Genomic DNA, 288,358 nt, shown 5'->3' with positions numbered 1-288,358 from the left:
AAATACAAGACTAACTTTTAAAATTTTGTTTAAAAAGTAAAAAATATCACTAAATTCAACATTCCAACTTAAAGAGCCTAAATAAAAAGGTATATAATAACATTAAATCACATAAATATATTGATTGTATAGTTAGATGTAAAGAATGTAGGCAACAAAGAATATAAAAGGCATCCGATATTTAGTAAAATAAAAGAATATAAATAAGCATGAATAAAAGTAAAAATGGGAAAAATTTAACAAGCATCATGATTAAGAGGAAGGAAAATATGGGAATTCTCATCTCTGTAATAGGTTTCCAAATGACATGAACAAATCAAAAGTATAAAACAGTAGATTACTCAAAGTCAAAATGGCAATTTTCCAACGAAGAAGAGGCGGGTTTCAAAGAAACATGTAGAAACAAAAAGTGAGGCATCCACAAAAGTGAACAATGCGTCAACAAAAAATATGGTCAGAAGACAACAAAATTACCAAACAATCAAGCAACTATAGCATGCAGCTTGAACGAAGGAAAAAAGGAATGGCATAACTGAAAAATAAGACAAACCTAAGGCTAAACTAATACTCAAGAATAGCTAAGATGGCCAGTCTCTGCGGATCAAAATAGGCAAAAATGATGCAAACAAAGAGGAACAAAGAACAAATAAATTACAAAGAGACCACACAACTATAACATGCGTCTTTCGGTCTCCTGAGTAAGGCAGAAACCGGAAATGGCATTAGCGAAAAATGAAGGACTACTAAGGCTAATTTTAATGACATAAGGAACTGCCAAAGACTGCTGCAAAAGGAGTTGCCGAAAAGCTGACAAAACCAACAAATACAAAAGCCATCAAAGTTGCTGAAAATTACGTGATAACCGCTCAACCAAAATGGCACTGTTCATTCTCCAACTCCCGCTTTTATATCTACCTATTATATAAGAAGAAAGAGGAGTTACTATAGCAACTCCAATAATTGCCAAGTGGATCCCTCTCATTTTGACATGTGGCACATTCTTTTTCTTTTCTTCATTTTGCTTTATTTTTTCTTTTGTTCACTTTATTTCCTTTCTCCTTTTTGATTAAAGATAATTAAACAAATCCTCATGTACACTGCAGGTTTGTTATTTAGTTTCCACTTTGTACTCCATTTTTTTCCCTATCATCCTAATTAATCATTTATTCTATTTTTTCTCTATTGGATTAGTTGATGCATTTTCTTTCATTTTTGTCCATAATTAACTAAATGAATGATTTCATTATCGGAGATCAAGAATGGGTTTGATATTTCCTTTCTTCCATAGTCCAATAATTATGATTCATGATCTTCTACTTTTAATAGCTCTTTTTGGTATATACTATTTGATATTTTTTTTGTCATTTTTTGCGTCTTGATCAGCAACCTTTGCTTATTGCTTTTCTCACCTATTTCTTCTTCATCTGACTTTCTTTTCTGCCCAAAACAGGTATGTGATGCTGTGAATATTTTTCCCCAAATCTAAAGAAACATTTTTTTTAGTTTTTTATATTTTATTTATTCTGAAACTACTTTTTGATCTTTTTATTTTTGGAAAAGACTGACAACAAGATGGGTGGTGATTACATGAAGAATTTTTAGGCTAACAATGAAAGAATTGTAACTACTTTTCCCTCATAAAATAAATAACACCATTATGTAGATTCATTCTAATTCTAATTTTTTATTTATTAAAATTTTTATTTGATAATAGGGTGATAGTACTACAGTAGAGGAGAAAAAAATCTAATAAATGAAAATCCAAGATAAACGATGATCAGGAAGAAAAAAATGATGCCTATTAAATTAAAAATTAACCAGAATCTCTTAATTTATGGATAGATAATTATATTTTAATTTATATAAAGTTTATTAATTGTGAAAAGTGCTTATAAACTGGATAAGGTGGATGACGGGTAAAATAATTGTTGGGGCTAGCAATTTAGAATGTGAAGATAATATTTTATATCTCTTCATTCAACACTTTGAATGACCAGCTTGTATCCATAATAGGTAGTTTATTTTCATGGTTTTAATTTTAGCAAATGATAGCTTGGAAATAAAAGAAGTGCAAAATTAGATTTCAGAATCTTTTACTTAAACTGGTTCTATAAGACCTTGTACTCTTATCCATTTTTATTGCCCACAATGATAGATAATATAATTAGAGTTTGAGATGATTGTTAGGCATAGAACTGGACATATCATTACTATTTGGCTAATGAAGTTAATAATATTTTGTCGATTTAACTTGCTAAAACAATTGCAGTTTTCAAAGGAATGCATTTGGTGGGAAGTTAGTATTGAGGCTTTTAGCTTAGAGTGTCACTCTACAAAATATTATTAGAAAATTCTATTTTGATTAAGAAGATATATCTGCAATCAAACAAATTGTTGGATTTGAATTTGCATATGTAGATTTACAAATATGGCAATTCCTGTTTTTATTTAAACTTGCTATACGTATTCTATAACTATTGGTTAGATAATGTTTTCATCTATTTGTAATGCTATTAGACATGATTTAAATGGATAAATTAACTCGCTCTTTCTCTCAAAAAAGAAAGAAAAATATGCAAGTTTGTATTTTTTTTTATTGATGTTGAAGATAGTGAAAGGTTTTTGTGGCTTTCTATATTTTTTATAATTATTAAAATGTTAGAAACATTATGACTACTTTTTATTTAATTACAACTAAAACTATGCTGCTATTAAATCGATAATGCACTCATAATGGATTTGCTTTCTTTTCTTTTTTGGTATCATTACGTACGCATAATATTGGTTAAAAATTCTTTTTCCAAATCACAATAACTTGGGGTTAACTTTATATATGAAATTTCTTTTCACAGCAAATTTTAATTGTTTTTATACTTAATTTTTTTCCTATATTTCTATTCATCATGTACTAAAACATTTGTTACTATGTATTTAACTAATGTTCTAGAGGGCCCTGGCTGTGTGTTGCACAGCCGAGGTACCTCTAGTAGTTAGATATATATCTACCTTGTATATAAGAAAAGAGCAAGATTTAGTGTTTACCTTTACTCTTGCCACGTGGCTTCTTCATTGTCTGACAAGTGGCAAGGTAAAATATTTCCCACAAGTTGTGAAGCCTTCTCTTAAGCATTCTCTTGATTTTGGCATTGGACCGTTTCTTTTCTTTCTCATTAGTACACTAGCCACTCAGAGCAGTAGCGTGACCCATGAAAACAATACCAGAAGCCGCAGCCCGCAGCCCGCATTTTACCATGAAAATAAATTTTTTTTTATCATAAATTTTTAAGTTTTCTGTGAACATGTTTTTTAATTATATTTTTATCATACGTACATCAAATTGTTACCGTACATTTTTCTACAAAAACTTCAAAAACTAACAATTCGAACGGGATGGGTATATAGGAATTGGTTTGATTTTTGGATTTGTTTCTTCATACATAAATCACTCAGCTATAAAAATGGTTTGACACTAAAATGGCTTATTAAAAAGCAATTGGTGTTTAGGAGTATTTGAATTTGGTGAATGTCTTGAATAGTCTTCTTCTGTGATGGATACAATCTGTCATATGAGCATGTAGAAACGTTAAAGTAAATAAAAAGTGCTTGGCCCAAAAAAAAAAACAGTAGAGATGCATCTCTGCAAATTATAACCACATTTTGAATGGATTTGTTCCAATTGGACAAAAACCACTTTTAAATTCTAGAATTTACAATCAGAAGATAAATGTGCGGCTACCTTACAGTAATCAAAGACTATTGACTTATCTTGTTTATTTGCTGCAACAAAGTCAATGATCGTTACGAAAAATCAGAAATTTTTTCTTCATTTTAGATACACCTATTCAGCAATGAACTCACAAATAGGATTTAGTGCCTCAACCATTTTAAAACATTTCAAAAAGTCCATCTCAGGAAAAAATTTTCAATCGAAATGCCGTCCTTCCTAAATTCTCTTTTCTCAAGACAAAGACCGGAAATTATGAATTATCCCTGTCGCGCCCCATTTTTATAAAATAAATGAATGGTTTAAAAAGTGAATTTTTGATTTGAAAAATGAATTTTTGATTTAAAAAGAAAATGGGCCTAAATGGGACTTGTAATGCGACGATTTGGGCCCAATTTATAGTTTAAAAAGGGTTTTTTGAAATAAAAATCGGAGTCGCCACTTGGTAAGAGTTAAGGTGTACCAAGTCACCTAAAATGAATTTTTCAAAGGAAAAAGTAAAAAAAAACCCCTTTTAAACGACTCCTAGTCTACGTAAATCAAAGAAAAAGGTTCGGGAGTCACATTTGAAAAAAAGGGAAGGCAAGGATAAAAATTCGAGGCACCATTTCGACCTAACCAAGGCTAGTTGCGTGATTTAGTCAAAGATTTTCTTATTTTTAACCTAGAGATTTATCACATTTGGATGTACTATATGAATGCAAACCCTAGACCCAGGTGGGTGTCGGGGGGTCGAAATGTATCTTCAAAGCTTATTTGGTACCAATCACATTAATTGTGACGCCCAATGAAGACTCTTTGAGGAGGTCATGAATAATGCAAAAATATGAGACTCTAAGAAAAGAAAAGGAATAAAATAAATACAAATATACATGACCCTAAAGGAATGCATCAAGTCGAGTGCGGGGAGACTAATATTCGGGACTCAATTTTCCCTTTTACAGAGGGAATACGAGTGTGCTAAGGTTAGAAAGCCAAACTCGTCCATATCCCATATCCGAGGGGTTATCCCTAATCTAATCAAACAAATGTACTATCCTAATTCTAACTCTTAAATGCAATGCAAATCTAATGTTATGTATCACACATAGGGGTAAGGAATATACATATAAGGGAAAATATGGGATAAGGGCTATACATATAAGGGGAACATGGGGTAAAGGATATATATATACAAGGGAAATGTCATGCAAAAATGATAAAAACCCTAAAAGTAGAAAAACATGCATGAGATGATGTGATTTTATCACACAATCATGATCTAACGCTCGAAGGGCTCCTAAGGGTCTAGTGTTGGACTAGACCACATCTACAAGTTCTCACTAGCGTTGGATTAGTGGAAAATCGGAACAAAGAGTCACAACTAGCATTGGACTAGTGTGGATTCGAGAAAGGGTGCCACAACTAGCATTGGACTAGTGTGGTGACGACATGCATTTGTTACAATCAAATAAATATCAAATAAATCATGTAAGACCTAATAAAAGCATGTAAACACATAATATCACATAAACACATAACACATAATCATGATATCTAGATGCAAGACCCTAAGAAAGCGGTAACACATAGCACATAGTCATGCAAATCACACAAGTAAGAAATAAAGCAAATAAAGACCCTAACTATTACATTAGGGAGGCCCTACTACAATCTAAGGGGGAAGATGAAAGATAAATAATTAAGCTAAATACCTAACTATTACAACTTTGGCATTTAAATGCCTTTCAAATAACCAAAACTAAATTAAAAATAAATATACTAAATTAAAACAAATAAAGTGACTAAATAAATAAATAAAATAAAAATATTCAAAAGCATGCAATTTCACACATAAGTTCATATAGGAGCACATAGGATCAAATAAAGTAAGAAATAAGGGATAGGGTGTACCTCTCTTGAGTTGGGGCTCTAATGGAGTGAAATTACTTATTTACCCTCCAAAATAATAAAAGGGTCAAGGCATCACTTTAATCAATAAATATGAAATTGAATCATTAAAAGCATTTAAATAACTAAACAGTCCATATTCACAAAATTAGGATCCAATTGAAAGGAAAAGAAAGTTCAAGGGGGGTCAATTTGATTGATTTTTCACTTGTTTGGGCCATAGTAGAACAAAAAGGGACTTGGAGGGTTAAGAGGCAATTTTTGAAAGTTATTTTTTCATGCAAGTTCATGCAACTACGTAGAAGCTTAAGCTTCTGCAACAAACTTGCTGCATTTTTCCCAACACAAACTTCGGACTTCAGCACATCGCCTTTGATCAAACTTTTCACAAAAAAAAAAATCATGACTCCAAGCTAAACCATGAAACACATAACTACCACAATCCGAACAAGCCAGAAACTTATAAGGAAACCAAGCATTCTTCCCCCCCTTTTGGAATACAAAATCCAGAAAAAGCAGGAACATTCAAATGCAAAAAAAAAATTCCAGCAACTTGGGTCTATTCTCCTGGTTCATGTTTTATGATATAACTAGGGAAAAAGATTGAAACCACATGCCATGTTGACTTCATGAATGAAGCGTCAAAACATGAATTTAGCTACCCAACTCTAGCCAACGAGACTTTTGAAAAAACAAAAACGTGAAGCAGGAGAGAATACAAGTCATGAAAAAGGAAACATTTTTTGATATTTTGCACAGAAAAAATTTCAATGTTTACTCATTACCTAAGTCCAAACCCAAAATGCGAAATCAGTGTTATACCTTGAGCTATTGCCTATGAACCTCAATTTCTGCAAACCAAATCTTGCAGCCAAAAGAAAATTTAAACAAAGCTGAAGTAGCTAAAGCTACAATACAATGCCATTATTGCGGCCTGGCATTATGCCACACATTTCTGCTTTTAAATGGCAGCAAGCATATATCATAACTCACCATTCAATCGCAAAAACAGATCTCAGAAAACCAATTCAGGCCAAAACAATCTCAAACAGGCTTTTGAGCAATCAACAAAACTCCACCGAAACACAAGAAAACGGCTACTTGAGCAAATAAACAAACAGGAGCAAGGGGAATGAAGACAGCATAACAAAAGGCAGCAGGCATAAAACGCAGCAGGCAACGTGAGGATTTGCAGCAATTCTTCATACCAGTAACCAGGAGATGATTCAATGCATTTAAAATGCAAGCACATGAAACCAGGGAGAGGGGAGACATCCAATGAGCTTTCGGACACCGATTCCCTACTCCTTATCATGTAAGCATCAGCTAACAGATTCCCCTTCCCATAGGAAACCCATGAAACTCGTGCTAATACCACCAAAACTCAGGTAATCACCATACATTTCCCACAGCAAGCATTTTGCCACTAAATTACAGTCTAGGAGCAGATTATAGAAATAGCACCGAATAAAACTTGGGCTGTAAACAGGCATTAACATTCTTTAGATGCAAACAAGTAGCAAAAGGACAGGCTTTGGATGGTAGAATACAGCAAAAAGGCAAGGAAACAGCGAGAGAGGAACATCAAAACAGAACCGCTCAAAGTTTCATGCCCTTTTTTCTAGGTCTGCTAGTCATACGCATAAAGATCAGCCATAAATACCAAACAAAAACCCCATTAAATTCATCATAGAACCCCAAACTCCTATCTCTGAAACCCAGGTCTAACCCCATGCATTCTCCAGCCGTAAAACCAGAAAAACGAACAGGAACAAACGAGAAATTCTGGACCGAAAATACCTCAGAGAAAATCTACCGGCGATGATGGCGGGCTAAAACGATGGCAGTCGTGAAGGTTAATGGCTCCAATGGCTCCCTTTGCTTCTTTCAGAAACAGCACCGGACCTCTTTTCCTCCTCACTCTCTCTACCTCTTCTCGGTTGCTCCACTCAGCCGTCACCCCATACTCTCTTTCTCTCCTTCGCAAACTTTCCTTTCCTCTCTTTTTCTCTGATTTTCTTTCTTTCTTACTCTCTGACTCCGCCGCCGCTCTATTTCTTTTCTTTCAGACTTCCTTCTAGCTCCCCCAAAAATTTCAGATCGATCCCTCTTCTCGGCTTTTTGTTCTTTTCTTCTCTGCCTCAGCTCACTCTCGGTTTTTCCCTCTCAAAACCTAGCCGCCTCTTATCTCTCAGCCGTCATCCTCTCTTCACTCTCTCTCTATCTCCCAAACTCAGCCGCCTTTCTTCTTTCTTTTGCCCCCTTTCCTTCCTCCAACCCTAGCATCCGTTCCTTTCTTTTTCCTTTTGATTTTCTTTTATTTCCCAATTGATCCTAATACTACAAGTGTCTAGACACCTCACCCTCTAGGTAATCTGTTGTCCAAGACAAAAAGGGACACTTGTCCCAATGCATGCCTCCCACTTGCCATTTTTATTGTTTTTTCCTTTTTCTTTTTTTCTTTTTCCTTTTTCCTTTTTCCTTTTATTTTCCCTAAAATTTAGTGTAAAATGCTCTTAAATCGATTAAAATAAAATGAGAGACACGAAACATAAATAAAAATAAAATAAAATAAAATAAAAACCTAAAATTGAATCAAATAAGTCTAAAAATAAAAAATTTGGTGTCTACAATCCCCTTTCAACTTTTACTCAATTCCTTTTCTTTTGCCATGTGCAAAGTCAAATATTTCTCATTGGACCGTTCCTTTTCTCATTAGACCATGCCTGGCAGCCTGGGACGAAACAGCACCTGACCCCATTTATGAAGCGGAAAAGCAAAAACCAGACTCCACTGAACAAAAACCCCATTTATCAAGTTCCTTTTCTTTTGAACCGTTTCTTTCTCATTGGACAGTCAAATATTTCTCATTGAACCCTTGTTCTTTCTTCTGCCGTTGAAGCCTTTTCTTCATTTCTCTATACCAGACGGCTGTTCTGAGCACAAATTCGGCGCGCCTATCCTGAGCAAATCCAACCAAAAAAATTGAGATTTTTACATGATTTGGGAGATTGGTTTTGTCAGTTCCTTCTTCGAGCCAGCAGTTCAACTGCTACTCCTGCAGACACTTGATTTCATGTTGCAGAGATTACGGGTCACTCGCATGATGTTTGTACTTCAAAGGAGGAAAATTAGGAGCAGGTGAACTGCTCTTGCTTACCTTTGCCGTGTTTTCCTCTTTCTCTAATATCAAATTAATCCATTTCTATATTGATTTCATGTTGCAAGAATTGCTCACGTGATAATTGTACTTCAAAGGCGGGAAATTGGGAACTTTTTGTTAGGTTAGGTATGACATTCTATTCTCATCGGCTTTGCCATTTAATTTTTCGCTCAAATCATGCTTTCTATTCAATTCTCATGAGCCGTATGAAATAGGCTTCCTATTCATTTAGCCTGTAACTTTTTCACTGAATCACGAAATAGGCTTCCTATTTATCAGTGCATGGTGCTGGCTCCTCTGTCCTATAAACTGCAAGAAGAAGCATCCTGATCTTTACATCTTCTACTTTGGAGTCTCTTCGGTGAGAAAACGTCTTCCCTTTTTTTGTCAATTTTTCCCCGTAGGTCAGCTTGTTGTCTTTCTTGAATCTATGAGCAGTTTTTCTTCATTTATGTGACTATATTTTCATAAGTGAAATTTCAGCTTGTTGTGGAATTCAAGAAAGACAATTTATGTGTGGAATTCATTTGTTTTTCCTTCAGCTTGTTATGGAATTCAAGAAAGACTAATATTTTCACAAATAGTCACACGAAAGGATTCCTTCAAGAAAGACATCTTCTACTTTTTGTCAATTAAAAGTGATTTGTAGCCCTTGTAGGCAAAGCTTGTTCACTTCTTTATATGATTATCAGTTAAGCAACTTAAGTTATTGTGCCTGTTTTACCTCAAGTTACATGTGATATGCTTGCTGTTTTGTTTAATCTAGACACAACCTTAGGATAATGAAAAGCCTGATGCTTACTTCTTAAGAACAGAGATTTGAATGGTGCTACTTGTTGTAATCTAGCCAAAAGCTAGGCTCCAAAGGCAATGTAATAAACATTTCTAAAGCAAAATGAAGGTTATTAACTGGCTTTAGGTGTCTGCTTAAAATTACTTTGTTTTGTTTATTAGTGCATCATTGCTGTTGCTGTATTTGCTTCTCAAGTTCGTTATGTATGCAGTTATTTAGCGTCTTTTACATTCTTTAGACAGCCATATACTTTGCTGTCAAGACTCAATGACTAGGACTTTTATGTGCTCACTGCTTACAACTTTATAGTGCAACATTTCATATAGCAAACTAATGCAGGAATTAACATTTGCTGTTTTTCTTTGCCCCTTTTTGTTCATGTTCTTTCCCTGATATTTCTTTTCCCTTGTGTTTTGTTGCTCAGATAATCTACGCTTCATCCTGTGCGCAGAGCTTTGTACGTTCTCCTCTCTGATTTATTGTTAATGTTGGCAGGTATGTCTAATGCTCCAGCTTGACTTTTACATTTTATAAATAAGTTTTACTTTCCTTTTTACAAAAAAAACTCTGTTGTTAGCTATATTGTCTCCTTAGTTCAAGATTTTTTATTCTTTTGTTATTAAGCTTTGGTGCCTCTATATGCTTAATTCCTTAAGCTTTAATTAGTCATGTGTCCAGTTGGTTTTGCCTTTGTTCTGTCGTTATTTTCTGTTCATTTGATTGTCTGATATTGTTTGCATAAGAGTTTATAAACAACCATATAATATAGAGCAATTATATGGTTCGCTAAATAGTGATCAAGATGTTTGATAATCAGCCATTATCTTAGATGAGTTCTTTTAGCTATTTTATCAGGTATAGCTCAATGGACTAGAATTCTTCTTTTCTGCTATATTTTGTCATAAGTAAGGATTCTGAGAATGCTACTGGTATTCCTCCATTTGAGGTGACTGGAAAATATGGATAAAGTTAGTTATAGAAAACAAGCTATTCAAAGATGGAGGCAAAAACGGTTAGATAGGCTGTCACGACTTCATGGTCCGGGACCCTCAAATATAATTAATGTGCCTCATTTGCTTTCTATAGGCCCAAATAATAGCCAACTATCTATGACCAGATCACTTCCATTTCTAGAAAATCAATTTCTTACTATAAGAAATAATAGAAGCCAAAAAATTATGAGATATAGAAGCAAAAAATCCTAAAGAGATGGCTTGCTTCACTCCATATCTCTGGAATCACATCAGCCATTTCTTCGTAGCCGTCCGAATGTCCATTCTATCCTGCCAGCCAATTCAAATGGCACAGAAGCATCCATGAATACGTCATTTGGATTTGCAGCACTTGAGTCTTCCATTATAGCCTATAACAAAGAGGATCATCTTATATTAGAAGCTCAAATATCTCAGATGCATTGTATGCATGAAACAGAGCAAATAGAAGCTGAAAATGCTAGCTGCTCTAGGTTTGTGACTCACTCTATTGAGTCTGGTATGCCTCATCCTATGAACCCAGCTACTTTGCTATTTGCAAGTTCAAATATGGTGCATTCATTTGTCAATGCACCATCTGAACTCTTGGCAACAAAAAATCCTGTTGCAGCAGATAATAGAAGTCAAAGATCTGTGATACTAAAACATAGAAGGTACAAAAAAAAGATATCTGAAAGTGCGCCTGCCAAACCTCAACTTCATTTTTCTTCAATTGTTGACATCCCTGCAGTGGATATTGTGCAACCAGAATCAATTCAATATGAATCTACAGGTTCTTTACTTAATCACCCCCTTTAATATGCTATTAAAGTCAAACCAGCTCATACAGTTTCATGCCAGCATTTTCCCCATATCATTATTTTCACTAATTTCTGCATATTTTTCAAGTTAACCATTTTAAATTTTTGTGACTTCTATTCAATGCCAACCAAAACAGGTCCATAACATAAAAAATATTATGTCATTATATTTTAAACTCATTTTGTCTTTTAAAGCCATTTTCATAAACTTCAGTTTCCTATGACTTCAATCTTAAAATTAAATCAATTACTCTAACTTATTATTTTATAAACTATACAATTAATTTTATACATTTTTCATGCCTTTTCACATTTAAAATAGTTCACTTGGCTACTGGAATGATTATCCTTTTACAAACAGTGTTTTCTAGCCCTTTAGTATGCCATGAAAAACTTTAACCTTAGATAAACCTTTCACATAAACATAAACCTTTAACCTCCTACACCTTAGCCTGTTTGTTTAACTTATACCAAATTCTATCCAGTTTCGGTAGCAAACACTGAAGGAATAGATAGAGGCATATCCCAATCAAGCCAAGTAAAGTCTAAGAGAAGGCGTATAGGTTTTGTAAACTTTTTAATGTCTTACTAGCTTCAGTTTTTTAATTTCTACTGCCCTGCGCTGCACAAAATGAATAAGTAAATATCTTTTTGTTGTCGATTATATCAAGAACGCCAAAAATAGGTCGGGAGGTCTTAAATCACATTTCTGCTGCTGCAGATCTGCTTGCTCGCCAACCAAACTGTCCCCATTGTGGTGCAAAAAAATTTGCTCATGAAACAGCAAATTTTTTGCTCATGAAACAGCAAATTTTTGTTGTTCTAATGGGGATGTTATTTTAGCTAGCAATTCAATCCCAACTATTCTAAAAGAACTTCTTACCTCATCATCTGAGGAAGCTCAACTGTTTAGGACCTGTATTAGAACAATTAATAACACATTTGCTTTTACTTCCTTTGGAGTAAAATGTGATAAAAATTTGGCTAAGAGGAATAAAGGCATTTATACTTTTAAAGTGCAAGGTCAGGTTTATCATTTCATCAATGATTTAGAGACCTCAAAAAATTTGCAGTTCTATTTTCATGACAGTGAAAATGAATTAGCAAATCGATTAGATGCCTACCCAAGATTAACTGAGAGTATTCTCCAAAAAACCATGAATCTCATGCCGCAAAATCCCTATGCTAAATTCTTTCGCGGCTTAAGGGAGGTTCATAACCTTGATACTTATCGCATTGTTTTACGAACACATCATGGTTTAGACCAAAGAGTATTCAATAAGCCTACAGTGTCCCAAGTTGCTGCTGTATGGGTAGAAGGAGAAGAAAATGGAGAAACAAGCCGTCGAGATATTCGAGTGCACACCCATGGTGGCTATTCACACAATATCCAATATTACTATGGCTGTTATGACCCTCTCCAGTACCCTCTTTTGCTTCCTTTTGGTGAATCTGGTTGGCATCAAGGGATTAAAAAACAAGGAAAAAAGGTGCACAAAAAAAAGATTAGGAAAAGGGATGCTCAAATTTCTATTTCTCCAATGAATGCTTCTACTGCCGAAGAGTTAATACAAATGGAACAAGACTGTAAGTAGAATAAATCTTTTCCACCTGTATTCTATTAATTTTAGCATGCCAGCCTCATTAACCTTTTTTCTAAATTCCTTCAACCAGTAATGGCAGGAATAGACAGCGATCCTGATTTCGTTTCCATCCGTGAATACTATGCCTATAAATTGCAAATGAGAAATGATGATGAATCTTTCTTATTGCACTTTGGTAGGCTATTTCAGCAATATGTTGTTGATATGTATGTTAAACTTGAATTACAAAGATTAGATTATTTGAGAACCCAACAAGAAGAATTTAGAAAAGAGTTCTTACAAGGTATAGTAGACTCAATAGGTACTGGTGAAGTCCGAGCAGCAAATGTTGGTCAAAGAGTATTTTTACCAGCTAGCTTTATTGGAGGACCAAGAAATATGAGAAGAAAATACATAGATGCCATGACTTTGGTCCAAAAATTTGGCAAGCCGGATATATTCTTGACCATGACTTGCAATCCCAATTGGCCGGAAATAAAAGAACATTTACTGCCAACAGAGGAAGCCCAAAATCGACTAGATTTGGTTGTAAGGGTCTTTCGTGCTAAACTAGAACAATTAAAGAATGAAATTTTGAAGAAAAATATTTTTGGAGAAGTGGCAGCCTATACATATGTGATAGAATTTCAAAAAAGAGGCCTGCCACATGTGTGAGAACCCGTAAAATCCTAATATTTTTTTCCGAGGGTTTATTTCCCCTAATTGCATGTTTTCTGCATTTTCTGGCTTAGGAATATTTTCTTGATGGATTTTATGAGCAATTAGAGTTGTAAGATGATTTTTCTAGTATTGGAGTAGTTTTAGAACAGTAAGAATATATATTGGACGTGGGACCCACGAGTGCGAAAAGTTCGGGAAAATTCGGCCAATACGGTTAAGTTTCGGATACTGTGGAAAATTTGTCGGGTGTTAAGAGATAAGTAGTGTGTGTGAAGTGATTGATGTGAGAGAGAAAAGAATGATAAGAATGCATTTAATGAGGTGCCATGTGTCATGTTCCCATTGGGTGGACTTTATGGTTTACTATTCTATTTTTTGACCTTTTGACCACTTGTTTAAATATCTTAAAAATTGAACAAAACTTACCATTTCTTGCTCCTTGATGGCCGAACCTCTCATCCAAGAAGAAAGAAAAACTCTTCCAAGTTTAAGCTTCCAACAAGCTCAAATCACCCAACTCAAGTGCTTAAACTAGAATCTACTCCATAAAATTCCTTCCTTTGGTGCTCTTGAGTGCTTAGTGAAGTTTTTTTTGGAGAGCTAAGGTGTCCACACTCCCTATCTCTCTTGATTACTTGGTAAGTGATGCTTGAACCTCTACTACACCTAATGATGGTTATCTTATGCTTAGAAGTGGCTTGAGTGTTGGAATATATGATTTATTTCTTGGTTTGGCTTGATTTGGTGAAGTTTTCCATTTTATGAGGAATTTTCTGGTTGCATATGATCTTGATGGTGTGGTTGTTTTTGATGGTTGGTAATAAGGGGCTTTGACTCTAGTAGGTGTGACTAGTTGATAATTGCAATCAATTTTGGATTTGGAAGAATTTCTGGAAAATTAGGGTTCTTGAAGCTACATTCTGTCCGAAATTTTAGGTCATAGCTAGAGGCCGAATTGGACTTTGATCAAAACATGAAAGTTGTAGGTATTGGTGAGTATGAAGTGCCTACAAAATTTCAGGGAATTTGGAGTAGTATAGAGAGAGTTATGCCGTTTTTACTGTTGCTGTTTTTGGTGAACAGAATGTGCGGAACTGCGATAGTAATTGCCTATTTTGACTGGATTTGGTTTGGATTTTGAAGTTGGTGTCTTCTGATGAAATGTTACTGGATGTCTTAGCTATCATATTCCTTTGGAATTTCGGCATTTGGACTTGTATAGACTGAGTTATAGTAATTACAGTTTTGTGTGATTTGCAAACCTGTTTTGGGAATTCTGGTATAGTATTTTGCATTTTTGACCTAGTTGTGCTAGGATTTGGATTGAGTGACCTTCTGTGATGTTGTAGCCCTATCTTTTAGCTTCGAAATGGTGGGTCTTACACCTTCGTCCGATAATCATAGGGCATTTGGTGCCATTACCGCAAAAAGGAAGTCAAAAACTGTTTTTTAGGGCCAAAGCTAATTGCATTTCCGAATTTTCTGGTTTTCTCTAATGATTGTATATGTTTATGGAACCCTATTGGGGTCATATTTGGCATTGGTTTACGACTCGTTATCGAGTCTCATTGTACTTGCTTGCATATTTTAGGGCTTGACTTTCCTTTCCGGTTAATTTCCTAGCTAAATGACTTGAATGACTTGAAGCCTAGTGAACGGCTTTTGGAAGTGAGATTATTTTTGTATGAGATGTTGGGACTGATTTGAGAAAATAATGAAGCCAAAATGGCTGGGAAATTAGGTAAACACAAAGGGTGTGCTGCCCAAATTTTCACTCAAGGACTAAGTTTTTATTGGAATTTGTATATTTTCGTTTGACAAATATTATGACTGTTTTATCATTCCCAAACATGATACCTCTTCGATTTAAAACGCCAAATGTTTACTTACTCCGTACCCAAAATATAGAAGTGTGAGTTAGGGTTTTATCGGTCACAAGTGAACTACTTTCAAGTACGATTTTAAGAGTCTTTTTGTTTTTCCATATGTTTTTCATCCTTGGTTCCCAACAACCCTCTTCTTACTTGGAAGTCATCTTTACACGTTTTACTCCTAATGAGTCGGGTTTCTTTGTTTTGCTCGATAAACTATAATGTGTTCTCTTGTTCAATCTTAGGTTTTTTCAGTGACTGAGGGTTATCCGGAGGGATATTTTACACATTATTTTGCGTGCCTAGGTGAGTGTTCCTTGTTTGCTATATCCCTTGACTTATTGGCCTGTTATTATGAATTGATAATGTGTTACGTGCTTTCAATGATTGTTAAACCGCGTTTTCTAGGCGAGTGTGTACTTTATCGCACTCGACCTAAATAAATATGAAATTTTCAATGATTAATGATTAAATGCTAGTTGTGCATGAATGTAAGCCGTTTGGCTGAACTGGCCACTGCCCTTCGTTACCGATCGAATCGGGCGATATGGTGACCCTGGGTGAATTTGGTATACTCGAGTATTACCTTGTAGTCCGGCTACGTCCGGATGGGAGGAGTCCGGTCAATGTCCGGATGGGTGGAGTCCGGCCAACGTCCGGAAGAAAAAAAAAAAAGAGATGAACGAGGGATTCTACTTACAAAAAAAATATATTGGAAACGATTGGAGGAATAAGGGGAAATGTCAAGAGAACGAACAAACAAATAGCTCCATGTGAGCCCGTATCCTTTTAATGAATGTTACTATCGCTTTCCATTGAAAATGTTTCTTGAATTATTGATACTCCATGTGCGATATATTGAATTGTTTGTTTGATTACCTGTTCGGAACCTCACTGAGCTTTTAGCTCACCCCTTTAGTTTTGTTTTCCTTAACAGGGGACGGCGAGCAGAATGAGAGCACAGACTAGCCAGTTTAGTTCTTTTGTTTCTTTTGTTTCTTTTGTAGTGGTTCTCGCCTTGTGCTTGGCACGGGCTGGACGTATGAAGGATTGAGAACCTTTGTATATTCAATCTTTACACTTCCGTTTGGGTTTGTCAATGTATATAAGTTTCGATGTTTGCTATATGAATTCTTGTGGTTTTATTTCGAATTTGATTAAGGAACGACTGAGTCCCGGCGAGAGCTGGGCAGGCGACCCGCCAAACCCTCTGGTTCGCCTTAGGGGAAGGTGGGGTCGTCACAGTTGGTATCAGAGCTTAGGCTTTAGATCTCTGTAGTGTATCCTAGGCTTGAAGTTTAGGATGCCGGACTGTGGGATTTGATTTGACTTGAAAGTTAAGTGATTGGGCAATAAAACCTATAGCTGCTTCGCGTGGTCTCTGCGTGGAGTGACCCTGGACTAAGTGGTGAATAAGTATGAGGGATTAAGTGAAGCCTTGAATTGCGAATGTTATAGGCCTTAAATCTTTCTCATGGTATCTGAGGACCACAGATAGGTATGTCAGGTAGGAATTCCGATCGTAGATAGTTTACTCTTGGGACTGCAGCTCGAGATGTGAATTATCTTATTTCGGATTCTCGTGCCTGAGTACTCTTGAGTTGCGGTGCTGTTAAGTACTTGAGACTTGCATTTTAGGAACATGAACAGGCTTTGTCTGACTAGAATGGGCACAAGAGGTTAGGGCCATCTGGTTTGGATAGTAAGTGACGTGAGAGACCGGACGGGCTGATACTGGGACGACTTCACCTTTTCCTTTTGATTTACCTATATATTGTTACTACATGACGTCAGTATACCTGTGTGTACATGATTATCTGTCCAACTTGATATGTAGATGTGTATTTGCTTATCTGTCTTCTTGATATGGCGTGTTATGTGCGTATATATTTAATTGTGTATTTGGAGTGCAAGAATTTGTTATTGTAGTCAATTTCCTTTGTTTATTTACTCAATTACCTTTTTGGGGAAAAGAAAAGAAAAGAGAGGGGAAAAAACATATATATGGACGGGAGACGTAGTCGTGGACGTGGAGCTAGTCGCGGCCGTGGAGCTAGGCAAGCTCAAGAACCGAGAGAAGAAAGGGAAACAGTGGCCGAGCAAGAACAGGGACCGAGGGTTGAGGCTGGAGATCAAATGGCGACGGCGATGCACCAAATGACAAATATCTTAGCACGACTGGTAGATCAACAAGGTCAAATGCCAGTGAATCAACCCCGGAATCCTGAGATCGGAGAGGATAAGGCTCTTGAGAGGTTCCAAAAGTTTCTACCTCCGAAATTTCAAGGAGGGCCTGATCCGGATATAGCTGAGCAGTGGTTGGAGGCGATGATTAATATCTTTGCGGCTTTGAATTATACGGAGCAAAGACAAGTAAATTTTGCTGTATTTCAATTCGAAGGACCAGCCCGCGCGTGGTGGAATGTAATTAAGGCCAAGTGGGAAAGAGAACAGACGATATGGACATGGGCGAACTTTGTAAGGGCATTTAATGAAAAGTATCTCCCACCTTTAGTCCAAGAAAGGAGAGAGGACGAATTTATTGGGTTGCGTCAGGGAACCCTAAGTGTGGCCGAATATGAGACCAAATTTACTAGACTGTCTAAATTCGCTTCCGAATTGGTGGTTACGGAGCGACGGAGAATACGACGATTTATACAAGGACTAAATTTGGAAATCCAGGAGGCATTAGCGGCAGTCCAAGTTAATACCTTTACAGAGGCTCTTGAGAAGGCCCAAAGAATTGAGGATGTGAAAGCCCAAGTAAAAGCCTGTCAAACGCGGAAAAGAGATACATCCAACAGCACACCTGAGGAATCCAGAGAAAAGACAATGCTCTCCAAAGTGCAAAAAGTGAACCATTCACCTCGCCCACCTTGGACATTAAGAGCATTAGATGAAAGGTCTATGAAAGGAAGTCAGATCGGATCGAAGGACATTTCTCGAGAAGATCCAACAGTAGCTCCTCGATTGGCCTGTGGATACTGTGGAAAGGCAAATCACACTGAGAATGATTGCTGGCGGAAAAGGGGAAAATGTTTGATTTGTGGGAGTAGCAGTCATCAACTTATCAATTGCCCGAAGAAACAGCCACGAGAGGGTAGTGCTCAACAAGTGGAAGGAACCAAACTGAAACAAACCCATGAAAGAAGGAACCGAATGAATGGGCCAGCAAAAAGTTATGCGTTAGGCAACCAAGCAGTTCCGGACTCGTCTGAGGCAAATGAAGGTAAAAATTTCGAGGACGAAATTTCTTAAGGGGGAGAGAGTGTGAGAACCCGTAAAACCCTAATATTTTTTTCCGAGGGTTTATTTCCCTTAATTGCATGTTTTCTGCATTTTCTGGCTTAGGAATATTTTCTTGATGGATTTTATGAGCAATTAGAGTTGTAAGATGATTTTTCTAGTATTGGAGTAGTTTTAGAACAGTAAGAATATATATTGGACGTGGGACCCACGAGTGCGAAAAGTTCGGGAAAATTCGGCCAATACGGTTAAGTTTCGGATACTGTGGAAAATTTGTCGGGTGTTAAGAGATAAGTAGTGTGTGTGAAGTGATTGATGTGAGAGAGAAAAGAATGATAAGAATGCATTTAATGAGGTGCCATGTGTCATGTTCCCATTGGGTGGACTTTATGGTTTACTATTCTATTTTTTGACCTTTTGACCACTTGTTTAAATATCTTAAAAATTGAACAAAACTTACCATTTCTTGCTCCTTGATGGCCGAACCTCTCATCCAAGAAGAAAGAAAAACTCTTCCAAGTTTAAGCTTCCAACAAGCTCAAATCACCCAACTCAAGTGCTTAAACTAGAATCTACTCCATAAAATTCCTTCCTTTGGTGCTCTTGAGTGCTTAGTGAAGTTTTTTTTGGAGAGCTAAGGTGTCCACACTCCCTATCTCTCTTGATTACTTGGTAAGTGATGCTTGAACCTCTACTACACCTAATGATGGTTATCTTATGCTTAGAAGTGGCTTGAGTGTTGGAATATATGATTTATTTCTTGGTTTGGCTTGATTTGGTGAAGTTTTCCATTTTATGAGGAATTTTCTGGTTGCATATGATCTTGATGGTGTGGTTGTTTTTGATGGTTGGTAATAAGGGGCTTTGACTCTAGTAGGTGTGACTAGTTGATAATTGCAATCAATTTTGGATTTGGAAGAATTTCTGGAAAATTAGGGTTCTTGAAGCTACATTCTGTCCGAAATTTTAGGTCATAGCTAGAGGCCGAATTGGACTTTGATCAAAACATGAAAGTTGTAGGTATTGGTGAGTATGAAGTGCCTACAAAATTTCAGGGAATTTGGAGTAGTATAGAGAGAGTTATGCCGTTTTTACTGTTGCTGTTTTTGGTGAACAGAATGTGCGGAACTGCGATAGTAATTGCCTATTTTGACTGGATTTGGTTTGGATTTTGAAGTTGGTGTCTTCTGATGAAATGTTACTGGATGTCTTAGCTATCATATTCCTTTGGAATTTCGGCATTTGGACTTGTATAGACTGAGTTATAGTAATTACAGTTTTGTGTGATTTGCAAACCTGTTTTGGGAATTCTGGTATAGTATTTTGCATTTTTGACCTAGTTGTGCTAGGATTTGGATTGAGTGACCTTCTGTGATGTTGTAGCCCTATCTTTTAGCTTCGAAATGGTGGGTCTTACACCTTCGTCCGATAATCATAGGGCATTTGGTGCCATTACCGCAAAAAGGAAGTCAAAAACTGTTTTTTAGGGCCAAAGCTAATTGCATTTCCGAATTTTCTGGTTTTCTCTAATGATTGTATATGTTTATGGAACCCTATTGGGGTCATATTTGGCATTGGTTTACGACTCGTTATCGAGTCTCATTGTACTTGCTTGCATATTTTAGGGCTTGACTTTCCTTTCCGGTTAATTTCCTAGCTAAATGACTTGAATGACTTGAAGCCTAGTGAACGGCTTTTGGAAGTGAGATTATTTTTGTATGAGATGTTGGGACTGATTTGAGAAAATAATGAAGCCAAAATGGCTGGGAAATTAGGTAAACACAAAGGGTGTGCTGCCCAAATTTTCACTCAAGGACTAAGTTTTTATTGGAATTTGTATATTTTCGTTTGACAAATATTATGACTGTTTTATCATTCCCAAACATGATACCTCTTCGATTTAAAACGCCAAATGTTTACTTACTCCGTACCCAAAATATAGAAGTGTGAGTTAGGGTTTTATCGGTCACAAGTGAACTACTTTCAAGTACGATTTTAAGAGTCTTTTTGTTTTTCCATATGTTTTTCATCCTTGGTTCCCAACAACCCTCTTCTTACTTGGAAGTCATCTTTACACGTTTTACTCCTAATGAGTCGGGTTTCTTTGTTTTGCTCGATAAACTATAATGTGTTCTCTTGTTCAATCTTAGGTTTTTTCAGTGACTGAGGGTTATCCGGAGGGATATTTTACACATTATTTTGCGTGCCTAGGTGAGTGTTCCTTGTTTGCTATATCCCTTGACTTATTGGCCTGTTATTATGAATTGATAATGTGTTACGTGCTTTCAATGATTGTTAAACCGCGTTTTCTAGGCGAGTGTGTACTTTATCGCACTCGACCTAAATAAATATGAAATTTTCAATGATTAATGATTAAATGCTAGTTGTGCATGAATGTAAGCCGTTTGGCTGAACTGGCCACTGCCCTTCGTTACCGATCGAATCGGGCGATATGGTGACCCTGGGTGAATTTGGTATACTCGAGTATTACCTTGTAGTCCGGCTACGTCCGGATGGGAGGAGTCCGGTCAATGTCCGGATGGGTGGAGTCCGGCCAACGTCCGGAAGAAAAAAAAAAAAGAGATGAACGAGGGATTCTACTTACAAAAAAAATATATTGGAAACGATTGGAGGAATAAGGGGAAATGTCAAGAGAACGAACAAACAAATAGCTCCATGTGAGCCCGTATCCTTTTAATGAATGTTACTATCGCTTTCCATTGAAAATGTTTCTTGAATTATTGATACTCCATGTGCGATATATTGAATTGTTTGTTTGATTACCTGTTCGGAACCTCACTGAGCTTTTAGCTCACCCCTTTAGTTTTGTTTTCCTTAACAGGGGACGGCGAGCAGAATGAGAGCACAGACTAGCCAGTTTAGTTCTTTTGTTTCTTTTGTTTCTTTTGTAGTGGTTCTCGCCTTGTGCTTGGCACGGGCTGGACGTATGAAGGATTGAGAACCTTTGTATATTCAATCTTTACACTTCCGTTTGGGTTTGTCAATGTATATAAGTTTCGATGTTTGCTATATGAATTCTTGTGGTTTTATTTCGAATTTGATTAAGGAACGACTGAGTCCCGGCGAGAGCTGGGCAGGCGACCCGCCAAACCCTCTGGTTCGCCTTAGGGGAAGGTGGGGTCGTCACAACATGTTCATTTTCTTTTAATCTTAAAGCCTCAGCACAAAATGTTCATCCCTGATGAATATGATAAAATTGTCAGTGCAGAAATTCCAGATAAAATAAAATATCCACACCTGTACAGAATGGTTAAAAAATACATGATGCACGGCCCTTGTGGTGTGTTGAACCCATCAAATGTTTGCATGACTAAGGATGGCTGCTGCAAAAATTCTTATCCAAAAGATATTTCTGAGTAAACAATTCAGACGCTAGATTCCTATCCAAAATATCGAAGAAGAAACAATGGTGTTAAAATTAAAGTCAGAAAACAAAAACTTGATAATAGATGGGTCGTTCCTCATAATGCATATTTACTTGCTAAATTCAATTGCCACATTAATGTTGAGATCTGCTCAACAATTCAAGCTATCAAATATATTTACAAGTATATCTGCAAAGGACATGATCGAATCAGTTTCCATATCAATTCTGATAATCCAACCAATCAGATTGATGAAATTCAGCAATATCAGGCAGCTCGGTGGGTTTCGCCGCCTAAGGTTGTTTGGAGACTATTTTGATTTTCCATGGGAGAAATTAAACCAGCTATCATTCACCTACAATTGCATCTTCCAAATTTTCAGCCAATTCACTTCAAGAAGCATGAAAATTTAAATAACATAGTCAAAACCCAAGAAATAGGAAGACAATGTTGACTGAATTTTTCTATATGAATAGAACAGATTCAGTTGCACAAGAACTAAATTGCACATATGCTCAATTTCCAGACCATTTTGTCTGGTTAGCTGATGAAAAACGCTGGAAAATTAGAGATAAGGGAGATTCTATAGGCCGAATAAATACAGCTCATCCATCTGAGGGAGAAAGATATTACCTTAGACTTCTTTTGTCTAAAGTCCGTGCTCCGAAGTCTTTTGAAGACTTAATGACTCACAATGGAGTGCAAGTTACCACCTTTCGTGAGGCAGCTCTTTTACGTGGCCTACTTGAGGATGATAACAGCCAGGAAATTTGTCTACAAGAAGCGTCTCTTTTTCATATGCCTTATGAAATGAGACGGCTTTTTGCTATGCTATTAGTTTATTCCTGTCCTAATGACCCCAAACATCTATGGACACAATTTGAGGCTGTCATGTCCGAAGATTTCATGAGAAATACTGATTTGTCTCCTAGAGAAATCAAACGAAAAGTTTTAGAGCAAATAAATGGTTTTCTGCAGTCAATGGGAAAAAATATAGCTTCATTTGGCTTACTTCCTAATAATTTCTCATTCTCAGATGTAGAGAACCAAACAAGAGATGTATTGGCTGAAAAAAACATAAAAGTCCTTGAAGAGGACTTAAATGCGATTTCTTTGCTTAATCAGAACCAAAGGCATGCATTTGAAGTTATATCTAAAAGAGTTTATGAAAATAAGAGTGGTGCATTTTTTGTTGATGGCCCTGGTGGAACTGGAAAATCTTTTCTTTATAGAGCGTTATTAGCTGATATTAGGTCAAAGGGCTATATAGCATTAGCGACAGCCACATCAAGTATTACTGCATCAATACTACCTGGAGGTAGAACCGCTCACTGTCAGTTTAAAATACCAATTGATACCTCAGAGGGTAGAGCATGCAAAATTAGTAAACAAAGCAGTTTAGCAAGTATGATTAAGGAATGCAAATTAGTTATTTGGGATGAGGCTCCAATGTGCAAGAGATATGCGATTGAAGCTTTAAATGATTTTCTTAGAGATCTTATGAATTCGGATAAGATCTTTGGTGGGAAAGTAATTGTTCTTGGGGGTGATTTCAGGCAAACCTTACCAGTGGTTCGTAAGGGAAACCAATCTGAAACCATTGCTACTTCTTTGATTAATTCCCCTATCTGGCCAGCTCTTGAAAAATTAGAGCTCACACAAAACATGAGGGCTCGATTTGATCCCTCATTCACTGATTACTTATTAAGGGTTGGTGATGGCACTGACCAAGCTGAAGATGACAGTCTCATACAACTGCCTTCTTCTATTTTGGTTAACAACGGTTCACAGAATGCATCACTTCATGATCTGATAGATGTGGTTTATCCCCACATTCAATATAGATCAGAAAATTCTGCCTTGCCATTAAATCGAGCAATCCTCACCACAAAGAATCATTTTGTGGATGAAGTGAATGATTTCTTAATTGAAAAATTTCCAGGTATAGCAGTAGAATATCTGAGTTTTGATCGAGCTTTGAATCCAAACAACCAAGTTCAATATGAAGATTTTTTAAACTCCTTATCTCCCAGTGGCCTTCCACTCTATAAACTAATCTTGAAACCTGGTGTTCCTGTGATATTGCTTAGAAACCTCGACCCTACTAAGGGTCTTTGCAATGGAACAAGATTAATTTGTAAAAGTTTGAGCAAACATGTCATTCATGCTCAAATAGCTGTAGGAGATTTTGCTGGAAAAGATGTCTTCATCCATAGAATTCCCTTACAACCTCCAACTGATGAACAATATCCTATTCCATATACAAGGACTCAGTTTCCAATTCGCTTGTGCTTTGCCATGACAATAAACAAAGCTCAAGGACAAACACTTGATTATGTTGGTATCTATTTGAAGGAACCAGTGTTTTCCCATGGGCAGCTCTATGTTGCATTATCGCGAGCGAGAACTGCTTCTCAAGTCAAAGTGCTCATTAAACCTCCATTTTTTGACAAGCCTAGAATAGACCAAACAAAAAATTGTATTTAGAGAAGTTCTTGAAACTTCTCGCATAGCTGCCAAGTAAATATGTTGTTTTAGGATTCAGTTCCAGTTTTCCTGAATGTTCCAGAATTTCTTCTGTTTTAACTTACAAACTGATTATGTGTCTTTCTTATTATTATAGTCTGTCGAGAAATGCATTAGAGTACTTGGATTTCTTAAGAACATTACCAGATCAAAGGATTAGGTGTGTTTCGGATTGGACTGACTGTATCAAACAAGTTCTTCGCACCAAGTCATTAGATTTTATCCCATTGTTAGGAACTCAAGACATCATGACTTATACTCCAAAAACATTTCTTAGGCAGTTAGGATGTGTTCAATGATCGCCACCTACACTCGATTTGATCGAATTTACCATCAATTTTGATAAGAAAATCTGTCTGAACGAAATCCCAATGAAGGTACCAATTATTGAGGCTTGGGGCATGTTGTCCAATGATGAGAATATTGCCTACATTTCAGACTCTACACAAATGGCTTTGGTCAATCCACAATACGAACATTGTCTCAGAGATTTTGGTACGCAAAAGCCGCAAAAAGAGAAATCCGAGAAAGTGAAAAGGCTGATGACTATCATTGAGGCAAAAGATAGAGAGAATGTACAATTGAAGCAATCTGTAGAAGTCAACAAAGATCTGACGGAGAAGAACAAAAAGTCATATGAGGAAATGCGAGAAAAACACCAAAAGTTGAAGAGAAAATTTGAAAAATTATATAATCAAGTTGAACACATGAGGAATCCCTATTCTAGAAAGTCAAAAGATGCTATAATAGATAGGTTGAAAAATTTAATGACTTTGTACGAAATCGTTTTCGAGAAATGATGTAGATGATGTACATGAGTTTCACAAATGTGGCAATGAAATGAGTTTCATCTTTTGCAAAATTAATATTGATAAACAAGTTTGATGAGCGAGCTCACTTCAAAAGTGTTGCATCATATTAGGCCAACCCTTGGCATAAAAAGGGCACTCTCATAGGATATACATCCGAATTTTTTAAACATTCACTAATTCGTGTCCTTTTCTTTTCTTTTTTTTGAATAAATTGAAGCAATTTAATTAAAGAAGGAACTTTTAAGTAGATATTTTTATCCATGTACTTTCAAACATAACTACACATAGAAGTTCCATCATTATAAGGTCACGCTGCAGAGACTTGAGAAACTATGTAAGCATGAGTTCACACTCGAAATCATTGGAAAGATCTGCAATGAGTACCTCATCAGATGTCGCATATTTAGGGGTCCAATTGAGTGAAGTATTAAACAAATTCAATGAATTAAGTGTAGAAATGCCAGCGCAAAGATGCATGATTGATCAATTGGTTTCAAACCGCCACAGTGGTGTCCAAACTAACCATATACCTGATGATGACAATCAACCTAAGCTAGAACCCCAACCAATTTATATGTCCACCATTTGAACCACATTCGTTTTACCTTTTACAAATCCCCAAGAGGGTGTCTTCATCTACTTCAATCCTAGTTTTTCACACATGCATCCAAACAATATATTGGTTAACCCAACTAATACCTAAATTCTTAAAAATTATCCACAGATCAATCCAACTATTTCACCTAATTCTCAAGGACCCCAATCCCCCACCACGGAACTGTTTATGTTGGACACCACTTTTCAAGGAAAGATAGGAATGGATGAACACACTACTCCTATTGACAAGAATTTTCTGAAGAAATTAGATCGATTTAACGAGTTCATGAAGAAAAATCAAAGATTGAACAAGTATGGAGGTTTGGCTTATGATGAGTTGTGTTTCTTTCCTGATATGCAACTGCTTTTGGTCTTTAAAACTCCAAAATTTAGTAAGTATGATGGAACCGAAAATCCCAAAATGCATCTTAAAATGTTTGCTAACAAACTTGGTAAACCTATGGATGATGAAAGCTTGTCAATACGATTATTTCCTGAAAGTTTGGAGGGTGACGCTCTGAATTGGTATTCTAATTTGAAACCTGAAAAAATCAAAATTTGGTTGGATCTATCTACAGTTTTTATAAGATAATATGAGTATAACTGTGAGCTTGCACCAACACGAATGATACTCAAAAGAACTAAGAGAAAACTCTCAGAGGATCACAAGACATATACAAAATGATGGAGAAAATTGGCTGCTAAGATGGAGCCCCCTATGATTAAAGAGGAGATTGTCTGCACGTTTGTTAAGACCTATAATCCGCTATATTTTGAAGAGATCTTTCGCATCACTAGGAGTTCATTTACGGGTATCATCAACAAACTTGAAAAATATGATGAGTTTGTAAAATTAGAAAAAAATTATCAATCTATTGGCTTCAAAAGTACATTTGGAGGCGCTGCAAAGTCGAAACAATAGCTGAAAGAACCCCCAATTTAAGAAAAAAGAAGAAAACATTGCTTTTGTGTGGGATCAAGGCCCCTCTTTCAAACCAAAATTTTAAAATCACCTTACATACTCATGTTTTTATCTACACTACTCAAATCCCTGACTTGTTTATCACACCACTATCAACTCTCCTTATCCTCAATCAAACTACACGAATACATCCATACCATTCCAAACTTTTCAACCTACCTTATAAAGTCGTCCTTGTCCTCTCTATAATACAAGACCTGCTTCCCGATATCAACCAAATCACCATTCTCCCCAAGTTAGTGGAATCCAAATTCAAAATCAATTTCGAACATTCACCAATTCAGGATGATCCATTGACCAACTGTACGAACAACTTAGAGCTGTTGTTAAGATTGAAGTTATGCCTCCCAAGATTTATCTTAGGGGCTTTTCTATTGATTACGATCCTTAGACTATTTACGCTTATCATTTTGGGAGTTTTGGTCACTCAATTATCAATTGATGTCTAAAGTATAAAATTCAAAACATGATTGATGCTAGTGATATAGTTTTAAAAAGAAGAGACGAACAAGGGCTGAATGTCAGTAAAAACCCCCTCCCGAAACATAAATGTACTGTTGAAACCATCACCGTTCATGAGGAGTTTGAGGAACTTGTTCAATATATTGTAGATAAGGCTGAAATAATTGGGATAACTAAGAAACTGTTCGTGTTAGAAGAGGAACCTTCTAAAATTGGGAATATCAAAGAACCTTTTATCATAGATTTGCCGCCTTTTGAGCCTGTTGTACTTGAATTTTCGGAACAATCGTCTGTTCATAATTTACAAGAAGTGCCGTGAAGCTATGATGAGCCTACCATGTTAATTGGAGATAAGGAGATATCGAAAGAGGAGGTAACTACTATCACTAGATTTGGGAGAGTTGTGACCGATTTTGAAGTTCATACTCAACTAAAAGCCAGGAAGGATATCCCGTCACAAAAAATATCTGTGACTGAAAAAGAAACACTGGATTTCTTGAAACGACTAAAGAGGAGTGAGTATAAGATTATAGAACAGTTGGATAAAATGTCCGATTAAATCTCTATTTTGGATTTTCTTTTTACTTCCGAGTCACATAGAGAGATATTGATTAAGATCTTGAGTGAAAACTCAAGTGTCGAAAAGTTTTCCTATTGAGAAATTCTCCCACATCACTGAAAATGTTCTGGTTGCCAACTACATCACTTTCTCTGATGACAATTTGACTCTGCAAGGAATCGGACATAATAGACCATTGTATATATCAGTGCATTGTAATGGAAAGTTACTACCCAAGATCTTGATAGATAATAGTTCAGTTTTAAACATTTGCCCATAGAATACGCTTACAAAGTTGGGATCATCCATCAACAACTATTGTAAGAGGATTCGATGGTGCAAAAAGGGAATCTATGGGTAACGTTGACTTAGTGCTGGAGATGGGGCCTACTCAATTTCAAATCACTTGTCAAGTTATGGACCTTTCAAGTGTATACAATCTTTTGTTTGGATGATCCTGGATTCACGCCTCTAGCTCAGTACCATCCTCTCTCCATCAGATATTGAGATTTGTTGTGAATAACCAACTGATCATTGTATTCGTTAAAGATGACTGTACTATGATTGTTAATTCTGGATCAAAAGGGGAAAGTAGCAGAAAGACTTTAGTTTAGCTTCATTATATTGCTGACATTGTTTTAGTAGGATGGATATCTAAAGAGAAGCTATTGATGAAACTGAATCTGCTAGGAGCTTGTGTTATGATGGCTAAAGAGATTATCTGAGAAAGATATGAGATAGGCAAAGGTCTTGGGCAGAATCTACAAGAAATCTTACAGCCGATAGAGCTTTCGATGCAAAAAAACACATTTGGGTTAGGATTTCAAACGACAGTTAAAGATAAAAGGGAAATGCAAGCTTACAAGAGAGTAGAAAAGGAAGGGAAGCAAATTGTCATGAGCATTCGACTATTGCACTACATTTTTTCTTGTTCGTCGAGGATAATTCTATTTGAATTAGATGAAGAGAACCCAATCATGAGGTTGAGGTGAGTTTATCCTAGTTGTTCATGGGAGCTACTTACGACGGTGAACTGTCAAAGAGTTTGGAGTTTCCAACAATTTTCGAAGAAGTTATGCAAAACTGGATCGCTGACTATCTTCCTTTCTGAAGAGAATTTTGATAAATTTAGATTGTTTTTGGCTGGAACCCATGTATAGATAAAACCTTAGATGAGAACTACTTTTGTCATTTATTTTCTTTCAATATCATATTAATATGTGTTTTTTGTTTAAGTTCCACCGCACAGTTTTAGTGAAGATGTGTTTTCAACAGACGTTTGCTTTGCGAATTAGTTGTCATTTGTTTAATGTCTATCTACACTTTTAAATTCAATGAAATGGAAGGTATCTGTTCATTTTTCTATTATATTCTATTTTTTCATTATACATGTTTGTTTTATTTTCAAATTACCAAAAATAAAATTTTTTGACCCTTCGAATATCATCATTCTGGAATTTAATGATTGCAATCTCAATATCTCCCACGAATTTGAAATTATGGAATCTGAAATTCAAAACGAGAATGATAGTGAGAAAAAATGTGAGTCTATTTTAAAGATTCTTGAACAATATGAGGAAAAATCCAAATCGAACTTAGAAGAGACAGAAATTATTAACGTTGGCACTAAGACAAAGCTTAGAGAAATCAAAATCAGTGTTCATTTGAATAAAAGGCAGAGAAAAGAGATGATTGAATTCTTAACTTTATTTCAAGATATATTTGCATGGTCGTATGATGATATGCCTGAAATTTCGATAGATATAGTGGTCCATAGATTGCCAACTGACTCAAATTTTTCACCAGTCAAGCAGAGGCCTTACAAGTTTAAACTGGGTATGAGCCTCAAAATAAAAGAACAAATTGGGAAACAGTTTAATGCTAATATTATCATGGTCTCTCATTAACTATTTAATTTTCAATTCTAGTACTTGTTCCGAAAAAGAGTGAGGAAGTGCGAGTATGTGTTGAATATAGGGATCTTAATAAGGCAAACCCGAAACACAATTTTCCTTTACCAAACATTTACATTCTTTTCAACAATATTGCTGGACATGAGATTGAATCCTTTGGTGACTGTTTCGTTGGATATCATTAGATTCTAATAGCAGAAGAATATAGAGAGAAAATTGCTTTTATCACTCCTTGGGAAACATTCTACTATCAAGTGACACCTTTTGATTTGAAAAATGTTGGAACCACTTACCAACGAACCATGACTACCTTATTCCATAATATGATTCATAAACAGATGAAAGTTTATGTGGACGATATTATAATTAAATTGAAGAAAGTTGAAGATCATTTCATTGATATAAAGAAGTTTTTAAAAGGTTGAGAAAATACAACTTGAAATTAAATCCTGCAAAATGTGTTTTTGGGGCTTTTATTGGTAAATTATTAGGTTCATTGGTAGCAAAAAGGCATAGAGATAGATCCAACCAAGATTAAAGCAATTCGAAATATGCATGTTCCTAGGATTCAAAGGAAAGTGAAAAGTTTTTTTTTTGAAAATCTCAATTTTATTTACATGTTCATTGCACAATTGATTTCCATATGTGACTCTTTGTTCAAATTAATGAAAAAAAATGCACTAATGCACTGGAATGAGGAATGTCAACTGACTTTTGATAAAATTAAGAATTATTTGTTGAACATTCCGATTTTAGTGCCGTGCAAGCCGGGACAACCTCTAATTATGTACCTGCCTGTAGTTGATGAGTCCATAGGATTTGTTCTGGGATAACATGATAATTTCGGAAAGAAGAAACAAGTCATTTATTATCTCAACAAGAAGTTTACACCTTATGAAGCTAATTATTCTTTTCTTGAGAAAAGTTGTTATACTTTAGTTTGGGCAACTCAAAAGTTGAAGCACTATTTGTTCAGTCACACTACTTACTTTATTTCCCATTCCGATCCTTTGAAATATTTATTAGGAAAATCGATTCCGACAAGACGTATGGCTAACTGGCAGATGATCCTCTCTGAATTTGATATTGTTTTCACAACCCAAAAGGCAATCAAATGACAAGTTATAGCAGATCACTTGGTAGAGAATCCAAGAGAAGATAATTATCAGTCATTACACACTTACTTTTTTGATGAGAAGATCTTATTCATTGGCACATTGGAAGACATTCTACGCAAATGGTATACAGGGAAACGGGTTTAATTTTCTGTGATCCGATAAATAATTTTTTTTTCGAAAATGGGTACTATGTTCTTATAATGGAGGAAAGCCATATAAAGCTGGTGTTTTATCAAAACACTATGCTGCTATATTTTTTGTTTTTTCCGATAAATTTATTTGTTTATGGAAAAATGGGAACTCTGTTCTTATAACGGAGGAAAGGCATAAAGAGTTGGTTTTATGGTAGTATTTTAGGATTTTTTAAGAATTTAAGAATTATTTGAGAAATTTTATAAAAATTTGAACCACCCACTGCCACCCCCTTTCTCTTCTCTCTCCCTCTCTTTCTGTTTACAGTGGTCTCTCTCTCTTTCTTTCTCTCTTTCTATTCTTTCTTCCTCTTTCACGCTTCTCTCTTCTCCCTATCCTTCCTCCCTTTTATTTTATCCCAACACATTTCTTCTGCCTACCACCACCTACTACCCACTGTCACTGCCACTCCCACAACAATTGGCGCCATTTCCCTCCCTCTCTCTCTCTCTCTTTCTCTCTCTCTCCCCATTATTTCTTCATCTTTCCCTCTCCTCTTTTTCCTACCATTTCTTCCCCCTCCCACCACCACTCGAGCCACCACCCACCGCCACCGCCACCCCCTCTCTTTCTCTCTCTCTCCCTTTCTTTCTTTCTCCTCCTATTTTCTTCAATTTTATCTCTCTTCGATCTTTTCTATCTCATTCCTCCCCTTTCTTCTCCATCCCACCACCATCCTACTCCCTTCTCTCTCTCTCTCTCTCTCTCTCTCTCTTTCTTCCCTCTAATTTGTTCCTCTTTCCCTCTCCTCTCTTCTTCCTCGTCTTCCTTTACTTTCTTCTCTTTCTCACCACCACCGTCGCCACTGCCACAGTCTCGTCCCTTCTCTTTTTCTCTCTCTCTCTCACTCTTTTTTCGTCTCCTTTCTTCCTCTCTCCCTCTTGTATCTATCCTCCTGTTGACGAAGTAAATATTCCATCACAACTTAACACTTGGATTTGGGCAACATCTCTACACTTGTACAAAGGAAGTACCAATTTCTTGGTACTCAACCCCCATTCATTGTCAACCACAGCTACAATTCACATGGCGACATTTGCAGCTGCAAGTGAAGACTCCACCGCGACATCGGAGCTGCGATGTCAGTGCGGATTGGTGGCCCGTATACAAACTTCTTTCACGCATGGCAACCCAAGCCGTAGATTTGCAGCATGCAGCAATTACCCGATTTGTTCCCTGTTTTCACATAAATTTTATAAATAGCTCATCTATGTTGCACATTATATTGGAGGGGCCAGAAATCCCCTTTCAATTCAGCCACACAGATACTCTATTTTCAGGTGGGTCGATGTTGATAGCTGCTGCAACAGGGGAATATCAGTCGCTAGGCTAGCGGCTAAGAAGAAATGTACACTAAAGGAATGAAATTTAGCTCTGCATTCGACTTATGTGCATGTCATAAACTCGAATCACTGTTTGACATCAGAGCTGCGATGTCAGTGCCGATTGGTGGCCCGTATACAAACTTCTTTCACGCGTGGCAACCCAGGCCGTAGATTTGCAGCATGCAGCAATTACCCGATTTGTTCCCTGTTTTCACATAAATTTTATAAATAGCTCATCTATGTTGCACATTTTATTGGAGGGGCCACAAATCCCCTTTCAATTCAGCCACATAGATACTCTATTTTCAGGTGGGTCGATGTTGATAACTGCTGCAACAGGGGAAGATTAGTCGCTAGGCTAGCAACTGAGAAGAAATGTACACTAAAGGAAGGAAATTCAGCTCTGCTGGCGACGAACGTGCATGTCATAAACTCGAATCACTGTTTGACGCGTAGGATGGCAGAATTGGAGAAGGAGAATGAAGGTCTGCGAATGGTTATGCAAGAATGCGGAGAGAAGCAGCAGTTGTTGTACAGGAAGCTACGGTGGTACAACAAGTGCTTCTTGGTAGTAACTGTGGTGTCTATGGGTGTCATTGTGTTGGCCAACTATTGGAATTCACACGATTTGGCAAAGGTTGGCAACTTGCATTATCTAATGCCATGACACACACAACCCCCACAATTGACCGTTTTGTTACCGAAAGGTCTGGACAATTGACTACCAGGTTTTAAATTTCGGTACTTGTCCCCTGCTTTGTAAATATTTCATTCCTCAAATTCGTCGAAATAACCTAAACATGTGTGTTGCCTTATTAAGGTGGAGTGGCACTTTTACGGTTATAGTCCAATTGCCATGCTACATTTGTGGGCTAGGACAATTATTTTTGTGAACTCAGGTTTATTTGAAATATGAAGTCAGTAAGTTAGTTAGTGTGGTGTACAATTTCTTGCCATACACAAATGCACATTAAACCCGATCTCATGGGTTCAGTCCGTATTTGCACAGCTCGTTAAACGTATTTGGGAGATTGGGAACACCAGGTGCAGCACTTGGCAATTGCAAGCGATTTTAGCCGTGCCTCTGTTTACGTCACTGTAGTTAACAGATGAGAATACGGTTCCACTGCCTCTCCTTCAAAATTCGTTAATTACCCCTTGTCAGTTAAACTTGGGCAACACAGGTCCCTTTTAAACAAACCAGTACTCACTTGTTTCGCTTATATGCAATTAATTCAGGTGTGAATAAAGATGGCAAGTGCATAATGACTGAGTTGTCAAAACAAATCAAACTAAAAAATCTTTAGTTCGCACGTGAATATTACACCTGAACATGTATCCCGTTCAACATTAATTTGATGAAGCCAGACTACAAACCACATGAATTGTCTTGACAACGAATTGTAAATGTAGGAACCATATAGTTGCACTTCGAACATTACATGTGACCCAGCAGAAACAGTAGTATACAAGTACAATCGAGTTCGCACATCAGTACACAACAACCGACCTATTTTTCCACCGCAAAGAAGTAGTTTACGGTGCACATTCAAATACAAAAGCAACTGCCAATCCAATGTACCCACAAGAACATGCTTCACCAATCAACAATGTCGGTCAATACTAGTACAAAGGCATCAGCAAGTACAGCTGGTGGTTGATCAACCTGCCCAACATGGCCACAAAATATGTAAATTACCCCGTATCGAACACAGTTACAGAATGCTTACATATTTGTCCAATGCATGCGCAAAAAAGCAAAAAACATAATAATGTGGACGAATACCTGATACGAGTAAGGGCATGGTGAATGCAGGATGTATCCGAAAAATCCATCCACACTGCCTGGTCCACCCTAATCCAATTCAAATAATGGTGGTCAGTTAAAAATTGCCATGAAATGCGACACGAACGACTCATTATGCAGTAAACAAACACGCCAATGCACGATACTATAGTAATTATCCATTCCTTTGACTTCCTTGCCGTACGCCAACTGCTTCTGCCACATCCATGTCCTGTAACCAGCTGTAGGGACCATGTAAGCACACGCACTCAAATAGGGGTACACAGGGTTATAGGCTAATATTTAAAGGACACAATGTCTTGTCCGTCAAATACTCTATCGGTGTCACTTAGTGTCACAAAACTATACAAATTATGCGTAACACCAATTTTCGTGATATTATGTTCATTTCAGCAGTTTACTTCAAAGATTAACAGAATAAGCCAACACCTTGTCAACTATATTAGCATTCGACGAAAAGATGTACGTATTAGTTAGGGGGACGTGAACATGGGTTTTGTATATAAAGAACTTAGTAGGAAAGGTAGCGAGGGATGTATTCAAACCATAATTGATATGTTGCAGATAGAATTCATTCCAACCTGAATCCGTACAACGGCTCCATTGTTTCCTGGTGCTCCAATTTTTTAGGCACAATTATTCGGCCAGCGGATGTCGTCCCCGTATTGCTTAGTTGTGATTGAGCGGTGCAACTAGTGTTTGCATGACGAATATTGTTGTCTGTGGCTCTGCGCTTTGATGACGTGTTTGACCCACTTCCTCTTCCCCTACATTAGTAACAAAACAAATCGGACTAAACTCCACACTCACCCTTTTCTATTCCATAGCAAGTAACATATGTTATACATGCCTATTTATGTATACACAGTTCGAGTATGTGCCGAAGTGCAGTATACATGAGATGTTCCAGTAATAAGCCACATATATTGTTGCCTGTCTCTGTTTCTCACGACGCAGGACTCGTGATGCAATCAATTTGGGGTCCTTAACCGAATCCCTTTGACCTACTATTTCATTGGTCCCCTAGACACCTGCACATCCCTCACCTCTGTACCTCTTGAATTCCAGCTCTGTAGCTCGAACTGACTCATTCTGGAATAGTTCCAATACATTTGTGAATCCGTCCGATGACTTGCACGCATGCCTACATACATCATTTGTGGCCGAAACCAGTGTAGAATACTTGGACATCTCTATGAGGTGCGTGCTGCTTGTTTGGACCGCCTCGTCACTTATTATCCCTTCCTTTATCTGCCGAGTCCACCTCTTCATGATGCAGTTTGGAGGGATCCTTTTGAGTTCCTCGAATAGCATTGCACCAAACATATGACAACAAGGCAGCCCATGTGTTTTCATTTTCAAGCAGGAGCACTTCATATGTCTCGTGGACCTGTTATAGACCATAGTATAATACGAGTAATTGTACGGATATTTCATGAAGTGGACAGCGGTGATTCCATCATCTGTTCCATTAATCCTACAAAATAGCCCCTGCTTCTTCATTTCCTCCCGTACCACAACGAATGTGGACCTCGCAAACACTTCACCAGCATGTTTTTTCGGCGCATGTAAATGTGTCGCTGGCACAAGGGTATTGTGCTCTGTCACAGCCCTTTGACGCCTCTCCTCATGTCGCAAACGGGCCACGACTAAGTCATATGTTTGAAGGCACTCAAAAAATATCAATTTCGGGGTGAGATGTAATTTTAAGATTTGATGCATTTCCTCACACCGTTAGCTACTCCGCACTCTGCTAAAAAAGTTGCCTCTGAGGAAAACCATAACCCACAACTCCCTCGTCCGGTACGTCTTGTTAACCCGTTCGTTATCTTCAAACCCAAAACGTCTCACAACCTCTGCCCACCTCGTTTCAAAATTTAATGCTATACAATTTATAAACATGCAGGTCTTGAATGCCTCCAGGAACTCTTTCTCCCTTACATTTGTGGCTGCATTCATTTCCAAATGGAAGCTGGAAAGTCTATGTTTAGTTGTCGGCATTAAATGTAAGGATCGAAATCAACCAAGTGGAAGAGATAAACAATGTAAAGATCACAAACGTTACAATAAGTAAATAAAAAAGAAAGAATAGCAAACCAATTAACTACCCAACTCCTCTTGAGCTTGTAGATTAATTCAAATAAGTTTCTTCAAGTTGATGAATTACAATCACTCTTGTGTACAAAGGAAGGTTTACCTCCTCCTTGCCCCGAACTCCACTCGGTCAAGTTAGGAAGTTTTACTATCCCTCAAGACAACCCTCACAGAACTACACTCATGAAAGATTCACTCACAAATGAAAAACTTACAATGAACCTCACACCACTAAGACTACAAATCTTCATTGAAGAGTATTTTCTCACTAAAATCACTCTGGATCTTTTGTATCTTCAGTGTGCAAAAGTTAGTTGAAGATTCTGACCATACTCTATTTATACAAGATCAAGAAAGTGCTTCATTAATACTTCCAACGGATAGAAAGTAGTTGAACAGTCAACTAACCGTTAGTGGTGTCGGACGTCCGGTACTTTGATTTTCTGCGTCCGAATGAAGACAGTGAGTTCAAGACATTTTCTTGAGATTCTTAGGACGTCCGGTTCTTCCACAATATACGTCCGAAGGTAAAATGTAAACTTGCAAATCCTTCTTCATTTTTTTCGGACGTCCGGTGCTCTCAGTGTATTATGTCCAAAGTACCGCAACATTTGTCGGACGTCTGGTACTGAGGTATTGTGTGTCCGATCGAGATCAGTGATAATAAAAGACTTGGCTTATTATCTTCGGACGTCCGAGTGTGAGTTCTTCATGCCTCCGAAGTTACTCAATGGTTGTCGGCCGTCCGATATGGTCCTTTTGTGCGTCCGACAGCAATTTCAGCAATTTGTCAATCTTTGATCCTGTTTTAGTTTCAAGTCTTTGACCTTGTTTTTGTTCCAATTCCTGAAACAATCTCTTCAAAGAATATTAGCAACATCCAATTATTTTGTAATCATCAAAAGTTATGGACTGAGATATACAATATCCCCCTTTTTGATGATGACAAAATAATGGATGGAGAAAAGAAAAAAATTGAGCATATGAGCAAAAAGCTCCCCCTCACTTATTGCATTCAAACTTATAATCTCAGAATAACTCCCCCTTACACAGCATCCATTTCTCCCCCTTTTTGTCATCATAAAATAAGAGTAAAAATCTCATATCAAAATTCAGCTACAATAGCAGAGAATCCAATATTCCAAACAAAAACAGAGAAATGTTACCAGAATTCAGCAATCACCAACGTACCAACATATCACAGAGACTTTAACAAAGTAAATCATCATTAGATCAGAATTGTTCTTTTCTCTCCTTTTTTGACATAATACAAATTCAGTAATATTCAAAAATATCAAGAAAAATTCAGTTCAAAGCATCAGAAACATCAAAAGAGAATTACAAAAAAAATATTATGAACAAGAATCTCATCAATCTTACAAATATCTCCTACTTGTTAGATTTAGTATCATGTCTAACTATTTACATGCATTTCATGCCTCTTCTCATGTTCTTTCTCACATAACAATCACTTTTCATGTGACCTTTTTGACAACAAAAATTACACATAATCAAAGGATTATTTACATGAACAGGTTTAACAAATCTAACTTACCTTCTTCTATGAATGGTAAATTCATTTGCACTAGAATTCAACCTTTTTCCATGTATGTCAAAATGAGGTTTTGTATCAATATTTTGAAAGCAGTTGTGTTTTTTATGTTGAAGCAGCAGATTAAGATCATCCATTCTTCTTTTCAAACTCCCTTGTTCATTTTTGAACATTTCACAAAATCTTATTTTTCTATCAAGTTCAAAGTGTAAAACAGTCTCACTCTTTTTTAAGAAATCACTTTCAGTTTTCAGTTTTTTGTTTTCTTGAAAAAGGCGTGCTTGTCTTGAAAAAGAAAGCCAATTTTATGTTTTAATTCCTTGTTTCTAGCATAAGATTCTTTCAAACTATCATGCAATTTTATAATGAAAGATTCAAGATCATCATCAATTTCATCATCACTTTCAAATTGAGAGTTAGAAGATGTTATCTCATCATCTCCAATAGCCATGAAAGTCAATTGAGCAGATTCTTCTTCCTCTTCAATTTCGCTATCGGAGTTGCACTCATTCCATGTGAATTGAAAGTTATTGAATCTTGATTTTCTTTCACCGTTCCTTTTCTTCATTGGACACTCACTCACGTAGTGTCCAGATTGGCCGCATTCAAAGCATTTATCAGTTTATTTTTTATTGAACTCTTGCTTCCCTTTGTTTCTTGTATTGCTGAACTGATTTGGGAATGAGTTGATGTTTCCTCCTTTTCTGAACCTTCGTTTGTTGAGGATTCTTTTGAAACTTTTTGTGATGAGAGATAGATCACTATCATCAGATTCCGCAACTTCTTCATCTAGGAAAGCAGAATCATCTTCATTTTGAGATGTCTTTAAAGCAATGCTCCTTCTTACCTTTGCATCTTCTTCCTCTTGTACCTTAGTCTTAAGTTTCAACTCATAAGAGATAAGAGAGTTAATAAGTGATTCAATAGGCATAATACTCAAATCTTTAGCCTTTTCAATAGCAGTCACTTTACTTTCCCAATCTTTGGATAAGGTATTCAGAATTTTTCTATTTTTCTCACCTAGAGAGTATTCTTTTTCCAACACTTCTAAATCCTTAATGAGATCAGTGAATCTACAATATATTTGATCAATATTTTCAGGAGGTTCCATTTTAAACGACTCATATTTAATAACTAAGATAGATTTCTTTTGTTCTCTAACATTCTCACTATCTTCATGAATTTCTTTCAATTTTCCCAAATTTATTTAGCTGACTTGCAACCCTTAACTCTAATAGATTTATTTGAGTCTAAAGCACAATATAACACATTCATGATTTTTGTATTTAAAGTGAGATGAGCTCTATCCACAGCAGTCAGTTCATTTCTAGTGTTTGGTTTAGATTTATGAGTATTTTCATCTATAAGAGAGGTATCATATGGACATTCACTAATAATAAATCACAATTCAATATCAATTGATTGTAAAAATATAATCATTCTTTCTTTCCAACTCATATAATTTGACCCATTAAACATAAGTGGTCTAATTACACAATGTCCTTCAAAAAACATGACATTATTGATTGTCATTTTTACTCCTAAGTCGCTTGAACTTAATCTCTAGGAGACCAAGCTCAGATACCAATTGTAAGGATCGAAGACAACCAAGTGGAAGAGATAAACAATGTAAAGATCACAAACGTTACAATAAGTAAATAAAAAAGAAAGAATAGCAGACAATTAACTACCCAACTCCTCTTGAGCTTGTAGATTAATTCAAATAAGTTTCTTCAAGTTGATGAATTACAATCACTCTTGTGTACAAAGGAAGGTTTACCTCCTCCTTGCTCCGAACTCCACTCGGTCAAGTTAGGAAGTTTTACTATCCCTCAAGACAACCCTCACAGAACTACACTCATGAAAGATTCACTTACAAATGAAAAACTTACAATGAACCTCACACCACTAAGACTACAAATCTTCCTTGAAGAGTATTTTCTCACTAAAATCACTCTGGATCTTTTGTATCTTTAGTATGCAAAAGTTATTTGAAGATTCTGACCATACTCTATTTATACAAGATCAAGAAAGTGCTTCATTAATACTTCCAACGGATAGAAAGTAGTTGAACAGTCAACTAGCCGTTTGTGGTGTCGGACGTCCGATACTCTGATTTTCTGCGTCCGAACGAAGACAGTGAGTTCAAGACATTTTCTTGAAATTCTTAGGACGTCTGGTCCTTCCACAATATACGTCCGAAGGTAAAATGTAAAATTGCAAATCTTTCTTCATTTCTTTTGGACGTCCGGTGCTCTCAGTGTATTGCGTCCGAAGTACCGCAACATTTTTCGGACGTCCAGTACTGAGGTATTGTGTGTCCGATCGAGGTCAGTGATCATAGAAGACTTGGCTTATTGTCTTCGGACGTCCGAGTGTGAGTTCTTCATGCGTCTGAAGTTACTTAATGGTTGTCGGCCGTCCGATATGATCCTTTTGTGCGTCCGATAGCAATTTCAGCAATTTGTCAATCTTTGATCCTGTTTTGGCTTCAAGTCTTTGACCTTATTTTTGTTCCAATTCCTGAAACAATCTTTTCAAAGAATATTAGTAACCTCCAATTGTTTTGTAATCATCAAAAGTTATGGATTGAGATATACATTAAATTTTAATGCACTTTCGCATTGACTTGTCCCCATCTGTTATAACTGCTATCGGTTCCTCCCATGCATCGCTTCTAAGAGTGTACTTATAATCCAATCGTATCCCTCATCTCTTTCACTAACGATCAAAGCACAGGCAAAGATACATGTGGAGTAGTGATTGTTAACCTCACACAACACAACCAATGGAAATTTGTATTGGTTCGTATTATACGTGCTGTCAAACACTAGCACATCACCAAAACATCTATAGTCGTCTCTACACATTGAATCAGCCTAAAACATGCGATTCAGACGGCCATGGCCATCTACAGAATATTTGAAAAATAAATTCGGATCACCCCGTTGCTTGCCTGACAATAATGCAATTGCCGAATCGCTGTCCCCATGACCAACTGCTACCTGTCTCTGTCGATTTAGTGCATTGTACATATCAGTTTCATGGAATCCCAAATTGTGGTATCCTCCAGCTTATATAGCTAGTAGTCTCATAATGTGACTTGTTTTTATGCCTGCTTGTTGCATAACTACTGCCTGTTGTAGGTCCGACTTCCCAACCTTTCTATGAGACCTCATGAAACTCACACTTTCAGGGTTGCACAAACGATGGCAATGTGCACTAACAAATTCTACAACAACATACTTCTCTTACGCTTTATCTAATCGAATCTTCAAACGTGCTTGACAGTTCACTCTTGTTACTGCCTTTGGTTCCCTTATTCGATCGCCTATGTTCAGGTGTTTTTCAAGTCTTTCGCCTTCCTTATTACAAAGCCAGACCTGACTCGGATAATCCCTTTCTTATCTTTTCTCTTGCACCTTTTTCGCACCCCAAAATCGGTTGTTCTTACATACATCATATAGAATGATTCTGCCTCTTTAGTACTTTCCAACTCCGTGCTACCTACATCTATATCATCAATACCTTCAAATGCAGCATTTAGATTTCCCCTATCTTCACCAACATGCTTCCCTATAGCCCCCTGCCCTGTTATCCTTTCTGTTCTGCAATACGTTGTTGAATTCCAATTTTTAATGTGTTAGCATTGTCTTCAACTTCGGCATGCACGGCAACATACCACCTGCTCGATGGTTCTCCTTCCACCATTTCTATTCGTAGCCCGGACGTTATCTACCATTCAAACATACTGTATACTATGTCGCAATTGTCTCCAAAATTTATTCGGAACATTCCATGACACTTTTCCCTATAACATTAAAAAACCAATCACCCCGAGACACGTAACGCGAACTGTCAAAGCGGTTGCCCAGCTGCCTATGCTCATACAGAACATGGTCTTAACAAGTTATAATGTGAAGACCCCACCTCCCCCTAAGGCGTACCAAAGGGTTCGGCGGACCGCCTGCCCAGTTCTCGTCAGGACTCACTCACTAGTATCACGTGCATACATCCATAGACCATAAATAACGACACAATTCAAACTTATAATTTACATCGATGCACAATCAATATACAAAGTCTCTATATACCCCAAACGGGTTCAAAGTGTATACAATCCAAGTACAATCATCCTAATCAAGTGATGGCGCGAGCACAAGTCAAAAGTCAAAAACAACTAGTTTACGCTAGTCTTTACATATCTCACACCTCGCTCGTACCCCTGTAAGGAAAACAAATGGAGTGGAATGAGCTAAAAGCCCAGTGAGGTTCCAAATAGTAAATTGACCATTATTTATAAGTACAAGTTTTTGATATAGCAAAGTAACGAGCATGAAGAGTTCATAAAAGTGAGCAATAACACGTCAAGTAGCAATTCTCAAAATAAGCGAGTGTAAAAGTTTTTCATAATAAACAATAATCTAATAAGCAATAATTATTCCAAAGTATAAGGATATGGAGGGCTCTCAGGAGCCAAATTCCCATTTCATCACCAGGAGCTTGATCACGTAATAGTTGACACTCCGTCAACTTTCAAGTAAAGGAACCAATCCAATAGAGCACCACTTACACTACTCTCCGTCCACCATTCACCCCCTACTGGGCCCAAAATCCTTAATAAACACGGGTGCTAATATTCGAGTATACCGATTAGTCGAGTAGATATCACTCCACTCGACACTCAAGAGACCCAGGGTTCGTTACCCAATCGACTAAGCCCTTGCCGGCTCGACTCGAGTAACTTGCCGCAGGGTTTCTGGAATTCCAGGAAATGCGCACCTCATAACAAGTATGTCAAGTCAATTGCAACAATAAACAAGTATATGTCACGTAAGGGCAAGTGCGATAAAGTACACTCTCGCCCTAACAATTCACGTATACAACATGTAATCACATTGGTCACGTATCAAATACAAGTATCAAGTTCAATTCGGTATTTAAAAGCACTCACCAAAAGATATAGTGCCTTTACTGGTCACTTTCAGGTGGTACTCCGGGTTCGGAGTCCAAATCTGCGATAAAACTCTGTTTCAGAACTTTAAAAGTCAACTAAGGTTCGAAACGTAGACGTTTCGTTCAATAAGAATCAAGACATGGAAATTCACTTAGAGGATATTCGTGAAACACTCGCTCGCTTTTCAAACTATATAACTTTATAACATTTATACTTGGAAATGCCATTTGAGTCGAAAATATAAGGAAAACTAATTTCTAGTAGTCATGGTTGTATTTCTCAAGGGTACAAGTTCGGCTGGGTTCTAACGTATAACCCTTGATAACAAAAGTAGCAAAAGTCTTAGATGGTTCAAGTGATATTCATTTATCAATTTTACCCAAATCGCAAGTGTATTTCTCTAGTTCTCGAGCGTAAATTTGGGCAGCATGCCCTTTGTATTTACCTAATTTTTCAGCCATTTACGGCTTCATTATTTTTCTCAATCAAATCCAAAGTCATACACAATATAAATTCATCACAATAGCCGTTCAATAGGCTCAAGGTAATACAAGTACAAAAATCAAGCTAACGACATGTGCGGAAATGAAGTTTAATAAAAGATAGATTTGACGTGTTTTTACGGAATGGACACATCCAAGGCTATGCTTATCAGATTGAGGTACAACTTATACCGTTTCGAAGCTAAGACAAGGGACTACAACTTTTATGAAGATCACTTAGTCAAATTTCTAGTGTAACCCAGTCAAATTCCCAATTCACAGAACCAAATTCCAACTAATGGACCAGTTAACCGTACTACCTTTAAATGGCCATATCTCAAGATACCAAAGTCCGTTTAAGGCGTTCTTGGGGGCGTTGAAAAGCTAAAACAAAGTACTAAAACTTTCATGTTTTGGAAAATGGCTAAATCAGTACGGATCATAGTGAATAGATACAGTCAATTGGATGAACTGTCCAAAATAGATCACTGGATGCATCCTAGGGCAGTGAGGGTATTTTGGTCTTTCCACAGGCTACGTTGCTCTGATTGGGCTGAAATTTTGTAGGCATCTATAAAAACATCATTCTCTACAACTTTCATGTTTTATGCTATGCCTAATTCGGCTTCTAACATAGGGCACTGAAACTGGACAGAACTGAAGCATACAATTCCAGAAATCTGGAATTTTGGGATTTCAAGGGCAATCTCTTCATTTTCTTGATTCAATCACTACCACAACCTCTTATACAAACCTATATACATCATATACCACTCCTACAACAAGTATAAGAAGGAAATCAGTCAAACCCTAGCTTACATACATCACCCCAAAATCATCACAACAACTTGTATAGCTACTAATCTAACCAAAACATGAGTTATATAACAACTTAAACAAAAATAAAAGAACCAAAGCCATGGGTCAGACCTTATACCTCAACAAAAGGGCTTGCAAGAGTAATACTTCACCTCCTCTTGAAATTTTTGGTTTCCTTAGCTTCCCAAGTTCACAACTCACAAGTTAATCGGTTTAGAATCTTGTTTCTTTCACTCAAATGGTGCAAATCAAGATGAAAGAAGGTTGTTTCTCTTGCTCTCTCTTTCTCTCTCTCTTGTCTCAGCCAAACCAGAAAAAAATGAGGAAGAATGAGCTAATTTGCAAGATAAGAAGGTAAGAAAATTAAGTTTAGTCAAAGCCACAAATTACCAACACTTGGCACTACCAAAACCATCCAAAATTTTTTTTCTTTCCTTGCATTTTGAGTCCAATATTTCGGCCAAGAGGATAGCTATGAGGGGGGGGGATATTTTACACCAATATCAAGGTTATGTGCTGGTAAGGAAATGGTAGTCAAGTGGGGTGTTCAATCGGTAGTGCACGGTACACGTCGGTTCGCACCGTTTTTCCTTAAATCACACGTACTAGGGTTTTTACTTTCTATTCACTAACTTTTTATCATTGCTTCTAATCACATATTATTTCTCACCTAAAAGTCACTCTTAAGTACCAAATTTGATCCTTACTCCATACCGAAAAATCACCCTACGGAAAAACGTGAAAACCCTAACTTGCTCCAACTTGAAAACGAAAAGTGAAAACCTTTACTTTCATGTTCATTTGCACTTATTGTGGGGTGATTGGGTGGTAGGGCTATTATAAAATCATAATTTCCAATTAAAAGGGCATTTTTAAGAAAACGTGAGGGATTTTACAATTCCATAAATTGAATTTACGGTTTCGGTTGAAATATGAGAAATTTGAGAAAACGGTCAGTCACAAATGAAACTAGGGTTTTGATTAGACTTTATTTCTAGAATTTAGGGTTTCTAGTCTGTAAAACAAAACAATAAAATAAATAAACCGTAATATTCTCATTGAGGCTAAACAACAATAGTATCCTAAAAGTTGGGGTATCACATATAATGCCACGCTTATGCAGCAGCCCTTAACTAACACAGTTTCAGATTTGAAGCATGGAAACTACAGGTACTATTCAATGTTTGGTACTAGAAAAACAAATCAGCCCTCGCTACTAGTATATCCTTCTGGGTGAAGCTAGCAAGGTCAAACACAGAATCGAGGCTGTCACGTAGCTGAATGTTTCTTTGAATAGGCAAACATTATTATGTCTTTGCCTACACAGCATATTAAGAAATCTACTACTATTTCCATAAAGTATACAAACTGATAATCGTCCCAAAGCACATGCTGTGTCAATTATCACAAGAATTTAATAGATAAATCATTTGGCGGTTGAATATGTTTATTCTACCTCGTTAGGTAACTAAGAAACCAATAAATAGAGCCATCATGTGAGGGGGTGCAGCCATGTTTTATTGCTAATTGTGGTATGCGGGTATAATGAATTTTGTTCCTTTCTAAATTGTCTCCACCAAACTTTGGAATTGAACACCACAAATGAAAGATGCAAAATGAGCTTAGAAACCTAAACTAAGCAATACAGGTAATCATTCAGTGCCATCATAGGTTACGAACATTATCTGAACCACACAATGTTATTGAATATAAATGTCATTACATGATAATCCCCTCAAAATCGTCCAAAAAATTCCCTTGCTGACAATCTATGTAGGTTAAAGAAAACAAAGGTTCATACTTACATTCTTGGTCTTCCATTTGCATGATGAGAAAATAAAGACTTACGAATACGATGTCTCAATTGACACTCTCCACTGCTGCCTTCCCTCCAAATAACCCGCGACGAAGAGGGGATTGAACCATACGATTGAATGATGGCAAATGAGCTTACAAACCTAAGATAAGGAATAAAGGTACTCATTCAATGCCATAATAGGTGACGAACAATTTTCTGATGTACACAATGTTATTGCAGATAAATGTGATCGCATGATAATCGCGTCACAATAGGGTAAAGATTCCCTCTCTGACAATCAATGTAGGTTACACAAAAGACGGGTTCATCCTTACAGTCTTCTTCTTGCATTTTCCATGATGAGATCTGACACAGAACATAAACAGAATCCCAACATAAAGACATACCAATACACTTTCTGAATTGATACTCTCAACTGCTGCCTTCCCTCCAAAGAACCCGTGACGGACAGGGGAATATGACACACTTCCAATAACACGTTCTCTACACAACGCTTACATTCACATTTCCGCAAAATTAATTACAAAGAAAATCTCCAGAACAAACGAGAAAGAACCAACGAACCTTAGTTGCACAGTTGAAGAAGACAATTGATTTTGAACACTGGAGTGTCACTGTACGTCGGCTGACTTTGTTAGAGATTCACAACAAATGACAGTGAAGCGATACACAATTTTTTTGTTCCGGTTCAGTCGTGTTTTGGGGTTAGACTGACACTAAACAAGTTAAAGAGCCCAGAGCCCTATAGCTTTATTTCGGCATTTGTTTTCCAAATCAGTTGTGGCGCTTCTTTTTTCTAATCTCCTTTCTTCGAAATTTGTTATTCACTAAATCACTCATGCGGTATCATTGTTAACAAATTCTTTCTTCTTTATTTCCTTTTTTTTTACAAGAAATTCATAAACAACACTTAAATTAACCCCACAAGATACAACCAAAAGGCAATTGCTGACTTTTGGTTACACCCATGGAACTTAAGTACTACTCACACACGCACTCAACAAACGATATAGGACACAGGGAGAGGGAATAGGGGAGCCTGTACTAAGCACTAACTAGCACTCACTCACTCTGATTTTAACCTCGCCAACAAGTCTTTTTTGTTTTTTACAAGAAGTTCATAAACAACACTTAAATTAACCCCACATGATACAACCAAAAGGCAATTGCTGACTTTTGGTTACACCTCTTCTTTATTTTATTTGAAGTATGTGAGAATCTCGAAAAAATGCCTACATACATACCTTCATCTATATGCATATTTCATTTGCATTTTGATTCTTAAATAAAGTCTAGTTTTATTTATACTTGTTCTTAATTGAGTACGTGAAAACAATTCTCATGTTACAAATTATATAATAGTGCAAAAATAATATATATATATATATATATAAAATATATGTATTGCACCTGCATTTTAGATTGTTACTAAACTTCATTTTTATTTTTACTTGTTCTTAAATAAGTACGTAAAAATAGTTTTTACGATACAAATAACGTAATTGTGTAAAATACTGAAATTACTTGATTCTTGCCAAGATAAATGGATATTTCTTGAGGTAAATTATTTTATCGCCTTAATATTAATCCTTTGAATTCTGTTGGCTAACTTTAAGTGTTAGTAATGTTAAGGGTCGACGGAAACCCTAGAAAATTTTTGTGTAAACCATGCATGTATTATTTCCATTTTCGCCATTAGAATTATTATATACCAATTCATAGATTAATTAAACGTTTAAATTTAAAACTTATAAAACAAACTGTACGAACCAAATAAAAACATGGTGTATACCATAATTGGTATGAATTAAACATATGTTAGTGCTAAGCAACTTGTTTAGTTAATTTCCTAAAAAAAAAATAAAATATGTGAGAACCTTGAATTATAGATATACATATATACATATGTATGTGTTGCATGTGCATTTTAGACTTTTAATAAATTCTATTATTAATTGATCTTAAATAAGTGTGTAAAATATTATACTAAAATATTTGTGCTAAAATATTTGTGCTAAAATACAAAGAATGTTTAGGTTACGAATAATATAATTGTGCTAAAATATTAAATTACTTGGTTTTCTTAAGTTAAATTAACATCTCGTGAGGTAGATTATTTCATAGTCTTAAAATAAATTCTTTGTATTCCGATAGCTAATCTTAAGCGTTTATAATAATTAAGTGTTAACAAGAACCTTAGCGTCTAGACAAAGTCAATATATTTTAGACAAAACCATCAGAGGTACACTTAGCATACCTAAGACGTAAAAGTCTCAAAAATTGAATTTTTGCAAGAATAGTATACTAGTAAGTAGTCAAATTTCATTTGGGGTAAATTGTGGAATTAGATTAAGAATGATGACTTAAGTGGAAATTCGGATAAGATGTGAAAGGACCAAATTAGCCCTCCACCACCTCGGATTTGCCATGCAACCACCAAAGCCCATTGGCCAACTCTAAAACATAAACACCTTCACCTCTGCCGGATTGCCTTCCATTCCTAGTACCGACTGAGCTCCATTTAAAACACCTCAATATATATATACATTCCACTACCCCACACTCCACTATATTATTTACAAATTACCACAACACCTCACTTCTATTACTCCTTGCTGCTGTGAGCTGAGCTGAGAGTATAGAGCAAGAGAGAAAGAGCCGAGCCTTTTATTTTTCTTTCTTTCTGTCCGTAAACTAGAGAGGGAAGAGAGAGACTAGCTGTTCATTTACCTTCTATCCGTGAGCTGGTGAAGAGATTGAGAGCCATATTATCTACATCCTAGTCGCAAGTTGAAGCAAGGGAGAGGAAGAGCTAGCCGGCTGCATTTCTGGATTGCCGAGAGGGAGGAAATTAATTTCTACTGCTAGCCGTGTGTGTGAACTCCAAGCTGAGGTAATTTCTGGAACTAGATTAGTTGTTTAAGGGTAGATGATGTTGATTATAGGCTTGCATGTGGTGGTTGTGTGGTTAGATGATAGATTAAGTCACAAAAAAATCTGATTGAGAAGGAATTGAAGTTGTCGAGAGCTTGAGCTGGAAATTTCAGTTTTAATTTGTTAATTTGTGATGATCTGAGCTTAGTTTTGGACCCAATCTGATAGATAGCCTTTATTTGGTGTTGCATGTGAACTTTATGGCCAGGAATTCGGTTGCATGGCTGGAAAATTTAATTGGAAGTTGCTGGACTGCTAAACTAATCTTCCAGCTTAGCCGATGGAGTTGTTTTGGGAATTGTATGGGTATTCTAGTATGAAATTTGCTAGAAAGTGTTTGATTCTCACTTGGTTGCGTGTTTAGCTAACTAAATACTGGATGATTAAGCCCTGCATGAGATTTATTAGTAGTGTGTAAACCAGAAATTTGAAGGAAAACAAAATCTGGATGCATGCATGTCAATCGAGTGGGTTGGAATGAAATTTCTGGTTGGATGATTTTTTTATGATGTCCGCACTTGGACTGGATCAAAGCTGATTGATAGTTAATTATTTTGATCATGCATGAAGCTGAGATGAGTCGTGTTTAATAAAAAAAAAAAAGAGAAAGAAAAGAAAGCTGAATTGCGGCTGAAAGAAGAGGTTGAGCCTTTAATTAGTTTTCCTTTGAATTTTAACTAAGATTTTCATATGGAATGTTTAAGATTTACTTGTAGCTTGCTAATCACCTTTTTGTATGTTGTTAAGTAAAAATTGAAGAAAAATCTGAATTTTAGAGTTATTTGGGAGTCAAGTTGGCTGTGGTTTTTCTTCTTGTTTTGGGTTGAACATTTAACTAGTTTCTCTCGAATTTTTAGCTAAGACTCTCGTATTGGACGTTAAGAGTAGTTCGTGGTTGGCTAATTTTCTTTTGCATGATAAGAGTTTAGTGCACTTAGCAAGTAAGAGATGGAGATTTAATAGACATCTTGAATTGACATTTGCTAGAATTTTTCTTGATTATCAAAGAAAGGAAAGTATGAACTTCTAGAGTTATTTGAATGTAAGCTAGCCGTGACTTATCTTTTATACTTGAGTTAGATTTCTGTTGTTTATGGCAAGGAATGTTTGTTTGATACCAAGAGCTAGTGATTGACGAAGCTCTTGGCCATTTGAGTAGTTTTTGCAAGAATTTAATTTTTGGTGAATTTGTTCAAGTGGTTGGTTGAAACGTACTTAGAAGGACCAGGGTTTGTGATTTGGAATTTTTCCTTGGAGTATAATGGTTTTGAAATGCATGAAAAATGTGTATTTTAAGCTGTGTAAGTTGTTTAGCTACGAAACATTTGATATTTTGGAGGATTTAATCAAAAATGTTGAAGTGTAGACCTGGAAAATTTTCAAGCGAGTTGATAGAGGTAGTAAAGGAATTTTCCAGACTTCTTTTGGCGAATTTTAGTTCTAAAAATGCTGTTTCGAGCTGTAAAATATCTTATGTTCATTGATTTCACTTTAAGCTATATTAAGAGGATCTTGCATGTGCATTTCGGAGTGACAATTTGATTTTATCATGACTGTAATGTTGCGATGAAATTATCGGTATTGGAATGGATAATTTTGGAATATAACTAATGTGAAATGTTTAATCTGCATTTGATTACGTGTAATGAGATTTTGTTGAAATCTTGGACAAAATATTGTTACCAATCTTGCCTTATGTTCATATAACTGTTAGTGATTTTAAACGCTTGAAATGTTAGCTTTATTGCTATAAGAACTAATTGTTGGATGCTAAGGGCTAATGATTGATGAAACCCTTGGCCATTTGAATGATTTTATATAAATGTTAAAGTTTGATGAAATTAAACTGCTGGAATTGCTTGGAGGCCTTATGTTTATTTTGATTAAGTTGAGATGTGACATGAGCTTGCCAAAACCAAGAGCTAATGATTGACGAAGCCTTAGTCACTTGTTTTACTTTTCTATCAGAAATGAATCTGTTGAAATCTAGGGCTAATGATTGACGGAGCCCTAGTGATTTGCTATTTGAAATGTGATTTTGCCATGTCGACAAATTTGAGCCATAATGTGATTTCGAAATGGAATCGAAATTGTGAAAGTCGTTTCGACCCTGTGAACTCAAGCAATTTTGATCAAGCTAATCAAAAATATTTTTACGCTAGTATTAAACGATAAAATTCAGTATTTAGTATTTTGCCCTAAATTTTGCCAACCTGACAAGTTTCCTTTAGCTTAAACTAGCCTTAATAGTTATAGAAAATAATTTTTCTAGCTTTTAAAACCCTAAGTCTTGTTTTAATTCTTTTCTTTCTTAAGATTTGTCCTTGGCTAGCTGTTTATAGGAAAAGTTACAAAATGTGAGTCTTTACTAACTTTAGCTAAAAGCGTAGAAAGCTTGCTCGGCAAGAAACATTACTTCACGTAAATTAGTTCTAGTAACACTTTTACAAGAAAAGTAATATTAAGGAAACCTTATAAAGTATTTTACTAGTTTTAATACTACATGGTTTGTCGACTTGTTTCAAGAAAATAAACCAGTCATACATGCGAATAATTTCCCTACGTGACCCTAGAGCTGGTATAGCCAACTTATAGTTTTAAAATTTGGTATTTTAGGGTTTAGCGAGGACGCGGATTTTGATTCCCAGCTTGACCTTTGAGCTTCACTCCTAGGTGAGTGTCCCTGCTTGTTCTATGCCTATTTGGTTAAAGTGCTTTCTTGACTCGATATGTGGTAATTGCCAAAAATGATTTCTGATCCATCGAAGTGAGCAGTGTGTACTTTATCACACTAGCCGTTCGAGTGGTGACTTGTGTGAAGTGTTTTCGTGAATACCTCAAATGTCGTGACGTCGTTGGGTGAATCCCTCGACTAGTTTATCCAGGGGGTATACTCGAGTACAACCGCTCTCATCTATCTTGTCGTCGTTGGGTGAATCCCTCGACTAATTATCCAAAGGGTATATTCGAATATTACTGCTTTCTTATTTCGTGACGTCGTTGGGTGAATCCCTCGACTAATTATCCAAAGGGTATATTCGAATATTACTGCTTTCTTATTTCGTGACGTCGTTGGGTGAATCTCTCGACTAGTTTATCCAGGGGGTATACTCGAGTACTACCGCTCTCATCTATCTTGTCGTGCGGGCCCGGAGCTGGGGTATGATCGGTGGCCGGAGTTAAGTAAAATAAGGAGTTCTACATGGACCGTAAGTAGTGAGAGTTGACGGAGGGTCAACTACGGATGACTTTTGATGAAGCGCGGAAAATGGCTCCTGAGAGCCCCCGTATCCTACTTTGTACTGTTATGCGCTTTCCTAGTTGTTTACTTCAGTTGAAATCAATACGTGTTAGTTGTTTTATTTAATTGCATGTTTTGGGGCACCACTGAGCTTTAGCTCACTTCACGTTTATTTGTTTTTCTTGACAGGTTCTGGCAATTGAAAGCCTTGAAACTTATCTATGTTTTTTTTTATGTAAATGAATATTATGGCTTCTCTTTTGGGTTGTATTGTGCTTTAATTTAAACAACGTACTTTTGGCATTGGATTGCCACTTGAAGCTGGAAAATGTGTAAACCCTAATTCGAATGTTTGGCTTGTATGTTTGTAATTATGGTGTATGAAGTTGTATATCCGGAATTGTACGACCTTATTCCTTGGATGTAACGCGTGAGATGTTTAGGGGCCGTCGACTGGCTATTTTAAAGTACTGTTATCTTTGAGGTAATGTGGGCTTAGTAATTGTCTATTTCGGGAGAATCGTTTTTGTAATAGATGCGGTTAATCTTCGGAAGGATTTGGGTTAGTGTGCTTGCGTGAGTCCTGGCGAGAGTTGGGCAAACGGCCCGCCAACCCTCTGGTTCGCCTTAGGGGGAAGTGGGGTCGCCACAAAGTATACATTTACTTGTTTTACTATTATTCACTACAAAACTTTTATCATAACTCCCACAATTTTCTAACCTGTTCACAAGTCAGATACAGGTTTTATTAAACTTGTAATTGTTATTATAAATCTACACAATTTAGGAACAATTTTATTCTACCCAAACATGGTATAATTGCACATGGTGTAATAGTATGGGTCCACAATTAAATCAAATATTCATTTTCATAAATTAATATCTCATATCCCATAAATAAATAAAGTAATTTTTAAAATTAATTTTGTTATATTTAAAAAAGAAAGTTGACGTGCGCGGGGTATACATATCAATTTAACTCATCCACAGTCAAGTTTTATATTTATAAATTCCTAAATACCCCACACGTGATTTATCGTAAGTATACGAATCGTGAGCGAGTATAGGGTATTAAGAGTCGATCCCACAGGGAAGAGTGCAATTACCGGTGTTTTTCAAACTCCTTTATTATTTAAACTACCACAAATATAAAATTTATGAAAATAATACTAGAAATCTCCTAGAGATACGAAATTTCTTACTACTCTTGCAAATGAGAATACCGGTTAAGTGAATGTTATTATCTTGACTAGTTATGGCGTAATTTTCTAATGTATGTCAAAACCTACTCTTGTAGTGAATCAACTATACTTGTAATTAAGTTATACCTACTCTCGCGGTTATGAAATTAACTACAAGTTTATTTCTTCTATGAAATTACATGAAACAAGTCACTTAACCCATATAGGTGCACCTCTACTTTCGTGAGTGAACTCCCTATGTTTATCACTTCTTTGAACTAGTGTTAAATTTCAATTCTTATTGCAAATTTAACACCTTTAGATAATCAAAATTAATGGCCAGTTAATTATGATTAAAAAATCAAAAGTGATAAATAACTTACTCAAAATAATATCACCAAATAACCAAAATAAACATCTCTAACAAAATATAGAAAGTTCATCCATACTCTAGGCATAAACTTTAGAAACACATAAATAACATAAAATCCAGACCTGTATATTAACCAACAATAGAATCAAGTACAAAAGATAAAGAGTTTGGAAGGAATGTAACCCTTATCACATGAGTTCATCTCCTTACCTTCTTCATCCTTCATCTTCTTTTTCATGTAGATAACATACAAGAAAGATGAACTAACTAGCTAAAGCTATCCTACACTAAGGAAATGGAAGAACTACATTTCTGCAAACTCCACACTTCTCCCGTATGATAATGTCAGACCTCCCAAATGTCTCTGTATATAAACTGATGAAAAGCTCCTCTTCTCACCAGTCCAAATTTTCTGCTATGATTCTCCAAATCTACTTTTATTAAGATAGTCAAAAACAAAGGTTTTTTACTTGAAAATAAACCATATTGTCTGCCCTTTTGTCTTCTGAAGCAGGTGCATCAAATTCCCTTGCAAATTATAGCTAAAAAGTAGTCTGAACACAAGAGAAATGGCTGAGCAAATTACAGAATTTTGGCTACAAAACGCGCCTACACAAAACGCGGCTTGTAGTCGCGTTTTGTCAACTCGCGTTTTCAATTCTGTGAAATTAGCCTCGCTTCAACTGCAATTTTCTCTATAATGGAGGCTGAACTATCTTTTGTGCAAAACACAAAAGTTGTAGCCCTTTGAATTATCTTTAAAATGCTTCAAGAATCATCCAAATCGGAGTTTTGTAGACTGTGATATGATCAAAATACTATCACCTTGTCAAACCCTTGTTTTCAACTTTGGACAGCAGTGTTGAAATTTGGTATTTCGACTTTTTGACTGAGAAAACGGCTAAATTGGATTCTGATGTCTTCATACCGAATTTAGATCTATCTCTTAGGTTCAAAATGGTATAAAGATCACCTCAATTCAATATGTGTAACTCCAGATACAGTCAAAATACGAACAGTTGCCAAAGCTGACTTTTCTTGATTCTTTTGTCCTCAAATTGCATTTCTCCTTTTACACTTCATATTTTATTTTCATCACTTTAATCCATCATCAATCATCCAAATATATTTTCAATGCACTTCATTTGATGATTGAATCATTAAACCTATAAAATATGAAGTTTTTACCATAAAAAATTCATAAAATGCAATTTTCACCACTTTAGCCACAAAATGTATATTTCCACTAGAACTTAGTTTATTAGCTATAAAATTAAATAAAACACACCAAAACTAATTAATAAAGCACACTAAAAAATATGTAAAATATATTCTTATCAAATACCCCCACACTTGAACCATTGCTTGTCCTCAAGCAATAAGAAATACTAACCAACAATGATTCAAAATATTTGAAGATAACTATATATGCTCAAGCCAACTTCATTTTCTCAAAACAAGGTAAATAACCGTTATGTAATCACTCCATTAAACTCAAGTACTCATAATATCAAGTAAAGGAAAGCTAATTATACCGCCATTATAACACATTCAAGTCAATTTTTTATCCTTATCCAATTTTACAAGCAAGTAACTCATATGGTCAATAAAATGCTTCCTAAATCCATGATCATCTTATTATTTAACTTAAAGAGGGATTTATTTATATAATATAGCTAAATATTACTTAAGTTGTGAAAATACCTTTTGACGCGAGGATCGACATTTTTAGATGAAGATCACTGGTTACTCAACACTTCACATACTCAAGTTGTTTTGCATACTCTTAATTCAAGTACCGTTTAACGCCAAAGTCGACATTTGTAGATGAAAACTCCCAGTTACTAAGTACAAGAATCATTGGAGTAGAACAAATCTTATTTTCTTTTTTTTCGTCTTTTTTTTCTTTCCACTTTTTTTTTTTACAGCAAAGATAATAATAATTTTCTCAAAAGAATAATCATGAGAAGAGTATTACACTTATTGACCATATTTATCACTTATCTTATAAAATCAAATAAAGAGAAGAAATTTCATTAAATTTACAAAAAAAAATAGGCATAATTTTCTTCACTTTACAAGATATACTTTCCTATAAGTACAAAAATTATAATCACATAATAGTCATTTCCAAGTTAAATGAGAAAAGAAGTTTCCAAATCACATATATTTATCTCAAATGCAGAAGGAATTTGAACTACTAATGGTAAGGACCTTGTTACCCCTTAGATAAATTGATAAAAAATTTGAAACATTTTTTTGGGCAACTTTGCAATTTTGGATTGAAATATTTTTGAATTTTAACACAAGTCCAATATTTGCAACTAATAAGTCACACTTAACATGCATATTGTCCTCAATGTGTAAAAAGAAAAATTAAGATAAAGAAAATAATACTCCTCTATTGTTGTGATTGAATATGAAGCTTCAAAATACGTTGTCCATTTTTTTCCCATGCTTCAAGAGTTTCATTTGATAACCATTAGTAATATTAATCTAAAGATGGAAAATGAGAAACAAAAGTGATAACAAAGGCTTAATAAAACAAAACGGCGATCTGTAACTTCAAGCCTTTGTTTGGTGACGTACCTATATAAAATACACAATAAGCAACTCAAGATACAAGAAAATATATGAGGAAAAGAAGAAAAAGCGAATCAAGGAAACTGCATTTTTTTTAAAAAAACGTGCTCCGAAAACGCGACTCATCAAAACGTGCCATCAAGCTGTGTTTTGTGAAGTCGCGTTTCTTCACAAAATTTGCAGCATTGAAAACGCGGCTTAGTGAGAAAACGCGGCTTGAAGTCACGTTTTCGTTGTGCGTTTTTGGTTTTGAACCAGGCTGGAAAACGCGACTTCCTCAAAAACGCGATTTCAAGTCGCGTTTTAGAGGCGCGTTTTCTTTGGTGCAGGTGCAGAATTGAAAACTTGTTTCTATGAAAACGAACTAAATGGCGCGTTTTCGAGAAAGGCGTTTTCTCTGCGAAATTATGCAGAAATGCAACTTTTGAATAATTACTAATGGTACCCCAATTTCCCAAAATGCATCCTAGATCATTCTTTTGCTAAATTACTCAATGCACGCACATGTAAAATGATCAAAACATGTATTTTAACCCCTTCTAACAAATCAAAAACAAAAATTACTCAAATCGAGGGGTTGAGTTCCTTGATCAAATTTCACATTTTCACCTCATTTGGTCACTTTTGCTTCCATTTCCAATACCTGCAAATAAAAAATAACAAAATAACTCAAACTCATACTTTAAATATAAAATCACCCCAAAATAGTATAACTAGCCAAAACATTGGGTTGTCTCCCAATAAGCGCTTTTGTTTATAGTCGTTGGCTCGACTAATTGGCCTCACTTTTTAAGGAGGCTTTGTTAATGAATAATCCACCATTTTAGGTCATGGTGGATCACTAAAAGGTGGCTTAACGAAAAAAGCCACACAATCGAATGATATGAGTGATAGAAGTGACTTACCTATCCCAAGTGTTTCATAGATATTACCTTGAATATGCACCACTTGAGAATTTACCAAAAGAGATGCCATGAGAGTATCTTGGGCAACAATACTTTTAGAACCTATACTGTCAATACACTCCTCAAGAGGGGTGAAAAATAAGTCATTAAAACTCACCTCTTGAGATTCAATGCTAGTTCCAAAGATATTATCATGTGAAATGGACATTTTCTCATTGAAACACAATTGAGATTCATTATTTTCCTCAAAATGCAATCCATTTTCACATATAAAATTCCCACCATTCATGCTAGGATCATTTTGTAAATTATTAAAAGAAATAACTTCACACAATGCATTAAATTGTTCATATATTTTACCAAAGTGAGAAGCTAATTCATCTATCCTTTCCTCAATCCTATCAAAACAGTCGGAAATCACATTAGCTAATTTTTCTATAGCTAACTCCCAAGTTGGCTTAGGATCATTAATTACTTTTTCTATTGCCAACTCCCAAGATAGTTTTAATTCATATTGTACACATTCAGGTTGGTAATCATAAAAATATGAAGAATCACTATAAGTACATTGATGATCCCAACTATAAGCATAAGAATTGCTTCTATTAGCTCCATATTGATCAAAACAAGAATTGTAATGCTCTAATTCATCATAATAATCCACATTTTGTACTTGTCTACATGTATTAGCAGCATGATAACCTTTACACAAGTCACAAATCATATGATAAGAGTTAAAAGCATTAGCATTCCTCCTTTGCTCAATTTCATGCATAATTGTATCCATTTGAACTTGTAACATAATTACATCAAATTTTGCCTTTAAGCACTTCAAACCATTTTCAAAAGACATACCTTCAGTAATTTCTTGGTTACCTCTATTGAAGGAGTTTTGCACTTTGTAACCATCCATTGTCAATCTTTCATTTCTCAAGTATTGTCCTCCAAATTGACCTACCGTCCTCATTACCTAAAATTACTTTTAAACAATCTCAAAAGCAAGATTAGTTAAGAAGGATAGATTCAAAGACACAAACTCAAACAAAAGCAAACAAAAAATAAAAATTGACTCAACAAAATACTAAAAATGACATAAAATATATAAGACACAACAAAAACAACAAAAATAAGAAAAATTGTCTAAATTAATAAAGTTGCTCTTAGCACCGATATTGATAAACCTTTCCCGGCAACGGCGCCAAAAACTTGACGTGCGCGGGGTATACATATCAATTTAACTCATCCACAATCAAGTTTTATATTTATAAATTTCTAAATACCCCACACGCGATTTATCGCAAGTATACGAATCGTGAGCGAGTATAGGGTATTAAGGGTCTATCCCACAGGGAAGAATGCAATTACCGGTGTTTTTCAAAAATCCTTTATTATTTAGACTACCACAAATATAAAATTTATAAAAATAACACTAGAAAACTCCTAGAGATATGAAATTTCTTACTACTCTTGCAAATGAGAATATCGGTTAAGTGAATGTTATTATCTTGACTAGTTATGGCGTAATTTCCTAATGTATGTGAAACCTACTCTCGTAGTGAATCAACTATATTTGTAATTAAGTCATACCTACTCTCGTGGTATAAAATTAACTACAAGTTCATTTCTTCTATGAAATTACATGAAACAAGTCACTTAACCCATATAGGTGCACCTTTACTTTCGTGAGTGAACTCTCTATGTTTATCACTTCTTTGAACTAGTGTTAAATTTCAATTCTCATTGCAAATTTTACACCTTTAGATAATCACAATTAATGGCTAGTTAATTATGATTAGAAAATCAAAAGTGATAAATAACTTACTCAAAATAATATCACCAAATAACCAAATAAACATCACTAACAAAATATAGAAAGTTCATCCATACTCTAGGCATAAACTTTAGAAACACATAAATAACATAAAATCCAGACCTGTATATTAACCAACAATAGAATCAAGTACAAAGGATAAAAAGTTTGGAAGGAATGTAACCCTTGTCACATGAGTTCATCTCCTTGCCTTCTTCATCCTTCGGCTTCTTCTTCATGTAGCTAACATATAAGAAAAATGAACTAACTAGCTAAAACAATCCTACACTAAGGAAATGGAAGAACTACATTTCTGCAAACTCCACACTTCTCCCGTATGATAATGTCAGACCTCCCAAATGTCTCTGCTTATAAACTGATGAAAAACTCCTCTCCTCACCAGTCCAAATTTTCTGCTATGATTCTCCAAATCTACTTTTATTAAGATAGTCAAAAATAAAGGTTTTTGACTTGAAAATAAGCCATATTGTCTGCCTTTTTCTCTTCTGAAGCATGTGCACTGAATTCCCTTGCAACTTATAGCTAAAAAGTAGTCTGAACACAGAGAAATGGCTGAGCAAATTACAGAATTTCGGCTACAAAATGCGCCTACACAAAACGCGGCTTGTAGTTGCGTTTTGTCAACTCGCGTTTTCAATTCTGTGAAATTGGCCTCTCTTCAACTGCATTTTATCTATGATGAAGGTCGAACTAGCTTTTGTGCTAAACACAAAAGTTGTAGCCCTTCGAATTAGCTTTAAAATACTTCAAGAATCATCCAAATCGGAGTTTTGTAGACTGTGATATGATCGAAATACTATCACCTGGTCAAACCCCTGTTTTCAACTTTGGACAGCAGTGTTGAAATTTGGTATTTCGACTTTTTGACTGAGAAAACAGCTAAATTGGATTCTGATGTTTTCATATTGAATTTAGATCTCTCTTAGCTTCAAAATGGTATAATGATCACCTCAATCCAATATGTGTAGCTCCAAATATAGTCAAAATACGAACAGTTGCCAAAGCTGACTTTTCTTGATTCTTTTGTCCTCAAATTGCATTTCTCCTTTTACACTTCAAATTTTATTTTCATCACTTTAATCCATCATTTGTGAGAACCCTGAAAATATATATATAAATATTAGTGCATATTTCACTTGCATTTATAATTCTTTAATAGATTTTAGCATTTAATCCAATTGTTTTTAGATAAGTGCGTAGAAATAAATTTTATGTGCAAAATAAAAGAATTGTGCTAAACTATTAAATTTTCTAGCCTTGTTACATTAAACTCATATTTCGAAGGTAAATTATTTCATTGATTTAACAAATAATTTCTTCGAATTCCGATAGCTAATCTTAAGCGTTAATAATGATTAAGTTAATAAGTTTTGATATAAATGGATAAACGAATATTAAGAATGTTAAATTTATATATTAAGGTCAAACTTGATTTTAATAGTTTAAATAATTAGGTAATAATGTTAGGAATTACTAGGAACCTTAATATTAAATTGTAATCGATAAACTTCGATAAAAATGGTTTAAGTATGCTAGGTACTCGTAGGACGTAAAAATTTCGATAATCGAAACCCTCGCGAGATTTGTACACTATTAGGAGTTTAAATCACGCATAGGGATAATTCGTGAGATTATGCTCGAATCAAGGGCTTAAGTGGTCATTAGAAGGAAAAGTGAAAAGTCCAAAATACCCTCCACTACCTCACAAATTACCATGCAAACCCATCAAAATTTCTGGACAACATTATAACTCCACCACCCTAACCGGCCAATGCAAAACTTTTACCACTCCTACACTCAACCCCTTCTCAAAACCGCGGCACCACCTTTCTCCCTCCTCATTTCTATATCACAAACCACTACCGCAACTCCATTCCACCTCCTCTGCAACAATTCACCTCAGACCACACTCCACCCCATATCCACTCCTCACCTCGTGATTAACGACAGAGAGAGAGAGTGAGCCGAGCCTCCCATCTTCTTCCCATTCTGCTGTGAGCCGCGACTGGAGACCAACCGAGAGAGGGAGAGCCGAGCTCCTCATCCGTTTCCTTTCTGTCCGCAAACTAGAGAGGAAGAGAGTGACTTGCGGTTCATTTCTCCTTCCATCCGTGAGTTGGTGAAGGCTGAGAACCAAATTTCTTTTATCCAGCCGCAAGCCAGAGCAAGGGAGAGAGGGGCAGCTAGCGGTCTGCATTTTCTGGACTAACGAGAGAGGAAAACATTTTTGCAGCTAGCCGAGGGTGTTGACCTCCAAACTAAGGTAAATTCTGGACCTGGACTAGATGTTTATAGGTTGATGAAGTTGCTTAGAGGCATGCATGTGAGAGGTGTACGGTTGGAGGAAGAATTAAGTTACCAGAAAATTTGGTTTCAAAAGAAATTGGAACTGCCGTGAGTTTGAGCTGGGAATTTCAGCTTTCGTTTGTTTGATTGTGATGATCTGAGCTTAGTCTTGAGCCAATTTGATAGATAGCCTTTTATTTGGTGTTGCATGTGAACTTTATGGCTAGGATTTCGGTTGCATGGCTGGAAATTTTTATTAGAAGTTGCTGGACTGCTTAATCAATTTTCCAGCTTAGCCGATGGAGTTGTTTTGGGAATTGTATGGATATTGTAGTATGAAATTTACTAGAAAAGTACTTGACTCTCTTGGTTGTGTGTTTAGCTAGCTAAATATTGGATGATTAAGCCCTGCATGAGATCAATTAGTTGTGTATAAGCCAGAAATTTGAAGGGAAAACAAAAATCTGCTGCATACATGTCATCTGCGAATAGTGAAATTAATTCTGGAATTTTGGATATATTTTGTTGGTGACCGACCCTGTTTTAAACTGGAATTGATGGTGACTTTATTTATTAGTCTTGCATGTTAGCTTTGGGTACATAATTTAGTGTTTCAGCCGGGGAAAATTCGGTTTAAAGATGGACTAAGCTGCTGGAATTTTTCCAATGTAGCCGAGTGAAGAAGAAAAGAATTTTTCAGTTTTCTTTTGCGATTTTTGGTTCTAAAATTCTGAACTAAGCTGTAAAATATTGTATAATGCCTTGATTTCTTCATGCATGAAAGACTTGTACTTAAAATGAAGGGAATTAAGGAAGTAATCGTACGTTGAATTGCCGATTGATGACTGTTATGCTTAGTTGATGACAGATTAGTATATATATGATTTCTTGGCTGAACCATTTACTGGAATTAAGCGTTATTTGCCTTGGTATATGCTGGTATGAATGTCATACTTAAAATGTACGGATGGTTTGAATAAAAGTCTTATGGTTTTAAAAGAGAAAAAGGAGTTTTTCACAAGTGAATAATGAGTTTCCAGATTTTCGGATTTCACTGACTAGTCTCAGTAAAATGCTTATATCTTGGTGTAGGAAAATCCGATTAAGGTGCCGTCAGTGGCATTTGAAACTAGAGTCATGGACCTTTGTTCTGTAGAAATTTCATATTTTTCCTCCATGTGTACTGCTGTCCGTGACTCCTCAAAGTAGCTGTCCTGCTTGAATGTCCTGTTTCTTTATGAAACTGAATTTTTGACTTGGATCGAACATTTAGCTTATTTGTGATTTGAATTCCTGATTGAAGTGTGGTTGGAAGTGATTGATGGTTGTCTAAGGCTAATGATTGATGAAGCCTTGGCCATTTGAATGATTTTATAAGCATTAAAGGGTGATGACATTTAATTGCTGAAATTTCTTGGAGGCCTTACCTTCATTTTTGATTTAGTTAAGATGTGATATGAACTTGCCAAAAACCAAGTGCTAATGATTGACGAAGCCTTGGTCATTTTATTTTATTCTTGATTTGAAATGAATCTATTGAAACCTAGGGCTAATGATTGACGAAGCCCTAGTGAGATTTCTGATGGAAATGTTAGTTTGTTATATTGACAAATCTGAAATATTACGTGCTTACAAATCGAAATCGTAAGGAATCCGTTTTGGTCTTGTGCACTTGAGGAAGTTTTAAGCAAGCTATTTAAATATATCTTCACTCTAGTAGGGTACGATAAAACTTAGCACTGTATGTTAAAGTTAGAAACTTCGTGTAGGGATTTTCTAAACCTTACCAACTCGATATTTCTTCCTTTAAGCTTAAACTAGCCTTATTGCCCTTAGAAAATGATTTCCCTAGTTTCTAAAACTCTAGGCTTTGTTTTACTTCTTTTCTTTTCTCTAAGAATTGTTCTTGGCTAGTTAACTATAGAAAAAGTTCCAAAATACGAGTTTTAATAATTTAGTTAAAAGCATAGAAACTTGCTCGGCAAGAAACTTTATTTAAGGTAAAATAGTTTTAATGACAAATTTTGCATGTACCGTAACTTTAACGAAATCTTTCAAAGTATCTTTCTAGCCCTGATATCAAGTGGTTTGTCGACTTATTTCAAGAAAATAATACAAGTTACCCTTTTATAAGGAAAAGTTTCTCCAGGAAAAAATATACGAAACATTTTTCTCTACTTTTGTCAAACTTCAACCCAAGTAGATTTTTGAAATTATTTTGAGAAGGTTAACTAGTAAAATATTAGATAATCCACAATACGTACAAGCTTAAAAATTGAATAGAAGACTTATAGTTTCAAATTTTGGTTTTTAGGATATTGCGAGGACGCGGAATTCGATTCCCAACTGGATATCTGAACTCCACTCTTGGTGAGTGTTCCTGCTTGTTCTATGCTTACTTGGTTAAAGTGCTTTCTTGACTCAATATGTGATAATTTGCAAAACTAGTTTTTGATCCATCGAAGTGAGCAGTGTGTACTTTATCGCACTAGCCGTTCGAGTGGTGACTTGCGTGAATCATTTTCTCGTGAATCCATGAATCTAAATGTAGTTGCGTCGTTGGGTGAATCCCTCGACTTCTGAATCCAACTACCATGAATCTAAATGTAGTTACGTCGTTGGGTGAATCCCTCGACGCATGAATCTAACTACAATAACGTCGTTGGGTGAATCCCTCGACCAATCATCTACGGGTATATCTCGAGTATACTGCGTCCTTAGTCGGTGTTCGGGCACGGGACAGGGGTAAGAACGGTGACGGGTTAGGATTAAAATGAGTGGATCTACATGGACTATAAGTAGTGAGAGTTGACGGAGGGTCAACTACGATGAATGGTGATCAAGCGAGGAAAATGGCTCCTGAGAGCCCCTGTATCCTACCTTGTGCTGTTATACGCTTTCCTAACTGTTCAATTTGGTTAAGTTATTTCTCGCTGTTTGATTTACATGACTGCATGTTTTGGGGCACCACTGAGTTTTAGCTCACCCCACGTTTATTTGTTTTCCTTGACAGGTTCTGGAAATTGAAAGCTTTGAAACTTATCCATGTTTCGTTTTGGGATGTATTTGTATACTATGACTATTTGTGTGGGCTGTAGTGTGCTAAATTTGGATAATGTACTTTTATTTTGGATTGCCACTTGAAGCTGGAAAATGTGTAAAACTTAATTTGGATGCTTGGCTTGATTGTTGTATTTTGTTGTATGATTTTTTTTTCTTAGTTGGGACGGTACGATTCTATTCCGTAGTTCGCAACGCGTGAAATGTTTAGGAGCCGTCGTTTGGCTATTTTAAATCACTGCTATCTCTGAAGTTAATGTGGTTTTAGTGACGGTCTTCTTCGGAGGAATTGTTTTGTAATAGATTAGGTTATTCTTCGAAAGGTTTTGGGTTAGAATGCTTGCGTGAGTCCTGGCGAGAGTTGGGCAGGCGGCCCGCCAACCCTTTGTTTCGCCTTAGGGGGGAAGTGGGGTCGTCACATCATCAATCATCCAAATATCTTCTCAATGCATTTCATTTGATGATTGAATCATTAAACCTACAAAATATGAAGTTTTTACCATAAAAAATCCATAAAATGCAATTTTCACCACTTTAGCCACAAAATGCATATTTTCACTAGAACTTAGTTTATTAGCTATAAAATTAAATAAAACACACCAAAACTAATTAATAAAGCACAGTAGAAAATATGTAAAATATATTCTTAGCAAAAGTACTAACTTTCATTAAATTTTTTACCTTTTGAATTTTTTTCCCAAAAAATGATATTATTAATTTTAAGTTTGAATAATATATCTTTTTCTTTCTCTCAAAAATAATATATTGTTATTTTTTCAAAAATAATTAGGCACAAAATTAAACAAATATTTCATACCTCAAATGCGAAGATATCATAATAATCCATACATAATTAATCTATTACATCAACAAATATACCAGGTTTTTATGGGCATTTTATTCTGAATCATTTAATTTATGTTAAATACATAAATATTTGCAAATATAATTGAAAAGCCGTTACACAAATATTTTTAGGAAAGAAAAACTAGAATGTTTTGTATTTAATATAAATGAAGTATTTGAAAGTAAAAAAAAATTGTCCATAACATAGGAGTTCTTTATGAGTTTCTTCCATTATATGAATAAAGTACTAGCTATTTATGAGCATTTTACAAGTGAATCATTTCATTTATATTAAATACATAAATGTTTATAAGTGAAATTGAAAAAGTGTTACACTAATATTATTACGAAAGGGATACTAGTAGGTTTTGTATTTAACATAAATTAAATACGTGAAAGTAAAAAAGAAATTACCCACTTTTTACTAGTTCTTTACGAGTTTCTTCTCTTATATGAATTAAGTACTAGCTATTTATAGGCATTTTACTATGAATCATAATATTTATGTTCAATACATAAATGTTTGGAAGTAAATTTTAAAAAGCGATATACTAATATTTTTATGAAAGGAAAACTAGTAAGTTTTGTATTTAACATAAATTAAATATGTCAAAAAAAAAAACAAATTGCCCATAATATATCAGCTCTTTATGGATTTGCTCTATTACACGAACCAAGCAATAGCTATTTATTAGCATTTTACACAAAAATGAACGTTGTTGGCTAGAAAATTGTGAGTCAGGCTCTTCAATTTCATAGTGGGGGCCACCCATTACACGCTTCATCACCGTGATGCGTGTAATGGGTATTACACGGCCGCAAATGGGTGGCCGTGTAATACCCCCCGTGTAGTACACGATATTACACTTGCGTTGGAATTGCTCTTACAAGTTCGCCTTTTCATTGCATGTTAACAATCACAATAAATTTTCATGCCCCTCAAATTTTGACCGATCTCGAAAACTATTTTTAGCAACTAGATTTAATTACGAATGGTTGTTAGTCGGTTTCGGTAAATTCAAACTATTTTGGAGAGTACGTTTACTTCAACTAACATTAAGTTTTTATTCATTGATACTAAATCTTAGTAGTAACATGGTAAATTTTATTGACGATTAACACTTACTGATTTTTGCAATACATGTACACTTTTACATTAAAAACTGTTGTCAAACTAATATTATGAAGTTTATATTAATTAATGATAAGAGGTTTTATTAGTCATTAAGGCTGCAAGTACCTTATGGGGGTAAGTACTCGTAATATACCTATATAATAACTGATTATAGATATTAATTAAATTTTTTTTGTATCTTTTTTAAATACTATGAAAACAAGTTTCACTTTGTTGCTAACCTTGGACAAAAATTATTAACATTTTGTCACGTTATAAGTTTTTAATAATTTCCGATTTTTTAAAATTTTGATGGTTTGATACCAATAACAACAAATCTTCATACTTATATATAGAATATTACTTCTTTATATATCACATTTTTTATACTTTAACACCTACAAATATAGTAAGATGATAAAATTTTAATAAATTTACATCTATGACACAAGAATTAATAAGAGTTCAAGCACAAACAATGTAAGAAATACTACAACAATAACAAAATGACAAAATTGGTACAATACTTAAAATAATAAAATCAGTATGATCTGCACTTTTTTCCTTGGCTGATTGTTCATAAAAAAAGATCCAACAATTAAATGAAAATTACTTGCACATACAAATCTTTTGTATAATTTAAATTCAATTCAGTTCACGTATACAACGGTCCAAAAGTAATTAGCGCACTATGATACAATGTTATTTTAACAACAACACTTTTTGTTATTCAAAATCTCAAATATCCATCACATACATATGAGGGATGTTTTACCATATTTGCACAAATTTCGTTGCCCAAAATAAAAGACATGAAACTTGCACAAATATCAAATTTATTACATATATTAATAATATAGTTACAGTGTCAACAAATTCTTTCTTCTTTTCATAATTACAATCTCATAAAAATTATTGAATCAAACAAATTAATCCCCTAATACTTCCATTCGAAAGCACTCGTAAATAAAGTATAGTTACTCAGCTTTTTTTGGAACTTTTTAATGTAGTAGTTATGTTTACTTAATAACTACTAAACCATTCCTACAATGCATTGCTTCTCCTAAAAGTATTAATATTTTGTAAATAAATTGATTCTACTTTTGTAAAAACATTTTATGCATTTTCACTAATATAATCAGGAGAATTTTGCAGCTTTATAACATATATGAAAAGAAAGGCAAATGGTATGAGCATTACAGTGACCAAATGTAATGTATATCACATCATGTGTTTAGATACGATTTGTTAAGTAATCAGTCATTTACTCCTGGTCAATATATGATGCATATTGATTGGTTATGAATACGAATATAATTTAGCAATTATGCATTAACATAAATCGTAGTTTGAATGCAATCAATTCGGCACCTATTTCCTTTTTTTTAAAATACCTATTATTTAGGTTATATTTTCACATGTAAAATAACAACAATAGCATGCCAACCCCCCAACCAACACAACTTCAATTTTTTGTTAACTAAGCTAATTCTACATTCATAAAAATTTGTTTATATTCTGAAATGTTAAACCTAAAAATTGGTAAAAAGAAAAATACCAATATTTTATTTTTGGAAAGATACAATATAACTTCCAAAATAATTCACAGATATTTTTCCCAAAAAAATCTCAACCTGTTAATTACATTCCAACTGATTTTATTATAAAAATATCTATCCTTATATTAACATCAATGATTACACATGAGATACAATATGGGAAAACAAGAGATTAAAATATGGTAAAATACCTCTCATACATATATCATGTATATTGCAGACTTTTGCCAAAAAGTATTTTTTGTTATTAAAATAATAGGGTATTGTAGTGTGCTACTTATTTTAGGATCATTTTGTACATGAACTAAATTTAATTTCTATGTAGTTATAGATTACATATGCATGACATTTTTGTTTAGTGGTTGACTCTTATATTCGTGAACACTAGAAAGATCAGAAAAAAATCCCCGACTATACTAATTTTGTTATACTAGCTCTGCTCCACTTTTCCTTCTTCTAAATTATTATCCCCCACACATGTGAGTTTTACATTTATTATTTGTTAAAATTTCGGTACCTTCTTTACGCACATTTTTTTGTCGAAGGCATTTGCAGCATTTTTCTATTGCGGGTTAATCACATTTATCCTCTTAAAGAATACCCCATTTCTCAGTTTATCCTCTAACCTTTAATTTTGCTCACTTAACCCCCTTTAGGACAAAATTGCCCTTGCATTATTTTGACTTTTCATTTACCTTGTTTTCTTTTCTTTTATTTCTTTTTCTCTTTCTTCTTTATTTAATTCTTCCTCTTTCCCACAAAAATTTTCACCTTAATGATTGAAATTAAAAAACAGGAATTGCAGAGATCTATCTTCTCCTTAAATAATTAAAAAAATATTCAAATCACTTTCCTAAAATACAATTTTTTTAGCCTTTCAATTCTTTTAATTTTGGGTTTTCCTCTTTCCTTTCTAGTTTCTCATTTTATTCCCAAGAAAATATCTTAAGATGAAATTGTGACCTGATTAATAATCATCAATTGAAATTTGTGACACGTGGCATCATACAAAAAATCAAAATTAGTTTTTGATGTCTTTTAAACCTTCACCCAGAAATATGCATTTACAAACTCAAAACAAAAATTTTCGTTGAAATGGAATTTCTATTGGGAAGGATGAAAGAGAGAAGAAAGAGAAAAAGAAATAAAAGAAAGGAAAACAACTTCATCTTATGATATTTTCTTGAGAATAAAATGAGAAACTGGAAAGGAAAGAGGAAAACCCAAAATTAAAAGAATTAAAAGGTTAAAAAAATTGTATTTTAGAAAAGTGATTTGAATAATTTTTTTAATCATTTAAGGAGAAGATAGATCTCTGCAATTCCTCTTTTTAAATTTCAATCATTAAGGTGAAGATTTTTGTGGGAAAAAGGAAGAATTAAATAAAGAAGAAAAAGAAATAAAAGAAAGGAAAACAAGGTAAATGAAAAGTCAAAATCATGCAAGGGCAATTTTGTCCTAAAGAGGGTTAAGTGAGCAAAATTAAAGGTTAGGGGATAAACTGAGAAATTAGGTATTCTTTAAGGGAATAAAATGTGATTAACCCTTCCATTGCTAATGGGTACATTTGCAAATGCATAAATGCCGATGGTTCTGACCTGCAATTACCCTCCCCTGGCCCAACCTATAACATTGTACGGAAGTCCGTATGCTTTTTTACTTGCATCGGTAGACGGTGCATGCATGTTTCCTCTCCACGCGCTCTGCCATAGCTTAACGTCTCCGTTTGAACTCCATTCAACTCCAACACGTGTCGATCTCTGCAGGCCTTCCTATCATAGGCACGGTCAAAGCGTTCCTACCATAAAGGTTTCCTCGGTTGACAGGCTCTCTCACAGTCACAGTCATAGGCCAGTTTGCAGTCCAATCCGCTTCTTCCGCTTTCCTTCCCCACTCCCAATACATATGATATCTCCCCGCTTTCGGTGGTAAAATTAAAACAAAAAAGCTACTAGTGGTGGTAGGGTAGGAGTATAATCATTTGAGCTCCAGTCGGCTTCAACAGAATTTGATTTCTTTCTGGATTCATAATCTTCCATATCTTCTTCACCACTCGAGTTGTATTTCTTGAATTTAATTTTTTTATTTTTTTTAAAATTTAAGTTGGGTAATGGGTGTCCAACACAAATATCCAAACCGTCCACAATATATCTAGATTTTTATTACTCAATCCAAAATTGATCTAACACCCAAATTACCCAACTCAACCTCTCAAATTAGTGGGTGAGTTGAATGGATTTTGAGTATAATTGCCAGGTCTAGCAATAACACCATGTGAGGCGGTCTTGCTTGCTCATCTTAGCCAGGATCAATGGAAGACCATCTCTGTTAGCAAGAGGAGGAAAGAAATTTTGTCATGGAGTGCAGAAGTCTTTCCAGTTCAGCTTGAAGAAAGGTGAAGGCGTGGTCTACGGCAAAAGGATGGCGCGATTGATCAAACCGAAGAAAGGGAAGGCGTGATTCAGGAAACGCGTTTTTCTTGGCTCCAAACAGAATTATGCTTCTGTTATGAACAAGTGGGACGGATCATTCTAGAATCCACCTGTCCTCAGCTCATTGGTTAGTTTAGAAGTTAGTTAGCCGGGAAAACCATAAAAACAGAAGAAATCTTAGTGATAGGTAGCATTTTTGTCATTTGTCCAATTACTTGTAAAGAAAGATTGGCTCTGCCAATCTCCCTCCCTCCCTCTCACGTTTTATTCCTTCACTCTCTTTCCCCTTCTATCTCTGAATCCATTGTTTCCAGTCTGTATTCATTCGTCGAGTTCATATTAAGAAATTGAATTACCAAATCATTTTCAATACCAATTCTACTCCATTTTTATTAAGCAATAGTTTACTGCTTTCTGCAACAAATATGTCACCATTGCCTCCAACTGGTTCTGTACCATTACAGTGGTATCAGAGCTCAGCTACGAGCCATTGGGATGGCTAAGTCACAAGATGAAGCATTGAAGAAGGATCTGTCTGAGCTAGGAAGTGTGGTCAAGGTACTAGAACACAGGCAAGAAGGTACGGAAAGGACCCTCAAAAATCTGGACCAAAAGTATGAGAGCATGATGTCTATGATGGCTCAGATGATGGCCAAGTTGAATGGCAAGGATAAGGATATAGAAAGTAGCAGTTCGATAGTAGGCCCCAGGAAAGGAGAAACACAAGGGGAAGGTCATTGCAGATCAGATTGGAAGGAGAGCAGATCTTACACCAGGGTGCCTAAGATGGAGCTGCCTAACTTTACAGGAGATAATCCAAGGGAATGGATCCGCAAGGCTAACAAGTATTTTAAGATCAATGGAGTGGAAGAAAACATGAAGTCTGAGATTGCTGAGCTGTACCTAAGAGACAGGGCTGATACCTGGTTCCATGGAGTATTCAGTGGCAGGGGAGTCATTCCATGGGCTGAACTTGCCACTGCATTATGTGCGAGATTTGGTGAAGGCACGCCAGAGGAGGCCATTGAAGAATTCAACAAACTCAATCAGGAGGGATCTGTTGCTGACTACCTGGAAAAGTTTGAGCTGCTCAAAGCACTGGTAATGCCTTCACTCCCTCATTTGGCTGACTCTTACTATAAAACATGTTTTCTAAGTGGCTTGAAGGAAGAAATAGTTAACATGGTAAAAATGGCCAAGCCCCTAACTCTGGCTGATGCAATAGAAGCAGCTAAGTTACAAGAAAAAAATTTAAAAGCCATGCAGAAAATACATAAAGGCCTACCCAGCACTATTCATACACACAAAGCCCCATTCCACACCCCAAGCCATAACCAGGGGAGCTCTGCTGCTCCCAGAACCTCAGACAAACACCCCATCAAAAACCATAAATATCCAAACAGCAACCAGAACCAATTCAGGAGGATCACCCCTAGTGAGTACAACCTCAGAAGAGAGAAGGGACTGTGCTATAAGTGTGCTGAACCCTACACACTTGGCCATGTGTGTAAGCAATCCCACATTCACTTTTTGCTAGTCACTGATGAAAAGGGAGACTCTGCATCCACTGAGGAGGAAAAGGAGACTGACCCTGAAGTATTCTGTGACTGCATTGAGGGTAGACTGGAGGATGAACACATAGAGGTTTCTGTGCATGCATTGGCTGGGGGTGGTGAGCATAGAACGATTAAACTGAGGGGGACCATAAAAGGGAGAACTGTCACTGCATTGATTGACAGTGGAAGTACTCACTGTTTTTTGGATGAACAACTGGCCAAAAGCCTAGGCCTAATCAGCAGTGGACCCTCCCTAATGGTCAGGGTAGCTAATGGAGAGAAGATTCAGTCCAGGGGCCTAGTTAAGCCAGTAGTCTGGAAAATGCAGGGATATGAGTTTCAACACCAGTTCAATACCTTGAAGTTGGGGGGTTGTGATATGGTATTAGGGGTAGACTGGCTGGCCAGGTTCAGTCCCATGGAATTTGACTTCCAAGGGCTGAGGGTGAGGTTCAAAAAAGGGAAACAACAAGTGGAGTTGAAGGGGGAGGGTCACCAGGTGCAATTAAAGCTGATAAAAGGTAGTAGACTGCACAAGTGGGCTAGGAAACAAACCTATGGGATCCTGGCTCAGTTAAAAGCAGTAACTGAGGAGGTACCAGAAACTGAAGCCATACCCCCAGAAATGGGGAGGGTACTGCAGGAGTTTGAGGATGTGTTCAGGGAACCTCAGGGACTACCCCCTGAAAGGAGTCATGACCATTCTATCACCTTGAAAGAGGGATCCAAGCCCTTCCAGATAAGACCTTACAGATGCCCCTACGTCCAGAAGTCTGAAATTGAGAAACTAGTGCAGGAGATGCTGGGAAATGGCATCATCCAGCTTAGTAACAGCCCCTTTGCATCCCCTGTACTACTAGTTAAAAAGAAGGATGGCACCTGGAGGTTTTGTGTAGACTATAGACAATTGAATGAGCTTACAGTGAAGAGCAAATACCCAATACCCCTTATTGATGAGCTCCTGGATGAGTTGAATGGATCCAGGTACTTCACCAAGATTGACCTGAGAGCAGGGTACTTCCAAATCAGGGTCAAGACTGAAGACATACCCAAGACTGCATTCAGAACCCATCAGGGACTCTATGAGTTCAAGGTGATGCCATTTGGGCTAACCAATGCCCCTGCTACTTTCCAAGGCTTAATGAATCATGTGTTCCAAAAACAGCTGAGGAAATCAGTACTGGTATTTTTTGATGACATCTTAATATATAGCTCAAGTTTATAGGAGCATCTGAAGCATGTGGCAGAGGTTCTGGATATCCTCAGGAGGCACCAGCTGTACGCCAAAAGGAGCAAATGTGCTTTTGCTCAGGCACAGGTGGAGTACTTGGGGCACATCATCACAGAGAAGGGGGTGAAGGCTGACCCTGGGAAGATAGAGGGAATGGTGAAATGGCCTAGACCAGAGAATGTTAAACAACTGAGGGGATTCCTAGGCCTAACTGGATATTATAGGAGGTTTGTCAGGGGGTATGGCAGCATAGCCAAGCCTTTGACTGCACTGCTCAAGAAGGACAGCTTCCAGTGGGGAGGAGAAGCTGAGGAAGCTTTTCAGAAGCTCAAAGGGGCCATGAGTGACACTCCTGTTCTGGCCTTACCTGATTTCAACCAACCTTTTGTGGTAAAGACTGATGCCTGCTACAATGGCATAGGGGCAGTCCTCATGCAGAACAAGAGACCAATAGCTTACATCAGTCAGGGGTTAGGACCAAAGAATATGGGGTTATCCATCTACGAGAAGGAGCTACTGGCTCTTGTCACAGCAGTCACCAAGTGGAGACACTATTTGGAGGGTCAACACTTCATCATCAACACAGATCATCAGAGTTTGAAGTACCTATTAGAGCAAAGAATTACCACCCCCCTGCAGCAAAAATGGCTAACTAAACTCATGGGGCTGAGCTATGAGATCCACTACAGGAAGGGTAAAGAGAATGTAGTAGCAGATGCTTTGTCTAGGAGAGGTGATCAAGGAATGGACTGTACTGCAATATCAACTGTAGTGCCAGAATGGATCAAAGAAGTGATTAGCAGCTACCAAGGGGATGATTGGGCACAAGATAGCATCAGGGAGGTGTTGCTGAAACCAGATCAAGTCCCTAACCTCAGCTACCATAATGATGTTCTGAAGTTCAAAGGAAGAATAGCTGTGGGATCTGGGGGAGAGATAAGAAAGAAACTGATCAGCACTCTACATGGCTCACAGTTAGGGGGACATTCTGGCATACAAGCTAGCTTTCTGAGGGCTAAACAGCTGTTCTACTGGCCAGGTATGCACAGGGACATTAAGACAGCTATTTTGGAATGTGATGTCTGCAAGAAATGTAAGGATGAGCATGTGTCATATCCAGGGTTACTGCAACCACTGCCAGTTCCACAGTCTCCCTGGAGCCATGTCACCATGGATTTCATTGAAGGGTTACCTAACTCAGAGGGAAAAGACACCATCATGGTAGTAGTAGATAGGTACACCAAGTATGCTCACTTCCTGAGTATATCGCACCCCTTTGATGCCCCAAAAATTGCTAGAATATTCTTGGATGGGATAGTCAGGTTACATGGAATACCCCAAAGCATGCTATCAGACAGGGATAGAATCTTCACCAGTCTGTTTTGGAGTGAGATATTTACACTACTGGGAGCTACACTGGACCTCAGCACAGCTTATCACCCACAATCTGATGGCCAGACAGAAAGAGTGAATCAGGTACTGGAAATGTACCTCAGATGTTTCTCCCATCTGGAACCAAAGAAGTGGAACCACTGGTTGGCCATGGCAGAATGGTGGTATAATACCAGTCACCACACAGCTATTCAAATGACACCCTTTGAAGCTCTGTATGGGCAGGCGCCTCCACAGATGGCCTTGGTACCCTACACTCAGGCCAAGGTGGCTGTAGTTGGAGACTATCTAAGGGAAAGGCATAAGGTCGACATTGCACTAAAACAGAATCTAGCACAGGCTCAGGAAAGGATGAAAAGGTATGCAGATGAAAGGAGGAGTGAAAGGAGATTTGAAATTGGAGACTGGGTATACTTAAGACTACAACCTTACAGGCAAAATTCTGTAGCTATGAGGAGCAACACCAAGCTATCAGCACGTTACTATGGGCCCTTTGAAGTAATAAAAAAGATTGGAGAGGTTGCTTACATGCTGAAGCTGCCAACAGGGTCCAAAATACATCCTGTTTTTCATGTCTCACTACTGAAGAAAAAAGTTGGAGAGCAGACTAAACCTATTTTACAGCTACCAGAAGTTGATGGAAAAGGGCACTTGAGGGTAGAGCCCGTAGCAGTGCTGGATAGGAGAATAGTCAAGAAAGGGAATGCTGCTGCAGTACAATGGCTGATTCACTGGTGGGGAACAGATCCAGCAGAGGCAACATGGGAATTCGCAGAGGATATTGAGAAGCAGTTTCCCCAGTTTCAATCTTGAGGACAAGATATTTGTGAAGGAGGGGGTACTGTCATGGAGTGCAGAAGTCTTTCCAGTTCAGCTTGAAGAAAGGTGAAGGCGTGGTCTACGGCAAAAGGATGGCGCGATTGATCAAACCGAAGAAAGGGAAGGCGTGATTCAGGAAACGCGTTTTTCTTGGCTCCAAACATAATTATGCTTCTGTTATGAACAAGTGGGACGGATCATTCTAGAATCCACCTGTCCTCAGCTCATTGGTTAGTTTAGAAGTTAGTTAGCCGGGAAAACCATAAAAACAGAAGAAATCTTAGTGATAGGTAGCATTTTTGTCATTTGTCCAATTACTTGTAAAGAAAGATTGGCTCTGCCAATCTCCCTCCCTCCCTCTCACGTTTTATTCCTTCACTCTCTTTCCCCTTCTATCTCTGAATCCATTGTTTCCAGTCTGTATTCATTCGCCGAGTTCATATTAAGAAATTGAATTACCAAATCATTTTCAATACCAATTCTACTCCATTTTTATTAAGCAATAGTTTACTGCTTTCTGCAACAAATCTGTCACCATTGCCTCCAACTGGTTCTGTACCATTACAAATTTATGTTCTGGTCAGGAATTTGAGGTCCACCGCATATAGACTTGCTCTTGCCACCATATTTCTTGAAGCACAGGAAGAAGATTTGGAATTCATGTGATCCCAAGTTTCAACTGTGAAACTATATTTTTGATGGTAGGATAGACTAACATTTTGTGGAGAGCCTTGATTTTCCTCTTATTTGATGTATTAATGGAGTAGTAAACTGGTAATGCCTGGTTACAGTAGTACCTCTTCCGTTTGGGTACTTGTGCCTGAAAATTTTGTGGAATTTTATTTCGAATCAAAGCATCATAATGCAAATGGGTCATTAGTGTCCTAGTGGCTATAGACTTTAAATCAATTGTGGGAGTCTTGTAAGGAAGAATAGCTAACAAAAAGTTGCCCCTTCAAACAAGATGGTCACTGGCCTTGTAGAGTTCTGCAACCAGATAAACAACGGATTCGGAATGATTACCAGAAAAGATGGTCACCGTCCTTTACGAGCCATAGCTCTCTGTTCACAAGTCTGGTCTTGCTTGGTTCCAGGAAGCCACTGAGGAAAGGAAAGTAAAAGAATGGAAAGTAGGTTCCTTGTAAACCATATTCTTTTCTATTGTTTGGTTGACAAAGGAAAGTACTAGCGAAATGAAAAAAGATCCAAAGAAGGTAAATCCTTTGTTTGGATTATGGATTTGGTAGGAGGACATAAATAGAAAAAAAATTCAAAAAAGAAAATACAATTGAATTAAACAATTACCAATTATATTGAAAATTCATGAATTCACTATTTTGAATGTTTGATAATTGGAGTTGAAAAAAAGTTCGAAATTTGGGTCATTGAGTAATAACTTCGAAACTTTTTACCATTTTTGATTGATTAACCACCCAAATGCACCAAGAAAAGAAAATTAGGGGGCAAAATAATAGGAGTGAAGATAACAAACATGTAAAGAAAAAGTAAGTTAAAAAATACCGTCTTGTAATTCAAGTGCCATGTGGTCTCTTTTATCCTTTTCTTTTCATAATTGCTAAAAATAAAATTTATTTACTTCCATTTGGTCATTTCACAAATTTTCATCAAACATTTTGACCTTGAATTCATGAACTACAAAACACGCAAAATTGTTTGGTCAAATAAGGTAAACTCATTAAGTTGCAAGCAAATAGAACAATAGCAAAGTGCCAATTTGGGTGATTAGAGCATTAAGTTGCAACCAAATAAAACAATTGCGAAGTGGCAATTTTGGTAATGCGAAAAAGTTCTGATAGAAATTTTACAATTAGTATATTACATCAACATTTATATCAATATGAATTGATAAGTTGGATCAACTCATTTATACTAGTACGAATAAATAATTCAAAAATTATCTGAATAACCCAAACACCCATCAAGCCTAATAAAATTTTTTTCTCCACTCTAAGATGTTGCAAAATCACTTACTATTGGATAAATTGAATGATAAAAATACATTAATTTGAACTAAATACTATGTCAAAAATTTCACAATTTTTGAATTTTTTTGGCAATTGCAAAGGATGATAATAATAGGACTTTGAGATTGCTTGGATTAATCCAAACACATATTAGAACAAAAAGAAACAAATGATCATGAATCTGATCACATAATTCATGCTGACAACCATATTTTCATAACAGCAAAATCTGACGATTTCTTTTCCTGGAAGAGAAATAGGTTAATATCATTTTTTCAGGCAAAATGTGAAAATTCATGGAATGATAAAGTGGACAATTTACCAGAAGAGAGCATAATATCTCAATAGTTTGGCGCGGACTAAAGGGTCATTTATCTTAAGTTTAATGAAGAAACTGATCAATAGTTTGCCACAAAACTTTTTTTAGATGTCTCAGTAAAGAACAAAATATAATATATGTTGTCTCGATGAAAAGTAAACATTAATCAATGTTGTCATGCCCTGAATTCTTTAAATTTTCAGAATTCAGGAATGATTATCTAAACCAATCATAATAGAATAGACTATACAATTATACAGGGAGTAAAAATATAGCCTTATAATTAAATATCAAATGCCACTTGATAAATAGGGTCAAAGCTAAAATCCGTTACATCATTTTTTAGAATAAAAAGATGTCACGGTCTTTGTTATTTTTCTTGAAACAAAGAAAGTAGCCCTTTGTTCACTTCAAATTGATTTGATTGAAGGAGTTAAAGGCTTGTTCTTCAATTGAAGGGTGTCTTCTTGTCTATACTCTTGTAGAACAGATTATTTCAAGTGCAACCTATCTATGAATTTGACATTATGGACGAGTAAAATCTTGTGAATTGTTTCAGTGAATATCGTTATTACCTGGATCATTCGTGCAATTTGGACATGTCAAGCTAGGTAGATAAAATGTTCTCTTTGACACAAAAAAATGACTCATATAGCTTTTTGCTGATCCAATGAACTGTTACTACCATAGCCTTGAGTTTTTAGTAAGATGCCATTTCAGAAGAGAGAATGAAATTAAAAAACTATGTCCAAATATAATATCATCTCTTATACTGTATTGAACTCTACAAATCGATACGATGTGGTAACAGATGTTCTGTCTATCATATATTCACTATTTGTGAATTGATATTAACATAAATCGTACCGTGGAATTGATGGACAATTCCGAGCTTGGATGGACATTACATTTGAATTACCTTCATTCGGGATGGACTAATTTTATTCTGCATGAGCAGGGAGGGTGATTGGCTACAATGTTATGGCATGCTTACCATTGATACTGAGCAAAATACCATTGCTGCCAGAGGAAATCAACATAGATTTAGCGCAGCTAGCCATTGTTAAATAGCCCTTTTCCCGGTCAAAAGTTCTAATAAAACTACCCCAAGACCACAGACATCAACAGTATTCACTGTCAATACATGTAGACCAAAGCATCCTGTACCAATGTAACCTACTGGCTTGGTCAGCCGTTATCGCACTTGGACTCTGGAATGTTTAGTAATAATCGAAAAATCAGAAACTTCAGCAGTTCAATTTGCATCAATCAGTATGTTGGAAGATTTAATCTCTGTAAATTATGGTGGAATTGCGTAGTTGTCAAGGTTATGCATAAATGCACTGTTGCTTTTATATGGTATTGATAACTCACTCTTGCCAAAATGATGTACTTTTGCAATTTCGGTCCAGAAGACAAAGTCAATGCTAGTCTGCACTCTGCATTATCCCTGACTATCTCTCAAGCTCATGTAAGCATAAATGTATATCTGTTAACATCCATTAGTCAGGCCTTAGCAGCTGTCTTGGCCAAACACTACTATAACACAAGGGTATACGGAAAATTAAATAGCAGCCAAAAGGGTTCAATCATGATTGCTATTCCAAAAAGTATATAAATATCCTCTCACTCACTTTATAATCACATAATCTAACTATATAAATTATTTCTTGCATTCATCTGCTGTTAGAACCTAATAATCTGGAGTTATTGGCCATCAAATTACTGCATTATAATGAAGGCAGTTAAGTTTAATATTCAAAATCTAAAAACAAAAAAAATATTCGTTATTGTTTCTGTGCCTACTTACAGTTGTAATTTGTGATCACCGACCAAGGAGGAAAGCCACAGGAAGTAAATCATGTTCTGAATATCAAGCATATTTTTATGTAGCGCGGGCAGTTTCAGGTCATTATCCCCAAAGATGTCCATTTGCCCGAACTGGTTTTATCCATTCGCAGTTCTTCATTACCCCCAAAGATGTCCATTGGCCTGAAATAGTTTTTATCCATTTGCATTACACACTCAAAGCAATTCAACAAACAAATCATCCTTTTTGGGTAAGGATTAAAGTTTCAGTTGGCTATAGCATGTTACCGCCAGAAATAATGAAACATTATGTCTGAAAACCAAAATAGAATAAAATACAAACACAAAAACAGATTAGCCTTTTATTTCTGTTTTTAGGACTAAGGTAACAATTTGCAATCAGTAAACTTCTGCATCTCCATTTTCTTTTAAATACTCAAAACATGCAATATATGTTATCCCTGCAACCAACTAATAAACAAAAAGAACACTCAGGCTGCTATTAGCATTGACCAACTAATCTCCAGGTGTAGGTAGGGAGGTATGGCTAAGGGCGCTTCACCAGTCATCGTGATTGTATTGGTTATGGTTGTATCTGTTTACATCATCATACATTTCCAGCTGCAAGGACACAAGAAATTGAGCAACATTCATGAAAACAGTATTATGTTTAATGCAACCGTATCGAAGACAAGACCTGGAACATATAGAAGGATAATGGATGCCATTGCATCACCACCCATTCAGAGTCAATCCAAGTACTTCATTCACGTGGAGGCAGGTATATATGTGGGATTGTGGAAGTGTGGGCAAATAAGACGAATATAGCTTTGATTGGAGATGGTGAAAATGTAACCAAAATCACAATGAACAGGAGATTCTCAGAGTTCCAAACAAATGAAACTGCCACTGTTTGTAAGGACTTCTGACTGCAATTTATAATTAACGTATATGCTTTAGTAGGATTACAACATTTCAGTTTTAATGAAAAGGTGTGTAGTAAAAAGCAGGGCATGAAAAACAGGGGACATCAAGTTTTCCTTTCTTCTTTCTTCACTACACTATAGCACTTTGCCGTATGTTGCAGTCCATTGAAGCGTTCCTTTTAATGCAGCAAAGAAGCCTTCTAGTAGGTTTCAACAAGTCTATTCCAATTATTTAGTTGATCAGGCTTTGTGTTTACGGAAAATTTCTATTATCTATGTTATGGAGTCCGTGTGCAATATGGTACTAAAGGCAGATATGGAACGGCTTTATCTTAGTTTTACATAAAGGCCTAGTTGCCTATATCCATTTCAAGCACAAGATTTCAACAATATCAAACATGCACACTTTGTATCTCTACTATTTCTAGCTCTACACAGTGGCTTTCGAATTTCAATACTTCAATTCTTCAAGCTCATTTGCTTCTTGCAGCAATCTATACTCTTTGGAGTACTACTACAATTTAACACATCGTCCTGCATTATTAAGATTATTTAATTCATACATTCCATTCAGTACAATAAAACTAAGATAAACCCATTCTTATCTAAGTGTAGTACCATGACACACACGCACTCAATAACATAGACAATATTGATATCAAATTCTAGCTAATAAAGTTTCTGAAACACAAAGCCATATCACCTAAATAATTGGAATAGACTTGTCTAAACCTACTAGAAGGCTTCTTTGCTGCATTAAAAGGAGAGTTTCAATGAACTGCAACAGACAAATGGTGAAGTTCTATAGTGTAGTGAAGAAAAAAGAAAGAAGTTAAAAGAAACAAAAGGAAGGCTTCTGATGTCCCCTGTTTTTTCCACTCTGCTTTTTACTAGTCACCTTTTCATTAAAATTCACCATTTACACGTTAAAAAAGCTGAAATGTTGTGATCCTACTAAAGCAAAAGTAGAAAGCATAAATCGCAGTCAGAAGTCCTTACAAACAGTGGCAGTTTCGTAAGTTTCGAACTCAGGGAATCTCCTGTTCATTGTGATTTTGGTTAAATTTTCACCGTCTCCAATCAAAGCTGTAGTTGTCTTATTTCCCCACACTTCCACAATCTCCTCATATAAATTTAAGAATGGGTGGCAAGAAGTTTGGGGTTCTGCTGTGTGCGGATGATTCCGAGAACGTGAAGAAGATTTATGGAGAGCACTTTGGAGCTTTCGTGAGAATGCTGGGGGAAGAAGGTGAAACCTGGAAGGTGTTTCGTGTGGCCAATGGTGAGTTCCCTGATGACGAAGAGATTAAAGAGTTTGATGGGTTTGTCATCACTGGAAGTTTCAGTGATGCTCATGGGACTGATGTCTGGATCTGCAGGCTTCTCAATCTGCTCAAACAATTGGATTCCATGAAGAAGAAAGTTCTGGGCATATGCTTCGGTCACCAGGTATATATATATATATAGGTTACGTCTAAGGTGGAAAGTTCACCTTTTCTGCCCATAGTAGGTAGAAGCAATGCAAGAAGGCCAACTGTGCTGTGTGGGGAGTGGGGACGCACAAAGAAGGATATCTGGGTACCACAGGAGATAGCCGGTTGTGCGTGGATAAAAAATATAATATATTTTAAAATTACAATAAATTTTTTTTTAAAAATTTGTTCATCACCTAATGCCCAATACTTATATTTGATAAATTAAAATAGTTAATTAAATATTCTATTATAATATAAACAACTATATGTCATTGAGTTGATTGAATAATATTTTCTTTTTCTTTGTTTTTTGTCATTTCAACTAGTTGTCAATTACGTTTCAATTGAAATAAAAAATTTATAATTATTTAAATTATTCAATAAAATTATCAATTTAAGATGAACATATAAATATAAATACATTAAATTGTATTATTGAAATATTTGATTTAATATAAAGGAAAGACAAGAAGAAATACCAATAAATTTTTAAAAAATTCATATGAATCCTTTATATTGGTAATTGTCTTTATTTGTTATTATAATCACAATGCCTAAACATAACCGATTGAAACTCATATCCACAAGTCGTACAACAATTTGTGTTATACTGTTTACAATTAAATTTACTATATACTCAAATTAAAATTCTCTTTTTTCCACTAAATTTTCTTTTATATATAATTTATGTGTTATCATTTATTTGTAATTAATTTAACGAAAAGATGTTTTTTAGGCTAAATGATATGTTTTGACAATGTGGATTACTTTTAAGGATTTTAATGAGATTTAGAACACATTTTTTTATGCATTTAATCTAATTCACATTTTATTTCATTTGAAATATAATTATTTAAAACATAAGGGACCATATTGATTAAATTTTCAAATATTAGAGACCAAAAAAATATAAAGTCAAACTTTTGACTAATTCTAACTTGATTTTGACCGTTAGATATTGTAGTTTTGTATTAGTTGCCCTAAATTTGCCTAAAATAAAAAATTTGGGACATATTTATTTTGGTCAAAATATCATAGACCAGTTTAACTTGTAGACCAAACCATGGGGGACCAAAATTGCACATCTTCCTTTATTTTAATCCTGTTTGATATCCCAACTCTTCCTTTTATATTTACGCATCAATTATTTTAAATATCAAACTAAATTAAAAAATAAAAACTACCACAATATTGTTTTAACATGTATAAAATTCATTAAATAATGTTGAAAATTTCACCTATTTTCCATTACAATAATTTCGTCTACCTTTCCGTACATTTGTTTTCCACGTTTCTTTGAGATTCACTTTTTCGCTCTTCACTTTTCATTGGACCCGCATCTCGATTGGAGTGTTCACAAAATATTTCTAAGTAATGGACATTAGATGATGAACATTTTTTTAAGAGACTTTTATTGTAATTTTAAAATGTATTGCATTATTTCATCCAAGCACAATCAGCTTTCTCCAGTGCCCGGTACATTATTTCTCTGTCCATCTTTGTGCGTCTCCAGAAAACACAGTTGGCCTCCTTGCATTGCTTCTGCCGACTATGGGCAGAAAAGTGAACTTTCCACCGTAGACGTAACCTATATATATATATATATATATATATATATATATATATATATATATATGTTAGCAAAACAATTACTGCAAAAATCAAATCTCGTTGCTTCCAAAGCTATTCATTCATTTATGGACTAACCTTGACGAGTAAGAAGCAGTAACCAGTAGTAAATTAATGAGCATCACGGGTTAAGTTATTCATACTAGCACAAGGCTTTTTAAATTAACAGTGGATGAAAAAGGTTAATCTTAGATTGTCCTCACCTCTATTAAAAGCTAAAAGCAATAGTAGTTTGTTATGCAATATGCAGGTGCAGTTAGGTGAGTCGATGAAAATTGTTGTTTTCCTGAGAAAATGTGCAGTACAGTTAGAAGTGTCAAAATGGGTGATTTGGGCGGGTTTGGGTTGGGTAAAATGGGTAATGGGTATAAGTGAGTCAACTCATTTATACCCATTTAATTAGATGGGTATAAATGGGTAAATCAAAAAATAAATTGGGTAACCCAATTACCCATTTATAACCCATTTATTTTAACTTTTTGTAAACTCATTTAAATTCATTTTTGCAAACTAAGTTATCAATTTATACCACTCTTTGTATCCATCATTAGTTTTAAATATTTATTTATAATGTTCAATAAACTTAATTACCAATTTTTTTTCATTTATACTCTATATCACAAAATTACCTATTATTTAATAATTGAATAATAAGAATATAAAAATTTGAACTAAGTACTATAAAAATTAATATAAAAACTTAATCCAAAAATTTTGAACCCTAAACATTTTTTTCATATATAAATTTAAAATTTCATTTTAGAAAGAGAAGAAAATAGGCTAAAATTTATCATAAATTAGTAATGCTGAAAAATAAGCAAGTTAACAAACTAAGATAAAATAAAATAATAAGATAAAACCAACAAACAATAATAATAATAATAATAATAATAATAATAATAATAATAATAATAATAATAATAATAATGAAACAAAAGTAGTTAACAACATGACAAAATGAAAATTTTGAAAAAAAAATGGGTGGGAGAAAAGAAGAGACTTGGGGGAAAGAGAATTTTAAATGGGTTAATTGGATTTGATGGGTTACCCAATAATACCCATTTATATTATTGGGTAACCCATTTATATCCATATATAAAAATTTAAGATACCCATACCCATCTATTCATGGACGGGTATGGGTAAATTTAATTAAGTGGGTTAATTTGCCACCTCTAAGTACAGTACAGTACTGAGCATGTTTCTCACAGCTGTCGGTGTTCTGGAGTTTGAGATTTTTGCTACTTGTGGTAAACTGGTAGGGCGTCTTTTCTAAGTTCTAAAAGGTGTTATTATTAGATACATGCTGATTCGAAAAATTTGTTAGTTCAACCATGACTATAAAAGCCGTACTTAGCTTTTTTAAACCATGTTTAAGTGCAACATAGAAATATATATATATATATATATATATATATATATATATGGGTTTGTTTGGATAGGAGTTTATTTGAATGATTTATTTGAGATAATTACTGTAACATTTTTTGTGATGTGATGTATGTGAGATAAAAAGGTGATTGAAAAGATAAAAATATGATTGAAATTTGTGAAGCAAATTATTTTATCTGAAATTATCTCAATCCAAACAAACCCTAGATTTTCTTAGGGGAAACAAAGACTAAGGGTCTGTTTGATAACATAAAAAAAATGTTGAATCTGAATTTTTTCAGACATTCAAATGTTTTGAGTGTTTGATAAATAAAAATCCATTTGCTAAACTTGTTAAGTAGTGTTGAACTTATGTATATTTTTTCAACACAAAAATCCTAACTAAATGCTTAATTCTGATAAGAATCAATAGAATTATTTCAATTACCTTATTTTATCTACCAAATCTACCCTTGTTAGTTAATTATGTTCAAAATTCTTATCTAATTAAACAATCTAATATTCTCTATCTAATGATTTTCTATTTCTTTTTTCTCCCTTGTGAATGATTTTCACATTTTCTCCATACTCCTCATATAATATATTTAATCTTTTATATTAATTTGATTTAAAAATAAATATTATCATTTTCATACCAAACATTTTTAGCTAATTAAATCATATGTTCTATTTCTTTTTTGGATGAAAAGATATAAGGGCAAATTTGTCAAATTTAACTTATTAAGCATTCAGTTATAAATGTTTATCAAATAGTACAAATAGGTTTAACATTAAAATTCAGACATTCATATATTTCTTTTCAGTACTTAAAATTCAGCAAATTAATTATTTCAGTATTCAGATTTCAAAATTCAAATTCAGTTTTATCAAATGGAACCTAAGTCGCACATTTCAGTGGTTGAACTTGCGCATTCTTCTGTACTTGGTCTTCAATGTGTTACGACTCACGCGTTGAAAAATGCTTTATTAGTCTCATTAACCAAAGTTGACAAATTATGGTCATTTTGTCAACTATTCAACTTCATTCCTCTTTTCTATACATGTATATATATATATATATATATATATATAGAAAAGATTTCACAAAAATTTTGAAATGCATGGGTGGCTTCAAACATAAAAGGGACTACTATTCTAGGGAAAAAAATAAATAAATCCGCAGATAATTGATGTCTTTAAAATATCGTTTATTTATTTTTATTTTTTTTAAATAAATCCAGATGGTGTATTTTGAAGTTCTTTCTAAAAGGTTCTTTAGACATGTGAATTTAATGTCAAAACGATCAGTTGGATAGCCGTGTTGAGATATTATTATGGAGCGATTAGGACAACATCATAAAAAATTAATTGTTTAGTGAGATTTGCTCGCTGTTGCTGTTGGAAACTGAAGACTAAGTCGTACTTTTTCAGTGGGGTTGCACATCTTTTCCTTTTCTTCCGTACTCGGTCCACTGACTCCCTCCTTTAGAACTCCAAATTAGTTAATGTCTCCGGTTATTGACTATAATCATGGATGATTAAATCATACTAATGGAAGTTATTCAATTAGTATATATTTCAGTTTGGACAACATTTCTCTTCTCTTCTTTTTTTTTTCTCTGATGAAGGGGATGAGAAATCTCTTTTATTTGGGAGAAAGTCAAACATAGAGGGAACACTTGGCATCGGATTCCTAGTCAATTGAAAATTCTTTAATAGAACTGCCAACCAGCCAATTTGTGGGCAATCACATCTTAAGTACACCTTGTTTATGACCTGTTTACGCAGTGCAATATTATAATACTGGTGGACTAAATCATTTAGCTAACTTGATTAGGTGGTTTCATAAATTTGATGGAACCTGACTTGGTACTTGGGAGGATTGAGAGAGACGTGGAAATAGTTGTGCCAGTCAGTGGATTCCACTGCCTCTTTGCCTCCATGGGATACCAAATGCAGATGCGGTTAATTTGTGGTCCGAATCTGTTTACTACTGGGATAGACAGTTTTGTGAAAATGGTGGTGGTACGTTGCTATTTAGTGCAGTTTTGAAACCCTTTGGTCCCTCCTGCTAGTGCTAGCATGGTTCAAAGACTCAGCCGAGGAGTCACTAGAACGGGGCTTCCCGATCTGATACCGGGACGAAATGACTCCGAAATAATGAATCGTCGAGAATTTGGCCGAAACGTCTCCGAGACGGATAGAAACGTTCGAGTCATCCTGAGTCATCCCGAATCAGCTCGAATTTTTATTATTTTTGCTAATTTTTTAATTATTTTTTTATCATATATTTTTTTAATTTTTAGGATATTCAATATTTCAAAAATTTGCGTCTCACCGAAATCGCGACCGATATGCCGGGACCGATATGGAACGATCTGGGCCGCGACCGCAACCACGACCACGACTTTGAACCATGAGTGCTAGTGCTAGCTGGGGTGGTGTAATCTGTATATTGTAGCAGTGGCCCAAAAGCTTTTGCTTTTACCTGATATGCAATGTGACTTATTCAAAAGGAGTACCAACCTTAGATCGAGAAGTGGTTGAATTATTGAAAAATCATTTCTTGGGCTGGCTAGCTTTCTATTTTCCTATGCCCTTTCTCTAATCCACATCATGGAGTTGGCACTCTGTTTTGTTCAGCACCAACTGATCATTATTGGATTCCACATCATGGAGTTGTCTTGATTAAATTTGGTACTTACCATTTGTTTCCTCTCGGAGAAGGCATTAGAAAGATGAAACAAGGAAAACAACCCCAAAAAAAAAACAACACCAGTTGTAATTTGTGTTCAAATTCCTATGCGATGTGATGTTTGCCGCTCGTAATTAGAAGCCATTATGCTCCACAAATTTAAAGGCATTGTACTGAAGAAAGTTTCAATCATGTTACATTTAGCCTAAAGTTTGCATCGGACAAGAGGACTTAAATTGATTGATGTGAAATACCACCACCTGATTTCCTTGTAGTGGTCCAGGCGTGCGATGTTTCTGTCTTTGTATTGTATGAAGAAAACTGAGGAACCTATGCAGAGAATGACAGCATCTCGTTGTAACACAAAAGTTATCATACATGAAAGTGCTTAACCTCTAATTTGAGTTGTGATAGACTAAGAGACTTTGAGAAGTTTTTGGAAGAAATGGAAACAGAAGGCATTTTGTTGCAGCAACTTTACTTTGAGTACTACGTCTTGTTGAAAGCATATGCTACTGATTATTATACTAAAGCCACAGGAAAACTCTTGAAGAAAATCGAGATAGAGGCTCTAGTTCACGCGGGATACAACATTTCTTTTCATGGCAGCAAAGGAATGCTTAAGAGCTAGCCTGGTAAAAAAGTCTTCTGAGATACTAAACAAGGCAGAGACACTCAAGGGGGGAGCAAAGTGTACGGTATACATTCATGAACTTCTCCTTGGTATGCATTTGCATTCGACTAGCAAGAACTAGAATGAAGTCGTCAACTCTGGCATCTGTGCAACAAGAGGGGCTATGTAAGCAACTCAGAGCATCATGACATGATACGATTCTCAATCAGTTTGGATGACATTCAAGGAGCTGAAAACATTTTCCAGGAAGGTGAGTCTGTGAAAAACCACCGCTCATGACTTGGATATTTTTGAGGACATGTTTAATGCTTATGCTAAAATGAGACTGCTGGGAGAGGCAGCAGCACTGGTACGAAGCTGTTGTGAGTGGAATGAAGGCTCCTGCGGAGGCATGGGACCAACTAGCATATCTATACTACAAAGATAATCAGATCAAGAAGCCTGTTGATGCAATGACGAAGGCCTTTCTATTGTGAAGGCATTTCTATTGTGAAGGCATTTGTTGGACATCAAACCGCATTAACATGTATTGCATGTTTTGAGTATTTAAAAGAAAATGGAGATGCAGAAGTTTACTAATATTGATGGGGAACGATATCATGATTGCCAAGGAATTGGGTAGATTTAAAATTGTTACCTTAGTCCTAAAAAAGGAAATAAAAGACTAGCTATCTGTTATTGTGTTTGTATTTTTATTCTATCTTGGTTTTCAGACATAATGTTTCATTATTTCTGGCGGTAACCTACTATAGCTAACTGAAACTTTAATCCTTACCCAAAAAAGGATGATTTGGTTGTTGAATTGCTTTGAGTGTATAATGCAAATGGATAAAAACCATTTCAGGCCAATGGGCATCTTTGGGGGTTATGAAGAATTGCGAATGGATAAAACCATTTCAGGCTAATGGACGTCTTTGGGGATAATGACCTGAAACTGCCTGTTACATAAAAATATGCTTGATATTCAGAACATGATTTACTTCCTGCGAAGACCTGTCATGCAATGAATCATCTGGGGGCTTTCCTCCTTGGTCGGTGATCACAACTTACAACCGTAAGTAGGCACAAAAACAATAATAAATATTTTTTGTTTTTAGTTTTTGAATATTAGACTTACCTGCCTTCATTTGAATGCAGTAACTTTATGGCCAATAACTCCACATAATTAGATTCTAACAGCAGATGAATGCAAGAAATCATTCATAATGACCTGAAACTGCCTGCTACATAAAAATATGCTTGATATTCACAACATGATTTACTTGCTGCAAAGGCCTGTCATGCAATGAATCATCTTGGGGCTCGATTAGTAGAGTAGCAAGGTCAAATCCCTGTTAATCAGCCTACGGGCCCTGAAATAGGGGAAGATGGGATCCTAGAGCGGTTTTAAAAGTTTTCTCCTCCCAAGTTTCTTGGAGGATCAGATTTTGAGGTAGCCGAGAGATGGCTAGAAGCAATGATCAATATTTTCGCTGCATTGAATTATACGGAGGAAAGGCAGGTGAATTTTGTGGTATTTCAAGTTAAGGGACCAGCCAGAGCTTGGTGGAATGTAATTAGAGTTAAGTGGGAGAGAGAACGGACAATATGGACTTGGTTGAACTTTGTGCGAGAATTTAACGAAAAATACCTTCCACCAATAGTCCAGGAGAAAAGAAAGGATGATTTCATTAGGCTACGTCAAGGAGGTTTAAGTGTATCTGAATATGAGACTCAGTTTATCCAAATTATCAAAATTTGCTCCTGAATTGATAGCTACGGAGCAAAGAAGGGTGAGGCGGTTTGTGTAAGGGTTGAACGTAGAGATACAAGAGGCTCTAGCGGCTGCACAAATTAATACTTTCACGGAGGTTCTTGAGAAAGTTCAAAGGATAGAAATTGCACGGGCTCAAGTGAAGGCTTTTCATGCAAGAAAGAAGGGTGCGTCTAGTGGAGACCAAGGGCAAGAACAAGGTGATCTAGGTATGCCACCCTCTAAGGTGGGTCGAGGAGCTAGTGGTGTGAGAATTTTGGAAATATCCAAGGGAGTTACTCTGAGAGGAGCCCTAGGTGGAGAGGACAACAGAGAGGTGTCTCACAAGGAGATCAAACATCAATCCTTTATGGATATTGTGGAAAAATCAACCATACTGAGGATAATTGTTGGAGAAAGACCCGAAAATGTTTATGATGTGGTAGTGCTGAGCACCAGCTTGCAACCTATCCCCTCAGGTCAAATCTTAAATAACCAAATGTAGAAGGAAATAAACCCAGAGTACCTGCCAGAGTATACTCCTTAAACCACTAATCAGTACTTAATCCGTCTACAGTGGTAGAAGGTACGATTCTTGTTTTCCATTGTTATGCAAGAAAAATTTCTTGAGTGATTTCCAAATAAATGTATGAATTTCGAGATCAAAATTCTTTTAAAGGGAGAGAGTGTGATGACTTGAAAATTGATCTATATTTTTCTTATAATTCCCTTTTATTTTGATTAAATTACTTTATATTATCTTTACTACTCATTTACTCCCTCAATAGTTGTAATAAATAATAGAATTAAGAGTTTTACCCTTAGTTTTATAGTTAGGGTAAAATAGGGTTTTTGCGTATTTTGGTAGTGTGATCACTTGTGAGGTACGTGTACTAAATTTGGTGGATAATAGTGAGTATTAGATAAGAGGAAGTGTGTGATTAGAAGTGCTAATAATAAGTTAGTGAATCATAAGTTAAAACACAAGTACGAGAGAGTTAAGGAAAATAAGGTTGAACCGACGTGCACCGTTTGTTACCGATTGAGTACACCACTTGACGACTACTTTCTTATCCTAATCCTCTTGTTTTTATTTCAACTAATTAACCCTAGATTAAGCCCTAAACCAGCCGAAAATGTTGACTAAGAAAAGGGAAGAAAGAAAAAAAAAATAAGAAGAAATCTTGAAGTGGCAAGTGTTGGCAATCCATGGAAGTTTGACCAAGACATTTTCCTTTCTTCTTATCTTTCCTTTTGTCCAATTTTTCTTCCATTTCTTCATGTCTTGGCCGTGAGTTTAGGAGAGAAAGGAGAGGAAGAAAACCTCCAACTACAACCTTGAATCTTGTCTTGTTTGAATTAAAACCACAAATCTAAACCAATTAAACTTGTGTCTTGGTGCTTAGGAAGCTAGGTGTGGTGAAAGTTTTGAAAGAAATAGTTTGGTTCCTTACTTTCTTCAAGTGTTTTGGAAGGTATAAGTCTAAAACTCCCTTTTTCTTTCTTATTTTAGCAAAATATGGGATAGATGCCTTGAATCTTGAATTATGTTGGATGATACTCTAGTTTTGGTGAAGATTAGCGAATTTCAACTAGGGTTTGTGATTTTTCAGCTTTGATTTATGATGTTTATCTCTAATATGTTAGTATTGAGCTTTGATATGGATTTGTGAGGTGATTAGTAGCATGATTGTGCTTTTTTAGCTTCAAAAGATGAAATTTCAGCATTTGGTGGCGAATTTCAGTCAATTTCCTGAGCTTGCCGGTAGTTGTAGGAGATGAACTAGAACCTGATTTTTATACCATTGGAACCTCTATGAATCAAGTTTTAAACACCACTGACGGAGCTCAATTTTGATTTTTCTACACCAAGTTATAGCCATTTTACCAAAACTGTTCAGTTATCCTGTTTTGGCTCCGACAGAATTTTTATGTGTCTGTTTTTGCCAATTTCAACCCTGATAATGTTTGAACTGGGGTTTGATGCCTTCATTACAGTTGTAGGCCTACGTCTTATCTTCAAAACACCATGAAATTTACCTCGATCCAATGTACCTAGCTACAGTTATGACCAAAACACCGAAGTATGACAAATCTGCCACTTATAATTTCTTCTTTAAATTGGTTTCCAGCTTTGATATTGGATAGTTACTTGTTGGAAATGAGTTATCATTTAATGGTTTTAGCCTAGTAGAAGGGCTATCTTGATATACTTGCTTGTGTGTTTGAATTAAGCTGATTTGAGGAAAAAAATGAAGCCATAAATGGCTGGAAAATAGATAAATACAAAGGGCATGCTGTCCAAATTTTCGCTCGAAGGATAAGCGAGTGAACTTGAAACTTGAGAGACAATTTGAGGTCGAAGTGAACTTGGATTGGCTATGGTATTCAAGTTTCCGTTAGTAGAGGTATATAAGCTGAAATTTTGCCAAAACTGGTACCCTTTAAAAGACGAAAATAGCGACTGCTATAAATACGGTTTTCTCGTCCTTTAAACCAAGTTGTGAACTTAAAAGTGTTAATCACTTCTTTATCGAAACCAAACGAGCAAGCATGAATTTTCTAGAGTTTGATAAGTGAAATGAATACTACTTTAACGAGTTTCATTTACTTGATTTTCTTTAAATGAAACTCCTATGTTTCGAACCCTAGTTGATTTCAAACTCTTAAATGATATTTTATCGCAGATTTAGACTCCAACTAAGGAGTTACACTTGAGCGTGATCTTGAAAAGCACTAAGTCTTTGGTGAGTGCTTCCAAGTGCATGATTGAATTTGATATTTGAAAGAAATACTTGATTTGTCTGAGCGGGTAAGGGTGTACTTTATCGCACTTGCCCTAATGTGATTTCTTACTGTTTACTGGTTATTATTGACTTGATATACATATTTATAACTTGAATACTACTTGAGATCTTGTACTTGACTTGTAAATGCTGAGCGGTAGCATGTACCACACTCAACCCGAGTAGAAGGTGCCTGTCATCCTGGCTCACTTCTTGGATCCACACCCTATTGGTTAGTCAGTCGAATCGAGCTAATAAGGGTTTGGTCGAGGAGACTGGCGAACCATAGATATTACTGTTTATTGTTTATTGTATAATCCTTTGGATTAGGTCCACTGGATTCGATATACTCGAGTATTACCATCACTTTTACTTTGGATTTCGGGCCCGGTAGGGGATTGATTGGCGAATGAAAATTGGTGTAAAGTGGAGATCTACGGTCATGGTTTACTTCTTCAAACATTGACGGAGTGTCAACGGGTTCGGATCAAAAAATGCAGCGGGAATTTGGCTCTTGAGAGTCATCTGTATCCTTATACTTTGAAATGATTGTTACTTGTAGTATTATTGTTTCTTTTCAAAAACTTTACACTCACTCATTTTGAGATTTGTTAGTTGAAGTGTTATTGCTCACTTTTATGAACTTTTATACTCGCTACTTTGATTTTATATAATGGTCAACTTGCTACTTGGGTCTGCATGAAGTTTTGGAACCTCACTGAGTTTTGGCTCATTCTATTAGAATCTTTTGCTTTCCTTACAGGGGGTACGACCAAGGGCGTGAGGCTGGTACATGCTAGCATTATCTAGTTTTTGAATTTTTGCTATTGTACTTGCGCTAGTGCTCGATTAGGGTTGAATGTATCTGGAATGTTAAAAATTTTGGGATATTTGGGAATGTATGGGCCTTGGAGCTCAACTTAAGCATCAATGTATATTTTAAGTTTGGAACTGTTGTTTTATTTACTTTTAAGGTTATAACTTGTTTCATTGAAGTAAGTGAGCGAGTCCTGGCGAGAGTTGGGTAGGCGGTCCGCTAAACCCTGGGGTACGCCCAAGATGGAGGTGGGGTTGTCACAAAGAAGGCCCTATAAATACGTGAAACAACAGTCGTCAAGGGGAGCCAAATAGGGAGATGGCCTATGGCCGCTATTTTCTCATATTCTATATTCTTAGGAGTAGATTAGAATAAGTAGAAGTAGAGTTGGTTATGAACTGCTCTGTTTCTCTCTTAAAAGAAATATCTAACCTATTCTCTATTCAAGCCAAGGATTGAAGTATTTATTCCAACGATTGTGAGGGTGGGTTTGATCTTTCCAATCTTTAATTTGCTATCTGTATTTTCTTGATTTTATTCTATATTGATGCATGTATAGTAGAGTAAGTGGCCAATTATTCTCTCTACATGTATTCTTCATGTCAAAATACTAATCTTGATCCGTTATTGTCATGTATTGGTATTTCTATGTGGCAAATAAGGGTAACAACCCTTTTGTGAACCCTTAAGGCGGATTATGGTGTTGATTAAATAACTGCATGCGTCATGGGTTATTGTCATCTTTGACTGATTCTTGGTTCTTAATGCTATTATGAGAGTAATTGGAATTGCATCAATATCTGGATTGTCTAATAACAAGAATACAATTTGAGTGCGTCATTCTTATTTTTGAATTCAGAGAATCTACGAGTTATTATTGGCGTCCTGGCTAACTTAGGCCAAATAGTTGATTAAAAGTTGAATCTTTAGGAGTTGATGATCAATTGGAATAAAGATCTTCATGTCCTTGGTTTGGCTTGTTATCTATTAATTTTATCTTCTATTTTTATTGTTTCAGTTCTAGAGGTAGTTGTTTTAGTTCTAGCAGTAGTTTTAGGTTTGGCTCATTATCTATTAATTTTATCTTCGATTTTTATTGTTTTATTTTTAGCGGTAGTTTTAGTTATCCCTGTTTACTATTTACTATTTTAACAAAGGAAATTGAAAGTTTCAACTGTTCCCTGTGGGTTCGACGTGGACTTCCACTACTACAGGTTTTAGATTTCTAGTAATTAATTTTTGACACACATGACAAGTGATCATTGCCCCTTGTAATGTTTCTTCAGTAGCAAATTGCCCATGTGTTCATAAAACATACAAATTTCCTCCTATAAATTATGAAAATAAAGTCATGCCTGCATATATTTATTTCTTTGATAGTTTAACTTTACCACACCAAAAGAACTAAATTTGTATACCAAACTTGTAAACCAAATTTAATCTTTCTACTACAAAACTATGTTCTTTTTAATTTAATTTAATTTAATTTAATTTTTTCATATTAATAATATATGATATGTTTCTTTTCTTTAGCATAGTTAGTCTCAAATAATTACTTGATAATGAGTTTAATTCTAATGATAACTAAACAACTTAATTAACTTTCCCTTTAAAATATAAGGAATATATAATTTTTGTAAATTAAATTTTTTTTTGGCATTTGAATAGGTTATCAATTGAATTTGAAATGAATTTGGCATTTCATACACATTATATGAACCACTAAATGATTATCAACGTACATAGATATTAAAATAAATGCTTTAAAATTATAATATTGGAATGTTAGTTTTCAATTGGTAGGAAAGACAACAAAAAATAAAAGTTTTTTAAAAAAAAATTTCCTAAAATCACTTCACATTGATACTTACTTTTACTATTTTTTATAAGTACAATGGCTAACTACAAGAATTTGAAGTTTTACGTACACAAGACATGCAATATTTTTTGTAGCAGTAACTATAATAAACTTATATTATACAACTAGAATTCTCCTTTTCTTCTACTACTTTATGTTTTATTTATTTTTTGAATATTGTCATCCAAGTATAACTTATTTAACGAAGATGTGTTATTTAGAGTATGATCATGTTGTGCATATAAAATGTTTTCATTAATGGTGAGAAGCATACGGTGCGACATATGGTTTGGGCTTGCTGGTTAAGGAGGGGGAATAATGTCTTTTTGAAGTTTTTACATAATATTCTTCCTTTGGTGATTTGCTGGGAATTGTGGAGGGCAAGGAATGAGGGGGTTTTTGAAGGTCGGAGGATGAGGGTCAGGGAAACGGTGAGTCGGATAGTCCAGCTACTGCATGACTTCCTTCAGGCACAATTCCCTGGGGTGCAGCGTTCGGCCTCCGCATGGGAAGGGATGCTTCGCGAGTTGGGTAATCGCCAAAGGAGGATTGTTATTAGGTCAGTCTGCTAGGTAGGCCTGCAGGGAGGCTATAAGTTAAATTCAGATAGGTGCTCTCGGGGGAACCCAGGATGGAGTGGTGGGGGTGGTCTAGTGCGGGATAGTCAAGGAGATTTTGTGTTCGGTTATTCGGAGCACTTCGGGATGATGACCAGCATGCAGGCGGAATTTCGAGCGCTTCTGCTGGGCGTTAGACACTGTGTGGCTCAGGGGTACTTGGAGTTACACTTAGAGGCTGACTCTCTCACCCTGATTCAAATTGTTCAAGGGATTAGTGCTTGCCCATGGTGATTGCAGAGAGATCTGGATGAATTGCTTATGTTCAAGCAATTTTTTCACGCGACATCACACTGTTACAGGGAGGCAAACGCATCGGCTAATCGTCTGGCAAATTTTGGTGCTGACTCTAGCGCAGGACAGGTGTTCAACAGGTTTTCGGATCTTCCACGATTGATCAGGGGGGATATTAGAATGGATCGGTTAAGGTTTCCATCGTTTCGCACACGGGTCTTGGGCTGTATATGAATGCATCCATCTAGTGTAACCATTGTTTTGATATTAATGGGAAGTCCGTTTTGATTTTAAAAAAAATTAATGGTGAGAAGCAATAACATACATATATTACCAAATTTGAGACTAACTATGCAAAAGAAAAGAAACATATGACATATTATTAGCATGTGTAAATGAAATAAAAAGAAGAAAAAGAAGAAAAAGAAGTTTAATTAGATTTCTTATTAGTCATTTAATACTATTTCATTCTAATTTGTATCTCCATTCATTCTAAAACTCTTAATGTCATTATTTAAAAATTAGAAAAATATAATGATTCAAAATGAAAATACTGTGGACCAAAAGTACAAAATCAAAATTGTTGCCTACCAGCAATTTGATATTAACCATTCATCATGGTTCTATTCCTATTAATTATCCTAAATCTACCTAAAATTACAAACTTCAGAGACTAGATTTGTCTTGGCTGAAATATTGGGGGATCAATTTGACGTTCTAATCAAATATTGGGGACCAAAACTACGATTCTACCAAAAAAAGGAAAAAGATTATAGTTTCAATGTTTGCAAAATTTGTCTCTTGCTTTCTCAGGTTGAAAACTAAAGAAAATCCTGAAATTTGGATTGTTAAAAATTTAAATCAAGATCTACTCGAGATCAAGATCAGATGGTGATACGTTCCTCGATCAACACGTTTCGAGACACGTAGCACGTTTGCCCAAGGATCTAGCGAGGACGTCCAACGCTTGGAATTGCGGGATCTAGAACCAAACGGACGACACGATTTGATTCAAGACGGTAGACGACACTCCGATGAAGGTGAATACTCCAGGGGAATAGGTCGGTAGAACAATCTAGGACAGGACGCAAGACTGCTCAAAACCCTTGCCAAAGCAAGTAAAGGGGTCGAATCTCTCTCTCAAGAAGAATCGAAAATATGCAAAACTTTATTGATAAAACGTCCCCCTAAAACCTTACAAAGCAAGCCTATTTATAGGCTAAAGTGACTGAAACCCTAAAGGGACTAGGAAAGGGAAAAGTCGGCCCATGGTCTTGGGACAAGATGGGCAGGCCCATGCTCTTACTTAAATACTAATCAATTGCTAAATAACTACTAAGGCCTAAGGCCCTATTCGGCCAACTCATTTGGAAGCCCACTTGAGTCTTCATGGGCTTGGGTCATGGTGTAGATAACTCGATTAAAATCCTTCAAGCCTTCAATATCTCTATGGACTCCATGTTGGTTTTGGACAATTCGAACAAGGGCTTGGAGGGATTCTTTGAAGAGCTTGGCTCGTGCACGTGTGACTGGGCCCAATGGAACTCGGACTGGGTCATTACTTGGGCTAAGGTCCGTGCACGCATCAGTCCCCTCCACTTGAGCAGGATTTGTCCTCAAATCTGGATGGAAATGAATGACATGAACAAGGGTTGGTATCATGGCTCCAGTGGCTCCTCTTGTTCGTATCAGATGGGCTAATCTTAGCTGTTAGAAGTGCAGATGGCCTAGATCCAACTTTTATGGATTTGGGGCAGGAGCGGTCATCAGGCAGACCGTCCTTGAGCAGTCCTCTCACAAAAGGAAATGAGAAGGCTGCAACAGGCCACGTATAATGGGGGCAAAAGCAGAGGAAAACGACGTTTCAGTAAGTGAGTAGGGAAAAAAATAAAAAAACATTTGAGGGGCTAACGGGCTCCGTTAAAATACCTCAGCTGTCCATTCCAAAAATTTCCGCTCAAATTAACGAGGCACGACTCTTCATGTGAAATCATCAAATGAAATAGAATTTTGGTCTCCCTCCAAAAACATATCTTGTGAACATTCATTCACAATTCCAGAGTATCAGCAAAATAATATTCCTACCCCAAATGGGGAAGTTTCAGATGAGAGGTTTTTGGAGAAAGTGTTGCAGAAATATAGTGTTACCAATCAGTATACTGAGGGGACACAAGAAGTAATTATTGTAGGACAAAAATTTTTCATAAAGGCTGCAAAAAGGCGAAAGTTGGTGAGATCTGAAGCAGAGATAGACTCAATCGAATTGGACTAAACCCCAAAGGTAAGAATATTGCAAACTCATTGCACTATTTGGCTTGCTTTGTGACAGAAGGGGGATGAATTTACTTGCATGATTTTGTTTGTGCAACTTGTTTAAGACAGTGTGACATGAATAATGAAATTGAAACTTTGGCGAAAACTCCTAAACAAGGAAATCATACGAGTTAGATACACTGAGAGCCAACTTGATGGACATATGCACAGGGAACTTATGCATGCCAAGTGTTTGTAAATTTGACTCAATAGACGAATTAAATGACTTAGAATATTTTTTGGCATATAAAATAACAGGGAGAGTGTGAAGGTCATTGTTACTTTCTTTTTTTTTATTCTTGATGCAGGATAGCAGTGACACTGTATAGTTTAAACTGTATTACCGACTGTGTATGGGCGCTCAGATCACAGTAGATTGACACATACAAAGATAAAAGATAAGTAAAGTGAGTTATTGTAAATTACACGAATGAAATAGGGAGTACAACACTTCAATGCCTAACTCACAATGCATATATTTATGACTATAAACCGTAACTGTCATCTAACAACATGTATATTATCGGAAAGTTATTGTGCACAACTGTGACATTACGCGACCATCGCTCACATATATGGTTTTATCAAAGGTCTCAGTATTCGGAAAGTCTACCTAAACAAGGATTATGATGGCTTGACAACATCAAGAAGGTACACTTGTTGCAAGATATCCCATAACATGATTACAATGATATTTGCCTACTCATAATTGCTTTTAAAGTATGGTGTAACTTATTGCAAGGTATAAATTTTACTACTTGTAATTGCTTTTAAAGTATGGCGTAGCTTTTGATAACTTGCAAGATTTTGCCTAGACAAGGTATGTGATGTACACCGTGTTTATTGGAACATATAGCATATTAGTCATTAATAACATTTATATCAGATTTTTTACTAGATGGTTATTTGTTCCAATCGTCTATGAAATTGACCATTAGTGCTTATGAGAGTACATTAAATTAGATAAATAGTTTACTTCAATGAATGGCAAGTACATACGTACTTAGTGAATGTACAATCTGATTGAAATAATATACACCATGTAACCAATCAAATACAATGTGTACAAATTATTGAATATGCGGTTAGTTGTCCACATACATATTGCAATTAGTCATTGCAGCCACAACTTGTACTGATTTTTAGTAAATGTTTTTTACTTGTATGAGCAGTACTGATTTGTCTGTAAACACCTTATACAGTGTGATGTATAAATACAATCAGTTTATGAAAATGTACATTATCTTAGGTATAAGTTACTTAAATGTGTATATCTATAAAAGATGGTGCAATAGTATGCATACCTTTGGAAAGGTTATTGGTGCTTTGATCAACTTGGGCATCTCCTTACAAGCTGCAGTAGATGTGTAATTTTACTTGTATGAGTACTACTAATTGCCTATAAGCACCTTATACGGGGTGATCTATGAGGTACAATCAGTTTATAAAAATGTACATCATATTAGGTATTAGTTACTTGACTGTGTATATCTATGAAAGGTACTACAACGGTATGTATAACTTTGAAATGGTTATTGGCCTAGATAAGGTGTGTGAACATCACCATATTTATCAGAAGGTACAATATGTTATTCATCAATACGATGCATAGAAATTGTTAAACATACAGTTATTTGTTCACATGCATATTGCAATTAGTCATCACAGCAATATGCATAGTGCAATGGTATGCATACATTTATAATGGTTATTGATGCTTTGACCCACTTGTGCATCTCCTTGCAGGCTGCAGTGGGTGTGTAATTTTATCTATATGACTAATACTAATTTGCTTATAAGCACCTTACACGGGGTGATCTATGAGGTACAATCAGTTTACAAAAATGTACATTATGTTAGATATTAGTTACTTGACTATGTATATCTATCAAAGGTAGTGCAATTGTACACATAAATTTGGAACAGTTATTTAGTCCTTTGATCAATTTGTGCATCTCTCTATAGTAGATGTGTAATTTTACTTGTATGAGTAGCCTTTGTTTGTCTATGAGTATCTTACACAGGGTGATCTATAAGGTATAATCAGTTTACAAAAATATACATCATGTTTGGTGTTAGTTACTTGACTATGTATATATATAAAAAAGAGATTAGATATAGCGCAGAAAAAAGTAGTTATGTGAGTTGAAATGTATTCTACAAACTTTGGTATAGTTGATATTAAAATTTCTCTGTAGAGTGTGCACGTTGTTAGTGGGTATGGAGTAGTGCTAGATGTTATGTACGCTTACATGGTCATAAATTTACAGAAGTTACTCCATCGTTTAAATTTGTAATTGGTTGTTAGCCTTTACACACTATCACATGCATACACATAATGTAAGAATGAATTTAATATATATAGTTGTTCATTGGTTACATAGAATTCATATAGGCATACAAATTGGGGTTTGATTAGCTATATCTTGTATATAATTGTTAACACATTATATCGTATTCACCTTATTTTGCAGCATGTCATGGGTAAAGATAGCGTCTTTTGACAAATCAATGGATATCAGTCAATGCTGGTGGAGCAAAGACATTAGATTGCATAATTAGATAGTTTCATTGTGCTAGACTCGTAACACTCGTTAGAATGTACTTACATTTAGTTCTTAATGTATTACCACATGTTCAATCTATTTTACAATGTCCAAGAGGAAAAAAAAAGTTAAATTGCTAATTTTAGATTCTATTTATTAGTATTGTACATTTAGTTAGTATTTAAGTACTATTTATTGCTAATTTTTTAGTGTTAGCTCAATCTGTTTTACAATATATCCAAAACAATAATTTCTATTCTATTGATTGGTAAAAAAAAAATTAGTTAATACGGAACAAGTGAAACTCAGTTAACAGCATTGTATAACTCTTTTACTTTCTTTTTATAGATTTTTTTTACCATAACATTTGTAAATTCTCAATTTCGATATATACAAAATGTTATGTAGTGATAGGTACGAATCCTTGTAGATATCATTGTAATCATCATAGATTTTTGTTCAATTTGTATATTTGTTTGAAGCATTGTATATATTATTAGAATTGTTGTACATATTGTTATAACTAGAATGTTCATTTGGTTTATTTTTATATGAATCACAGCTAATAAACTTAAGGATATTTGTTCAAAGATCAATTAAATGATAGAAATATGCCAAAATTGACATTCCAACCATGTTTTTAAGGCTTTTAGTTTGGGATTTCATAAAAACGGAAACGAGTGACACTATGATTGGGAGTTACAAATTTGCTGATGGGCAATTACTACTTTTTGAGATTATAATATATTGACAACTAACATTTTACCTAAAGCTAGTATTTCTATAATAGTGGGATATGACTAGTTAAATTTGTGTTTAATCAACATGTATGTAACTTATAAATAATCAAATGTAACTAGTTTTCACCAATATGTAAAACAAAAATTTTTATTTCCTTAAACATATCATAAAATGGACTAAACAGTTTGTAAGGTGATAGCAACAGAAAGTCAATAAATACTAACATAGGGATGTTACTAATTAGCAATAGAAATTAATTTTTTTTTTACCAATTGATAGAATCGAAGTTACTACTTTGAATATATTGTAAAACAAATCGAGCTAACAATAAAAAATTAACAACAAATAGTACTTAAATACTAACTAGATGTATAATACTGATAAATAGAATCTAAAATTAGCAATTTAACTTTTTTTTCCTCTAGTACATTGTAAAATAGATTGAACATGTGATAATGCATTAAGAACTAAATATAAGTACATTCTAGTGAGTGTTACGAGTCTAGCACAATGAAATTATCTAATTATCCAATATAATTTCTTTGCTCCACCAGCATTGATTGAAATCCATTGATTTGTCAAAAGAAAATATCTTTGCCCTTCACATGCTGCAAAATAAGGTGAAAAAATATAATGTGTTAATAATTACATACACGGTATAGCTAATCAAACCTCAATTTGTACGCCTATATGAATTCTATGTAACCAGCGAACAACTATATGATAAATTCATTCTTACATTATGTGTATGCACGTGACAGTGTGTAAGAGCTAACAGCCAATTACAAATTTAAACAATGGACTAACTTTTTGTAAACTTATAACCATGTAAGCATACATAACATATAGCACTACTCCATACCCACTAACAACATGTATACTCCAAAAAAAAATTACAAAAAAAATGTCAATATCAATTATACCAAAGTTTCTAAAATATATTCCAACTCACGTGGCTACTTTTTATTGCACTATATCTAATCTCCCTGTTACAGATATACATAGTCAAGTAACAAACACCTAACATGATGTACATTTTTATAAACTGATTCTGTCTCATAGATCATCCCGTGTAAGGTGCTCACAAACAAACTAGTATTACTCATACAAGTAAAATTATGCATCAATTGTAGGGGATGCACAAGTTGATTAAATGGCCAATAACCATTCCAAAGTTATGTATATCATTGCACTACCTTTCATAGATATACACAGTCAAGTAATTAACATCTAATATGATGTACATTTTTGTAAACTAATTGTACCTCATGGATCATCTCGCGCAATTTGCTTATAGACAAATTAGTATTAATCACACAAATAAAATTACACACCCACTGCAGCCTGCAAGGAGATGCACAATTGGATTAAAGCACCAATTAATCATTCCAAATGTATGCATACCATTGCACTATGCATGTGGCTGCGATAACTAATTGCAATATGCATGTGGACAAATAACTACATGATAAGAGTATATTTTACGTATTTTTAGTGTGCTTTATTGGTTAGTTTTGATGTGTTTTATTTAATTTTATAAATAATTAATTAAGATTCTAGTGAAAATATGCATTTTGTGGTTTAAAGTATGAAAATTGCATTTCTATGGATTTTTATGATAAAAATTTTATATTTTACAGGTTTATTGATTCAATCATCAAATAGAGTGCATTGAGAATATAATTTGATGATTGGTGATGGATTAAAGTGATAAAAATAGAATATGAAGTGTGAAAGAAGAAAAACAATTAAAGTCAAAAGGAAGCAAGATGTTCAGCTTTGACACATTTTTGTATTTTGGCTATATATTGAGCTACATACATTGGATTGAGATGATTCTTCAACTATTTTTGAAGCTAAGAGACAGATCGACATTTGGTATGAAGACATCAAAGTCCAATTCGGCTTTTTTCCTGGTCAAAATGTCGAAATACAGAAGTAAAAGTCTGCTGCTAAGAGCTGAAAATGCGGAATTGACCAGTCAGTGGTATTTTTATCATATCTTGGTCCTCAGAACTCCAAATTGGATGATTCTTAATGCATTGGAAATCTATTTCAAAGGACTACAACTTATATGTTTTTCACAAGAGCTAATTCAGCCTCCAATATAGAGAAAATAGCAGTTGAAGTAGCTAGATTCTGATCAGAAATAGCTGCTCTCCATTGGTACATCATGTTTTCTCCTTCAATAATTCACAGCTATGGATGAACGTATGAAAACCAATTAGCAACTGTAAAAGGGATGTTTCAAGCCTCATTTCCTGACTGCATTCATCTATATATAGCCATGGACTTGTAAGATTCAAAAATAACTTTGCAAGGCTAGGAAAACTCACCAAAAATGTAGTGTTCACTAGTTTTTTTTAGTTCATTAGTATAGTATAGGTAGAGTAGTTTATCGTTCTTGTATTTATAGTTAGATTTGGAGGAAGATTGGAGGAGCAAAGATGGAGAGTTTGAAACTCATGTGACAAGGGTGACTTCTCTCCTATCACTTTCTCTTTTGTAGTTGAATTTATGTTTAACTATAATACAAGTTTGGTGTTTGTTTTTACCATGTTTGGTTAAAGTTTATGCCTAGAGTATGTATGAACTTTCTACACCTTGTTTATGATCTTTATTTGGTTATTTGATGATATTATTTTGAACAAGTTATTTATCATTTTTGCTTTTCTAATCATGATTAACCGGCCATTAATTGTGATTTTCTAAAGGTGTTAAGTTTGCAATGAAAATTGAAATTTAATACTAGTTCAAGGAAGTGATAAACCTAGGGAGTACACTCACGAGAGTAGAGGTGCACCTATGTGGCTTAAGTGACTTGTTCATGTAATTTCATAGAAGAAATAAACTTGTAGTTAATATCATAACCACGAGAGTAGGTATGGCTTAGTTACAAGTATAGTTGATTCACTACGAGAATAGGTTTCATATACTTAAGGAAATCACGTCATAACTAGCCAAGATAATAACATTCACTTAATTGGTAATCTCATTAGCAAGAGTAGTATGGAATTCCTCTAGGAGTTTTCTAGTGTTAATTTTCATTACTTTTATATTTATGGTAGTCTAGATAATAAAGGTGTTTGAAAATCACCGGTAATTGCAATCTTCCCTGTGGGATCGACCCTTAATACCCTATACTTGCTCACGATTCGTATACTTGCGATAAATCGTGTGTGGGGTATTTAGGAGTTTAAAAATGTAAAACTTGATTGGGATGAGCTTAATGTTATATGTATACCCCGCGCACGTCAAGTTTTTGACGCCGTTGCCGGGGAGGATTTGTCAATATCGGTGCTAAGAGTAACTTTATTAATTTAGACATTTTTACTTATTTTTCTTGTGTTTGTTGTGTCTATTGTCTCAATTTTTGTTTTAGTGTTTTTGTGGGTTTTTGTGTTTTTGTGTTTTTTTTTATTATTATTTTTTTATGTTAGAGTTATCTATTCTTCTTGACTAAACTTGTTTTTGAGTTATTTTAAAGACATGTTTAGTAGATCAAGGAGACTAGAAAATATGAGGAGACAATGTACGGGAAGTGGAAGATCGGCAATGGATGGTTTGTGAGGACTCGTAAAATTATTATTTTTCGACTCCTATTTTTGCTCATTTAATTATTTATTCAAATATTTGTTTCGATTATTATTTTCTAGCCTTATTAGACTTAAATATATGGAGTTATGACTTCATTATATTTTTAAAGTGACTCGTTTCAAAAATTAATTTCTTTGAAAGCTCGATTAATGAAAATAGTAAAAACATGTCTGAAAACTTTAGCCATTTGGGAGTACAATAAGTTCAAAACTTGGAGACATGTACAATGGTTCTAAAATAGGTAATTATAGGTTTAAATACTCAAGTGATAGTTAGTGGTACGATCGTTACAAGAATTTCTCGAAGATTTCACTTTATCGCGCCTAAATTGGAAATACACGTTTTCATGCGCGCGCTTAATTGAGGGACTTTAGACCATTATTTTGGGACAATTAAGAGTGAATAATATTTATATGAATATAAGTGTACTAGAGGTTTAGTGCACTAGTGAAACAAATGTAAGAGGAATCGAGCACAAAACGCGCGCGTACGCGCACTATTGGAGAGTTGACTTTTGTACATTTAAAACCAAAATTTGCTAAGCTTCTCACAGAAGCTTTATCATCAGCAAACACTTCTTTTTCCTTCTCATTTGACCAAACCAGCAGCAGCAAAAATAACCAAAGCTTCTCAAATTTTTTCATCTCCAAATTCTTGCATCAAACCTTCATAGATTCACACCAAACTTCACATACACTTAGCTCTACACTTGGACACCACTTTGAGCTGCAAAAGATAGCTAAAACTCACGGTTTTTCTGGAGCAAAAAGGGCCGAAAATCACTGCCTTGGACATCAACTAGAGTAAGTAAAGATCAAGCTTTCTAATTTCGATTTTTGGAAGTTCTAGTATACCTTTAAACTCTTATTTTCATATGGGTTGATGTTGTTGTTGGAAAAAGTGGAATGTGGGCTCTATGAACTCCCACCCTTGTTTTGGAGGCTGATCTCATGCTTGATAATGTTTATAATGTTGGATTAGTGCTTAAACTAGTGGATTATTGGTGGAAAATTGATGGAAACTCATGATGGGTGCAAAGGCCAAATCTGACCATTTTGCCCCTGCTTTGTTCGGCCACTTTAATGCAAAAATTTGAGGATTTAATGGCTTGATTGTGTTTTTTACATGTTGTAGTAGTTGTATAAAAATTTTCATTGAAAAATACTGAGTTTTGGTTGGTCAAATGAATTTATTTCCCAAAACTAGTAATCTGGAAATTGTTCCCCTAATGCTCAGACTAGTGTTCGTATTTTGTCCATAACGCCGTGCTCCGACGTCGAAATCAAGTGCCGTCAGCGGCATTTGAAACTAGACACTCCCACCTTTCCAAAGGTATAAATACACATTCTGGTTCTATGTGTGTGAGCCGCACCACTCTTTTGAACTCAGCTGCTCTGTTTCTCTGTTCTGCTGGAATGAAATACAGAAGCTGTGATTTGAAACTCGATTTCGAGCTAGTTGTGTACTGAATTTCAAAACATTTTCTTTTGTGAAATTTTAGCCCTATAATGTATTTTCCAACACTATCAACCATGCTCAATTCCGAGTTAAATTGAGTGAGTTATGATTAAAATACGGAGACTGCCCTGTTCTTGAAAACCCCAACTTTTGGACTGATTTGAGACAAGACTTGGAGTGATTTTGCTAATTGAGTTCCGTGGTGTTAAACACCTACTAAATGTACCATGTATGTTCGTTAGGCCTTTTCTGCACAAATGAACTATGTTTGGAGGATTTTCCATTGGCCAAATGTTTGGAAATGAGGAACAAGAAATTCAAGGCAGTTATGCCTTAAGAATTTTTCAAAATTTTGGTTGGATAGTTGACTACCTATCCGAAGGTATTTTTCCATGAAATTTGATAGAGAGATACCCTTCATATAGGAGTATTATACTGCTAAATTTGATACCAATCCAAATCCTTTTCGATACTTAACTAAAGATCCAAAGTCGGAAACCCAAATCTGGAATTTGTTCAACAGTCTCGAATTTTTTCCAACTTTGAGCTACCGTATCTCGGTGCTCGACACTCCGATCCTTGATCAGCTTTTTCTGTTTTAAACCTTACTTGTAACTCTAATTGAGTTACAAATTTTAGAGGCTAGCTCGTAACGTGTGAATTTTGCCGAATTTTCAAAGTTAGCGAAAAACCAACCCCGGCTCAATTCTGAGTGTTCTGAAACAGTAACTTTAAACCCATTTCTTAATACCTTTCACTTAGATTCATGGAAAAGTGTCTTCTAAGAACTTTTAGTACTTTCAAAGAGGTTTCCAACGGTACCAAGTTTTCCAATTTTTGACATGTAGAATGTGAGATACGATTTTTCAAAATATCGTATCAAAACTGAAAATTTTCCGAATTCCAAAAGAAGGGAGTTTTCAAGCACTCCTTATCCCTTCGATATTACTTGAACGTTTTATACTTGATTTCCCAAAATGAAAACTCGATCGCTCTTGTACTTTAAGAAACTCTAGTTGAATCTCGATTTACGAGTAATTGAGATTCGTTTTCATGAAATTTCCTTAGATTGTACTAACATACAATTTTCCTTGATAATTGAGGCACGTGAATGATAATACATTATTATTTGCTCAGGCGCCCACGAGAACCTTCAAGAGGATCCTACAGTGAACACTTGAACTTCCAGAAAATATTTTTTCTTGATTTGCTCGGTGAGTGTCAAGTGTATGAATACTTGTACTCTCTGGACTTGACTCCTGCTTGGTTTACCTGATTACGTGCTTAGCCCACTTGTTTTAGAAAAATAGAGCTGAGTGTGTACTTTATCGCACTCGTTCTCATTTGAAAACAAATAACTCATGCTTAACATGATTTACCTGATTTACATGACTTGAAATACCTGCTTAGATCTGTCAAATACTTGAATACATGACATGGTATGCTATGGCTGCATACGTCGTTGGAGTGAATCTCCTCGAAACTTACATGATACATGGGGGACGCCCTAACTCATAGGCCGACCTTGGAACTCGAGCCGGCATGGGTTTGGTCGGGAACCTTGGTGAGTCATGAGAATTACATGATAAGGCTGATCTATTTGAGAGATCTTGCTTGGCATACTCGTGGAGTATAGCCTTCTAAATGTCGTGCGGGCCGGAAGCGGTGTATGGTGTACGGATGAGAAATAAGTGGTGATCTATGATTTGGAAATATCAACCCGGTTGACGGAGAGTCATCGCGGGAAGATATACGAATGAACTGGCAAAACAAGTGGAATTTAGCTCCTGAGAGCTACCATCTCCTTGAATTGTTTCTGGTTACATTTTGTTGGCATTATTAATTACTTGCAAGTTATCACTTGAACTGTTACTTGGGCTTGTTACCTGAGCTATGTGCCTGCATGTGTGTTCTTGGTCTCACGAGCGTTTTTGCTCACCCTGTAGATTTATTTTCCTTAACAGGTTTGAACTCGGAGGTGTACTGGGGAAACCCTCCTGATGTGTTTTTGTTTAGGGTTTCTATTTCATTTTGGCTATGCCCCTTAGTTTTGGATTGTACTTTTGGAATTGAAATGTAACTTTTGGGGTGTAATGTATATTTGGGATTCATGATGTATTTTGAATACCCGACGTGCGGGTTGGATAATGGATGACCATTGTTAAGCTTGAACGCTTCCGCATTTACTGTACTTAAGTTACTTACTTGTGTGGTGTAGTTCGATAATAAGCTTGAATGATTTGGCTTGAGTCCTGGCGAGAATTAGGCAGGCGTCCCGCGGATACCTTTTGGTTCGCCTTAGGGAGAAGTGGGGCGTCACGGTTGGTATCAGAGTGCTAGGTTAGCGCTAGGTTAGAGACCTATATGGGAGACATATTAGATACTCTACCCGTACGATTTGAGACCGGATAATTAAATTATACCTTAAGAGGTAATTGGGGCATACTAGTGATTGGGTTAGGCATGCATAGACGACATCCGAACTAGATAGTGATTTAAATTTCTAACTCGAAAAGTGCTATTATTTTGCAGGGATGGAAAATGAAAATGGAGCTCCGGCAGCTGACGGGAATGGCCATGCGAATGGTCATATAGCGCCTCATAGGCCTATCTACTACCAAGCTTTGGTTGTGGGAGTTTGAGTACGCTATTCCCCATCTGACAGATATCCCCGATGTTCGTATAGGGTTACTTTTGCTTACCCGAACCACCTTGTGCTTGCTCTGGACGACGTGCGTCGTCAGTTAGTGGATCTTAATAGGGATCTTCAGGCAGAGGTGGACGAGTTTAGACAGATGGTTAGCGCTCAGGGTGAGCGGATTGCCGAGCTTGAGGAGGTGATCGAGGGTGAGGTGGCCACATCTGCAGTGGTCCGTGATGAACTTCAGAGTACTAGGGCTCAACTTACTAGGTTGAGGGAGGAGGTCCGTAGTCTGGCTTCCGATATCGTAGCTGATGCCACTAGGCTAGTGGATGAGGCGATGGGTGTAGCTCAGGACTCTGAGGAGGAGGATCCTGAGGAGGAAGTTCCTCCTGATAGTCTTGCTGTGGACTAGGTCTAGATTGACTGACCTTTCTTTTGACCCTTTTAACTAGTATAGCTAATATTAGCAGGGTGATGCTAAGTGCTGAGACCATTGTATTTTGCATGACTGTGTGGCCTATTTTTGAGGCACTTGCTTTACTTTAGTTTTCTGTGACTAAAAGTATTCTTGTAGCACCTGTGTGCTATATTTTTGTGACTACCCCATGACTTGCTAATTGTATGAACTTGATATGCTAATGAATGTAAATTATTGTTAATTCTAATGTTTTCTTGATTGGTTCCTGCTCTCTACTTTGCATCGCATAATTTATTTATTTCTTGCACTAGGCATGCCTAGGTTATGGAAGGGTTAAGAAAGGGTCGAGACCGTGGGCGAGGGACTAGACCGGCCCAACCTCAGGGGAATGACCAGGGATCGGCAACTGGACCGACCCAGGGCCAGGAAAATATTGAGGGTAATCAAGTGGTTACTGCCATTAACAGGATGACTGATATCCTAGAGCGCTTAGCTGATAGACAAAGACCTGGACCGTTCAACCAATCTGGGGGTCAAGAAAGAGGAGAGGATAGAGCCTTAGAGAGGTTCTTAAAATTTAACCCGCCTAAGTTCCTTGGCGAATCTGATCCTGAGGTAGCGGAGAATTGGTTAAAAAGGATGACCAACATATTCGCTGCTTTAGACTACACTGAAGATAAGCGAGTGAATTTCGCTGCTTTCCAATTTAAGGGAGTAGCCCGCGCTTGGTGGGATCTGATAAAAGGAAAATGGGAAAGGACTCAGACCCCTTGGACTTGGGAGAATTTCACAAGGGAATTCAACGAAAAGTTTCTTCCGCCCTTAATCCAAGAGAAGAGGGAGGATGAATTTATCAAGGTAAAACAGAGAGCTCTTAGTGTAGCTGAGTATGAAAGAAAGTTTACTAAACTTTCAAAGTACGCTCCCGAATTTGTGACTAATGAGCGAAAAAGGATTAGACGGTTTGTTCAGGGACTTAATGTGGAGATACAAGAGGGCTTGACCGCAACCCAAATCTCTACATTTACTGAAACTTTAGAGAAGGCACAGAGGGTTGAGAGTGCAAGATTGCAAGTGAGAAACTTCCACAATAGGAAAAGAAACTTTTCTAGCCATACCTCTGGACAAGCTAGTAAAAGTGCACAGCCTTCCAAGATGGGAAGAGGAGCGGGAGGACCAAGGACTGCTGGAGGTTCGAGAGGGGCTTTATCTAGAGGAAGCCGTAGTGGACTGACACAGGCTAGGAGAGCGCCTTCCAGTGGATCAGCGGTGACCCCTCAAGTTACGTGTGGGTACTGCGGAAAGCCCAACCATTCTGAAAGTGACTGTTGGAGGAAGTCTGGGAAGTGCTTGGCCTGCGGTAGTACCGAGCATCAACTTGCGAATTGCCCAAACAAACTGAAGGCGGGAGGTGATACCTAGAGACCGAAAAAGTCAGCCTCTAAGCAAACCAGTGCCGGAGGGAGCCGACCGAAAGTACCGGTCAGGCTTTATGCACTGGATTACCAATAAGTTCCTGAGGCAACTAAGGTGGTAAAAGGTACAATCCCAATCTTTCACTGTTTAGCTAGGGTTTTAATTGATCCAGGTGCTACACATTTTTTTGTAAACCCTAACTTCATGAGTGGGATAGACTTGAAACCAATTAAATTACCACATGATCTAGAGGTTAAAACGCCTACTGGGGATCAAAGTCTAATTGCTAATTTGGTGTATCAAGATTGTGAAGTCTGGATTGGGGAACGAAAATTACTGGCCGATTTGATGGGATTGACGATTAAGGGATACGATGTAATCTTGGGGGGATGGATTGGTTAGCCCGTTATAATGCTCAGTTAAACTGTAGGACGAAAATCGTAGAGTTGCGTCTTCCAGGAGAAACAACTCTGAAACTGGATGTAAGGGGTAAATTAGTTTCGTCTACACTTATTTCAGGAATTCGGACTAGAAAGTTGTTAAGTAAAGGAGTTCAAGGATATTTGGCTTTTCTTATTAACACCCCTAGTGATAAGGTGAATTTGGAGGACATGCCTGTAGTGAAAGACTTTCCTGATATTTTTCCTGAAGAATTGGAGTCCCTACCCCCGGAACGGAAAATAGCCTTTAAGATCGATGTAACTCCGGGAGTAGCCCCTATTTCTAGGACGCCATACCGAATGGCTCCAGCCGAATTGAAGGAGTTGAAATTGCAACTACAAGACTTGCTGGAGCGGAGTTTTATACGGGAAAGTGATTCACCGTGGGAGCCCCAATTTTGTTTGTTAAGAAGAAGGACGGGAGTCTGAGACTGTGTATAAACTACCGAGGCTTGAATGATGTTACAATTAAGAATAAGTACCCTCTGCCCCACATTGATGAATTATTTGACCAATTGCAAGGGGTTGTAGTATTCTCGAAATTGGATTTGAGACAGGGTTATTATCAGTTGAGGATTTTGGAGAAGGACATACCCAAAACTGCTTTTAACTCGAGATATGGGCATTTTGAATTTGTCGTGATGCCGTTTGGGTTAACGAATGCACCTGCTGCTTTTATGAATTTAATGCATAGGGTCTTTAAACCTTACCTAGATCAATTTGTGGTGGTCTTTATTGATGACATATTGGTGTATTCTAAAAATGTGAAGGATCATGAGAAGCATTTGAGAATTATTTTACAAACTTTGAGGGAACATCAATTATATGCTAAGTTTAGCAAGTGCGAATTCTGGTTAAAAGAAGTGACTTTCTTGGGACACATAATTTCTAAGGATGGGATCAAAGTGGATCCAGCTAAAGTTGAAGCTGTTTCGAAATGGAAACGACCGGAAAATCCTACCGAGATTCGGAGTTTTATTGGATTAGCAGGGTATTACCGGAGATTCATTCAGAATTTTTTGAAAATTGCTGGACCCATGACTAAATTGACCAAGAAAAATTGAAAGTTTATATGGAGTCCTAAGTGTGAGGAAAGTTTTCAGGAATTGAAAAGACGGTTGACAAGGGCGCCTGTGTTAGCTTTGCCAAACGGAAAGGATAGTTTTGTGGTTTACACAGATGCATCTAAGGAAGGATTGGGGTGTGTTCTAATGCAAAATGACAGAGTGATAGCATATGCCTCTAGGAAATTGAAATCGCATGAAGGGAATTACCCGACTCATGATTTGGAGTTAGCAGCCGTGGTTTTTGCTTTAAAGAAATGGAGGCATTATCTGTATGGAGTGACATTTGAGGTTTTTACAGACCACAAAAGTCTTAAGTACTTATTTTCTCAAAAGGAACTGAATTTGAGGCAACGTAGATGGATGGAATTTTTGGAAGACTATGACTGTACGATTAAGTACCATCCAGGGAAAGCTAATGTAGTCGCTGATGCTTTGAGTCATCAAGTACAGATGGCTGGATTGATGATTAAGGAATTCGAATTGTTGGAAGAAGTTAGTTAGTAGAATTCTCGACTGGAACCGAGGAAAGTAATTCTGGGGAACATTGTATTGAATTTTCCTTTGATGGAACGTATCAAGGAATCTCAAGGAAAGGACACTGAAGTGCAGAAATGGTCAGAAAGGGTTAAAAAGGGGGACAAATCGGATTTTAACTTGGGACCGAATGGTGTATTAAGATTTCGGAATCGGGTAGTTGTGCCAAAGGATGAAGGGTTTAAAAAGGAAATTTTAGAAGAGACACACGATCAAAGTTTACGGTACATCCAGGAGGGAATAAAATGTACCAGGATTTAAAGAGTCTTTATTGGTGGGAGAACATGAAGAAGGAGATTGCTAAATTTGTCCAAACATGTTTAATTTGTCAACAGGTTAAAGTCGAACAGAAATCATCGGGACTTTTGCAACTTCTAGAAATACCTGAGTGGAAATGGGAGAATATCACCATAGATTTTGTATCGGGATTACTAAGGACACAGAGAGGCCATGATGCGATTTGGGTAATGTGGATAGATTGACCAAATCGGCTCATTTTCTGCCGATTAATATGAAATACCCATTAGAGAAGTTGGCCAGATTGTATTTGGATGAGATCATTAGGTTGCATGGAATACCTGTCAGTATCGTGTCGGATAGATATCTAAGATTTGTTTCGAGATTCTAGCAAAAGATGCAAGAAGTGTTAGGGACTAAATTGAATTTTAGTACCACTTATCATCCCCAAACTGATGGACAGTCGGAGAGGACAATTCAAACTCTTGAGGACATGTTAAGGACTTGTGTTCTGGACTTTGGAGAGAATTGGGATAAGTTTTTGACTTTAGTAGAATTTGCCTACAACAATAGTTTCCACTCTTCTATTCAAATGGCCCCGTATGAGGCATTTTATGGTCGAAAATGTATGTCTCCAATTTGTTGGGACGAAATAGGTGAACGAAAAATCTTAGACCCGACCACAATATCTTGGATTGAAGAAGTTAGTGAGAAAGTAAGGTTAGTACGCCAAAGAATTCAAACCGCCCAGAGTCGCCAAAAGAGTTATGTCGATAATCGAAGAAAAGATTTGGAGTTTACTGTTGGAGATTTGGTATTTCTCAAAATTACACCTTTGAAAGCAAGGTTGATGTCGGGAAAAGGAAAGAAGTTACAGCCAAGGTTTGTAGGGCCTTACAAGATTATCCAACGTGTGGGGAGTGTAGCCTATAAGTTGAAATTACCGCCGAGTTTATTTCGAATCCATAATGTGTTTCATGTATCTATGCTTAAGAAGTATCATCCGAACCCTTCTCACGTCTTACAACCAGAAAATGTTGAGATTGATGAGATTTTGGCCTATGAGGAAAAACCGGTTAAGCTTCTGGATAGGAAGGTGAAGGAATTGAGAAATAAACAGATACCATTAGTAAAAGTCCTTTGGAAGAACCATGGGTTAGAGGAAGCAACTTGGGAGGTCAAAGAAGCAATTCGAGAAAAGTATCCAGACCTGTTCGCCAATCAAGGTAAATTTCGAGGACGAAATTTTCTTAAAGGGGAGAGGATGTGAGGACTCGTAAAATTATTTTTTGACTTCAAGAGGATCCTACAGTGAACACTTGAACTTCCAGAAAATATTTTTCTTGATTTGTTCGGTGAGTGTCAAGTGTATGAATACTTGTACTCTCTGGACTTGACTCCTGCTTGGTTTACCTGATTACGTGTTTAGCCCACTTGTTTTAGAAAAATAGAGCCGAGTGTGTACTTTATCGCACTCGTTCTCATTTGAAAACAAATGACTCATGCTTAACATGATTTACTTGGTTTACATGACTTGAAATACCTGTTTAGATCTGTCAAATGCTTGAATATATGACATGGTATGCTATGGATGCATATGTCGTTGGAGTGAATCTCCTCGACACTTACATGATACATGGGGGACGCCCAAACTCATAGGCCGACCTTGGAACTCGAGTCGGCATGGGCTTGGTCGGAAACCTTGGTGAGCTATGAGAATTACATGATAAGCTTGATCTATTTGAGAGATCTTACTTGGCATACTCGTGGAGTATAGCCTTCTAAATGTCGTGCGGGCCCGAAACGGTGTACGGTGTACGAATGAGAAATAAGTGGTGATCTACGATTTGAAAATATCAACCCGATTGACGGAGAGTCATCGCGAGAAAATATACGAATGAACTGGCAAAGCAAGTGGAATTTAGCTCCTGAGAGCTACCATATCCTTGAATTGTTTCTGTTTACATTTTGTTGGCATTATTAATTACTTGCAAGTTATCACTTGAACTGTTACTTGGGCTTGTTACCTGAGCTATGTGCCTGTATGTGTATTCTTGGCTTCACGAGCGTTTTTGCTCACCCTGTAGATTTGTTTTCCTTAACAGGTTTGAACTCGGAGGTGTACTGGGGAAACCCTCCTGATGTGTTTTTGTTTAGGATTTCTATTTCATTTTGGCTATGCCCCTTGGTTTTGGATTGTACTTTTGGAATTGAAATGTAACTTTTGGGGCGTAATGTATATTTGGGATTCATGATGTATTTTGAATACCCGACGTGCGGGTTGGATAATGGATGACCATTGTTAAGCTTGAACGCTTCCGCATTTACTGTACTTTAGTTACTTACTTGTGTGGTGTAGTTCGATAATAAGTTTGAATGATTTGGCTTGAGTCCTGGCGAGAGTTAGGCAGGCGTCCCGCGGATACACTTTGGTTCGCCTTAGGGAGAAGTGGGGCGTCACATGGTTTCCGAGTGTAAAACTCTTTCAATAGAGGTAACCAAGAAATTACTGAAAGTATGTCTTTCGAAGATGGTTTAAAGCGTTTAAAGACTAAATTTGATGTTATAATGTTAAAAGTGCAAATGGACACCATGATGCATGAGATTGAGGAAAAGAGGAATGTTAATACTTTTAATTCTAATCAAATGATTTGTGACTTGTGTGGAGGTTATCATACTATTCATACATGTAGACAAGTACAAAATGTGGATTATTATGATGAATTTGGGCATTGCAATCCTTATCTTGATCAATATGGTCCTAATTGGGACAATTCTTGTGCTTATGGTTGGGATAGTCAATGTGCTGATAGTGCTTCTTTTTGTTTATATGATTACCAATCCGAATGTGTCCACTATGAATCAAAACCATCTTGGGAATTGGCAATAGAGAAGTTAGTTAATGCACCTCTACCTTGGAAATTAGAAAGTGAACCATTAGCTAATGATTCTAATGCAACTTGGGAGCTAGCTGTAGAAAATTCTTCTAATCAATTTGATTTAGTCATAGAAAAACTAGCTAATGTGACTTCCGATCGTCTTGATAGGATTGAGGAAAGATTAGATGAATTAACCTCTCACTTTTGTAGAATACAAGAACAATTATATGTATTGTGTGAAGTTATTTTTTCTAATAATATGCAAAATGACCCTATTATGAATGGTGGGAATGTTGTAAGTGAATATGGATTATATTTTGATCAAAATGATGAATCCAATTTGTGTTTCAATGAGAAAATATCCATTTCACAAGATAGTGTCTTTGGAGCTAACATTGAACCTCAAGAGGTGAGTCTTAACGACTCATTTTTCACCCCTCTTGAGGAATGTGTTGATTGTACAGGTTCTAAAGGTATTATAGCCCAAGAAAGCTATGTAAATATTGTGACAGCCCCACCTCTCTCTAGAGCGAACCCTAGGGTATCAGCAGATTGCCTGCCCAACTCTCGCGCGGGGCTCAGTCGATCAAAGTACTAATAAGTCAAATGAAGCGGATGAAATATCTTCTATTCACGGGAGTGTAACCCCAATTAAATATAACCACTACACCAACAATCTAAAAGCTTAGCATACACATAATTAAATGTCAACTTAGCACTCCGCACATAACTTACATAATATAAGTCGAACTTATAGATTCAAGCTTACGGAAGTCAAAAGTAAGGTCGTCTTAAATAAAAGGTTACAATCTCAAAATACAAGTTCAAAACAAAATAAAGGTAAGAAAGCTCTTGATCAATCCATCCCCGATCTGTTAAGGAAAACAAAGGGAATGGGGTGAGCTAAAACCCAGTGAGGTTCCAAATAAAGCAAATAAATACATAGCCACATAAGGTCACAAAATAACCAAATAAACACCGTATAGTAGAATAACAGTTTAATCACAGTTCAATTCAAGGATACGGGTGGCTTTCAAAAGTCAAAAATCCACTTGAGCTTGATCATAATTGCCTCTTGTTGACACTCCGTCAACACTTGTATGCACAGTATATAGGGTCCGTAGAACACCACTTTCACCAATCTCCGTCCACCAATCAACCCCCTACCAGACCCGCACGCCACAAACAGTAGTTTGGTAATACTCGAGTATACCAGGAATTCAAGATTCCAAAGGAACAGGATCAAGTCGAGGATTTTATCACTGGTGGTGCTGGGCAACACAACAAGCAAGCATAACGGCTATACTTCACCAGGAACCTCCAAACATCAGTCTCCAAGGTTTATCGGCCTTTTCGACCAAGCCCTTGCTGGCTCGATACAGCCGACTCACCAAAGAGGTTGGGTACCCAAATAGTAGCAGTAGTTGATGGAATATCACCCAAACAACTTAAACACAGTCATATATAGAGAAATCACATCTCATAATAACAGTACACAGAGCCTCATTGAAAAACAAGGGAGGTCGAGTGCGATAAAGTACACGCTTGCCTCCATTTTATCAAAACAGTATTTGGCTCTAACAGTCACAAATCAAGTATTTCAGATATTCCGATATTTCACATAACAGGTAGCAGGTAGTGGAACACTCACCTGTCAAGTAAAAGTAATAATCAACGTCAAACGTCTCAGTTATGGTCACCTGCGTTTCCCCAAACCTAAGGCAACGAGTGAAATTATTAACAATTAGATTCGTTTCTCACTAAATTATAGGTTCATTAAGAAACCAAGTGAGTAGTCCAGACTACTTAATCCGGCATGCAATGAGGTCCATACCATGGTAAAAGTTCATGAGAAAATAAGTTTAATGTGTACATGAAAGCTCGGCAAAAGAAAGGTTTCATTTAGACTTAACGGTTCTTTTTTTCTCGGATTGAATAGTCTTGCCCGGCAGTCTCGGGAAAACGGTTATAATGCACTGTAGAAAAGTCAGAATTAGGTTCCATCAGTGGCGTTGGAAATTAGGTTCACAAGGCTATATTTGTGTAGAATAAATCATTTCCAAAATCCAAACGTAAGTGGTTCAAAATCAAGCAACCAAATGAATTTTCTGGACAGTCTCAGATGAACAATAATAAACGGGCAGCCAAATTTCAAGACTCGCCACGAATCGCTCGGGATGAACAAGAAAATGAGCTTGGTACCATTTTAAAGCTCTAAGAGTCTACTTTCAAATTCCACAAACAGCACTCAAATCCGATCATCGAAGAAAACGTTATGACCCTCACAAGATCATTGGTCAAAAAATTCCTGGATCTAGTCCAGTTTTGCCTCTTTGCTCATAACTCAAAATTTAGCCAACCAAATTGGTTAATTTTTTGTAGACAACCTCCACACACATAACACAATATATATCCCTCACATTTGTAGTCATATTAAGCACGAAAATATCCAAGCAAAATAGGGTAGCGAGTTCTTGAAATTTCAAACAGCACCTTCTCCAAATTTTCTAACTTTCATCCTTTCATGATTTCCACTTAAATCACATACCAAGTGTTATATCTCACTCAAAAGGGCTTTAAAACATGTTAATACTTCATAACAATCATGAATAAAGTGCATGCATTTCATCAAACACTTGGTAGGCATGCTTTCTAACTAATTACTCTTTTGTCTAATTCAAGAGATTACTTCAACTCACAACCCAAACAACTTATGGTTTGCCATTAACACTTGAAACACATGATTTATCACCATAAACTACCATTTAAGGTGTACTTACCTTTCTTGTGAGTAGCTTGGACCGCCAAGTCAATCCACCAAAATGAAAACCTCAAAGCTTGAATCAACCACTAGGATTGAAGAAAGTTTTCTCACAAACTCTAGATCTTTCTCTTTTGATTTAGTTGCTCTTCATTTATTAAGGGTAAAAGATAAGTTTATGGAGCTCTCTCTCTCACACTCTCTTTTGAAGCTAGGAATTTCGGCCAACATACTAAAAAAAAAGAGCCAAGTTTAGTTTAAATTGTCTTCTTAATCTTTGGTCAAACAAATCTATGGCTAGGGTTTTGCCACATCTCTCTCTTCTTGACCACAACTTTTCTTAATCCTTTGACTAATGGTATTTATACCTTTCCAAATGTACCAATTCTAATTTAACACCTCTAATCACTCACATAAAGTCTCTTCCACTAATAAAGGAACACTTGGTAAAATGCAAGTGGTGAACTATTAGAATCCAACTCAAGATAATATTTTACTTCAAGTAAAATGAAATGAAATGTAATGCATGGAAATTATTATAATACATAGGAAATATATTGTAAGAGCATATATTAAATTGTCTAGATCTTATAATAAGGCATGTAAATAAGAAAATTATGTTTTAAAGTGAGGGTCAATACAAGGGATTTGTTGTAACATATTGTAAAATATAATGTTAGGGCATATAAGAGGTGATTTAAATCTTGGTGCAAGGCATGTAGTTTGGGAAAATTGTATTTTAAAAATGAGGGTTCTCACAGATGTTCCTTTGGTGAGTACTCAAGTGGTGCATGTTCAAGGTAATATTTATGACTCACTTGAGACAGGTAAGCTTCTTCCACCTCTCATATCATTTGAACATGTGACTTTTTCTATTAAGTCACCTTTTAATGATCCACCATGACCAAAATTGGCGGATTATTCATTAATAAAGCCTCTTTGAGAAATGAGGTGCAAAAGTCGAGCCAACGATTATAAACAAAAGCGCTTATTAGGAGGCAACGCAATGTTTTGACTATTTTATTTTGTGTGATTTCATGTTTAAATTATGTGTTGAGTTATTTTGTTGTTTTTCATTTGTTTCTCATTTTCCATCGTTAGGTTAATATTACTAATGGTTATAAATGGAATGCATGAAGCATTGGAGATAAGTAGCCAATGGTTCGTGAACTTCATGCTTTGACATTTCGATCGCAACAATAGGGGAGTATTATTTTTCTTTATCTTGATTTTCCTTTTGACACATTGAGGACAATGTGCATGTTAAGTGTGGGGGGAAGAATTGAGATTATATACATTGTATGTGATTGACTTGTTGGTTGCAAATATTGGACTTGTGTTTAAGGAAATTACATCATAACTAGCCAAGATAATAGCATTCACTTAATCAGTAATCTCATTTGCAAGAGTAGTAAGGAATTCCATACCTCTAGGAGCTTTCTAGTGTTAATTTTCATTACTTTTATATTTATGGTAGTCTAGATAATAAAGGAGTTCGAAAATCACCGATAATTGCAATCTTCCCTGTGAGATCGACCCTTAATACCCTATACTCGCTCACGATTCGTATACTTGCGATAAATTGCGTGTGGGGTATTTAGGAGTTTATAAATGTAAAACTTGATTGGGATGAGTTTAATGTTATATGTATACCCTGCGCACGTCACTACATATTAGCAATATCGATAAACAAAATCTAAAATTAGCAATTTAACTTTTTTCCCCAAGTACAATAAGAAAACTAAGTGTAAATACATTCTAATGAGTATAATGAGTTTGGCAAAATAAAAAAAAATCTAATTATCCAATCTAACTTCTTTGTTCTACCACCTTTGATTGATATCCATTGATTTGTGAAAAGAAGCTATTTTTATCCTTGGCATGCTGCAAAATAAATTGAACAAGATATAATGTATTAACAATTACATGTAGGATATAACATATTAGATCCCAATTTGTACACCTATGTGGATTCTATATAACCAGCGAACAACTATATAGTAAATTCATTTCCATATTATGTGTATGCACGTGATAGTATGTAAGGGCCAACAATTAATTGCAAATTTAAACAATAGGCTAACTTCTATAAATTTATGACTATGTATGCATACATAAGTGTTATGGGATACCTTGCAACAAGTGTACCTTCTTGATGTTGTCAAGCCATCCTAGTCCTTGTTCAAGTAGTCTTTTTGGATGCTGAAGCCCATGACAAAACCATATGTATTGTAAAATTTATAAGCCTCATCTTTTGCATCAAACCCCATTCCTATTTTAAGAATCCCATCCTCTGTCAACTTGTTGCTATCAACAACTACATTTTCTATCAATTACCACGTGTACATCAGTCATCACAATGTGAACCATTGCACTTACTCGTCCCATCAATAAAAAGATTGCACATAAGTCATTAATTATGTACACGTTTGGCCCATTTCAACACATATATACTGCCATGAAGTCAACATAATTACTAACCATCTGTATAGCAACTTTATTATCGTATTATGTACCATGTAGACAACATTACCTATGAACCAAATACCCATTTGCAAATTCAAAGAAACAGCTAAGTTATGTAAATTTCTCGCCATGCGGTTGTAAATTTTGATAGACATGTACTTATCAACTACCCTGATAGTTTCTACTACGCAAGCCATCCCACTCAACCTCTTTTAGCCAAGATATATGTATACTATGCAACTGGATTTTAAAAGGTGAGGACTTTGCTTACCTTGTACTAACGAGTTAACTAACTGCAATGCCTGACTCACAATGTGTACACTTGTGACTATGCATAGTAATTGTCATCTAACAACATGTACATTATTGGAAACCTATTGTGCACAACTGTGACACTATGTGACTATTGCTCACATACAATACCCATGCCGCCAACAACCATGACATCTATTTCAAATCAATATAGTATACGCTCACATTGCCTACTTTTTACACATTTATAGCTCATAGGCAGAATGCCTAATTCTTACATATTTTCCATGAAATAACTGAATGTATTACCTTTGTTGGTCTCCGACTTAGTGTCCGTCAACCATGCTACTTCCCTTAATCACTACTGTTCGCTTCACCAGGGATAATAGGGACGACTAAGTACTGTACTTGGTTTCTTCTCTATTCCAATTCACTCTGCATATGCAGTGTCATTGGATAATGTAGATCTTTTACTTCTACTTCCTTGTTTTGCTCTGCAAATGCCTGCTTAACACACCAACGACATTGTGCGTCTTCATCCCTCACACACTTTGTGCCTTAGAGATCTCTTTCTCAAACCTATAATCACCTGAATGTATGCAAGCTTGTCTCTCCACAACTATTTCTCCCCTTATCTTACTATTGAATGATATTTTGACTACTAAATGATGTGGCTGGTGATTTTCCCGGGTTTCATTTCAAATAAATCCAATTCTTTTCAATTTTTGAACATTTGAAACCCCTGTTAAGTTCCAACGGCATTGGTTAGGTTCACAAATTTCTTTTTACTCTACAGATTCACGCGACATCATTTTTGCTCCTTCCCAAAACTGAATGACGTGGCTATTTCTGGTCCTTTCGCATGGGATTGTGAGGAGACCGCTTGGAAATAGTCCGTCTGAGGACCGTTCCTGCCCTTAATCCAACTTTTATTGATGCTTCCAGTAGTTTGTACATCTCTTTAGTTGTCAATGATTGCAAAAGAATTAATTCAGAAGCAAAAGATTTAGTTGGCTAATTTCTGGTGTTCTGATGGCATTTTTGGGACCAAGAGTTCATTCAAATATTTTGCCCTTCGGTCCTCTATTTGGTTTTAAAATTTTAGTCCTACTCATATGATGATACAAATTGTCATAACTAGTCTGGTTTTCGGTGTTGCAGATGTCGGTACAGGAATTCCAGCGAACTCGACCGTCAAGGGCCATGGTTGAGAGTGCAGATTGGGGAGCTCTTGATTAGACACACTATGGATTTCTACTGAAGGAGGAGCTTAGGCCCCGACTGAAACATGCAACTATAAGCGACCCCATGTGCAAGCTAAAAATGAGGGATGTTGTGGAATTAACTCCAGCAATACCAGATAAATCATTGATGGAGTACAGGGAGGAGATTTAGCGCATGTACGACAGAGGACTCACTATACCAACTTCTCGTAGTTCAATGATTGGCTCGAGCAGCTGACCCGTTCTGATACTTTACGTGTAGTAATAGGGTACCATGGACAAATTACTCATTCTTTTATGTGTGTGTGTGTGTGTGTGTCTATATATATATATATATATCTGTACCGAACAGCTTCAGATAAATGGCTAACTAAATTGATAGGACGTGTTGTTTTGTGTTCAGATACTAGCACCAAGTTGCTAATCATGTTGCCTGACAGTTTTGTTAGTCTGCACGACTTGTTCACAACTAACCAAAACTAATAACAATGTGATGCGAACGTTCATATGTATTGTAGACAAGTAAGGTAAGATTATCTATCGCAACTTTACCTTGCAAGAATTCTCTGTCATTTTTTGGCTCGGGGGTATTGTCGCCTGACGAAAATTTTGCAGGGCACATGAAGTAAAAGGAAAATGAGCATCAAACAGTTATTTGTTCTCGCCTGATGATCTAGGTGAGAAATTACTAGAGCTAGGTTTTCTGCCCTAAGGGAAGGCAGCCGTAACATACATGGAATATGGATCTAAGGTTTGAGGCGTGAGGTAGCTCTTGTTGCTACTTGAGGCCGAAACTTGTACTAGCGAGGTTGTGAGAACGTGAAGTACCTTCTCGCTGGTTTCTACTTGTATCGTGGCCTGAATTTTCCGTAGAACTTTTTTGTTTTACCAGGTGACTTTTTCCTACTTAACTATTGAACCACCGCAGAAATCATCAATTCTAGTCAAATATAGTTCTAATTGTACCTAGAGCAGGATACACGAACCAGCCCAAAGCATTGCCGATATTATGAACACAAATTCAAAAATTTTTTTTTTTAAAAAAAAGTTAGAACTTTCCACTGGATGTGAGCAAATTTACTGCAATGTTAGTAACATTAAAAGAAGGACCAATCGATGAGCACAAACAATCGTGCAACCAGGATACATACAATTCTCCAGTTTGTCGTTTCCCAGTATGAAAACATTTTCAGAGTCTCATTTCAGGGATGAATTTTACCAGTCAACACTGCTCCGGATTGCATCACCAACGGTCATAAAGCCACAGGTTAAACAACCAACCACTGAAGCCTAGCTTATGAGAAAGGAGTCAAGAAATGGAGATGACAAATGTCAATCTTCCTGGGAACTTTGAAGCGAGAAGAACTATATATAAGCCCAAACATACAATTGACCACTATATGATTTTTGGCAACTGCCATTGAGATTAAAATGCTCATTTTGATCGTTTGGGTCCAATTGGAAAAGATACACGCTGAGCAGCGCCTTGTGAAGCATCTATTCTTTGCTCTTGAGAAGGGTTTAGGTTTGGATCAGCAGCCTCTTCATCATCCTCCGTTTCCTCAACTGCTTCCTTGCTTTGTTTCTTTGTAATAGCAAATTGGTAGTTGGGACTGATTACGGTATCCTGTTCAGGAGAAAGTGGAGTTCCAGGCCCGGCAATTGATTTTGGTAGAGGGGTCTTGTTTCTATTCCTAGCTAGCTCTAGTAGGACCTGAACAGTAATCAATACAAAATTGTTAATAAGTACACTGCAAGGACACAAGACAATGCATGTTATTTGCATGTCAGTTGGGAAGAGGGCTTTCCCTAATGTTACAATTTTAAATACTGCAACTTCACCTCAAAAACTCACATATCCAGGTTCCATAAAAAGAATACATTGCAAATGGCAATAAAAAAAAAAACATTCAGACGAATCAACAACTCAATGAAGGAAAGCTAATAAAAGCAGCAAATTATAGGAAATTGACACTGCATCTTCAGCAGTGTGGTGCTTCTGAGCAATGGTTTAAACGCGAGGGTGTTGGACAGAGCGATCCATGTTCGCCCTACCGGGTGAAAGCCCTAAGATATGGGGCGTAATCCCACAAATTTTGATTTTTTTAAAACATATAAAAGTATTAAATATGCAATAATATTACAAAATTACAATATTCATAAACATATATCTATATATAGATATATATAGACACACACACACTATATATATAGACACGCACACTTGATAAAATTAAGAAAAACTACAAAAATATTATTGTTGTCTAACAAGTAAAATCATAACATAACTCTAACCCATACATTCACCATCCATGTTAGCAAAAAATAAATATATCTTAGAACAAATGAAAAGGGACAAAAATATAGGGTACAAAGTCATGGATGGATGCTTCTACTTAGTATTTTCTCCAAACTCTCTCCATAGAGATGATAAATGGAACCATTCTTCAAGTTACTAAACAATAACAAGGACAGAAGACAAAGACAAGGAAGAAAAAATAGTAAAATAGAATTTCAAGCTTGCTTTTGTATTTTCAATTTAAATTTAATTTTCAGTAACAAGCTTGAATTATGTTTAATCTTATTTAATCTGAATTCAATCAGCTTTGATGGAGTGAATAAGCACAAAACTTGAAATTCTCAACAATTGATTAAAAATCCTCACAGGGAAAAAGGAGGAGAGAAAATTACTACTGCTACTACCAGTAATAATGGCTATTAGGATAAAAACAGGGTTGTGGGTTAACTTAATGAAGAATATACCTCACGTGGAGGAGGCTATGAGAAGCTAAAATTGACTTTGGACAGAATGGGAAGCTCAACATCATCAGGATCACAGATTTGCCAGCATGGTCTGAGTAAATTGTCAACCTCCTGCCTTCCCTCTTTTCCAAGACTGATCAACATTAAGTTTCAACCTTTTCTCAAGTGCCTTTACCATGTTCTAATAAATTTATTCGGTGTCTGAACACTAGTAGCCATCCCTCAAGTAGTGGTTTTGAAGTTTCTTTTATTGGTGCAAAAATAAATTTTTTCTGCGAAAGTACTTAATTCAAGGACTACGTGATAATTTTAAAATTTTAATTGTGGATTGTAGATATGCTTATCGTGTGCCACTAAATATAAACAACCATTGCACAATGATGCTATTTACCCTACTAAATGTACCTTTATTTAAAAAACACTTAGAATCTACAATATTTATAGCTCTTCTTAAGGATGTCATGCTAATTATCAAGTCTAAAACCAAACTGATTAACACAGTCGGGAAACCAACCAACTAGTGATTTCAATTTTCTAGTCGGTCTAGGGAGGGAGATCCCCTAATTTGTGGGTCGCGGGCCTCCTATAATTATTACTGGTATATGAATGGGTTGCTATGTCCCTTTTGTTTAAGTAGTAGGTTCTGAAAGCCGCACCATACATAATTAAAAATTCTTTTCTAAAAGAAAACAAAACTTCAAATCGAATAGCAAGAAAAGAGGAGATTTTCAATGCCAAATTCAAATCCAGTGCAAAAATGATTGATGAATCGGTACAGCATTCATCTCTAAACTGAGCTGATTTTGGGGGAAAAGAAAATTTCACTAAGCTGATTTTGGGGGCAAAATAAAACTTCACATGCACATGGAGGATTTTTTGGGTTGCAATCAAAAGAAAGTACAATTAGTTGTTGGAAGAATTGGCAGAAAAGTGAAGATTTTGCATGCTCATAGGCATTATCTATCTCACTAGAAGAAAGGGGAAGGAAGTTCTCCTTCTGAAACCTAAACAACGAATAAAAATGATGATTAAGAGAGAATCTCATTAGGGCTAAGTGTTAGACTAACCTCTTGTTAATTTGGATGTTTCACTAACTAACAGGCCTAACATGACTTACACTAATTTGACTGGCTCCATTATCTTAATTAATCCAAAAAAAACCCATGTAATAAAAGGAGCCCAAAATAATCTACAACTATTTGCATTTGACCAGAAAATTATAAAGCAAATAATTTCAAGCATACAAAAATAATCCTAAATAGTTAGCAACTATTTGAAGAGCTAATTTTTATAAAAGGACTCAATTGACCTTTCCCATCAATTAAGAAGCAAACAAAATAAACAAATGAAATAATTAAATCATTGTTACCAATTAGCCCCAAAATAGTAAGGAACTATTATGCCTTTGAATTTGGATACCAAGTCTCAAATAGACATTTCTCACTCCTTAAACCCCAAAATTGAAAAACTACAGTTTCCTCCAATAACACATTGACACTTGCCGTTCAAAGGAGAACTTCAGGGTTCTCTTATCTAGTTGGCAGATCTCCTTAATTAGTTCCTCAAAATCTTAATTGTTTAACACATTCACTTCTACTTATTACTTCTAAGACAAATTTAAACATACTAGTAACCGTATAATCCGGTTATTAACATATATATATATATATACATATGAATGTATGCATGTATATATGTATGTATATATAAAGAATTAATTTTTCCTACACTAACAGTATATGCACTATTAGTTTTGGATTAATGATAGTTATGAAAAACGTAAATTTGAAATTCAACTTTTGCACATGTATCATGGATCAAATGGTAATAGTATATATATTATCCGCATATATAAGATTTACTCATATATAAAATCCAGTCATTTATTTTTTCCCTAACAATGTTCCTTCCTATGTGCTTTTGCTGAATGCACCTTCCGCCTTAGTATTTTCCTCAATTGAACTTCCCCTGGCTCTTAAACTTCCCCCGTCCCCTTCTGTTTATTACCTTGTACCTATTCTTCACTATAATTCACATCTCCTACTTAATTACGTTCATTATTTTTTTTCCTCCTACCACGGCTGGTATAATTAGTTTAAGACATTAATCGTTATCATTAATTACCCTATCAACCCTTTTTTTTTATCGACACTGTAAGTATTTGGGTCTACAGCCGACTAATTTCACAGTGCCTGGGCAAGTTGGACCCGACCATTGCCCAAGACGGTAACTACTGGGATTCGAACTCGAGACCCTGGAATAAGGATCCTAAGCAAAAACCAGTCCAGCTTCTTAGCTCGGGCAATTTCCCTATCCACCCTATTCATCAGAGGTAACAACCTCCGATTCAAAAAAAAAAAAAAAAAACTACTACTAGTATAATCAACAACCAAGTACTTAGCTATTCCAAGTGAAGAGCTGAGCTATGTGGACCTGGCAGAAGCCTAGATTGCTTGTTTCTTGGGGTTGGCTCGGATGGTTTCGAGGTAACCTAATTAGGTCCCGAGGTCGTGCATTCAAGTTACCTCTCTATCGCTTATATATTCTTGGGGGCGGGGTGCATAGGCACAGGGAGATTAATCTCACAAAGTTGGATACTCCCTGTATTAAAAAAAAAAAAAAAAAGAGTACTGACAAAATTTTCACTTTCAATCATGTCAATGGGCTTCCAATGTGGTCCTCACATTTCACTCAGGATCAACTTCCTCTTTTTATTTCTCTTAATAACCCGGGTCCTTGCCATATTCACCTGTACGGATTTTTTAGACATCCGGTAATCAATCTCCAACACGGGGCAGGACAAAACCCCCTGCATTTCCGTGTTTGGTTTCCCGTCTACATTCCATCCCTCCGTACACCTTTACCATTCCATTGGTATAGACCGCTGTACCAATCTTTGGAATTCTCGTTGCATTGCTCGGATATAGTGCCATGTTTAAATCGCGCTTAATGCACCACAAAGAAGTACTACAGTGCTTCCCTTCTTTCAAAAATTTAAACAGTTCTATAATGTAATGGTGGTTAACCTCTTAATGTCTATACAGCCTCTTTGAATTCTCTTCTTCTGTAATTTCTTTTTTGCAAAATTTAAAAAGTTCAGTAGTGCATTGACAGTTCACCTCCTAGCATCTATACAAGTTCCTTTGAAATTCCCTTCTCTTATAGTGTAGCTTGTTATAAGAGTAAGATGGATGGTTGCGGTTATTGAAATAAACAAATTTGTATGGTTGCGAGATGATGAATTTGAGCCACAGGACGACCTGTAGGTGCTGTCTGAATTTGTGTGATTGCGGGATGATGAATTTGAGCCACAGGACGACCTGTAGGTGCTGTCCTTATTCAGTTAAGCTACTAGCAACTTCCGTCAGTCTAGTTTTTGCACTACAACTTCTGTTACGTGTCGATCCTTTATAGACTCTCGAGGCAAACAAGCTATCTGGACCGGATTAATGCCTCTTGATCGATTTTGGCACCACATTTTTCTTGTGCGATTTAGGCACTCTCGAACCCAATGCCATAAAGCATAGCATCTCAGCCTGTTGATGCAACCACTAATTGGATCTGGTATGGTTTCCAAGTCCTCAAGGACAAAATCGCTTCGACACCATACAATGATAGAGGTAGCATTTCCTTGTGAGGAACTACTACCAGCAAAAATTTGACACCTATATTATACCGTTCTATATATTGGAATTTCTTTTAAACATGCGATGCAGACTTCAGGATCTGCACAATAATTTAACCAAGCTGATCACGGGAAATGCTCTCCTGTATACACAGAAAGCAAAAATGTTAAAAACGAGCAAGCAAACAAAATTGAGATTAGTATGTTGATTAATTGTTTAAATTAACTTGAACATAAGTTCATTTCGAGCAAGCAAACAAAATTGAGATTAGTATGTTGATTAATTGTTTAAATTAACTTGAACATAAGTTCATTTCAAAAGGGGTTCGCAAGGCGAATTCTAAGACGAAGTGTTCCAATACTACTCCGAAGTGATCGGATAAGGTGAAAGTGTTATTGGGGCGTATGCCCAGGTGCATGGACGCGCTCTGAAGTGGAATGTTAAAAGCGTATGCCCAAAAACTGTCTTAAAGAAAAAGATTTAATTTCATCAATTAAGTTTTTAACTTTTTAATATTCAACTTTATTACTAATTTACTATCTTTTATATTGAGACATTGAATAAGTTTGATATGAACTTTTTTGTAATATAATATATGGTTAGGCAAAAAAGGTAAAGGAAATGAGGTTGTTACGTGTAGATTAGATCCTGTGATAGGATGAAAATTTCAAAACCACCACCAACTATTGAAAGAAAATTACCTAGTGTATATACACTAGATAAAGATGATGACATGGATGATATTGACTTTGATGAATAGTATCATTTTATTTGTCAGTTTATTTCTAATTATTGGTGCTATTCCTTGTTATGTATTATAAGCAATATGGTTGCTAATTTGGTATTTTATTGTTTATACTAGTTAAGTGTGTTTGTTGAAACAATTAACCTTTGAAGTTTGTGTCTTCAATTTATGCATTTGTAATTTAAGTGCTTGATAATGTGGTGACTTTTGAATTGTGACTAGTTTGTTTTTAAGATTGAACTTTTTGTAATGTTAATTATTTTACTTTTTGGTGCAGCTAATGTTAATATGCATGTTTCTTAAATTATCAGTTGAAGTTATACAATAATAATTCTTTATTTGTACAAATTTTTTTAATTTTATCTAATTTTATTATATTTATTTATATCTTCAAATGCCTTTTTAATAATATATATCATATTTATATATTTTTTTCAAAATAAAAATTTGCGGGGCTTATTCCTCACGCCTTGGGCCTTTCGTGCCATTTGCAATGCCTTTGCCTTTTAAAACATTGATTTCAATTGACCATTGGCCGACAGACCGTTCATAATAGTAAACAATGAGTTCTTGGCATTAGTAGTTAATTACTCGGCTAGTTCCACAACTTTATATAACACCCTTTCAAGGCTCCATGCTCATTAAAACACCCTTCCACACACACACACACACACCCCAAAAGAAATGGAGATTTCTTTCACCGCCACCACCAGTTGGGCCGCCTACGCAGTCGCATGGCTTGCCACGATGGTCATCGCGCTCTTTTGTAGGCGTTTTCATCAGAAAAAACTCAACCTCCCACCAGGTCCAAAGCCCTGGCCTATCGTTGGAAACTTAAACCTCATTGGCACCCTCTCCCATCGTTCACTCCATCAACTCTCCCTAACATACGGTCCCCTAATGCACCTCCATTTTGGCTCCTTCCCCGTTGTGGTCGGCTCCTCCATGGTGATGGCCAAAGTTTTCCTCAAGACCATGGACGTCACTTTTGCTGATAGGCCCAAAACTGCAGCCGGAAAGTATACCAGCTATAACTGCTCTGACATCATGTGGTCCCCTTACGGACCATACTGGCACCAGGCGCGTAAGATGTGCCTCATGGAATTGTTCAGCGCAAAAAGACTCGAGTCCTATGAACATATTCGTGTGGAAGAAATGAACTCACTTCTTCTGGGGCTGTTCCAATCGTTAGGCAAGCCTGTCTTGTTGAAAGATTATCTCACAACTATGAGCTTGAACATGATTAGCAGGATGGTGTTAGGGAAAAGATACTTGGACGAGTCTGATCAGAACTCAATCATCACGCCTGAAGAGTTCGTGAAGATGATGGACGAGCTTCTTTTGCTGAATGGCGTCTTTAACATTGGTGATTCGATACCTTGGCTGAATTTCTTGGATTTGCAGGGGTATATTAAGAGGATGAAAATCCTGAGCAAGAAATTCGACTGGTTTCTAGAGCATGTCCTGGACGAGCATAACGTGGCCAGGATGAGGAATGACGAACAGAATCGGGTAAGCAAGGACATGGTGGATGTCCTTCTGGACCTTGCGGAGCATCAGACTTTGGAGGTGAAACTGGAGAGGCATGGAGTCAAGGCATTCACACAAGTATAGTGGCTCTATTTGTACTATATATATATATATATATATATATATTTATATATTATTCTAAGAACTTCAATAACTGCACTTTTGCGTAATGAATGAACTCCAGGAACTACTACTCAGTGGAACTAAAAGTAGAAATTTTTCCGAGAACTCTAATAATTGCACTGAAATCTTTTTGAATAATGAATGAACTCCAGGACCTACTTGTTGGTGGAACCGAGAGCTCAGCCATGACAGTCGAATGGGCCATTTCAGAGTTGCTGAAAAAGCCAGAATTATTCAAAAAGGCAACCCAAGAACTTGACCGGGTTATCGGTCAGAACCGATGGGTAACAGAGAAGGACATCCCAAACCTTCCTTATGTAGAAGCTATTGTTAAGGAAACAATGCGTATGCATCCTGTAGTACCAATGCTGGTGCCAAGATGTGCCCGTGAAGATTGCAATGTTGCAGGGTACGATATCCAAAAGGGAACTCGAGTTCTCATTAATGTTTGGTCAATTGGGAGGGATCCCGAATTGTGGAAAGATCCCCAGGAATTTTACCCTGAAAGATTCATTGGAGAGGAAATTGATGTCAAAGGGCAAGACTACGAGTTGTTGCCTTTTGGTTCTGGAAGAAGAATGTGCCCGGGGTACAGTTTAGGCCTTAAGGTTGTCCAATCCACTTTGGCCAATCTTTTACATGGATACAACTGGAAGTTGCCAAGTGATATGAATCCTGAGGACTTGGACATGGAAGAAATCTTCGGGCTTTCAACACCAAGGAAGTTCCCGCTTGTTACCATTGTTGAGCCTCGGCTTCCTCATCATCTTTATTCACAACGATTTGATATATACGCTTAATTCTCAGGATCGCGATTAAATTGTGTTCAAATAATTCAGCAATGCAAGTTTATTTTTGTATGTAGCTGCAATGCACTTATATATGGGCAAATTACACTTATCCCCTGGTTTAGTGTTTTTCTACATAATCCTCCTATGGTTTTAAAAATTATATATAACATTTTCATAGTTTGGATTAAAGTGTCAAAATGACGTAATTGATCATTCATAATGAAACATTTAAAAATATCAAAATTACCCTTATAAATACATGACACACTAACCCGTATGATTTTATATTTTACCATATAATCTCCATATGATTTAATACTTTACTATATAACCCCCTTATGATTTTCAAAATATACACATAACCCCCTTGATTAATAAATAATTTTCAACTTTACATAAAAAGTATTTTTTATATTTTTGGTGGCTCCATTACAATGATCAATTCCATCACTTTAACACTTTAATCCAAACCATGAAGGGGCTATGTATAGCTTTTGAAACTATAGGGAAATTATGTAAAAAAAATACTAAACCATAGGGATAAATTGTATTGACCTATATATATATATATATATATATATATATGTTTTGTTTGTTGTTGATGGCATTATATTGAGCTTGTTATCCCCATTTTGTGCAATTAATGTGTGAATATATCTGTGTGTAATGTGTTTTTTCCCTTTTCATACACTTACATGGTGTGTGTTCCAAATAAATTACAGTTTCAATGTTTACAAAATTTGTCTTTTGCTTTCTCATGCTGAAAATTAAAGAAAAATCGTGAAATTTGAATTGATAAAAATTTAAATCAACGATCTAGGTTTGTTCGCGATCGAGATTGAATGGGCTGATCTTAGCCATTAGAAGTGCAGAGGACCCAGATCCAATCCAACTTTTATTGATGTTTTCAGTAGTTTGTACATCTATTTTAGTTGTCAATGATTGCAAAAGAATTAATTCAGAAGCAAAGGATTTAGTTGGCCAAATTTCTGGTGTTCTAATGGCATTTTTGTGTGACGCAGCTATACCAAGAGTTCATTCAAATTTTTTGCCCTTTGGTTTGAAATTTTAGTACCACTCATATGATGATACAAATTGTCATGACTAATCCATTGTTCGCAGTCGCGGTCACGGCTCGGACCATTTCATATCAGTTTCAACATATCGGTAGCAGTTTCGGCGAAACACAAATTTTGATATATTTAATATTCTAAACATTGCGAATAATATTAAATAAAATATATGCTAAACAAAGATAATAAAAATAGCTTTTTTTCCGTTGGTTTTTAGTTGGATTCGATTTGACTCGAAATAACTGGGGTCGACTCGGTCATTTTTATTCATGTCGAAGACTTCTCGGCGATTCATCTATCTCGAAATCATCTCGTCCCAATATTGGAATGGAGAGTTCCGTTCCGATGATAATTCGGCCGAGTTGTCTCGGACTCGGCCGAGTCTTAGAACCATCAAGGGCCGAGTCTTTGGTGTTGCAGATGTCTATACAGGAATTTCGAGCGAACTCGATCATCAAGGGCCATGGTTAGGCCATGCAACTATAAGCGAACTCTACTGGAGGAGCTTAGGCCCCCACTGAACCATGCAACTTTTTTTTTTTTTTGGTAAAGAATCATGCAACTATAAGCGACCCCATGTGCAAGCTAAAAATGGGAGATGTTGTGGAATTAACTCCAGCAATACCAGATAAATCATTGATGGAGTACAGGGAGGAGATTCATTGCATGTACGGCTGAGGACTCACTATACCATTGATCATCATTCTCGTAGTTCAATGATTGGCTCGAGCAGCTGACCCGTTCTGATAATATACGTGTAGTACGTGTAGTAATAGGGTACCATGGACAAATTACTCATTCTTTTGTGTATGTGTGTGTATATATATCATAATATCTGTACAGAACAGCTTCAGATAAATGGATAACTGAATTGGTAGGACGTGTTGCTTTGTGTTTAGATACTAGCACCAGGTTAATCATGTTGCCTTCCAGTTTTGTTAGTCTGCACGACTTCTTCACAAATAACCAAAACTAACAAGAATGTGATGTGACTTTCTGGAACGTTCACGTGCATTGTAGACAAATAAGGTAAGATTATCTGTGCAAGCACTCTCTGGTAATCTTTTGGGCTCAGGGGCATTGTCGCCTGACGAAAATTTTGCAGGGCACTTGAAGTAAAAGGAAAATGAGCATCAACAGTTATTTGTGCTCGCCTGATGATCTAGGTGAGATTTTACTCGAGCTAGGTTTTCCGCCCGTATATTTACAATGGAATATGGATCTAGCTTTGAGGCGTGAGGTACCTTCTCACTGGTTTCTACTTGTACCGTGGCCTGAATTTCCGGTAGAACTTTTTGGTTTTACCAGGTGACTTTTTCCTACTTAACTATTGACCCACCGCAGAAATCATCATTTCTAGTCAAATATAGCTCTATTGAACCTAAAGCAGGATACATGAACCAGCCCAAAGCATTGCCGATGATTAAGAACACAAATTCTTAAAAAAGTTATAACTTTCCACAGGATGTGAGCAAATTTACTGGAGTGTTAATAACAATAAAAGAAGTATCATTCGACGAACGCAAACAATCGCGCATCGAGGATACATACAATTCTCCAGTTTGTCCTTTCCCAGTATGAAAACATTTTCAGGGACGAATTTTATCAGTCAACACTGCCCCGGATTGCATCACCAACGGTCATAAAAGCCACAGGTTAAACAACCAACCACTGAAGCCTAGCTTACGAGAAAGGAGTCAAGAAATGGAGATGACAAATGTCAATCTTCCGGGGAATTTTGAAGCGAGAAGAACTATATATAAGCCCAAACATACAATTGACCACTATATGATTTTTGCCAACTGCCATTGAGATTAAAATGCGCATTTTGATCGTTTGGGTCCAATTGGAAAAGATACACGCTGAGCAGCGCCTTGTGAAGCATCTATTCTTTGCTCTTGAGAAGGGTCTAGGTTAGGATCAGCAGTCCCTTCATCAGCCTCTGTTTCCTCAACTGCTTCCTTGCTTTGTTTCTTTTTTTTTTTTTTTTAATAGCAAATTGGTAGTTGGGACTGATTAGGGTATCCTGTTCAGGAGGAAGTGGAATACCAGGCCTGGCAATTGATTTTGGTAGAAGGGTCTTTTTTCTATTCCTATCTAGCTCTAGTAGGACCTGAACAGTAATCAATACAATATTGTTCACTGCAAGGACACAAGACAATGCATGTTATTTGCATGTCAGTTGGGAAGAGGGCTTTCCCTAATATTACAATTTTAAATACTGCAACTTCACCTCAAAAACTCACATATCATCTTCCAGGTTCCATAAAAAGAATACATTGCTAATGACAATAAAACAAAAAACATTCAGACGAATCAACAACTCAGTGAAGGAAAGCTGATAAAAGCAGCAAATTATAGGAAACTGACACTGCATCTTCAGCGGTGTGGTGCTAAATAAATACCTCAGGCAGCGTGGTGCTTCTGAGCAATGGTTTAAACGCGACGGCATTGGACAGAGCGATCCATGTTCGCCCAACCGGGTGAAAGCCCTAAGATATGGGGCGTAATCCCACAAATTTTGATTTTTTTAAAACATATAAAAGTATAAAATATGCAATAATATTACAAAATTACAATATTCATAAACATTTGTCAATATATATAGATATATATAGACACACACTATATATATATAGACACACACCTGATAAAATTAAGAAAAACTACAAAAATATTATTGTTGTCTAACAAGTAAAATTATAACATAACTCTAACCCATGCATTCACCATCCATGTTAGCAAATTAAAAATAAATGTATCTTAGAACAAATGAAAAGGGACAAAAATATAGGGTACAAAGTCATGGATGGATGCTTCTACTTAGTATTTTCTCCAAACTCTCTCCATAGAGAAGATAAATGGAATCATTCTTCAAGTTACTAAACAATAACAAGGACAGAAAACAAAGACAAGGAAGAAAAAATAGTAAAATAGAATTTCAAGCTTGTTTTTGTATTTTCAATTTAAATTTAATTTTCAGTAACAAGCTTGAATTAAATTTATATTTAATCTGAATTCAATCAGCTTTGATGGAGTGAATAAGCACAAAACTTGAAATTCTCAACAATTGATTAAAAATCCTCACAGGGAAAAAGGAGGAGAGAAAATTACTACTGCTACTACCAGTAATAATGGCTATTAGGATAAAAACAGGGTTGTGGGTTAACCTAAGAATATACCTCATGTGGAGGAGGCTGTGAGAAGCTAAAATTGACTTTGGACTGAATGGGAAGCTCAACATCCTCAGGATCACAGATTTGCCAGCATGGTCTGAGTAAATTTTCAACCTCCTGCCTTCCCTCTTTTCCAAGACTGATCAACATTAAGTTTCAACCTTTTCTCAAGTGGCTTTACCATGTTCTAATAAATTTATTCGGTGTCTGAACACAAGTAGCCATCCCTCAAGTAGTGGTTTTGAAGTTTCTTTTATTGGTGCAAAAATAAATTTTTTCTTCAAAAGTACTTAATTCAAGGACTACGTGATAATTTTAAATTTTTAATTGTGGATTGTAGATATGCTTATCGTGTGCCACTAAATATAAACAACCTTTGCACAATGATGCTATTTACCCTACTAAATGTACCTTTATTTAAAAAACTCTTAGAATCTACAATATTTATAGCTCTTCTTAAGGATGTCATGCTAATTATCAAGTCTAAAACCAAACTGATTAACATAGTCGAGAAACCAACCAACTAGTGATTTCAATTTTCCAGTCGGTCTAGGGAGGGAGATCCCCTAATTTGAGGGTCGCGGGTCTCCGATAATTATTACTGGTATATGAATGGGTTGCTATGTCGCTCTTGTCTAAGTAGTAGGTTTTGAAAGCTGTACCATACATGATTAAAAATTCTTTTCCAAAAGTAAACAAAACTTCAAATCAAATAGCAAGAAAAGAGGCCAAATTCAAATCCAGTGCAAAAATCATTGATAAATCGGTACAGCATTCATCCCTAAACTGAGCTGATTCTGGGGGAAAAGAAAATTTCACTAAGATGATTTTGAGGGCAAAAGAAAACTTCACATGCACATGGAGGATTTTTGGGTTGCAATCAAAAGAAAGTACAATTAGTTGTCGGAGGAATTGGTAGAAAAGTGAAGATTTTGCATGCTCATAGGCATCTATCTCACTAGAAGAAAGGGGAAGGAAGTTCTCCTTCTGAAACCTAAACAACGAATAAAAATGATGATTAAGAGAGAATCTTATTAGGGCTAAGTGTTAGACTAACCTCTTGTTAATTTGGATGTTTCACTAACTAACAGGCCTAACATGACCTACACTAATTTGACTGGCTCCATTATCTTAATTAATTCAAAAAAAAAACCATGTAATAAAAGGAGCCCAAAATAATCTACAACTATTTGCATTTGACCAGAAAATTATAAAGCAAATAATTTCAAGCATACAAAAATAATCCTAAATAGTTAGCAACTATTTAAAGAGCTAATTTTTATAAAAGGACTCAATTGACCTTTCCCATCAATTAAGAAGCAAACAAAAGAAACAAATGAAATAATTAAATCATTGTTTCCAATTAGCCCCAAAATAGTAAGGAACTATTGAGCCTTTGAATTTGGATACCAAGTCTCAAATAGACATTTCTCACTCCTTAAACCCCAAAATTGAAAAACTAAACTGTTTCCTCCAATAACACATTGGCACTTGCCGTTCAATGGAGAACTTCAGGGTTCTCTTATCTAGTTGGCAGATAACTCTTTGATCATGCTATCTTTCGGATGCAAAGAGTAATTTTACGTAACAAATAAACTCGTTGAAACTTAAATAGTATTAACCAGTTAATATTATACAACCACTTGACACTTTTTTTTTTCCTTCTCTCCTTTTTCGTTATCATACATCTCACCTCTGTAACAAGCAATCAGTCTCAAAAATGGAAACATTGTTAACAGTACAACAAGAACAACTACGAGTACACACATTCAAGATCAGTATTAGCCACTTCATAGTTCATTTCAATATTTGTGATTTATTTTTTTAAATACACACATCATGAACATTTACCATTACGAATGGTTACGAGTACACACATTCAGTACTAATACTAACCATTTCGTAGTTTATTTCAATATTAATGATTTTTTTTTAAATATAAACAATGTTGACACTAACCATCCCGAACACCTACTAGTGCACACATTCAGGATCAGTATTAGCCACTTCATAGTTTATTTCAATTTTTGCGTTTTACTCTAATTACAAGTTCTGCAATCCAGTTAAGTGTGCCTCTAATTACTCCTATTCTAGTCTCCTTAATTAGTTCCTCAAAATCTTAATTGTTTAACACATTCACTTCTACTTATTACTTCAATACTTTATCAACTTCTAAGACAAATTTAAACATACTAGTAACCATATAATCCGGTTATTAACATATATATATATATATATATATATATATATATATATATATATATATATATATATATACATATGAATGTATGCATGTATATATGTATATATATATAAAGAATTAATTTTTCCTATACTGACAGTATATGTACTGTTAGTTTTGGATGAATGATAGTTATGTAAAATGTAAGTTTGAAATCCAACTTTTACACATGTATCATGAATCAAATAGTAATAGTATCTATATTATCCGCATATATAAGATTTACTCGTATATAAAATCCAGTCATTTATTTTTTCCCTAACAATGTTCCTTCCTATGTGCTTTTGCTGAATGCACCTTCCGCCTTAGTATTTTCCTCAATTAAACTTCCCCTGGCTCTTAAACTTCCCCCGTCCCCTTCTGTTTATTACCTTGTACCTATTCTTTACTACAATTCACATGTCCTACTTAATTACGTTCATTATTTTTTTCCCTCCACCACGGTTGGTATAATTAATTTAAGACATTAATCGTTATCATTAATTTCCCTGTCAACCCCTTTTTTTATCGACATTGTAAGTATTTGTATCTACACCTAACTAATGCCACAGTGCACGGGCAGAGCGGACCCGACCAATGCCCAAGACGGTAACTACTGGGTTCGAACTCGAGACCTTGGGATAAGGATCCTGAGCGAAAACCAGTCGAGCTTCTCAGCTTGGGCAATTTCCCTATCCACCCTATTCATCAGAAGTAACAACCTACGATTGGGGAAAAAAAAAAACTACTACTAGCATAATCAACAACCAAGTACTGAGCTATTCCAAGGGAAGAGCTGAGTTATGTGGACTTGGAAGAAGCCTAGATCGCTTGTCACTCGGGGTTGGTTCGAATAGTTTTGGAGTAATCTAATTAAGCCTCAAGATCGTGTATTCAAATCACCTTTCTATCGCTTATGTATCTTTGGGGGATGGGATGCATAGGCACAAGAAAATTAGTTTAACAAAACTGAAATACTCCCTACGTTGAAAAAAAAAAAAAAATGCTGACAGAATTTTCACTTTCAATCATGTCAATGGGCTATCAATGTGGTCCCCACATTTCACTCAGGATCAACTTCCTCTTTTAAATTTTAATTTCTCTTAGTAACCCGGGGTCCTTGCCATATTCACCAGTGCGGATTTTTTAGACATCCGGAAATCAATCCCCAACACGTGGGGGTTCTTTCCCACATCGGTATTGGGGGGATTTAGGGCTAGGTAGATAAGTTCCTTGGGCGCCTTCAAAAGTTGCCGGCTTTTGAAGGTTGCTCGGAGAATTAGATTTATTTGCCGTTTTTGGGTTTCGTCAAGAAAATGTCAGAAAAAAAAAAATCCCCAACACGTGGCAGCACATAACCCCCTACATTTCCGTGTTTGATTTCCCGTCTACATTCAATCCCTCCGTACACCTTTACCGTTCCATTGGTATGGACCGCTGTACCAATCTTTGGAATTGTCGTTACATTGCTCGGATATAGTGCCATGTTTAAATCGCGGAGATGGCAACGAGGCGGGGACCATCGCCGCCCCGTTGCCATCCCTATGTATAGACTCTGGAGGCAAACAAGCTATCTGGACCGAATTAATGTCCCTTGATCGATTTTGGCACAACATTTTTCTTGAGCGATTTAGGCACTCTCGAATCCAATGCTATAGAGCATAGCATCTCAGCCGACGGTCCAGCCTCTCGTTCGAAACATGTCGCGACACCGCCTGTTGATGCGACCACTAATTGGATCTGGTATGGTTTCCAGGTCCTCAAGGACAAAATCACTTAGACACCATACAATGATAGAGGTAGTATTTCCTTGTAAGGAACTACTACCATCAAAAGTTTGACACCTATATTATATCATTCTATACACTGGAATTTTTTTTAAACACGTGATGCAGACTTGAGGATCTGCACAATAATTCAACCAAGCTGATCACAGGAAATGCTCTCCTGTATACACAGAAAGCAAAAACGTGAAAAACGAGCAAGCAAACAAAATTGAGATTAGTATGTTGATTAATTGTTTAAATTAACTTGAATATAAGTTCATTTCAAAAGAGGTTCGCGAGGCGAGTCCTGAGGCGAAGTGTTCCAATACTACTGCTAAGTGATCGTATAAGGCGAAAGTGTTGTGGGGTGTACGACCAAGCACTTGGGCGTGCCTCTGAAGTGGGATGTTAAAAGTGCATGCCCTACAAACTGTCTTAAAAAAGATTTAATTTCATCAATTAAGTTTTTAACTTTTTATTATTTAGCTTTATTACTAATTTACTATCTTTTATATTGAGACATTGAATGAATTTAATATGAATTTTTTTGTAATATAATATATGGTTAGGCAAAAAAGGTAAAGAAAAAGAGATTGTTACCTGTAGATTGGATCCTGTGATAGGATGGAAATTTCAAAACCACCATCAACTATTGGAAGAAAATTACCTAGTGTATATACACTAGATAAAGATGATGACATGGATGATATTGAGTTTGTTTGGATAAGAGTTTATTTGGATGATTTATTTGAGATATTTACTGTAGCACTTTTTGTGATGTGATGTATGTGAGATAAAAAGGTGATTGGAATTTGTGAAAACAAATTTTGCAAACCAAATTATCTTTGTCCAAACAAACTCATTGACTTTGATGAATAGTATCATTTTATTTGTCAGTTTATTTCTAATTATTGGTGTTATTCTTTGTTATGCATTATAAGCAATATGGTTGCTAATTTGGTATTTTATTTTTGATACTAGTTAAGTGTGTTTGTTGAAACAATTAACCTTTGAAGTTTGTGTCTACTTGAATTTATGTATTTGTAATTTAAGTGCTTGATAATGTGGTGACTTTTGAATTGTGACTAATTTGTTTCTAAGATTAAACTTTTTGTAATTTTAATTATTTTGCTTTTTGGTGCAGCTAATGTTAATATGCATGTTTCTTAAATTATCAGTTGAAGTTATACAATAATAATTCTTATTTGTATAAATTTTCTTAATTTTATCTAATTTTATTATATTTATTTTTATCTTCAAATGAATTTTTTATAATATATATCATATTTATATATTTTTTAAAAATAAAAATTTGTGGGGCTTACGCTTGGGCCTTTCGTCCCATTTGCAATACATTCGCCTTTTAAAACACTGATTTCAATTGACCATTGGCCGACAGACCGTTCATAATAGTAAACAATGAGTTCTTGGCAGTAGTAGTTAATTACTCGGCCAGTTCCACAACTTTATATAGCACCCCTTCAAGGTTCCATGCTCATTAAAACACACTTCCACACACACACACACACACACACACCAAAAGAAATGGAGATTTCTTTCACCCCCACCACCAGTTGGGCCGCCTACGCAGTCGCATGGCTTGCAACGATGGTCATCGCGCTCCTTCGTAGGCGTTTTCATCAGAAAAAACTCAACCTCCCTCCAGGTCCAAAGCCCTGGCCTATCGTTGGAAACTTAAACCTCATTGGCACCCTCCCTCATCGTTCACTCCATCAACTCTCCCTAACATATGGTCCCCTAATGCACCTCCGTTTTGGCTCCTTCCCCGTTGTGGTCGGCTCCTCCATGGAGATGGCCAAAGTTTTCCTCAAGACCATGGACGTCACTTTTGCTGATAGGCCCACAACTGCAGCCGGAAAGTATACCAGCTATAACTTCTCTGACATCATATGGTCCCCTTACGGACCATACTGGCGCCAGGCGCGTAAGATGTGCCTCATGGAATTGTTCAGCGCAAAAAGACTCGAGTCCTATGAACATATTCGTGTGGAAGAAATGAACTCACTTCTTCTGGGGCTGTTCCAATCTTTAGGCAAGCCTGTCTTGTTGAAAGATTATCTCACAACTATGACCTTGAACGTGATTAGTAGGATGGTGTTGGGGAAAAGATACTTGGACGAGTCTGATCAGAACTCAATCATCACGCCTAAAGAGTTCGTGAAAATGATGGACGAGCTTCTTTTGCTCAATGGTGTCTTTAACATTGGTGATTCAATACCTTGGCTGAATTTCTTGGATTTGCAGGGGTATATTAAGAGGCTGAAAGCCCTGAGCAAGAAATTCGACTGGTTTCTGGAGCATGTCCTGGATGAGCATAATGCGGCCAGGATGAGGAATGATGAACAGAATCGTGTAAGCAAGGACATGGTGGACGTCCTTCTGGACCTTGCGGAGGATCAGACTTTAGAGGTGAAGCTGGAGAGGCATGGAGTCAAAGCATTCACTCTGGTATAGTGGCTCTATTTGTAATATATATATATATATATATATATATATATATATATATATATATATATATATAAACTTTAATAATTGCACTTTTGCGCAACGAATGAACTCCAGGAGCTACTTCTTGGTGGAACCGAAAGTACAAATTATTCTGATAACTTTAATAATTGCACTGAAATGTTTTCGAATAATGAATGAACTCCAGGACCTACTTGTTGGTGGAACTGAGAGCTCAGCGATAACAGTCGAATGGGCCATTTCGGAGTTGCTGAAAAAGCCAGAATTATTCGAAAAGGCAACCCAAGAACTTGACGAGGTTATCGGTCAGAACCGATGGGTAACAGAGAAGGACATCCCAAACCTTCCTTACGTAGAAGCTATTGTTAAAGAAACAATGCGTATGCACCCTGTGGCACCAATGCTGGTGCCAAGATGTGCCCGCGAAGATTGCAATGTTGCAGGGTACGATGTCCAAAAGGGAACTCGAGTTCTCATTAATGTTTGGTCAATTGGGAGGGATCACGAATTGTGGAAAAACCCCCAGGAGTTTTACCCTGAAAGATTCATTGGAAAGGAAATTGATGTCAAAGGGCAAGACTACGAGTTGTTGCCTTTTGGTTCTGGAAGAAGAATGTGCCCGGGGTACAGTTTAGGCCTTAAGGTTGTCCAATCCACTTTAGCCAATCTTTTACATGGATACAACTGGAAGTTGCCAGGCGATATGAATCCAGAGGAGTTGGACATGGAAGAAATCATCGGGCTTTCAACACCGAGGAAGTTCCCGCTTGTTGCCGTTGTTGAGCCTCGGCTTCCTCATCATCTTTATTCACTATGATTTGATATATATGCTTAATTCTCAGGATCGCGATCAAATTGTGTTCAAATAATTCATCAATGCAAGTTCTAATAGAATTTGTATGCAGCTGTAGCTGCAATGCACTTATGCATATATATATATATATATATATATATATATATATATATATATATATATATATATATATATATATATATATATATATATATATATATAATTACGCCCCCTGTGATTTAGTTTTTTTACATAACCCCTTTGTAGTTTCAAAAACTATACATAACCCGCTTATAGTTTGGATTAAAGTGTCAAAATGACAGAATTAATCATTCGTAATGGAACATTTAAAATATCGAAATTACCTTTATAAATACATAACACACTAATTCCGTATGATTTTTTGTTTTATCATATAACCCTCTTATTATTTAATACTTTACCATATAACCCCCTTATAATTTTTAAAATATACACATAACCCCCTTGGCTAATAAATAATTTTCAACTTTACATAAGAGTATTTTTGACATTTTAGGTGACTCCGTTACGAATGATCAATTCCGTCACTTTGACACTTTAATCTAAATCATGAAAGGGTTATGTATAACTTTTGAAACTATAGAGGGTTTATGTAGGAAAATACTAAACCATAAGGGATAAAGTGTAATTTGTCCTCTATATATATATGTATGTATATGTTTTGTTTGTCACCGTGCTACAAATCCTTGTTGTTGACGGCATTATATTGAAGTTGTTATCCCTATTTTGTGTAATTAATGTGTGAATATATGTGTGTGTAATGTGTTTCTTTCCTTTTCGTGCACGTACGTGGTGTGTGTTCCAAATAAATTACAGTTTCAATGTTTAAAAATTTGTCTCTTGCTTTCCCATGCTGAAAACTAAAAAAAAAATCATGAAATTTGGATTGATAAAAATTTAAATCAATGATCGAGATGTGTTCGAGATCAAGATCAGATGGGCTGATCATAGCCGTTAGAAGTGCAAGGACCCAGATCCAATCCAACTTTTATTGATGCTTTCAGTAGTTTGTACATCTACTTTAGTTGTCAATGATTGCAAAAGAATTAATTCAGAAGCAAATGCTTTAGTTGGCCAATTTCTGGTGTTCTAATGGCATTTTTGTGTGACGTAGCTATAGCAAGAGTTCATTCAAATTTTTTGCCCTTTGGTCCTCTCTTTGGTTTGAAATTTTAGTACTACTCATATGATGATACAAATTGTCACGACTAATCCATGGTTCAAAATCGCGGTCGCAGTCACGGTTCGGACCGTTCCATATCAATTTTGGCATTTTGGTCGCAGTCTCGGCGAGATGCAATTTTGAAACATTTAATATTCTAAAAATTATGAATAATATAAAAAATATGTTAAACAAAAATAATTAAAATTAGTTTTTTTCCATTGGTTTTTAGTTGGATTTGAGTTGATTAGGAATGACTCGGTGCGATTCGGCCATTTCTATTCGTGTCAAAGACTTCTCGACCGAGTTCTCGACGATCCATATATCTCGGAGTCATCTGGTCTCGATATCGGAACGGAGAGTTTCGTTCTACCGATGACTTGGCCGCGTCTTTGAACCATGGACTAATCTGGTTTTTTGGTGTTGCAGAGTCTATACAGGAATTTCGAGCGAACTCGACCATCAAGGGCCATGGTTAGGCCATGCAACTATAAGCGAACTCTACTGGAGGAGCTTAGGCCCCCACTGAACCATGCAACTTTTTTTTTTTTTTTTTTTTTTTTTGGGGTCAAGAACCTTGCAACTATAAGCAGTGACGGAGCCAGGACTTTTTCCTTGGGGGCCAAAATTTTTTCGATCAAAATTATCTTAATATGTTATGTTCAAACTAATTTTTATTTATTTAAATATATGACATCTTAAAATATCAAATTTTAATTTTAATTATAAAGGTATGTCTATTTCATAAATATGTAGTATAGTCAGAACTAAAATTAAGATAAGAAATAACATTTGATTAAATATCTTATAACATCACAAACCACTTAAGTTGTACATTATAAGAAAATGTTCCAATATGTCACCTGTGCAAAAACAAAAATATAACTATGTAATATAAATATAATTATTTTCAATTAAAAAAAAGATAAAAGTTATGTAAATATACCTTGAAATTTTATCCTCTTTTATTAAAAGTAAATTGAGATTTACGTTCTTTCATAGAACTAAAATCATCTATAATTGAATCGGTGCTAAATTTTGATCATCCTTTTTTTTATGTACATTGTTAGACAATCATTCAAGAAATTATCTTTTATCTTGTTTTGATTATATTCACAATTGAAAATGCACGTTCTATAGTTGCAGTTAATACAGAAAGAGTGAGAACAAATATAATCAATCTGCCAATAACAGGATGTATCACTCAATTTCTTGTCTTCACCAAGCTTTCAAGTAATTATTTGTATATTTGTATATGAGTCAACAAGAGGATAGATCACTAATTTTAAATTTTTTATCAATTAGGCTAAGGTGTATATTTGTAAATGGACCAATAAAGTAATTATTTTTATTTTAGCCCATTGATAATTATGAATTGAGTCTTTCATTATAATACATCAAATTGGGTCAATTTACTATGGATTATCAAATTATATGTTTAATTTTTTGAGTGTTAAATAATTAGTACAATAAAAAATAAATAAATTTTTTTTGAAGAAAAAATTAAATCAAAAGGTGGCTAATTCATATACACACACAAATATATATATATATATATATATATATATATATATATATATATATATATATATATATATATATATAAACTCTCATAATATAAACTAAAATTGTAAAAAATTAGGGGGGGGCCAACTTTAACTTATACATATATTTACATATTATGAATTAAAATTTTCAAAACTTAGGGGGGGCCATGGCCCCCTCTGCCCCCGCTTGGCTCCATCATTGACTATAAGAGACCCCATGTGCAAGCTAAAAATGGGAGTTGTTCTGTTGTTGTGGAATTAACTCCGGCAATACCAGATAAATCATTGATGGAGTACAGGGAGGAGATTTAGCGCATGTATGACAGAGGACTCACCATACCAACTTCTCGCAGTTCAATGATTGGCTCGAACAGCTTACCCGTTCTGATACTTTACGTGTAGTAATAGGGTACCATGGACAAATTACTCATTCTTTTGTGTATGTGTTTGTATATATATCATAATATCTGTACAGAACAGCTTCAGATAAATGGATAACTGAATTGATAGGACGTGTTGCTTTGTGTTTAGATACTAGCACCAGGTTGTTAATCATTTTTTTTTTTTGTCAGCTACGATATATTTGTATAACCTACTCTATCCTAATCTAGGGGGAGGGGGATCCTAAAGAAGCTGTTGTAGGGGCTAGTGGGTATACAGACTCAACTAGATCAAGGGAGTGCTATGGCACAACTCTTAGATTTTTTTCGCTGCTGGTAAGGTTGTTAATCATGTTGCCTTCCAGTTTTGTTAGTCTGCACGATTTCTTCACCAATAACCAAAACTAACAAGAACGTGATGTGACTTTCTGGAACGTTCACGTGCATTGTAGACAAATAAGGTAAGATTGTCTATCCAAACTTTACCTTGCAAGAATTCTCTGGTCATTTTTTGGGCTCGGGGGTATTGTCGCCTGACGAAAATTTTTCAGGGCACGTGAAGTAAGAGGAAAATGAGCATCAAACAGTTATTTGTGCTCGCCTGATGATCTAGGTGAGACTTTACTAGAGCTAGGTTTTCCGCCCTATGGGGTGACGGCTGTATATTCACAATGGAATATGGATCTAGCTTTGAGGCGTGAGATACCTTCTCACTGGTTTCTACTGGTATCGTGGCCTGAATTTCCGGTATAACTTTTTTGTTTTACCAGGTGACTTTTTCCTACTCAACTGTTGAACCACCGCAGAAATCATCATTTCTAGTCAAATATAGCTCTAATTGAACCTAAAGCAGGATACATGAACCAGCCCAAAGCATTGCCGATGATTAAGAACACAAATTCTTAAAAAAGTTATAACTTTCCACTGGATGTGAGCAAATTTACTGCAGTGTTAGTAACAATAAAAGAAGGATCATTCGACGAACACAAACAATCGTGCATCCAGTATACATACAATTCTCCAGTTTGTCTTTTCCCAAGTATGAAAACATTTTGAGAGTCTCATTTTAGGGATGAATTTTACCAGTCAACACTGCCCCGGATTGCATCACCAGCGGTCATAAAAGCCACAGGTTAAACAACCAACCACTGAATCCTAGCTTACAAGAAAGGACTAGCTTATGAGAAAGGAGTCAAGGAATGGAGATGACAAATGTCAATCTTCCTGGGAACTTTGCAGCGAGAAGAACTATATATAAGCCCAAACATACAATTGACCACTATATGATTTTTGGCAACTGCCATTGAGATTAAAATGCTCATTTTGATCGTTTGGGTCCAATTGGAAAAGATACACGCTGAGCTGCGCCTTGTGAAGCATCTATTCTTTGCTCTTGAGAAGGGTTAAGTTTAGGATCAGCAGCCTCTTCATCATCCTCCGTTTCCTCAACTGCTTCCTTGCTTTGTTTCTTTGTAATAGCAAATCGGTAGTTGGGACTGATTAGGGTATGCTGTTCAGGAGGAAGTGGAATTCCAGGCCCGGCAATTGATTTTGGTAGAGGGGTCTTGTTTCTATTCCTAGCTAGCTCTAGTAGGACCTGAACAGTAATCAATACAAAATTGTTAGTAAGTACACTGCTAGGACACAAGACTAGGTATGTTATTTGCATGTCAGTTGGAAGAGGGCTTTCCCTAATATTACAATTTTAAATGCTGCAACTTCACCTCAAAAACTCACATATCATCTTCCAGGTTCCATAAAAAGAATACATTGCGAATGACAATAAAACAAAAAACATTCAGACAAATCAACAACTCAGGATTAAGGAGAGCTGGTAAAAGCGGCAAATTCCCGGAATTTGACACTGCATCTTCAGCAGTGTGGTGCTTCTGAGCAATGGTTTAAACGCAAGGGCGTTGGACGGAGCGATCCATGTTCGCCCAAGTGGGGTAAAAGCCCTAAGATATGGAGCGTAAGCCCCACAAATTTTGATTTTTTTTTAAACATATGAAAGTATAAAATATGCAATAATACTACGAAATTACAATATTCATACACCTGTCTACACACACACACACCCAAAAATTGATAAAAAAAAAAACCATTATTGTTGTCTAACAAGTAAAATCATAACATAACTCTAATCCATATATTCACCATCTAGAATCATGTTAGCAAAAAATAAATATATCTTAGGACAAATGAAAAGGGACAAACATATAGGAAACAATGTCATGGACGCTTCAACTTGGTATTTTCTCCAAACTATCTCCATAGAGAAGATAAATGGAATCATTCTTCAAATTACTAAACAATAACAAGGACTATAAGCAAAGATAAGGAAGAAAAAAAATCAAAGTTTAGACTTAAACGGCCGCCCGGGGGGGGGGGGGGGGGGGGGGGAAACGCCTAACAAGACTTATGCCCCATTCAAACGCCCTAGGGCATTTGGGACTTGCCCAAAAATGCCTTTTAGAATGCTACTTCCGAGTAACAGTTAGCTTGGGAGCAGGAGAATTTCAAGCTTGTTTTTGTATTTTCAATTAAATCTAATTTTCAGTAACAAGCTTGAATTATGTTTAATCTTATTCAATCTGAATTCAATCAGCTTTGTTAGAGTGGCTCAATAAGCACAAAACTTGAAATTCTCAACAATCAATTGAAAATCCTCACAGGGAGAAAGGAGGAGAGAAAATTACTACTACTACTACTACTAGTAATAATGGCTATTAGGATGAAAATAGGGCTGTGGGTTAACTTAATGAAGAATATACCTCACGTGGAGGAGGTTGTGAGAAGCTAAAATTGACTTTGGACTGAATGGCAAGCTTGACATCATCAGAATCGATCACAGATTTGCCAGCATGGTCTGAGTAAATTTGTGCATCTGTAAGCACATCCACCACGTACCTGTACCAAAGTTCCAAGAATTGGTGGATAACACGAGGCTCAAAGTCTTCCACACCCATTGATTTTAGTAGAGATTTCACGATCTTTGCATCTCTAGGCATGTCCTCCTCTCCTGATCCCTCTCCCATTTTCTGCAATCAAACTACAATCTCCGCTCAAGCCTACCTTAATATCACTGTAGTCAGTATTTAGCTTTTCAACCTTATAAAGTTGTAAGGGAGAATTATATAGGGCTTAAGTTTCTTATATCCTACCCATTCGTCTCTTAAATATTAAAGAAACTATAATTGGTTAAAACTTGGAGTAACAACCAAATTATGAAAGTCTAGACCAAAATCTACGTACTATCAGCTTTATAAAATATCTTTTACAGGGGCACAACAACTGAATTATGAAACTCTGGCAATTTACTAGCTAAGCTGTCCAATGGAAATTGGGAAATATTTAGCAGTTATAGTTCCCATTTCCTCTAAAAAAATGATCATACCCAAAGGAACCCTGCTTACAATAGGAACATACATATTCTTTGCACCTCAGATTTAGCAACTATGACATCAACATAAGAGCCATACCTCAAACCGGAACCTTTATCAAACAACAATAGGAAAAGAAAAATTACAACTGCAACACTGATCAAGTGGAAGAAATAATTGCATAAAATTATTTCTAAACTCACATAATTCCTTGAATGAGAAAGCATGCGGAGTACCACTTCATGTATACACTCTGTTTAATGGCTGACAAACTTTAAGTCCCCAAAACAAGCATACACATTTTAGCAAGCTAAACATGCTCTACATCTTTAGCAATTCAAAAGGCCCCCAAAGTATCGCAATTAAGGAAGTTCTCAACTATGAACATACCTCTGCTTTCAATATTTCAATTGAGAAAAATATTTCAGTTTATGAACTAAGCAATTGTTATATCCACAGAAACTGCGGACAAATTCGTCATTCTTGTACTCAACAGTTAAAACCCATAAATCCAAGTACCAAGATGAAACCACATCAATCCGATACTGTTGCTTGGATGCAACCATATAAACTAATAACTCCTATATCAAAAATAGAAAACAACATTTGGTGTGCACAATCCGGATTTGCTCTTCTTTGTTCTAACTCTATTTTTTTTTTAACCAAAAAAAAAAAAAAAAGCTCTGCTCGTCAAAACAAGCAAAAAACAGATGATGAAAACCACAAACAACAGACTGGAGAGGGTCCGATAAGGAGAAATTATATCTGCTTAGAGATAGACAAGGAGGGAATCACCATGCAATGCATGGTGTGAAGTTAACATGGTTGCCCAGAGCCCTCAGGGGCTGTATTTTTCCAATAATTTTTTTTATAATTTCTATGTGCGGTAGATAATTGAAGGATTTTGTCAACATTTCAGTTATGATTAATTTAGGTAAGAACCAAGGCAAATAAGAGTTAACATTAATACTAATAAAGTTGAAGAGCATAATAACATGTATAATTGAGGTAGGCTCTCCCAATGTAAAATGTGTGTCATTACTAGTGAAAAGGAAATAAGTTACTATTAAAGATACATTCATCCAAAAGTTCTCTTTGGCTGGTATGTCTAGAAATGCCTCTAGTTTTTGCTTGGTTAGTGTCTGGTGCAATCAAAAAATTCTACTTGAAGTATGTATTAGTGCTGAAAGATTAAAAAGAATCATCACAAAATTTGATGTCTATGCTATAGTAAGTGATTGTACAATTAAATAATGACTGTTTGCTAAAGATATTAGAAAGAAAGGAAAAACAAAGTATCAAGCACTCATGACAAAACTCCATTAGCTTCCAAGTTTCCACTATCTAAACATCAATCAGCTCTGCCAAGAAGGAATCATATTAGAATTTAAAAACATCTTGTATAAATAACAGAATGACAATCTTGTTAAACCACAGGTAACGCACCAGCAGTCTTTGCCATGCTTTGTTGTGAAATTTTAAGGAAATACTAAAGGACCAAATATGAAACAAAGCAGTCAAGAGCACATTCCGTACTCCTAAGTTTGAGCCACCATTATCTTTGAATAATACCTATTGTCAATCAATTTTTTTCTCAAACATTAATGCTGGATAAATAAATAAAGAACATAAAGCCAAAAAACAGCATGTGCATTTTGAGCCACCATCGTATTTGAATGATACCTCTTGCCAGCCTTCCTGAAACATGAATGCTGAATAAATAAATAATAAACAATAGAAAGCCAAAAGACAGCGTATGCATTTTAGCCTATAAATCATGTAGATATCTTTCATTCATGCCACCTTTTCACCAACACAACATAAATGAACAATAGGACGTCAATTTAAACTAAAAGAAAATTTTCTGCTCTTTCTTGAAAAGTTCAATGACAGAACAAACTTTTTAAATATAAGTCACAATAAAAACACAGTCATTAATAGCAAAAACCAGCCAAACAGAGCAGTAAAAACAAGATTTTATATTCCAACCAAAATAAAAAAATAAAGTTCAAAATTACATGATAGCCCGTGGTACTCTTAGGTAATCAATGCAATTAGAGATAAAGTAAGAAAGCAAACCGGATAGACAAAATGGGGAAATTTCTTAGCTTTTTCTCTGCTTCTTGGTTCCAAAAACTATTTCTCTTTAAACCTGAATTTTGAAGAGAATAGTAGAGTGTATATAAGGAAAAATATCAGATTTCTCAATAAAACAAGAATTTGAAAAATTATCAATTCCATCAACTTGCAATGAGTACTAATCACCCATGTTTAAGTGCAAAGTTTGGTAATATTCTAAATCTTGTGAAGGCATGTTAAATACACTCGCATAGACATCTATCCCTGCACTACACCTAACCAAAATATGGCTTTCCCGAACACTACACTCTTCCACATGAACCAGAAAATTCAATTTTAGGTTGAACAGCTGCAATCAAAAAAACAGATATGGGAGAATAGAATATAAAACATTAAACAGCTTTCAATCAAAGTACCTGGCAGTGATTATTAACACTACAATGATCATCATGCTCCAACCAATTTTAACAACAATACAGACATAATCAAGTCTTTTTACAAGTTGGAGGTAGTTATGAGAGACTATAAGTCGTTGGATATATTAATAAAGCACACCTCTTGAGCGGCAATAAGTGTTAAAACGATATCCTGCAATAACAGAATAATTTTTAGAACATATAATAACCAAGTCATTAAGTACATACTTTGGTGTATTTACACAACCCTAAGACTTAAACAGTAAAAGTTAGCCTACTTTTTTCCTTTCTTCCTTTGCTTGACAAGAAGCTAAGTAAACAAGCATATACCAAATCAGTTGATAAATCAACAGTACAACCCAAATAAAACTACCTACTTTAATTTTTTTATCAGTAAAACCCAAAAAAAAATCTTCACATTTCTTCTTGTAATAACATCAAATCAAGATATCACAAAGAACGCAGAAAGCAAAACAAGACCATGAAACAAAAATCATACGAACCAACTATAGTAACCAATCATATAATTCAAACCTATCCAACCAAGAAACAAAATTCATAAGAACCAACTATAGTTCAATTAGTGTCTTTCACTCACCCCTACTTACCTTTCAAACCAATGTTTTTGTAAATTTTATCCCTCTTTTTTCCGCCTACAGGTGTTACAACTAAATTTGAGTCTTGCACAGAGCCTTATTAGTGATAATCTCAGCAGTGGCAGTGACAATCAACTGCACCAATGAGCTTTTCTCCTCTATTTTCTTCTATCCACCATGGAGATCTTCAGAATTAAATTTTGGGATGAAAAATGTTGACTGATGATAAAATCAAATGGAGAAACATGACAAAGTTGGTAAAACTGAGGATGGAAAGTTTAGCTGTGAGGCTTGAATTTTGTGGCAAGCTTTGGTGATAGAGAAAATTCAGGTAGAGCAAAGACCAGTATTGCAAAATTTGACCCAAAGTCTTTTCCCCTTTTCCATTTGTCTTTTCATTAATTTAAACAAGTTCTACAATTAAATATCTCCAAGCGTACAACACCAACTACAAAGTCTACAAAAAATGAATAACCAAAGGAGAATTCAAGTCAAGAGCAAAGCCAACTCAATCTGATTCACGGTAATTAGAGAACATCCCATCTGCTCCTGTTCTGCTTACCTCTACAAAAACCTCAATTAACTTGCCCTTGAATCTCTTAAAACAACTTATCATATCCTACAACCTTTGGATTTTAACAGCTTACCTTAATATTCAACTCAACCCACCGCAAAAGTATTGGGCAAAAGTTTCAGCTAAAATAAATATTACGGCAACGAAATTTGGGGAATGAAAAAATTGATCATGTAAATAACCATACAGAGACGATTGCACCCAAAACTCAAAAGATCCGAAAAGAATTCGGACAGGGCAGAAATTTTCAGAAAAATAAAAAGAGCAGGGCAAAAGGATTGGAAAAAATCAGCGGAAACAGGAGACAGAAAGAACCAACCTTTTTTGCAGGGACTTGGACAAAACACTTGCTCTTCAACACCGGCGAGGCACGGTGTGTCGATGGATTTTGTGCAGAGAGCGGGAGCTACAAGTGAGAGAGTCAAAGTTAGAATGCGTTGTGGTTTTCTCGTGTATAGAGGGAAAGTGCTTCGTGCAGACACAGAGAACTTTTGAAAGAATAGTTTCGGAGATTTTTTTTCTTTTGCTAAAAAACAGTAGTTTGAAATATTATTTGGAATAATTACTGTAGCACTTTTTGTGATGTGATGTATGTGAAATAAAAAGGTAATTGAGAATATAAAAAAATAGATTGAAAAATATTTATGATGCAAGTGAAATATTATTTGAGATAATTTTGGTATCCAAACACTCTCAGTTTCAAGTGGTTCGATTCAATACAATCACTGCGAACATACAAAAGAAAGTCACCGTTCTTGTTAACTGAATTAACTTTGACCAATGTTTGGATAACCCAATTTTATCTAATTTAATATTTGATTCACGTTATAAACATATTTTTTAATTCATATTTTTATATTTTCAATCACTTTTTATCTCACATATATTATATCATAAAAAATACTACAATAATTATTTTGAATAATACTCTATCCAAATTCCAACTTACGGTTCTAAATTAGTCAATTATGTAAGTTGCCTGCAATGTTTTAAAAACCGAACCGTTCATTGAACCGGTGAAGTGAAATGGTCGAGGTTCAACCGGTCGGACCGGTTCAACCCCGGTTCAATGAATTTTTAAAAAAATTATTTATATAAATATATATATGTACAAAATAAGACATGTAATAGATTAATTTAATACTTTATATGATGAAAGGTTTACTATTTTTTAATAACTTGGATTTTTAAAAATAAATTTTTTAAATTATAAGTTAAAACAAATAAATTTCATCTCAATTTCAATTATGTCTAAATCCAACCCAAAAATATCACAATATTTTGAAATTATACAAAATTCACGTCTATGAAAATTTAGATATTGTGAACTTAAATTTTAATTTACGTTTTAGAGATTGCAATTTAAAAAAGGAAGTTTGGAATTCGAAGGAAGTCAAGAAAATCGAAAATAGAAATGTAAACTTGGTAAGAAACAAAAAATGAGATAAAAGTGAGTGGTTGTAGCATTAAATAATTTGGGTTAAAAAAATAATTCTTTTTGAACTTTTTTCAATTTAATGGACAAAAACAAAATAAAAAGATGGAAGAAAACATCAATAAAGTAAAAATAAAGAGGTTTGATTAAAAAGGGAGTGACAAAAAAAAAGAGGATAGAGAGAGAGAGAGAGAGTTGAAAATTAAAAAGAAAGAGCCATGAGAGAATGAGATTTTGTAAGAAAAATGAAAAAAAGAAATATGAGTGTTTGCTTTATATAAATAAGTTATCAAAAAAAACTAATAGGATGTGATGGTGCAACGGTTAATACATTGGTCTTCTATTACAAAGGTCTTGAGTTCGAATTTTGATAGCTTTATTTTGCAAAAAAAAAAAAAAAAAAGAAGAAGGTTGAAAACCGGTTCAATAGCGGTTCGACCGCGGTTTTTACGGTTCGACCGGTTCTTGACCGGTTTTCTGACAAAGTCAACTATGGCATTGAACCGGACCGGTGCCCTGGCCGGTTCGCGATCGAACCGGTCGGTCCGGTCGGTCCGGTCCGATTTTCAAAACATTGGTTGCCTGAAAGATTTTCCGGTCATATGAACCTAATAAAGTAAACAGTTCTTTGCTCCTGTTTTTAAAATTTCCTTCATGTAACTTGACTTCTACGAGGACCGCACAAATTTCCATTATTAGAATTTCAAACTTTTAACCGCTTCTTTGTCGCTGAGATTGTGGGTCCTGTGTCAATTTGGATTTGTATGCAATATAAAGACAAATAGTTTAGAATAAATTTATATAGTGTCAGCATATAAACTATTATAATTGGGTCATTATTTGAATTTTATGCGTAAAATTTGAATTTAAAATTTGAATTTTATATATGTATTATTTATCTAACAGGGATTGTATATACACAGACAATGTCTAAAGATTAATCCAATAGTTTATGTATGCAAGGACAAAGAATAGTTTTTATGTTAATATCCCTTTGAGTTCATCTACCGGTTTAAATATAGCATGCTCGAAAGGATTACCGGGGACCAAATATGACTAGGCCTATTTCGTTCGAATTGTTGGGTTGTAAAATATGTTAGAGCAAATTACCTAGTTACCACTAAACATTATAGCATAGTTTTAACCACTCAACTTTTAAGAGTATGAAATTATTCATTTAACTCTCAAATGTGTATATTTTGGTCCATTCCGTCTATTTCTACTGCCAAGTCTGACAAAATCAAGGATTCGCACCAGTCACGAGACATAATTGAGAGACAAACTTAACAGTGAAAACAGATAGAATGGTCCAAAATATATATGTTTTGGATGGATATAACTATATCATTTAAAAAGTTTATTGAGTAACCCGTAATTTGCTCAATATGTGAATATTCTATTTCTCCAATATAGATTAAGCTTTTTTGGTCATCTAGAAATTTACCAAGTTTTAAAGGCTGAAAATATTTGCCTGATAACATTTTTCTTTAACTACTGTTTTTTCTAATTTCTCAAATGCTAAATAGAAGTATTTAAATTATTGCTAGCTGCCTAGAAAGGAGATGATTCACCAAAGAAAAAGAAATTGAACCCACAGTGTCCTGAAAATGCCTGAATACGCATTTTGTTTTCGCCTCTACAGTTTTGAATCTTTTTGTACACTACTTAATCGAAGCCTTGAGTTGGTTCGTAGTACTAGTATAATTTTGACAGTGAAAAAGAGGTACATCTTCTTTAACTCATCAAAGATCCAGATGAGCATTATTGCTTCAAAGATCCAGATGATCCTTGGGAGTTTGAGCATTATTAACCTATCAACGATGTCGGTTTAGTTGATAAAACTCGTGCACCTTCTTTAAAGAAATTCGTATATTAATCTCTTTCTTAAGTAATTTTTTATTTGTAGCTATTAGTAAAAATCACATTGAAAAATGCATGTGGCTTGTTCAAATCTTGGATCTTGGTCTAATGATCAGGCAGAACCTCTTAGAGTTTGTCATGAATCAAAACTATTAGTAGGGCAAGTCATTTTAATCATTTTTAACTTCTTGTGTAAAAGATAAAGTTAGTTGATGATTAGTTGTTGTAACTGCTCAGTTAGTTACTAAATGGGGTTGAGACATCCATTAATAATCAAATTAGGAGAATAAGGTGGTTATGTAACTATTGATTGAAGTTTTTTTTGAATAAAATTCTCCCCATTTCTTTTCCAAATTCCCTACTTCTTTCCTTCCTCAATTTCAATTCTTTTTCTCGGTTCTTTTTGGTTCAACTCTAGCAATTTGGTAATTAGGGCATTGGATCCTTGGCCAAATTCATAGCTAGTGCTGCAACGGTGGATGATACTAGACTTAAGAATTTGCATAAGCAATTCAAGAAGCTTGAAGCTAGGGTTCAAACCCACGCTGATTCTGTGCAGACAAAAATGCAAGATACGAATGCATGTAGATGCTAGAATTGAGGATCTTGACACGAAGATTGATATGATGATGGTAGGAATCGAGACGAAACTGATTTCTTTCCTTCAAGCTCTCAATAGGGACAGAACATTAACAACAGGAGAGTCCCATTCATAGGAAAAGACTCCTCTATTTTCTAATCCTCATACCAGGTGTAAGGATGGAGGGGAGCAGTCAGCAGTAAATAAAGAGCACAGGTTTATGGTTCCAAATCCTCCCAAGGTGGAACTTCCTTTCTTTGAAGGATATAGGCCCCAAGAGTAGATCTGAAAATGTGAAAAATACTTTCTGGTTCATCAAATTCCTGAGCTTGAGAAGGTGGAAATTGTGGAAATATATTTGGAAGGAATGGCCGAGATATGGTTTCAAGGAATCAAGAGGAGTAAAGGGAAACTATCTAAGGAAGGGTTCCGCAAATTGTTTTGTTGGATGTTCGGTGGCAGAACAAAAAGGATGAAGTGGAAGAGTTCAATAAACTCAACCAACTACCACTATCAATGACTACCAAGAGAAGTTCGAGGAATTAAGTTCCTTGATGTTAATTCGAGATCCTCACCTCTCTGAATCTTATTTCATTTCCAGTTTCATCAGTGGTGTTAAGGGTGAAATCAAACCTATGGTTCGAATGATGAAGCCTACCACCTGATGGAGGCTTTTGAAGTAGCAGAGTGGCAAGAACAGCTTTTAATCTTGAATGAAAGAATGCCAAGAATAATAAAGTTTGGGGTACCGGAGACCGTTTGAAATCCTCTAGTACTTCATTTGCAGGAATTAGCACAGGAGGGAAGACTTCGTTAAATTTTGTGTAAAGAAAAAAGAATTCTGGCAACAGTCAAGGATGTAGAAAGATTTCCCCTCTAGATATATTGTATAGAAAGAATAACCACCTATGTTTCAAATATGGCGAAAGATTCCACCCTAGTCACCATTGTAAATATAGGCATCTAAATTTCATTCTAGAAGATGATGAGGAATTGGAATTTCTTGATGCTATTGGAGAACAGAATGAAAACACTAGTAATCTTGGGCAGTCAGTATATGTGTCTTTGCATGCCTAGACAGTTTCTATGAAGAGGAAGACATTAAAACTGCAAGGTAAAATACAAGGAAAAGTTGTGTCTATACTAGTTGATACTGGGAGTACTAATAGTTCTTGAATACTACATTAATGGAATCACTGAAGTTAAAGACAATAAAAATGGCACCTCTTACAGCCACTATTGCTAATAGAACTACCATTTCTAGTGGATTGTTCTGTCCAAGTGTGACTTGGAGTCTTCCGAGTTATAATTTTTCTTTCCCTATAGTGATCATGAGTCTGGGAATATGGGATGTAATACTTGGATTGGATTGGATGGCACACTACAACATTATTACTTTTGATTTTAAATAGCTGCGGATCAAGTTCTCAAATGAAAGTGGGGTGTTGGAGGAAACAGTTGATCAACCAACCCTGAAGCTGGTTGAAGCAAAATCAGTGAAGAAATTCATCCAACAAAGACATAGGAGTTTGTCCTCTATCAGTTCACTACATGAGAATGGCTTCTTCAGTGAGATAACTCCATTTCCTAGTGAAATCTCAGAATTATTGCATGAATTCTCTGATGTATTTGCAAAATCTAAACAATTTCCTCCTGAAAGATCACATGATCATACCATTCCACTTGAGCCAAATGCTTAGCCCTTTAAACTCAAACCCTATCGATATCCACATTCCCAAAAAATTAAAATTGAAAATCAGATGAGAAATATGCATCAAACTAGGATCATTATACCTAGTACAAGCCTATTTTCTTCACCTGTCTTACTTGTCAAGAAAAAAAGATGGCACTTGGCGCCTCTGTGTTGATTACAAACACCTAAATGACCTCACCATTTAGGATAGATAACCCATTCCAAACAATAAAGAACTTTTTGGCTCAAAATTTTTCAGTAAAATAGACCTGAGCCACTAGATTAGGGTAAATAGCCTGTGAATCCAGAAAATACCATTTCAAACTCACCAAGGCCATTCTGAGCTTTTAGTTATGCCTTTTGGCTTAACAAATGCTCTTGCATCCTTTCAATCCCTTATGAATGAAATTTTCCAGCCTTAGCTCAAGAATTCATTTAGTTTTTTTTGATGACATACTTGTTTATTGCCCAGACCTTCAATCATATGTAAATCATCTGAGAACAGTGTTAAGAATTCTAAGATCTTACCAGTTGTATGCAAAAATGTCTAAACGCATGTTTGCTCAACTAAGAATGGAGTACCTGAGGCATATTATATCTCATAATGGAGTAGAAATAGATGCTGCTAAGGCGGAGTGTATCAGAGCATGGTCAGTACCTGACACAATCAAATCTCTAAGGGGGTTCTTGGGGCCCATTGGTTATTACAAAAGATTTGTACAAGGCTATGAGTTAATTTGTAAACCCTTGACTGAATTATTGAAGAAGGATTTTTTTTGTTGGAACGAAACAGCAGCAACAACTTTTCAACAGCTAAAGAACATCATGAGCACTACTCCTGTACTGAGAATGCCAGATTTCACCAAACATTTTATTGTGGAGACCGATGCTTGCAATAGAGGCATTGGTGTTGTTTTAATACAAGAGGGCCAGCTAGTAGCATATCTCAGCAAAGCTTTGAGTTCTAAGAACTTGGGGCTCTCTATATATGAGCAGCTATTAGCTGCTGTAATGGCAGTAACAAAATAGAAGCACTATTTGGTTAAATACCATTTTATTATAAGAACTAATCACTAGAGTTTGAGATTTTTACTAGAGCAAATGTTGAGCACTTCACTGCAACACAATGTTTGACAAAGCTTTGGGACTGGATTATGAAATCCAGTATAGGAAAGGAGCTGATAACAAGGTTGCTGATGGATTATCTACCAGAGGATTCCAGGATGAGGATTCTGTGGGGACATCTTGTGCTATAGGTTGCACCAGACCCCAGTGGTTATTGGATATCTCTGACAGTTATGAGAATGATTCATCTTGTCAGGGGATAATTGCTCAATTGATAGTTGATTATGCTTCTGTGACAGATTATGAGTAGGGATGGAATTATAAGGTTCAGAGAAAATATTTTTTTGGGTAACCATGGTGATTTGAGACAACAGATTATCTAACAATTGCATTCATCAGCATTTGGATGATACTTTGGACAACTGGGATGTTTCAAAAGGTCAAGTGCTATTTTCTTTTGGCCTCAAATGAGGATAGATGTCACAGAATTTGTTAGGAGGTGTAACATTTTCCAGAGAAACAAGCATGAGAATGTTCCATATGCAGGCTTATTCCAGCCTCTACCAATTCCCAATCAAGCATGGTCACAAATCAGCATGGATTTCACAGAGAGTTTACCTCTTTTTGATGACTGTGATACTATAATGTAGTTGTGAACAGGCTGACCATATTTTCCCATTTTATTTCCTTGAAGGTTCCTTTTTTCTGTAATGGAAGTTACCAAACTCTTCTTAACACTTATTTTCATGCTTCATGATTTGCCAGAAATTATTGTATCAAATAGAGATAAACTTTTCACAAGTCTTTTCTGGCAAGAGTTGCTCAGATTGGTAGAACTCAACTAAATTATAGCACATCTTACCACCCACAATCAGATAGACAAAGTGAACATGTGAACAAGTATGTGGAAACATATTTGAGATGTATGACTAGTGATAGACCACAAAAATGGAAATCTTAGCTGACTTTAGCAGAATGGTGGCATAACACCAACCATCATACTAGTCTAGACATGACCCAATTTGAAGCTCTCTGTGGATATAAACTAGTACAGTTACCAATGGGACCCCTCTATGATTCTATTGTTCCAGCAACAAGTAATCTTGTCAAAGATAGGTAGGCTATCTTGCAAATTCTTTGCCAACATTTGACAAAAGCACAACAACAAATGAAGTATTTTGCAATTAAGAAGAGGAGTTAAAGGGTTCTGGAAGTAGGTGATATGGTTTATTTGAAACTTCCAGCCATATAGACAACAGTTAGTTGAAGTCAGGAAATCTTTGAAACTAGCTTTCAAATACCATGGAGTTGCCTGCAGGCTCAAAAATTCATCCGATATTTCATGTTTCTATATTGAAAAAGAAGCCGGAAGATTCTTAGGTTCCATGCCTACATTGCTCTTATTTGGTCCTGATGATCATATTCAAGTTGCTCCAGAATTGGTCCTGAAACGAAGGGCTATAATGAAGAATCATCAACCTATATCTCAAATTCTCATCAAGTGGGTTTATTTCAGAATTGAAAAAGCTACTTGGGAAGATCTTGACTTCATTAAACAGTAGTTTCCTGTTTTTCATCCTTGAGGTCAAGGATGGTCTTAAAGGGGAGGGATTTGTCATGAATCAGAACTATTAGTAGGGCGATGTTGTTTTAATCATTTTTAGCTTCTTGTGTAAAAGATCAGAAATAGTGCCATTATACTAAAAAGTTAGTTGATGATTAGTTGTTGTAACTACTTATTTAGTTACTGAATGGGGTTGAGACCTCTATTAATAACCTAATTAGGAGAATAAGATGGTTATGTAACCGTTGATTGAAGAGTCTTCTAAATAAAATTCTCCCCCATTTCTTCTCCAAAATTCCCTTCTTCTTACCTTCCTAAATTTCAATTCTTTTTATGGATTCTTTTTAGTTCAACTCTGATAGAACTATTCCTCAGAAAGTGTAATAGTGCACTTGTTTAGTCAGACGTTCACCCCCCATGTATGGAATTCATAACCAAAACACATTGAAGCATCTTGTCATTTTGACTAACATTTAAGTAATGAAGCATCTATTTTAGTTTGACTAACATCCGAGTAGCATCAAGAAGGCTCCTACCATGTTTTGACATGAATTTTGAATATCCTAAAGTGACTAATTGGCAACATCATTATTGCATCAATGCATGTGTTTTTCTTTTTTCTTTTTTTTTTCTTTTTTAGTCTTTCACCCCTTCCCATACTCTTCTCACCACTAACTATTAAACACACGATTCTAATCCTTAACCTAACAATAGAAAAGAAAGAGCCCTTCTCTAACCACTGGGCATATTCATGCATGACTGGAAATTCTGGAAGTTACATCAATATTGTATTTTTGCTTTTTTTTTTGGTTGGTACTGCCCCAGAGCATAGGTACAAATAATGGCCTAAACTTTGCTTTCAGCTGGTAACTCCTTGGTACATCAACGTGCTCATTCATTAGAATTGGGAAACATGAAAAAAATTACAATTGTTAAGATTTTGGGTGTTGATGATGTTTAATTGATTTACCAGTGTTAGGTTCGCATAAATAAAATGTAAAGTGCACAAATTGAAATTTGTCCTCCTATCCCTAAATAAAAATTGAAAAAAATCTCTTTAGTATTTCTAGTCCTAATTTTCTGCCTTAATGTACATTGGGAAAATTTTACTAATTCCTCATTTAATTTAAGATGATAAATTAGTTTCATCCTCTGCACTAATGCCATAGTTTAATTTTAAGGTATTTAGTTCATTACTTTCCTATGCATTTCATTTTGATCTTCAATCTTCATATTTATTCCCTAGCAATAAAGGATTCATACAATTTTGTGTCCCACAGGAAGCAAGATCAATTCCTGCTGCATCGCTAACTGCTTGGCAAGTGTTGAAGAACATAGCCAGAACTATAGAAGGGTAATAATTTTTCTTTAAACTTTAAGGCGGGAAACATTGAATTAGGAGTGGGGTTTGTTGTTAGGTCATTTTATGATGTACTTGTATGCGTTATGCCCAAATTGCAAAGGAAATTTGAAGCTCTTAATTACTCTAATTGTAATTCACAATGTAATAATCATCTTTCTCCTGTTTACATACTTTGTTTACTTCAAAGCATAATACCATCTTTTTTCTATCTATATACTTTATTTAACTTGAAAGCACATAACCAATGTTTGATAGTTGAGAAGGCCTTGATTTAGTTACATACTTTGTTTACTTCAAAGCATAATACCATCTTTTTTCTACGTATATACTTTATTTAACTTGAGGTCCGAGAAATTAGAGATTCTGAGTTCAAATCTCCTTGTATCATTTTCACTTCTTAAGTCTCACCGCTTCCTTGGTAGGAAAAAATAAAAAAAAATGTTTGATAATATAAAACTTAAACTATAAGATTAGTGGCTAGTAAATGTTCCTTAAACATAGTGATATGTACCTGAGAAAGTTAACTTGTTTGACATGCGAAATAGTTCATTGAACCATCCTAACATTAGACTATGTTCAAGCATATTTTAGGTTTCTTTTTGTACATAGTGTGTGACAAGCACTTGTTTCATGAAATTTAATAGGATATAATGTGTTTGTTTTCTGTATGTTTTAGGAGTTTTTATTAGTAATTATATATGTTACATTTTCTGCATTTTGTGTTTGGCCTTGGGAAACTACACTTCTATGGTTCATATTTTGTTTCAATCTTGCTTTGTAGGTTAGTGCAAAATGAACTTTAACTTGCAAGGAGAATTCAAAGATGATTGGATTGTGATTAAGGAAGTTCTATGTGATTGCTATTGTCTTTGAAGTTCAAGTGAAGAAACATTGAACACAAGTGCAAAGCAAGAAGTGAAGTGCGCAAAGGAAACTTGAAGAAATGTTTAGGGCTGGCAACAACTTGGTCAAGACGTGCCATTGAACCAACTTGAATCAAAGTTGCTTGTAAGGATCAGAATTGATAGCTATCAGAGGTGGCCAATTTTGTACAGGGCAGCTGGCTATTGGTCAGGACTGGCCATCGGATTGGTTACACAAGGGACGGGAGAACACTCTAAAATTTTTAGGGTTTACTGTTCATAACCTTCTCTTTCTTGCTGCAACTGCACGGCTTCTCTATATATAATAAAGTAGGGTGAAAGCAAGAAAAGGGGGAAGAACTTGGAGAGGAAATTCACTTGTTTCTTTTACAAAAATACAATGAAACCATAAGGGAGGGAAAAAAAACCTAGTTCTTGTCTTTTAAGTGTGGGAAGAGGCAAGCTAAAACAAGAGCTTGTATCTTGTTTGGGTTGGAGCATCAAGCTGAAGAAGAATATCGAAGACCTCAACTACAATCAACGGGTTTGTGTTTTTAAATTTCTTCTATTTGTAACTCTTTTTTTTTTTGTCGAAACGATAGGAAATTTCATTATCAGAAAGAACAAGTTACATTTACGAGCAACGGCTCGAGGGAACTGTACAAAAAGTGTTCAAAGAACACTGAGGAAAAAATCTTTCCTCATCCACAATTATGCTTAAAGCATCTGCACTCAATTTTCTACTATCCACCATATTTTCTTCCATTTCCAAACCAAAGGGGCACATGCAAAATAGTCTCTTCAGATTCAAAATATCCTCCAACAAAGTAGCCATCTTGCTATCTGTTGGTCGTTGCTGTGTTAGTTGTTTCCATAGTTCTTTGTTGCAAAAGTTGAATCGTACCTTTCTCCACTGCTGGTGCACAGCTTTACACAGAGCCAGTTTTAATGGCAATGCTTCTCTCTTTCAGCACCCAATCTGCAATTTTAGTGCTTGCCACATTCTTACTGTGACTCTTATTCCAAGGGCATTCTGTTCTTGCTTCTTTGCTGTTGCCACTTCTATAATTATAGCCCCTTCATTTCCAATGCTCTGGCTTTGTTGTTCATTTATAGGGATTATTTCTTCTGTACTCTTTCTATCTCCCTGTTGAATTTCTACCTCTTGTTCCATCCATTCTTTATGCGCACGTTCTACTGTTCTCATTGGTGTTGACCTAGCTGAGCTCTCAAATTCCTTCTTATTCTTATCTTTCCATACCTACCACAATAAATTTGCTGTCAGTCCAATATGATCCTTCCCTTCTGGTCTAGTCCTTGCTTCTGAAATTCTCAGCCACCATCTCTTGAAATCTCCCTTCTGGTCTTTTGCTCCATCCCATTGAAGGGGAGCTGGTTTCCATACATCCATTGCATGGGAACAGTTAAGTAATAGATGTTCTATGGTTTCCTGTGCCTCACCACAAGTTGAGCATATAGGATCACCTACTCCTGTTCGTTTCCTCACTGCCTCCCTGACTGGTAAGGCTCCTTTAATACACTTCCAAATGAAGTGCTTGATTTTATTTTTAATGTTGAGCCTCCACAGTGTATTCCACATTTGAGTCATTTGTTGGCTTCTTTCTAAAATGCTTGATCCCACTCCCTCCAGGTTACACCTCCTTCTGCTGCTGCCTTTGTCCATCAACATTTTGTATCCTGAGTCAATTGTATATTCCCCTCCAGCTTTTGGTTTCCAGTAAAAGCTGTCTTCTATCCCTGATAAGCTTAGAGGGATGCGGAGGATCCTCTTAGCATCTTCCTTGTTGAAGTTACTGAATATGATATTCCTGTTCCATCTCTGCTGACATATAAGCTCATCCACCATTTTCAACTCACAGTTACTTGTTCTGCAAATAGATGGCTTCCCCGTGAGTGCTTTTGGTAACCATTATGGTCTCAGATTCTCGTACTTCTACCATTTTCAATTCTCCTGATCAAGCCTTCATCTAGCAAACCTTTTGCTCCCATTAATCCTTGCCAAATCCATGAAGCATTCTTAAGGGGGGTGCATTGTAGAGTGGATTCCTAAGGGAAATATTTAGCCTTCAACACCTTACTGATAAGAAGGTTTGGCTTGGTTAGTAACCTCCATACCTGTTTACCCAGTAGTGCTTTATTGAAGGCTTCCAAATCCTTGAAACCAAGACCACCTGTGTTTTTGTGTGCTACCATTTTGTCCCAAGATATCCAGTGCATTTTATTCCTTCCCTCAGTTTCACCCCACAAGAAATTAGACATCAAAGTACTAATGTCTTTGCAAAGTTTCCTTGACAGCTTAAAGCATGACATTATGTACGTAGACATGGCTAGGGGTGCAATCAAGTCAAGCCGCTCACGAGTAGCTTGCGAGCTGCTTGGTAAAATCGAGCTCGAGCTCGAGCTCGGTCAAATCGAGCTCGAGCTCGAGCTCGAGCTACTCGTTACATTTAACGAGTCGAATTCGAGCTCCAAAAATAAATACTCGAGTACTCGACGAGTTTAATCGAGTTTTTATATTATATATTTTGAAAAAAAATTATAGGTTTATTCCAAAACTCGAGCTCAAGCTCGAGTAGATCGGGCTTGATATTTACTCGAGCTTACTCGAGCTCAAACGAGTCGAGCTCGAGTTTAATTTTATTTTATCGAGTCGAGCTCAAGTCCAAATTTTTTTACTTGTTCAATCTCAAGCAGCACTGATTCTGATCGATCTCGAGCTCAAGTATGGTGCTACTTGAGCTCGACTCGACTCGATAGTATCTCTAGGCATGGCCATTGCAACTGCCTTCAACATGACCTCTTTTCCAGCTAAGCGCAGAAATTTGTTTTTCCAATTCTGAAGTCTTCTCTTACAAAACCAAATATCTGATCCTTTGTTCTGGATATCACCATAGGAAGTCCCAAATACTTCCCTTGCTTGGCTTCCATCATCCCTCCTAAAGCTTGGCATATCTCTCCTCTTTGTTCACATTTCATATTTTTACTAAAGAAAACTACAGATTTGTCAAGGTTGATCAGCTGCCCTGAAGCTATTTCATGGACTTTTAGAACTTTCATTATTTCAGCCGCCTCTTGCTTGTTTGCTTTACAAAAGATGAGGGAATCATCTGCAAAGAAAAGATGGGTGAGTAGTGGGCCTTGCCTGCTGATTTTCACACCTGTGATCCTCTTGCTTTCTTCAGCTTTTCTTGGCAAATTGGAGAATCCCTCAGAACATATTAAGAACAGGTATGGAGACAATGGATCTCGTTGTCGAATACCCCTTCCTAGTGAGACAAAACCTTTAACTTCTCCATTACAGTTGAAGGAATAATTGACTGTTGTCAGGCAGCTAGTTATCCAATCAATCCATGTATTGCAGAAACCCATTTTTTTCATCATTGCCTGCAAAAATGCCACTCCACCCTATCATAAGCTTTTGCCATATCTAACTTAATTGCCATGTATTCATCTTTCCCTTGCCTTTTGTTTTTTAGGTAATGCATGTACTCATGAGCAACAATCACATTATCTAGGATCTGTCTATCTGGGATAAAAGCTGATTGAGTCTTGCTTATGCATTTGTCCAGGACAGTCTTTAATCTGTTAGCCAAAATTTTTAAGATGATTTTGTAAAGCACACTGCAAAGACTGATAGGCCTGAAGTTCTTTAAGCTGGTAGGGTGCTGGATTTGGGAATAAGGGATATAACCGTATGGTTAATGGATTTAAACATGAAGCCTGAATTGAAGAAGGCTTGGATTGCTGAGATAATGTCCCTCTTGATGGTACTCTAAAATCTCTGAAAAAATAGTGGAGCCATCCCATCTTGTCCTGGAGCTTTTTCAGGGTTCATGAAAAAGAGAGCATCATGAATTTCTTTTTCCTCTACTACTTTAGTCAGATTAGCATTCATCTCTTGAGTTATGGAGTGTGGAATATCATCTAGGATTTCAGACATGTCGTCTCTCCCTCTACTTCTAAACAGTTCCTTAAATAATCAGAAATTTCATTCACTATCCCATCCTCATTATTAGTCCAAGAACCATTATTTCTTTGCAAATTCCTGATTCTATTACTCACTCTCCTTCCCTTGACATAGGTGTGAAAATACTTAGTGTTCTTATCCCCCTCCCTAAGCCAACTAATTCTAGCTTTTTGTCTCAAAAGTGTTCTTCCTCCTTATAAGCAGTGCTCAACTTATCTTTAATGTCAATCAGATTTTTCCTTCTATTAACAGACTCTGAATTCCTAACTTCCTCCAGATCTTTCTTTAGATCATTGATTTTACTCCTAGAGTTAGCTTGGAAAGAATTCCTCCATTTCAAGAGTTCAATTCTGCAATTTCTAATCTTTTTTGTAATTTTGAACATTCTAGAACCTTGCTTCTCCTTATTCCAGGCTCTCTCAACCACTTGTTGCACCCCTTCCCTTTGAAGCCATCTCTTGTCAAAATAGAACCTTTTCTTTTTCCTATCTGTTGCCGGGACTGTGTCTAGCATAAGCATGTAGTGATCAGAAGCAAAAGTGTCCAAGTGTTGACATCTTGCTTTCTCAAAATCTTGGAACCAATCAACACTACATAGGCATCTGTCAAGTCTTTGCCTGATTTCACCTTCATCATTCCAGTGATTGCTCCACGTCCAAGGTTGACCTTCAAAACCAATATCTACTAAGTTATTTTGATCAATAAAATCTTTAAAGTCCCTAAAGCTCCTCTCCTCTCTTACTACACCTCCCCACTTTTCCTCATTAGACAGAATGTCATTGAAGTCCTCAGCTATCAAATACCTAGCTCCCCGTAACCTTTTCCTCCTACTGAGCACCCTCCATTGCTCCCTCCTATTCATCTGATCACAACTAGCATACAAACCTACAAACCACCAAGTAATTTGATTGTCACTGTCTTCAATTTTAGCCTCTATCGTAAAGGCAGTAGTGTTCACTTCTAGAATGTATGTGTCCTGAGTCCAAAACAAAGCCATGCCACTTGCTCTATTCATAGCTTCAACCACTACAGAATTTTCAAACCTGAGTCCTCTAGCTATCCTATCAAGAACTGGTTTCCTATTCTTAGTCTCACTTAAAAAAATCAAACTTGGAGAGGAGAGGTTATTCACCTCCCTTAGCTGGGGAACTATCAAGGGGCTCCCCACTCCTTGACAGTTCCACACCATAATTCTCATTCTCCTTTGGGGGCCCCTTTAAGGAAGGGAGAATACAGTTCCTCCATAGGCTTAGTTTTTTTCCATTATGCTAGCTCATATTTAGCATCCTCCATCTCTTCATCCCTGATCAGGCACTTCCTCTTCCCAGCCTTCATCTGACTATCTCCTCTACCATTTAACTCCCTTAAAGGTTTTCTAGTTCTGGTTGGGGATTTCAATCTCCTAAAGGTCCTCTTGGCTTGCTTATCTGTCTCCGCCCCTACCCTTTCATCACATTGGCCCTCCTGGCAAAGCACTAAAGTTCCTACTGACTCCTCATAAGTCCCCAGTTCTTGATTCTGATTTTGGCTCAATATCTCACCCTCTCTATCCTCCTCCATCGTATCTACATCAGTTGGATTTTTACCTTCTTCTACGACCTGATGCACTAGAGAAAGATTAGGGGGTTCCTCTTATCTAGGTTCAACTGTCCCTCCTGACCACCTTGAGGCACATCCTTACATTCCTTTACATATGTAGATATGCGCCTGTATCTTTCACGATCCTGTCATCTACTCTATCATTTCTTAACTCCTGGATGCTATCACCTTCATTACCATTGGACTTGAGCATTTCCAGTAGACATTTAGCCAATAGAGTCCTACTCCTCTCCTGCTCAACCAAATCTCCATTTCGATAGGACCAGTATCTTTTGTCACTTAACACTTCAGGCCTATTTGATTTTTTTTTGAGGTGAGCTTTTAAAAGTCCCAGCTCTCATCCAAGGGCCATATTGGTTTTCTACATTACATCCCCCAGGACTCTCCTCTCCTTACAGGACCTCTCACTATGGCCTACTATACCACAATTGTAACAAAAATCAGGACACCTTTCGTATTTAAATGCTACCCATTTAAGAACTCCTGCAATCTTAACCATTGTACCTCATAAAAGAGGTTTAGACAAATCTATTTGAGCTAATATCTTCAAGTGTCTACCCTCTTTCCCCCCGGACTAAGGTACTATCACCTCTCTAACTTTTTTGACACTGAACCAACCTTTTTTCCAACCTCTTTAGAAAGCCAGTGGATTGGCAAGTTCCAGAGTTGCACCCAAAGGGGTGCTACCATAAAGGCATTATAGGCTTCCTCTATTCCCTCTGACCACTTGTTCAGCACTAAAATTTGATTGTCAATCACCCAAGGTCCCATATTGACAATTTTTTCCTTCTCATCAGCATTTGGGATATTGAATTGAAACACATTAGGTCCCAGTTCCATAACTATCATATTCCTCGGATAACCCCATGCCATAGCAACAAAACTTTTGATTCCTGTAAAATTAGTCACTTTCTCTCCTATAACTCTTTCTATGAGGCTATCTTCGCATGCTCTCACACCATTCTGTAGGTCTTCCACTTCCAAAACAGCTCCTAAGAGCTCATTCCCCTCCAGGGAAAATTTCTGTAGAAGTTCTTATAGATCTCCCTCCATGGACAGTCAGCCCTCGCTAGATAGAAAAACTCCACTCGACACTCAGAGGACGCAGGTTAAAAACAGGGTACGAACAGATAAAGAAACAACAGAGAACAGAGAAACCAAATAGAAACATTGAATGGTTTTACTGACTAAGACCCAAAATGAAAAAGAAAATGTAAAAAGTTGCTCTGACCACGGTTACCTTTAAAAATAAAAGGAAAGATAGAAGCACAGAACCGCATTATACCTGGCAAAAGCTTACTCAAGTTTTGGAGCTTGTGTCGCTTGAGCTACTTCTATCCATGCAATACGTATCTCAGTGATTTACTGCTTTCGATTGCATAATTTCCGACAGAGATGAGGAAACATCTACCTTAGAATCTCCTATTGTTAAAGTGCGGGATTATGGGTGTTTGAATAGGGGTGTTTGAAAAAGTTTGAGTTGGCTGCCTTTTCCCACCAAAAAGGTGAAGAACCTCCTATCCCCAGAGAGAGCACTTCTACTTAGAGTGAGAAACCCTCTACTTAGTGAGAGGAACGTTTCAATTTGCAACTCAATCATGACATTTATTGGTTGTATTTCCACCTTTTTCCTTTTTAGAAGCAAGAGAGGCTAGAACTTGAATTCATAGGGTTTTCAATGAACTTGTTTGTATGAGATTATGACTTGATTACAGTTGATTTGTGAGGTTTTCTTACTTGCTTAGTTCTTGAATCTGCTTTTAAATTTATAATTGATTGATCATCAATTATGAATCAATTTTAGCAATTGTTAAGTAATGAAAGTTTGTAATGATCTAGAGATCTAGATTCTTGAAACTCAAATTTCAAATTCGCAAAAGTAGAAGATGAATTAATTAGATTTCTTGATAATTTCACAAATCTATATGAGCTCGTTTTTTCGTCCTTCAACCATGTTTATAGACGGGGCTAAACAAGGGTATGTTGGTCATTGCTACTTGTAACATTCAATACCAATTGGAAATTAATTCCAATCAAGTAATCAAATTGGAGCAATTCAACCAAGTTAAGTTTTATCTCGTGCAACAAGGGATTATAAAACTTTGGAATCATTTCCTTCAAGTGATTGTCTAAATTTAATAGTTGAATTGTTAATTTGAGTTTACTAGCTTTGAAGAAATTTACTGATTTAGTCTAAAAAAATTTTCTTGATTATCTAGATAATAAAGCAATTAATTAGTTCTAGTAATTGAATTTTGTTCCCTGAGGGATCGACCCGAATTATCTCTACACTCAAGGTTGATCTATATACTTGTAGTTAAATGAAGTATTAGGGTTACAAATATATTGGATAATTAGGTAAATAAACCTGGAAACCCAAACCTTCACCAGTGTGCCAAGCTCTAACGAATATGAAAGATTCGTGAATTTTACCAATTGTTTTAAATGTTAATAAAATTTTAATCACTTAAAAATCTTATTATATCTCTGAGTATACAAGCTAAACGTGGAACCTTCGGTCAGGATCTTAGAAGTAATAAAGAGAGTTGATGCATCTGAGGACTTGAAATTATAATCTTGAGTTAATGGCTGAGAGCAAATTTGCAATGAAATGGACACTTAGCTACATCATCTTTAGATGGCTCACTTTCTTATTCTAATATTGCAAGCAAGGAGTGTTAGTGGTGCGTAGAGGTAGCAAATCAACCCACTTAACTAAATTTACCCATACCTGCCCATGAATAGATAGGTATGGGTATCTTAAATTTTTATATATGGGTATAAATGGGTTACCCAATAATACCCATTTAATAAATGGGTATTATTGGGTAACCCATTAAACCCAATTAACCCATTTAGAATTCTCTTCCCCCTAAATCTCTTCTTTTCCCCCACCCATTTTTTTTAAAAAAATTTTTCATTTTGTCATGATGTTAACTACTTTTGTTTCATTATTATTATTATTTGTTGGTTTTATTTTATTATTTTATTTTCTCTTAATTTGTTAACTTGCTCATTTTTCGGCATTACCAATTTATGATAAATTTAAGCCTCTTTTCTTAGCTTTCTAAAATGAAATTTTAAATTTATACATGGAAAAAATGTTAGGGGTTCAAAATTTTTGGATTAAATTTTTATATTAACTTTTATAGTACTTAGTTCAAATTTTTATATTCTTATTATTCAATTATTAAATAATATGTAATTTTGTGAAATAGAGTATAAATGAAAAAAAATTGGTAATTAGGCTTATTGACCATTATAAGTAAATATTTAAATCTAATGATGGGTACAAAGAGCGGTATAAATTGATAACTTAGTTTGCAAAAATGAATTTAAATGAATTTATAAAAAATTAAAATAAACGGGTTATAAATGGGTAATTGGGTTACCCAATTCATTTTTTGACTTACACATTTATACCCATCTAATTAAATGGGTATAAATGGGTTGATTCACTTATACCTATTACCCATTTTACCCAACCCAAACCCGCCCAAGTCACCTATTTTGACACCTCTAGTGGTGCATGAAGGGGCTGTAGTTGGTCATTTTATCCCCCACCTTGCAATAGATGCTGGATGCATGTTTGGATTTTTCTTTTTGAGAAATATTAATCGCACTCCACATTCTATTAATTGTATTTTTATTGTCATTTTTATCTTATAATTTTTATTTATTAGACTATATGATAAAATAAATAGTAGGAGTGCAATTAACATTTCTCTTCTTTTTTTACCAAATGAGTTGAGAAGTTCCATTACTGAGTCTCGATGCCCCAATTTTCAGAAAATAAATAACTCATTGATGGGCAATGTTTATACATATCTATAGCAATTTATACCTCAAATTTTTGGTAGGACACTGAAAAGTTTAAAATGTATACATGTCTTTGCCTATAAACACAATTTCAGTGCTTGTAAAGAAACTCGCCCTACAAGCTTGAAATTCAAAATTCTTTGGCCTTTGGTCCTTCATCTATCACAGAAAAATCAACGGTAATGACCGCTATTAACTGTTCATGTATCAGATACAATACACACACAAACTGACTAATATTCAGATTAGCAATTTTGTGATTCGTATCCGGATCTACTTTGCTTCACGTGGATCAAATCATATCTTATCCGCATCCAATTTTTCAATCTTTTTCTTTTTATATATAAAATATTTTATTGCTAAATTTATTGAAAATCGTCCAGCTTGAATCGCTAAATTTAAGTTTCATAGGAATCAACAGAGTCGGAAATTTCAGCAAAGTGCGCATGAGCTACTTTGTTGGCTTCCTTTGTAACTGAATTTATATCAATAAAACAAGGATCATGTAAAGCTGTCCGCATCTTTTTAATCTTTTCTTTGTTGAATTCAGATAATCAAAAAGAGAAAATAAAATTATGAAAGCTTTAGCTTTTGCTTGGATTGCTATTTTCCGTAGAAAAATTTCGTCATTTTCCGTGAACACATTTCCCCATTACCTTTTTTCCTCACATACATCAAATCGCTACAGTAATTTTTCCATGAAAAATGACGGAAAATGCAATCCAAACGGGACCTTAGAGTCCCGCAAGTAATATGTCAATGATATATGCTATGGACATGCGAGCTGTTAGTCCAAATCGATTAGTAGTTTTTGGTTGTAACACAAAGCAATCTATCCGCAAATGGTCTTACGTCCCACTTCTTAAGCCATGCCCTATCTCAAAATTTATTAAGTAGCTACATACCCTTCACAAATATTTCATTTCGATTCTTTTTCTTATCCTTTAAGTTCGAACACTACTAACAGGGTAGAATGCTAAAGATAGCATACTAAACATACAAAATTTAACTAAAAAATGGATTCATCAAATGGATTTTTTTTGCCTTTTTTGTTTTTCTATTATATATTATTATTTAGTCTATTGTATTTTATATTCTAACCTATAAGTAGTTGCCAGAACTTAAAGAGACGAGAAAGAGCTGAAATGAGATCTTCACGAGGGATATATGGCAATTTAGTAAATGCTGAGACAAAAAATAGTACACGTAGTGGGATAGAAGATCCTCTATGTTATCTATATCATTGTTTTTATTTGTTTTTTCATAAAAGAATTGAATTCCAATTAAGAATAAATAATATTTAATATTACATCCAAAATTTTTGTATGACAATAGTTTTAAAAATTTGACACAATATACAAAAAAAAAACTATTGTTGAAAAAGAATATAGACATAAATTTGATAAAAAAGAGATCAAATTAGAATAGGATAGGATTTTTTTTTTTTTTTTTTGGTGACCTTCCACCTTTCCTCGAACTCTTCCCACCCCATATCTTGAGCCTGGCACTAGTGAGAATTCTAAGATTCTTTTCCTTGCCGCATGGCATAGAGTAGATGAGATTTAAAGTTAATCTTAATAGAAAAATTTTCTCAATGATACAAAAGTACCATGTAGATCAAATTCATATCTGCAGATCAAAACTAAAACGTGCTTCAAATCAAATGCGCGTAGCTGATCTGCATATGATCCGATTCACATATAATCAAGAGGCAACTGAATATCCGCAAATACCTATTGAGCAATGCCGATTTTAGATTTTTTTAAACCTTCCCCCACCTCCCCCCTCCCCCCACCAAAAAAAAAACAAAGAAGGTTCGCTCTCTACCCCAAATCTGACAGCCAGGTTCAAGCCTTGGTCTGCCAGGCAGGGCATGCAGCCCTTAACCAACAGCCCCATCAACGGTTGGTTGCCCATTTTTTGATTATCAAATTATTTAGAACAGCCTAGCCACTGTGCATTACGCTAGACAGATTATCATGACTATTATGAAGGCACATGTACCAATCAATCACCGTTTAGAAAAATGGTAGCAGTACCTAGCACATAACTAGACAAAATATGATGTGCCCTGTACTATAGTACACCATGTCGTGTAGTTCCCAAAAGACCATTCAATACCTTCTTTTTTATAAAAAATTTTGCCAACATCGTTATACCATAAAGTTTTTTTTTCTCCTTCGAATATGACTTAGATGTAGCTCTCATTTCAGGGTGGATTTTGAATGGAACCAAATTATGATAAGCTCAACGTCTCTTGCATACAGACCGTTATGTGAGCCCCAAAAACCACAAATTTTATGGAGCCTTATCCAACACATACTTCTTATCTGCACATATAGCAACTCTCCTCCTTCGCCCAAGCACTTACTCCTAGAAGCCTCAGATTAAGGAAATGTAAGGATGCAAAGACATTTACATATTGAAGCAACCGTTATTTGAGGAGGAGTGCAGAGAAAATTAAAAGTTCTAACTTCTTATATACAGTCATATGACTGATTTTAGACAAAGACTTGGAATAGATTGAAGACATACCCAAAATTTGTCTCCTAATTCTGGGAAAGCCAACTTCATACGTCGTAGCAATTAAGCGCATTCCGAAACTGAACCAAACAAGCTTTAGGAACCCTTCTAATGGTCAGGTGAAGAATGAACCTGCTAATGTCCTGGGCCACGGGCTTAGCTCAGGTGTTCAGAAAACTCATCTTTCATAGTACATCAAAGGGCTTTTCCACTATGTTGACTAAATATTAATGTCCAGGACTAGAGATGGCAACGGGGGCGGACACTTGCCCCCGTTGGGGCGGGGCCGGGGGCGGGGGGGAATTTTTTACCCCCGTTTACAAAACGGGGCGTGGGGGGGGGGGGGGGGGGGGGCGGGGGAGTACCTGTCCCGTACTCCCCCACCCCATCCCCTGCCCTGCCACCCGTTTGAAATATATATATATATATGTACATAATTATATATATAATGATATTATCAATTATATTACTAATTATACATGTCTATTAATAAAAATTATTAATTATTTATACTAAATTTATTAATATATTTATATTAAATTCCTAACTACACTTAATACAATAACATTTTTTCTAAAAAAACACAATAATAATTTAGTAATTGTAACTGTATCAAAAGTGAAAACTTGATTATTTTAGTTATATTTGTTTTATTATATTAGATTGTATTCAAATAATCTTTATTTAATTATTTTTATGAGTTTTAATTGTGAAGTTACAATCAATAATAATTTGGTGATGCGTAGATATTTTAGCATTTGATTATTTGCTCAAATTTAATTATAATTAAGTTATATAATAAAATTTTTTAACCCCACGAGTGCCCCCGCGGTGGAAGCGGGGCGGGGCGGGGGAAGCAAGGGGTGGGGGACGCGCGGGTGCGGGGGTAGGGGGAATTAAAATGCAACGGGGCGGGGGTAGGAGGAGGTGTCCCCCGCCCCACCCCCGCCCCTTTGCCATCCCTATCCAGGACTAGCTGGACAAGGAAAACTTGTCATAAACCTTAAAGTATCCAATTTCAAACTACGTATACAGAAAGTCAATGCGGCAAATAGATACAGGTGCAAATAAATCATTCGCATCCAATGTGATAAAATGGCATAAATCTTGTTAAAGTTCATATGCCCAACCACAGTTTAAAATCAATCTCAGCAAAAGAGAGTTCGAGGGACTGAGGAAATCCATTTAAAGCATTAATATTACTGACATGTAAAATTGAGAATGACTGAGCTGCATTTGAAGTTACTTTTCATGCATGCTTAGCAATCTGAATCTAGCAGTAGTTAAATTACTGACATCATCATGAAAACATTTTGTCAAATGTTGAAAAAGTGACAAACATGATATCTCAGAGTTCTGCCAAATACAAAGTAAAATCGTTATGTATGAAACTAGCTTCTTAATTGAAGCAAGACTGCTATGCCAAGTCCAAAGTCTGTAGTATTTTGTCATAAGCAACTCGGTAAACAGGGACCATTAGTTAAAGAGCCCAAACTAAGAGGTTGTAATCAAGCTCAAACAAAAGGACCAATTAATTCCACATACGCAAAATAATCAGAGAGCAAGCTACTTGGGTCATATGGTTCCTATCCCTTAAAAACTGTAAGCAGCACCATAAAACGTATTTGTACACACAACTTCAAAAAACTTAACACGTAGAAATTAAAAACTCAATTCTACTTTAGTTACATCACCTCTTAGTAAAAAGGTCATAATCAGCTCATCTATGCACCTCAACAAAATGCAATCACACATGTAAATGACTTTCTGGGGAACATTAATATCTTCTGAAGCAACTGGAACTTTTTCTTGAAGTCATCAGCATACAGACCAGAATCTAGCTCCATTTTTTTGAGGACTCTCCCATACTTCAGAACATACCTTATCATTGCAAGCTCATCTTCCAGGCCAGTAAATCCTCTGACGAACATTTCTCTGAGACTTGATAGCAAGCAACTAGGAATCCTCCAGCATCCATTATGTGTTTCTTGACAACATAGATACCATGGCTGGTTACAACAAAAAATAGCTGTTCACTACATTCTCCAAGAGTTGAAAGTGTAACAGAACAACTCCTTCTACAAGTGGTAATTTTCATTGTTTCTTCACATACAACAGCCTTAGACTGACCTTGTAAAGTTGGAGAACTTGTAAATTGACAGAGTTTTCAAGCAACATTGGCAGGAATTTCCACTTGGAGCAATAAACTTCTACAACCAGTGTGGTTAATCTCTTGAACGTTGTCGACAAATGGTTAGTTGCTCCATTAAGAGCCTACAGAAAAATCATTCAGCTTGTCCCCATTAGAACAATTGAGCTCAGATTTCCTATTAATTGAAGCATCGAAGACCAAATACTTGTTCAATTTCCTTAGCTTAAGTTCTTTGTGTACCATACCGAATCATAAGATTTACAATTTAATGGGAACTAAAACAAACAGCTTTACGTTACTGGTATCATATGAAAACCTCAGAAACTTCACATGATGAAGTGTTTCAAGTAGCTTAACAACTGAATTCCAATAACTGATTTCAGGGGGGCTGTGGCAGGAAACATCAACATATACTTCTTCTAAGGAGGTAAGGCTTCCTAAAACAAAGTCTTGACTGGCACAATCTTGCAATCTTGCAGATACAGGTGCTCAAGTACAGAGGCAATGATCTTGAGCTTAGAGTCTTTATAGCCAAAATCATAAGGATAAAAAAAACCTAAACTTTCTTCATAAGGTTTAAGTTCTAGTCTTTTCAAAACAGGAGATGATATTGTGATTATAGCCGCATCATGCCAGGTATTTCTTGCGATAGACAAGAACTTTAGAACTGCACAACCAGGTATAAGATTCTGGACAGAGTCATTGGATTTGAATGCAACTCTAGCAAGATTCAGATTCACAAGCCTAGGAAGATAAACGATGTTTGGAACATCAATGACAATATCACCAGACAATTATAGAAATTCTTGTGTATCACAAGTAAAGAGGCTCCTAGGCACAATTTATAGCCTAAACCAGAACAGCTATCACAAGCACAATGAAGAAGGACATTAAGCACTTGGACATTACTAGCAACTGCAATGTTGACCCATCTTCTCGCTTTGATGCTTTCGCAGAAATATTTCCACTTCAGACGGAACTTATTGTTGTTTTGACATTTCTGAGAAGCAAAACCCTGTCTACAAATTTCACAAAGCTCTTTTTTTTTTTTTTTAAAATGTCACTACGGCTCTAACATTCATTGAAATCTTCAAAATGAAAACTACAGATTTCAGTCCAGAGAAATTCCCATCGTCTTGATAAAAGGCTCGTAGCCATAACTTCTTTTGTTGGAAGAAAAGACAGAATGTGACAAGGTATCCAGTCTGGCAAATTACTAAGCCTAACATCTGAATTCACCACTTCGCTCAAGCCTCTCTTGCGCTTGTAGCTTGATCCTTTAATAGCAGAACGAGTCCAATACCTATTAGAGCTTGCCATTCCAACTAAGCATCTCCCCCTCAAAATCTAAAGTCTGTAATAGCAGTAGCAAAATGGCAACCAAATGATACTTAACCAAGTTTTGCCTCATTAAATAAGATGCCAATTTCTATTAAAAGTTTTGCCTCATCATTTTCTGAAACTGAAGACAAGAACCCTGCATCAATTAATAAATAGCATAAGTTTAACTAATTAATAGGTTTTCTAACAATAGAAGTTGACTAATTGGGGCATCTGATCAAACGTTAATGAGAACATTAATTTCAACAAACGCGCAACAAATAGATAAGGGCTTCGCTAGTTTAATGCTAAGAAAATATATTAACAATTATTATTGCCAACTGAATAGTTTTTGCATGACAAATTCTCTAGCTAATTTGCAAGACAGAAGCAAACAGAACCATAGAATCACCTACAAATCGCAAAAATAAATAAATAAAGAATCCAAGAACAAAAAAAAAACACAAAATGGAAAGGTAGAAATGAAAGAAAACCACTAATTTTTCTTTTGGGGGTGGGTGAACAATGGAGAGAAATACCACTCATCCATCTTCCGAATGTCTTTCACCCGAGCCATAGATGAACTTTCAAGTTTCAAGTCGACTTTGAAAGAAGGGTGAGATCCAGAAAGTGCCTGTGATACTGTACCAGACAGAGTTTCGAATTGAGCTAAAAATATATATATATATATATATTATCACTTTACCTTAGACTATAATATTACTATCAATTTTTTTTCCCTAACATTTATTTTTTAATCATTTTACCCCATTATCGATTTTTAGTCTTTCACCCAGCCAAAGATGGACTTTCTAAGTTTCAAGTCGACTTTGAAAGATGGGTAAGATCCAGAAAGTGCCTGTGATACTGTACCAGACAGAGTTTCCAATTGAGCTAAAAAAAAAAAAAATTATCACTTTACCTTCTTAAACTATAACACTACTATTAATTTTTTCCCCTGACATTTATTTTTTAGTCATTTTACCCCATTATCGATTTTTAGTCTTTCACCCGAGCCATAGATGAACTTTCAAGTTTCAAGTTGTCTTTGAAAGAAGGGTGAGATCCAGAAAGTGCCTGCGATACACTGTACCAGACAGAGTTTCCAATTGAGCCAAAAAAAAAAAAAAGATTATCACTTTATCTCCTTAAACTATAATACTACTATCAATTTTTTCCCCTAACATTTAATTTTTAGTCATTTTACCCCATTATTGAGTAAACTTCACACGTTGAAAAAATTAGAACAAGAACACTTTCCCTCTTATACCCTTCTTATGTAGGATTTATTAGTACTTTACTTCCTTAAAATATAATGCTACTATTAATTTGCCATCTAATTTTGTTTTTAAAATTTACCCCATCATTATCAATCCAGTTCTAAAAAAAATTTTAACGGAAATATCCTTCTCTCATATACAATTAAAGAAAAAAGTTGAAATGATTATTTTTTTTTCTTTTTTTTCCCAAGAGTATCAAGAAAATAAAAGCAAAAGGAGTTTTCTCCTCTTTTTCTTTCACTTCTATTAATACCAAGAAAAAGAACAAGAGATGGGAGAAAGGGAGGTAAAAGACTCAAGAAAGAAAAAAAATAAGAAAGAATCCAATATTATCATTACTTTAATGTCATTGGAGTTGGATGTGAGGGGTAGGTGGAAGAGTAAGGAGTGATTTTAAAATAATGAGAATATTTGATTTTTTTTCTTTTTTAAAGAATTAAGCTCTCTTCCTCTTAATTTTCTTTTTAGTTAATAAGAGTGCACAAAAAAAAAAGGAAATGAACACTTTTGACTTTTTTCTTGGTATTAAAAAGGGCAACATAAAAGAGAAGAGCAATTCTAAATTTCTTATTTTTTAATTATACAAGAGAGGAAGGTATTGTTGTTTAAAATATTTTCAATATGCTGAGTTGGTTTAACAATAGAGTAACATGACTAGAAAATAACATTGAGGAATAAATTGATAATGAGGTTATACTTTATGTGGGTAAAGTGATAATAATTCTAAGGGCCAAACATGTCATTTAACTTGAGTTAGCAAACTTTTTTATTTTGACCATTAGTCTTGAGAGTAAAGTTACTAAACAACAGTGTTAAAGGGAAACTGGTAATAGCATAAAAAATAATGTTTGATGGTTATTTTGTAATGTCCTCTCCCAACTTGTATTAACCACTAGAATTGATCCAATAATTAGGGAAGGCCTCTTATAGTTCTCTCCATTGTTAGGTTTAGGATTCAAATATTGAGCCTGATAATAAGGGATTGGGGAAGGTATGGGAAGGAAAGGGAGGGTAAACTAATAATAATAATAATAATAATAATAATAATAGCATAAAATGTTAAAGGGGTAGAATGATAATAAACCAAAAGAAAACTTGTGAACTCAACTTGAGGCAAGTTTCACTCAATTGAACCAAGCTCAAATTACTTTACGCGGTTTAAGACCAGATCTAACTCTTAGAGTAAAATTCGAGTTTGAGCTCAAAATTAGGTCTAATTCTAGTGGTAATCGAGTTCAAGCCTAATTGAACTAAAAGAAATAATAATAATATAATACTTTTAGAATGGGTAAAATAGAAATACACTCTAATATACAAAGAAAATGAAAAAAATAGATAAATATGTTTTGTCAAGCTCGATGGACCTCTGAGTCAAGTATCATTGGACTCAAACTCAATTCGAACCTCAAAATTGAAGTCGAGTTGACAATTGACCTAGCCAACTTGTGAGAGCTTATACTCACTCAACTCTTCTGCGACCCTAATACGACTAAAATTTCATGCATTATGTATTTTATAATGTTACCCTTTACCTACAAACTTTGAAATCATCTCCATTTAATTTTGTCAAGATTGAAATTGTACTTTTTACTGAATTTAAACTTTAAAAGGTATTCACTTTACCCTGTCTATCTAGCAACATTTCTAGTTTCTAATACACCACGAACCTTTTGATTCCCATAATAACTTCTCTAGATTGTACATTGGACGTTAATCCACCCCTGTTATATCTAGATTCGTGCCTTACAAATGCTATGCAAAATTAACTAATTCCCTTATTAATCCCGACCGCATGTTGCCATTTGTAATTTCGAATCGGAAACTATACATTATTGTAGTCACAAAACATATTGTAAGACCCATTAACTCCAGAATAACTAATTAGTGTATATCCTCGAGAAGTCACATATGCATCAACAAGATTTTACTAGGATTGATAGATTTAAAATAAAATACCAGTGTATATCTTCCCTGCAGTAAGATAACCTAAAAAAAAGCTGATTTGATATAATCTAGAACATAATATTGGTATCAAATTACATAAAATAGACAGAATAAGAATATCAATTCAGTGTTCCAACTTAGCCGATGATGAAACCAATGCACCTTTATGAATCCATCAAATTTCAGCACTTATATTTCAGTTTTCAAAATTTAAACTTCATTTTTCAATGTTATTCACTGCCCATCGAAAAAAAAAAATTAAAGCTACTGACCCTGTAGGTGAGTAGATCAGGTAACAGTGATGTCCCAATTTTGTGGACTGTTAATTTGGTATCTCAAGACAATAGTAAAGGGAAGTAATTCAATTTTAGAGTGCCAAAAGCGAGATAAATTGAAAATTAAAGAAAAGTGAAATAGGATTTTTTTTAAAAACATTTTGATTTGATCTTTTGTCGCTTACTTCCACTTCGCATCTACATTTATTAGTTCTATTGATTTTTAAGAAATTTCTTTCAGTAGAAAAATGATTAGCTTACTTTTCTACATTTGTTGCCTTTGCAACAAATTTATTAAATAAAATTTGATAATTATAGTTTAGAATTTTGTCTAAACCCCATTAGTTATTTTGAGTCCAACTAGACTTAGGTCTATTTCTATTTCTTTTATTAGGTATAAGATTCGTTAGATCTATTTGATAGATCTCATCATAATATCTACATTTGAAATAGTTAATCAGCAATATGCATAAATGTTCTTGGGGACGTAAATGTTTTACCATATTTTTGTAAGTTTTTTAAAGATCTACAATCTAATTTTTTTTTTATCAATTCTTCAAATTTAAAGTATCTATTCTTTAGATATTGATGCAATTGCTGCCATTAATGTAGATTTTAATGAAATTATGGTGTTTTATCAAAGCAAAATTGTTCTCTCACTTTCAGCCTATTGTAATATTGTAATGAGGGAAAATTGATGAAAAGGAGCGTGTAAGCAGATATTTAACTAAGAGGGCACAATTTTCACTTATTCATTGTAATGGCATCAATCATGAAAATAATCAGATTTAGTTATGAAAAGTATTATATTTATATTGGATACATGTACAAAATGTACTAATACGTGAACCACGAAGTCGATCCAGATTGCACAGTAAATAGAATATGTTTTTGAGTGTTAACATTGCCCTAAGAGCATTATTGGTAAAGCTATAAAACCAAAACACATTGAAGCCAATCACTTTCCAAAAAGAGTCAAATGGACAAGTTCATTGAAGCCATTTCAGTGAAACTCAACCTCGCATGTGTCTGACTTCCTTGGGAACACGGATATCTTCTGAAGTAGCTGAAATTTTTTCTCGATATCAAGATCTACTTTAGAATATAGATCTACTACTTCCAACCAATGTTTTAAAAACCGGACCGTTAATTGAACCGGTGAAGTGAAAGGGTCGAGGTTCAACCGGTCGGACCGGTTCAACCCCGGTTCAATGAATTTTTTTAAAAATAATTTATATAAATATATATATGCACAAAATAAGACATGTAATGGATAATTTAATACTTTATATGATGAAAAGTTTACTATTTTCGAATAACCTGGATTTTTAAAAATAAATTTTTTAAATTATAAGTTAAAACAAATAAATTTCATCTCAATTTCAATTATATCTATCAAAAAAATCTTAAATCCACGTCTATAAGAATTTAGACATTGTGAACTTAAATTTTAATTTACATTTTGGAATTTAAATTTACAATTTAAAAAAGGAAGTTTGGAGTTCGAAGAAAATCAAGAGAATTGAAAATAGAAATGCAAATTTGATAAGAAACAAAAAATGAGATAAAAGTGAGTGGTTGTGGTATTAAATAAATTGGATTAAAGAAAAATAATTCTTTTTTAACTTTTTTAAATTTAATGGACAAAAACAAAATTAAAATATGGAAGAAAACATCAATAAATTAAAAATAAAGAGGTTTGATTAAAAAATGAGTGGCAAAAGAAAAGATGATAAAGAGAGAGAGAAAGAGTTGAAGATTAAAAAGAAAGAGCCATGAAAGGATGATATTTTGTAAGAAAAATGGAACAAAAGAAATATGAGTATTTGTTTTATATAAATAAGTTATCAAAAAAAACTAATAAGATGTGATGGTGCAATGGTTACTACATTGGTCTTCTATTACAAAGGTCTTGAGTTCAAATCTTAATAACTACATTTTGCAAAACTAAAAAAAAAAAAAAAAAAAAAAAAGTGGAAAACTCAAAAACCGGAAATAACCGGTTCAAATCCGGTTCAGCGGTTTTCGCGGTCCGACCGGTTTTTGACCGGTTTCTTGACAAAGTCAAACTTAGCATTGAACCGGACCGGAGCCATGGCCGGTTCGCGGTTCAACCGGTCGAACCGGCCGGTCCGGTCCGGTTTTCAAAACACTGCTTCCAACACTCTACCATGCTTAAGAAAATAGCTAATCATTGCAAGCTCGCCTTTCCCGCCTTCAAGTCCTTGAACAGCAATTTCTTTAAGACTCGTCAGCAAGCATCTAGGAACTCGATCAGGATTCCTCCAGCCAGCCTAATAAGGTCTAGATAGTCATAACGACAAAAAGTCTAATTGCAACAAAAGCAGATATTCAGAGATCGGCATTTCAAATGAAAATGAATTGTTGCCTTCTATCTATTTGAAAGCCTTAAACTAACCGTTAAAACCTCAAGAACTTCTAAATTGACTGAACTTTCAAGCAAAGCCGGCAAACAACTCCGTTTACACCAGTGGGCTTCCACCACCAACGTGGTCAATCTGTCAAACTTTGAAGAGAAGTGAGCAGTGGCTCTGCCAAGAACCTACAGAAACATCATTAGGCTTATAACGAATCTTCTCAGCTTAGAACTATTTAGCTCCAGTCAAATATTGAAACAGAATAGACAAATCTAAATTTTCAAATTTCAAATGTTAGTCACAAATAGATCTCACACCAAATAGTCATAAAATCACCCTAGTTACAAATGTTCTGAGAGATTCCATAATTTACCCGCATTGTGTCTCTTGATAAAGTCAGAAGCTTGACATGTTGCAACGCCAGGAACAGTTTGACAACTGAATTACAGTAATCACTTTCAGGAGGATCACACATATAAACGTCAATTTCTGCTTCACACAAAGCTTTTAGGCCCTCAATGCTGAAAGACTCAGTTGTTCTATCTTTCAAGTACAGATACTCAAGTGCAGGGGCATTTATCTCTAGCTTACGGAACCAATCTTCATCCAGACAGCAATCCGCATAAAAATCCAGTCTGAGTGTTTTCAAAGTAGGGGAAGAAATTTTAATAACTTTAATAACTTCCGCAGCTAGATTGACATTTTGTTCGATATACATGAACTCCAGAACTGCACATCCGGATAAAATCTGGCCTATAGATTCGTGGGATCTATCATCAACTCTAATAAGATTGAAGGTGACAAGTCTAGGAAGACACACAAATCTTGGAGACTTAATCAACAGGTCACCAGACAGTTGAAGGAACTCTAGAGTTTTACACGTAAAAATGCTATTAGGCAATTCAACTGTGTCGGACTCAGCTATAATGTCAAGGATTCTAACATTTCGAGCAATTGCAGTGGCAATCCATGTATTTATATAAAAGGCATCATAGTCACGGGACCAGCAGAGGTAAAACTTGCCTAAGGATTGCACATTATTGAGAAGCAAGACCTTGTTAACAAATTTCACAAATCTTTCATCATTCTTCGATTCTTTATAAGGCTCATTAAAAAGCCTTTCACTATCCTCAAAATGAAGACTAGTGACTGCAGTCCAAAGAATTTTCCATCTTGCTGATAAGATGCTAGTCGCCACAGCTTCAGTCGTTGGAAGAAAAGACAGAATCCAACAAAGAACTGAGTCCGGCAGACTACTAATCCTATCAACTAAGTTTACAACTCCATCAGAGCATTTTGTCCGTTTTTGGCTTGCATTTTCATCAGCTAACCTGGTTCTCGCTGCAAATCTCGATCCATCTGAGCTTTCCATTTCCAGTAAACAAACTGCTCTGTTCCTTAACACTGCAAGTAGTAGTAACCCTTTTAACATTAATTCTAGAAAACAGTCCTCACCAAAGTTTCTTCATACATAACAGAAACTAAATACTGAGATCTAATCGACTAATTTTCACAACAAAGAGTAACAAATGGATAAGGGTTTCACCATTTTAATATTAAGCAAAGACTTTGTCTAACGATAATTAACTCTTGAGTATTTTCAATGACAGATTCTTTGAATTGTATGCGTGTATTGTTCTATGGAAGAAAAATAAAGCACTTATCACCTAAGAAATACACAAAAAGAAAAAAGGAGAACAATCTGGAGGAACCGCATAAATTGAATGAAGAAACATGAATAAGAAGAAGAAAAGAATCACTCCGTGGATCTGGATCCTGTAACTTCTTTCACAGCATTAAAAAGAGGTACTATCAAGGAAAACCTGCTTAGCTTTAAAACCTCACCTCAAATCAAAGGGAGCAAAATGGGCTTGAGGAGCAGAGGCAAGTCTACACACTACAATACAGTCTGCAGCAGGCTTTGAACGCAAGAGCTTACAATGCAAAAGAACAAGCAGGGGTAGTGAAAGACTCCAATAAGGACTAAAATCAAACGACTAAACTTTATTTTCTTTTCTTTTTTTCGGGTGATAACCAAGTAGTGGCATTCGAAAAGTTATGTTTTTATTGTGAAACTAATACTAGTATATGTGAAACAACAAAATGTAGAAGAAAGAAAAGTGGAGAAAAGTAGACAAAAGTAAAGAGAACTATTTCATTTATTCAATTGCTCAAATGATTACAAGAGCGGTTGGAAGACCTCTATTTATAGGTAAAACAAAATTAATGGTATATGAACTATGTTTAATACTCATATATGGATTTAAAACTTTAAAATCATGAATTGAGTTGTTTCATGAAAAGATAAGTATAAGAAATAAATCTTCTGAGGTAAATACATGTATCAATCTTCTAGAGAAATGGAATGGACATCCACATCTCACATCAATTTTATTAGTTGTTTCGTAAGTTTTTAGTACTTTTTGTGTAATAAAATATTAAAATTATGATGACATGTGAGGGCATTAATTTAGATGAGTCAAAATTAGGACTGTTAATGGGTCGGATTAACCTAAAATAAGGCAGAAAAAAGCTTGATGACCTAATGTTTAATTTGTCAGCCAAAACTTGGGCTTGAATATTAAGCCTAAATTAAATGTAAATCGAATCTGGGCTTTGCTAGGCTTAGATCTAATTAAAGTCTTTTCCCCTTATAAGTATAAATATATGCATAAAATATACAGGTGTTATGAAATTAATAGAGTGATAAGCATGAATATCCATTCATCTACTTAAGATACATCGGAACATTCATCTCCCTACAAAATTCGTTGATACATTCATGTATCTTCTCACAATTAGTTAGTTCATTTATGGAACTACTTAATTCGTGTACTTGAAGTACTGAATTCATGTATCTATATTAATGAGTACATGTATCTTTGGCCTTGTATTACCTATAAATAGAGAGCTTATAAATCTCTATTGTAAGTTTTGAACCTTTGAACCTTTGGAATACCTGATAAGTGGATAATAGAAACATTCTCACTATTTCCTTGTCTTTACTCTACAATCATCATTTTCTACTTTTAATGGTTTATTTTTTTAGTTTCACAACAATATGCACTCTCATTTTTTTCTAATCACATTCCACTATTATTTTAATCATATAGTTTTCATTTATTAGGCTGTACGATAAAATAAATGATAGGAGTAACAAAAAATACAGTGAAAATAACATTTTTCAATATATATAATAATATTTATAATTTATAACTATTCATGTTATAACATAAAATATTTATAATTTATAATTCAATTTATAGTAATTCATAATTATTAAATATATATTATATAATTATGCATTTAATTATATGTTTGAGCTGAGCCTAATTTAAACCCAAAGGTTATATAAAAGTGTGATCTGAGTATGAACCCTCTGATCTAGAACCGAACTCAAAAATTCTAAAGCGTAAAAAATCTGTATAGTTTGTGAGTCAAGTTTGGGCTTATCCAAACCCAACTTAAAGAGCCCAATTGACAGTTCTAGCCAAAACGGTGGGTATAATTTTAATCTACCTTTATTTTTGGATACGAACATTAAAACTTTAATCATGTCTAACATCCCCATTTTTTGGACCCTCTGATTGCATTGCACGTTTTGCTCCAATTGTGTTATAAATGAATAGTGTTGATAGGATATAAATTCTGGCTAGTTTATATGTGTTAATTGCCAATGAATTGGTACATTTGAGCTATAATTTGAATGGAAGCTGCCTAACTTGAGTGTTTGTTGGTTTTTGTAGGTAAAATTACATGATCGACTAAGAAACGAATTGAAAACAAGAAGAATTTCATCATTGTCAGACAATGACTGAGTCGGACTTTAGGCCGAAAATGTGCTGAAGTTGCTCACTATTTTGTATCAATCAATAATAGGCGCCAGACAATGGGCCAGGTATTGGTAGAATTCTACTCAGACTCGACTTTTGGCAACTTTTCAAGAACAAATCCTGTCATACTTGGGCTACAAGTTTAGAGAGCTATAAATAAAGGTTATCTAGGACATTTTTAAGGTTAGACAGTACTATGTTGGCATTGGTTCATTTTTATAACTTATTCTTGAGAGATCGAAATCAAGAGACGTGTAAACAAGAATCAAGGAACAATCAACATGAAGGCTAGGGCATCAAAGATTCAAAAGTTTTTCTTACTCCATTCTCCAATAGTGTATTTGTTGTTTGAATTTTTGGATTTATCAATGGTTTTCAATGTTGAACTAAATTATTTCTGTGGTTAAAGTTTTGTGAAGGAGTTTTGATTATTCATCCTAGTTAAATTCTTGACTTTTGCCTTGATTTATCTATCTTGTTTTAATTACATGTTTATGTTTGACCACCATGGACATGCTCCTAGGGTTCATATTGAACTGAGAAGAAATATACAACCACGTACTAGGTAGATAAACATACTTAAGTTAAGCAAGAGAATAGTTTAAGGATTTATAAGACATAATCAAATTATCTAAGAAGTTAAAGGATTCAATTAAATGTATATGATTTCGAGAAAGATGTGAGATTTAATTGGGCATAATTTAGATGTATCGAAAGATAATCTAAAGTAAATATTCTTGGCATGTCAAGAAAATAACTGGATAGTTAATTCAAACTCTAGATCAAAACTTGAAACCCTATCTTTTGCCAATTATTTTCTTAACTTTGTTTTATTGGACTTGAATAGTTATTTTATTTCTTAGTCAGATATTACAAACTTTTTGAATTTGAATTTTGTTCCTTTCTATAATAACTAAAGTGAGAAAATTAATTTGTCTCTTAGGGTTCAATCCCTAAAATACTCAAGGTGATTACTATTACAATCAATTCTATGCACTTGCAGAAAATACCAATCAAGTTTTTGGTGCCATTACCGAGGATGATGTTTAATTTTTCTACTTTAGTTATTTTATTATTTTATTTTCAATTCTTCACTTTTACTTTTAATTTTTCTTGCTTAGGTACATAGTTTATGACCTAATCTGGAAATGGTGAATTACAATTTGATTCTGAAATTGAGAAAACTGCAAGGAAGTTGAAAAAGCAAGCACAATTATGTAAGCCTGGTATTAACATTGCTATAGAGTTAACAGGATTGGGTAGTTCAGGCCAAAAAAAGTTGACATTAAATGTTCCTAATAATAATGCCAATAACAATAATCAGAATCTCCACCGGCTTTGCCTACTGCCCTTTGTCTGAGGGACATTCAATATTCCGTAATTACAATTTCTCCCCATTGTATCTAGCTAAGTGATGGGATCAGAAATTATGAGCTAAAAACTATTCATTTCAATATGTTGCCTACATTCGATGGCTTGGCTAGTGAAGATCCGCTTTTCTTGATCCTGGAATTCTATTCAATATTCTGGACATTTCCTTTGTATGGCATTTTAGAGCATGATCTAAGCATGATGTGCTTCCCATATTGTCTAAAAAATTGTGTGAAATCATGGCTGCTTAATCTACCAAAGGGGTTTTTGAGGACATGGAAAGATGTTTATAACATCTTTATGACCAAATAATACTCACCTCAAAAGATCATCAACATAAAGAATAAGATTTACACATTTTCTCAAAAGGAAGGAGAACCTACTCATGATACATAGGAGCATCTCAAGTTGTTACTTGCCTAATGCCCTTACCATCAGTATTCTCTAGCATTGTAAGTGTAGTTCTTCTATGATGGGTTGACTTTGATAATACAAAATATGAAAGATATTGTAGCTGGACAGTAAACTAGGGACAAGAATTCAAAGGACTTGAGTAGCTCCTAACAAAAGGCAATCCGGGGCAAAGAGAATGGGTGTTTACGAAGTAAAGGTTGCTAAGTTAAGTTGTTAGGTGTAGCTACATTCTAAATAGGGAAACACAATCTTAGGAACCATATTCTTATTGTCATATGTATGGGCATGCTGCTACTACCTACTACAACAGAGAGCCCCCTGCTATGATAGAAGATGTAATTTTTGTTGGAGCATATGGTGGGCAGAATTTGCAACCAAGGAATAATCCTATCTCTAACATGTATAATGAAGGGTTGAGGAATCACTCTAATCTTTCTTAAACAAATCAAGGAGTTAGTCTTTCGGGATCACTTGGGTTCCAAAATTCAAAGTTGAACTCCCAATATCGTTCCCTAATAAGTGTGTATTTTATGTGTTTTTAATGTGCGTTATTATTTAGTTTAGGTGTATTTTAATTATTTTTATATCTAATTAACTAAGTTTCTAGTAAAGTTATGCATTTTATAGTTTAAGTGTCAAAAATTGCATTTTTATGGATTTTAATAGTGAAAACTTCACGTCTTTGTAGGTTTAATTATTCCATCATCAAATAGAGTGAGTTGGAGAAGATAATTGAATGATTGTTGCTGATTTGAAATGTGACGCCCTCACCTCTCCCTAGGGCGAGCCCTAGGATATCAGCAGGGTGCCTACCCAACTTTCGTCAGGATTCACGCACTCATTCTAACTTAATAGAGATCCACAAGTCAACCATAGATTTAGGGTTGAAGAAATACTTCGAATATACAAGGTATATTCTTCTAAAGCTACCATTTATAATTACAATCCAAAAGCTAAATATAACAAAGTTTACACTTCAAATGTCTCAATATCATACAAAAGGTTTACTAATTTCAACCAAAAATCATTAGTCTAGAGTTCCCAACTTTCACTTCCAAAACTTGTTAAGGAATAACAACTTAGGGTGAGCTAACGCTTAGTGAGGTCAAGAAAATCAAACAAGCAAGCAAGTAACATGAACTAAATCAAATAGCACACTTAAAAGTAACTTAACATGAATTTCATATAAGCGAGCAAATAGGAAGTAAAACACAAGTACAAAGGATACAGGAACTCTCAGGAGCTATTCCCACGTCTCGGTCGGTTCAAGCCATCCTTGCTTGACCTCCCATCAACTCAAGTAGCAACATGTCCGTAGAGCTCCACTTACTTCCTCCATCCACCATATTACCCTCTCGGATCCGGAACCAAACAAGCACGAGATGGCAATACTATTCGAGTATGCCAAGTAAGATCTCAAAAGATCAAACTATATAATTTTTCATGGTTCACCAAGCTTCTCGACCAAACCCTTGCCGGCTCGAGTTACGAGGTTAGCCAATGGGTTGGGGCGTCCCCACAAGTATAATTGGTCGATGAGACAATGTTCCAATCGATTTAGAATCAATCATAGCACTGAGTCAGGATGAGAGGCACTTCCCACCCGAATAAGGTGTGGTACATGCTGCAGCTCAGTGCTCACGAGTTAAAAGCATGTTCGAGTACAAGTGCAAGTCATATAAATTCATATAACAAGTAGCAAGTATTCAAGAGGGAGAGGACGAGAGCGATAAAGTACACCCTCACCTAAGCAAGTTCACAAATCACAAGAATCATATAGTACTTTTACAAATATCATTTCAATCATAGTAATATGAAGCATGCACTTGGCACTTACCAAAAGTCAAGAGCAAAGTGAGAATAAAAGCAAGAGGTCAAATGAGCTCCTCGGTACCCACGTGACCACCTGAGACATGCACATTTGACCAAGGCTAATAAAAAAAAATCCCCTTACTACCCACACTCAAGAGCCTCAAGCTCAAGTCAAATTAAAAGAGAAACATTTTCACTTAATTACTAAAATAATACTCAAGGAGGACTCAAAAGCCATTTTCGAATCAAGTCATGGCAAGAAATTTCGATTTCAAAAGAGGGATACCATGCTTAATTTTTGGTACGAAAGTCAAGAAAGGGAAAAGATATTTTCTTATCTTAAAACTTCTAATCCTATGCCCAAGTTTTAAAATATAAGTGAGCGTTCACGTTTTCTAAACTTATGAAGTCAAAATCCATCAAAAGCATCACTTATTTCATAGTAAATATTGAAACTAAAAGCTCCAAGTTTCAAATATGAAACTAGTGAAATTTCTCAATATTTACTCTAGCTAAAATACTCAATTTATGGTGCATTTTCATGAAAACCGAGGACATAAGACTAGGAGGTGAAAAATCTTATTTTGGAGCCAAAAGAAACAAACTAATTTCACTTGAAGTTTTGCCAACTTCTAAACAATCAAACTTTCCGATCCTAGACAAGAGAAACCTCATGTGCTCGGTGAAATCCATTTCTCAAGTATGAAAGGGGTGCAAATAATTAAGAAAGTTAGGTTTGAAACTTAGAAAAAGTTTCCAAGCTACTTTTTAAGCTTTTGCCACTTTATAAGGAAAATTTTAGTTTTTGTAATGTTTTTTGAAAAATCATAATTTGAGTTTCATAAGTCCAAAAATGACAAATCTTAAACCGTTGAAAAATAGATTCAATGAATAAAATTCTCTAGAAGACACTTCTATCAGATTCAAATCAGAAACCGGTCAAATTTTAGTTCCAAATCGTTGCTTCAGTAAACTTTGAAAATTTAACAAAATTCATAGGAATCGAACTAGCGCCTGAAACTTATACCACTGAAGAAATCCAATCTAGTTTTAAACGCAACAAACGACACTAAATTTGAATTTTTCTACACCAATATACAACAGTTTTTCGAAAGCTGGTTTTTGATACTTGAAACATGAAATTCCAGCTTTGGAACACCCAACGCAATTTCTAATTTAGGTAATAACTAAAGCTACACATGTCCAAAATTAGCATGGTTTACAAAGTTGAAAACTAGATTCAAAATACTAATAGAAACTGTCTTCAAATTCATTTTGTAAGGGGGGTGAAATCAAGTTACAAACTGCAGCTGTTCTTGTATCATAGTTAAAACAGTAAGAGAAAACAGCCAAATTTTTTGGTTTACTGCGACTCATAGAAAATAAAATAACATGTGTATTTTATACCGTTAGAAAGCCCTCGGAGTCTACTTTCACATGCAGCAAACGACACTGGATTTTGACTCCTGCACGAAAAATTACGTTCTGTTTAGTGAACAGTATTGGTTGCCCTGCTAAAAAATTTTCAGGTTTGTTCCCCTCCTTTAAGCTTAACTTTAACTCATTCAAATGAAGTGATTTTTGGAAGATAATTTATATGCACATAACTCAACATGTAGCAAGCATTTTTGTATCAATTTAACCATAAATTTCGAAATTAAAACAAGAGAAACACTCCAGCAAAATTTGGACAGCATCCCTTCTTCTTTCTTTCCAAGTTCTCCTCCTAAACTCTCACACCAAAACCAAGGTAGAATTCACCATAACAACAACCAACATACAAGAAATCTTCAAGTCTACTACCTAATAATCCTTCTCAAGGCATCTTCCTAAGAGCAAGTCAAGAAAGCAAGAATATCCTCAAGGCATGCTGCCTAATGTCAAGGTTTATAGAACCCTTCAACAACCCCAAGTTTATCTAGCTAAGATTGAGCTAAAAGATGAAAGAAAAATTGGTACTTGGAGAGGTTACCTTCCTCCAAGGATAGCAAGCAAAATCTCAAGAAATCAAGTACTAAACCTCCAAGAATCTTCCCTCCACTAAGTCTTCTACCAAGCTTGAAGATGATCCAAGATGTGAGCAAGTTGGGGCAAAATTAGTGAGCAAGATTAAGAGGAAGAAGATGAAATTTTCTTGGCTGAAGGAGAGGGGAAGGGTTCGGCCAAGAGGGAGAGAAAGAAAGATTGAGTTTTGTGTGTTTTTGTGATGTGAAATGGTGAAAGAAAGAAGTGATATAAAGCCACTTTTTATGGTGCAAAAGTCAACATTTGAATAGTGATCTATTAATGCTCTTAATTGAGATTAACTCAAGTCACTCACCCCGAATCTCTCAATTAACTTTTCTTAGTCTACAATTGATCATCCTTAACTATCCAAGACCATTACACTCTTAGACCAAATATTACCTCGAGAAGCGTGATTTCTCAAAATTTCAGTAATTGGGTGACAGAAAAATTAAGTTTAAGAGCAAACATGTAAAAAAAAAAAATAAATTGAGGCAATGTACAATGCATATGCAATTAAAATGAATGAAATAAATTAATTGGAGCAAATGAATAAACAAAAAATAGATAAGATACTAAAAGAGAATTTTGGGTCCTCACATGAAATAATTTAAAGAGAATATAAAGTGCAAAAAAAAAATGTAATCAAGAATAAAGAAAGAGAGTTTTCAGCTTTAACACCTATTTGTATTTCAACTATATCTTGAGATACACGTATTGGATTGAGGTGAATCTTGAACCATTTTAAAATTAAGAGATATATCTACATTTTTTGTAAGACCTCAAAATTCATTTAGTTATTTTCATTGTCAAAATATTGAAATATAGAAGTGCAATTCTGTTGTCAAAAATTAAAATAGGGGATTGACCAGTTAAAGATATTTTGGTAATTTAGTAGTTCGCATAACTCCAGATTGGATGATTCTTAAGGCATTGGAAAGTTAACTCAAAGATATACAACTTTCATGTTTTGTACAAGAGTAAGTTCAACTTTCATTATCAAAAAAATATTAGTGGAAATTGGTACAAAAACAGAGGAAGGATAAAGATTGGCCAGAAATGAGCAAACCTACAATAAAGCAAAACGTGGGATCAATACACAATCTCGATTCGTGTTTTTGAGGTCATGTATTCTTCAATTGTGGTTGCAACTTGCTATTAACTTGTTCTTTATTCACGCAAGCTTTTTGACCAATTTTTTTTTGCAAGAATTTCGGTTGGAAATGAGCAAACAAGCATAGAATCTTGTAGAAACAACTTTTGGGAGTTTCAAGAGCCAACTTTGCCTACAAGAAACAACTCATTTGGACCTTGAATTCTCTATAAATAGAGGCCTTTGGAGAGCATTTGAGAGAACTTTGGAAGGCTAGAGAAACTTCACAAAAATATAGCCTTCACTAAAATTTCCTTAGTTCATTAGTTAGGGTAGATTAGTGTAGTTAGTGTAGTTTATTCTTCTTGTACTTGTAGTTAAACTTGGATGAAGATTAAAGAGTAAGATGGAGAGTTTGATCTCATGTGATAAGTGTGATATCTCTTTTACTACTTTCTCTCTTGTATTTGATTTCATGTTTAGTTATTAGACAAGTTTGGATTTGTGTTTCTTCATATTTTGTTAAAGTTTATGCCTAGAGTCATGGATGAACTTTCTATATCTTATTAGTGATATTTACTTGGCTATTTGATGATGTTATTTTGAGCAAGTTATTTATCACTTTGACTTATCTAATCATGATTAATTAGCCATTAATTGTGATAATTTTAAGTTGTTAAGTTTGCAATGGATATTAGAATTTAACGTTAGTTTAAGTGTTGAATCTAGGGAGTACACTCATGAGAGTAGAGGTGCACCGTTGTGACTTTAATGACTTATTTCATGTAATTTCATAGATGCAATGAGTTTGTAGTTAATTTCATAGCTATGAGAGTAAATATGAATTAGTTACAAGTATAGTTGATCCACTACGAGAGTAGATTTTATATATATGAGGAAATTACGCCATAACTAGTCAAGATAATAACATTCAATTAACCGGTAATTTCACATGGAAAAGTAGTTAGGAATTCCATATCTCTAGGAGCCTTCCACTGTTATTTGTATTACTTTTATCTCATGTGTATAGTATAGATTAATTTCTTACATTGGTGATAGTCTAAATAATAAAAGAGTTCAAAAACTACCGGTAATTGATAATCTTCCTTATGGATTTGACCCTTAATACTCTATACTCAATCCCAACTTGTATACTTGCAAAAAAATCGCGTGTGGAGTATTTAGGATTTTAAAATTATAAAACTTGACTGTGGATGAGTTAATTGTTATATATATACCTGCACTCATCATTCCCAGCCTGTTTAAGAGAAAAAACCTAACTTTGAAGAGATGATGCTATAGTACATGTAAAAAATGGATAAAATGATGGATCAAATAGACCACCTTGCCCAGTCTCAATAAGCATCCATATAGAATCTTGAAAGATAGATTGGTCAATTAGCAAAGGTGGTACCTGCGAAAGAAGTGGGAAAACTGCCTAGCAATGCGGAGGTGAATCCCAAAGAGACAAATATGGCGGTAACCCCTTCACTTAGGAAAAGTGTTGGATGATCCCGTTATTAAAGCAAAGGAGTACCTAAGAAAAGAGATGAGATAGATGATAAAAGTGAAGAAATTGGGGAAAAATGCATAGTTCAAGTAGAAGATAGGTCTATGCTCAAAGTCAAAATTTATGCGCCTCCTATTTCCTTCTCTCAGAGGTTGAAGAAAAAGGCAAATGAAAGTCATTATCAAAAGTTTTTAGAGATGCTTCAAAAGCTTCAAGTAAATATGGATTGATTATAAAGTTCTTACGGATATGCCTAAGTATGCAAAGTGCTTGAAGGAAATAGTCTCTAATAAGAAGAAATTGGAGGACTTTGCAAGGTTGTTGCTTACTAAGAAGTGTACTGTGGCGCTTCAAAATCATCTTCCAATCAAGATAAAAGATCTAGGGACTTTTATTGCGCGTTGTTGTTTTGAGAATGTTTTTGTTGATAAATATTTGTGTGACCTTGGATCTAGTGTTAATTTAAGACCTTTATTATTTTTAAGGAAGTTGAAATTCACCAATCTTGCACCTACAAAGGTGATTCTATAATTTGCAAATTGTTTAGTGCGATATCCGATTTGTATTATAAAAGATCTATTTGTAAAAGTTGATAAATATTATTTTCCAACCTATTTTCTTATTCTTGATATGATGAAAGATATTGCTATGCCTATTATCCTTGGTAGAGGCTTTTAGTAATGTGAGGGGCTAACATAGATTTGTTAGAAGGGAAATTAACTTTAAAGGTTGGCAAGGAAAAGAAAGAATTTGATGTTTTTGAACCCTTAAATTATGCTTCTTATGATGATTCTTGTTCCTATATTAATCTTATTAAAAATTTGCATGGTGAGAAACATGTTACTGAGCAGGACTTAGAGCTAAGATCTTTTTTCAATCATCACCAGTTTACATCTTAGGCAATTCAAAAGTGACATATTGATGGAAAAGATTGTGAAAATTTTGAAAAACATGTGATTAATGAAATGAGATCATCTGAACCATTTATCTACCATAATCATATCTGTCTGGTCTAGTTGAAGACACTAAACTTAGTGCTTTTCGAGGCGTAACCTGACTTTCTTTTTTTGAATTTCATTTAATATTTTCTCTTGTTTTGGGATTGGTGTTGATGTTTAAATAACTTAGTATTTTCATGTTTTCTAGTTTAGATTGTTTGGTAGTGTATTTAACTCCTATTTTTAGTGTTCTCTTATTTTTCTATTTTGGTAGGATTGCGTCTTGATCTTGACTATTGGATAGTAAGTGACCACTTCTCTCTTGCCCAATTTGGTCAGTGACACTTCATTTGTTATCATGGGAGTTTTACTTTCATCTCTTTTCATACTATTATTTCTTTAATTTTTCTCCCAACATTGAGGACAATGTTATCTTAAGTATGCAGGTGGTCTATAGATGAAATGAATTTTTTGTTAAAATTTTTTTATTATTTTTTGTTCTTTGAAAGACAATGGCTTGTATTTTAATTTCTATTGTTGAAGTTTAAATATATGAATGTGTTAAGCATTGAATAGTGTTATTCTGTGACGCCCGCACTTCTCCCAAGGGCCAACCCAAGGGTATCCGTGAAACGCCTGCCTAGCTCTCGCCAGGACTTGATACAATTTCAATTCAAACTTAAGATAAACAACTAAGGAATAATAGTCGAAGTAAGAAAAGTCACTTCCTTAAACAAACTTTCAAGTTTTATAACTCAAGTTTTCAAAAGTACATCACTTTTCCCAGAATACAGTTTCCAAAAGTCGTCTAATCAATTACATTCAAAATTCTAATCAAAAGGGCCATCAAGTCGACCTCTCCATAATTCCTTCCATTTCGACTCCTGTTAAGAAAAACAAAGCTAATGGGGTGAGATGACGCCCAGTGAGGTCAAGAAATGCATGCAAGTGAATATTTCAAATAACAATAACATTTGTACAATAAGTAAAACTATAAAGTTCGAATAACTCATGATTAACAATTAAACACACTTGAGTAGGATACAGGAACTCTCAGGAGCTCATTTCCACTGGCTTGCCAAAGTTCAATCCAATACCTCCTCGTGATGACACTCCGTCACCCGGGTAGGTAATTAAATCCGTAGAACTTCACTTATTTAATTTATGATTCTGAGTCGACATGAGAGGTACCTTCCACCCGAATCGGTGTGGTACATACTATCGCTAAGGGAATCGATTATATGTTTATGGTTCTGAGTCTACATGAGAGGTACCTTGTGAGACCTGGTTGCCCTAAATTGGGATTTTATGTGAAAATAATATGTTTTAGTGTGATTTTTATTCCAAATAATCCGAAAATCCCTAATTGGGAATTTGAGAAACCCTAATCGCTCAAAAAATGGAAAATTTTTAAGCGAAACCCTAGGTAGCCATTTCTATTGCAATTGCATGTTTGAATGTGTATTAGACATGTGTAGGTATGTGTTTGTATAGATTAATATAGGGTTAAATGGGTTTAAGAGGTTAGAAAACCCTAAACGAGGAGAAACCCTAGTTAACCCTTGGTCTAAAGTGTTTAAGTTAGTTTATACTCTAATTTTGGCCTTGACATAAAAGTGGTTATTTGGTTGATTTTAAGTGTGATAAAGATTGATTTAGAATAGGTAAGTAAGGTTTAAGGGTGATTAGTGCAATTGCTAAGTGAGGTTAGGACATTTGGATTAAGCTAAGATTAAGTCCTATGGAGTATAATGATAGAAATGAAAGTTATTAGGGCAAGAATGGAGAATTTGGCAAGACAAGGTTGCAAGGACTTAAAGGCAATTCCTATGCTATTTTGTGATTGGTTGAGGTAGGAAAATATCTTGAGTTGTTAGATGGGTTTGTCTTATAACCCTTAAGTCATAAGACATAAGGAACCATAAGTGACATAAGTCAAAACAACAAGAGAAAGAAAGAGAGAGTGAGCCGTGAGAGAGACAAGAGAAAAGGAGAAGAAACTTTGCAAAATTCTTGCACTTGGAGCTTTCATCTTTGGTCTTGAAGCTTGCTAGGAGCATCTAGGAGCTTGGTGGAGGTTGTCCTACTCTTGTACTACATCTTAGTTGGAGGTAAGAAACTCTTCTTGAAAGTTGCTTGGAGGATGAAGGCTTGTAGCCTTTGAAATTGTTGATTCTTGTTGTTATTGCCTTTGTTGATGATATAGTTGTAATTCATGGTGGTTTGTGATGATATACTATGGTGTAAATTGGAGGAAATTTGAAGCCCTAGGTTCGGCCAAGACAAGTTTCTTGGCTAGGGTTTCTTGTTGTGTTATGTTATGGTGAATTCGTGTTGTTTGGCTTGCATTTGGAGAGGTTTTATGGTTTAATTTTGCTCAAATTGGATGTCTTGAATTTCGGCCAAGATAAGACAAATTAGGGTTCCTATGGTTTATGTTAGATTAATGCTTTGGGGGTGAAATTAAGCTTGTAAATGACTTGCTTAAGTTGTTAATTTCGTTTGTTGGGTGAGGTGTGATGGTGTCCGAAATTTGGGTAGGTTGAGGGGCTGATGTTTTGGGTTTGATTAGGGCTTAAATGATTATGCCTTGGTTAGATATGATTAGCTTTGGTTAGAGATGTTAATGAATGTAGAACTTGCCTTTTGGTTAGAAAAGGTTAGGGTTTAGGGGCTGTTTTCATGAGGTATTTCGGGAGTCTTGTTAGGGCAATTAGGGAGTGCTTTATATGTGTTAGAATGGTGTAGCCATGGCTTAGAATCTTGTGTGTGTGGTGCGAATTTGTTTCACGCGATTGCGCGCGTTAGTCCAGCAAAACAGCAAACCAGGACAGTTTACCACTGGAACTTTGGCTTCGAATTTGACCAGGTTACAAGCTGATCGGGCTTGTGACCAAAACACCAAACTTATAGCCCTATATCAGAGCTTTCCAACGCCTTTGGAATTTCATGAATCGGATTTATAAAACCTGAGATATAGACAATCAAACAGGGCCTGTCCAGGAAAATGACCTTAATCTGTCCGAACCTGTTTTGGTCTAGATGACCTATTTACGTTTGGATTCAGGTTTTCCAGCCTTCATGAAAGTTGTTCATCTTGGAATGAACTTTCTAACTGTCAAGTTTCAGATCAATTGGCTATGTGTAGCATGTAAAACGGCCAGCACCCCTGAAACTGACCATTTGACCTTGGACAGCTTTCGTGACCCAATTTGTTTGGTTCGTTTAGTACTGAAGATCCCAGTTTCAGTTCTTGAGGTCTTCACAAAAGTTATAGTATATCCTCTTAGCTTCGAAACGGTGTCTTATACGCCTTAAACCGACACTTGTAGCCCAACTTATGATCAAAATGAAAATCTGTAGCAAATCTGCCATTTCCGCATTAACGGCCGTTTCCGTTTCCGTCTGTCATTTCCGCGCGCGCGCATGTCGTTTTTGCCGTTTTACTTATGATTTACTATTTGATAACCGTTTATGGTCTAATGTGACGCAATCATCTATTGCAGACAGCAACGAGCTAGAGGCGGCTGCTGGGGCCTGCTAGCGGAGTGGGCGACGCTTTTGATTAGTTGTAGCTCTGTTGTACCTTTGTAAGTATCTAGGGATATGGGTCTAAGTCAACGCCCTTATGTGTTATGCTTTGAATGAAAGGGACTTTAGGCGAGGGTGTACTTTATCACACTCGACCTAAACCCTAAAATGTACCTGTACTTGTACTTGATATGTGTAAATAGCATGCTGTTGGGACTGAACCCCTAGAGCTTGTAGTTAGGGGTGACATTTGTGATATGTGTGGGGCCCGATCTTAGGACTTAGTTGGACTATTCGAGCCGGCAAGAGCTTGGTCGGAGCTAGTCTAACTTAGACTTGAGATCATCAGGTTAACTAAATATGTGAATTGGTTTGTGAACCAAATATGTGAACCTGTGTGCATGAACCAACCTTGCTCGAGCTATTATGTGTGTGTGGGTGACTGGCCAGTGTGGGTGCTAAGGTGGATGGCGGGTTGACAAGTGGAGCTCTACGGACCATAATTTGCGGTCGACGGAGTATCGGCAGGTGGTCAATCATGACAAACTACTTGGCTTTGAAGCCAATTTGTATCCTACATCTGCGTTATTATTTTGTTTTTAACTTGGCATTATGTGACTTTAATTGTTCCTACCATTTGAAATTTACGCTTTTGCCCCTGCGTACTTACTAAGCGTTTAGCTTACCCCTTTCCTTTGTTTTCCTTACAGGGGTCGACGCGGGGACCACATTTGGACGTTCGACTAGTTTAGTTAGGTTTAATACCTTTCTTTGGACAATTGAAATGCGTGTAATAGTAATAGTGATACGTGTTCGGACTCCCCTTAGGGTCCACCTTATGGTTATAGTTGTAGTGATAGCATGAAGCCGTAGTCCGGACTTCTACTTTTGAATTGTACAAAGAACACTTTTGCTACTGTACATGATGTACATAGTGAACTTTTGAGCATGTATATAAGGTGTATAATAACCGTTTGGGTGTGAATAGTTGTTATTAGTTTTTGATTTCGAGTCCTGGCGCGAGCCAGGCAAACGGCCTGCTAAGCCCTTTGGTACGCCTCTGGGTACGGTGGGGTCGTTACAGGTGGTATCAGAGCGCCTAGGTTAGAGGACTTGGGCAATTAGGGCATATGTAATAAGCATTAGGGTTACGTGATTCTTTTAAGATTGAATGATCTCTTTTAAGCTGAAATGCCGTCGAACTGACCAGATAATGATAAAATTTTGTAGGGATGGAGCCTGGTGAGCCTAGTGGATCCGGATCAGGACCGCGCCCTCCGAGCGCTGGGGGCCCGGTTAATCAGGTATTGCGCCGTCGAGTGCTGCGATTTCGGAGGAGGGCCGGGGGGCCCTATGTGATGTACTCACCGTTTGGCCGACTGAATCGGCCATGTGAGTGTAGGCATACTTTTGGCTACCCGGATGAGGTGGTTCTAGCTGTCGATGACGAGCGCTGTCGCCTGGCTAGGGCGAACGAGCGTTTGGACCGTTTGTTGGCAGAGGCCAGACACGTAGGCCATGGGTAGGTCATGCGTATTAGGGAGACTGAGCAGAGCCTGAGAGAGGAGGAGGAGAGGACTGATGCCTTTCGTCAGCAGCTTCACGAGACACAGCTGCACTTTCTAGCGATGAAGAGGCAGATGAGAGAGCGCGTTCGGGGGATCATGCTAGATTGCGAGGCTCTCTTAGACATGATTGCTGAGGCACCGCCTCGTGCTATCGGCCCGGAGCCGATGGACGAGGTCGACACCCGAGGATCGGTTGGGGATTGGGGCCCTAGGGGAGGCGTGTAGGGCCGCTCTGGGATTTTTGTTTACTCCTCTGCTACTCGTTTGGGTTTTGTTATGTGGTGGATTTGGTCAGATTTTGGAGCCGTAGTGCTCTTGTATGTATTGGGTTTTGAACCGACCGGATGTCGGTTAACTTGTATATTGTTTTGGCGTGCTTTGTGAATGACTTGTATATATGCAGTATGACCTTTTTGAGGTTATCTTTTGTGTGTTTCTTGTATTCCTTGTTATGTTTCGATTTCTTTATTTCGCTTACATCCGAAGTACTAAATGCACACATTGTTTCAATTATAGACTTTTTGAACTTAAATGGACGCCGGTGGTCGAGGTAGAGGTAGGGGGCGTAGACGAGGCTCGGAGGGAGAGAATGAGAACGAACCCGACCAAGTAACTACAGCCATTCAGCGGATGGCTGATTTATTGGAGAGAATGGTAAACCAACAAGGTCAGGGACAGGGTCAACATGCTGGGAACCCTGGGGATAACGCGGAGAATAATGATAGAGAGGACCGTGCGCTAGAACTGTTCCACAAGTTTGCCCCTCCTAAATTTGTAGGTGGACTAAACCCTGACACAGCCGAGGGTTGGTTAGACCATATGCTAGATATCTTTGCCGCACTTGGATATACAGAGGAGCGGCAAATTTCTTTTGCAGTTTTTCAGTTTGAGGGAGCCGCCCGGGCTTGGTGGAATGTAATCAAGGCCAAGTGGGAGCGGGGGCAGACTCCCTGGACCTGGGTCAACTTCACCCGGGAATTTAATGAAAAATATTTGCCACCGATAGTACAAGAGAGGCGGGAAGATGAATTTATCCGCCTGCGCCAAGGGACGTCAAGTGTGGCTGAATATGAGACTCAGTTTACCAAACTGTCCCGTTTTGCTCCAGACTTGGTACTTACGGAGCAAAAACGAACTCGCCGCTTTATTCAGGGATTGAATGTGGAACTTCAGGAGGCGTTAGCGGCCGCCCAGGTGGATACTTTTAGCCAGGCGTTAGAGAAGGCGCAGAGGATAGATGCAGCCAGAGGTCAGGTCAAAGCTTTCCATGATCGTAAACGAAGACAACCAAGCTCGAGTACCTACACCCCTGGACAGAGCTCGAAGAACGAGCCACCCACTAAGTTGGGTAGAGGTACAGGAGGTCCGCGGCCAGCAGGGACCCCAGGCCGAGGAAATTTTGGGCGAGGTCTGGCAGGGCGAAGGCCCCAGAGAGGTGGTCAGCGCGGAGGACCCAGTGTAGGACCCAGGCCGACCTGCGGTTTTTGTGGAGGCAATCACACCTCCGATAACTGGTGGAAGTAGAGTTCGGTGCGAAAGTGTTTCAAGTGTGGCAGCACGGAGCACTTGATTGCTCAATGCCCCAACCTGCAGCAAGAAAGAGCCAGTACCCCTCAGTCAGCAGGAACTGCGTCCAAGCCAGCCAATGCAGGGGGAAATCGACCTAAAGTGTCGGCCAGGGTGTATGCTATGGGTCAACAAGAGGTGACTGACCCTTCGGCTGTCATCGAAGGTACGCTTTTTCTTTTTCGGCGTACCGCGAATGTTTTAATTGACCATGGTGCCACGCACTCCTTTGTTAACCCTGCATTCATGGCTCATATCGATGTTAAAGTTGAAAAGTTACCATATGACCTAGAAATCAAGACCCCTATTACTAATAAAAGTTTACTTGCCAATATGGTCTACAAGGGGTGCGAGGTATGGATTGGGGAACGAAAATTATGGGTGGATTTGATAGAATTGGCTCTTCAGGGATATGATGTCATACTAGGTATGGACTGGTTAGCCAAATACAATGCGCAGTTAGATTGCCACACTAAGAAAGTTGATTTTCATATACCGGGTGAACCCACACTCCAACTTGATGTTCGAGGAAAGTTAACCTCAGCCACTCTTATTTCTGGGATTAAGGCTAGGAAGTTGCTAAGTAAAGGGGCCCGAGGGTATTTGGCAGTATTGATTAACACTCCGTAAGAGCAGTTAAAAGTTAAAAATGTTCCAGTAGTGTGCGAATTTCCTGAACTCTTCCCTGAAGAATTAACGTCACTACCTCCGGAAAGGGACATAGAATTTAAGATTGATTTGCATCCCGGAGCAGAACCAATTTCGAAAACCCCTTACCGAATGACTCCTGCAGAACTTAAGAAGCTAAAGACTCAATTGCAGGAACTGTTAGACCGGGGATTTATACAGGAGAGCGAATCACCTTGGGGAGCCCCGGTATTATTTGTCAAGAAGAAAGACGGAGGGTTACGGATGTGCATAGATTATCGGGGGCTGAATAATTTGACTATTAAGAATAAATATCCCTTGCCTCTTATTGATGAATTGTTTGATCAACTGCAAGATGCAGTTGTTTATTCGAAATTAGATCTCCGGCAGGGATACTACCAATTGAGGATACGCAAGGAGGACATACCTAAGACCGTCTTTAATTCGCGGTATGGGCATTTTGAGTTTGCAGTGATGCCCTTTGGGTTGACTAATGCTCCATCTGCATTTATGGACTTGATGCATCGCGTCTTCAAACCATATCTAGACCAATTTATGGTAGTTTTCATCGATGATATTTTGGTCTACTCTAAGACTCAAAAGGATCATGAGCAACATCTGAGGTTAGTACTGCAGACCCTTAAGGACCATCAGCTGTATGCTAAATTCAGTAAGTGTGAGTTTTGGCTGGAGAAGGTGTCCTTTTTAGGCCATGTGATCTCAAAAGATGGAATAGCAGTGGACCCCACTAAGGTAAGAGCGGTAACAGAATGGAAGAGACTAGAAAGCCCGACTAAAGTCAGAAGTTTCTTAGTGCTCGCAGGATATTATCGCCGCTTCATTAAGGATTTTTCTAAGATAGCTTGCCCACTAACGGATTTAACAAGAATTCACAATCAATTTACTTGGACTCCGAAGTGCGAGGCCAGTTTTCAAGAGTTAAAAGGACGATTAACTTCCGCCCCAATTTTAACACTGCCTTTGTGGTATATACGGATGCATCTAAAATGGGTTTAGACTGCGTACTTATACAAAATGGACAGGTGATAGCGTACGCATCCCGGAAGTTAAAACCTCATGAGCAGAACTACTCCACCCACGATTTGGAATTAGCGGCTGTAGTTTTTGCTCTACAAAAGTGGCGTCATTACCTCTACGGGGTAACTTTTGAGGTGTTCACCGACCATAAGAGCCTGAAGTATTTATTTTCGTAAAAGGAGTTGAATTTGAGGCAGCGTCGGTGGATGGAATTTCTAGAGGATTATGACTGCACCATAAAGTATCATCCGGGTAAAGCAAACGTGGTAGCAAACGCGCTTAGTCGAAAAGCTCAGGTATCAAGTTTACAGATAAAAGAGTGGGAGTTACTAGAGAAAGCTGGGGAATGGAATCCTCAACTTAAGCCGGAAGGAGTGCTTTTTAGCAATATAACAGTTACTTCTACTCTACTCCCTCGGATAAAAGAGGCACAAAAGGAGGACACTCAGGTGCAGAAGTGGAAGGAGAAAACCCAACAAGGAACGATACCTGACTTCAACATGAACTCGGATGGGATTTTGCGGTACCATAACCGGTTTGTTATACCGCAAGACCAGGAACTGAAACGAGAAATATTGGAAGAAGCACACAGGTCAAGGTACACAGTACATCCTTGTACGACCAAGATGTACCAGGATTTGAAGAAGTTGTACTGGTGGGAGGGCATGAAAAGAGAAATAGCCCAATTTATTCAAACGTGCCTAACCTGTCAGCAGATAAAGGCGGAGCACCAAAAGCCTTCTGGTTTGCTCCAACCATTAGAAGTGTCAGAGTGGAAGTGGGAAAACATCACTATGGACTTTGTTTCAGGGCTACCAAGAACCCAAAAAGGACTTGATGTCATATGGGTAATAGTAGACCGTCTAACTAAGTCAGCCCATTTCCTACCCGTGAACATGAAATATTCCCAAGAGAAACTAGCTCAACTATACATGGAAGAAATTGTACGCCTACATGGAGTACCAGTGAGTATAGTTTCGGATAGAGACCCTCGTTTTGTGTCACGATTTTGGCAAAAGATGCAGGAAGCTTTAGGCTCGAAACTAACCTTGAGTATAGCCTACCATCCTCAGACAGACGGACAGTCGGAGCGGACGATACAAACGCTTGAGGATATGCTCCGATTGTGTGTTTTGGATCTGGGAGGAAGTTGGAGCCAACATCTTACTTTGATAGAGTTTGCTTACAACAATAGCTATCACTCCTCTATACGAATGGCACCGTATGAAGCTCTTTATGGACGCAAGTGCCGCTCACCGATCTTCTGGGATGAAGTAGGTGAGAGGAAGGTTCTAGATGCTACCGTAGTGCCATGGATAGAAGAAGCGGTGGAAAAGGTCAAAATCATTCGCCAAAGGATACTAACAGCTCAGAGCCGGCAGAAAAGTTATGCCGACCATCGAAGGAAGGATCTTGAGTTCGAAGTAGGGGATATGGTGTTTCTAAAGGTTATGCCACTAAGGGGAACTGTTACGGCCAGAAAAGGGAAGAAATTGAAACCAAGATATATAGGACCGTATAAGATTCAACGACGGGTCGGAACGGTGGCGTATCAGTTAGAGTTGCCAGCCAGCATGTCCCGAATTCATATGTTTTCCACGTCTCATTACTAAAGAAATACCATCCAGATCCCACCCATATTTTGCATACTGAGAATGTAGAGTTAGACAAATCCCTCACCTACGAGGAACAACCAGTGCAGATTTTGGACCGCAAGGTGAAGGAATTGAGGAATAAGCAAATTCCTTTGGTGAAAATTTTATGGAGAAACCACGATGTAGAAGAGGCCACATGGGAAATAGAGGAAGAAATGCAGAATAAATATCCTACCTTGTTTGCCCATAAAGGTAATAATTTCGAGGACGAAATTGTTTTAAGAGGGGGAGGTTGTGAGACCCCGGTTGCCCTAAATTGGGATTTTATGTGAAAATAATATGTTTTAGTGTGATTTTTATTCCAAATAATCCGAAAATCCCTAATTGGGAATTTGAGAAACCCTAATCGCTCAAAAAATGGAAAATTTTTAAGCGAAACCCTAGGTAGCCATTTCTATTGCAATTGCATGTTTGAATGTGTATTAGACATGTGTAGGTATGTGTTTGTATAGATTAATATAGGGTTAAATGGGTTTAAGAGGTTAGAAAACCCTAAACGAGGAGAAACCCTAGTTAACCCTTGGTCTAAAGTGTTTAAGTTAGTTTATACTCTAATTTTGGCCTTGACATAAAAGTGGTTATTTGGTTGATTTTAAGTGTGATAAAGATTGATTTAGAATAGGTAAGTAAGGTTTAAGGGTGATTAGTGCAATTGCTAAGTGAGGTTAGGACATTTGGATTAAGCTAAGATTAAGTCCTATGGAGTATAATGATAGAAATGAAAGTTATTAGGGCAAGAATGGAGAATTTGGCAAGACAAGGTTGCAAGGACTTAAAGGCAATTCCTATGCTATTTTGTGATTGGTTGAGGTAGGAAAATATCTTGAGTTGTTAGATGGGTTTGTCTTATAACCCTTAAGTCATAAGACATAAGGAACCATAAGTGACATAAGTCAAAACAACAAGAGAAAGAAAGAGAGAGTGAGCCGTGAGAGAGACAAGAGAAAAGGAGAAGAAACTTTGCAAAATTCTTGCACTTGGAGCTTTCATCTTTGGTCTTGAAGCTTGCTAGGAGCATCTAGGAGCTTGGTGGAGGTTGTCCTACTCTTGTACTACATCTTAGTTGGAGGTAAGAAACTCTTCTTGAAAGTTGCTTGGAGGATGAAGGCTTGTAGCCTTTGAAATTGTTGATTCTTGTTGTTATTGCCTTTGTTGATGATATAGTTGTAATTCATGGTGGTTTGTGATGATATACTATGGTGTAAATTGGAGGAAATTTGAAGCCCTAGGTTCGGCCAAGACAAGTTTCTTGGCTAGGGTTTCTTGTTGTGTTATGTTATGGTGAATTCGTGTTGTTTGGCTTGCATTTGGAGAGGTTTTATGGTTTAATTTTGCTCAACTTGGATGTCTTGAATTTCGGCCAAGATAAGACAAATTAGGGTTCCTATGGTTTATGGTAGATTAATGCTTTGGGGGTGAAATTAAGCTTGTAAATGACTTGCTTAAGTTGTTAATTTCGTTTGTTGGGTGAGGTGTGATGGTGTCCGAAATTTGGGTAGGTTGAGGGGCTGATGTTTTGGGTTTGATTAGGGCTTAAATGATTATGCCTTGGTTAGATATGATTAGCTTTGGTTAGAGATGTTAATGAATGTAGAACTTGCCTTTTGGTTAGAAAAGGTTAGGGTTTAGGGGCTGTTTTCATGAGGTATTTCGGGAGTCTTGTTAGGGCAATTAGGGAGTGCTTTATATGTGTTAGAATGGTGTAGCCATGGCTTAGAATCTTGTGTGTGTGGTGCGAATTTGTTTCACGCGATTGCGCGCGTTAGTCCAGCAAAACAGCAAACCAGGACAGTTTACCACTGGAACTTTGGCTTCGAATTTGACCAGGTTACAAGCTGATCGGGCTTGTGACCAAACACCAAACTTATAGCCCTATATCAGAGCTTTCCAACGCCTTTGGAATTTCATGAATCGGATTTATAAAACCTGAGATATAGCCAATCAAACAGGGCCTGTCCACGAAAATGACCTTAATCTGTCCGAACCTGTTTTGGTCTAGATGACCTATTTACGTTTGGATTCAGGTTTTCCAGCCTTCATGAAATTGTTCATTTTGGAATGAACTTTCTAACTGTCAAGTTTCAGATCAATTGGCTATGTGTAGCATGTAAAACGGCCAGTACCCCTGAAACTGACCATTTGACCTTGGACAGCTTTCGTGACCCAATTTGTTTGGTTCGTTTAGTACTGAAGATCCCAGTTTCAGTTCTTGAGGTCTTCACAAACGTTATAGTATATCCTCTTAGCTTCGAAACGGCGTCTTATACGCCTTAAACCGACACTTGTAGCCCAACTTATGATCAAAATGAAAAGAGGTAGCAAATCTGCCATTTCCGCATTAACGGCCGTTTCCGTTTCCGTCTGTCATTTCCGCGCGCGCGCGTTTCGTTTTTGCCGTTTTACTTATGATTTGCTATTTGATAACCGTTTATGGTCTAATGTGACGCAATCATCTATTGCAGACAGCAACGAGCTAGAGGCGGCTGCTGGGGCCCGCTAGCGGAGTGGACGATGCTTTTGATTAGTTGTAGCTCTGTTGTACCTTTGTAAGTATCTAGGGATATGGGTCTAAGTCAATGCCCTTATGTGTTATGCTTTGAATGAAAGGGACTTTAGACGATGGTGTACTTTATCACACTCGACCTAAACCCTAAAATGTACCTGTACTTGTACTTGATATGTGTAAATAGCATGCTGTTGGGACTGAACCCCTAGAGCTTGTAGTTAGGGGTGACATTTGTGATATGTGTGGGGCCCGATCTCAGGACCTAGGTAAACTATTCGACCCGGCAGGGGCTTGGTCGGAGCTTGTCTAACTTAGACTTGAGATCATCAGGTTAACTAAATATGTGAATTGGTTTGTGAACCAAATATGTGAACCTGTGTGCATGAACCAACCTTGCTCGAGCTATTATGTGTGTGTGGGTGACTGGCCAGTGTGGGTGCTAAGGTGGATGGCGGGTTGACAAGTGGAGCTCTACAGACCATAATTTGCGGTTGACGGAGTATCGGCAGGTGGTCAATCATGACAAACTACTTGGCTTTGAAGCTAATCTGTATCCTACATCTGCGTTATTATTTTGTTTTTAACTTGGCATTATGTGACTTTAATTGTTCCTACCATGTGAAATTTACGCTTTTGCCCCTGCGTACTTACTAAGCGTTTAGCTTACCCCTTTCCTTTATTTTCCTTACAAGGGTCGATGCGGGGACCACATTTGGACGTTCGACTAGTTTAGTTAGGTTTAATACCTTTCTTTGGACAATTGAAATGCGTGTAATAGTAATAGTGATACGTGTTCGGACCCCCCTTAGGGTCCACCTTATGGTTATAGTTGTAGTGATAGCATGAAGCCGTAGTCCGGACTTCTACTTTTGAATTGTACAAAGAACACTTTTGCTGCTGTACATGATGTACATAGTGAACTTTTGAGCATGTATATAAGGTGTATAATAACCGTTTGGGTGTGAATAGTTGTTATTAGTTTTTGATTTCGAGTCCTGGCGCGAGCTAGGTAAACGGCCTGCTAAACCCTTTGGTACGCCTCTGGGTACGGTGGGGTCGTTACATACCTCCTACTCGAATCGGTGTGGTACATACTATCGCTCAATGGTCGATGAGATATCGTTCCAATCGACTTATACTTTGTTTATGATTCTGAGACGACATGAGAGGTACCTCCCACCTGAATCAGTGTGGTACATACTATCGGTCAGTGGTCGATAAGACATCACTCCAATCAATTTAGAATGGTTTATGATTCTGAGACGACATGAGAGGTACCTCCCACCCAAATTGATGTGGTACATGCTACTGCTCAGAGAACCAATTGTAGCACTGAGACGGTATGAGAGGCACCTTCCACTCGAATCGGTGTGGTACATACATCCGCTTAGAGCACAAGTTAAACATATCCATGTACAATTACCAATCATATATATTCATGTAATAAGTACCACGTAGTTAAAAGAGAGAGAGGGAGAGGGCGATAAAGTACACTCTCGCCTCGACAAGTTTACGTATCATGTATAACATTTGTAAAATTAATATTTCAATCACATAAGTATGTAACATGCACTTGATACTCACCAATTCCCAACAAAAGTGAGTGAAAAGTGTTTAATGATCCGTTTCGGGATTCTCTTCGAGGCCTTTTTGATCGCCTGAAGAAACGACTAACAATCACTCTCACAGTTTCACAAATTCCTTATCAGTTAACGAAGAATGAACACTAGTTTTAAAATTCAAGTAAATGTCCTTATAAGCTTCATTTTATCGAACATCAAGATTCAAAAGTGAGAAATTTAAAGTTACTAGGGGAACTCATATTCCCCCTGAAATCGGGTTCAAAATGTTCAGTTAATATCGAGAAAAGAAGTCAAGTTCCCAAAATTGCATTTTCTAAGAAATTGGCAAATTTCTATTTTGCATGCCAAACTTAGAAAAATCAGATCTTGCACTCAATAAGTCCAAAATTGAAAAACTTTATATCGTTGGAATCTTGATTCTAAGTACTAAAAGTTTCTAGAAGATACTTTTTCAAGATTCTAAACGGAAGACATTCAAACTTCATCTCAAAGTGGCTAATTTGAGCACATAAGACAGTTTCAGTCTTGTTTTTCGGTAAACTTTGAAAATTCGGCAAAATTCACAGAACGTGAACTAGCTTCTGAAATTTGTAATACTATTAGAGTTCCCATCAAGGTTTTAAACATGACAAACGGAACTAAATCCGGAGTTTTCAGCATTGAGATATAGCAGCTCAAAGTCGGCTGAAAATTACTCACTAATCAAGAATTTCCAGATTTGAAAGGCAAACTTTGGTACTTCAGTTGGATGTCGAAATGGTCTTAGGACAACACCAATTTTGATAATTAAACTTCCATATGAGGACTACTCCTCTATCAAATTTAGTTGAAAATTCGTACGGAAAGGTAGTTAACAAAATTACCAAAGTTCAAGAAATTTCCAAGGCAAATCTGTCTTTTTTCTTTCTTTTCCCTTTTCAAACATTTTGTACCACGAAATCAGTCCCATTTTGGTTCATTTGTGAAACCAAGGTCCAAGAAATATTTCATAAGCAGTTCATAGTTGGTTGATATCAAAATTTTGAAAACAACACATCTCACAAGTAAGCAAACCAGTCGGCCAACCAAAAAGAAGGGTTTTCCAGCTCTGCTGCAGTTTACAAATTTTACCATATCTCACGCAATACAACTTGAAATTGAGAATGGTTGGTAGCGTTGAAAACTAGATTCAAAAGGATACATTTCATTAGAAGAAGTCGTTTTGAAAATCAGTTCATAGGTAGCTCGCATTCAAGCGACAAGTTGCAGTTTCCCACTGCTATTCAAACAGAACTGTAGAACATAATAGGAAACTTTGGTGAACTACTATGGTTCACTCAATTCGAATTAGCAGGTGCATTTTACACCATTAGAAAATTACGGATGTCTAGTTTTGAATGCCGCTGACAGCACTCAATTCCGACTTCCGTACATAGATATATTCATTCAAAGAAGACTGCCAGTGGACCACTGCTACACGAATTTTCCAGATCTGTTCTTGCCAAAATTCAATTTTTATCCAACCAATTCAAATGATTTTTGATAGAAATTTTATACACACCATATACAACATATATACATCAGTTTTAAAGTCATTTGAGCAACAAAAATTTGAACCAAAGGCCTGGCAAAAATAGGACAGATTTCGGCCAATCTTTCTATGCAATTTCCTTTGGTTTTCCTTTCACTTTTCCAACCAATATCATCTTGTTCACCACTTAATTAACACAAACAACACTTATTATCATCATAACAACCCATACTACCAAGGTGAAATTTCATAGAGCCCACTTTAACCATTCCAATTCAAATAACAACCTCAATAATGAAGCTACAAGCTTCATAGCCAAGATTAAACCCACTAAAGCCGAGATTAGAAGATTGGATGCTTACCTCTAATCCTTGAGAAAAATCAGAAATTTTTGCACCTCTAAAACTCCAAGAAAACCATGAGAAGATGCATTCTTTCTAGTTTAAGTGGATCTCCAAAATATTTTGAGGTTGGATGCAAAGTTTAAGGTGATGTGGAGTAGGATTTGGAGTGAAATGGTGAAGAGTTTTCTTCTTCTTCCTTGCTTGGAGGTTGGCTGGATATGGCGAGTGAAGAGAGAGAGAAAGGCGGATGAATGAAGCTTCTTGGAGAAGCTTGAGTGTTTGTGGTTAAAATTTGAGCAAAAGTCAACTATGAATAGTGCGCGCACGTGCGCGTTTCGTGTCCGTTTTATCTCGAGTTCGTTTCATTTGTCCCCTAAATCTCTAATGTAATTCCTTTAATACTATAATTATTCACTCTTAGTAGTTTAGAATAAATTTCTTAAATCTCTATTTATCCGATCCAGGTCGATATACGCGAATTTCTGATTCGCGCGCGATAAGACGAACTTTAAAAGGAATTCATGTAACAATAATATAACTAACTAATACTAGGGTAATAAATCTTAAAAATAACTATTTTAAGAATAAGACATGAGTTCTCAAATCTTCAAGATCATTGCACTTTGGGATCGAATATTGTCTCGAAAACGTGAACTCGTTATTCCTTAATAAACGAGCTATCGAAAAATAAATTTTTTTAACGAAACGTCCTAAAAACATAAGTAAGAGATTGTTCCATGTAAATGGATTTAAAATGATTGAAATAAATTATTCGGAGAAAATGGGTGAATAAATAATTAAATAAGCCAGTAAATAAGATAAAAATAAGAAAATTTTCGAGTTCTCACATCAAATGGAAGGAATTATGGAGAGGTCGAATTAATGGCCCTTTTGATTAGAATTTTGAATGTAATTGATTAGATGACTTTTGGAGACTGTATTCTAGGAAAAGTTATGTACTTTTGAGAACTTAAGTTATAAAACTTGAAAGTTCGTTTAAGGAAGTGACTTTACCTACTTCAATTGTTATTCCTTAGTTGTTTATCTTAAGTTTGAATTGAAATTGTATCGAGTCCTGACGAGAACTGGGCAGGCGTTCCGCGGATACCCTTGGGTTCATCCTTGAAAGAAGTGGGGGCATCACAGTTGGTATCAGAATTTAGGTTTCAGATCTTTGTAGTGTATTTTAGACTAAAAGTTTAGGATACCGGACTGCGGGACTGGTTCGAAAATTAAGTGACTACTTGTAGGGATGAAAATCAGAGTCTAGGTTTAAAGATATTTTAGAAACTTTACTCTCAAGGATATTTTAAAAATTATTTGGGGAGATATTTTAGAAACTTTACTCTCAAGGATAGTGACTAGACAATTTAGTTGTACCTTAAGTAATGTTTACTCTCAAGTTAGTAATTTTAAGGTTCTAATCTGGACATTGTGGTTATTTTGCAGGGATGGATAATGAAAATGGACATGCTAATGGTCACGTAGAACCTCTTAGGCCTATTTACTACTTAACTCATGGTAGGGGAGCTCGTGTATGTTACTCACCTGCTTCGAGGATTCTCCGTTGTCCTTGTAGGACGACATACGCTTACCTGAATGACCTCGTGTTTGCTATTGACAATGAGAGTCGCCAGTTGGTGGATACCAACCAAGCTCTACTTCAGGAGATCGAAAAGTTGAGCGCTATGGTAGACGCTCAGGGCGTGAGGATTGAGGATTTAGAGGGGACTATTGTGAATGAGGTGTCTAGGATTGAGGCCGCGCGTAGCGAGATTCGAAGGGTTAGAGCTCGACTCACTAGAATCGGGATCGGGTTTCCGGGATTCTAGCCGACACCTCTATGCTGATTGATGAAGTGATGGATACTGTACAGAATCCGACTCCTGAGGGCACTCCTGAGGAGGAGGATCCGAAAGAGGACCCTGAGGAGGAGATTCCACCTGATAACCCTACTGTGGATTAGAACTAGAGTGACAGACTTTTGACTTTTGTGGTTAGAAATAGCTGGGGTGATGTTAGTGTCAAGGCCATTGTATTTTGCTTGACTGTGTGGCTTACTTTTGAGGCACCTGAACTTTACTTTTGTCGTGCTTGGCTAATTGCATCTCTGTGGCACCTGTGTGCTATAATTTTTGTAAATGCCCCGTGACTTGCTAATTTTACAAACCTTGAAATGTTAATATATGCTAGTTGTTTTATTTCAAATGTTTTTCATGTTGTCTTTTATTTTTAAAGTGTTTACTCGCATAATTGTTTTATTTTGCATTTAGACATACATAAAACTATAAATAGCCGTAGAAGGTCGTGGGCACTCCTGAGAAAGATGAGGGATCATGGAAGAAAAGATTGATGGATGGTCTTATATAATTCAATGGGATCCTAGTGTTGGCTATGAGTTGGAAATGAATAAGAAAATTAGACCTGCCAGTGTTATAATGGATTGACCTATTTGGTTATTTTGTGAGGTTCTCCCCTGTGACATTTTAATAATTGTTCTACACGTATCTTGTGATTGATCTTGTGGACATGTTTCAACCTTTTATGAACATTTGAACTTTCAAAAAAAAATATTTTTTTTGTTGGTCGTTTGGGACAAAAGAGACCAGGTTATTACTAAAATTGTCAATTTTGAAAATCGAATACCAGAAAATGGTTTTGGAAAAATTGAGTCCAAAAATTTTGGTAAACTTAGTCTTCTATTGAAAATATATCATTCTATTCGAGTTTCAAGCTACAAGATTGAATCTTTTGACTAGAGTTTTAATTGACCATAGAGCAAATTATTCTTGTTTAAACCCTAGTTTCATGAATGGTACAAGTAAAGCGTGATCGCTTGCCTTATGATTTGGAAGTTGAAACGCCTATTGGAGAAATCAAAGTTTGACTGCTAATTGGGTGAATAGAAATTGTGAGATATAGGTTGGAGAGTGTAAGTTATTGATTGATCTGATAAGCATGACTATTAAGGGGTATGATATTATTCTAAGTGTGAATTTCGAGAACGAAATTCTTTTTAAAGAGGGAAGGATGTGAGGACCCGAAATTTTTTTTATTTTTATCTTATTTACAGGCTTATTTAATTATTTATTCATCCGTTTTCTCCAAATAATTTGTTTCAATCATTTTAAATCCATTTACATGGAACAATGCCTTACTTATGTTTTTAAGACGTTTCGTTAGAAAAATTTATTTTTCAGAGGCTCATTTAGTAAGGAATAACGAGTTCACGTTTTCAAAACAATATTCGATCCGAGAGTGCAATGATCTTGAAGATTTGAGGACTCATGTCTCACTTTTAAAATAGTTATTTTTAAGACTTATTACCCTAGTATTAGTTAGTTATATTATCGTTACATGAATTATTTTTAAAGTTCTCTTTATGATGCGCGAATCGAAAATTCGCGTATATCGACCTGGATCGGATAAATGGAGATTTAAGAAATTTATTCTAAACTACTAAGAGTGAATAATTATAGTATTAAATGAATTACAATAGATGTTTAGTGCACAAGTGAAACGAACTCGAGAGAAAATGGACACGAAACGCACGTCTGTGCGCACTATTCATAGTTGACTTTTACTCAAATTTTAACCACAAACACTCAAGCTTCTCCAAAAGCTTCATTCATCCGCCTTTCTCTCTCTCTTCACTCACCATAGCCGGCCAACTACCAAGCAAGGAAGAAGAAGAAAATTCTTCACCATTTCACTCCAAATCACCTTAAACTTTGCATCCAACCTCAAAATTTCTTGGAGATTCACTTAAGCTAGAAAGAAGGCATCTTCTCACGGTTTTCTTGGAGTTTTAGAGGTGCAAAAATTTCTGATTTTTCTCAAGGATTAGAGGTAAGCATCCAATCTTCTAATCTCGATTTTAGTGGGTTTAATCTTGGCTATGAAGCTTGTAGCTTCATTATTGAGGTTGTTATTTGAATTGGAATGGTTGAAGTGGGCTCTATGAAATCTAACCTTGGTTGTATGGGCTGTTATGATGATAATAAGTGTTGTTTGTGTTAATTAAGTGGTGAACAAGATGATATTTGTTGGAAAAGTGAAAGGAAAATCGAAGGAAATTGCATAGAAAGGCCGGCCGAAATCTGTCCTGTTTTTGCCGGGCCTTTGGTTCGAATTTTTGTTGCTCAAATGACTTTGAAACTGATGTATATATGTTGTATATGGTGTGTATAAAGTTTCTACCAAAAATCATTTGAATTGGTTGGATAAAAATTGAATTTTGTCAAGAACAGATCTGAAAAATTCATGTAGCAGTGGTCCACTGGCAGTCTTCTTTGAACGAATATATCTATGTACGGAAGTCAGAATTGAGTGCCGTTAGTGGCATTCAAAACTAGACATCCGTAATTTTCTAACAGTGTAAAATACACCTACTAATTTGAACTGAGTGAACCGTAGTAGTTCACCAAAGTTTCCTGTTCTGTTCTACTGTTCTGTTCGAATAGCAGTGGGAAACTGCAACTTGTCGCTTGAATTCGAGCTACCTATGAACTGATTTTCAGAACAACTTCTTCTGACTAAAAAGTAGCCTTTTGAATCTAGTTTTCACACCCCCAACCATTCTCAATTTCAAGTTGTATTGAGTGAGATATGGTCAAATTTGTAAACTGCAGCAGAGCTGGAAAACCTTTCTTTTGGCTGGCCGACTGGTTTGCTTACTTGTGAGATGTGTTGTTTTGAAAATTTTGATGTCAACCAACTATAAACTGCTTATGAAATATTTCTTGGTCCTTGGTTTCACAAATGAACAAAAATGGGACTGATTTCGTGGTGCAAAATGTTTGAAAAGGGAAAAGAAAGCAAAAAGACAAATTTGTCTTGGAAATTTCTTGAACTTTGGTAGTTTTGTTAACTACCTTTTTGTGTGAATTTTCAACTGAAATTTGATAGAGGAGTAGTCCTCATATGGAAGTTTAATTGTACAAAAATTTGTGTTGTTCTAAGACCATTTCGACACCCAACTGAAGTACCAAAGTTTGCCATTCAAATCTGGAAATTCTTGATCAGTGAGTAATTTTCGGCCGACTTTGAGCTGCTATATCTCAATTCTCAAAACTTTGAATTTAGTTCTGTTTGTCATGTTTAAAACCTTGATGGGAACTCTAATATTATTACAAATTTCAGAGGTTAGTTCATGTTTTGTGAATTTTCCCGAACTTCCAAAGTTTACCGAAAAACAAAACTGAAACTGTCTTATGTGCTCAAATCAGCCACTTTGAGCTGAAGTTTGAATGTTTTCCGTTTAGAATCTTGAAAAAGTGTCTTCTAGAAACTTTTAGTACTATGAATCAAGATTCCAATGGTATAAAGTTTTCCAATTTTGAACTTACTGAGTGCAAGATCTGATTTTTCTAAATTTGGCATGCAAAACTGAAATTTGCCAATTTCTTAAAAAATGCAATTTTGGGAACTTGACTTCTTTTCTCGATATTGGCTGAACATTTTGAACCCGATTTCATGGGGAATATGAGTTTCCCAAGTAGCTTTAAACTCCTCACTTTTGAATCTTGATTTTCGATAAAGTGAAGCTTATAAGGACATTTACTTGAATTTTAAAGCTAGTGTTCATTCTTCCTTAACTGATAAGGAATTTGTGAAAATGTGAGGGTAATTGTTAGTCGTTTCTTCAGGCGATCAAGAAGGCATCGAAAAGAATCCTAAAGCGGATAATTAAAGACTTTTCACTCACTTTTGTTGGGAATTGGTGAGTGTCAAGTACATATTACATACTTATATGATTGAAATATTAATTGTACAAATGTTATACATGATACCTAAACTTGCTGAGGCGAGAGTGTACTTTATCGCTCTCGTCCTCTCTCTCTTTTAACTACGTGGTACTTATTACATGAATATTGTAGACACCAAATTTTTGGTGTTTTATTATTTATTTATTCACTATTCATTTTTTATTTGTTCTATTTTTATTTGTCACAATTAGTTTTATTTACTTCTAGTTTTAGTTATTTTAGCCATTTTAGCGTAGGAATTTATTGAAAAGGAAAAGAAAAATCCTTCACAAAAATATATTTTATTCCTTTTCAAATGCAAGTTATTGTTTATCAATTGAAAAAAGAAAAAAGAAAAAAGAAAAAGAGAAAAGAAAAGAAAAGAAAATTAGCATTTCATTTTTATCTTAATTAGCATTTCTTCATTAGTTTTTTTTATTATTATTAATTAGTTGTCAATATTAATTAGTTATTATTAAAAAAAAAAAAAAAAGTGTGACCGCAGCATGCAAGCTGCGTTCTGTCGCAGCTTGCAAAGGAAGGCTCGGTCAGCCCTTGGGCTGCAATTATAGAAGAAAGGATTGAAGTTTTAGGGTTGAGAGCCTCATATAAATAGAACATAAAACAGTAGCCGCAGGAGGGATGAAAGATTGACGGCAAGAAGAAAGAGAGGCTTTTGACGGCTAGTTGGAAGAAAAAACCAGAGAAAAGAAATCTGGGGCGAGAGAGAAGAACGGAGAGGTTTTTAGAGTGGGGGGTTTCAGGCAAAACGAGACAGAGAGAGCTAAGAGGGAAAGAACGGCGGAAAGAAAAAGCTGAGCAAGAGGGTTTGCTGAGAGTGTGGGATATGGGGAAAGTTTGACGGCTGCAGAAGTCTGGAAAAAGAAAGGAAAACCAAAGAGAGGAGGGGACGGGCTGAGTGAAAAAGCTGAGAGGGAGAGAAGGAGAGAAAAGGGCGACGGGTAAGAAGAGCAGGAAGCTACGGCTAAAATATCTGGAGAAAGCTAGAAAAACAGGAGAGATAGAGAGGTTCTGGTGACAGCAGGAGAGTAAGGGAGTGAAAACGACGGCTGAAAAATCTGGGGGGAGGTAGAGGAGCGTGAAAAAGGAGGAGCTCGAGGAAAAGGCCAGGCGGAAGAGTCTCACTGTCACCTGCGGCTGTTCTCCGAGTGAGGTCACTACTCAACGGTATCAGAAAGCTCACAGTAAGATTTCTTCTAGCCTTTTCCTGTAGATATTTTCCGTTTAAGAGTCGTGGGTTCTGTTTTGACGTCAGATGGACATGCTTTATCATTTGGTTTGGGCCTGTGAGTATGTTCAGAGGTTGCCATGGTTGTTCTTTGCGTTGATTCACGAGCTACTGCCCAAAGATGTTGCCTTTATGCATTAGATCTTCTCGGTTGTAGTAGTGATTCTTAAGGGTTGTATGGAGTCTAATGAAGGTCAAGTTCTTGTTTACAGTTCTTGTTTACCTGTTGCAATTTTGTCCATTCGATCTTTTTGGGTTGCTGAAATTTCTGGAATGGCTTGATTTCTCTTTTGAGTCTTGCTTGTTGGTCGATGGTATCCCACGTATGTGTATAGCCTTTCCCCGTTCCTTTCATTCTGAGTCTCAATGTTCGAGTATGACTATGCTTGTAATGTTGGAATAATTTTTCCTCCTTAAGCAGAAATTCGTAAGGAACCTGAAATTTTGAAGCAAGTGTTCACATCATTTAGTGGTGTCTTGTCCTTCCCCTCTCCCTTCCCCAAGATTGTGCCTCTAGGTTCTTGCATTTGGTTTGTCCTACCTGAATTCGTCTAGGCTGAGCAAGGGAGATGCTGCAATAGAAAATTGCAGCAAGTTTCACTCTCGGTTTGCTGAAAAATTTTCATTCATAGGCAATGGCTTCAGTTTTCGTTTATTCATTGGAGTGTTAAATGTTCTTGACTGGAGATGATTAGAAGGTTTTGCATGAACTTTGTTTGCTAAAAGTTTGCATTCGATGGTAGAAGTTTGTGGACAAATATTGCAGCAGGCTCCATTTTTTTTCCTCTTCTCGAGCTTGAAAACAAATCGCAGCAGGCTCCTTTGCTTGCTGAAGTTTGAAACCACTGATGTTTTGCTAAGTTTTTTTTCGTTTGTTTGAATGAAGTGGCTAATCTTTCTGTTGTTTGGTATGAATGAAGTTAGTTGTTTTTGGAAAAATCTAACCAAGGTTGTGATTAGGAAATTTGAGTTTGAGAAGATGGCAGCAGGTTTCATTTTGTTTGCCGAATAGGATTTTTTTATGGTCTTGCTCTTTTGTTTGTCTTTCCTTTTCAGTCCCCAAGCTGTGGTGCTTTATTTAGATAACAATCCATCATATTTCTTCTTGGTTTGCTTGCATGAATGCATTTAAATGGCATGAATGTGGTTACGGAAAAATCACTGAAGTTATAGAAAAGTTGCAGCAGGCTTCATTCTTTGTTGCTGAAAGTCCTTTTGTTGCTGGAATGGTTTTCAGTTGTTGTACCAAATTTGCATAGAAATCATCTTCGTTTCGGCTCTTGCATGTATGATGAGTTTGGTAGGAACTTGAAGTTGGATTTTGGTTTGAGAGTTTTGTTTTGTTTTCTTAGAAAATCTGTCATGCAAAGTTGTAAAGGCTTCAAAGCCTAAGAAAATATTTGCAGAAAGCTTTCTACGTGGGTTGCATGCTTTTGCATGAAATAATTTCCAAAAAATTACATTCCAACCCCCCAAGTCTCTTCTTGTTCCACTAGGACCCAATCAATTAAAGAATTTCATCAAATTGGTCCTTGATAATTTTAATTTGTGCAACTTCATTGCTTGTTTGCTTCAAGTAAATACCATACTTTGTTTCAATTTCACTCAAGCCATGACTTTAGGGGCTTTATGATCAAGTGAGCTTGTGTTTGCCTATTTCCTTTAATTTTCCCAAATAAATTGGTACCTTGACCATTTCTTTTATTTTGGAGGATAAATAAGTGATTTCACTTCATTGGGGCCCAATTGCAAGGGAGGTAACCTCTATCTCCTTGATTTTCATTTCTCCTATGTGATCCAACGTGCTAAGTGTGAATTGCATGTCTACGTTGCTTTCCTTGCCTTTCTTTAATTCCTTTAATTTATTTCATTTACTTTTGCCTTTTATTTAAGTTATTCATTATGGGGTATGTGTACACCTCTTGGCTTGTAATAGATAGGGCCTGGCGAGCATTTTGTCCATTTTTCCCTTCCCCTTTTGTTTTAGTTAGCAAATGTAGTAGGTTCATTGCTTGTTTTTGTTGCTACGTGTTTAATCGCTTTATTAGGCCCTTGCATCTAGTTGAGCATGCTAAGTGTTAAGTGCTACGTGTTTATAGATGATTTGCATGCCTACTTGCTTTCTATAGTCATAAATGAACTTGATGGATGGATGTACGTCCCCACACTAGTCCAACGCTAGTAGTGGCCCCTTTTCCGTCACCGCACTAGTCCAACGCTAGTTGTGGTTCTTTGTTCCGTTTCCACTAGTCCAATGCTAGTAGGAATTCGTAGAAAGGGCTAGTCCAACGCTAGACCCAATAGGCCGTCCCTTTTCGTTAGTACATACTTGCATGTTCACTACATTTCATGCATTTTTTTTAGTTTTTATCATTTGGCATGCTCCTCTAACCCTTTCCCCTTCATTCTAGGTTTTTACATCTCATGCTAGTTATAGGGAACATTTGCTTGAGAGTCCCCTTTCGACAAGGGAAACGAGCGAGTGTGGCTCCACAAGTAGCCTTAGCACGCTAGTTCCCCCTTCTAGTCAAAAGGGAAGATTAAAGTCACAAAGTTAGGACTCCCCGTTCCCGTCTTGATGCATTCTTATAGGATTCATGCATTTTATTCATTCACTATCACATACACCTACTTATATTCTATCTCTTTCTCTACATTCTCACTTCACACTACTTTTGGACGTTTTCACTTAACTACTCACACTTTATACCATATCACTCGCACACATGCACTTTATGTTATTTTCACATTATCATTCTTTACTCACCTTACCTTGTAAATACATTTGCACACCTCCACTTACATCTTATTATTTTTATCACTTTTCTCACTTCACACAAACTCACATTTTCACATGGCATGCATTCCACTCATTTTTACGTCATTTAGGATTATGTGTGACCTCTCCAAAGGATCATTATTGGGCTTCACAATTAATGTGATTGGCACCACTCAACCTTTGAAGAGAAATTTCCCCCATGTTCCCCTAGGTCTAGGTTTTTGCATTCATATAGTCATATCCAACACGCAATACATACCTTGGGTAGAAAAATTAGGAAAGGTGGGGCTAAATCACGCAACTAGCCTTGGCTAGGTCGAATGGGTGCCTTGGATTTTTATCCTTGCCTTCCCCTTCGTCAAATGTGACTCCCGAACCTTTTTCGTTGGTTTACGTGGACTAGGAGTCGTTCAAAAGGGGTTTCTTTCTATCTTTCCTTTAGAAAATTTCTTTTTGGGTGACTTGGTACACCCTAACTCTATACCAAGTGGCGACTCCATTTTTCATTAAAAAACCCCTTTTGAACTTTGTTTGGCCAAATCGTCGCATTCTCAAGTCCCATGGCCTTTTACTTTTCATTTACACACGTTCACATTCCACTACACACTTTCACAACACACATTCAAAAAGTGGGGCGCGACAAATATATATGATTGGTAATTGTACATGGATATATTTAACTTGTGAGTTTTGAGCGGATGCATGTACCACACCGATTCGGGTGGAAGATGCATCTCATACCATCTCAGTGCTATAATTGGTTCTCTGAGCGGTAGCATGTATCACACCAATTTGGGTGGGAGGTACCTCTCATTTCGTTTCAGAACCATAAACCATTCTAAGTCGATTGGAGCGATGTCTCACTGACCACTGAGCGATAGTATGTGTGAGATCTCGAAAATTCACTTGTCTTTATAACCCTTATGTGAACTCACTTGCCTTTGATTCTTGGTTGCTTTAATGGTTGAATTTGAGCCAAGGGAGTGAATTTTGTTAAGAAAAGTTTCATAATTTCAAGTTGTTAGAAAATCTAGAAATTTTCGCAGAAGGCTCTGCGCAGTTTTGGGAAATTGGCTATAACTTCGTATAGGAAAGTCGGAATTGAGTTCCGTTTGTTGCGTTTGAAACTAGACTCAGAAGGCTTCCTACGGTGTAAAATTCAAAGTTTGATTCAATGTCTATAAATTCTAGAAAATTGGCAAAGTTGATTGAAAATTCTGCCTTGCACAAGTAAACATAGGAATGTTGTAGTAGCTTATGGTTCAATTTGGACCAACTTATGAACTAAATCTCTTTGAGGTGTCTTCTAAAGATTCTTAGTATTTGAAATCTAGTTTTTTAACTAGCCAAGTTATATAAATTTTTTATATTTATAACTCAAGTTATAATTTTTCTAAAGGAAGGGCATAAATTAGGGTTTTTGTGCATATTAGGGTTTTGGTGTGTATTTTTGTCTGTATTTTGGTAGTGTGATTGTGAAGACTTGTAAAATCCCTCATATTTTCTTAAAAATTCCCTTTTATTTGGAATCCATTATTTTACAATAGCTTTACTACTCATTCGCTTCCTCAATAGTTACAATTAATCATAGAACCAAGGGTTTTCCCTTTATTTTCATCATTAAGATAAACTAGGATTTTTACGTCTTTTCGTAGTATAATTATTCGGTATGGAGTGTGTATCAAATTTAGTGATTTAGAGTGAGTTTTAGATGATATTAAGTGTATGATTAGAAGTCATAATAATAAGTTACTGAATTGTAAGTGAAAACCCTAGTACGTGCGAAATAAGGAAAAATGGGTTGAACCGATGTGTACCGTTCGTTACCGATTGAGTGCATCACTTGAATACTACTTTATTACCTTAATCTCCTTATTTTAGTTGAGCTAATTAGCTCTCAATTAACCCTGAAGTCAGCCACCATTATTGACTAAGAAAAAGAGAGATATTTTGGTGGAAATATTTGTGATTAAGCCATTTGTCAAAAATCCAACCAAGGTCTTGACCAAAACCTTTGACCAAGACTATCCTTAGTCTTCATCTTGTAAAACAGAACAAAAAATACCTCATTTTATTTATGCTTGGTCGTGACTTAGGAGAGGAAAAAGAGAAGAGAGAAAATTTTTCATTTTTCCAACTTGAGAGCTTGCTTGATTCTTGAGAAAATTACCGTAAAACTTGATTCTACTGTAAAATTTGGGAAAGCTTGGAGGTGAGTTTGGTGGAACTTTTGGGAGGAAGAAAGTTCTTGTATCACAAGTTATTTTGAAGATTTTGAGGTATTATACTAGAAACCTCCCTTGTTTCTTTCTTATTTTGCAATTTAAGCAAAACATGGCTTGATTGTGGTGGATTGTATGGATCATGGTTTGGCTTATTAACTTATAATTTTTAGCTAGGGTTTGTAATTTTCTATTTTTATTAGTGTTATTTATCTAGAATATGATGTGAATAAGTTTAGATAGGGAGTGGTAGTAGTGGTTTTATACATGAATAAGAAGATTACCACTTAAATGCATTAATTCCAGCTTTAAGTTTTGTACTACCCTGTTTTGACCAGTTTCATTCAACCATGATGGAGGCCGAATTGGACTTAGATCAAAACATGAAAGTTGTGGAAAATGATGTTTTATAGCTGCCTGTAAAATTTCATCTCAATCAGAGCACTGTATCATGTGAAATGACAAAAATACCCTTGACTGCCATAGGTATAGTTTTGCGGACAGTTTTGACATTTCATCATTCTGGCTGCATTTTTTCACCTTGATCCATTTCAAATCAGCCTTTGGGCAAAACATGAAAGTTTTAGCCCTATGTTTCAGCTTTCCAACGCAACCAAAAACATCTCAAACAGAATTGTGTAGCCTGAGTTATTGCCGTTTGAATTCAGTACTGACAACCCTCTTAGTCATGAACTTCTGGTTTTGTAATTTGTAGATTCGACCTAGATAAACTGTTAACTGGGTTCAGTTGTCTGCATCAAAGTTGTATCCCTTTGTCTTAGCTTTGAAACGGTATAAATTTTACCCCAATCTGATAAGCGTAGTTTCGGTTGTGATCGATACGCTAAGAGACGTCAAATCTGCCATTTAGCTATTTGCCTTTAAATTTGATTTCCGATTGCCTTGTTAAGACTTGTGTTGTAATTGGATTATTTTGGAGCCTAATTGAAGGGTTATGGTGGTAACATTATTTGTGTGTGATTTTGGGGCTGATTGAGAAAAACAATGAAGCCATAAATGGCTGGAAAATAGGTAAGCACAAAGGGCATGCTGCCCAAATTTTCACTCGAGAGTTAGGCATATGTACCTACGACTTGAGCGACGATTTGAGGTCAAGTTGGACTTGGATCGCCTATGGTATTCGAGTTTTCTTTAGTCAGAGTATATAAACTAAAATTTTGCCGGAACTCGTACCCTTGAAAAGTGAAAGTAGCTACCCTTTCAAAATACAATTTTCCCGTCTTTGATACCAAGTGTAAATTCTAAAGTCGAGACTACTTCTTGATCATAACTAAACGAGCGAGCATGAATTTTTCAGAATTTGATAAGTATCTCGAATACTATTTAAAGAAGTTTCATTTACTTGATTTTCTTGAAACGAAACTCCTATGTTTCGAACTCTAGAGAGTTTTACATTCGTAAATGATATTTTATCGCAGATTTGGACTCCAACCAAGGAGTTGGACCTGAACGTGACTTTTGAGAGACACTAGACCTTTGGTGAGTGCTTCCAAATACCTGATTGAACTGGACACTTGTTTTCAATACTTGACCAATGTGATTTAAGGATATGTAATTTGTTTGATCGGGCAAGAGTGTACTTTATCGCACTTGTCCTAATATGATATATGCTTGTTTATTGTTGCAATTGACTTGATATACTTGTACTTGACTTGTAAGTGTTGAGTGGCAGCATGTACCACACTCAATGTGAGTGGGAGGTGCCTTTCATTCCCGTTTTCGTACTTTTATCTTGATTCAGTCGATTGGAAATGTTATCTCATCGAATTCTTGGGAACCCAAACCCCACTGGCTAATTAATCGAGTCGAGCTGGCAAGGGATTGGTCGATTAAATAACGAACCATGGGTATCTACTGTTGTCGAGTGGAGTGTTATCTCCTCGACTAATCAGTATACTTGAATATTACCACCAGTGTTTATCTTGGAGTTCGGGCCCGGTAAAGGGTTTGGCTGGTGGACGGAGATTGGAGTTAAATGGTGTACTACTGGACTAGTTACCTTACTTGAAAGTTGACGGAGTGTCAACTATTACTGGATCAAGCTCTGGTGATGCAATGGAAATTTGGCTCCTGAGAGCCATCCGTATCCTTATACCTTGGAATGATTAGTACTTATCGTGTTATTATTTCGTTTTAAAAGAAAAATTTTACACTCACTCACTTAAAGATTTGCTACTTGAAGTGTTCTTACTCACTTTTATGAACTTTTCATGCTCCTTATTTTGTTACGTGATATTTGTACTTTTCAATAATAGTCACCTTGCCATTTGGAACCTTACTGGATTTTTAGCTCATTCCACGCCATTTGTTTTCTTTACAGGGGGTACGAGCGAGGCGTGAGACATGTACAGACTAGCGTAATCTAATTGTTTTTGAATTTTGAATTGTACTCGCGCTAGCACCCGACTAGGGTTGGTTGTACTTGAATTGTAAACGCTTTGAAGTATTTTGGTGTGTAGAAGCTTTTTATCTGGATTTGAGCATCAATGTATATATTAAGTTGAAGTGGCTGTGTTGTTTATTTTCTATAGATGTACGTTATTTTTCTTGAACTCTGAGTGAGTGAGTCCTGGCGAGAGTTGGGCAGGTGACCCGTCGAACCCTGGGGTAAGCCCTAGGGGGAGGTGGGGCCGTCACAGTATGTACCACATCGATTCGGGTGGGAGGTACTTCTCATGTCGACTCAGAACCATAAACATATAATCGATTCCCTGAGCGATAACATATACCACACCGTTTCGGGTGGGATGTACCTTTTATGTCGACGCAGAATCATAAATGAAATAAGTGAAGTTCCATGGACTTAATTACCTACCCGGGTGACAGAGTGTCATCACGAGGAGGTATTGGATTGAACTTTGGTAAAGCCAGTGGAAATGAGCTCCTGAGAGCTCTTGTATCCTACTCAAGTGTGTTTAATTGTTAATCATGAGTTATTTGAACTTTATAGCTTTACTTATTGTACAAATATTATTATTATTTGAACTATTCACTTGCATGCCTTTCTTGACCTCACTGGGCGTTAACTCACCTCATTAGCTTTGTTTTCCTTAACAGGAGCCGAAATGGAAGGAATTATGGAGAGGTCGACTTGATGGCCCTTTTGATTAGAATTTTGAATGTAATTGATTAGACGACTTTTGGAGACTGTATTCTGGAAAAAGTGATGTACTTTTGAGAACTTAGAATTATAAAACTTGAAAGTTTGTTTAAGAAAGTGACTTTTCTTGCTTCGACTGTTATTCATTAGTTGTTTATCTTAAGTTTGAATTGAAATTGTATCAAGTCCTAGCAAGAGTTGGGCAGACGTTCCGCGGATACCCTTGGGTTCGCCCTTGGGAGAAATGGGGGCGTCACATATTCTAAAGTACTTCTTTGGTGAATATTTGGTATTTTGAGATATTTTTAATTTTTGACTAGGTCTTCTAGATATTTTTCTAAAATTTTTCTTGTGAATTTGGGCTAATTATTAATCTTAGTTCTCCTTATTAGTAGGATATGAAGTAGGCTGTTGTGTTTTTATTTATACTTATAAGTTTATTAATTTAATTATACTCTACTGGTTGTCGTTGCCTAGTAATCGGGAATTTTCATTAAATAAATGTCAACTTTCATGTGAAATAGTAATGATAACTATGAGTATGTAATTCTTAAAGCAGTGAAAGCTGAGTAATTGAGTTCTTTCATTTGAAAGATGTTAGAGTTCATGTCAAAAGCCATGAATGGCAAAGAATTAAGTATCCAACTTGTTAAAATGTGAAAGAAAAAGGAAACCTAAGTCTGGGGTAATTTGAAAGGAAAAATGAAGTATGTAAGTATTGTTAGCTTGTGGATCCTTGTGTTCATGTATTTAAGATTTTGATTAATTGTTGGTCTATATATGGGAAGTGTTGGTTGAGTATTTTATATACTTAGTTAAGTTAGCTAGAGTTTAAATGTGTTGATGGCGTTAAAAACTAACCAAAATAGTCTCTCTTTGATTTTTCATTATTGGCATTTAATACTTGTTTGAAATTGTTGATTTAACAATAATAGTCTTGACGATGGCCTTTGTTTGTGCTTAATTACTTTTGTTGTCGTGTTTGGGGACAAGTATAGGTTAAGTGTGAGGAAGTTTGATAGGGTACAAATTATAGTTGGTTCATATGTATTAATTGTCAATGAATTGGTATATTTGAGCTGTAATTTGAATGGAAGCTACGTAATTTGAGTGATTGTTGGTTCTTGTAGGTAAAATTGCATGAACGAGTAAGAAACAGACTAAAAATGCAAAGAATTTCATCATTGTCAGATAATGACTGAGTTGGGACTTTAGGCTAGACATATTTTGAAGTTGTTCACTATTTTGCATCAATCAATGGTAGGTGCTGGACATTGCGAGGGTCATTGATGGAATTCTATTCAAACTTGAACTTTGGCAACTTTTGAAGGGCAAATCCAACCATACTTGGGCTACAAGTTTAGGGAGCTATAAATAAGGATTATTTAGGATGTATTTAGGGTTAGAAAATATTATAGTAGCATTAGTTTATCCTTATAATTTGCTCTTGAGAGATCGAGATCAAGAGAAATGCAAACAAGAATCAACAAGGAGGCTAAATCATCAAAGATTGAGAAATTTTTCTTACTTTACTCTCCAATATTGTATTTGTTGCTTGAATTCTTGGATGCATCAATAGATTTATCTATGTCTATGTTGAACAAAATTATTTCTAGGGTTAAGGTTTCGTGAAAGAGTTTTGATTATTTATCCTAGTTAAATTCTTCCCTTTTGCCTTGACTCATCTATTTTGTTTAAATTACAAGTTTATGTTTGATCACCATAGACATGCTTTTAGGATTCATATTGAAGTGAGAAGGGATATACAACTATGTTCTAGATATATAAATATACTTAAGCTCAACACGAGAGTTGTTTAGAATTTTTATGATATAATTAATCACGTATGATCTTAAAGGGTTTAATTGAATGCTTATGATTTCGAGAGAGATGTGAAACTTAATTGCGCACAATTTGGATGTATCAAAAAATAATTTAAAATACTTGTATGTGATATGTTCATGGCATGTTTAGAAAATAATTGGATAATTAATTCAAACTTTCGATCAAAATTTGAAACCCTAGTCTCTTGCCAATTGTTTTCTCAACTTTATTTTATTTGACTTGATTATTTGTTTTATTTCTTAGTTAGATATAACAAACCTCTTGAATTTGGAATTTGTTATTTTCTATAAATAAATTGAGAAAATTAACTTGTTCTTGAGGATTTGATTCTAGATTATTTATTATTACGATTGATTCTGTGCACTTGCAGAATACGTCGATCAAGTGTAGGTAAAAAGTAAACTTTTTTGAGCAGGTAGAAGGTAAAATTAACTCTATACTTTCTTGTCGTTCATGTTATGTAATATATAATTATTTATTTGTGGCACTTTCTTTAATTTTATAATTAGTTGAGTTAAATAAGAATACCATTATCCTTCATTGAATTTATAGTGGTCTCTTTCTTGTGAAATCACAAGTAACATAAAAAGTGTGGACTCTTTTATACTTGCACATAAATAAATTAGAAAAATTTAAGAAGAATGTCCTTAACAAAAAAAAGGGAATCCATTAAATTTCCCATTTTCCCTTATAGTTATTCTTTCCTTAATTTAATTTTCTTTTTGTAAATTTGATTAATTGGTGCTTATGTTGCCCGCTTATATGATACTTGTCTTTTTGTGGTTGAAAACAAGCTGAAACCTTGTTGAATGAGTCAAATGGAATGCTATGCTCAAATTTATTTGATTTATTAACCAAGTTCAAAACTGCATTCTTAACCAAGTTAGACATCTTTCTAACAAGTAGTTTTTGAGTAGCAAGGGTACATTGCTGCAAATTCCTAACGTGTATTGTCAATTATAGTTTAACCACTTTAATCCTTCCACTAATAATTAAAGGTAATGACTTTAGAAATAATAACACCGAGTGTGTTTGGATAGAAGATTGTTTAATTTTTTTTTTTTTGAATAATACTGTAGCACTTACCCTTTATGTTTTAGTACAAATCACCTATGCTATTTACTTTTTTTTTCTTTTGTGTGTCTTCTTTTTTTTCATTATTTCTTTTTTTCCCCATTTCTTTTGCCACTGATAAGCGATTATCCATGTCAATAATTGATTAATCAAAAGTGCTATTTTATATATGTGTCTGTATAATTTAATTTCTAAATTAAGTATGCATTATAATACTAGCAACATATAACTTATTAAACCATAATGTTTATACTTCTTGGTTTTCTCTGCTTGCATTCATTTGTTTGCAGGTTACAAATTTGTTATCTTCATCATCCATAATTAATATCAAAATCTAGAATTAATTTTTATTGTATCTTTTAGTTAGTTATGTCTCATCTAAAAATTAATATCATCTAGTCATATGTATAAAAGTTAGAGCTTGTAATTAATTGAATATTAATAGTAAGATCATTACTTGAAAATGGTAATAGGAAATAGGGAAGAAAAAGGAAAATAGAAGGAAAAAGATGTGAGAGAAAAATTATAAAAGACAAAGAAGAGGAAAAAAGAAGAACAAGAATAAGTAAAGAGCACAAGAGTGCATTAACCATTTATAATTTTTTTATAAGGTAGTTCATAAGGGTAAACTACATTTAAGCTTTCCATTCGTGAAAACAAGGGCAATTTTGAAAATCTAGGTGTGTTCACTATTCAATGAATAAGCTTGTGGACAAATCGAGGAACTAAAGTGTTAATCTCAATTCTTACCTTTTGGTGATTACAAAACAAATGGATGTTATTAATATCTCCTCAAAGACCTTTTCAAAAATGAAGCAAATCAGGTTCAAAGATTAAGCACATTTGAAAGGGACAAAATATTCTGAAACTGTCAGATGCTCGTGAAGACTGGATCGGACGTCCGACAATCATTGCGCATCAAGTGTAAAATGGTCTAGCAATATCGAAGGAAAATAGAGAGTTCACAACCCTTAATTTCCTTTAAGTTCCGAAATTTCAGATTTGTCGAGCGATCTTTGAAAAATCGTATCTCACTCTTTATAGGTCCAAAATTGGAAAACTTTGTACCGTTGGAAACTACTTCCAAAGTACTAAAAATTTCTAGAAGACACTTTTCCATGATTCTAAATGGAAGACATTCAAATTTCGGGTTCAAGATGCTGTTTTGAATACTAAGGCAGTTTTTGGGGTTTTTTTGGCTAACTTTGGAAATTCGGAAAAATTCACACAATGTGAACTAGCCTCCAAAATTTGGAACTCAATTAGAGTTACAATCAAAGTTTAAAAAAAATCAAGCGGAACAAGAATCAGAGTTTTGAGCACCAAGATATGGTAGTTCAAAGTTACCCAAAAGTTGGGACTGTTAGACCATTTTCCAGGTTTAAAACATAGACTTTGAATCTTTGGTTGAGCATCGAAATAGACTCATAATGGCACCAAATTTGGTATGATTATACTACCATATAAGGGCTATTCCTCTGTCAAATTTCATACAAAAATTCGTTCGGAAAGTCAGTTAACAAAACCATTAAAGTTCCACAATTTGCTAGGGCAAATCTGCCTTGCACTTTCGTCTTTCTTTTCTCAAACATTTGGCCAATGAAAATTCCTTGAACATGATTCATTTATGAAGAAAAAGTCCAGGAAAAATATACATTTGATAGTGATTAACACCAAGGATTTCGAATAACAAGTCCCAAATCAAGATTAGCTATAAATTAATCCAGAATTAGGGTTTTCTTTCACGAAGACAGCTCTGAAATCCGGCCACAACTCCCTTAATTCAACTTGGAATTGAGCGTGGTCAGTGGCGTTGAAAACTACATTCATAAGGCTACAATTTCTTAGAAGGAATCATTTTAAAATTCTGTCCACAACTAGCTCATATTTGAGCATCAAGTCGCAGCTCAAAACAGGGTTTCCAGTACAGACGAGAAACAGAATAGGAAATTTTACAAGGTTGGTATGGCTCCCTCAGGTAGAATCAGGGCATTTATTTTATACCGTTGGAAAACTGGAAGTATATAGTTTCTAATGCCACAAACGGCACTCGATTTTGACATCGGAGTAAAGAGTTTTGGCCAAAACAAAATCACTGCCAGAGAGGCTCTGGTTACGTTTCCAGTTTTGCTACATTTTCAAAATCTCAACCTTTGACCAACCAAATTGGATGATTTTTGGTGGAAACTTTCCACACAACCCACACAACATATTTACATCAAAATCAAGTCAATTGAACCACAAAAAAGTGCACTAAGGGTCACGGCAAAACAGGGGCAGAATCGTCACTTTTGCTCATCTCACTTCCTTTGAGTTTTCTTTCACAACACAACACATTTTCACTAGATTAAGCACTAATCCAACATAAATAACATCAAATCTCATCAAATCAGTTCATCAAGCTATTGTGGGATTTCATAAAGCTCACTCACAAGATTTTCAACCATAAAAAGCTACTCATATGAATCTATGAGCTCACAAGTGCAATACAACTTATATAAACCAAGATTCAAGAGGCTGATCATCATTTACCTTCTTAGATGGCTAGAGCAGAAATTTTCGGTCACCTTAAGCCCAAGAAAACCGTGAGAAACCAGCTCCTTGCCTAGCTTAAGTTGATCTACAAGTTGTGTGTAAATTTTGGAGTGATTTGATGAAGAAATGAAGCAAGAATTGATGAAGATTTTGGTTGTTTTCTCCTTGAAGATGGCCGGCTGTTAGAGAGAGAGAAAGGAGAGTGTTTTGTTGCAAATGAAGCTTCCTTGAGAAGTTTAAATGTGTGGTTCAAAAGTGTTCAAAAGTCAACTCTCCCTCCGTGCGCGCGCACGAGCGTTTCGTGCTCGATTTCTCTCGAGTTTGTTTCACTTGTGCACTAAACCTCCAATGCACTTCCATTCATACTATTATTATTCACTCTTAATAGTCTAAAAATAAAGGTCTAAAGTCCCTCAATTAATCGCGTGCGCGAAAACGCGTACTTCCGATTTGTGCGCGATAAAGTGGAATTTTTAAGAAATTCTTATAATGATAGTATTACTAACTAATATTTGAGCACTTAAACATAAAAATACCTATTTCAAGACTAATGTACAAGTCTCCAATTTTTCAAGTTTATTGTATTCTCGAATCGATTATTGTCTCCAAACGCGTATCTACTATTCACTCTAAACAAGATTTCAAAAATAAATTTTTGAATCAAGTCAAGTACGGCCAAAGCACGTACGTACACAAACGATCCACCGGAGGATAGGCCTATCAAAAGAGATTTACACGTAGCTACTCTAACGACCCTAAACGATTAGCTAAGGCTCTATCCCTATCCCTATGTTCATACAAAAACCACCACTATCCAAAAGATGCCTAAAGATCAAGGCCTAGTCAGTCGCCGGGGTCTGAGATCCAGGCGATGGGGTAGACTCCTCCCCAGGGTCGGCCTCCGCACACGACGCCTCGTCGCTACACTCCTCAAGGCCATCGTCACACAGATTAAGGATCGCCTCAGCGCGACCCCTGACCTTGCGCGCTCGCTTAAGCTCTCGCTCTCGTGCCTCCCTCAGTTGGGCGCAAAGGTCATCAACCCTATCTTCAGCCTCAAGCACATCGTATTCTAGCTCCTTTATACGCGCAGCTTGCTTATCCTTCGTCGCCCTATCCTGAATCGCATCGACCTCAAGGCGAGCATTCTCTCTAGCCAATACCTTGCGCTCTTTATCCAGCGCAAACACTAGAGTGTTCGGGTAAGCATATCTCTCCCTACACGGGCACCGTCGAAGACGGTTAGACGGGCTCCAACGAATGACGGCCCCTCCCGGCCGTATCTGATAGGGAATCACGGGAGTACTTTGCGAGGTCTAGCCCCCGAAGGACAAGCACTAGGGTCACCCTGTCCGGCCATCCTACATCACAAGAACATGTAATCATAAATATAAGCTTAAAGGCCAAAAACAACAATCCTCAAGTCAAACAGTCCTATAACACCCAGGCTAATTCAAACCTAGGCTCTGATACCACCTGTGACAGCCCCACCTTCCCCTAAGGCGAACCAAAGGGGTTAGCGGACTGCCTGCCCAGCTCTCGCCAGGACTACGGTACAGTTACACGCGTTCGAATACATTTCGGGAAAACAAAAGTGCGCTCGGACAAGCCATAAGTATCAAAATAGCAAAATAAAAAAAATGGAAAACTGAATAGTGGCCTGGATAGTAGAATCCAAACATCAATTTAACATATACACATTGAAATCCAACATTTACAACCATAGTGGCATGCCACAGACATTCATAAAGAAAGTACATATTCAGTTTGCCTATCAAAAGGAAATGAACCCGTTACACATTAAGGCTTCATTTCAAGAGCTATACAAAAGACATTTATAAGCTCAACTTGGCAAGTGACTATCCAATCCATTCTCAAAAGTAATTATATCCCTGTAAGGAAAACAAATAACACGGAATGAGCTAAAGCCCAGTGGTATACTACTACATAAGCAACCAAAGTCACATAAGGATGAACTTTCATTTAAAGTGCACAAATAAGCAGTAAAACAAAACGGAAAAGGATACGGTCGGCTCTCAAGAGCCCATTTCCACGCTTGCAATCTTGATCCAACCTCATTGACCCTCCGTCAATGAAAAGTAACCATCCGTAGACATCACTTACATCCAACCGTCCAACTATCATACCCCAACCGGGCCCGCACTCCATTCAGTCATTTTGGTAATACTCGAGTATACCGGAACCAAAGGTCTCATTACCACAAGATTCCACAGTACAGTCCCCGTGGCATGACAATTTTCACGACCAAGCCCTCGCCGGCTCGATCCAATTGACTACCAAACGGGGTTGAGCTCAGTGATACAGTAAAGCCATTGGACATTCGCCCAAATGATACCAAATCAGTTTCCATGAATGGAATTCAGTATTTCATATATCAAGTGCAGTAATTCAGTAATGCAAGCACTAGCCATGCATGGAATCACAAGGGGTGAGGGCGGTCAAGTACACCCTCACCTCAATCATTTCCAATAACCAATTAAGCCTTCAAGGCATCAATACACATAGCACAAAGCCACATTATAACAAATAAGTGAGTAGTATACTCACCAAGCAAGAAAGTGGTATTTCATGCACCACGATCACCAAGACGTCGTGAGCTATCGTCACGCCCTAGAACATGTAAACAAATACTATAAGACTCGATAACGAGTCATAAGGCCAAACCAATTATCGCCCAATAGGGTTTCATGTATGGAAATTCAAGTGTTAAATACTTAACCTTTACTCAAGTCGAGAATATAGTTTTCTAAATCTCGAGTAAAAATTCGGGCAGCATGCCCTTTGTGTTTACCAAATTTTCCAGCCATAAGGCTTCATTATTTTTCTTCAATCACAACCCAACAACACACATATAAGCATTTCATGTCAAGAGCCGTTCCATAGGCTCACAATATCATAAAACAAGAAACCATACCGAGCCATAAACAACACCAATTCACAACCCCAATAGGGTTTTATAAACATATACAAGCATGAAAGCAAACCAGAAATTAAGAAAGGGCTTTAACCTAAGCCTTGATAAGAAAATCGGATTTGACCTCATAATGCGGTAATGGCACAACTCTCACTACAAATGTCGGATGGGGGTGTAAGACCCACCATTTCGAAGCCAAGAAACAGAGATACAACAATGTAGAAGGCCTCTCAGTCCAAATCCTAGCACAACTAGGTCAAAAGTGCCAAATACCAAACCAGAATTACCAAAACAGGTTTGCAAAATACACAAAACTGTAATACGTCAATCTCAGCCTACACAGGTCCAAATGCCGAAATTCCAAAGGCATAAGTTAGCTAAGACATCCAGATATATTTCCTCAGAAGACACCAACTTCAAAATCCAAACCAATTCCAGTCAAAACAGGCAATTACTATCGCAGTTCGGACATTCTGTGCACCAAAAACAGCAACAGTAAAAACGGCATAACTCACTCTACACGAGTCCAATTGCCCTGAAATTTTGCAGGCACACTAAACTCATAATACCTACAACTTTCATGTTTTGAGCAAAGTCCAATTCGGCCTCTATCTATGACCTCAAATTTCGGACAGAATAGGGGTTCATGAACCCTAACTTTGCACATTTCATTCAAATTCCAAAATTGGTTGCATTTAACAACAATTCACACCCACTAGAGTCAAAGCCCCTTATTACAAACCATCAAAAACAACCACACCATCAAGATCATATGAAACCAGAAAATTCATCAAAAAATGGAAAACTTCACCACATCAAGCCAAACCAAGAAATAAATCATATATTCCAACACTCAAGCCACTTCTAAGCATACTATAACCATCATTAGGTGTAGTAGGGGGGTTCAAGCATCACTTACCAAGTAACAGGAAAGAGAGGGATGATGGCCACCTTAGAGCTTCAAACAAACTTCACTAGAGCACTCACTATCACCAAAAGAAAAGATTTTATGGAATGAAATCAAACCTAAACTCTTGTTTGTGGAAGATTGAGTGATAGGGAAGCTTGAAAGTTGGGAAAATTTCTTCTTCTTTGAGAGAGAGAGGGCCGGCCAACACAAGGAAGAAAATGGTGAATTTTTGTGTTTTTTTGAAGTATTTAACACTTAGTCAAAAATAGTCAAAAGGATGAATAGTGTTTCTTAAGTCAAACCCAATGGTAGAGTGACACTTGTCACACTCATTTAATGCCCTCTTATCTTTCTTTTCTCTCTCACATCAATCACTTCACACACACTACTTATCTCTTAACACCCGATAAAATTTTCACAGTATCCGAAACTTAACCTTATTGGCCGAATTTTTCCGAACTTATCGCACTAGTGGGTCCCACGTCCAATATATATGCTTAATTTTCTAAAAATTCTCCCATACTAGAAAAATCATCTTAAATCTATAATTACGCATAAAATCTACCAGAAAATATTTCTAAGCCCGAAAATGCAAAAATATAAGCAATTAAAGGGTAATAAACCCTAGGAAAATATTAGGGTTTTACGGGTTCTCACACTCTCCCCCACTTAAAAGAATTTCGTCCTCGAAATTTCTCACCTTAATCCCCGAATAGGTTTGGGTATTTCTTTCGCATTTCCTCTTCCATTTCCCAAGTAGCTTCCTCAACTCCGTGGTTTCTCCACAGCACCTTTACTAATGGAATCTTCTTGTTGCGAAGCTCTTTGACCTTCCGATCAAGTACCTGAACTGGTTTCTCTTCATAGGCCAGTGATTCATCTACTTCGATATCCTCCGGTTGCAATACATGGGATGGGTCTGGATGATACTTCTTTAGCATCGAGATGTGAAATATATCATGGATTCGAGAGAGACTGGATGGCAGTTCCAATCGATACGCGACCGCTCCTACTCTTTGTAGGATCTTGTAGGGTCCGACGTACCGCGGTTGAAGCTTCTTTCCTTTACCCACTGTAAGACTTCGTAAAGGTGTGATCTTGAGAAATACGTAGTCTCCAACTTCAAACTCCAAGTATTTTCTTCGATTATCCGCGTAGCTCTTTTGTCGACTTTGGGCTGTTTGAAGCCGTTGCCTTATCAACTTGACCTTCTCTTGAGCCTCTTCCATCCATGGAATGGTTGACGGGTCCAGTGCTTTCTTTTCGCCAACTTCATCCCAGTAAATCGGTGACCGGCACTTGCGTCCGTAGAGAGCTTCGTACGGGGCCATTTGAATCGACGAATGGAAGCTATTGTTGTACGCAAACTCTACCAAGGTCATGTGCTGACCCCAGTTGCCTCCAAAATCCAGAATGCACGTTCGTAACATGTCCTCAAGAGTTTGAATCGTCCGTTCTGACTGGCCATCCGTCTGAGGATGATAGGTCGTGCTCAAATTAAGTTTAGTCCCCAGGGTTTCTTGAAACTTCTGCCAAAATCGAGATACAAACCGTGGATCCCGATCAGAGACGATGCTCACAGGAACACCGTGTAGTCTTACTATCTCATCCATGTACAGTCGAGCCAACTTGTCCATTGAATATTTCATGTTCACCGGCAAGAAATGGGCCGACTTGGTTAATCGATCAACGATCACCCAAACGGCATCGTGTCCTCTTTGCGTCCTCGGTAAACCGGAAACGAAGTCCATGGTGATGTTTTCCCACTTCCACTCAGGTATCTCCAAGGGTTGTAACAGACCTGATGGTTTTTGATGCTCTGCCTTCACTTGCTGGCAAATGAGACATTTCTGTACGTATTGAGCAATTTCCTTCTTCATATTGTCCCACCAATAGGTTCCTTTTAGGTCTTGATACATCTTGCTGCTGCCCGGATGGATTGTATACTTAGACCGATGAGCTTCCTCCAAAATCTCCATTTTCATCGACTTCACTTTCGGTACCACTATTCGGTTCCGATACTTCAAAATACCCTCAGGACTCAAATTGAAGTCCGTTGTTTCTCCTCTTTCCACCTTCTCTCTCCATTTCTGTACCATCAAATCTTCTTTTTGTGCCTCTTTAATATGTTCCAGTAGAGTGGAGGTAACCCTGACATTGCCAAATATCACCTTATGGCTCCCTAGACAGGGTTTCCACTCGCACACGGATTCTAGCAAATCCCACTCCTTAATCATTAGCCCTGCTACTTGCACCTTACGACTCAAGGCATCTGCTACCACATTTGCCTTTCCCGGATGATAATTGATTGTACTGTCATAATCTTCCAGAAATTCCATCCACCTTCGTTGCCTCATGTTTAATTCCTTCTGGGAAAAGAGGTATCTAAGACTTTTGTGATCCGAATACACTTCGAAAGTCACCCCATATAGGTAATGCCTCCACTTTTTCAGTGCAAAGACAACTGCGGCTAGTTCCAGATCGTGCGTCGGGTAATTCTGCTCGTGAAGCTTCAATTTCCTAGAGGCAAATGAAATTACATTCCGATTCTGCATCAAAACACACCCCAGGCCTTCTCGCGACGCGTCCGCATAAACCGCAAACCCGTCCACTCCATTTGGCAAGACCAGTACGGGAGCCATGGTCAATCTTTTCTTTAATTCCTGGAAACTTGTTTCGCAACGGCCGTTCCAGATAAACTGGCCATGCTTCTTTGTCAAGTCAGTTAGGGGTCCTGCTAGTTTGGAAAAATCCTTAATAAACCTTCGGTAGTACCCCGCTAGCCCTAGAAAGCTATGAATTTCCGTGGGATTTTCTGGCCTCTTCCAATTTGTCACGGCCTCGACCTTCGCCGGATCCACCGAAATACCTTCGTGAGAGATCACGTGACCTAGAAATGCTACTTTCTCCAACCAAAACTCGCATTTGCTAAACTTGGCGTACAGCTGATGTTCTCTTAATGTTTGTAACACCACTCTCAAATGCTCCTCATGCTCCTCGCGTGTCTTTGAGTAGACCAAAATGTCATCGATAAACACAACAACAAATCGGTCTAGATAGGGTTTGAAAACCCTATGCATTAAGTCCATAAAGGCGGCGGGAGCATTGGTCAGTCCAAAGGGCATAACGGCGAACTCGTAATGCCCGTATCTCGAGTTGAAGGCAGTTTTCGGAATGTCCTCCTTCCTTATTAACAACTGGTAGTATCCTTGTCGGAGGTCCAACTTCGAGAAGACCACTGCTCCTTGCAGCTGGTCAAACAACTCGTCGATGTGAGGTAGTGGATACTTATTCTTGATGGTCACGTTGTTCAGGCCTCGGTAATCAATACACATCCTCAAGGTTCCGTCCTTTTTCTTCACAAATAGGACAGGAGCTCCCCAAGGAGATCCACTCTCGTGAATGAATCCCCGCTCCAAAAGGTCTTGTAATTGCAACTTAAGCTCTTTAAGTTCTGCAGGCGCCATTCGGTAAGGGGTTTTTGAGATAGGTGCAGTTCCAGGTAAAAGATCTATTCGGAATTCTATCTCCCTTTCTGGAGGTAAAGCTACTAACTCATCAGGGAATACGTCCGGAAATTCCCTCACTATGGTCACATCTTCTACTTTTACTTTATCCGCAGGGGTGTTAATTAAAAAGGCCAAAAATCCTTGCGCTCCTCTACTTATCAGTTTCCTAGCTCGAATGCCCGAAATTAGAGCAGATGAGGCTAACCTACCCCTTATATCCAACCTCAAGGTTGCCTCGCCAGGAATGTGAAATTCGACCACCTTCGTTTTACAATCCAGTTGGGCGTTATATTTGGCTAACCAGTCCATGCCCAGAATCACATCGTACCCCTTAATGGACAAGCTAATCAGGTCTCCTAAAAATCTCTTCTCACCAACCCATACATCGCAATCCCTATAAACCATACTAGTCACCAAACGTTGATTCCCCGTAGGTGTACTCACTTCTAGGTCATAAGGTAAACTAGCAGGTTTTATATCGATGCCACACATGAAATCAGGGTTAACAAACGAATGAGTGGCACCAGGATCAATTAAAACTTTGGCAAAGCGGTGGAAAATAGGGATCGTACCTTCTACCACCTCGGAAGACTCTGGGACCTGATGGGGCTCTAAGGAATACACCCTAGCTGGAACCTTCGGTTTGGACCCATCTCCCTTGGCGGGTCCAGTATTGGTCCTCGGCAGTGGTTGGCTCCCTTTTTCGTCTTGTTTCAGGACCGGGCATGTAGCCAGTTGGTGGTCCGCACTTCCACACCGCAGACATTTACCCTGCTTCCTCCAGCAGTTATCCTCGGTGTGGTTTGCTTTCCCACAGTGTCCACAGGGACCGCGAGGTGCCAAAGCCGAGCCACTCTGAGCATTTCCCCTCTGTCCTCGCCCAGCTTGACCACCCCTAAACGGAGTCCCTCTGCCTGATCCAGATTGTCGACCACCTCCCGTGCCTCGTCCAAACTTAGACGGAGTGCTCTTCTCACCTTGCCCAGACGTACTCCCAGGAAAACCACGCTTTTTCGCCTGGAAGTTTCGGACCTGCAGCCGTGCACTCTCAACCCGTTGGGCTTTTTCCATTGCCTCGCCAAACGTGGTAATTTGAGCCGCCGCGAGGTCTTTCTGGATCTCGACGTTCAAACCCTGAATGAAGCGCCTAACCCGTCGTTGCTCAGTTATGATTAGCTCAGGCGCGAATTTGGACAAGCGGGTAAATTGACTCTCGTACTCCGCCACAGTCTGAGTCCCTTGCCGGAGCCGGATAAACTCGTCCTCCTTCCTCTCCTGGACTAGAGGAGGGAAAAACTTTGCGTTAAATTCGCGGATGAAGTTCACCCACGTCCTAGGCGTCTGCTCCCGTTCCCATTTCTGCCTAATTCCGTTCCACCAGGAACGAGCAGCCCCTTCAAGTTGAAACACGGCAAAAGTCACCTGCCGTTCGTCTGGATAATGTAGAGCTGCAAAAATGTCTACCATCTTCTCAAGCCATTTCTCAGCAACGTCAGGGTCAGGTCCCCCAACAAACTTTGGCGGGGAAAACTTTTGGAAACGTTCGAGAGCTCTATCCTCGCTCTCGACATGGTGGCCAGGGTTCCCGGGATTTCCAGGGTTAGGGTTTGGGTTCGGGTTCTGAGCTTGTTGCTGCACTACTTGTGCAAGCAAATTTGTCATTTGCTGCATAGCAGCAGCGATCTGGGCATTAGGGTCGGCTTGGGGTTCAGGATCGGGTCCAGTCGAGGTTTCCCCTACACCCCTAACCGGTGTGGGTTGTCTAGCACCGCGCCCACGTCCCCGACCACTCCGAGTACCTTCCATAAGTTCCACTCGGTCTAGGCAAGAATACTAAACCACAGTAATAACAAGCCATATAAGTAACACGTAAACTTGCATAATAACACATTTATACAATCCAAGCATAAGCACAACCACACATATATACAAGCCAAACACATATATACAATCAGTCAGTCAAGTACGGCCAAAGCACGTACGTACACAAACGATCCACCGGAGGATAGGCCTATCAAAAGAGATTTACACGTAGCTACTCTAACGACCCTAAACGATTAGCTAAGGCTCTATCCCTATCCCTATGTTCATACAAAAACCACCACTATCCAAAAGATGCCTAAAGATCAAGGCCTAGTCAGTCGCCGGGGTCTGAGATCCAGGCGATGGGGTAGACTCCTCCCCAGGGTCGGCCTCCGCACACGACGCCTCGTCGCTACACTCCTCAAGGCCATCGTCACACAGATTAAGGATCGCCTCAGCGCGACCCCTGACCTTGCGCGCTCGCTTAAGCTCTCGCTCTCGTGCCTCCCTCAGTTGGGCGCAAAGGTCATCAACCCTATCTTCAGCCTCAAGCACATCGTATTCTAGCTCCTTTATACGCGCAGCTTGCTTATCCTTCGTCGCCCTATCCTGAATCGCATCGACCTCAAGGCGAGCATTCTCTCTAGCCAATACCTTGCGCTCTTTATCCAGCGCAAACACTAGAGTGTTCGGGTAAGCATATCTCTCCCTACACGGGCACCGTCGAAGACGGTTAGACGGGCTCCAACGAATGACGGCCCCTCCCGGCCGTATCTGATAGGGAATCACGGGAGTACTTTGCGAGGTCTAGCCCCCGAAGGACTAGCACTAGGGTCACCCTGTCCGGCCATCCTACATCACAAGAACATGTAATCATAAATATAAGCTTAAAGGCCAAAAACAACAATCCTCAAGTCAAACAGTCCTATAACACCCAGGCTAATTCAAACCTAGGCTCTGATACCACCTGTGACAGCCCCACCTTCCCCTAAGGCGAACCAAAGGGGTTAGCGGACTGCCTGCCCAGCTCTCGCCAGGACTACGGTACAGTTACACGCGTTCGAATACATTTCGGGAAAACAAAAGTGCGCTCGGACAAGCCATAAGTATCAAAATAGCAAAATAAAAAAAATGGAAAACTGAATAGTGGCCTGGATAGTAGAATCCAAACATCAATTTAACATATACACATTGAAATCCAACATTTACAACCATAGTGGCATGCCACAGACATTCATAAAGAAAGTACATATTCAGTTTGCCTATCAAAAGGAAATGAACCCGTTACACATTAAGGCTTCATTTCAAGAGCTATACAAAAGACATTTATAAGCTCAACTTGGCAAGTGACTATCCAATCCATTCTCAAAAGTAATTATATCCCTGTAAGGAAAACAAATAACACGGAATGAGCTAAAGCCCAGTGGTATACTACTACATAAGCAACCAAAGTCACATAAGGATGAACTTTCATTTAAAGTGCACAAATAAGCAGTAAAACAAAACGGAAAAGGATACGGTCGGCTCTCAAGAGCCCATTTCCACGCTTGCAATCTTGATCCAACCTCATTGACCCTCCGTCAATGAAAAGTAACCATCCGTAGACATCACTTACATCCAACCGTCCAACTATCATACCCCAACCGGGCCCGCACTCCATTCAGTCATTTTGGTAATACTCGAGTATACCGGAACCAAAGGTCTCATTACCACAAGATTCCACAGTACAGTCCCCGTGGCATGACAATTTTCACGACCAAGCCCTCGCCGGCTCGATCCAATTGACTACCAAACGGGGTTGAGCTCAGTGATACAGTAAAGCCATTGGACATTCGCCCAAATGATACCAAATCAGTTTCCATGAATGGAATTCAGTATTTCATATATCAAGTGCAGTAATTCAGTAATGCAAGCACTAGCCATGCATGGAATCACAAGGGGTGAGGGCGGTCAAGTACACCCTCACCTCAATCATTTCCAATAACCAATTAAGCCTTCAAGGCATCAATACACATAGCACAAAGCCACATTATAACAAATAAGTGAGTAGTATACTCACCAAGCAAGAAAGTGGTATTTCATGCACCACGATCACCAAGACGTCGTGAGCTATCGTCACGCCCTAGAACATGTAAACAAATACTATAAGACTCGATAACGAGTCATAAGGCCAAACCAATTATCGCCCAATAGGGTTTCATGTATGGAAATTCAAGTGTTAAATACTTAACCTTTACTCAAGTCGAGAATATAGTTTTCTAAATCTCGAGTAAAAATTCGGGCAGCATGCCCTTTGTGTTTACCAAATTTTCCAGCCATAAGGCTTCATTATTTTTCTTCAATCACAACCCAACAACACACATATAAGCATTTCATGTCAAGAGCCGTTCCATAGGCTCACAATATCATAAAACAAGAAACCATACCGAGCCATAAACAACACCAATTCACAACCCCAATAGGGTTTTATAAACATATACAAGCATGAAAGCAAACCAGAAATTAAGAAAGGGCTTTAACCTAAGCCTTGATAAGAAAATCGGATTTGACCTCATAATGCGGTAATGGCACAACTCTCACTACAAATGTCGGATGGGGGTGTAAGACCCACCATTTCGAAGCCAAGAAACAGAGATACAACAATGTAGAAGGCCTCTCAGTCCAAATCCTAGCACAACTAGGTCAAAAGTGCCAAATACCAAACCAGAATTACCAAAACAGGTTTGCAAAATACACAAAACTGTAATACGTCAATCTCAGCCTACACAGGTCCAAATGCCGAAATTCCAAAGGCATAAGTTAGCTAAGACATCCAGATATATTTCCTCAGAAGACACCAACTTCAAAATCCAAACCAATTCCAGTCAAAACAGGCAATTACTATCGCAGTTCGGACATTCTGTGCACCAAAAACAGCAACAGTAAAAACGGCATAACTCACTCTACACGAGTCCAATTGCCCTGAAATTTTGCAGGCACACTAAACTCATAATACCTACAACTTTCATGTTTTGAGCAAAGTCCAATTCGGCCTCTATCTATGACCTCAAATTTCGGACAGAATAGGGGTTCATGAACCCTAACTTTGCACATTTCATTCAAATTCCAAAATTGGTTGCATTTAACAACAATTCACACCCACTAGAGTCAAAGCCCCTTATTACAAACCATCAAAAACAACCACACCATCAAGATCATATGAAACCAGAAAATTCATCAAAAAATGGAAAACTTCACCACATCAAGCCAAACCAAGAAATAAATCATATATTCCAACACTCAAGCCACTTCTAAGCATACTATAACCATCATTAGGTGTAGTAGGGGGGTTCAAGCATCACTTACCAAGTAACAGGAAAGAGAGGGATGATGGCCACCTTAGAGCTTCAAACAAACTTCACTAGAGCACTCACTATCACCAAAAGAAAAGATTTTATGGAATGAAATCAAACCTAAACTCTTGTTTGTGGAAGATTGAGTGATAGGGAAGCTTGAAAGTTGGGAAAATTTCTTCTTCTTTGAGAGAGAGAGGGCCGGCCAACACAAGGAAGAAAATGGTGAATTTTTGTGTTTTTTTGAAGTATTTAACACTTAGTCAAAAATAGTCAAAAGGATGAATAGTGTTTCTTAAGTCAAACCCAATGGTAGAGTGACACTTGTCACACTCATTTAATGCCCTCTTATCTTTCTTTTCTCTCTCACATCAATCACTTCACACACACTACTTATCTCTTAACACCCGATAAAATTTTCACAGTATCCGAAACTTAACCTTATTGGCCGAATTTTTCCGAACTTATCGCACTAGTGGGTCCCACGTCCAATATATATGCTTAATTTTCTAAAAATTCTCCCATACTAGAAAAATCATCTTAAATCTATAATTACGCATAAAATCTACCAGAAAATATTTCTAAGCCCGAAAATGCAAAAATATAAGCAATTAAAGGGTAATAAACCCTAGGAAAATATTAGGGTTTTACGGGTTCTCACACTCTCCCCCACTTAAAAGAATTTCGTCCTCGAAATTTCTCACCTTAATCCCCGAATAGGTTTGGGTATTTCTTTCGCATTTCCTCTTCCATTTCCCAAGTAGCTTCCTCAACTCCGTGGTTTCTCCACAGCACCTTTACTAATGGAATCTTCTTGTTGCGAAGCTCTTTGACCTTCCGATCAAGTACCTGAACTGGTTTCTCTTCATAGGCCAGTGATTCATCTACTTCGATATCCTCCGGTTGCAATACATGGGATGGGTCTGGATGATACTTCTTTAGCATCGAGATGTGAAATATATCATGGATTCGAGAGAGACTGGATGGCAGTTCCAATCGATACGCGACCGCTCCTACTCTTTGTAGGATCTTGTAGGGTCCGACGTACCGCGGTTGAAGCTTCTTTCCTTTACCCACTGTAAGACTTCGTAAAGGTGTGATCTTGAGAAATACGTAGTCTCCAACTTCAAACTCCAAGTATTTTCTTCGATTATCCGCGTAGCTCTTTTGTCGACTTTGGGCTGTTTGAAGCCGTTGCCTTATCAACTTGACCTTCTCTTGAGCCTCTTCCATCCATGGAATGGTTGACGGGTCCAGTGCTTTCTTTTCGCCAACTTCATCCCAGTAAATCGGTGACCGGCACTTGCGTCCGTAGAGAGCTTCGTACGGGGCCATTTGAATCGACGAATGGAAGCTATTGTTGTACGCAAACTCTACCAAGGTCATGTGCTGACCCCAGTTGCCTCCAAAATCCAGAATGCACGTTCGTAACATGTCCTCAAGAGTTTGAATCGTCCGTTCTGACTGGCCATCCGTCTGAGGATGATAGGTCGTGCTCAAATTAAGTTTAGTCCCCAGGGTTTCTTGAAACTTCTGCCAAAATCGAGATACAAACCGTGGATCCCGATCAGAGACGATGCTCACAGGAACACCGTGTAGTCTTACTATCTCATCCATGTACAGTCGAGCCAACTTGTCCATTGAATATTTCATGTTCACCGGCAAGAAATGGGCCGACTTGGTTAATCGATCAACGATCACCCAAACGGCATCGTGTCCTCTTTGCGTCCTCGGTAAACCGGAAACGAAGTCCATGGTGATGTTTTCCCACTTCCACTCAGGTATCTCCAAGGGTTGTAACAGACCTGATGGTTTTTGATGCTCTGCCTTCACTTGCTGGCAAATGAGACATTTCTGTACGTATTGAGCAATTTCCTTCTTCATATTGTCCCACCAATAGGTTCCTTTTAGGTCTTGATACATCTTGCTGCTGCCCGGATGGATTGTATACTTAGACCGATGAGCTTCCTCCAAAATCTCCATTTTCATCGACTTCACTTTCGGTACCACTATTCGGTTCCGATACTTCAAAATACCCTCAGGACTCAAATTGAAGTCCGTTGTTTCTCCTCTTTCCACCTTCTCTCTCCATTTCTGTACCATCAAATCTTCTTTTTGTGCCTCTTTAATATGTTCCAGTAGAGTGGAGGTAACCCTGACATTGCCAAATATCACCTTATGGCTCCCTAGACAGGGTTTCCACTCGCACACGGATTCTAGCAAATCCCACTCCTTAATCATTAGCCCTGCTACTTGCACCTTACGACTCAAGGCATCTGCTACCACATTTGCCTTTCCCGGATGATAATTGATTGTACTGTCATAATCTTCCAGAAATTCCATCCACCTTCGTTGCCTCATGTTTAATTCCTTCTGGGAAAAGAGGTATCTAAGACTTTTGTGATCCGAATACACTTCGAAAGTCACCCCATATAGGTAATGCCTCCACTTTTTCAGTGCAAAGACAACTGCGGCTAGTTCCAGATCGTGCGTCGGGTAATTCTGCTCGTGAAGCTTCAATTTCCTAGAGGCAAATGAAATTACATTCCGATTCTGCATCAAAACACACCCCAGGCCTTCTCGCGACGCGTCCGCATAAACCGCAAACCCGTCCACTCCATTTGGCAAGACCAGTACGGGAGCCATGGTCAATCTTTTCTTTAATTCCTGGAAACTTGTTTCGCAACGGCCGTTCCAGATAAACTGGCCATGCTTCTTTGTCAAGTCAGTTAGGGGTCCTGCTAGTTTGGAAAAATCCTTAATAAACCTTCGGTAGTACCCCGCTAGCCCTAGAAAGCTATGAATTTCCGTGGGATTTTCTGGCCTCTTCCAATTTGTCACGGCCTCGACCTTCGCCGGATCCACCGAAATACCTTCGTGAGAGATCACGTGACCTAGAAATGCTACTTTCTCCAACCAAAACTCGCATTTGCTAAACTTGGCGTACAGCTGATGTTCTCTTAATGTTTGTAACACCACTCTCAAATGCTCCTCATGCTCCTCGCGTGTCTTTGAGTAGACCAAAATGTCATCGATAAACACAACAACAAATCGGTCTAGATAGGGTTTGAAAACCCTATGCATTAAGTCCATAAAGGCGGCGGGAGCATTGGTCAGTCCAAAGGGCATAACGGCGAACTCGTAATGCCCGTATCTCAAGTTGAAGGCAGTTTTCGGAATGTCCTCCTTCCTTATTAACAACTGGTAGTATCCTTGTCGGAGGTCCAACTTCGAGAAGACCACTGCTCCTTGCAGCTGGTCAAACAACTCGTCGATGTGAGGTAGTGGATACTTATTCTTGATGGTCACGTTGTTCAGGCCTCGGTAATCAATACACATCCTCAAGGTTCCGTCCTTTTTCTTCACAAACAGGACAGGAGCTCCCCAAGGAGATCCACTCTCGTGAATGAATCCCCGCTCCAAAAGGTCTTGTAATTGCAACTTAAGCTCTTTAAGTTCTGCAGGCGCCATTCGGTAAGGGGTTTTTGAGATAGGTGCAGTTCCAGGTAAAAGATCTATTCGGAATTCTATCTCCCTTTCTGGAGGTAAAGCTACTAACTCATCAGGGAATACGTCCGGAAATTCCCTCACTATGGTCACATCTTCTACTTTTAACTTGTCCGCAGGGGTGTTAATTAAAAAGGTCAAAAATCCTTGCGCTCCTCTACTTATCAGTTTCCTAGCTCGAATGCCCGAAATTAGAGCAGATGAGGCTAACCTACCCCTTATATCCAACCTCAAGGTTGCCTCGTCAGGAATGTGAAATTCGACCACCTTCGTTTTACAATCCAGTTGGGCGTTATATTTGGCTAACCAGTCCATGCCCAGAATCACATCGTACCCCTTAATGGACAAGCTAATCAGGTCTCCTAAAAATCTCTTCTCACCAACCCATACATCGCAATCCCTATAAACCATACTAGTCACCAAACGTTGATTCCCCGTAGGTGTACTCACTTCTAGGTCATAAGGTAAACTAGCAGGTTTTATATCGATGCCACACATGAAATCAGGGTTAACAAACGAATGAGTGGCACCAGGATCAATTAAAACTTTGGCAAAGCGGTGGAAAATAGGGATCGTACCTTCTACCACCTCGGAAGACTCTGGGACCTGATGGGGCTCTAAGGAATACACCCTAGCTGGAACCTTCGGTTTGGACCCATCTCCCTTGGCGGGTCCAGTATTGGTCCTCGGCAGTGGTTGGCTCCCTTTTTCGTCTTGTTTCAGGACCGGGCATGTAGCCAGTTGGTGGTCCGCACTTCCACACCGCAGACATTTACCCTGCTTCCTCCAGCAGTTATCCTCGGTGTGGTTTGCTTTCCCACAGTGTCCACAGGGACCGCGAGGTGCCAAAGCCGAGCCACTCTGAGCATTTCCCCTCTGTCCTCGCCCAGCTTGACCACCCCTAAACGGAGTCCCTCTGCCTGATCCAGATTGTCGACCACCTCCCGTGCCTCGTCCAAACTTAGACGGAGTGCTCTTCTCACCTTGCCCAGACGTACTCCCAGGAAAACCACGCTTTTTCGCCTGGAAGTTTCGGACCTGCAGCCGTGCACTCTCAACCCGTTGGGCTTTTTCCATTGCCTCGCCAAACGTGGTAATTTGAGCCGCCGCGAGGTCTTTCTGGATCTCGACGTTCAAACCCTGAATGAAGCGCCTAACCCGTCGTTGCTCAGTTATGATTAGCTCAGGCGCGAATTTGGACAAGCGGGTAAATTGACTCTCGTACTCCGCCACAGTCTGAGTCCCTTGCCGGAGCCGGATAAACTCGTCCTCCTTCCTCTCCTGGACTAGAGGAGGGAAAAACTTTGCGTTAAATTCGCGGATGAAGTTCACCCACGTCCTAGGCGTCTGCTCCCGTTCCCATTTCTGCCTAATTCCGTTCCACCAGGAACGAGCAGCCCCTTCAAGTTGAAACACGGCAAAAGTCACCTGCCGTTCGTCTGGATAATGTAGAGCTGCAAAAATGTCTACCATCTTCTCAAGCCATTTCTCAGCAACGTCAGGGTCAGGTCCCCCAACAAACTTTGGCGGGGAAAACTTTTGGAAACGTTCGAGAGCTCTATCCTCGCTCTCGACATGGTGGCCAGGGTTCCCGGGATTTCCAGGGTTAGGGTTTGGGTTCGGGTTCTGAGCTTGTTGCTGCACTACTTGTGCAAGCAAATTTGTCATTTGCTGCATAGCAGCAGCGATCTGGGCATTAGGGTCGGCTTGGGGTTCAGGATCGGGTCCAGTCGAGGTTTCCCCTACACCCCTAACCGGTGTGGGTTGTCTAGCACCGCGCCCACGTCCCCGACCACTCCGAGTACCTTCCATAAGTTCCACTCGGTCTAGGCAAGAATACTAAACCACAGTAATAACAAGCCATATAAGTAACACGTAAACTTGCATAATAACACATTTATACAATCCAAGCATAAGCACAACCACACATATATACAAGCCAAACACATATATACAATCAGTCAGTCAAGTACGGCCAAAGCACGTACGTACACAAACGATCCACCGGAGGATAGGCCTATCAAAAGAGATTTACACGTAGCTACTCTAACGACCCTAAACGATTAGCTAAGGCTCTATCCCTATCCCTATGTTCATACAAAAACCACCACTATCCAAAAGATGCCTAAAGATCAAGGCCTAGTCAGTCGCCGGGGTCTGAGATCCAGGCGATGGGGTAGACTCCTCCCCAGGGTCGGCCTCCGCACACGACGCCTCGTCGCTACACTCCTCAAGGCCATCGTCACACAGATTAAGGATCGCCTCAGCGCGACCCCTGACCTTGCGCGCTCGCTTAAGCTCTCGCTCTCGTGCCTCCCTCAGTTGGGCGCAAAGGTCATCAACCCTATCTTCAGCCTCAAGCACATCGTATTCTAGCTCCTTTATACGCGCAGCTTGCTTATCCTTCGTCGCCCTATCCTGAATCGCATCGACCTCAAGGCGAGCATTCTCTCTAGCCAATACCTTGCGCTCTTTATCCAGCGCAAACACTAGAGTGTTCGGGTAAGCATATCTCTCCCTACACGGGCACCGTCGAAGACGGTTAGACGGGCTCCAACGAATGACGGCCCCTCCCGGCCGTATCTGATAGGGAATCACGGGAGTACTTTGCGAGGTCTAGCCCCCGAAGGACTAGCACTAGGGTCACCCTGTCCGGCCATCCTACATCACAAGAACATGTAATCATAAATATAAGCTTAAAGGCCAAAAACAACAATCCTCAAGTCAAACAGTCCTATAACACCCAGGCTAATTCAAACCTAGGCTCTGATACCACCTGTGACAGCCCCACCTTCCCCTAAGGCGAACCAAAGGGGTTAGCGGACTGCCTGCCCAGCTCTCGCCAGGACTACGGTACAGTTACACGCGTTCGAATACATTTCGGGAAAACAAAAGTGCGCTCGGACAAGCCATAAGTATCAAAATAGCAAAATAAAAAAAATGGAAAACTGAATAGTGGCCTGGATAGTAGAATCCAAACATCAATTTAACATATACACATTGAAATCCAACATTTACAACCATAGTGGCATGCCACAGACATTCATAAAGAAAGTACATATTCAGTTTGCCTATCAAAAGGAAATGAACCCGTTACACATTAAGGCTTCATTTCAAGAGCTATACAAAAGACATTTATAAGCTCAACTTGGCAAGTGACTATCCAATCCATTCTCAAAAGTAATTATATCCCTGTAAGGAAAACAAATAACACGGAATGAGCTAAAGCCCAGTGGTATACTACTACATAAGCAACCAAAGTCACATAAGGATGAACTTTCATTTAAAGTGCACAAATAAGCAGTAAAACAAAACGGAAAAGGATACGGTCGGCTCTCAAGAGCCCATTTCCACGCTTGCAATCTTGATCCAACCTCATTGACCCTCCGTCAATGAAAAGTAACCATCCGTAGACATCACTTACATCCAACCGTCCAACTATCATACCCCAACCGGGCCCGCACTCCATTCAGTCATTTTGGTAATACTCGAGTATACCGGAACCAAAGGTCTCATTACCACAAGATTCCACAGTACAGTCCCCGTGGCATGACAATTTTCACGACCAAGCCCTCGCCGGCTCGATCCAATTGACTACCAAACGGGGTTGAGCTCAGTGATACAGTAAAGCCATTGGACATTCGCCCAAATGATACCAAATCAGTTTCCATGAATGGAATTCAGTATTTCATATATCAAGTGCAGTAATTCAGTAATGCAAGCACTAGCCATGCATGGAATCACAAGGGGTGAGGGCGGTCAAGTACACCCTCACCTCAATCATTTCCAATAACCAATTAAGCCTTCAAGGCATCAATACACATAGCACAAAGCCACATTATAACAAATAAGTGAGTAGTATACTCACCAAGCAAGAAAGTGGTATTTCATGCACCACGATCACCAAGACGTCGTGAGCTATCGTCACGCCCTAGAACATGTAAACAAATACTATAAGACTCGATAACGAGTCATAAGGCCAAACCAATTATCGCCCAATAGGGTTTCATGTATGGAAATTCAAGTGTTAAATACTTAACCTTTACTCAAGTCGAGAATATAGTTTTCTAAATCTCGAGTAAAAATTCGGGCAGCATGCCCTTTGTGTTTACCAAATTTTCCAGCCATAAGGCTTCATTATTTTTCTTCAATCACAACCCAACAACACACATATAAGCATTTCATGTCAAGAGCCGTTCCATAGGCTCACAATATCATAAAACAAGAAACCATACCGAGCCATAAACAACACCAATTCACAACCCCAATAGGGTTTTATAAACATATACAAGCATGAAAGCAAACCAGAAATTAAGAAAGGGCTTTAACCTAAGCCTTGATAAGAAAATCGGATTTGACCTCATAATGCGGTAATGGCACAACTCTCACTACAAATGTCGGATGGGGGTGTAAGACCCACCATTTCGAAGCCAAGAAACAGAGATACAACAATGTAGAAGGCCTCTCAGTCCAAATCCTAGCACAACTAGGTCAAAAGTGCCAAATACCAAACCAGAATTACCAAAACAGGTTTGCAAAATACACAAAACTGTAATACGTCAATCTCAGCCTACACAGGTCCAAATGCCGAAATTCCAAAGGCATAAGTTAGCTAAGACATCCAGATACATTTCCTCAGAAGACACCAACTTCAAAATCCAAACCAATTCCAGTCAAAACAGGCAATTACTATCGCAGTTCGGACATTCTGTGCACCAAAAACAGCAACAGTAAAAACGGCATAACTCACTCTACACGAGTCCAATTGCCCTGAAATTTTGCAGGCACACTAAACTCATCAATACCTACAACTTTCATGTTTTGAGCAAAGTCCAATTCGGCCTCTATCTATGACCTCAAATTTCGGACAGAATAGGGGTTCATGAACCCTAACTTTGCACATTTCATTCAAATTCCAAAATTGGTTGCATTTAACAACAATTCACACCCACTAGAGTCAAAGCCCCTTATTACAAACCATCAAAAACAACCACACCATCAAGATCATATGAAACCAGAAAATTCATCAAAAAATGGAAAACTTCACCACATCAAGCCAAACCAAGAAATAAATCATATATTCCAACACTCAAGCCACTTCTAAGCATACTATAACCATCATTAGGTGTAGTAGGGGGGGTTCAAGCATCACTTACCAAGTAACAAGAAAGAGAGGGATGATGGCCACCTTAGAGCTTCAAACAAACTTCACTAGAGCACTCACTATCACCAAAAGAAAAGATTTTATGGAATGAAATCAAACCTAAACTCTTGTTTGTGGAAGATTGAGTGATAGGGAAGCTTGAAAGTTGGGAAAATTTCTTCTTCTTTGAGAGAGAGAGGGCCGGCCAACACAAGGAAGAAAATGGTGAATTTTTGTGTTTTTTTGAAGTATTTAACACTTAGTCAAAAATAGTCAAAAGGATGAATAGTGTTTCTTAAGTCAAACCCAATGGTAGAGTGACACTTGTCACACTCATTTAATGCCCTCTTATCTTTCTTTTCTCTCTCACATCAATCACTTCACACACACTACTTATCTCTTAACACCCGATAAAATTTTCACAGTATCCGAAACTTAACCTTATTGGCCGAATTTTTCCGAACTTATCGCACTAGTGGGTCCCACGTCCAATATATATGCTTAATTTTCTAAAAATTCTCCCATACTAGAAAAATCATCTTAAATCTATAATTACGCATAAAATCTACCAGAAAATATTTCTAAGCCCGAAAATGCAAAAATATAAGCAATTAAAGGGTAATAAACCCTAGGAAAATATTAGGGTTTTACGGGTTCTCACACTCTCCCCCACTTAAAAGAATTTCGTCCTCGAAATTTCTCACCTTAATCCCCGAATAGGTTTGGGTATTTCTTTCGCATTTCCTCTTCCATTTCCCAAGTAGCTTCCTCAACTCCGTGGTTTCTCCACAGCACCTTTACTAATGGAATCTTCTTGTTGCGAAGCTCTTTGACCTTCCGATCAAGTACCTGAACTGGTTTCTCTTCATAGGCCAGTGATTCATCTACTTCGATATCCTCCGGTTGCAATACATGGGATGGGTCTGGATGATACTTCTTTAGCATCGAGATGTGAAATATATCATGGATTCGAGAGAGACTGGATGGCAGTTCCAATCGATACGCGACCGCTCCTACTCTTTGTAGGATCTTGTAGGGTCCGACGTACCGCGGTTGAAGCTTCTTTCCTTTACCCACTGTAAGACTTCGTAAAGGTGTGATCTTGAGAAATACGTAGTCTCCAACTTCAAACTCCAAGTATTTTCTTCGATTATCCGCGTAGCTCTTTTGTCGACTTTGCAACAAATCTGGATCCCTTCCTTGATTTGGAGTAGTTTTCCATAACTTGTCAATATTTTGACTTATGACTATTATGTGTCATTTGTTTGAAATATTGAAGCAATGTGCATTTCGCTATTTCCAGCAAATAGCAGGTGGTTAATTAGTTAGTGTTGAGTCATTAGTTTTATAAAATAAAGGTTAAGATCATGTTGACCATAGTTAAGCAGAGTTGACAACATGTAATTGGTATAAAGTATCAATAGCTTAACCTCTTTTCAGCTTAAATCAATCAAAGCAAAAGCAAAAGAAAGGATTAAACTAACGTCATTGTGACAATTTTCTCAGCGTCATTTCATTAGTTACTGTCCACCTTCTTTCCGCCTCCACTTTGTTGCAAAACATCAATTTAATATTTTAATTCAATACTTAGAAAAATATTGCATACAATTGAAAGCAATACTTGTTGCACATAGAGGACGAAATTCGCATACTTTTAAAAGCAAAACTAACAATAAAATAGTAGAATCATATGTCACCGCATCATTTACTACTCTAATCGCATCAAATCCGCGATCAACACCAACACAACAAATCATAAACTACAAGGAAACCAAAAAAATAAAAGAACAACCTAAAATCAAGGTAAGTTATAAATCAAATTCCAAATCAACCATTTATAAATATATTTATTTTTCGCATACAAATTAGTTTAAAAGCCACAATGCCCTGAAGAACACAAGACCACCAGGGATGATTGCAAATGTTCTATTTTTTTAGAATTGATTAGCCGCACGACATTAAGCAACGCCTCCGACAAATCCTTCGGTGTATGGTAGGACAAATACCCCTGAATTAAAATAACAAAAAATCAGCCAAAAAAATCCAAAACAAATCTTTAAAAAACAAAAAATAAGTGATATACAGAAAAAGGGGTCAAGAACACTGGTATACGCCACTATTCGTTCACCATTGGACATCTCTTTCCACTTCAACCCATAAAAATACCAAATAACATACTAGTGCCACTGACGTGATCACAGCAAGTACATTTGGTGGCACAGTAGCAGATTCCATCCTTATCCTGACAAAACATCGTAGAGTCCAAAGTTTAAATGGGACGGAAGAAGAAGGGAGAGATAAAGTTCGTGGTGGGAAGGACATTGTTGGTGGAGTGAATTTTAAAGGAAAGGGAAAGGGAAAGGGTGGTGGCGGGGGGAATGGAATGGAGTAGTGGGAGGAAAGGGGTAGGGCGGAGGGAGCAATGCAGCGGAGGAAGGTGGAGATGAGGTTGCGGGTTGGAAGTGGGGGTGGAGTGGAGAGAGAAGGAAGGCATCTTTTCTGGTAGGGGGAAGAACCCAGGAAAGCATTTATATTCGTGGGGTGACCAAGAAGAGAGCCAATTTTATTTTAATTTTTTTTTTCAAAATTAGATAGAACTGTAATCGAGTCGGGTCTGAATTAAAATTGAATATTTCGAACTCGGATCTAAACTCCGCTTAGATATACTTGTATTGGATTCAACCCGAATACCCAACGAGTCTTGAACTTATTCTTCTGGATCTGTGTCGGGTTAGGTCGAGGTATTGGTAGGATATATACAGCCTAAAAAAATAAGGCAAAGCAATGAAGAAAATTTATTTCTAAACAAACATTAATTGCACACCATAAACTTCAATTAAAAATCAAAAATTATTTTAGATAATTATTATAATGCCTACAAATTACAGTCTCTAAAGGATCCAAACAAATATTAAAAACTCAAATATATTATCAAAATAATTACTTATTCAAATGAGTTCGGATCGAACCCGGGACGAAACTCAATATTTCGTATTCTACCCATTTTTTTGATTAGTTTAAGCGTGTCCGAACCAGGCTCGGATAAACAAAATTAAAACTATATCCATACATGAAAATATTAAGTGGATTAAGGTCAGGTCTAGATAAAAAAAGATGAAGGAATTTCTTTTGTTTAGGAGGAGGATACTAGAGGAGTTTGCTTCCCTTTGTAACGGGCTGCTTAATTTTTTGTAAGCCAACACGCCGTGTGGTACTAGCGATCGTTCAAGATTTAAATTATGAACGGTTTGGTTGTTCAGTATAAACACTAAGTGTACGAAAATGTGCGGAATCTAAAGCAGAGAACAAAGAAGAAAAATGTTGGAAGTGAAGAAAAACTTGTATTGCACTTGTGAACACCTCCACAAGATTGGTTACAAATGAGGGGGATTGGCCAATTCATGAGCAAGCTAAGAAAGCTATACATGTTTTCAGATAATTCTACAGTAAGTCCTCTTTCTACAACTTTCTATACAAGGCAACTTGATACGAGCATGTGATCAATGGCGTCAAATTCTAAAGATGATTCGAGATAAAAAAGCGGTTGATCCTTTGAAACTCAACAAATCTGGATCCCTTCCTTGATTTGGAGTAGTTTTCCATAACTTGTCAATATTTTGACTTATGACTATTATGTGTCATTTGTTTGAAATATTGAAGCAATGTGCATTTCGCTATTTCCAGCAAATAGCAGGTGGTTAATTAGTTAGTGTTGAGTCATTAGTTTTATAAAATAAAGGTTAAGATCATGTTGACCATAGTTAAGCAGAGTTGACAACATGTAATTGGTATAAAGTATCAATAGCTTAACCTCTTTTCAGCTTAAATCAATCAAAGCAAAAGCAAAAGAAAGGATTAAACTAACGTCATTGTGACAATTTTCTCAGCGTCATTTCATTAGTTACTGTCCACCTTCTTTCCGCCTCCACTTTGTTGCAAAACATCAATTTAATATTTTAATTCAATACTTAGAAAAATATTGCATACAATTGAAAGCAATACTTGTTGCACATAGAGGACGAAATTCGCATACTTTTAAAAGCAAAACTAACAATAAAATAGTAGAATCATATGTCACCGCATCATTTACTACTCTAATCGCATCAAATCCGCGATCAACACCAACACAACAAATCATAAACTACAAGGAAACCAAAAAAATAAAAGAACAACCTAAAATCAAGGTAAGTTATAAATCAAATTCCAAATCAACCATTTATAAATATATTTATTTTTCGCATACAAATTAGTTTAAAAGCCACAATGCCCTGAAGAACACAAGACCACCAGGGATGATTGCAAATGTTCTATTTTTTTAGAATTGATTAGCCGCACGACATTAAGCAACGCCTCCGACAAATCCTTCGGTGTATGGTAGGACAAATACCCCTGAATTAAAATAACAAAAAATCAGCCAAAAAAATCCAAAACAAATCTTTAAAAAACAAAAAATAAGTGATATACAGAAAAAGGGGTCAAGAACACTGGTATACGCCACTATTCGTTCACCATTGGACATCTCTTTCCACTTCAACCCATAAAAATACCAAATAACATACTAGTGCCACTGACGTGATCACAGCAAGTACATTTGGTGGCACAGTAGCAGATTCCATCCTTATCCTGACAAAACATCGTAGAGTCCAAAGTTTAAATGGGACGGAAGAAGAAGGGAGAGATAAAGTTCGTGGTGGGAAGGACATTGTTGGTGGAGTGAATTTTAAAGGAAAGGGAAAGGGAAAGGGTGGTGGCGGGGGGAATGGAATGGAGTAGTGGGAGGAAAGGGGTAGGGCGGAGGGAGCAATGCAGCGGAGGAAGGTGGAGATGAGGTTGCGGGTTGGAAGTGGGGGTGGAGTGGAGAGAGAAGGAAGGCATCTTTTCTGGTAGGGGGAAGAACCCAGGAAAGCATTTATATTCGTGGGGTGACCAAGAAGAGAGCCAATTTTATTTTAATTTTTTTTTTCAAAATTAGATAGAACTGTAATCGAGTCGGGTCTGAATTAAAATTGAATATTTCGAACTCGGATCTAAACTCCGCTTAGATATACTTGTATTGGATTCAACCCGAATACCCAACGAGTCTTGAACTTATTCTTCTGGATCTGTGTCGGGTTAGGTCGAGGTATTGGTAGGATATATACAGCCTAAAAAAATAAGGCAAAGCAATGAAGAAAATTTATTTCTAAACAAACATTAATTGCACACCATAAACTTCAATTAAAAATCAAAAATTATTTTAGATAATTATTATAATGCCTACAAATTACAGTCTCTAAAGGATCCAAACAAATATTAAAAACTCAAATATATTATCAAAATAATTACTTATTCAAATGAGTTCGGATCGAACCCGGGACGAAACTCAATATTTCGTATTCTACCCATTTTTTTGATTAGTTTAAGCGTGTCCGAACCAGGCTCGGATAAACAAAATTAAAACTATATCCATACATGAAAATATTAAGTGGATTAAGGTCAGGTCTAGATAAAAAAAGATGAAGGAATTTCTTTTGTTTAGGAGGAGGATACTAGAGGAGTTTGCTTCCCTTTGTAACGGGCTGCTTAATTTTTTGTAAGCCAACACGCCGTGTGGTACTAGCGATCGTTCAAGATTTAAATTATGAACGGTTTGGTTGTTCAGTATAAACACTAAGTGTACGAAAATGTGCGGAATCTAAAGCAGAGAACAAAGAAGAAAAATGTTGGAAGTGAAGAAAAACTTGTATTGCACTTGTGAACACCTCCACAAGATTGGTTACAAATGAGGGGGATTGGCCAATTCATGAGCAAGCTAAGAAAGCTATACATGTTTTCAGATAATTCTACAGTAAGTCCTCTTTCTACAACTTTCTATACAAGGCAACTTGATACGAGCATGTGATCAATGGCGTCAAATTCTAAAGATGATTCGAGATAAAAAAGCGGTTGATCCTTTGAAACTCAACAAATCTGGATCCCTTCCTTGATTTGGAGTAGTTTTCCATAACTTGTCAATATTTTGACTTATGACTATTATGTGTCATTTGTTTGAAATATTGAAGCAATGTGCATTTCGCTATTTCCAGCAAATAGCAGGTGGTTAATTAGTTAGTGTTGAGTCATTAGTTTTATAAAATAAAGGTTAAGATCATGTTGACCATAGTTAAGCAGAGTTGACAACATGTAATTGGTATAAAGTATCAATAGCTTAACCTCTTTTCAGCTTAAATCAATCAAAGCAAAAGCAAAAGAAAGGATTAAACTAACGTCATTGTGACAATTTTCTCAGCGTCATTTCATTAGTTACTGTCCACCTTCTTTCCGCCTCCACTTTGTTGCAAAACATCAATTTAATATTTTAATTCAATACTTAGAAAAATATTGCATACAATTGAAAGCAATACTTGTTGCACATAGAGGACGAAATTCGCATACTTTTAAAAGCAAAACTAACAATAAAATAGTAGAATCATATGTCACCGCATCATTTACTACTCTAATCGCATCAAATCCGCGATCAACACCAACACAACAAATCATAAACTACAAGGAAACCAAAAAAATAAAAGAACAACCTAAAATCAAGGTAAGTTATAAATCAAATTCCAAATCAACCATTTATAAATATATTTATTTTTCGCATACAAATTAGTTTAAAAGCCACAATGCCCTGAAGAACACAAGACCACCAGGGATGATTGCAAATGTTCTATTTTTTTAGAATTGATTAGCCGCACGACATTAAGCAACGCCTCCGACAAATCCTTCGGTGTATGGTAGGACAAATACCCCTGAATTAAAATAACAAAAAATCAGCCAAAAAAATCCAAAACAAATCTTTAAAAAACAAAAAATAAGTGATATACCGAAAAAGGGGTCAAGAACACTGGTATACGCCACTATTCGTTCACCATTGGACATCTCTTTCCACTTCAACCCATAAAAATACCAAATAACATACTAGTGCCACTGACGTGATCACAGCAAGTACATTTGGTGGCACAGTAGCAGATTCCATCCTTATCCTGACAAAACATCGTAGAGTCCAAAGTTTAAATGGGACGGAAGAAGAAGGGAGAGATAAAGTTCGTGGTGGGAAGGACATTGTTGGTGGAGTGAATTTTAAAGGAAAGGGAAAGGGAAAGGGTGGTGGCGGGGGGAATGGAATGGAGTAGTGGGAGGAAAGGGGTAGGGCGGAGGGAGCAATGCAGCGGAGGAAGGTGGAGATGAGGTTGCGGGTTGGAAGTGGGGGTGGAGTGGAGAGAGAAGGAAGGCATCTTTTCTGGTTGGGGGAAGAACCCAGGAAAGCATTTATATTCGTGGGGTGACCAAGAAGAGAGCCAATTTTATTTTAATTTTTTTTTTCAAAATTAGATAGAACTGTAATCGAGTCGGGTCTGAATTAAAATTGAATATTTCGAACTCGGATCTAAACTCCGCTTAGATATACTTGTATTGGATTCAACCCGAATACCCAACGAGTCTTGAACTTATTCTTCTGGATCTGTGTCGGGTTAGGTCGAGGTATTGGTAGGATATATACAGCCTAAAAAAATAAGGCAAAGCAATGAAGAAAATTTATTTCTAAACAAACATTAATTGCACACCATAAACTTCAATTAAAAATCAAAAATTATTTTAGATAATTATTATAATGCCTACAAATTACAGTCTCTAAAGGATCCAAACAAATATTAAAAACTCAAATATATTATCAAAATAATTACTTATTCAAATGAGTTCGGATCGAACCCGGGACGAAACTCAATATTTCGTATTCTACCCATTTTTTTGATTAGTTTAAGCGTGTCCGAACCAGGCTCGGATAAACAAAATTAAAACTATATCCATACATGAAAATATTAAGTGGATTAAGGTCAGGTCTAGATAAAAAAAGATGAAGGAATTTCTTTTGTTTTGGAGGAGGATACTAGAGGAGTTTGCTTCCCTTTGTAACGGGCTGCTTAATTTTTTGTAAGCCAACACGCCGTGTGGTACTAGCGATCGTTCAAGATTTAAATTATGAACGGTTTGGTTGTTCAGTATAAACACTAAGTGTACGAAAATGTGCGGAATCTAAAGCAGAGAACAAAGAAGAAAAATGTTGGAAGTGAAGAAAAACTTGTATTGCACTTGTGAACACCTCCACAAGATTGGTTACAAATGAGGGGGATTGGCCAATTCATGAGCAAGCTAAGAAAGCTATACATGTTTTCAGATAATTCTACAGTAAGTCCTCTTTCTACAACTTTCTATACAAGGCAACTTGATACGAGCATGTGATCAATGGCGTCAAATTCTAAAGATGATTCGAGATAAAAAAGCGGTTGATCCTTTGAAACTCAACAAATCTGGATCCCTTCCTTGATTTGGAGTAGTTTTCCATAACTTGTCAATATTTTGACTTATGACTATTATGTGTCATTTGTTTGAAATATTGAAGCAATGTGCATTTCGCTATTTCCAGCAAATAGCAGGTGGTTAATTAGTTAGTGTTGAGTCATTAGTTTTATAAAATAAAGGTTAAGATCATGTTGACCATAGTTAAGCAGAGTTGACAACATGTAATTGGTATAAAGTATCAATAGCTTAACCTCTTTTCAGCTTAAATCAATCAAAGCAAAAGCAAAAGAAAGGATTAAACTAACGTCATTGTGACAATTTTCTCAGCGTCATTTCATTAGTTACTGTCCACCTTCTTTCCGCCTCCACTTTGTTGCAAAACATCAATTTAATATTTTAATTCAATACTTAGAAAAATATTGCATACAATTGAAAGCAATACTTGTTGCACATAGAGGACGAAATTCGCATACTTTTAAAAGCAAAACTAACAATAAAATAGTAGAATCATATGTCACCGCATCATTTACTACTCTAATCGCATCAAATCCGCGATCAACACCAACACAACAAATCATAAACTACAAGGAAACCAAAAAAATAAAAGAACAACCTAAAATCAAGGTAAGTTATAAATCAAATTCCAAATCAACCATTTATAAATATATTTATTTTTCGCATACAAATTAGTTTAAAAGCCACAATGCCCTGAAGAACACAAGACCACCAGGGATGATTGCAAATGTTCTATTTTTTTAGAATTGATTAGCCGCACGACATTAAGCAACGCCTCCGACAAATCCTTCGGTGTATGGTAGGACAAATACCCCTGAATTAAAATAACAAAAAATCAGCCAAAAAAATCCAAAACAAATCTTTAAAAAACAAAAAATAAGTGATATACAGAAAAAGGGGTCAAGAACACTGGTATACGCCACTATTCGTTCACCATTGGACATCTCTTTCCACTTCAACCCATAAAAATACCAAATAACATACTAGTGCCACTGACGTGATCACAGCAAGTACATTTGGTGGCACAGTAGCAGATTCCATCCTTATCCTGACAAAACATCGTAGAGTCCAAAGTTTAAATGGGACGGAAGAAGAAGGGAGAGATAAAGTTCGTGGTGGGAAGGACATTGTTGGTGGAGTGAATTTTAAAGGAAAGGGAAAGGGAAAGGGTGGTGGCGGGGGGAATGGAATGGAGTAGTGGGAGGAAAGGGGTAGGGCGGAGGGAGCAATGCAGCGGAGGAAGGTGGAGATGAGGTTGCGGGTTGGAAGTGGGGGTGGAGTGGAGAGAGAAGGAAGGCATCTTTTCTGGTTGGGGGAAGAACCCAGGAAAGCATTTATATTCGTGGGGTGACCAAGAAGAGAGCCAATTTTATTTTAATTTTTTTTTTCAAAATTAGATAGAACTGTAATCGAGTCGGGTCTGAATTAAAATTGAATATTTCGAACTCGGATCTAAACTCCGCTTAGATATACTTGTATTGGATTCAACCCGAATACCCAACGAGTCTTGAACTTATTCTTCTGGATCTGTGTCGGGTTAGGTCGAGGTATTGGTAGGATATATACAGCCTAAAAAAATAAGGCAAAGCAATGAAGAAAATTTATTTCTAAACAAACATTAATTGCACACCATAAACTTCAATTAAAAATCAAAAATTATTTTAGATAATTATTATAATGCCTACAAATTACAGTCTCTAAAGGATCCAAACAAATATTAAAAACTCAAATATATTATCAAAATAATTACTTATTCAAATGAGTTCGGATCGAACCCGGGACGAAACTCAATATTTCGTATTCTACCCATTTTTTTGATTAGTTTAAGCGTGTCCGAACCAGGCTCGGATAAACAAAATTAAAACTATATCCATACATGAAAATATTAAGTGGATTAAGGTCAGGTCTAGATAAAAAAAGATGAAGGAATTTCTTTTGTTTTGGAGGAGGATACTAGAGGAGTTTGCTTCCCTTTGTAACGGGCTGCTTAATTTTTTGTAAGCCAACACGCCGTGTGGTACTAGCGATCGTTCAAGATTTAAATTATGAACGGTTTGGTTGTTCAGTATAAACACTAAGTGTACGAAAATGTGCGGAATCTAAAGCAGAGAACAAAGAAGAAAAATGTTGGAAGTGAAGAAAAACTTGTATTGCACTTGTGAACACCTCCACAAGATTGGTTACAAATGAGGGGGATTGGCCAATTCATGAGCAAGCTAAGAAAGCTATACATGTTTTCAGATAATTCTACAGTAAGTCCTCTTTCTACAACTTTCTATACAAGGCAACTTGATACGAGCATGTGATCAATGGCGTCAAATTCTAAAGATGATTCGAGATAAAAAAGCGGTTGATCCTTTGAAACTCAACAAATCTGGATCCCTTCCTTGATTTGGAGTAGTTTTCCATAACTTGTCAATATTTTGACTTATGACTATTATGTGTCATTTGTTTGAAATATTGAAGCAATGTGCATTTCGCTATTTCCAGCAAATAGCAGGTGGTTAATTAGTTAGTGTTGAGTCATTAGTTTTATAAAATAAAGGTTAAGATCATGTTGACCATAGTTAAGCAGAGTTGACAACATGTAATTGGTATAAAGTATCAATAGCTTAACCTCTTTTCAGCTTAAATCAATCAAAGCAAAAGCAAAAGAAAGGATTAAACTAACGTCATTGTGACAATTTTCTCAGCGTCATTTCATTAGTTACTGTCCACCTTCTTTCCGCCTCCACTTTGTTGCAAAACATCAATTTAATATTTTAATTCAATACTTAGAAAAATATTGCATACAATTGAAAGCAATACTTGTTGCACATAGAGGACGAAATTCGCATACTTTTAAAAGCAAAACTAACAATAAAATAGTAGAATCATATGTCACCGCATCATTTACTACTCTAATCGCATCAAATCCGCGATCAACACCAACACAACAAATCATAAACTACAAGGAAACCAAAAAAATAAAAGAACAACCTAAAATCAAGGTAAGTTATAAATCAAATTCCAAATCAACCATTTATAAATATATTTATTTTTCGCATACAAATTAGTTTAAAAGCCACAATGCCCTGAAGAACACAAGACCACCAGGGATGATTGCAAATGTTCTATTTTTTTAGAATTGATTAGCCGCACGACATTAAGCAACGCCTCCGACAAATCCTTCGGTGTATGGTAGGACAAATACCCCTGAATTAAAATAACAAAAAATCAGCCAAAAAAATCCAAAACAAATCTTTAAAAAACAAAAAATAAGTGATATACAGAAAAAGGGGTCAAGAACACTGGTATACGCCACTATTCGTTCACCATTGGACATCTCTTTCCACTTCAACCCATAAAAATACCAAATAACATACTAGTGCCACTGACGTGATCACAGCAAGTACATTTGGTGGCACAGTAGCAGATTCCATCCTTATCCTGACAAAACATCGTAGAGTCCAAAGTTTAAATGGGACGGAAGAAGAAGGGAGAGATAAAGTTCGTGGTGGGAAGGACATTGTTGGTGGAGTGAATTTTAAAGGAAAGGGAAAGGGAAAGGGTGGTGGCGGGGGGAATGGAATGGAGTAGTGGGAGGAAAGGGGTAGGGCGGAGGGAGCAATGCAGCGGAGGAAGGTGGAGATGAGGTTGCGGGTTGGAAGTGGGGGTGGAGTGGAGAGAGAAGGAAGGCATCTTTTCTGGTTGGGGGAAGAACCCAGGAAAGCATTTATATTCGTGGGGTGACCAAGAAGAGAGCCAATTTTATTTTAATTTTTTTTTTCAAAATTAGATAGAACTGTAATCGAGTCGGGTCTGAATTAAAATTGAATATTTCGAACTCGGATCTAAACTCCGCTTAGATATACTTGTATTGGATTCAACCCGAATACCCAACGAGTCTTGAACTTATTCTTCTGGATCTGTGTCGGGTTAGGTCGAGGTATTGGTAGGATATATACAGCCTAAAAAAATAAGGCAAAGCAATGAAGAAAATTTATTTCTAAACAAACATTAATTGCACACCATAAACTTCAATTAAAAATCAAAAATTATTTTAGATAATTATTATAATGCCTACAAATTACAGTCTCTAAAGGATCCAAACAAATATTAAAAACTCAAATATATTATCAAAATAATTACTTATTCAAATGAGTTCGGATCGAACCCGGGACGAAACTCAATATTTCGTATTCTACCCATTTTTTTGATTAGTTTAAGCGTGTCCGAACCAGGCTCGGATAAACAAAATTAAAACTATATCCATACATGAAAATATTAAGTGGATTAAGGTCAGGTCTAGATAAAAAAAGATGAAGGAATTTCTTTTGTTTTGGAGGAGGATACTAGAGGAGTTTGCTTCCCTTTGTAACGGGCTGCTTAATTTTTTGTAAGCCAACACGCCGTGTGGTACTAGCGATCGTTCAAGATTTAAATTATGAACGGTTTGGTTGTTCAGTATAAACACTAAGTGTACGAAAATGTGCGGAATCTAAAGCAGAGAACAAAGAAGAAAAATGTTGGAAGTGAAGAAAAACTTGTATTGCACTTGTGAACACCTCCACAAGATTGGTTACAAATGAGGGGGATTGGCCAATTCATGAGCAAGCTAAGAAAGCTATACATGTTTTCAGATAATTCTACAGTAAGTCCTCTTTCTACAACTTTCTATACAAGGCAACTTGATACGAGCATGTGATCAATGGCGTCAAATTCTAAAGATGATTCGAGATAAAAAAGCGGTTGATCCTTTGAAACTCAACAAATCTGGATCCCTTCCTTGATTTGGAGTAGTTTTCCATAACTTGTCAATATTTTGACTTATGACTATTATGTGTCATTTGTTTGAAATATTGAAGCAATGTGCATTTCGCTATTTCCAGCAAATAGCAGGTGGTTAATTAGTTAGTGTTGAGTCATTAGTTTTATAAAATAAAGGTTAAGATCATGTTGACCATAGTTAAGCAGAGTTGACAACATGTAATTGGTATAAAGTATCAATAGCTTAACCTCTTTTCAGCTTAAATCAATCAAAGCAAAAGCAAAAGAAAGGATTAAACTAACGTCATTGTGACAATTTTCTCAGCGTCATTTCATTAGTTACTGTCCACCTTCTTTCCGCCTCCACTTTGTTGCAAAACATCAATTTAATATTTTAATTCAATACTTAGAAAAATATTGCATACAATTGAAAGCAATACTTGTTGCACATAGAGGACGAAATTCGCATACTTTTAAAAGCAAAACTAACAATAAAATAGTAGAATCATATGTCACCGCATCATTTACTACTCTAATCGCATCAAATCCGCGATCAACACCAACACAACAAATCATAAACTACAAGGAAACCAAAAAAATAAAAGAACAACCTAAAATCAAGGTAAGTTATAAATCAAATTCCAAATCAACCATTTATAAATATATTTATTTTTCGCATACAAATTAGTTTAAAAGCCACAATGCCCTGAAGAACACAAGACCACCAGGGATGATTGCAAATGTTCTATTTTTTTAGAATTGATTAGCCGCACGACATTAAGCAACGCCTCCGACAAATCCTTCGGTGTATGGTAGGACAAATACCCCTGAATTAAAATAACAAAAAATCAGCCAAAAAAATCCAAAACAAATCTTTAAAAAACAAAAAATAAGTGATATACAGAAAAAGGGGTCAAGAACACTGGTATACGCCACTATTCGTTCACCATTGGACATCTCTTTCCACTTCAACCCATAAAAATACCAAATAACATACTAGTGCCACTGACGTGATCACAGCAAGTACATTTGGTGGCACAGTAGCAGATTCCATCCTTATCCTGACAAAACATCGTAGAGTCCAAAGTTTAAATGGGACGGAAGAAGAAGGGAGAGATAAAGTTCGTGGTGGGAAGGACATTGTTGGTGGAGTGAATTTTAAAGGAAAGGGAAAGGGAAAGGGTGGTGGCGGGGGGAATGGAATGGAGTAGTGGGAGGAAAGGGGTAGGGCGGAGGGAGCAATGCAGCGGAGGAAGGTGGAGATGAGGTTGCGGGTTGGAAGTGGGGGTGGAGTGGAGAGAGAAGGAAGGCATCTTTTCTGGTTGGGGGAAGAACCCAGGAAAGCATTTATATTCGTGGGGTGACCAAGAAGAGAGCCAATTTTATTTTAATTTTTTTTTTCAAAATTAGATAGAACTGTAATCGAGTCGGGTCTGAATTAAAATTGAATATTTCGAACTCGGATCTAAACTCCGCTTAGATATACTTGTATTGGATTCAACCCGAATACCCAACGAGTCTTGAACTTATTCTTCTGGATCTGTGTCGGGTTAGGTCGAGGTATTGGTAGGATATATACAGCCTAAAAAAATAAGGCAAAGCAATGAAGAAAATTTATTTCTAAACAAACATTAATTGCACACCATAAACTTCAATTAAAAATCAAAAATTATTTTAGATAATTATTATAATGCCTACAAATTACAGTCTCTAAAGGATCCAAACAAATATTAAAAACTCAAATATATTATCAAAATAATTACTTATTCAAATGAGTTCGGATCGAACCCGGGACGAAACTCAATATTTCGTATTCTACCCATTTTTTTGATTAGTTTAAGCGTGTCCGAACCAGGCTCGGATAAACAAAATTAAAACTATATCCATACATGAAAATATTAAGTGGATTAAGGTCAGGTCTAGATAAAAAAAGATGAAGGAATTTCTTTTGTTTTGGAGGAGGATACTAGAGGAGTTTGCTTCCCTTTGTAACGGGCTGCTTAATTTTTTGTAAGCCAACACGCCGTGTGGTACTAGCGATCGTTCAAGATTTAAATTATGAACGGTTTGGTTGTTCAGTATAAACACTAAGTGTACGAAAATGTGCGGAATCTAAAGCAGAGAACAAAGAAGAAAAATGTTGGAAGTGAAGAAAAACTTGTATTGCACTTGTGAACACCTCCACAAGATTGGTTACAAATGAGGGGGATTGGCCAATTCATGAGCAAGCTAAGAAAGCTATACATGTTTTCAGATAATTCTACAGTAAGTCCTCTTTCTACAACTTTCTATACAAGGCAACTTGATACGAGCATGTGATCAATGGCGTCAAATTCTAAAGATGATTCGAGATAAAAAAGCGGTTGATCCTTTGAAACTCAACAAATCTGGATCCCTTCCTTGATTTGGAGTAGTTTTCCATAACTTGTCAATATTTTGACTTATGACTATTATGTGTCATTTGTTTGAAATATTGAAGCAATGTGCATTTCGCTATTTCCAGCAAATAGCAGGTGGTTAATTAGTTAGTGTTGAGTCATTAGTTTTATAAAATAAAGGTTAAGATCATGTTGACCATAGTTAAGCAGAGTTGACAACATGTAATTGGTATAAAGTATCAATAGCTTAACCTCTTTTCAGCTTAAATCAATCAAAGCAAAAGCAAAAGAAAGGATTAAACTAACGTCATTGTGACAATTTTCTCAGCGTCATTTCATTAGTTACTGTCCACCTTCTTTCCGCCTCCACTTTGTTGCAAAACATCAATTTAATATTTTAATTCAATACTTAGAAAAATATTGCATACAATTGAAAGCAATACTTGTTGCACATAGAGGACGAAATTCGCATACTTTTAAAAGCAAAACTAACAATAAAATAGTAGAATCATATGTCACCGCATCATTTACTACTCTAATCGCATCAAATCCGCGATCAACACCAACACAACAAATCATAAACTACAAGGAAACCAAAAAAATAAAAGAACAACCTAAAATCAAGGTAAGTTATAAATCAAATTCCAAATCAACCATTTATAAATATATTTATTTTTCGCATACAAATTAGTTTAAAAGCCACAATGCCCTGAAGAACACAAGACCACCAGGGATGATTGCAAATGTTCTATTTTTTTAGAATTGATTAGCCGCACGACATTAAGCAACGCCTCCGACAAATCCTTCGGTGTATGGTAGGACAAATACCCCTGAATTAAAATAACAAAAAATCAGCCAAAAAAATCCAAAACAAATCTTTAAAAAACAAAAAATAAGTGATATACAGAAAAAGGGGTCAAGAACACTGGTATACGCCACTATTCGTTCACCATTGGACATCTCTTTCCACTTCAACCCATAAAAATACCAAATAACATACTAGTGCCACTGACGTGATCACAGCAAGTACATTTGGTGGCACAGTAGCAGATTCCATCCTTATCCTGACAAAACATCGTAGAGTCCAAAGTTTAAATGGGACGGAAGAAGAAGGGAGAGATAAAGTTCGTGGTGGGAAGGACATTGTTGGTGGAGTGAATTTTAAAGGAAAGGGAAAGGGAAAGGGTGGTGGCGGGGGGAATGGAATGGAGTAGTGGGAGGAAAGGGGTAGGGCGGAGGGAGCAATGCAGCGGAGGAAGGTGGAGATGAGGTTGCGGGTTGGAAGTGGGGGTGGAGTGGAGAGAGAAGGAAGGCATCTTTTCTGGTTGGGGGAAGAACCCAGGAAAGCATTTATATTCGTGGGGTGACCAAGAAGAGAGCCAATTTTATTTTAATTTTTTTTTTCAAAATTAGATAGAACTGTAATCGAGTCGGGTCTGAATTAAAATTGAATATTTCGAACTCGGATCTAAACTCCGCTTAGATATACTTGTATTGGATTCAACCCGAATACCCAACGAGTCTTGAACTTATTCTTCTGGATCTGTGTCGGGTTAGGTCGAGGTATTGGTAGGATATATACAGCCTAAAAAAATAAGGCAAAGCAATGAAGAAAATTTATTTCTAAACAAACATTAATTGCACACCATAAACTTCAATTAAAAATCAAAAATTATTTTAGATAATTATTATAATGCCTACAAATTACAGTCTCTAAAGGATCCAAACAAATATTAAAAACTCAAATATATTATCAAAATAATTACTTATTCAAATGAGTTCGGATCGAACCCGGGACGAAACTCAATATTTCGTATTCTACCCATTTTTTTGATTAGTTTAAGCGTGTCCGAACCAGGCTCGGATAAACAAAATTAAAACTATATCCATACATGAAAATATTAAGTGGATTAAGGTCAGGTCTAGATAAAAAAAGATGAAGGAATTTCTTTTGTTTTGGAGGAGGATACTAGAGGAGTTTGCTTCCCTTTGTAACGGGCTGCTTAATTTTTTGTAAGCCAACACGCCGTGTGGTACTAGCGATCGTTCAAGATTTAAATTATGAACGGTTTGGTTGTTCAGTATAAACACTAAGTGTACGAAAATGTGCGGAATCTAAAGCAGAGAACAAAGAAGAAAAATGTTGGAAGTGAAGAAAAACTTGTATTGCACTTGTGAACACCTCCACAAGATTGGTTACAAATGAGGGGGATTGGCCAATTCATGAGCAAGCTAAGAAAGCTATACATGTTTTCAGATAATTCTACAGTAAGTCCTCTTTCTACAACTTTCTATACAAGGCAACTTGATACGAGCATGTGATCAATGGCGTCAAATTCTAAAGATGATTCGAGATAAAAAAGCGGTTGATCCTTTGAAACTCAACAAATCTGGATCCCTTCCTTGATTTGGAGTAGTTTTCCATAACTTGTCAATATTTTGACTTATGACTATTATGTGTCATTTGTTTGAAATATTGAAGCAATGTGCATTTCGCTATTTCCAGCAAATAGCAGGTGGTTAATTAGTTAGTGTTGAGTCATTAGTTTTATAAAATAAAGGTTAAGATCATGTTGACCATAGTTAAGCAGAGTTGACAACATGTAATTGGTATAAAGTATCAATAGCTTAACCTCTTTTCAGCTTAAATCAATCAAAGCAAAAGCAAAAGAAAGGATTAAACTAACGTCATTGTGACAATTTTCTCAGCGTCATTTCATTAGTTACTGTCCACCTTCTTTCCGCCTCCACTTTGTTGCAAAACATCAATTTAATATTTTAATTCAATACTTAGAAAAATATTGCATACAATTGAAAGCAATACTTGTTGCACATAGAGGACGAAATTCGCATACTTTTAAAAGCAAAACTAACAATAAAATAGTAGAATCATATGTCACCGCATCATTTACTACTCTAATCGCATCAAATCCGCGATCAACACCAACACAACAAATCATAAACTACAAGGAAACCAAAAAAATAAAAGAACAACCTAAAATCAAGGTAAGTTATAAATCAAATTCCAAATCAACCATTTATAAATATATTTATTTTTCGCATACAAATTAGTTTAAAAGCCACAATGCCCTGAAGAACACAAGACCACCAGGGATGATTGCAAATGTTCTATTTTTTTAGAATTGATTAGCCGCACGACATTAAGCAACGCCTCCGACAAATCCTTCGGTGTATGGTAGGACAAATACCCCTGAATTAAAATAACAAAAAATCAGCCAAAAAAATCCAAAACAAATCTTTAAAAAACAAAAAATAAGTGATATACAGAAAAAGGGGTCAAGAACACTGGTATACGCCACTATTCGTTCACCATTGGACATCTCTTTCCACTTCAACCCATAAAAATACCAAATAACATACTAGTGCCACTGACGTGATCACAGCAAGTACATTTGGTGGCACAGTAGCAGATTCCATCCTTATCCTGACAAAACATCGTAGAGTCCAAAGTTTAAATGGGACGGAAGAAGAAGGGAGAGATGAAGTTCGTGGTGGGAAGGACATTGTTGGTGGAGTGAATTTTAAAGGAAAGGGAAAGGGAAAGGGTGGTGGCGGGGGGAATGGAATGGAGTAGTGGGAGGAAAGGGGTAGGGCGGAGGGAGCAATGCAGCGGAGGAAGGTGGAGATGAGGTTGCGGGTTGGAAGTGGGGGTGGAGTGGAGAGAGAAGGAAGGCATCTTTTCTGGTTGGGGGAAGAACCCAGGAAAGCATTTATATTCGTGGGGTGACCAAGAAGAGAGCCAATTTTATTTTAATTTTTTTTTTCAAAATTAGATAGAACTGTAATCGAGTCGGGTCTGAATTAAAATTGAATATTTCGAACTCGGATCTAAACTCCGCTTAGATATACTTGTATTGGATTCAACCCGAATACCCAACGAGTCTTGAACTTATTCTTCTGGATCTGTGTCGGGTTAGGTCGAGGTATTGGTAGGATATATACAGCCTAAAAAAATAAGGCAAAGCAATGAAGAAAATTTATTTCTAAACAAACATTAATTGCACACCATAAACTTCAATTAAAAATCAAAAATTATTTTAGATAATTATTATAATGCCTACAAATTACAGTCTCTAAAGGATCCAAACAAATATTAAAAACTCAAATATATTATCAAAATAATTACTTATTCAAATGAGTTCGGATCGAACCCGGGACGAAACTCAATATTTCGTATTCTACCCATTTTTTTGATTAGTTTAAGCGTGTCCGAACCAGGCTCGGATAAACAAAATTAAAACTATATCCATACATGAAAATATTAAGTGGATTAAGGTCAGGTCTAGATAAAAAAAGATGAAGGAATTTCTTTTGTTTTGGAGGAGGATACTAGAGGAGTTTGCTTCCCTTTGTAACGGGCTGCTTAATTTTTTGTAAGCCAACACGCCGTGTGGTACTAGCGATCGTTCAAGATTTAAATTATGAACGGTTTGGTTGTTCAGTATAAACACTAAGTGTACGAAAATGTGCGGAATCTAAAGCAGAGAACAAAGAAGAAAAATGTTGGAAGTGAAGAAAAACTTGTATTGCACTTGTGAACACCTCCACAAGATTGGTTACAAATGAGGGGGATTGGCCAATTCATGAGCAAGCTAAGAAAGCTATACATGTTTTCAGATAATTCTACAGTAAGTCCTCTTTCTACAACTTTCTATACAAGGCAACTTGATACGAGCATGTGATCAATGGCGTCAAATTCTAAAGATGATTCGAGATAAAAAAGCGGTTGATCCTTTGAAACTCAACAAATCTGGATCCCTTCCTTGATTTGGAGTAGTTTTCCATAACTTGTCAATATTTTGACTTATGACTATTATGTGTCATTTGTTTGAAATATTGAAGCAATGTGCATTTCGCTATTTCCAGCAAATAGCAGGTGGTTAATTAGTTAGTGTTGAGTCATTAGTTTTATAAAATAAAGGTTAAGATCATGTTGACCATAGTTAAGCAGAGTTGACAACATGTAATTGGTATAAAGTATCAATAGCTTAACCTCTTTTCAGCTTAAATCAATCAAAGCAAAAGCAAAAGAAAGGATTAAACTAACGTCATTGTGACAATTTTCTCAGCGTCATTTCATTAGTTACTGTCCACCTTCTTTCCGCCTCCACTTTGTTGCAAAACATCAATTTAATATTTTAATTCAATACTTAGAAAAATATTGCATACAATTGAAAGCAATACTTGTTGCACATAGAGGACGAAATTCGCATACTTTTAAAAGCAAAACTAACAATAAAATAGTAGAATCATATGTCACCGCATCATTTACTACTCTAATCGCATCAAATCCGCGATCAACACCAACACAACAAATCATAAACTACAAGGAAACCAAAAAAATAAAAGAACAACCTAAAATCAAGGTAAGTTATAAATCAAATTCCAAATCAACCATTTATAAATATATTTATTTTTCGCATACAAATTAGTTTAAAAGCCACAATGCCCTGAAGAACACAAGACCACCAGGGATGATTGCAAATGTTCTATTTTTTTAGAATTGATTAGCCGCACGACATTAAGCAACGCCTCCGACAAATCCTTCGGTGTATGGTAGGACAAATACCCCTGAATTAAAATAACAAAAAATCAGCCAAAAAAATCCAAAACAAATCTTTAAAAAACAAAAAATAAGTGATATACAGAAAAAGGGGTCAAGAACACTGGTATACGCCACTATTCGTTCACCATTGGACATCTCTTTCCACTTCAACCCATAAAAATACCAAATAACATACTAGTGCCACTGACGTGATCACAGCAAGTACATTTGGTGGCACAGTAGCAGATTCCATCCTTATCCTGACAAAACATCGTAGAGTCCAAAGTTTAAATGGGACGGAAGAAGAAGGGAGAGATGAAGTTCGTGGTGGGAAGGACATTGTTGGTGGAGTGAATTTTAAAGGAAAGGGAAAGGGAAAGGGTGGTGGCGGGGGGAATGGAATGGAGTAGTGGGAGGAAAGGGGTAGGGCGGAGGGAGCAATGCAGCGGAGGAAGGTGGAGATGAGGTTGCGGGTTGGAAGTGGGGGTGGAGTGGAGAGAGAAGGAAGGCATCTTTTCTGGTTGGGGGAAGAACCCAGGAAAGCATTTATATTCGTGGGGTGACCAAGAAGAGAGCCAATTTTATTTTAATTTTTTTTTTCAAAATTAGATAGAACTGTAATCGAGTCGGGTCTGAATTAAAATTGAATATTTCGAACTCGGATCTAAACTCCGCTTAGATATACTTGTATTGGATTCAACCCGAATACCCAACGAGTCTTGAACTTATTCTTCTGGATCTGTGTCGGGTTAGGTCGAGGTATTGGTAGGATATATACAGCCTAAAAAAATAAGGCAAAGCAATGAAGAAAATTTATTTCTAAACAAACATTAATTGCACACCATAAACTTCAATTAAAAATCAAAAATTATTTTAGATAATTATTATAATGCCTACAAATTACAGTCTCTAAAGGATCCAAACAAATATTAAAAACTCAAATATATTATCAAAATAATTACTTATTCAAATGAGTTCGGATCGAACCCGGGACGAAACTCAATATTTCGTATTCTACCCATTTTTTTGATTAGTTTAAGCGTGTCCGAACCAGGCTCGGATAAACAAAATTAAAACTATATCCATACATGAAAATATTAAGTGGATTAAGGTCAGGTCTAGATAAAAAAAGATGAAGGAATTTCTTTTGTTTTGGAGGAGGATACTAGAGGAGTTTGCTTCCCTTTGTAACGGGCTGCTTAATTTTTTGTAAGCCAACACGCCGTGTGGTACTAGCGATCGTTCAAGATTTAAATTATGAACGGTTTGGTTGTTCAGTATAAACACTAAGTGTACGAAAATGTGCGGAATCTAAAGCAGAGAACAAAGAAGAAAAATGTTGGAAGTGAAGAAAAACTTGTATTGCACTTGTGAACACCTCCACAAGATTGGTTACAAATGAGGGGGATTGGCCAATTCATGAGCAAGCTAAGAAAGCTATACATGTTTTCAGATAATTCTACAGTAAGTCCTCTTTCTACAACTTTCTATACAAGGCAACTTGATACGAGCATGTGATCAATGGCGTCAAATTCTAAAGATGATTCGAGATAAAAAAGCGGTTGATCCTTTGAAACTCAACAAATCTGGATCCCTTCCTTGATTTGGAGTAGTTTTCCATAACTTGTCAATATTTTGACTTATGACTATTATGTGTCATTTGTTTGAAATATTGAAGCAATGTGCATTTCGCTATTTCCAGCAAATAGCAGGTGGTTAATTAGTTAGTGTTGAGTCATTAGTTTTATAAAATAAAGGTTAAGATCATGTTGACCATAGTTAAGCAGAGTTGACAACATGTAATTGGTATAAAGTATCAATAGCTTAACCTCTTTTCAGCTTAAATCAATCAAAGCAAAAGCAAAAGAAAGGATTAAACTAACGTCATTGTGACAATTTTCTCAGCGTCATTTCATTAGTTACTGTCCACCTTCTTTCCGCCTCCACTTTGTTGCAAAACATCAATTTAATATTTTAATTCAATACTTAGAAAAATATTGCATACAATTGAAAGCAATACTTGTTGCACATAGAGGACGAAATTCGCATACTTTTAAAAGCAAAACTAACAATAAAATAGTAGAATCATATGTCACCGCATCATTTACTACTCTAATCGCATCAAATCCGCGATCAACACCAACACAACAAATCATAAACTACAAGGAAACCAAAAAAATAAAAGAACAACCTAAAATCAAGGTAAGTTATAAATCAAATTCCAAATCAACCATTTATAAATATATTTATTTTTCGCATACAAATTAGTTTAAAAGCCACAATGCCCTGAAGAACACAAGACCACCAGGGATGATTGCAAATGTTCTATTTTTTTAGAATTGATTAGCCGCACGACATTAAGCAACGCCTCCGACAAATCCTTCGGTGTATGGTAGGACAAATACCCCTGAATTAAAATAACAAAAAATCAGCCAAAAAAATCCAAAACAAATCTTTAAAAAACAAAAAATAAGTGATATACAGAAAAAGGGGTCAAGAACACTGGTATACGCCACTATTCGTTCACCATTGGACATCTCTTTCCACTTCAACCCATAAAAATACCAAATAACATACTAGTGCCACTGACGTGATCACAGCAAGTACATTTGGTGGCACAGTAGCAGATTCCATCCTTATCCTGACAAAACATCGTAGAGTCCAAAGTTTAAATGGGACGGAAGAAGAAGGGAGAGATGAAGTTCGTGGTGGGAAGGACATTGTTGGTGGAGTGAATTTTAAAGGAAAGGGAAAGGGAAAGGGTGGTGGCGGGGGGAATGGAATGGAGTAGTGGGAGGAAAGGGGTAGGGCGGAGGGAGCAATGCAGCGGAGGAAGGTGGAGATGAGGTTGCGGGTTGGAAGTGGGGGTGGAGTGGAGAGAGAAGGAAGGCATCTTTTCTGGTTGGGGGAAGAACCCAGGAAAGCATTTATATTCGTGGGGTGACCAAGAAGAGAGCCAATTTTATTTTAATTTTTTTTTTCAAAATTAGATAGAACTGTAATCGAGTCGGGTCTGAATTAAAATTGAATATTTCGAACTCGGATCTAAACTCCGCTTAGATATACTTGTATTGGATTCAACCCGAATACCCAACGAGTCTTGAACTTATTCTTCTGGATCTGTGTCGGGTTAGGTCGAGGTATTGGTAGGATATATACAGCCTAAAAAAATAAGGCAAAGCAATGAAGAAAATTTATTTCTAAACAAACATTAATTGCACACCATAAACTTCAATTAAAAATCAAAAATTATTTTAGATAATTATTATAATGCCTACAAATTACAGTCTCTAAAGGATCCAAACAAATATTAAAAACTCAAATATATTATCAAAATAATTACTTATTCAAATGAGTTCGGATCGAACCCGGGACGAAACTCAATATTTCGTATTCTACCCATTTTTTTGATTAGTTTAAGCGTGTCCGAACCAGGCTCGGATAAACAAAATTAAAACTATATCCATACATGAAAATATTAAGTGGATTAAGGTCAGGTCTAGATAAAAAAAGATGAAGGAATTTCTTTTGTTTTGGAGGAGGATACTAGAGGAGTTTGCTTCCCTTTGTAACGGGCTGCTTAATTTTTTGTAAGCCAACACGCCGTGTGGTACTAGCGATCGTTCAAGATTTAAATTATGAACGGTTTGGTTGTTCAGTATAAACACTAAGTGTACGAAAATGTGCGGAATCTAAAGCAGAGAACAAAGAAGAAAAATGTTGGAAGTGAAGAAAAACTTGTATTGCACTTGTGAACACCTCCACAAGATTGGTTACAAATGAGGGGGATTGGCCAATTCATGAGCAAGCTAAGAAAGCTATACATGTTTTCAGATAATTCTACAGTAAGTCCTCTTTCTACAACTTTCTATACAAGGCAACTTGATACGAGCATGTGATCAATGGCGTCAAATTCTAAAGATGATTCGAGATAAAAAAGCGGTTGATCCTTTGAAACTCAACAAATCTGGATCCCTTCCTTGATTTGGAGTAGTTTTCCATAACTTGTCAATATTTTGACTTATGACTATTATGTGTCATTTGTTTGAAATATTGAAGCAATGTGCATTTCGCTATTTCCAGCAAATAGCAGGTGGTTAATTAGTTAGTGTTGAGTCATTAGTTTTATAAAATAAAGGTTAAGATCATGTTGACCATAGTTAAGCAGAGTTGACAACATGTAATTGGTATAAAGTATCAATAGCTTAACCTCTTTTCAGCTTAAATCAATCAAAGCAAAAGCAAAAGAAAGGATTAAACTAACGTCATTGTGACAATTTTCTCAGCGTCATTTCATTAGTTACTGTCCACCTTCTTTCCGCCTCCACTTTGTTGCAAAACATCAATTTAATATTTTAATTCAATACTTAGAAAAATATTGCATACAATTGAAAGCAATACTTGTTGCACATAGAGGACGAAATTCGCATACTTTTAAAAGCAAAACTAACAATAAAATAGTAGAATCATATGTCACCGCATCATTTACTACTCTAATCGCATCAAATCCGCGATCAACACCAACACAACAAATCATAAACTACAAGGAAACCAAAAAAATAAAAGAACAACCTAAAATCAAGGTAAGTTATAAATCAAATTCCAAATCAACCATTTATAAATATATTTATTTTTCGCATACAAATTAGTTTAAAAGCCACAATGCCCTGAAGAACACAAGACCACCAGGGATGATTGCAAATGTTCTATTTTTTTAGAATTGATTAGCCGCACGACATTAAGCAACGCCTCCGACAAATCCTTCGGTGTATGGTAGGACAAATACCCCTGAATTAAAATAACAAAAAATCAGCCAAAAAAATCCAAAACAAATCTTTAAAAAACAAAAAATAAGTGATATACAGAAAAAGGGGTCAAGAACACTGGTATACGCCACTATTCGTTCACCATTGGACATCTCTTTCCACTTCAACCCATAAAAATACCAAATAACATACTAGTGCCACTGACGTGATCACAGCAAGTACATTTGGTGGCACAGTAGCAGATTCCATCCTTATCCTGACAAAACATCGTAGAGTCCAAAGTTTAAATGGGACGGAAGAAGAAGGGAGAGATGAAGTTCGTGGTGGGAAGGACATTGTTGGTGGAGTGAATTTTAAAGGAAAGGGAAAGGGAAAGGGTGGTGGCGGGGGGAATGGAATGGAGTAGTGGGAGGAAAGGGGTAGGGCGGAGGGAGCAATGCAGCGGAGGAAGGTGGAGATGAGGTTGCGGGTTGGAAGTGGGGGTGGAGTGGAGAGAGAAGGAAGGCATCTTTTCTGGTTGGGGGAAGAACCCAGGAAAGCATTTATATTCGTGGGGTGACCAAGAAGAGAGCCAATTTTATTTTAATTTTTTTTTTCAAAATTAGATAGAACTGTAATCGAGTCGGGTCTGAATTAAAATTGAATATTTCGAACTCGGATCTAAACTCCGCTTAGATATACTTGTATTGGATTCAACCCGAATACCCAACGAGTCTTGAACTTATTCTTCTGGATCTGTGTCGGGTTAGGTCGAGGTATTGGTAGGATATATACAGCCTAAAAAAATAAGGCAAAGCAATGAAGAAAATTTATTTCTAAACAAACATTAATTGCACACCATAAACTTCAATTAAAAATCAAAAATTATTTTAGATAATTATTATAATGCCTACAAATTACAGTCTCTAAAGGATCCAAACAAATATTAAAAACTCAAATATATTATCAAAATAATTACTTATTCAAATGAGTTCGGATCGAACCCGGGACGAAACTCAATATTTCGTATTCTACCCATTTTTTTGATTAGTTTAAGCGTGTCCGAACCAGGCTCGGATAAACAAAATTAAAACTATATCCATACATGAAAATATTAAGTGGATTAAGGTCAGGTCTAGATAAAAAAAGATGAAGGAATTTCTTTTGTTTTGGAGGAGGATACTAGAGGAGTTTGCTTCCCTTTGTAACGGGCTGCTTAATTTTTTGTAAGCCAACACGCCGTGTGGTACTAGCGATCGTTCAAGATTTAAATTATGAACGGTTTGGTTGTTCAGTATAAACACTAAGTGTACGAAAATGTGCGGAATCTAAAGCAGAGAACAAAGAAGAAAAATGTTGGAAGTGAAGAAAAACTTGTATTGCACTTGTGAACACCTCCACAAGATTGGTTACAAATGAGGGGGATTGGCCAATTCATGAGCAAGCTAAGAAAGCTATACATGTTTTCAGATAATTCTACAGTAAGTCCTCTTTCTACAACTTTCTATACAAGGCAACTTGATACGAGCATGTGATCAATGGCGTCAAATTCTAAAGATGATTCGAGATAAAAAAGCGGTTGATCCTTTGAAACTCAACAAATCTGGATCCCTTCCTTGATTTGGAGTAGTTTTCCATAACTTGTCAATATTTTGACTTATGACTATTATGTGTCATTTGTTTGAAATATTGAAGCAATGTGCATTTCGCTATTTCCAGCAAATAGCAGGTGGTTAATTAGTTAGTGTTGAGTCATTAGTTTTATAAAATAAAGGTTAAGATCATGTTGACCATAGTTAAGCAGAGTTGACAACATGTAATTGGTATAAAGTATCAATAGCTTAACCTCTTTTCAGCTTAAATCAATCAAAGCAAAAGCAAAAGAAAGGATTAAACTAACGTCATTGTGACAATTTTCTCAGCGTCATTTCATTAGTTACTGTCCACCTTCTTTCCGCCTCCACTTTGTTGCAAAACATCAATTTAATATTTTAATTCAATACTTAGAAAAATATTGCATACAATTGAAAGGAATACTTGTTGCACATAGAGGACGAAATTCGCATACTTTTAAAAGCAAAACTAACAATAAAATAGTAGAATCATATGTCACCGCATCATTTACTACTCTAATCGCATCAAATCCGCGATCAACACCAACACAACAAATCATAAACTACAAGGAAACCAAAAAAATAAAAGAACAACCTAAAATCAAGGTAAGTTATAAATCAAATTCCAAATCAACCATTTATAAATATATTTATTTTTCGCATACAAATTAGTTTAAAAGCCACAATGCCCTGAAGAACACAAGACCACCAGGGATGATTGCAAATGTTCTATTTTTTTAGAATTGATTAGCCGCACGACATTAAGCAACGCCTCCGACAAATCCTTCGGTGTATGGTAGGACAAATACCCCTGAATTAAAATAACAAAAAATCAGCCAAAAAAATCCAAAACAAATCTTTAAAAAACAAAAAATAAGTGATATACAGAAAAAGGGGTCAAGAACACTGGTATACGCCACTATTCGTTCACCATTGGACATCTCTTTCCACTTCAACCCATAAAAATACCAAATAACATACTAGTGCCACTGACGTGATCACAGCAAGTACATTTGGTGGCACAGTAGCAGATTCCATCCTTATCCTGACAAAACATCGTAGAGTCCAAAGTTTAAATGGGACGGAAGAAGAAGGGAGAGATAAAGTTCGTGGTGGGAAGGACATTGTTGGTGGAGTGAATTTTAAAGGAAAGGGAAAGGGAAAGGGTGGTGGCGGGGGGAATGGAATGGAGTAGTGGGAGGAAAGGGGTAGGGCGGAGGGAGCAATGCAGCGGAGGAAGGTGGAGATGAGGTTGCGGGTTGGAAGTGGGGGTGGAGTGGAGAGAGAAGGAAGGCATCTTTTCTGGTTGGGGGAAGAACCCAGGAAAGCATTTATATTCGTGGGGTGACCAAGAAGAGAGCCAATTTTATTTTAATTTTTTTTTTCAAAATTAGATAGAACTGTAATCGAGTCGGGTCTGAATTAAAATTGAATATTTCGAACTCGGATCTAAACTCCGCTTAGATATACTTGTATTGGATTCAACCCGAATACCCAACGAGTCTTGAACTTATTCTTCTGGATCTGTGTCGGGTTAGGTCGAGGTATTGGTAGGATATATACAGCCTAAAAAAATAAGGCAAAGCAATGAAGAAAATTTATTTCTAAACAAACATTAATTGCACACCATAAACTTCAATTAAAAATCAAAAATTATTTTAGATAATTATTATAATGCCTACAAATTACAGTCTCTAAAGGATCCAAACAAATATTAAAAACTCAAATATATTATCAAAATAATTACTTATTCAAATGAGTTCGGATCGAACCCGGGACGAAACTCAATATTTCGTATTCTACCCATTTTTTTGATTAGTTTAAGCGTGTCCGAACCAGGCTCGGATAAACAAAATTAAAACTATATCCATACATGAAAATATTAAGTGGATTAAGGTCAGGTCTAGATAAAAAAAGATGAAGGAATTTCTTTTGTTTTGGAGGAGGATACTAGAGGAGTTTGCTTCCCTTTGTAACGGGCTGCTTAATTTTTTGTAAGCCAACACGCCGTGTGGTACTAGCGATCGTTCAAGATTTAAATTATGAACGGTTTGGTTGTTCAGTATAAACACTAAGTGTACGAAAATGTGCGGAATCTAAAGCAGAGAACAAAGAAGAAAAATGTTGGAAGTGAAGAAAAACTTGTATTGCACTTGTGAACACCTCCACAAGATTGGTTACAAATGAGGGGGATTGGCCAATTCATGAGCAAGCTAAGAAAGCTATACATGTTTTCAGATAATTCTACAGTAAGTCCTCTTTCTACAACTTTCTATACAAGGCAACTTGATACGAGCATGTGATCAATGGCGTCAAATTCTAAAGATGATTCGAGATAAAAAAGCGGTTGATCCTTTGAAACTCAACAAATCTGGATCCCTTCCTTGATTTGGAGTAGTTTTCCATAACTTGTCAATATTTTGACTTATGACTATTATGTGTCATTTGTTTGAAATATTGAAGCAATGTGCATTTCGCTATTTCCAGCAAATAGCAGGTGGTTAATTAGTTAGTGTTGAGTCATTAGTTTTATAAAATAAAGGTTAAGATCATGTTGACCATAGTTAAGCAGAGTTGACAACATGTAATTGGTATAAAGTATCAATAGCTTAACCTCTTTTCAGCTTAAATCAATCAAAGCAAAAGCAAAAGAAAGGATTAAACTAACGTCATTGTGACAATTTTCTCAGCGTCATTTCATTAGTTACTGTCCACCTTCTTTCCGCCTCCACTTTGTTGCAAAACATCAATTTAATATTTTAATTCAATACTTAGAAAAATATTGCATACAATTGAAAGGAATACTTGTTGCACATAGAGGACGAAATTCGCATACTTTTAAAAGCAAAACTAACAATAAAATAGTAGAATCATATGTCACCGCATCATTTACTACTCTAATCGCATCAAATCCGCGATCAACACCAACACAACAAATCATAAACTACAAGGAAACCAAAAAAATAAAAGAACAACCTAAAATCAAGGTAAGTTATAAATCAAATTCCAAATCAACCATTTATAAATATATTTATTTTTCGCATACAAATTAGTTTAAAAGCCACAATGCCCTGAAGAACACAAGACCACCAGGGATGATTGCAAATGTTCTATTTTTTTAGAATTGATTAGCCGCACGACATTAAGCAACGCCTCCGACAAATCCTTCGGTGTATGGTAGGACAAATACCCCTGAATTAAAATAACAAAAAATCAGCCAAAAAAATCCAAAACAAATCTTTAAAAAACAAAAAATAAGTGATATACAGAAAAAGGGGTCAAGAACACTGGTATACGCCACTATTCGTTCACCATTGGACATCTCTTTCCACTTCAACCCATAAAAATACCAAATAACATACTAGTGCCACTGACGTGATCACAGCAAGTACATTTGGTGGCACAGTAGCAGATTCCATCCTTATCCTGACAAAACATCGTAGAGTCCAAAGTTTAAATGGGACGGAAGAAGAAGGGAGAGATAAAGTTCGTGGTGGGAAGGACATTGTTGGTGGAGTGAATTTTAAAGGAAAGGGAAAGGGAAAGGGTGGTGGCGGGGGGAATGGAATGGAGTAGTGGGAGGAAAGGGGTAGGGCGGAGGGAGCAATGCAGCGGAGGAAGGTGGAGATGAGGTTGCGGGTTGGAAGTGGGGGTGGAGTGGAGAGAGAAGGAAGGCATCTTTTCTGGTTGGGGGAAGAACCCAGGAAAGCATTTATATTCGTGGGGTGACCAAGAAGAGAGCCAATTTTATTTTAATTTTTTTTTTCAAAATTAGATAGAACTGTAATCGAGTCGGGTCTGAATTAAAATTGAATATTTCGAACTCGGATCTAAACTCCGCTTAGATATACTTGTATTGGATTCAACCCGAATACCCAACGAGTCTTGAACTTATTCTTCTGGATCTGTGTCGGGTTAGGTCGAGGTATTGGTAGGATATATACAGCCTAAAAAAATAAGGCAAAGCAATGAAGAAAATTTATTTCTAAACAAA

The 288,358-nt window shown here is 36.6% G+C and overlaps 6 protein-coding genes, 3 long non-coding RNA genes and 1 other non-coding gene across 10 annotated transcripts; 5 read left to right on the top strand and 5 right to left on the bottom strand.

The window, feature by feature from the left end:
• Window positions 1–8,327: 8,327 nt before the first annotated feature.
• On the top strand, window positions 8,328–10,386 carry LOC140037274 (uncharacterized). Its single transcript, XR_011841196.1, has 3 exons — window positions 8,328–8,903; window positions 9,041–9,138; window positions 9,995–10,386. It is a non-coding gene; the product is annotated as an uncharacterized lncRNA (long non-coding RNA).
• A 71,281-nt stretch (window positions 10,387–81,667) lies between these two features.
• On the top strand, window positions 81,668–90,568 carry LOC113729034 (putative glutamine amidotransferase YLR126C). Its single transcript, XM_072077620.1, has 2 exons — window positions 81,668–81,976; window positions 90,182–90,568. Exons 1-2 carry the CDS (start codon window positions 81,668–81,670, stop codon window positions 90,566–90,568), a joined length of 696 nt encoding a protein of 231 aa, XP_071933721.1.
• A 34,167-nt stretch (window positions 90,569–124,735) lies between these two features.
• LOC113729033 (uncharacterized) lies at window positions 124,736–126,198 on the bottom strand. Its single transcript, XR_011841195.1, has 2 exons — window positions 126,131–126,198; window positions 124,736–125,081 (listed from the first exon to the last, which is right to left on the bottom strand). It is a non-coding gene; the product is annotated as an uncharacterized lncRNA (long non-coding RNA).
• A 4,977-nt stretch (window positions 126,199–131,175) lies between these two features.
• LOC113729032 (trimethyltridecatetraene synthase-like) lies at window positions 131,176–133,034 on the top strand. The gene is made up of 2 exons (XM_027253361.2): window positions 131,176–132,109; window positions 132,307–133,034. The coding sequence occupies exons 1-2, from the start codon at window positions 131,186–131,188 to the stop codon at window positions 132,952–132,954; spliced, it is 1,572 nt and encodes a 523-aa protein (XP_027109162.2). The 5' UTR covers window positions 131,176–131,185; the 3' UTR covers window positions 132,955–133,034.
• A 9,639-nt stretch (window positions 133,035–142,673) lies between these two features.
• Window positions 142,674–144,572, top strand: LOC140037007 (trimethyltridecatetraene synthase-like). The gene is made up of 2 exons (XM_072080470.1): window positions 142,674–143,650; window positions 143,856–144,572. Exons 1-2 carry the CDS (start codon window positions 142,727–142,729, stop codon window positions 144,483–144,485), a joined length of 1,554 nt encoding a protein of 517 aa, XP_071936571.1. The 5' UTR covers window positions 142,674–142,726; the 3' UTR covers window positions 144,486–144,572.
• A 4,002-nt stretch (window positions 144,573–148,574) lies between these two features.
• Window positions 148,575–159,773, bottom strand: LOC140036269 (uncharacterized). Its single transcript, XM_072077619.1, has 7 exons — window positions 159,740–159,773; window positions 154,960–155,166; window positions 153,610–153,642; window positions 153,055–153,127; window positions 152,659–152,673; window positions 150,367–150,502; window positions 148,575–149,189 (listed from the first exon to the last, which is right to left on the bottom strand). Exons 1-7 carry the CDS (start codon window positions 159,771–159,773, stop codon window positions 148,911–148,913), a joined length of 777 nt encoding a protein of 258 aa, XP_071933720.1. The 3' UTR covers window positions 148,575–148,910.
• Window positions 159,774–160,781: 1,008 nt separating this feature from the next.
• On the top strand, window positions 160,782–161,237 carry LOC140036268 (uncharacterized mitochondrial protein AtMg00860-like). The gene has a single exon (XM_072077618.1). The coding sequence runs from the start codon at window positions 160,782–160,784 to the stop codon at window positions 161,235–161,237; it is 456 nt and encodes a 151-aa protein (XP_071933719.1).
• Window positions 161,238–178,562: 17,325 nt separating this feature from the next.
• On the bottom strand, window positions 178,563–181,133 carry LOC113732492 (uncharacterized). The gene is made up of 3 exons (XR_003458771.2): window positions 181,004–181,133; window positions 179,123–179,266; window positions 178,563–179,001 (listed from the first exon to the last, which is right to left on the bottom strand). It is a non-coding gene; the product is annotated as an uncharacterized lncRNA (long non-coding RNA).
• Window positions 181,134–186,107: 4,974 nt separating this feature from the next.
• LOC113732491 (F-box/FBD/LRR-repeat protein At1g78750-like) lies at window positions 186,108–187,713 on the bottom strand. Its single transcript, XM_072077617.1, has 3 exons — window positions 186,715–187,713; window positions 186,383–186,526; window positions 186,108–186,257 (listed from the first exon to the last, which is right to left on the bottom strand). Exons 1-3 carry the CDS (start codon window positions 187,711–187,713, stop codon window positions 186,108–186,110), a joined length of 1,293 nt encoding a protein of 430 aa, XP_071933718.1.
• A 4,165-nt stretch (window positions 187,714–191,878) lies between these two features.
• Window positions 191,879–191,985, bottom strand: LOC113733511 (small nucleolar RNA R71). The gene has a single exon (XR_003459024.1). It is a non-coding gene; the product is annotated as a small nucleolar RNA R71 (small nucleolar RNA).
• Window positions 191,986–288,358: the final 96,373 nt, after the last annotated feature.

The sequence above is a fragment of the Coffea arabica genome, chromosome 2e (genome assembly GCF_036785885.1).
Source record: "Coffea arabica cultivar ET-39 chromosome 2e, Coffea Arabica ET-39 HiFi, whole genome shotgun sequence".
Taxonomy (NCBI): domain Eukaryota; kingdom Viridiplantae; phylum Streptophyta; class Magnoliopsida; order Gentianales; family Rubiaceae; genus Coffea; species Coffea arabica.
Note: the sequence above shows the minus strand (reverse complement) of the source record. Positions and strands in the feature narration are given on the sequence as shown.

What these genes read in the sequence shown, in the direction of transcription:
- LOC113732491 (XM_072077617.1), bottom strand. Translation starts at nt 187,713, where the DNA reads ATGGAAAGCTCAGATGGATCGAGATTTGCAGCGAGAACCAGGTTAGCT. An exon ending in TATCAAGAGACACAATGCGG is followed by an intron (nt 186,527 to 186,714) that starts GTAAATTATGGA and finishes ATGTTTCTGTAG; the next exon opens with GTTCTTGGCAGAGCCACTGC. An exon ending in AAGTTCTTGAGGTTTTAACG is followed by an intron (nt 186,258 to 186,382) that starts GTTAGTTTAAGG and finishes AGACCTTATTAG; the next exon opens with GCTGGCTGGAGGAATCCTGA.
- LOC113729034 (XM_072077620.1), top strand. Translation starts at nt 81,668, where the DNA reads ATGGGTGGCAAGAAGTTTGGGGTTCTGCTGTGTGCGGATGATTCCGAG. An exon ending in GCATATGCTTCGGTCACCAG is followed by an intron (nt 81,977 to 90,181) that starts GTATATATATAT and finishes ACTTTCACGGAG; the next exon opens with GTTCTTGAGAAAGTTCAAAG.
- LOC140036268 (XM_072077618.1), top strand. Translation starts at nt 160,782, where the DNA reads ATGGAGTACCTGAGGCATATTATATCTCATAATGGAGTAGAAATAGAT.
- LOC140037007 (XM_072080470.1), top strand. Translation starts at nt 142,727, where the DNA reads ATGGAGATTTCTTTCACCCCCACCACCAGTTGGGCCGCCTACGCAGTC. An exon ending in GAGTCAAAGCATTCACTCTG is followed by an intron (nt 143,651 to 143,855) that starts GTATAGTGGCTC and finishes AATGAACTCCAG; the next exon opens with GACCTACTTGTTGGTGGAAC.
- LOC113729032 (XM_027253361.2), top strand. Translation starts at nt 131,186, where the DNA reads ATGGAGATTTCTTTCACCGCCACCACCAGTTGGGCCGCCTACGCAGTC. An exon ending in GAGTCAAGGCATTCACACAA is followed by an intron (nt 132,110 to 132,306) that starts GTATAGTGGCTC and finishes AATGAACTCCAG; the next exon opens with GACCTACTTGTTGGTGGAAC.
- LOC140036269 (XM_072077619.1), bottom strand. Translation starts at nt 159,773, where the DNA reads ATGGTAGTTCTATTAGCAATAGTGGCTGTAAGAG. An exon ending in AGCAATAGTGGCTGTAAGAG is followed by an intron (nt 155,167 to 159,739) that starts GTGCCATTTTTA and finishes ACTGTTTTTTAG; the next exon opens with CAAAAGAAAAAAAATCTCCG. An exon ending in CACTTATTGCCGCTCAAGAG is followed by an intron (nt 153,128 to 153,609) that starts GTGTGCTTTATT and finishes TTCAAAATTCAG; the next exon opens with GTTTAAAGAGAAATAGTTTT.